The 283,416-nt window shown below is 40.2% G+C and overlaps 22 protein-coding genes across 36 annotated transcripts; 14 read left to right on the top strand and 8 right to left on the bottom strand.

Moving 5' to 3' along the window:
* Window positions 1-5,021: 5,021 nt before the first annotated feature.
* cchcr1 (coiled-coil alpha-helical rod protein 1) lies at window positions 5,022-15,186 on the bottom strand. Its single transcript, XM_063894355.1, has 19 exons — window positions 15,034-15,186; window positions 14,182-14,476; window positions 13,915-14,082; window positions 13,676-13,793; window positions 13,375-13,569; window positions 13,079-13,242; window positions 12,869-12,983; window positions 12,559-12,669; window positions 11,714-11,857; window positions 11,506-11,616; window positions 11,189-11,295; window positions 10,952-11,064; window positions 10,768-10,840; window positions 8,428-8,546; window positions 8,123-8,323; window positions 6,395-6,496; window positions 6,108-6,241; window positions 5,920-6,040; window positions 5,022-5,832 (listed from the first exon to the last, which is right to left on the bottom strand). Exons 1-19 carry the CDS (start codon window positions 15,101-15,103, stop codon window positions 5,684-5,686), a joined length of 2,610 nt encoding a protein of 869 aa, XP_063750425.1. The 5' UTR covers window positions 15,104-15,186; the 3' UTR covers window positions 5,022-5,683.
* Window positions 15,187-19,787: 4,601 nt separating this feature from the next.
* On the top strand, window positions 19,788-37,181 carry nlgn3b (neuroligin 3b). 2 transcript variants are annotated; one of them, XM_063896242.1, is made up of 7 exons: window positions 19,788-20,101; window positions 23,416-24,086; window positions 25,887-25,946; window positions 26,705-26,854; window positions 27,723-27,908; window positions 29,966-30,755; window positions 33,541-37,181. In XM_063896242.1, exons 2-7 carry the CDS (start codon window positions 23,606-23,608, stop codon window positions 34,331-34,333), a joined length of 2,460 nt encoding a protein of 819 aa, XP_063752312.1. In that variant the 5' UTR covers window positions 19,788-20,101; window positions 23,416-23,605; the 3' UTR covers window positions 34,334-37,181. The 2 variants fall into 2 exon arrangements, with proteins under 2 accessions (XP_063752312.1, XP_063752313.1); XM_063896243.1 differs by lacking the exon at window positions 25,887-25,946.
* A 2,356-nt stretch (window positions 37,182-39,537) lies between these two features.
* Window positions 39,538-44,800, top strand: plp1b (proteolipid protein 1b). 2 transcript variants are annotated; one of them, XM_063895731.1, is made up of 7 exons: window positions 39,538-39,697; window positions 41,836-42,022; window positions 42,104-42,260; window positions 42,423-42,600; window positions 42,851-42,924; window positions 43,023-43,088; window positions 43,938-44,800. In XM_063895731.1, the coding sequence occupies exons 1-7, from the start codon at window positions 39,694-39,696 to the stop codon at window positions 44,007-44,009; spliced, it is 738 nt and encodes a 245-aa protein (XP_063751801.1). In that variant the 5' UTR covers window positions 39,538-39,693; the 3' UTR covers window positions 44,010-44,800. The 2 variants fall into 2 exon arrangements, with proteins under 2 accessions (XP_063751801.1, XP_063751800.1); XM_063895730.1 differs by lacking the exon at window positions 39,538-39,697 and adding an exon at window positions 41,224-41,480.
* Window position 44,801: 1 nt separating this feature from the next.
* On the bottom strand, window positions 44,802-54,184 carry si:dkey-125i10.3 (zinc finger protein 185). Of its 2 annotated transcripts, none has more exons than XM_063895725.1 (9): window positions 54,129-54,184; window positions 53,453-53,491; window positions 53,208-53,319; window positions 52,930-52,992; window positions 47,820-47,870; window positions 47,560-47,649; window positions 45,682-47,457; window positions 45,239-45,338; window positions 44,802-45,154 (listed from the first exon to the last, which is right to left on the bottom strand). In XM_063895725.1, exons 2-9 carry the CDS (start codon window positions 53,460-53,462, stop codon window positions 45,050-45,052), a joined length of 2,307 nt encoding a protein of 768 aa, XP_063751795.1. In that variant the 5' UTR covers window positions 53,463-53,491; window positions 54,129-54,184; the 3' UTR covers window positions 44,802-45,049. The 2 variants fall into 2 exon arrangements, with proteins under 2 accessions (XP_063751795.1, XP_063751796.1); XM_063895726.1 differs by having other exon boundaries at window positions 53,208-53,316; window positions 54,129-54,167.
* LOC134872434 (uncharacterized) lies at window positions 48,950-52,367 on the top strand. Of its 3 annotated transcripts, XM_063895729.1 has the most exons (3): window positions 48,987-49,036; window positions 49,159-49,308; window positions 49,891-52,367. In XM_063895729.1, the coding sequence occupies exon 3, from the start codon at window positions 49,896-49,898 to the stop codon at window positions 51,186-51,188; it is 1,293 nt and encodes a 430-aa protein (XP_063751799.1). In that variant the 5' UTR covers window positions 48,987-49,036; window positions 49,159-49,308; window positions 49,891-49,895; the 3' UTR covers window positions 51,189-52,367. The 3 variants fall into 3 exon arrangements, with proteins under 3 accessions (XP_063751797.1, XP_063751799.1, XP_063751798.1); XM_063895727.1 differs by lacking the exon at window positions 49,159-49,308 and having other exon boundaries at window positions 48,950-49,036; window positions 49,891-52,366; XM_063895728.1 differs by lacking the exon at window positions 48,987-49,036 and having other exon boundaries at window positions 49,051-49,308.
* Window positions 54,185-58,600: 4,416 nt separating the features above from the next.
* On the top strand, window positions 58,601-61,068 carry cwc15 (CWC15 spliceosome associated protein homolog). The gene is made up of 7 exons (XM_063894427.1): window positions 58,601-58,668; window positions 59,456-59,603; window positions 59,780-59,892; window positions 60,010-60,110; window positions 60,190-60,300; window positions 60,412-60,560; window positions 60,680-61,068. The coding sequence occupies exons 2-7, from the start codon at window positions 59,467-59,469 to the stop codon at window positions 60,807-60,809; spliced, it is 741 nt and encodes a 246-aa protein (XP_063750497.1). The 5' UTR covers window positions 58,601-58,668; window positions 59,456-59,466; the 3' UTR covers window positions 60,810-61,068.
* Window positions 61,069-62,150: 1,082 nt separating this feature from the next.
* mtmr2 (myotubularin related protein 2) lies at window positions 62,151-69,819 on the top strand. The gene is made up of 16 exons (XM_063894925.1): window positions 62,151-62,394; window positions 63,464-63,566; window positions 63,658-63,681; window positions 63,826-63,889; window positions 63,985-64,079; window positions 64,166-64,270; window positions 64,498-64,602; window positions 64,686-64,769; window positions 64,981-65,130; window positions 65,223-65,411; window positions 65,529-65,714; window positions 65,851-66,057; window positions 66,155-66,247; window positions 66,334-66,447; window positions 66,529-66,705; window positions 68,549-69,819. The coding sequence occupies exons 1-16, from the start codon at window positions 62,315-62,317 to the stop codon at window positions 68,708-68,710; spliced, it is 1,938 nt and encodes a 645-aa protein (XP_063750995.1). The 5' UTR covers window positions 62,151-62,314; the 3' UTR covers window positions 68,711-69,819.
* A 1,472-nt stretch (window positions 69,820-71,291) lies between these two features.
* fam76b (family with sequence similarity 76 member B) lies at window positions 71,292-76,518 on the top strand. 2 transcript variants are annotated; one of them, XM_063894926.1, is made up of 10 exons: window positions 71,295-71,775; window positions 72,588-72,652; window positions 72,759-72,813; window positions 72,940-73,095; window positions 73,184-73,371; window positions 73,674-73,724; window positions 73,812-73,889; window positions 74,049-74,184; window positions 74,280-74,381; window positions 75,382-76,518. In XM_063894926.1, the coding sequence occupies exons 1-10, from the start codon at window positions 71,689-71,691 to the stop codon at window positions 75,466-75,468; spliced, it is 1,005 nt and encodes a 334-aa protein (XP_063750996.1). In that variant the 5' UTR covers window positions 71,295-71,688; the 3' UTR covers window positions 75,469-76,518. The 2 variants fall into 2 exon arrangements, with proteins under 2 accessions (XP_063750997.1, XP_063750996.1); XM_063894927.1 differs by lacking the exon at window positions 73,674-73,724 and having other exon boundaries at window positions 71,292-71,775.
* Window positions 76,519-79,434: 2,916 nt separating this feature from the next.
* taf1 (TAF1 RNA polymerase II, TATA box binding protein (TBP)-associated factor) lies at window positions 79,435-99,640 on the top strand. Of its 4 annotated transcripts, XM_063894759.1 has the most exons (41): window positions 79,435-79,750; window positions 80,286-80,400; window positions 80,571-80,694; window positions 80,780-80,896; window positions 81,135-81,257; window positions 81,411-81,652; window positions 81,767-81,982; window positions 82,620-82,862; window positions 82,944-83,175; window positions 83,320-83,427; window positions 83,534-83,701; window positions 84,068-84,195; window positions 84,703-84,810; window positions 84,931-85,104; window positions 85,221-85,394; window positions 85,728-85,832; window positions 85,948-86,148; window positions 86,239-86,380; window positions 87,289-87,419; window positions 87,502-87,582; window positions 87,673-87,822; window positions 87,915-88,034; window positions 88,352-88,527; window positions 88,624-88,856; window positions 88,965-89,172; window positions 89,510-89,681; window positions 89,784-89,995; window positions 90,142-90,250; window positions 90,338-90,436; window positions 91,089-91,266; window positions 91,391-91,458; window positions 93,445-93,567; window positions 93,688-93,780; window positions 93,864-93,948; window positions 94,044-94,111; window positions 96,293-96,409; window positions 96,743-96,850; window positions 97,060-97,155; window positions 98,032-98,251; window positions 98,465-98,609; window positions 98,942-99,640. In XM_063894759.1, the coding sequence occupies exons 2-41, from the start codon at window positions 80,287-80,289 to the stop codon at window positions 99,162-99,164; spliced, it is 5,934 nt and encodes a 1,977-aa protein (XP_063750829.1). In that variant the 5' UTR covers window positions 79,435-79,750; window position 80,286; the 3' UTR covers window positions 99,165-99,640. The 4 variants fall into 4 exon arrangements, with proteins under 4 accessions (XP_063750829.1, XP_063750831.1, XP_063750830.1 ...); XM_063894761.1 differs by lacking the exon at window positions 96,743-96,850; XM_063894760.1 differs by lacking the exon at window positions 97,060-97,155.
* Window positions 99,537-103,386, bottom strand: LOC134871834 (SLAIN motif-containing protein-like). The gene is made up of 8 exons (XM_063894764.1): window positions 102,791-103,386; window positions 102,173-102,309; window positions 101,981-102,058; window positions 101,774-101,872; window positions 101,632-101,687; window positions 101,407-101,536; window positions 101,194-101,310; window positions 99,537-101,069 (listed from the first exon to the last, which is right to left on the bottom strand). The coding sequence occupies exons 1-8, from the start codon at window positions 103,201-103,203 to the stop codon at window positions 100,822-100,824; spliced, it is 1,278 nt and encodes a 425-aa protein (XP_063750834.1). The 5' UTR covers window positions 103,204-103,386; the 3' UTR covers window positions 99,537-100,821.
* A 1,347-nt stretch (window positions 103,387-104,733) lies between these two features.
* slc6a7 (solute carrier family 6 member 7) lies at window positions 104,734-115,296 on the top strand. Its single transcript, XM_063894763.1, has 14 exons — window positions 104,734-105,043; window positions 106,723-106,960; window positions 107,431-107,562; window positions 108,025-108,232; window positions 110,197-110,335; window positions 110,448-110,582; window positions 110,690-110,793; window positions 110,873-110,997; window positions 111,489-111,601; window positions 111,696-111,833; window positions 111,931-112,030; window positions 112,322-112,440; window positions 113,150-113,323; window positions 113,411-115,296. The coding sequence occupies exons 1-14, from the start codon at window positions 104,978-104,980 to the stop codon at window positions 113,576-113,578; spliced, it is 1,959 nt and encodes a 652-aa protein (XP_063750833.1). The 5' UTR covers window positions 104,734-104,977; the 3' UTR covers window positions 113,579-115,296.
* Window positions 115,297-116,080: 784 nt separating this feature from the next.
* Window positions 116,081-138,111, top strand: rb1 (retinoblastoma 1). Its single transcript, XM_063896129.1, has 27 exons — window positions 116,081-116,520; window positions 117,336-117,456; window positions 117,764-117,867; window positions 118,061-118,195; window positions 118,289-118,327; window positions 118,664-118,713; window positions 118,928-119,038; window positions 119,424-119,569; window positions 119,677-119,754; window positions 120,822-120,931; window positions 121,016-121,093; window positions 122,112-122,199; window positions 122,295-122,411; window positions 122,495-122,551; window positions 122,824-122,855; window positions 122,999-123,075; window positions 123,208-123,431; window positions 134,192-134,307; window positions 134,661-134,803; window positions 135,315-135,460; window positions 135,560-135,664; window positions 135,769-135,882; window positions 135,977-136,125; window positions 136,537-136,567; window positions 136,678-136,820; window positions 136,912-136,958; window positions 137,073-138,111. The coding sequence occupies exons 1-27, from the start codon at window positions 116,414-116,416 to the stop codon at window positions 137,141-137,143; spliced, it is 2,739 nt and encodes a 912-aa protein (XP_063752199.1). The 5' UTR covers window positions 116,081-116,413; the 3' UTR covers window positions 137,144-138,111.
* On the bottom strand, window positions 123,659-127,932 carry LOC134872718 (lysophosphatidic acid receptor 6-like). Its single transcript, XM_063896130.1, has 2 exons — window positions 127,778-127,932; window positions 123,659-125,041 (listed from the first exon to the last, which is right to left on the bottom strand). The coding sequence occupies exon 2, from the start codon at window positions 124,985-124,987 to the stop codon at window positions 124,004-124,006; it is 984 nt and encodes a 327-aa protein (XP_063752200.1). The 5' UTR covers window positions 124,988-125,041; window positions 127,778-127,932; the 3' UTR covers window positions 123,659-124,003.
* On the bottom strand, window positions 129,367-131,744 carry LOC134872716 (lysophosphatidic acid receptor 6-like). Its single transcript, XM_063896128.1, has one exon. It carries the CDS (start codon window positions 131,021-131,023, stop codon window positions 129,935-129,937), a length of 1,089 nt encoding a protein of 362 aa, XP_063752198.1. The 5' UTR covers window positions 131,024-131,744; the 3' UTR covers window positions 129,367-129,934.
* A 1,689-nt stretch (window positions 138,112-139,800) lies between the features above and the next one.
* LOC134872608 (short transient receptor potential channel 2-like) lies at window positions 139,801-150,348 on the top strand. Its single transcript, XM_063895988.1, has 13 exons — window positions 139,801-140,004; window positions 140,468-141,160; window positions 141,240-141,440; window positions 141,540-141,704; window positions 142,318-142,492; window positions 142,566-142,766; window positions 144,027-144,189; window positions 144,292-144,384; window positions 147,033-147,225; window positions 147,303-147,430; window positions 147,515-147,587; window positions 147,680-147,797; window positions 148,661-150,348. The coding sequence occupies exons 1-13, from the start codon at window positions 139,990-139,992 to the stop codon at window positions 149,515-149,517; spliced, it is 3,075 nt and encodes a 1,024-aa protein (XP_063752058.1). The 5' UTR covers window positions 139,801-139,989; the 3' UTR covers window positions 149,518-150,348.
* Window positions 150,349-150,747: 399 nt separating this feature from the next.
* On the bottom strand, window positions 150,748-170,828 carry LOC134872609 (ribonucleoside-diphosphate reductase large subunit-like). The gene is made up of 19 exons (XM_063895989.1): window positions 170,681-170,828; window positions 169,809-169,897; window positions 169,529-169,706; window positions 169,210-169,310; window positions 169,062-169,121; window positions 168,940-168,979; window positions 168,692-168,854; window positions 168,437-168,578; window positions 167,986-168,069; window positions 167,722-167,883; window positions 167,423-167,502; window positions 167,132-167,333; window positions 153,067-153,216; window positions 152,756-152,977; window positions 152,601-152,677; window positions 152,374-152,509; window positions 151,929-152,024; window positions 151,637-151,825; window positions 150,748-151,553 (listed from the first exon to the last, which is right to left on the bottom strand). Exons 1-19 carry the CDS (start codon window positions 170,697-170,699, stop codon window positions 151,362-151,364), a joined length of 2,382 nt encoding a protein of 793 aa, XP_063752059.1. The 5' UTR covers window positions 170,700-170,828; the 3' UTR covers window positions 150,748-151,361.
* Window positions 170,829-171,585: 757 nt separating this feature from the next.
* On the top strand, window positions 171,586-181,920 carry rnf121 (ring finger protein 121). The gene is made up of 9 exons (XM_063895022.1): window positions 171,586-171,739; window positions 173,449-173,486; window positions 173,957-174,098; window positions 174,364-174,518; window positions 175,880-175,987; window positions 177,654-177,774; window positions 178,304-178,437; window positions 180,743-180,844; window positions 181,376-181,920. The coding sequence occupies exons 1-9, from the start codon at window positions 171,662-171,664 to the stop codon at window positions 181,494-181,496; spliced, it is 999 nt and encodes a 332-aa protein (XP_063751092.1). The 5' UTR covers window positions 171,586-171,661; the 3' UTR covers window positions 181,497-181,920.
* Window positions 181,921-184,117: 2,197 nt separating this feature from the next.
* nlrc3l1 (NLR family, CARD domain containing 3-like 1) lies at window positions 184,118-191,073 on the bottom strand. Of its 3 annotated transcripts, none has more exons than XM_063895020.1 (7): window positions 190,985-191,073; window positions 189,909-190,182; window positions 189,030-189,131; window positions 188,782-188,859; window positions 188,581-188,683; window positions 188,241-188,481; window positions 184,118-186,392 (listed from the first exon to the last, which is right to left on the bottom strand). In XM_063895020.1, the coding sequence occupies exons 2-7, from the start codon at window positions 190,082-190,084 to the stop codon at window positions 184,819-184,821; spliced, it is 2,274 nt and encodes a 757-aa protein (XP_063751090.1). In that variant the 5' UTR covers window positions 190,085-190,182; window positions 190,985-191,073; the 3' UTR covers window positions 184,118-184,818. The 3 variants fall into 3 exon arrangements, with proteins under 3 accessions (XP_063751090.1, XP_063751089.1, XP_063751091.1); XM_063895019.1 differs by having other exon boundaries at window positions 190,954-191,027; XM_063895021.1 differs by lacking the exon at window positions 190,985-191,073 and adding an exon at window positions 190,265-190,283.
* Window positions 191,074-193,638: 2,565 nt separating this feature from the next.
* Window positions 193,639-220,849, top strand: LOC134871537 (connector enhancer of kinase suppressor of ras 2-like). Of its 3 annotated transcripts, none has more exons than XM_063894259.1 (22): window positions 193,639-194,132; window positions 198,517-198,680; window positions 200,405-200,607; window positions 201,848-201,935; window positions 202,846-202,887; window positions 202,983-203,102; window positions 205,345-205,404; window positions 205,512-205,580; window positions 208,610-208,756; window positions 210,782-210,915; window positions 211,797-212,002; window positions 212,172-212,261; window positions 213,393-213,583; window positions 213,696-213,744; window positions 213,874-214,052; window positions 214,160-214,233; window positions 215,090-215,161; window positions 215,377-215,444; window positions 216,369-216,469; window positions 216,548-217,034; window positions 219,412-219,614; window positions 219,701-220,849. In XM_063894259.1, the coding sequence occupies exons 1-22, from the start codon at window positions 194,069-194,071 to the stop codon at window positions 219,746-219,748; spliced, it is 2,859 nt and encodes a 952-aa protein (XP_063750329.1). In that variant the 5' UTR covers window positions 193,639-194,068; the 3' UTR covers window positions 219,749-220,849. The 3 variants fall into 3 exon arrangements, with proteins under 3 accessions (XP_063750329.1, XP_063750328.1, XP_063750327.1); XM_063894258.1 differs by having other exon boundaries at window positions 201,830-201,935; window positions 210,797-210,915; XM_063894257.1 differs by having other exon boundaries at window positions 201,830-201,935.
* Window positions 220,850-226,207: 5,358 nt separating this feature from the next.
* Window positions 226,208-227,176, bottom strand: LOC134871741 (olfactory receptor 52D1-like). The gene has a single exon (XM_063894591.1). The coding sequence runs from the start codon at window positions 227,174-227,176 to the stop codon at window positions 226,208-226,210; it is 969 nt and encodes a 322-aa protein (XP_063750661.1).
* Window positions 227,177-243,226: 16,050 nt separating this feature from the next.
* On the top strand, window positions 243,227-246,344 carry btg3 (B-cell translocation gene 3). Of its 2 annotated transcripts, none has more exons than XM_063896150.1 (5): window positions 243,227-243,332; window positions 244,275-244,481; window positions 244,587-244,724; window positions 245,182-245,368; window positions 245,775-246,344. In XM_063896150.1, exons 2-5 carry the CDS (start codon window positions 244,309-244,311, stop codon window positions 245,976-245,978), a joined length of 702 nt encoding a protein of 233 aa, XP_063752220.1. In that variant the 5' UTR covers window positions 243,227-243,332; window positions 244,275-244,308; the 3' UTR covers window positions 245,979-246,344. The 2 variants fall into 2 exon arrangements, with proteins under 2 accessions (XP_063752220.1, XP_063752221.1); XM_063896151.1 differs by having other exon boundaries at window positions 243,251-243,332; window positions 244,261-244,481.
* A 1,738-nt stretch (window positions 246,345-248,082) lies between these two features.
* On the top strand, window positions 248,083-283,057 carry cxadr (CXADR Ig-like cell adhesion molecule). Its single transcript, XM_063895421.1, has 7 exons — window positions 248,083-248,250; window positions 267,276-267,445; window positions 272,593-272,797; window positions 277,063-277,218; window positions 277,310-277,432; window positions 278,479-278,617; window positions 280,224-283,057. Exons 1-7 carry the CDS (start codon window positions 248,199-248,201, stop codon window positions 280,501-280,503), a joined length of 1,125 nt encoding a protein of 374 aa, XP_063751491.1. The 5' UTR covers window positions 248,083-248,198; the 3' UTR covers window positions 280,504-283,057.
* The last annotated feature ends 359 nt before the right edge of the window (window positions 283,058-283,416 follow it).

Raw genomic sequence — 283,416 nt, 5'->3', positions numbered from 1 at the left:
TGCTCATAGAAGAAGGCCGATACTGATTGGGACAAGACTATCAGTTAAATGCTAACAAATCACAAATGAAGTTTATGCTTTATTCCTAAAAGACCCAACTGCATCTAACATATAATTTAATGTTACCTGTTCTGACGTATTTGGGTCTCCAACAGTCATTTTCAGCTTTTTATTTAAAATCATGCAAACACTATTAAAGTTTTTCAATAACGTATCCATTATCAATACGAATACCGAATAATAACTAAAGGCAACATCTTTGTGAAGAGGAATGATTAACAGTGCTTTGTAATCATTATCCCAATATCTTCAACTCAAAAACTGAATTTATTGTTTGCAAATGTGAGACTTTCTTGGTCAGTTTGTTTCCTCCTGCCACGATAAAAAGCTGTGATGATAGATAACTGAAAAAGAGTTTATTTCACTGGGGGCAAAGTCCATTTGTCAGTTATAATATTGAGTATGTAATTAAACTGTCACACAACAATCCTCTCAAATAAAGAAGCAACAGAATCAAATTCTAATTTGTAGAACAGATTGTTGGCAAATGGAAAAAGAGGTTGAAATGAAAGTCTCAAAATCTGCTAATTAGGAAGTCTTATTTGAACAGCATGTTGGTAACCAGAGGGAGCTAAGGTGGAGCAGGAGAGAATATTAATGGAAATTTGATGAAACATTCCCATAACTTTAACTGAATATCCCACAGGCAAAGCACTTTCGGGGCAAAACAAATTAGCCTGGCAATTTGAATTATCCATGTTCTGTTTTCTGCCTGATGAGATCTCAACAACAGATGTTTTAAAAGGACAGCACTAACATGAGACGTTCTGCCCTTTGGTTTATATCCCATACATTCCTTCATATAGTTCACAGTGACTCTAAGTCCACACACTCAGCGGGATGTATCTTGTGATATTTAATGTATTAGTATACGAGGAATAGTACTGTGGATATGTTGGGAGTGGGTTTCCATTGTTCTTCCGTGGAACCTGTCTAAATTGCATGTAATGTCATCCAACAGCAAACACTTTGGAGTGCAATGTTAATTTCCAAATACTCAAACAAAAGGAAATAGGGAACAAATGTTTTTTATTGATTATGATTAATGATGATTAATTCTCAGTGAGGTATGTGCGTAAGCTCATTAAATACACAAACTGAGGTGGTGAACAGGAACCATGAGTGATAGGGATGAGATATGAAAATACTAAAGCCTGAAAATGTAGGAGCAAAATATATTGCTGGTTGCAGCCTGCATAGGTACACATATCCTCTATGTTTATACTGAGAGTCTCACACTTTAAAAAATACACATATATGTACATACATACACAGCTCCGGAAAAAATGAAGAGACCACTCCACATGTTTCTTAAATCTGTATCTCTACATGTATGGCAGCTGTTCCAGTGTCTGTTGAATTTCAACACAGAGAAATGTTGTCAGTAGTTTAGAGAATACAATACAAACAATAAATACAAATGAACTCAAACACATGTCTATAAATAATAAAACAAGAGAAAATGATAATGCTGAAGTAGTCTCTTAATTGTTTCCGGGGCTGTAGATAAAGTAATCTAATTTATTTGCGGAAGTAAACAAAGGAGTCCGATGGAGGTGTTTCAGACAGGGGGAGGGAAACTCACAGGGATTTTACCCTTTGCAGATCATTAACATAAAAACCTTTATTACACACTAGAGGAGAGGGAAAACACCAAAAATGATAGTAGGGCCCCTTTAATATTTGGAAGCTTAACTGTGCAGGTGTTACTCTTGACATAAATAGATTTAAACTTTTAAATAGTTTTTACCCACAATGACGAACTTCACTGCTTCTTTCAAATGACTCACCAATCATGATCAAGTGATTCCACAAAAATGTCAGCAATCACGACTTTAATCAAGACTTCATCTGATTAACTTATTATTTCTATTTTTGTCTTTAGAGCATTTGAAACATAAGCAAGCTTTTTCCTTATGTCGCAGGTTGGAAAAAAAAGGTAAGATGTGTCCTTCAAAACATTTGTAAATTCATTTGTTAACAACATTTCACAGCTGCATTCCAAATTACACGGATCCTCCTAAAGAGAAACTGCAATTACAGCCGCAAGCAAGGGGACTGATTGGCACAGGTGGAGACCTCATCATGCGTGTATGACGACATGTTTACCGTTGTGGCTCAGAAAAGGAACCATATGTCACTTTGTAGCATGTTCTGTTAAAGAGTCTTCAAGATATTTTTTATAATTTGAAATGTTTAAATGGATTAATGTGTGTGAACACTGCAAGGTGCTGTATTATTATATGTGAGGAACAATGTAATGACCTGCCTTGGAACAATATGAAAATGATATGTCAGAATAATCTTGGCAAAATAATAGTATCCTGATAATCATCAAAATATACTAAAAAACTGATTTTGTTGAACACAGTTCTTACTGTATCAGATAGTACACATTTTTAGTTAAAAACAAATATTTGGAAAAACAAATTCTTTCCCTATGCAATAAATAAAGGATTCGCATTTTAAATATTACTCTATTTTCCACTTTTTTTTACCCATGCCAGATCGGCTGCTTTATAATGAGTCACTCCTGTGAGGACATTCACCATTATCCTAAAACTGGAAAAGGAAGTGTTTATTTATTTTTTTATCCTAATCTGCAATGACTTCCTGTGTTGTCCTGTCCCATGTACTTGGTCACAACACTCGATAGTTAGATTCTTCCTCATTAAAATCTGCTACATGGAAATATGTCACGCAGTCCTGTAGTCTGATGTCACCCTCTATCAATGCCCCACATTGCATGCATCCATTTATAGGGAAATTAATACATTGGTGTGACTTAATCCTCTTATCTAAAAACAACTGCACAGAGTGTTCCAGAGAAGAAATGGTATAAACGTATAAGGTTTTTGTAGCACACTCAACTCACTGGCAGAATCAAACTTAAATTAGGACTTGCCCCAAGAGGACTTGACTTTGGGGACATTTGGCAAAGTGTGACAGGACGTTTTGTAGGTGGAGGATTAAGTTAGGTTCAGAGCAGAGGTAGTCGAATGCAAAGGGTAAAGCAACAAGCTGTGTATTTGAATATCGTGAACAAAATGCATTGATAGAAAGCTTTCATCTGGACCGAGGAGATTTTTTTCCTGACCTTTACATATCTCAACGCAGTGGAAAACACAGGACTCTCTTTCCAGGATATTTGTAAGAATTGGTTTCTATGTGAAGTCTCATACATTTGGAATACACAGTCAATAATAAGGCCATTTATCATTTCTTGAAAAGAAAATACTATTCAGCAGAAGAGAACAATTATTTCCACAGAATCCAAACAGTGTAAAGAACCTGCAGGTCTGAGAGTTTTTATACCACACAAAGAAGTTTAAAACTGAGGCTTGACGCAGAGCCTTGATGACAGGCAGGGCCGCTGACAGCAGATGTTTGGATTTGACACGCTGCACTGTGACAGCACGGCAACAGCCTCAGAACCAGAGAGGGAAAATACTTTTCAATCTATCAATAGAAATACATTTGTAATACCCGCTGTCAGAGCTGCTGGGAGTCAGATATGCTGGGAGTCAGATATGTTAAACAGTCAGTTGGCACTCGCATGTTTGTCTGAACCTCTCATTTTACATGCTATTAATTCTGAATTGTTAATAAAAATCTGTCAACAGTTTATTGATTCTTTTTTATTACCTCATTTATTTCATGTCTTGTCTGGATTGCATTGCACCTCTAAATTATGTATCAGGTTAACCACGGTGTTCACAGCTGTATGAATGCATTTTTAAGGCTAGATAATGTAATGAACAACACTTCCCTGGACTGAGCAAAACAGATGAACAAAATTTGCCAGAATATTGTTTTGCCATTGGTGGAGAAACAAGGTGGGCTACAACTTTAAATAGCTCTATAATGATTATCAGATTTAAAAGATATAGGTTAAATACTGAAAATATGGATAGAGGATTCATTTTCATGCAAATTGCCACCTTCACTCATAAGCCTATTTGAAGCTGCAGGTAATTAATACTTCTATATTTAATATGAATAATATTGATGTTCACCCTATTTAATAATATTCCATTAAAAAAATATATAGCCCAAAAGAAATACTTGTAATCATTCCATGTGCTGCTCTCCCCTTTGACCACATCGCCCTCTGCTGGTTTTCAGCTGCACATAAGGATACATATTTTACATTTCTTATTCATTTCTTTCAGCAGTAAGCCGTCCTGAACATTTGCTATCACGTCTCACAATTATAAATATGACCGCACTTCATACATAATGAATGCATGACGTTAATGAATGACGCAATTTAATGTACAACACACAAAAAACACCGATGGTTGAAATATGTTATTTTACATTTAGTGTAAAAGTCCTTTCAAATGAATGCTTGTGATGCATGTAACAGCATACATAATTCCTTCACGGTTGTTCCTAAATTTTAGTTTTACTGCTAACTCTCAAGCAGTAGATATAAGTGAGAATACCCCGCTGGACTCCATTAATATTCTTAAAAAATATATCTAATTTGAAGCATTTATCCTCTGCTTGCCGTGATGAATCACCTGGGGAGCAATGAGTGTGTCCCAACAAATTATTTTTGATGCTCTATTCCAATTTATTTTCTGTGCTCTCCCTCGGTTCTCTGCAAGATGTTTTTACCCAGCGGCTTGAAACTTTGAACTATTGCAACACTTATTAGCACTCATGACAACATGACAAATAGCACAATTATCTGATGCATCATGATGTTTATCATCATCCATCCTATGACTGCAAAGTCATTTTAAAATTGACCTCAATAAAGGAACTTCAAATGGAAAATATTGATTTCTTCACAATTGTCCCTATAAGAAGGAACAGGGTAGAAGCACCAATGGCATTAAAACCTGCTTTATACAAACTCGTTCAATATGTTAGTATCTATTTTTGTTTTGAAATTGCAAATGAAAATCAGCGATGAGTAAGGATTTGTTATTCATATTCATTCATGTTATTCATAATCGCAATATCAAAATACTTTATTAACACACCAAAAGAACAACCATCACATAAACATCTAGGATCAAAGTCACCAGAACAGACTTCTTTTCACTTTAGCAAGACCAGATGATTATGTCAGCTGTATTTATTTTTTTGCCTTCTGATAAATAAACTGACAAATCTAGTCACATGTTTGAATATGAACTAATCACCATCTGTCCAGTTATCTGCATAAACATTGAGTATATATTCTATTCGTAGTAAACATATTAAGGTGTAAAGCAGTGATTCAAAAGGGAACAGTTCAAGCCCATCAATATGGGCCTTTTAAAAAAGTAAATATTAATTAAATTAAGTGAGAAAATATATAGAGAAAAACAGATCTTCCTCTACTTTACTTTAATTGAATTTACTTTAAAGTATTCACTGTTATAATAGTCATCCTGAAGACAGACGCATACAAACTTACTTTATGATTTAAATTTGTGTTAAATTCAAGGATACTGTGTCTGCCTTCATCCATCATTTTTATAATACACCAGTAGCAATGTGACACACGTGGTTTTCTGATGTTTGGCTCAAACAAATTATCCCCAGCAAGTGATTTTTTTTTTCCAACACCGCCCACCTTATGTACAAATGAAAGGTGCGTTCACTGGCTCCACTGAGTGAGTCATCGTCAGCTGTGTGGACTGCCTGTCGATGGTCCCACGCTGTCAGCCTGTCCCCTCTCCTCCTCCTCCCCATCCTCCTCCGCAGAGTCCTCAGAGCTATTAGCCAGCGCCACACTGAGAGAATGGAGCTCCTCCAAAACAGACAGCAGCCTCCCTGACAGGAAGCAGACAGGTCGCTGGTCAAATTAGTCATGTCTGTATGGATGTTAGTATGTGTCTGACGCATGAAGACACTACCTACCGTCTGCAGCTACTTTTGTCTCCAAAGAGCGGGGCAGTTTTTCTTCATGTTCTCTGGAAGCAGCAGCTTTTTCTAGAGCTCTTGTATACTCACCTGTCAGCCCTCTGTCAGTGACAGTGTCCTGGAACAGATTCAGGTCATCAGCAGAGTAACACCATCTTTTCAGAACTGTCTCTAAAAAGTCTTACCAGCAGTGGTTTATTGTCCATCCCCGTCTCCTTTAGGTGTTTTTTCTGGACTTTCTTCTTTGTGTGTTGCTGAGTTTCTCTCATCTCGTCCTGTTTCCTTGCTGCCACTCTCTCAAACTGCCGCAAAGTCATAACTACAAAAGACAGCACAGACAGATCATAAACCAGGGGAATATGCTGCTATATACTGTGCAAACATATCCTATCATACTAGATTTCAGTCTGCATTACATATATGAATCCCCCCCCCTTAGTTTAGCTGTTGTGGGTAGCATCAATCGTGCTACCTGCTTTCGTGTGCTCTCTCCTGGCAGTATTGACTTGAAGCTCCATCTCCATCAGCTTCTCCGCACAGCGGTCTTCAATCTCAGACACTCTCTCCTGCAGGGCTGAAGGGGAACAACAAATGCACCATACTTAAACAGTATCTCCCACACTGAGAAATAGAGTCTAATGTGTCATTTGTATGTACCACTGGGGATAAACTGGATTTTATAGCATCTGATTGCAAATGTTCCTAGAAAGCAAGCTGGTTAAATCAATTTCAGATTAATCAATTCTTATGATTTAACCACAGTAAAGCATAAAAGACTGCAACACAGCAAGGTGGCCCTCGCCTAAAGGCAAGAAAAAAATATTTTTAAATACAGCTACTGGCAAACATTTGTTCAGCCTTTCTTTCAATAATGACAAAGAAACCTACCGAAGCAATAAAATACTTTAACAGAAATAAAATCCAATAGTGTGGATTTGATGTCTACATCATTGAGGCAGCTATAAACATATTTTTTATATTACAAATTGATCCCATGATGACATGTTGAGTCAATCATAACAAACCCACAGAGCAAATGAACCCCCGACTTCAAAGAGTCCATCAACTTTTTTTTTTTCTCCGGCCTGCAACTTTACTGATTTGGTTCACAGACTGTGAGCTACTTGTCCACCACTTCCTGGTTAGAATAGTGAAGCATTTAGCAGCCGGATATTTCCCTCAGGAGTAGGTGTAACGCAAAACAGAGCTAAAGGTAGAGTGAATAATGGACGTACATTCATTAGGTGGACACATACAGAACTACCAATGCATGCTAATGTTGCTCTGACACGGATGGATTAGTGTGTGTGTACGCCAATGGATGCTAATAAATTGGCCATATCAATTCTTAAGGTGAAAATATACCAGCTGTGTTTACAACATGTTTCCGCCCCCGAGGGGCCAGACCATTAGTTAAGCCTTAAGGGATAGGTTTACAGTTTTTCAAACAAGTCTAAAAACAAAAAAGTCAGGTGCCCTTGCCCTAATGAAAACTGAAAATGCTTCTCCTGGAGTTCATCATCCCTCCTGTTTATACTGACCATTGAATACAAAGGGTGAAAATCAACAGACCAAGTTCATCTGAAGCTTATATAAAGATGTACCACTCCAGATTAGTCAAATTAAGTGGATATCTCCCAAAGTTACTTTAAAATAAAATAACCAACGAATGTTAGTATCCCTGCAGACCAACAGGAAAACACAATAATTGTATTGTATGTAACGTGTTACTTAACAAGATGATTTGTTTATCCCAGATGGCTCAAACTTTGATTATCTTCTTCAGATAACCATTTGGCTTTTTTGAAAAAGTGGCGAACGATTTTGTCACTTCTTTAAGGGATCTTTTCCTAAACAGCATGAACAGAGGGCATGATTACAGCCAGCAAACCATGAACGGCTAAGCCATCTGACTATTGTTTAAGAAACACTATAAAGAATCCATCCCTATCCTTTAATGCTACATATTAGAGAGACTCTGTAACTCTCCATGATCGGCTACAGCCAAGGTGCTCTTGAGCATGTCACTGAATCCCCAGCTGCGCCGGTGAAGCTACCAAGGACAGCAGAGTGGCCAGGTGTGGATGTGTAGAGAGACATTGATGAAGGGCATATCTGAAATAGAGCGGGTCTGCTTTTCCTGGATAAGTTGATAAGCAAAAAAAAAACGTCAAGCAGCTTAAGGTAGCCGCTGCCTCACCACATTCGCTGCGCTCCTGCTGGCTGAGCAGCTCAGCGCAGAGTTTCTCCAGGTTGACCTTGCTCTCCTCCAGCTGGGCCTGGATCTGCTGCAGACTCTGCTCGGCCTCCTCTCTGCCAGCCATGGCCTGCCGGACCTCTGCCCAGCTCAGCTCCAGTGCCTGCTGCTGCTGCTGCTGCTGCTGCCTCAGCTTGCCTTCATCTGAGGACGATGTACAAAGATAAACTGAGACACAGCTGCCAAAACACGGACACCCTACAGATAATGTGTTATAATAAGATGTCGTGAGTGGTACGGGTGCTCACACTGTTCTTTCAGATCAGCCAGAGCTCTCTCAATGAGCTCCGGGGTTCTTTTGAGCTCCTGTGTGAGCTTGTCTCTCTCTTCACACACCAAACTAAGCTCCGTCTGAAGGTCTGTGATGCTGCGGGGCAACAGACAAGATGGCAGAGCAAATAAAGGAGTGGAAAGTCAAGCAGAGAGGCAAATGCACAGTGTATAACAGAGAAAGGCAAAACTCCAAACTGCTTTGGTATGTAGACGAATATAATAATAACCACACAAATGTCATATATACAGTGCCTTGCAAAAGTATTCACCCCCCTTGGCTTTTTATTTATTCTGTTACATTACAACCTGTAATTTGAATGTTTTTTAATCATAATTGTATGTGATGGATCTGCACAAAATAGTCTAAGTTGGTGAAGTGAAATAACAAAAAAAATATATTAAAAAAGTGTCACATGATCTGTCAGTACAAACAAACCTTTTCTGAAAGGCCCCATAGGCTGCAACACCACTAAGCAAGAGGCATCACACCATGAAGAGCAAGGAGCTCTCAAACAAGTCAGGGACAAAGTTATTGAGGAATACAAGTCAGGGTTGGGTTATAAAAAAATATCCAGATCTTTGATGATCCCCCGAAGCACCATCATATCCATAATCTTCAACTGGAAAGAACATGGGACCACAACAAACCTGCCAAGACAGGGCCGCCCACCAAAACTCACAAACCGGGCAAGGAGGCCATTAATCAGAGAGGCAACAGAGAGACCGAAGGTAACGCTGAAGCAGCTGCAGAGTTCCACAGCAGAGACTGGAGTGTCTGTGCATAGGACCACAATAAGCCATACACTCCATAGAGCTGGGCTTTATGGAAGAGTGGCCAGAAAACCATTACTTAGTGTTAAAAATAAGAAGGCACGTTTTGAGTTTGCCAAAAGGTATGTGGCCGGAAGGTGCTCTGGTCAGATGAGACTAAAATTGAACTTTTCGGCCACAAAGGGAAACGCCATGTCTGGCGGAAACCCAACACATCCCATCACCCCAAGAACACCATCCCCACAGTGAAACATGGTGGTGGCAGCATCATGCTGTGGGATGTTTTTCAGCAGCAGGGACTGGGAAACTGGTCCGAGTCGAGGGAAAGATGGATGGTGCTAAATACAGGGATATTCTAGAGCAAAACCTGTTTCAGTCTGCCTGTGACTTGAGAGTGGGACGGAGGTTCAACTTTCTGCAGGACAATGACCGGAAGCATACTGCTAAATCAGCAATCGAATGGTTTAACTGGAAGAATTTAAATGTGTTGGAATGGCCTAATCTCTGGATTGACTTGAAGACTGCTGTTCACAAGCGGAAACCATCCAACATCAAGGAGCTGGAGAAGTTTTGCCATGAGGAATGGGCAAAAATCCCAGTGGCATGATGTGGCAAGCTCATAGAGGCTTATCAAAAGAGACTTGCAGCTGTAATTGCCGCAAAAGTGGCTCTCCAAAGTACTGACATCAGGGGGGTGAATAGTTATGCACCCTGAAGTTTTCTGTTATTTTGTCCTTTTGTTGTTTGCTTCACAATAACAAAAAAAAACACATCTTCAAAGTTGTAGGCATGTTCTGTAAATGAAATGATGCAAACCCTCAAGCAATCCATTTTACTTCCAGGTTGAGAGGCAACAAAACATGAAAAACGCCAAGGGGGGTGAAACCTTTTGCACCACTGTAGGTACAAGATTTATTTTATATTTATAAGGCAATGTTGATGTTGTGTTACCCTGCAGCATTTCCAACCTTACACAGCCAAAGGACATATGACCACTTCTTGTTTTAAAGCCTGCTCTGTAAAGCCTTTATTTTGGAAAGTGTAAACATTAAGCATATAAAAACAATTCTCACAAATTCTCTGAATTAATGCCAAACTTGTTCTTGGATTAAATGAACGCAACGAAAGAACTCTACAATGGATTTATTTAATCAATAGAAAAGTACTAAAACATCTGCTGTCAACAGCCAAAAGCAAAGAGGTGGTTTCCTTTCTTCATTTCCCAATATTGTTTAAGGACTTTGGGAAGATGCACATGCTTTTGTCAATACAGAGTATATTGATCAATTCATTTAAAATAAATCATTGGTATTTAGTCGCAGACATAAAAAAACCAACTAATGACAAAATATTTTCTGAAATCCCACATTCACAAACACAAAGAAAGTAAACATATATCCATAACGCCACTGCAGTCATTTATAAATTACTTGCATTTAGTCTCGGAAAGCTCGTTTTTATGTAATTGTTTACTGACTTTTTTGCATTGGGTAAAGCTGTTTAGCTGCATTCAATATGTAGGACTGACTGGTAAAACCTCTCACCTGTCAGCAGCTTCTTCTGTCTGTTTGCTGGCCTGCTGAACTTTCTGCAAAGCCACCTTCCTCATGATCAAACCTGAAAAACAAAAACAAAATGACATTCTTTCTGTCCCGGAAAAACTATTTAAACTACACTGTGATAATCTGCTGCGATAAACCCATCCCCCTCCAGTCCTATATGCCCCACCTTGGATTGTCTCCACACGTCTTTTAGCAAAAGTTAGCCTCTGGGTCAGAGTGCTGAGCCTCGCTTGAGCAGTGTCCACTTCTGCCAACCTGCTTTCAAATGCCAGACTGAACCTGGAAGGCACCAGCATAATGAAAATATATATTTTTTTTAAATTACAATTTTTCGTTTTGTTTTTAGCATTTTATTCCTCTAATTGATCACCTAATGTTCTTAATTCAGAGTAATGTGGTTTACCTATGCACTGCCTCTGTCAGGATTTCAAGTTCAGCCTCTTCTTTCTGGCTCTGTGACTTTAGGTGCCAGTTCTCCTTCTGCTCCTTTGCCAAGTCCTGTTTCAATGTCTGGGAAGAGAATCACACAATCCATACTATAGTAAAGTTTCTCAATACACAGCTGCTGTTCGTAAAACCTCAACTACTTTTGGACCTAGCAACGTTTTCATATAGTCAGCATCCTCTTCTGTGGTAAAACTTCACGAGTGTTTATCACTTTCCTAAGCAGGCCCAAATTTATCGAGCATCATCAAAATTTCAGACAGTCACGTAAATCACCTCCTTCTCCATTCTCTCCAGGTCCAGCTCAGCTATCCTGTCATCCAGACTGTGCTGGAGCACATTAGCCCGGTGCTGCTCCTGCTGGAGCTGCTGCTCCATGAATCTGACCTAAAAACCCAGAAATATAGTGCCACACTTCAAACATAGATTCAGCACAGTGGATATGTTTGTACTGTAGTATACTAACAGATGAGGGTTTTCCTACTTTTGAAAGAACTGTATCCTTCTCTCCTCTTAGTTCAATATCCTTTGAGCGAAGCTGGACGCATAACTTGAACACTTTCTCTCTCCAGAGCTGAAGCACTTGAAGGCCTTCAGATCCATTCTTCATAAGTGGGTCCGTCATGACCTTTCGAAATACGAAACACACACACACACACACACACACTTGAGCAAATGCCTAATAAGAGCATGGGTAATTATTGCAAGTAAATAAGCCCTGATCTTTTCCACGACATATTAAATCTTTTTTTAGCACAATGACTCCACACTTGTCCACTCCAAGTGAATAAGCTTTATAAATAAAATGGATTAATAAAACAAATGTTTTTTTTCCCCTTTCTTCCCACCACTATCGAAACAAACCTTGAGAGAAGAGTTTTTAAAATAGTCCCTTTTACCTTTTCAAGTTGACATTTATACTTAACGAACCAAAATCCACTTAGAAAGAAAACACATTCAATAGTGAGGGGTGTGGGGGGGTTATGTTAACTGCAGAGTCATACTGCACACAACATTTGGATAGAGCACCTCAGTTTAAGTGTTCAGCCAACTGAAATATTCCTGCAGGGCTTTGCCATCCTATCAGGGGCCGCTCCATCATTAATCTAAACCCAGTGGTCTCTTCAATCCATTAAGCGCATCCACACTTCAGAATATTTAGTTTTAGATAAGAAAAAGACTATGCTTCAAAACTTCCCAGCTAAAGCCAACAACACACAATGATAGGTCGCTGCTTGGACTACATAAGAACCCTTGAAGACGCAGTGCTATTTCTCAGCATGTGTCATAAGCACAGGCATGTATCATGCATTGCTATGCGGCACTCACCTTCTTTGCCATTTTCTCTTCTTGGAGGGCGAGTATCTCATTCACAGAGTTAAACCTGACTCTCAAGAGCTCTGTTGTCATCTGAAGAGCTGCCTTTTCTTCATTCAGCCTCTACAGAATGGAGAATATTTGACAAAAATTACAAAGAATGGGATGACATGCAAATTAACTAATATATTTAGCACTGCTTTGTTCCACAAACATTACCTTAACCCTGCTCAAAAGAACAAGATATCAAGTTTGTTTTTTTTCTTGTGCAATTACTTTACAGTCGGGTGATTGCAATCAATACTGTTTATATTGTCTTCACCTCAACAGCTTCATTTAATTGTTGCTTTTCTTCTTTCTCTGGGGCAAGTTGGCCGATGTAATTTCTGAGGCTGTGCAGTGTGGCAGATTGTGTCTCAAAAGCTTGTCCCATTTGGCTGAAAATTAAACAACCCCCAAGAAATGTCAGTGAATCTGGATACAAAGTGCTATAAATGCTTAGTTCTCTTCAGTTTAAGATTGAATGTGGCACCTTAAATGTTCTTTCAGCCCGTCTCTCTCAGTAGATGCCTCCATCAGAGTGCTTTTTAGCTGCAGCACGTCTGAGTTCATCGATTGAAGTCCACCCTGTAGTTCAGTGATTGTGTTTCTTGCAGTACCCACCTCTGCACAGTGGGAAGCATTTAACTGTTGGAGCTGAAAGTGAGAGCCAAACAATTTAAATTTAAGGCAGATACAAGTCATGATTTCATATCTTATTGACATGAGTTTCTTGGATGAAGGGTTTTGAGCTCAAATTACTCAAATCAGTCATCTTTTGCCACACACCTGCATCTCCTGCTTCTTCTGCATTTCCTCCAACTGTTTTGATAATCTAAGAGTCTGCTGTTTTGCCTCCTCCACAACCTGTAACCTGCTCATTTCTGCCTTTAGAGTGAGCTCCTGGGCTTCCTTGTCACTCTTCGTTACACCCCTCCTCAGTTTGGTAATTTCCTCACCAGACTCTCTTTCAAGTCTTTCAAGCTGCAAGAAACAAAAGTCTTAAGATATAAATACATTGAAACAAACTAACCTCTCAGGTGATCTTTGACGTGCCAAAATGAAATGTTGTGTTTGCAAATAGTTATACCTGTGAGCTTATTTTCTCCTTTTGTGCGTTGCTGTGAGTGAGCTCCAATCTGATTTGGCTGAGTTCGGTCTTAGCCTTACGTAGCTCCTCACGCACTGCCTCCAACTCATGGCTCTGTCTGTGGTGAAAAGATTATTAACCATATTTAGCTTGGTCAAAATGGCGCTTTGTTAATCTTTGACAATATGCGAGACACACTGTAAAATCACTTAATTGTACAACATAAGAATATTTTGTACCGGTTAATGGTGCTGTCTCTGTCTCTCATCTCTTCCCTGTGTCTCCCTGCAGTCTCCTTCAGGGCCTCCACCTGTCCCTTCAACCTTTCAGCTTCAGCCTTGTGCTTCTCTGCCTCGAGACGCCACTCTGACTCCAATCTGGACCATTGCTCACTTCTCTCTCCACATCTGTGTTTGAGGAAGAGGAGCTTTACATTTACCCAATATTCGACATAACTGACAAATAATAATATTATTGCTACACTTATAAAACATATCATGGGATACCTTGCCATGAGGTCTGCCGGGTGATTCACAGGATTATTTCCTCTTATGCTCTCTCCTTGTAACATCATGATCCTTTGATTTTCCTTCCTCAGTTCCAATATTTCCTGTTGGGCCTGAGTGAACGCGAGCCATGGATTTGCAGGATGGCGATCCCCTGAGGAAACTGATGGTACACCATGTTTTACCCAGGAGATGGGTGGCTGTTTCTCTGCAGTTTGAACGCTTCTTTGTGCCCCCGCAGACTTGACACTTGATGTGAAATGCGATGGAGGTACGAGGTCATCCTGGATAGTCCCTAGATGAACATGAAATAATGTATACCGTTATCTGTGTGCATGCCTTGCATAAGCCATTTATGATTAGTCCTACATCAATGTAATAGGGATCATGTTATGTTCTCAAAGTGATCAATGTAAGAGGTTAGAAAGGGCCATCTTTCGAGTTCAGGTTGCAAATTATCATAGGGAGTTGGACGTTTCAAATGCAGTTAAAATGGTTAACATCCCCTCATTTGAGGATAAGCCATAATATGTATGTAGGTAGCATTTGAACAACAGTTGTAGAAATAACGTTGCCGACAACATTAAACACTACCATTTGTGTGAATATAAAAATACATTGATCAGGGGAACGTAGTAGCTTGAAGAAACATTACAAGATAAACATGAAAACTTCCCTCAACTAAACACACAATACTAATACAGGTTCATTCAAAAGGCTTGAGCTCACACATGGCAACTAAGCTAGAGCTTTGGCGTTAGGTTAGCTAGGTAACACTGTAGGCTAACGTTAGCTAGCATTATCCTAAAATCAACATTAGCTTGAAGTTGGCAGCTACAACAATAAACTTACGTGAACCCGCTGGTGTACTAAAATCATTTGGCGCTATGAGCCTTTCTGCTCCTATGGTGTGTCTCGCCATGTTCAACACGTAGGCTTTCACAAAAGTTACAAAATAAACAGGAAAGTAGTGCCTGGGTGTTTTGAGTTGTTTGGGTGACGTTTTAGCGTTGATTCTCCCGCGAGACACGTCATTGGCGGTTGCCCTTAGTTACGTGTTACAACGGTAAGATCCGGGGCTTTCTGCTAGACGACTGTTAATGTGTAAATTAAAAGTCAGTTTTATTGAACATATTAGAAGCACCGCAGCAAATGTGCATGTTTATGAACTCAATATAAAATAAAAGACTTATCGAACAAAACACATTACTCTCGCGCACTGCATCACGGGATATAAATTGGAGTACAAACATGTAGGTGGTTTATTTCCCTGAGCTATGTCTTGTAGGGTGTTCCTTCCCTCAGGCTGCCTCAAATATCCACGCAAGTAACCTGCATTGGCCATGATTGTATCTAATGGCTGGAGCAAGTTTGCCCGGGGCGGTACACAGGCCCAGTATACAGCCTGGATATAATGTTACCTGAAAGACTAAATTCAGGATAACAAAGTCCATAATCGCAGCACAAGATGCACACACACTTAATGTACAGGGCTTTACCATGTGAGGTTTTGATGACACACTGTATTCTATGATATGTGGGGAAGATTTCACATATATTTATGTCAAATTAGTATTGACGAATGTACCACTATATTTTTCGGAAAGTGGTTTGATTACTCAGTTTAATCAGATATCATTAAGATATTGAGAGAAATTAATGTGGTGGTTGGTAGAAAATGTGCTCAAGTAATATAATGAAGTTATAACCTGAAACTAAGCCATTCCACCTCTACCTGGGACTCCTTCAAGAACACCCTGGGGCTATCTGACAACCAGACAGCACGGAGCATGTTTTCTGAGCAAATAATTGCAGCTTTGATTGATAATTGCTAATAATTTGCTTATGTAATTGAAATCTTGGTTTAAGATGCATCTATAAATATCTTACCTCCAACTGTAAAATTATCAGTAGGTCTACATGAATAATTTACATGATGCATTTGCATATTTTGACAGTTTCCTGTGTGCTTACGTTCCTCGAACTGCAGTGATGCTCATATTGCACACTACATTTGTGCTGTAAATCTATAAACTACAACCACAAGCCATTTTCAAATGAAGGATAACATCTATTGTTTGTTGTATGTCTGGCATTATATTCCCATTTTAGAAAGCTATACATTCATTGCCATATTTTATATTGCTTCTTGTGTTGTTTTAGTCTATCTTCAACAGCCGTTTCTGTTTACTCTTACATAGCCGCCTCGCTACAGCTGCCGTGACCCACTTTTCCCACGGGGTGCATTAAAGTTTAATATAATCTAATCTATTTATGGGAAAAAAAGAAGCATTTTACTTTGATTCATTTATGTTGCATATGTTGATAAAACTTTATAATACAAGAACATAAGACAAATATAAGAAAGTGGGGATGGCTACATAAGTATGATGTATTAAAATACATGTGCATTGAATGATTGTAGTACAGCTTGCATGAAAGACTCTGGACCTTTTAAAATATCCATAACTTAGTGAAGTTTTTTGGGGGAGAGTAGTCGGAGTGCTGATCTCTGTTATTTGTTCCTGTTGGAATAGTATCCGCTATGCATTCGACAGACACTGCAGCAAGAACAAAGTGATCAGAGCCACCGGGAATCCAAACAGAAAAGATACAGACTTTGTTCAGAAAGAGAGCAGAATTGAGATGCAGATCTGTTTCTTTGAAGGCTAGGAATGTTGACATTTACTTATGCAAACACACATATTCCAAATTAAAAGAGCATTTAAGATAAAGTAATACATCTGATTGACACAGGTTCATATTGTCACTGAAAATGTTTAATATGTGAAATGTATCCAGGTCCCTGGTAAAGCACAGTCATTACTCTCCCCAGCCCAATCCTACAGTTCCTCCCAGGTGACACAGAGGAGTCTCCAGGTCACATGGGTGGTGTAATCCCTTTATTCTGTCCCAGGCTCTCCTCCCAGTTGGATGTGCCTTGGAGGTATTCTTATCATGAAAAGCCCTAACAACTTCAACTGGATACTTTAAATTTGAAGGAGAATTAGTTATAATCAAAGCCCCTTTTGAAGAAGGGGTTAACCAGAATACATTGCCACCCTAGTTACGTAAGCCCCCTTTAACCTCATTATTTTTATTTCGGCCACTACCCATGAGTACACATGACCACAGAGTTTTTAAAGTTCCCTTCCCACTAATACATTGTCAGGTCAGTATTTTCTACAGCTGCTTTCTAACTCATCTGGCATTGTTCTAAAATCTCTCTGAGGACTTAACGGTTTTTTGTCACTGTATCACCAAATTCCTCCCACTCCTGAGGTTTCCCTCCCATAAGCATGGCCTGCGGAGGAGCTTATATGGTAAGTGTCTGATGGTGTGCAACCAGGACTGCATACAGCCCTTTTCCATTATTTTGGGACCCCTCAAAGCACAAGTCAGTATTCCCCCATTCTGTCACATTCTTACAGAGGCAGAGGCTTCCATACAATGTGTCACATTAGGATTGACATTCACAGACTGTTAGCAATGCCATCGGGAGTAATTTGGACTTCAATATCTTGCCTAATGACACTCACGCAGGTCTTTTTCTGAAAATGTAATGCAATAGTTGTTAGGATTAAAAAGACAAAGGTAGGAGCCCTGGCAGGTACATGAGCTGGAGCAAATGCAGACATTACAGTATGGTGTCTGATAGATTGACTTTGCCATGCCCATGGGAAGTGTCCTCTTGATTGTCCATAACTACTTTTTAGTTCAACCCTAACTCTTTACCTTACAACAGAGAATGAAAATATTATAAAATATTAATATTTTCTTCTAACTTGGGGACAATGGATATCCTGGCAAACCAAGGCCAAGGAAACAGCTTTGTCTTTGTCCCTTATCAAGCTGACTCAGCCCACACTTACTGCAGGTTGATGTGGAGAAACTGTCCATGGCTGCAGATATCTGGACTGGAAATTGTCTCTTTAATTAAAATGTCTTCCTTTCAAAATGTGCTTGTTGAACTTTTCGCATGCCACAAGGGTAGTATTGGTGAGTCCAGTACACACACAGATAAATGCCCTTATTTAAAATGTAGTATTGGGGTTATATAAGATGCTAAAAACACCAGTGACCATATGCACTGTCCTATACTTCTTTAAATGTTTATAATAATCTTCTTGCATTCAAAGAATCTTTATAGGTTTGACCTTCTTTATGTATTAAAAATAATTGTTCCCCTATAAACATCATCACACAATAAATGAAGGCATTTTTAATCCATGATCTCTCTTTGCTTTGTAACCAGGCTTTAAAAAATATCAGGCAGCATCTCTTCCAAGAAGTGTGAGACGATCCCTGGCTCTGCACATGCATAAATCACATCCTCACAGCTATCGCCACTGGGCATTATACAATAAAGCGTATGTAAGAAAAATGTTTGCTCTGTCAGCAACTGTCTGGACCTCGCCTCCTACTATGTTAGTAGATTTCTAATTTGTGGTTGGGGCAGATTTCAGTATTCATTTGTGTGATTTCAAGATGAACTTAAGAATGCATGCAGAGAATAAGCTCCCTATAAAGAAATAAATACCTAAGGAAGCAGGAAGAGTGTACGAAGCAACAGCTACCATTCCAAAGATCTTTAGTTTCTAGGACAAGTGTTTCACAAAGAGGGGAGCAACATCAGCAACTGATGTATGAAAGGGAAGAAGACTCAAAGAGAATGGAGATCTTTTGATGCTGCTGCAGTGTGTATTGATGTAGATGGGTACTGATTTTAATGTGTAAAACTTTTTTTATGAATAATAAGGTTCTATCTTCTATCTTATGTTAAGCATTGTATTTATAATTTTTGCTATCTTATGTTATCCTTTTTTAATTGTACAATCATTATCAATTCTTATTTTCCACCCCTTTTCTATTAATTTGGCATTCTATCCATGTTTTTTGTTGGTTTTATGTCAATGCACCTTATTGTCAAGCCTTCTGTGCTGCATTGTTTAACTGAAAGGTGTTATACCAACACAATTTATGGTATTGTTTATGATTAATTGTGGTAATTATTTTCTAAGGTTACTTTTCCTTCACTTGGCTAATTTCCTGTCGCCTGAAGTCGTTTTGCCTTAGAGCCATTCATTATGTGTGCTTATGTGTCGTAATAAGGGAAGGTCTTTCTGTGCATTGTCTCCATCCAACCTGCTTGTTAAACCAGTGTGGACCTGATGTTCCAGAGCTGTCACTGCAAGGCTCTCCAACACTGCTTTCTTTCTTTTTTTCAGATACAATTCCCATAGTGATGGGAGAACAGACGTTTCATTAGCACATTCATATTGTTTAGGACTTTGCTACAAGCAGATGAGTTGATTAGCAATCTAATTTCAAACATATTATAAAGCCATGTGGGAAAACACATTGGAGGGAAATGTTTCTTGTCCTATCTTAATTTCCTTAAAAGGCTTATGCCAATGAAATACCCTAATGTATTCCGAATGCACATCCTCCTCCCCATGCAGGCCTGCACTCTGCTTGAATAGCCTCACTTGTTTATCTGGTCAAAGGTAGATGGGATTTGCTGGAGTACAAAGCGTGTGAGTACGTGAGTGCTGTCCGAGGTTACGATAGTTACTTAATGGTTTCTAAATTGGGATTTTGTCGGTTGTTGGAGGGTGAATTCAATGCACTGGCGTATCCCGGTGGTTGCCTAGTAACGCGCTGGCAGTGGGCGCCGTACAGAGATCTCTATGGTGGGCGCTCCATTAAAACCGTTGGCGCTCCTGACCTTGGCGTCGTATATGCGCAAAGCACACAGTCTGTGCAAAGCAGGAGATAAGAGTACAGATCCGTGCGTTTGATAGCAAAACCGGGGGACATATTTCACACACAGCCAGCCCCATTGTATTCTAGCGACACTGACGGGCATGGTATGGTGGAAATCTGGAAATGGAGCGCGAATCAGCTTGTGAAAAAGCAGGTGAGTTAACCTAATGATTATGCCTGGGTTTTTTTTTTCTTCCGTGGGATGAATGCTTGTCCAGATTGATCATTTGCATCTTAGATCATTGTAACGTTAAGAGCTATTCGCGATAGAATGTTTTGTCTTGCTATTTTTTTCATTTTATCCAACATTAAATCGTCATAGACCTAGATTAAATAAGCTTTCCAGTCACAACGTGAGGTTGCACACAACACACACACACGCACACACACACACACACACACACACACACACACACACACACACACACACACACACACACACACACACACACACACACACACACACACACACACACACTACAGCAGTTTGTCGATGCTATCTGGGCTGTGGCTTGCTTTGTGGGTCTGGATCCGTGCATTCATTTATTAAGCTCTGATCATTATGTTGAGTGCTACCTGCATGCATCTACAAGGTATAGTCTCCTCTGCGTCAATCCCTGCTTTTCGTTATTGCATTGCTAAATTAAAGGGATTTGGTGAATCCACTAAAACGGGTTTGATCCACACCAGTCGAATTACAAGGGCATTGGGAGTCCAGTACTGCTGTCTGACATAGGCTTCTTCTCAAATGCTTTCATGTCGAGGGCCCTCAGGCTACCAGATTCTGATCGATAAGATGTTGTCCCAGAGATTTGTATAACTGCTGAATTGGTGTTGATTTGTGTGCCTGTCGATTATGTAGGTGTAGAGAAATGGTGGGAGAGAAACATGATTATAGTAATCATACTAATAGGTTTGTAACTGGGATCAAGTCAGTCATGTTAAAGTATTTTGCAGGAAAAAACAAGGCTTTTATTGTGATGCATAAACATCTGGCTGGTTCAAAATAGTCAAGTAGAATTATATATTATGGTTGTAAAACATCTTGATTTGTTTTAACTTATCGCTCAGTTACTGAGTTATTGCAAGCATTTAATTGGAAAGACAGACTGTATTTCACCCATGTTTCGTTCTTTTTCTGTTGCTGGGCGTGATGCCAGTCTAAATTGCCCCAAAACTTGCAGTGCATCAAACTCGACTGAGTGATGGCTCATTTTTATTACATGGCCCATTTGGTGTAAGCTATAAAGCTTTTATCCACATCTGCCCCATCGCAGATCACAAGTTGGAAGAAGAATACTCTGCATCGCAGGCAGCATCCAGCTGCTTTAAAAAGTCTGCAGTACAATCAGTTAACACTAAACAAAAGTGCTGTATGTTATTTACAGTATAGCTTTGTTCTAGTGATTTAAATTAGAACTTTAATTTGATGTCCAATAGCACAAAGAAAGCACATCCACTGCTACTAATATCATGAATGCATGGGTAATTTAAAAGGAAATGCCGTTCATTTTAAGAATTAATTCAGTATCCCTTTGATCTCCAGCAGCCCCGGCAGTGAGGATGATTTGTGGGCTTCAGACAACCAAGTCTGATTGTTGATACCCACTGTTCAGACCGTAACTGCTATTTTAGATGATTGACAGTGATTGCCAGCAGGTTTTGTGAACATTGAGAATTTTACCTCCAAATGATTTATTATCAGTTTCCCCTCTGAACCATTAGATGTGCCCTGATCTACAAAAAAAAAAAAATCAGACTCTTTATCTTTTCCATTTGTTTTTATGTCTTGGTAGCCGTACATCATTGTCACATAACAGATAGTAGATTGAACAAGTTTTGTCCTTTTTTGGCTATGGGGATTTTTCACAAGTGTTAATTAATACAGACAAAGCTGGCCTAGGGCAGACTGGTACAATAATTCTCCATTGGACGTGATATTCATTTGATGTGTCTTGTTCTTCAAAAATGTGGCATACTATGGTATCATGTATTACATTACCTGAAAGATAGATAGAGCATCCTTTAGTGCTCTGTGGACGTCCATGCTTGTGTAAACAAAATGTTGCAGGGAAAGAGAAAAGCCAATGCACCACATCTATGCTTAATTAGTTCCTCCTAAGGAGAAAGAAAAGTGTCCCCCTGTCTTAATAGATAGGTCTGTCACACTGACAGAGAGCAGTTTAGTTGAAGTCTTTCACAAAGCTCGAGGCAGTACTCGTCAATAGATTTGATTAGGTTAACAAGCTTGTTTTTGCTTCACTCATTGACGAGCCAGTGAGAACCCAATGCCAAGTATAATATGTTTCCTGCTATCCTACACTATAAGGACTAAGACGGGATGCACTTTGGATAACAAAGTAGTTAATTGGAAGACTCGCAACACAATTTGCTCTCCGGAGTTCTCCACGGGTGAGCTTACATTTGATACCTTATTTGAATACAGTATACACATGTAATTAGGGGTAAATGTATTCCCCTGCTTACTGAAGCATTCATAATGGTATCTTAGCATCAAGCAGTGCAATATTCCCTGGAATAATTAACAGATCAGAGATGAAGGAATTTTTCAGTGAGAAGTAAGAGAAATCAGTTGAATCAACAAGAAAGCATTTAGGGCTTCTATGGCTGTAAAATAAACCCTGCATATAAAGAAAAAAGACTTACCCAATGAAAGAAAGGAAAAATAGGGAAGAAATCCATGCAGCAGGTGAAGACTACATCAAATCAAATTCACAAAAAGGAGTCAATGGCTCGTTTTCCCATATTGAACTCAAATGTTTTTTTGCTGCCTTAAAGCGTTCCTCAAGTCTTTCAATTAACCTGCAATTACTTTATTTATTATGCTTTATGAGGAGGGCGTTGGTGCTACTGCAGTCCCATCAGACATGTTTGTTCTGGGGCACTTCTCCATTATGCATCTTCAAGTCAGTAACTGCCAGTGCTGCTTAGATGTAAGACACAAAAACACATTCAAACATTCCCTATTCATGATGTGAGATATTTGGTGTTGTTAAAATACCAAAGACAAACATGTAATTAGATATTTCTTTCCCAGAAATGTCCTTTGAAAGATCTGTCTTTCCTTGCTGTTCATTTTGTTGATTTAACATAAGAAGAAAAGGGCTGCTTAACACCTTTTAAGCTGAGATGTTTTTTCGCAGCATCACTCCAACATCCCAGCAGATGGATTTGCCAGATTCATCTCCTCCCCCACTGATGCACAGATCAGTATTCAGTGATTTGAACATGTCTAAGCATAAATTTGCTCTTTTAAGACAGCAATTTGCCCCAAAAGGTCATTAGCATTGAAGCGTTACATCGGATGAGGCATACTGATATAAAGCTATATATAAAAACTTTGTATTTATAGCCCCAAGACACAGAATTATGATAATACATTTGTCAAGATGTAGAAAATGTTGGACTATTTTCTCATAGTTTTGATGTTTTTCATTGTGTTTTCAGATTTGTGTGCACTGCAATGAAAAGTGGAAGTGGTGGCGCTCCATACCTGGCTGAGGTGCGTTTGGATTTGATAACCGTCACTGCCAAAGGCATAGTGAGTGATGTCTGTTTGATAGGCTCTGTGCAAAGGGACTGAGCGGACACTACAGTGAGCGTTTGTGCTGTGCAAGGGCACTGTCCTGTCCAGACCATGTGGCTGGCTACATTCAGAGACCATCTGTTGCCTGCACACCTGCTGCACCATCAAGGGACTGTAACCATCACCCACTGTGCTCTTCTTTGGTGGATACTATGTTCCTGCTGGTCATTCACCAAGTCCACAAGCCAGAAATTCTACCCGACAGTGACTACTCAGTTCGGGAAACTCCGAGGTCTTCGGGTTCCAGTGCCCAGTGAGGTGCTCCGGCCCGTTGATCAGTATCTGGGGGTCCCCTACGCTGCTCCACCAATTGGTGAAAAGCGCTTTATGCCCCCCGACCAACCTTCCTCTTGGTCCGGAGTCAAGAATGCTACCCACTTCATGCCCGTGTGCCCTCAGAACATCCACAACACCGTGCCAGAGATCATGATGCCCATATGGTTCACCTATAACCTGGACACAGTAGCCACCTACATTCAGGATCAGAGCGAGGACTGTTTGTATCTCAACATCTACGCTCCGACGGAGGATGGTGAGTTGGTTTGGTAAAAGGCAGCAATGGCTTTCCATATCTTCTGATCATTATTCTTGATGTTGCTCTGATATCATCATAAAGCATGTGTGCGGCCACTGCTCATGTCAATGCTGCCACCAAGGGCTGCTTTACCATCCAAAGCAATGCTTTGTTTTACTTGTCGCAATCCATTTGAAATAACAATCATTTGCACATTGATAAGCAGGAAATCATTCATAGATTTGGAGTTGTGGCAACTGAAGATACACTGGTGCCACTGAGGCACAACTGGACATAAAGATACCCGGGTTTGTGATTATTTCTCACTAGTATTAGACACCCAGTTAAATATTATATCGCAATATCTTTATTTGTGCAACTAAATTTAGAAATACATTTCAGTATTTGATGAATGATGAGCCCTGTTTGCCATCACTGACTATCAAAGGTCATCCTGAAGAATTACTGAGATCTAGTAAAGCTAGCAAAGACAACCTCCATATTTGTTGAAAACTATGATTCCTCCATGTTTTCTACTGAATCTCCTCTTTTCTCAGACATTGTTTCTGTTGGATCAATTACTGGGAGTCACTTAATGTTTATGTCTAGTTGAATCCTTCCTTTGTTTGTAAAATAACTGTGAAATGAACCAGCAAGAGGACATTTTGTGTCTCTGCCATGAACCTGTAGACTCACATGTTGACTAACTTAATTTAATTAATTCCTCTAATTCAGGTTTTACATGGTTTTGTCCCTTCACAAGCATTTAGTATAACATGAAACATTTGTCATTCCAAGTTAGACTGAGTTCAGCTTTTGTATTTTACATATGACTTTAAGGCTGACTTTTTCTATGGTATCATAGCAACAGATAAACAGCCTACTTGAGAGGTAGCCATCCAAAATGGTGCAGCCCATGTTTTGTAAAGCTCCTGTGCTGCCTGAAGGACCTCCACCCCGGCACGCAAACAGGTTAATTAAAGCTCACACTTCCATTCACATTTTCAGAGAAAACAGCACAACCCATCGCTCCAATACATTTTTTATTTCTTAAGAGTCAGTCATTGTTTATTTCAAAAGCACCTAAGGCCTTTTCTTCCTTAGTTTTTTTGTTTTAATGGTGGGAAACCTTTGCTTTTTGTATATTAACTTATCTCCAGTAGTGTTTTTGCTATCAAAATGTTATTGAAATGTCCAATTAAATATGCATTTTTGGCCGTGATGCCCCTTCAAGTCAAAGTCCATTAATCATTCATCAATACACCTTATACTTCAGACCTTCAGTAAATATCCCACACCGGTTAACCTGAACAAGCGACATGACAGTGTGTGCTAAAACATAATTATATAGAGGGATAATAATGACCCAAGAAAGATGTATTACTCCAGTCAAAGCAGAGGCAGCTGGATCAATATAAAGACAGATAATAAAGCAGTGTGTGTGTGTGTGTGTGTGTGTGTGTGTGTGTGTGTGTGTGTGTGTGTGTGTGTGTGTGTGTGTGTGTGTGTGTGTGTGTGTGTGTGTGTGTGTGAACCTGTTTACTTTATGAGAACAGAATAACAAACACTTATTTTGTATCTAGCTTATACGTCATTGTGTCATATATCTCTAAAGATTTTACATAATTTCATCCGCATTTTGTCAGAAAGCAATCACAGGTAAAAGTGCAACATGCAAATGGGCTAATCTTCTTTTTGCCTTTAATTTATGGATCTGTTTAGCTACTGGTTTATTCAGTTTAATTAGACCATATTTTCTTAAACACGAGCCCATGGTATTTTGAATTTTGAACTTCTTTTTCCTTATGTGAATCGCAGGGAGCCATCACAAGAAAAAGGGGGCGGCTTTCTCACATGCTGAGACTCATATATCCGAAGGTATTTTTTTAAGAGCTCAAAGTCTTGATGCATGGATTCTTTTATCTCAGTTAAGTGAAAACAGATCTAACACTCTTAGCTTTTCCTTTCCTGAGAAAAAAGTGGGTTCCTTTTATTTGAGTGAAACAAGACCTTTTTATCTGGTTTTACATGAGATTGCTGTTGCGGCACATTTCTTGGTTTGAGCTCTTTTATGATTCTTTTAGTAAGAGCTACATCTCTGCTGCCATGCACATTTATCCACAGATTTGCATTATCTATGTCTTACAGTCTTTTTAAAGACAGCCATTGGTCAATATAAAAAATCCAAACATGCACGACAGATTTTCAATTTCTATTGAAAGAAATAACAGTTCCTATTTGAGCATTTGCTAACAAGTGCTTGTTTTAGTTTGGACATTTTCACTCCAACTCTACACACTTGTTTTCTATGCTTCTGCATGCTTTTTCTATGTTAAACTATAAAAAGTCATCATTACAGCTTATTCTTCTCAACCGCAAATCAAAGTAATAGATGCTCATTTAGTCCAGCGGTAATTTTCAAATGGTACAGTGAGGAAGTACTTCAGAGGATATTTTCCATGCATTTTCTTAATGTCATTACACCTTCCAAACCACAAGCCTATCACTGCTTCCAAGCACCTTTTCTAAGCTGTCTTTACTCATGCTTCTCAAAGAACAGTTGATATCAGTGGTACATTAATTCTCCATTTCATTACTGTTGTTGTTTTTTCAGCATATGTGTGTTGACGTTGCAGATATAAGGGACTCTGAAGCTCGACCTGTGATGGTCTACATCCACGGAGGCTCCTATATGGAAGGCACCGGGAACATGATGGACGGCAGCGTACTGGCCAGTTATGGGAACGTTGTCGTCGTCACGCTCAACTACAGAATCGGAATATTAGGTGATGAAAACAAGTCTTTTTGGTAACAATTTATAGTGTTTTAAATGGGGTATTTAGACTGTTAAATGTAGGAGAATAAACATTAGGGTCATTAAATTCCGCTCTTGCATTCACACATAAATAGTAGCAGAGATGAGAGAAAATGCACAATAGGTTAAATATGAGCAACTGAGATATTGGTTGTGTGGCTTGATTTGCATAAAAATGTTGTCCTCAGAGGAAAAGTGATGCAAATTAGTATCATGGTACGTCCTTGTTGCACTAAAGCTGTTTTAGACCCACTTTGAAAATGCAATTTATCTTCCTTCAGATGGATTTATCTAATCTGTAAAAAAAAATCATTAGCCCTGGCCCTTCTTAAAAGAAAACAGAATGATTTAAATACAGTATTTCAGGGATGTAGCATTCGAAAAGCATTTGCAAGGTCAAGACTTTCCCTTGTGTTTAACATTCTAACCAGTACGTTGTCGAGATCAGACTAGACAAGTGCATTGGTAATAGTATCAATTTAAGAGCACAACTGACCAGTGTGCATTTTTGAGGGAATTGATGTAGAGAAATATGCACAAGTAAATGATTTATTTATTTATGCATATTGAATTTCATGACATGCGAGGAAGGAATTCAGATTCAACGAGTTGAGCCCTTATTACTTCCTGAGGGGCGCCGCTGTTGGAGTCCATATCAGGATAAGTTGGCTAAGGAGTGGAGACACTGTGGGAGAGAGCAAAGGCATATTTGCACCTGAGGGGAAACGGTGTCAGCTCACTCAGATGCCCTGCTGGGCTACAACTTTAGATCAAAGCCATGGCACAGACTGTAGATCTCTTCTTCGGCACTGCCTCTGAAGTCTCTCTGTATGCTTCAGGCTTCCTCAGTACTGGCGACCAGGCAGCAAAAGGAAACTACGGACTCCTGGACCAGATTCAAGCTCTCCGCTGGATCAGTAAGAACATTGGTTACTTTGGAGGAGACCCCGGTCGCATCACAGTTTTCGGATCTGGAATCGGTGCCTCCTGTGTCAGTCTGCTAACTCTCTCCCACCACTCAGAGGGTAAGTATCCCCATCTCAGTTATTTACGACTTCAATTATTTCAGAATTACTCCATTTTTAGCTCAAGTTTAAGTAGCAATTAATGAAATCATTTAGCAGCAGTGTCAAAATTCTAAAATGTTATATTAATTTATCATCCTGAGAAGGTACTTTTTGAACAAAACATCTGAATTATTTTGGAGTTTTGTTCTTTGTTTCAAGTGGAGCTCTAAATGATCTGTCAAGGAGATGAAGTGTTATGATATGGGAGTAGGGTAGAGGGGGTATCTTTTAAGTAAGTGATTGCTTTTGTTCCCCACTACTCAATCTAATCCGCCTAAAAGCTTTGCCTCCTAAAATGTGAAACTCTTAAAGAAGCCTACTGGCATTATAAAGTTTCACCATGCCATCACGCTCACCTGTGTCCATCAGATCCTCCATTAGGACTGACTAATATTTCCCTATTTCAGATTTGTTTACCCTTTTTTACCCATGTACTGTCTTCGAAACATTAAGATACCACTCTTTTCTTTGGCATTAGCATTGATTTGCATTGAGCCGACACGGTTTGCCAAAGACAAAGCATGTGTGAGAAGAAAACAGGACCAGGAAAACATATATTTCTTCTTCCTCCCATATATTTGCTGTGAAAATGTCACATTGTAGTAAAATCTGAAAAATATAAATGAAATGTAATAAACATGTCTCTATTGACAATATATGACAACAATACAATTGGAAATAATAAAAATTAAAAATGGGTAAAAATGTTTACTATAACGTCTTCAATAATGTAAACAGAAATGCTGAATACCCAAAGGAAACTGATATCTGATTATCCCCTGAAAACAAAAAATAGCTTGGGACATACTTTTCTTTGAAGTATATATTATGCTATATAGTGAACAGCTTCCAAAGCTCCTTGCAAAAATTAGGCCTGCGCATTTCAGAAGGGGTGGCCCACGGAGAATTGAACCTCTTATCTTTGCCGTATTATTTCCCCTGACCCTCCCATTGTGTGCTGGACAGAATCACAAGAAGGGCACAAATTGCATCTTTTCGTCAATGCCAGGGAGGCTGCGGCAACTGTCCTTTGTACGGTTTGTATTTGATGCCCTAGCTCGGCTGCAGTGAATGCACAAACACCTCCAGCTGTCTTTGAAGTAGACTAGCTAGCTCCTGCCCTAAAAAAAAAATCAAATAAATGACAGTAAAGGAAGGAGAAAGTGACACTGCCCCTGCACTCTTTTCGGCGACTGCTGTGCTTTAACCTCAGCAGAGTATTTTTTGACTTGATACATATCACTTGTCATTTTTAGGTGGTAGATACAAAATCCCTAGAGACAGAGGTGGCTCACTGCATAAAAACAATTCAACAGAGTATCGTGTTTACTGTATCAACATTAGAGGATCAGGGTTACTGCATATTCAGCTCCCTGCACAGACCCTCCACCGCACAGTTGGCAACAGAAGCCTATATGCAAGCTATACAGCTCGTTACACACACAGTATCACTATTCCACAATTACAGAATGAGTGTGGATAACTGGTGGAGGAAAACTAGAGACCTCATTGAGACAATGCTGTAAATTGATCATTAATTTGACTTGTGTCCTCGCTCATCCACACGTAGTAATGACACCCAAATGAGATAAAAAGGAATAAACTGAAAAAAGACGGTATTTCTGTCTTTTCCTAAGATTTTAATGACAATGGAATGGGACAACATCCTATTAGCAGCTCATTTCTTCCACCAGCTGCTTTACTGATCAGCTTTTCATCAGCAAAGCTCAATCTGGCCTTTTCTCTCTTTCACACTAATGCTTTATCTGCCTGGCAAGTATTCAAAGTACATGACATGTGGGCTTATTTGCTTTTATCTACCTAAATGTTGTGTGCCAACAAACCTTGGATTTAATTGGGAATAGCAATTAGTTTAAAGTGAGTCATGTATTTGCTTTGGGCGGTTCAGTAAGCTCTTAAGGTTTGCACTGAAAAACGAATACTAATACTAACCACCGTTCCCCGGGCTTCTGCTGTCTTCGGTGTCTTTTTTGTTCTGGATTTTGTCTCCCAAGGTTTGTTCCACAGAGCCATTATCCAAAGCGGTTCAGCTCTTTCCAGCTGGGCTGTCAACTACCAACCAGTCAAGTACACTCGAATGCTGGCCGAGAGGGTTGGCTGCAACGTGCTGGACACCGTGGACATGGTCTCCTGCCTGCAGAGGAAGAGTGCGAGGGAGCTGGTGGAGCAAGACATCCAAGCGGCTCGATACCGCGTCGCTTTCGGTCCCGTTATTGATGGAGACGTCATCCCAGACGACCCAGAGATCTTGATGGAGCAGGGCGAGTTCCTAAACTACGATATAATGCTGGGTGTTAATCAGGGAGAAGGACTGCGCTTTGTGGAGAACGTGATGGATCTGGAGGACGGCGTGTCTGGCAGTGACTTTGACTTTGCAGTGTCAGACTTTGTGGACAGTTTGTACGGCTACCCAGAAGGAAAAGACACACTGAGGGAGACAATTAAATTCATGTACACAGACTGGGCTGACAAGGACAACCCGGAGACCAGGAGGAAGACTCTGGTGGCTCTCTTCACCGACCACCAATGGGTTGAGCCCTCAGTCGTGACGGCTGACCTGCACGCCCGCTACGGCTCCCCTACGTACTTCTACGCCTTCTACCACCACTGCCAGAGTCTCATGAAGCCAGTGTGGTCTGACTCAGCCCATGGAGATGAGGTGCCTTATGTGTTTGGCATCCCCATGGTGGGCCCCACCGACCTGTTCCCCTGCAACTTCTCCAGGAACGACATCATGCTCAGCGCAGTGGTTATGACTTACTGGACCAACTTCGCCAAGAGTGGGTGAGTAACAGCAGATTGAGGGACATATCCTGAAAAGTAACTTTTTCTGAGATTCTGCATATACATTCAGGCATCTGGAGCGCCTACCAACCATAAAAATTTCAAATTTTTACAGGGCCATATTGTGCTTATTTTCAGGGTCATACTTGTATTTTGTGTCTCTACTGGGACATGTCTCCATGCTTTAATGTTCAAAAAGCTCTTTATTTTTCTCAAACTGCCTGTGCTGCAGCACCTCTTTTGACCCAGAGTCTGCTCTGATTGGTTGGCTGGACGGCTCTGTTGTGATCGCTTATGTCCCAAACCCTTGGCCTATCATGCATAATGTGTTGAAGTGCTAGCCAATCGAAAAGCGAGTGTTACTTAGTGATGTCATTATGTTATGGAAGTAAACAGAGGAGTACATTTTAGGAGTTCCTTCTGGAGGGAACTTTAAGATTTTAGCCTATTTCGCACACTACAGGGAAGGGAAACCACCAAAAAGCATAATAGGGCCTCTTTAAAAGGTTGCCTACCTCAGGAAAAATGTATAACTCAAATTTGATTTACTTATTAAAATATACCACCCTACATCTGAGTGTGTCCACCCATATATGTACCCTTGATATGGCTCATTTACATATAGTTGCATTCAATGTCATATTCTACAACCCTCTCATGGATTAACATCACTGACCCCGCTCTATTTCTGTTGACAAGATCAACCTCTAACTCCTACTGCATCTACTGTTGTTTTATCACACTGATTAAAGAACCATAGGATTCAGTAGTTTCCCCTAATTAAGCCTGAACTCCCACTGTCTTGTCATCCAGCCTCTATCTTCTTTTGGCCTCTGTTAATTCACAAGGACTCTCTCATGGTACGGAGTCCTACAGCTATTATCAATTTAAATGAATTTCCTCTTACTGTTTGTTAGGTGTGCCATTCCAGATGTATTCAGCTCAACGTACATATAGAGAACAGCACTCTTATACTCTCATAACATTTGTTCACACTAGATATTCAATTATGTACACCACCCACACAATTTTGGTGATGCTTTACTGTACAGTCACATGAAATAAGCCCACTCTGTCTAATGAAAAACTGTCTCCTTTAAATGCCCTGCTGAGCCAATGTAGGCTTTCATATGTGCAATATATCTTCTCATACATAACAATTCATGCAGACTTCCTGAAGGTGATAGATATAAAAAATCACAGCTTAATTCTCATAAATGTTTAAAGTAGTCAGTCAGGGTTTTACAAAAAGGTTAAATTTGAGGAGACGTTAACATGTTCTCCATAAACCTCTGCCAACTTCACTGTGTGTTGTACTTTCAAGAAAGGCATGGCCCAAGAGTTCAGAAACACAACATACTGTGTACATGTTTGCTTGCTTGCAATATGCCAAATTTAAGTATATTTATTAAAAATATATATATATTTCAAGTGTGAATCCTTCAAGTAATAGTTTGCTTTGGATTATTATTGGGAGCAGTGACATTTAGAGCATTATAAAGTTCACCTATATAAAGTTTTCTAGCTTTAAACAAATGAGCGTTTATTCTCCAAGAGAAGCTATGGTCTGGTATCGACCTGATATTACACTAACAGTGACTCAGCAGTGGGCAATAGAGAAAAATGCTGTTGAAAGTGCAACAGAGTAAAGCACTACAGCTCCTGCAGCTTGTTTAACAGTTTGTCATACAGAGGCACATATTTGCTGTGATGAGAGGCCACTAAGTGAGTTGTAGTGGAGGACTCAGCTGCTGCCCTGCTGGAGTCTTCCTGCATATTGAATGCAAAGCTGCTAAAAGTCTCCGAGGTCACGACCCTAGCAGAGCCCAGGTCACAGTAGGCGACTGTTGTAGTGTGTATGAGGGAATGCTGAGCTCTGGAGGAAAGATGGTGATATTACATTGTGTTTTTGACAGATCTTAAACTTTCTTGACCCTTCCGTTTGCATTTGGAACAGCATCAATGATTTCTCATACCTAAGGCTGGGCAATGTGGTTATCCCAACTTGAATGAGCCTATTTTCCAATCAAGATATACTGTACATCATGTTTTGGCAAATATAAACAAAATCACAAATAAAAGGTTGTAGGTTTTTCTTCTTTTTTTAAAGCTACATTAATGTTCATCGTGCAGGAAGTGATATAGGAATATATTTCCTCTCATTTCTGTAAGCATCCATGATTTTTTCTCATTTGTTAGTACCAAAGGATATTACTTTTTTTTATTAACCTTCCATCAATTCTTCGTTCAATAAAAAAAAGTGTTCAATATAGGGACATAAAAGTCATGAATACTATGTAATCAAATTAAGATTATTAAGTTTAAGACATATTATAATGATTGAAAGGCTAAAGAATTTTTTTTTAAACAGTACGTCAATTTTACTGCTGCTGAAGTTCTTGTTTTTGCAGGCTTATTTTGTTGGCAGCTCTCCATTTGTTTTACCAACGTTTTTTTTACACGGCACACACCTGCCCTTGTATAGCGATTATGGGTCATTATCTATGCTAATAATAATAATAAACAATTGGCTATGTGCCTCCAATTTATGATCAAGTGGTATTTCTCCTTGGTTAAGAACATTTGGTGCATCTGCCATTAACTTCTCTGATTTTGTCAAAACAGGAAATGACGAAAGGAAAGAACAATTGAAGAGAATGTTACTGCATGAGGCCGGATGTTTATAGATTGATATTTAAATTCGCTAGAGATCAAAAATATTACTTATTCGCCTTCATTAATACCAACTTACCAACGCACGTTATTGTGTATCATGTGTTTGCAGGGATCCCAACAAACCAGTGCCACAGGACACTAAGTTTATCCACACCAAGGCCAACCGCTTCGAGGAAGTGGCATGGTCAAAGTACGACCCATACGACCAGCTGTACCTGCACATCGGCCTGAAGCCTCGTATCCGTGATCACTACCGCGCTACCAAGGTGGCCTTCTGGAAACACCTGGTGCCCCATCTCTACAACCTCCACGACATGTTCCACTACTCTTCCACCACCACCAAGGTGACCCCGCTGGATCCCACCCAGTCCAACGGTAAGAGGGCCGGCAGCACCGGCCGGCCTCCTGCATCCACCTCAAACAACGGCGAAGGGGGGCGAGAGATGGGCCCTCTGATAATGCCCAACCCGAGAGATTACTCCACAGAGCTCAGCGTCACCATTGCTGTCGGGGCATCGCTGCTCTTCCTCAACGTCCTTGCCTTCGCCGCTCTGTACTACCGCAAGGACAAGCGCAGTCGGCAGGACACGTCCCAGCAGCCCAGTCCCCAGTGCGACAGCAAAGGCAACAACGTGAGTCACACCACCACTATAGACGAGAGCCTGTCCCAGCAAAGGAACCAGTGTGAGGCCCTTCACAATCCTCTCCACGTCTCTCCAAGCATGGACTACTCCCTGAGCCAGCGCCGCTCCCCTGACGACATCCCACTGATGACCCCCAACAACATCACGATGATCCCCAACTCCCTGATGGGCCTCTCCAACATGAGTCCGTACAGCACTTTCCCCGCTGGGTACAGCTCTGCAGGCCTGCCCAGCACCCACTCCACCACTCGGGTATAGCCTAGCAGGAGACGAGAGGAGACGAGTCGCGTGACGTTCATAAAACGTGGAAATGTAAAGCTGTATTTAGGGTGTGTAGGTAAAATAGGATTGAAAATGTTTGTTCTGTCTTTTCCAAAGGTGTACAACCGCCAACATCCTGCCTTTGCTCTCTCATACTAGGAAGTCTAACTGCAAAGTCATTTTATATAATAATCATTATTTCAAAGGCAGACAAAAAGAAAAGTGCATTTCATTTTCCACCTTGGCTTTTTTGGAACTTTACCTAGCAAGAACTTAGTATAATGTTTATACAGTTGGATTTGTATGGGAAGCTTTTTCTTACTCTGTGATATCTATTTTGATCTTGAGGAACGATGTGACATTACGACTCGTGGTGGACAGAGATGAAATCTGGGAAAAGCTGAAAAGCAGTATTATTATTCTAACTATTATTATCAAGCTATTTTATACATATTTCTCATGGTACATTGCTTATTATGAAAATGTATTTCTATTGTAATTTCTTTAAAATGCCTTGTAACTCACTCGCAAGGATTTACTGTGGAATCATAACAAGTATGGATTGAATTTAACTGGCCACACGTGCTAAAAAAAAGTTTATCCAACGTATTTCTATCTGGGGATGTAAAATAAAGCACTCCAATGTGTGTGTAAGTGTGTGTGACTGAGTGTGACTGTGTGTGCTGAGAAGTGCGCTACAAAAATGTAATTAGGCATCGTTTGAATTTAACCATTTAGTTTCGCACATGTAGTGTTGTGTAATCTATTGTAGTCTATTTGAGTATCCTTGCTATATTTTCCTTTTCCGTGTCTAAGATTTTGCCTAATACATTGGAGTAATATAACTTCTGCTTTACTATAAAAAGAAAATTGCTTATAATGTGTTTTCCTACTCCAACCAATTCATGGTTCTTTTGGCTTGGCTTCTTTGTACAGAATAAATTTAGGCCAACATTTTATTTGTCGTTTGTTTATGAATACTGTAAGATAACTGTAATTACGTTATAATTGTATGTATACCAACTCAATTATTCACATTTATGAAGGAGTGTTATGAAACGTGGAGATTAATGCGCGTACTCCAAGTGGTTTGGACCCCGTGCATAACAGGATATATCCAGGGGTCACTCTTTACTGAATGGACATGATGGACATCAAGCTTCAAGTTTTGATTTCTTTAAACCTATCAAAATGTTGTTTAATCTAAATAAGACGACTATTAAAAGATTTTTGAACAAAAAAATGAGTCATGTCAAAAGTTGGGATAATAGTGTGTCATTAAATCCTACAGAGATTAAAGGGTGACTCATTAAATGTAGTCCGAAGCTTCACAATGAGTTGTTGAGGTTAAACAAGTCCATGTGTGTGCCTCTCATATGCTAATGCATGGGAATTAAGCATCAAAGTTTGTTTGCAGGTCATGGGGAGTACACTGCATATGTGCAAAATGTTGCATCAAGCTGTTCAGGGGCTCCAGAGGGAGCGGGTAAATACTTTTTTGGATTTTTGGAGCTGTGTTAAAGACTCCAATTTTGAAATAAAGCTGCAAGCAGCGATGAATGGGCTTTCACAAGTCAACGTACGCAGGGGTACTTTAAGGACACCCGCACGCGCAGCACCAAATCACCGTCGTCACTAACCGATCCGTATCCTCGACCCGATTAGCTGCATATTGCCACCACTTTTGTATTGCAGCAGTGATGAAATTATTTCCTACATTTCCCTACATGAGAATCAAAATTACTATTTACACCCGGGTGTAAATAGTAATGTTGACCATATACACCCGGGTGTAAATAGTAATGTTGACCATATACACCCGGGTGTAAATAGAATAGTTTTCTATAGACACCCAGGTGCAAATAGCATCAGCCTTACTTGAAAAACAAAAGTAAAATAAAAAGCAATATTCTGTCAATCAAAGTTGCTTAAAATTACTTACAGCAACATAAAACCATAACACAATCAAAAGTCATCTTCATACTATCTGATTACATTTTTCTTAACACATTCTCTTAAACATAAAGACGTGCGTTCAGCCCTTTCAATCGTTTCGGCAAAGACCACTGTTCCCCAAACATATTGGCTTTTCACACACCAGGTTTATTTAGCATTGTTTACCATGGACACCCGGGTGTAAATAGCATTGTTGACTATAGAAACCCGGGTGCAAATAGTATCATCCTTATTTTGAAAAATTTAAAAAAAAGTCAAATAAAAAGCAATATTTTGTCAATCAAAGTTGCTTACAATTACTTACACCCGGGTGCAAATAGCATTGTTGACCATAGACCCCTGGGTGCAAATAACATCAGCCTCGTTTGAGAAATGAAAAATAAACATTATTTTATCACCCGGGTGTAAATAGCATTAGCCTTATTTGAAAAATAAAATAAAAATAAAAGCAATATTCTGTCAATCAAAGTTGCTTAAAATTACTAACAGAAACATAAAACCAGAACTCAATCAAAAGTCATCTTCATGCTGTCTGATTAAGTTTTTCTTAACACATTTTCTTAAACATAAAGAAGTTCACACTGAGCCCTTTAAATCGTTCGGCCAAGACCATAGTGCCCCAAACATATTGACTATTCACACACCGGGTTTATATCGCATTGTTGACCATAGACACCCGGGTTTAAATAGCATTGTTTGCCTCCACCCAATTTTTTTTTTTTACAGTTTTCAGAAAACAACCAACCCCAGCTTAAAGGGTTTACCACCACTGTACATGGTCTGTTATGATCAGAAGCTTATGATGGCTTATGTTTGCTAATGTAAGCAACCTTTGTATTTATAAAGCAGTGTATTTCTTTACTTTTCTTACATGACATGTTATAACGTATCATTATTGTGTGTGTGCTTACTGCTGTCAAAAATAAATAGTCTTGCTTTAAGGCAGAATGAATTGACAATCCAAACCTCACTGAGTTATCTTACCCATCACTTACAATGAAATGTTTATCTACCTTTAGCAACCCCATAGTCCTCTTATTCCATCTTTCCTTAATGCTCCACTTGTGCCTCTAACTGTTGTTGCTCTGCTCCTCCTGCAGTTTTAAAGTCAATCTTTAGAAATGTTGGAACATTGCGCCTGGTTGCAGTTTCCCCAGGCTTCAAACACGTAGCCAGCAGAGTCTGAGATTATCATGAAAGACAATCAAACACGTAAGCAAATAAACACCCAGTAGGAGAAGCGCTCAGTCCTCCCTTTGATTCATCATGCAGTAAAACAAATAATTTAGGCTCTCACCACGGGAGGTCATCGCCACTGAAATCACTTCTGACTGAGCCTGACGTGTTCAGTCCTCCAAGTGCTTGTTTGTTTGTTTGTTTGTTTGTTTGTTTGCTTGATGCCTGTTTGTTCTCTTTGTCACAAGATAACGCACATTACCATAAAGGGAATAGAAGGTGGTGCAAATATTTTAACAGCCCCCCCCCCCTGTACAAACACATGCATATTATCACTTCCAGTGTGTAAATATTAGCGAGTGTATCACAGCTCACAATTATGAAAACGACTCAAAGATGGGGCACTGTGCCATATTTCATATACATACTGCATTCTACATACACACGTATGTATGTATATATATCGGATATATACATATATATATAACATTTACCGCTGTCCAGGGTGCTGAAAATCATTAAATTTCCTTCGTCATTATGCAAACATACATTGATATATTCATCCCTTATAGCATTTTGCAACTTAAATGAAAGCTCTGAGAGTAATGTGGTGGTTCAAAATCAGTTCATGCGTTAACTGCCAGGCAATCATGTTAAGGGTTACCCAATAATTCATCAACTGAGCTTTGCGGAATACAGTTTTTTCATAAATGAATGACTGAATTGCTCCCGTCATGTCACCCGAACCAGCATGCCTTTAAAACTTGTTCCTCTACCTAATCTCGTCCTTTGATTGTCAACATTATGGTTTATTTACAACTCGAAACTAAAGCTGACATCCATTCTACTCAGCTCCTCATCTCAATTTCATCTCAATTTCTCTCTCTTTCCCTGGCATGGTTTTCACTGACATTTCAAAGGCATCCCTCCTCTCTCCCCTCCCTCACTTTCTGATGTCATTAATCCTTTCTACATGCTAATTACTTGATGTGTTATTGCTCTGGGTTTTCAAGAGACAAAAGACCACAGACTGTGAACTCATACCGAGCAATTTACTAATCCCTCGGGATATTACTTTGTGAACACATCATCTTAAGAGGAGTGAATTTATGTTCAACAACAGATTAGTCTCTCAAATGTGTTGATTTGTGAGGGGACCAGAGGATTTTATCTGGATTATCTGGCCTAATTGGCAGAATGGGAGTGGGTCTGTGGCTCCCTTAGCAAGTGATGGCACCTCACAAAGTGTAGGATTTATTTTAAATGGAACATAATGGTATAAAAAAAAGTTATTAAGGGTCTTTGTATAACATTCAGTTCTGTCCAATTTGCAATTGGTTTAAAATTGGAAGCAAAAATAGGATGAGGGGCTTCTCCAAAAAGAAAAAAAGATAGCATGGTGTTTTCTCCTGCTCCACACTGGCTCCTTTGTACCGAACCCAGCTTTGACATCAACTGGGTCAAACATGAGGGAGGGAGGGAAGGAGGGCAGCAGCTGGACCCGACCTTCAATGTCACCCTTGTTAGTCAACTTCATCCATGTCAGTCACTGGTGCTCCGATTTATTTCCCTTCTTTCTTTCTGTGCATACCCCTATTATCTCTGTGTGTTTCTGACCGGGACCCTCAGACATGTTTATTGCATCCTGCTGACATCTAGCATGTGTGTGCTGACAGGCTACACATGCATGTGGAACATAGAAGTTAATTATGTATGAAATAATTCAACAACTTTGATGTGGAAACATATAAAAAGGCTGTCTGGATAGAAACATGTTATCTCATTTGCACTGTTCACATTAAGTTGAAGAAATGAAAAGAGAAATTAATCATTTTAACTGTATACACTGATTTAATATTTGTGGCTATTATACTGTATAAAGGGAGCATGCACAAACTCCCATTTCAATAAATGTATCCATATTTTAGTCAAATACAGTACATATTCCCAAATGCCAAGAAATAAAATACTCATATTGAAATAAATAACTCGATCTCTATCCCCAGTTCTGAAACCATGGCACCCTAAATAATGACTGGCAGCTGAAATGGGACTTTGTGACTTTAAGATGTGACTCGGGGAGATGTGGTCTATCTATTGTTGATGAGACAAAAGCGCGAGTCAGATTCATATAAGAGTGGCGGGGAATAACTTCTCATATCCTCATATCACAGTCACAAAGCCACCCAACAAAACTTCAATAACCCCCACACTTCTCTCTGGACATGGGTGAGTGCGCCGTATCTTTAATAACTCTTATCATCTATTATTAATGTGATTTGAAAATGTGGATTTCAATAACTGACCAATGTTGCCTTTGATATATCCTTTCTCTCTTTAGACATCATGTTGCCCTTGTGCACTGGGGGCATGATGTGCTACACATTAAATCAGTGTTTTCATTAATCAAAAGTATTTGGATATCTACAGATGGATTATAGATTTATTGATGATATACCCTGTGCCATTATTCCTAATATATGAAGTAGTCTAACAAACAATGATGGTTTCAGAAGGATGACAAGGGCTCAGCCAGGATGAATTGCTTCTTAAGAAAGAAAGGACTCCTCGTATCCTTGTCTAACCTTTTTAACCATAAACAAGAATCAGAGTGTCTGACAGAGACGGGCTCTCATCATGCCAGGGCCGTACCAGGTCACTCATGTCAAAGAGGTTGGATACTCTCACGTGTTTCACGGGTATAAATTAATGAATTTCCAAGAGAGATGTGAACCCAAACAACCTTTGCCAACTGTTTTTTTCCCCCAGCATGTGTGCCAGCATTCACACATACAGTACCTTTAACAGCATATTGATGTTGATGATTTTAAACCTACTGTAAAAGCTTTGATGCTTTTTGTACATATTTCAAATAGAGGCTATGCTGGCCTGATTACTTTATCACTGTAAGCACTTTTGCAGCAGGGCACAGCTGAACCGTGGGCGTCTGCAGGCGTTATCATTTTTGTGACTCTAGCTGTCTTCCTGCTGTAACTATTTATACTTTTCTAACAGTTTGTTGAACTCACAGCCTCCGTTTCTTCTGTCTAAAATCCAATATTTTGTAAAATTGGCATGATTTAATCTGGCTGTAACCCCAACCCTAACACTAACCCTTATCCCAGGATGAAGTTTGATTGTTTGTTTCATATTTGTTATGACCCAACAATTTCCCTAAAGTCTATTTGAAGGTGCCATAAATCATAAGAATGTTTAAACGTATTCTGATGATTTAACCATCTAAGGACTTTAAAATATGAAGCGAAACAACTCTAGTTTTGAGTGGATTTTTTATTGTTGTTGTTGTTGTTGTTATATTCAAATTGCCCCTCTCATTCATTATGCCTCCACCCACCCTTTGAACACTTGAACCCACCCCTCCACTGGCATTGGCACTCAGTGACATGGTACCAGTCGCAGCCAGCTGTGGAGGCAGGGTGGCCTGAGTATTGAATTGCCACTGGTGTTGAGATTGTCCTGGTGACCCCCTGCCACCATATACTACGGTTTGTGTGTGTGTGTGTGTGTGTGTGTGTGTGTGTGTGTGTGTGTGTGTGTGTGTGTGTGTGTGTGTGTGTGTGTGTGTGTGTGTGTGTGTGTGTGTGTGTGTGTGTGTGTATTGTGGCACTATGGCCTTTGTTTGTTTGACATCGCTTCCCTTTGTTCCTCCCTGATCATGGCAAAGACAATGGATATTTTATCTACAGCCACAAAGAGAAGCTTTTTTCTTCAGACCCCTGAGGCTAGTGTTACACTACCATCTCTCCCTCGCCTGGTGACGCCTGTGACCACCAGAGAAAGAGGGCAGTACCAGAGTCAGAATAGGGGCTGATCTGTGAGGTGTTTGTACCAGCAGAGGAGCTTTTCACATACAGATGAAGGCAGCACAGAGAACTGTTTCACTGTAGCAGCAGCTTGCAGACAGCACTGTGGGTTCTCTCTTGTTGTGGAGTACGGGATCAGAAGCAGCAAATGTTTCCGGTCAGGCAGCCTTGGCTTTGCAAAGCCTTAGGTGCTTTCCTCTTCCCATTTCTGTCAATGCATTTATTAACACTGGGGATGTTTGCTACCTGCTTCAACAGCGCAGCTTACACTGGAGGAAGTGCATGAGATTGTCGTGAAGTCAGTGCTGGCTGATTTTGTTTGGACGCTTTTATTGGGAATCGCTGCTTGAACTCAAATTTTTTTATCTGTTGCTTTCATGCCTGTTGGCTGGGGTTTGGTGTGTGCTCATGGATTTGCAGACCAAGCGAGGCCCTCGTAGCTCCCCCACCGGGTGAAAGAGTTCCCTGCCGTGTGGTAGATGTGTTGTGTGATTATTTGTGCGGTGTGTGCCGCCTGTGTGCTGATGTATTATGCCCCCTCAGGTTGCTATGATTGCTGTATCCGGTGCTTTTGGGCAGTGCCCTACCCATCCCTGGTGGCCACCCTGCTGTTATATGCTGGCATGGCGTTATTTTGTGGATGTGGGCACGAAGCGCTGTCCAACACCGAAGTACTCGTGGAGACTTACTTCGCCCGCAACAGTCAAGACTTCACGATCATGGCCTCCTTGTGAGTGACACTTTTATTGCGACTGTTGACCTCTCATTAGTTGTTTAAATTGTCTAACCTGACTTTTCTTCCTGTGATTAGCATCAAATACTTCCAGTACGTGATCTATGGCCTGGCATCTTTTTTCTTCCTCTATGGCATCCTGCTGCTGGCCGAGGGGTTCTACACCACGAGCGCTGTCAAGCAGACTTTTGGGGAATTCAGGAGCACCCACTGTGGCCGCTGCCTCAGCGTGACGGTGAGTAGTGGGAGGGCAAACATGACGTCAGTTCACTGTTATTATGTTGAATGCTGGTTTGTTTAAGCTTAATAAGCTCACTGAAATGTTCTTTGAAACAGTCATTTTACAGTTGACAGCAGATTTGGAATAATCTGTGACCTGCACTTTTTATTTTGACAGTTTATCATAGTGACGTACATCTTGGCTTTCATCTGGCTGGCCGTGTTTGCCTTCACTGCTATCCCGGTCTTCTTCTTGTTCAACATGGAGCAGACCTGCCACAACATCAACCTCCTGGCTGAAACCACCCCCAGCATTAATCAGCACGGCTGGATTTGCATTGACGCCAGGCAGTATGGTGCGTTGTCCTTATAAAGGCTCACCCTCTACTTGATGAGAATTCTAATGTGTCCAATAAAAGCAATGAATAAATCATTTGGAGTGGATGCAAAGCTGCTTGTTTAATTAGCTATGAAATAATGAAGATAGCTGCGTATTTATTTTAATTCCTTCACACTGAGGCTGTATGCAAGCCGGAACCTTAATGCCTCATAACTCATCATGATTCAGAAACGGTAAGAGATACTTACGTCATGTCTCTGTTTAAGGTCTGCTTCCTTGGAATGCAATGCCAGGCAAGGCTTGTGGGATGACCTTGGCATCTATTTGTAAAACCAGCGAAGTGAGTAGCTGAATCTGATATTCCCTGTCATTCCGTTCTTAGCTATCATTGGTCTATTGGATACTCGATATATGCTAATCTGTGTTTATGTCTTACAGTATCACATCACCTATGACTTGTTCATAGCAACGTTTGCTGGTGCAGGTGTCACTCTCTTAGCACTGGTGAGCAATTGTTTACAATTTCCTTCTTTCTTTCTTTCTTTCTTTCTTTCTTTCGTCCTTTCTCTCTCTCTCTCTCTCTCTCTCTCTCTCTCTCTCTCTCTCTCTCTCTTTCTTTCCTTCTTTCTTTCGTCCTTTCTCTCTCTCTCTCTCTCTCTCTCTCTCTCTCTCTTTCTTTCTTTCTTTCTTTCTCTCTTTATCTTGTCCTGTATTGTTGTCATGTTTGCTACTGCGGCAAATCAAGTTTCATTGGGGACAAATAAAGGTCTTGAATATGAACTTGATTTAAGGTGTCTTTGTAAATATTACCGTTTTAACTGCATATAAAGGGTTACTTACTCAAATACCAGAAATACATAATAAGCTGTATCTAGCCAGAAAGAAAGCTTTGGTTTTGTGTGGTCAGGGTTTGAGATGTTTGAGGATGGCTGACGACACAATACAATTGGATTTAATTGATTGTTCTGTGATACTTAAAGCATTAAAAGTGACTTTCAGGAGAAACCTCTCTTTAAGGGCTTCACTATTATATCTCTCAGTGGAACTCCTTTCTGCCAAAGTAAACAGTTCCTACCAACACTGTTCAAAAGCAAAGTATGTTGACTATCAGGAGTAACAAACACAAGGTTTATTTTCAGTGATTAAAAAATCCAGTCACCCTGTGTGTATTGGGCTGGCAACTAAATGGATTTATTAAACCTTGGACAACTTGTGAACTTCCTGTTTTTCTAGAAACCACTTTTTTTTATTTGAGTGAAAAAAGATGATTTCAAACGTTTACAGTGCGAAATGTATCCTTGCTCAGGCTGTTTTCCATTCTTTCCTCTTATGTTTCAATATCTTCCTTTGCAGTTTCTGTATCTGGCAGCCACCACCTACAACTACGCAGTCTTGCGGTTCCTGGGCAGGAAAGGGGTCCGCTAAGTGCAAGACCTCCGTCCCAGTAAACCACTCCTCTGGCCATGAGATGGAAAGTCGACACTAGACTTCCTCCCGGGAAACAGCACCTTCCAAACCTGCTATAATATTTCTTTATACAAGTGTTTGTCATCAATGAACAACAGACAGAGAGATGAAGATAATTCTCACCCCGCAGCGAGCTCCGGCTTCCTCCTCACATCCCTTCACTAAGATGATTCTCTTAGGTTTGTTGTTCATTTTTTATTTCGCAGGTTGTATCTAGGTTTATTTTATGAAGCTTCATTGGTGCTGATACTGTTGTCAGATTGTGATGTATGACGTTTCATGAATAATTAAGAGCAATGACAGCTCGCCTCGCAAATCATAACTGCATGCACTCTACTCAGTGTTTACTGATGCATATTTTGGATCTGAATATGATTTTGCTGCTGCCTCATTATCACCATCTTGTGTAGCAACCTCATGTGAACTAAAGCAAGGGAACCAGAGATCTCTGTTAGGTTTAGGTATATCCTCCCATCTCCGTTCGTGCTTTCACTTACAATACATGTACTTTGCATTCACTTAATGCATGTCTGCTTCGTTTAAATGCCACTGCGTAGGAGAGAAAACAAAGAGGTGTATTCGGGATGTTTTTGCTTGACAAAGGCTGTTTTTATGTTACTGGGCTGTTGATGCTTCAATAACGTGCCTCCAGGTGACTCATGTTGGATTTGTAGCCCTGCTACTTAGTGAGCGGGTTGTGTTGTGTGTGCTCATTTTTAATTAAAGCTGAATAAAACATTTACAATTGGGTCAGTTAAATGTGATTTTATTCAATCCTATACAGTTTGTTGCAATACAAATATTTTATGTTGACTGTATTTTGGGCAAGCATCTTTGGCCTTTTGTACTTAAAGTAACATGCTGCCAAAAATCATTACGGAAGTCTTACATTCTGACAATAAACTATGTCTTCAATAAACTTTCAGTAGGTAAGAAGGTTAAAAAACAATAAAGCATATCAATCACTTTGAGTACCCTCCAGCGACACAAGTTAGGCTTTAGATAATGAGAGTTTTCTGAAAGCAGCCACCACAATGGATCATTTGGCCGTGCAAGAAAATGGCGGTCAGCAAATCTCCAAGGTCTGTAGCACACACACCACACTGCAAAAACATATTCAATATTACCATAATGCAATAATGAAATATAATACGATACATATATGTTGCCTAACTGACAGAACAAACCTTTAGACAGTCGGGGTGGCAGGTGATCACAGGTTCATTGAGGTAGAACTTCACATTTCCATCAATTAATTTGTCACAGTACGAACAAACATTGGTATTCCTGCAGTAAAGACAAAAGATAAAATAAGATTATCACCAATGTTGACCTTTGTGTATGAACGTATGGTCTATAGCAGAGGTTTTCATTAGTTATTACATGTAGGTCCTCTAGAAAAACCTCAATGTGTTTGATTTGGAGATAGTTCAGAGACAGTTGATTTACAGTTTTTCCCACTTTCCCCGGAGATTCTCATGCAAGCTCCTACTTAGCATTACTTGTTCCAATCTTTTTAATTCAGAATGAAAAAGATTCTGATCTAAAATGAATTGTGAGATGTTCTGGTCCTAACCCTCCTCATTGGACTTACAAGATGAATGTAACAGTTGCTTTCAGAGCATCTCACCTAGTATTATCGGGGTTTTGGTTCTGGTCGGCAGGTTTAGGATCTTTCTGAGGCTTGGGTGCAGCTTCAGTTTTGGGTGGCTCCACGTCCAATGCCTTTGACTGTTCAATGGTACTGTCAGAGGACTTATCCTGAACGTGTTCTGAAGCTGGTACAGGTTCAAGAAGAGCTTCCTCGATGTTCAACTCCATCAGAGGATTCGTTGCTCTTTCAGGAGTCGGTTCAACCATTTGCTCGACAACAGTGTTATAAACAGGCTGGACTTCAGCTACCTGTTCGGCTTTGGTCTCCAAAACCCTCTCTTCTGAGGGTGCAGACTTGACTGCAGCTTGGGTAGAAAATTCAGATAGAGTCTCTGCCACTATGTCAGGGACTTGCTCAACACTGACTTGGAGAGGAGGCTCTGTTTCTGCTGCTAATGTCACAGCAGCCTCTTCTCCTTGTGTTGCATTCACCATGTCACTTGTATCAGATAGTGACTTTTCCACAACCTCAACCACCACTGCAACAACTTCTACTGCAGCCTGTTCTTGGGAACCTTTCTCACAACCTCCCTCTGTTGCAGTTTCAGCAGCAAGTTGAGCCGGCACTTCAGCTACAGATTCAGCTACTAAGACAGGGACTTGTTCAACACTGACTTGGAGAGGAGTCTCTGTTCCTGCCTCAATGGTCACAGCAGGGGTCTCAGGTGATGAATCCACAGCAGCCTCAGCTACAGCCTCAACATTATCTTGGACAGCAGCCTCTTCTCCTGGTGTTGTATTAACAATGTCAATAGTGTCAGATGGTGACACTTCCACCACCTCAGTTACAGTTTCAACCATTTCTACTGCAGCCTGTTCTAGGGAACCTTTCTCGCAGGTTTCATCTGTAGACGTTTCAGCAGCAGGTTGAGCCAGCACTTGAGATATTGATTCTGCCACCAAGTCAGGGACAGATTTCACACTGACTTGGGTTTCACTCTCTTCTCTTGCTGCATTTGTAACAGCGGGTGCCTCAGGCGAAGAATCCACAGCAGCCTCAGCTACAACTTCTTTTGGTTCCTTTTCTGCAGGACCTTTCTCACAACTTCCCTCTGTAGACATTTCAGCAGCAGGTTGAGCAGGCATCTCAGAAAGAGATTCTGACACTAAGTCAGGCACTGGTTCAACGTTGTCTTGGAGAGCAGTTTCTTCTCCAGATGTTGTATTAATTGCATCAGCTTCAACAACTACTGCTGCTTGTTCTGGAAGACCTTTCTCACAACTTTCCTCTGCAGTTTGAGCAGTTGATTTTACTCCTCCATCCTCCCAATGTGTCATGTGTGTCGACTCTGTTGTGATTGAAGGTTCCTCTTGAGGTTTCCGTTTGATCACAGGTGCAGCAGGGACTTCAGTGATGCCTTTGCTCTCCTCTGTGCCAGCCACAGCAGAGGTTTCTGCAGCAGGATCTTCCAAAGGAGCATCTGCAGCCATTATGGCTTCATTGAGTTCTATTTTTGATTGCTCAATTGTTGCATCAGATTGAACTCCCTTGATTTCTGCAGTTGCATCGGCAAGTGGTTGCTCAGCTGTCTCCACATGAGACACTGCCTCTGGATTTTCCTGTGTGGAAGAAACTGCTGGGGCTTCACCATTTTGGATACTTCCTGCAAAATGAAGCTCTGCAGCCCCATCACTTGGTTCTACAGTTGACTTGTTCTCTGCAGCATGTTGTTTTTTGTTTTCTGCAATGGTGTTAGCAATTGGTATTTCCAGCTGTGCCTCAACATTCATTTCTTCTGTGGGTGCTTGGAGCCTGTAACAGAGGGTCTTAGTTATTTTGGAGAAAATACATGAAAAAGAATCCCTAAAATCAGCAGCAGTTACAATCAGTAGAGAGAAGCTATCATATACTAACTTTGCATCGTCTGTGGGCCCCACTGTTGACCCCTCAGGCTGAGCATCTTTTGGGGGAATAACTTCACCATTTGCCTGATTTGCTGAATTGCTAAAAACATAAAGCAGAATATTAATAGTGATCATGTAATATATACACATTATTTAAAGTTTACATTTTCAATTGAGAATAATAATGCATTAATGCTAGAAACAACTGGACTGTGTATGCTCATAGTTTGCATAAATTATTTTTCATTCCAAGTCAGCCCATATACATACCCTTCAGATGGAGCCGTTAGGAGAGAAGTGCTCTGTGAAGAGTCTATTGCTCTATAAGGGAGAATATGAAACACACTTTAAAAACAACCTTTGCATTTACTATCTTAAAGCAGACAATAACAAATAGCAAATGATATCTTGTTAATAATTATTCACAAACAATATAGATGAATCAGGTTTAATTACTTAAGCTGAAAATTGCCATTAAAGCCAAATGCTCCTTATGGAGATTGTTTAAATACTGTGCGCGTAATAATAATAATATATATATATATATTTTAAAACAGATAAATTCCCACTTTCTTACATATAGTATAAAACCTTATCAGTAAAGGAAGATGAGATGTCGGAGTTATGGCAGTTCCCAAATATGACTCTTCGTTCTTCCTTTATAGCCTAAATGATAGGTTATCTTTATAACCTATAAAAACTTGCATACAAAGTCTGACCTGCATAAGAGGATGAGCACAACAAATCATACAGAAAGGACGCCAGCATTTAAAAAGAAATGTGAAAAAAACATTGATTGCTGAAGCAAAGCTGACAAATAGAGTTTTAAATGTCAAGGCAATGCTTATTAACGATGTAAATATCACCAAATACCTTGAACATTGTGGGGGTGGACCTGTTTTCTTGCACAAGTAAGAGGCAATTTGTCCTATTGTTTGTCTCTTGTATATCTACATGGCTGGTAATAGAAAATTGGATTGTGTCAATCATGCTTGCAGTAGCAAAACATAATGATGACTAAATTATGATAGATTGTTAGGCTATGGTCTAACTGTAAACACTCAAATAAAAGCATGTCAACTTTTGCAATGATTTAGTGACTGAAACTGATCATTCAAATGAATTGCCATTGTGTCATGGCAATAGGCTACATATTTCTCTTAATCTGTCATGGAAAAACACGTATATTTTTGTGCAACATTACCTATATCTATAAAGGTAAGATGGTGTTAGAAGGCATTGTTTTTTTTGTGTTGTTGTCTGTTTTGATACTATATTTACTCAAAGTTTCCCGTGATATAAACATTGTAATTTAATGAATAGATTTCTGAACATATGTACATGTTGACACTTATTTGTGTAACAGGAACTTCAGATCTTTTATTTTGGAGACACTGACACTTTACTTCCGGTTTCTTTCCGCTTTCCCTGGCTTGTGATGCTAGCTGCTAGCCGTTTCATGCTAGACTGTGAGAACGTGCGTGCTGGTAAGACATGACCGCCTAATTTAAACTTTTTGAAACCAACAGAAATATAGCGACGAATGTAGATGTAACACTGCCAATGGCTTTGTAATTTATTGCGTAATTTGTCATTTAAAACACTCCAGGCTTCACATGATTCTAGGTGGTTGACAAACAGTAACGTTACTCTGGGCGACCATGGATGAATTAACAGAACTCACAACCAACACAAGACAGTGATCATCCGTCCCTCTGTTGCTAAACATTACTCCAAAGACTCCCAAAAACGAAACTTGGTATTTTGTTTATTTATGCACATGAATAGCATTGAATGTTAATGGAATTACTACTGCAGTATTATTTTAGTAGGCTATATCAAAAATGCATGAATGGCTGTATTCCAATATTATGGAAAGTGTTACTGTTAACTGTCTGGAAAACAAATAGATTTCCCTTTTTTTTATTATAAATCATGTTTGATATGTATGAAACATTATCTTTAAACCTCTCCATACACCTATTTTTTAAAAAGAAATATAAACAATTGTTTATGCTATATTTCAAAATTGATTTGACAGCATTGCATGTATTGTGCATGTAGACCTTGACTTAGTGCTAACACTCCCCTAACATCTTTTCACAAATAATCAGGATAAAAGACTGATTTCTAGGTTTTTATCCAGAGCTGTTAATTGTATTTTGGATGGATACAAAATTGCATGATGATCCCTTTCCTGTCTTTACATATTTATTTAATTTGTGGCAACCTTTAGTATAAATTATTGGTTGTATTGAGCTTTTTACTTAAACCTTTTCATAATTAGGCTTTTTATCATGTGTGTTATTCATGCTTGAGTTTCCTGTGCCTTATGTCCTAGAAAAAATGCCATCTAGAAATCATCTGGACAAAATCGGGAGGAAAAAGAAGAAGAAATGGACGGAGGAGGCCATGGAGCGAGCATTGATAGAGGTGAAGTCTGGGAGGTGTACAGTGAGACAGGCTGCCAAAGAGTTTGGAGTCCCTAAGTCTTCACTGGGGGACAGAGTGAGTGGACGGGTAACACCGGGGAGTCGCAGCGGGCCTGCTCAGCTTCTAACATCTGCGGACGAGGAACTGTTGGTGGAGTTTTCTTTGTACATGTCCAAGCATGGCTTCCCTCTCACAAAGCAACAGCTGGTGTGTTTTGCATCATCCATTTACAAGCGGCAGCATCGGAGGGTGGCGTTTTCTAAACTAGGCCAGACCTGGTGGCTCAATTTTAGAAAACGGCAAGAAAAGAATATCAACATTCAGCCAGCAGACAATGTTGTTCGTGGGAGGACAGTGTGTGTGAGAAAAGAAGCAGTGGATCAGTTTTTACACTTACTAAGCACTGTCATGGACTCTCGTGGGCTCAGAGACAAGCCTCATCAAATTTTCAACTGCAATGAGACAGGCTTTCAGCTGGGCAGGAAGAGGGTGATTCTGCCTAAATCTGCCAGTCTGGGCTGCAAGCCAACGTCAGGCTCCAGAGACCACATCTCCGTCCTGGCTTGCTTTAGCGCAGCTGGAGAGGACATTCCCCCATTTATTATCTACTCAAAGGCATACCCAGGGGGAGTATGTTACAAGACTCAAGGGCCTCCAAACGCAATCTATGGATGGTCTGACTCGGGGTGTATCAACTCTGACCTTTTCAAGAAATGGTTCCTCAAACACTTCCTCCTGCACGCACCGAAAGAGCGTCCTCTGCTGCTGATCTTCGACGGACACAAGTCTCCGGTGAACCTCGAGGTGGTGGAAGCAGCTCGTAAGGAGGACGTAATCCTTCTGTGCCTTCCGCCTCACTGCTCTCACATCCTGCAGCCACTCGACGCAGGTCTCTTCATTCTCCTGAAGAAGCGCTTTGCTGCACTCGTAGGCGATGGTTGTTCCACTGATTCTCACTTTGCAGTCAGCAAGAAGGAGTTCTCAGGTGTGTTTAAAGGGACATATCAGGTAGTGAAGGAGGAGGAGGGTGTGAGGATTGTGAAGGACGGCTTTAGGAAATGTGGCATCTACCCACTGAACCACTTGTCTTTCAATGAGGGTCATTTAATGGTATCGCAGGAAATGGGCTCAGAAGCTGGATGCTCCCTGTCCACATCAGCAGAAGGGGAGACCTCACAGCTGCTCGACCCCCATTCAGACTCATAACGGCACAAGACTGTCTGTCGGACCTTACCTTTAAGGAATGGCTGCTTTATTTAACTAAATCTGGCTGGTTCTGTCATTTTTAGGATGCAACACCTCCCTCAGCTTTCTCTCAGAGAGCCAGAGGCTAGAGGCGTGTTGATATGAATTAAATGTTTTTCTCAGATTTCTAATTCTAGTGAAAAGGTTTAAATGCTGCCCTTTAGCTGTTTCAAAACTGGGGGAGAGTTCCCTGAAATTACATTTTAATGAGTCAAAAGGGTTTTAATAGGATATGAATTAAAAAGATATATTCCCAGAACAAATGTATATTAACACGACAAGATAATACATTGTAGTGTCTTGTTCAACACTTACAGGTACTAGTACATTGGGGAAATTGCTAAATGTATTAGGATCCATGCAGAGGATTTGCATAGAAAACACACTTAAAACTTGTTCCTAAGAGGTTTCTTTTCCAATATTTTGAAGTCGGTCATAAAACTGAGAGAACAGAAGGATAACAATGTGTTTTTGGTCAAATTTAAAGCAGGGAAATGATAGCATGTCTTTTGAAATGGCCAACTCATCTCAGTCGTGCATCATATTCTTCCTTTGCTTGAGCATGTGAATTTACTCGGCCCATTAGAAAGTGTATTTGATTGTAAAAAAAATGTTCAGAAAAGTTTAACCCTTTGGGGAGTGTCTCAAGATAAATGTGTTGAAATGTTGTAATGTTCTCCATTCACACAGAGGAATGAATAAACACTGCAGTATTAACTCAGGGAGAATAAAGATATTCTTTGAATATTTTTGCATTACATATATTTTCATAAGCTTAATCGTTTTACTACCAAGCAAACTATTTAGTCATCATTCTTTGATGTGACTATGTCTGTGTGGGTGTGTGTCTGTGTTCGATTCAGGTGATGTAATCGCAATGCAATAGGTACCGCTGGCAACAAAACGCTGGGGGAACTCTGATGCAAACAGTAAATGAATGTTTCAAAGCATATTTAAACAAAGTATATAAATATGACTCTGATCATTTACCATAATTGTGACTATGCTCGGCACACTCGACTGATTCACACACAAATTGATTCCTGGTAGTTAATTACATTAAAATTATATTTTTCGAAATGTCCATTAAGAGCCTGTTGGTATTACACGGCGAACATGCAGGTGTGGAGTTAAAGCAGTTGTTTTTTCTTGTGTGCCTTGAGGGGGAATACTCGAGTCAGAATGGTATTCAGATCAATGCTTCATCCACCAGCTTCAGTCGGCCTGCAGTGCACTGTGGGTCCTTATGGATGCAGCAGCTGCCCATGGCTAAGTTAATGTTTATGTATGTTATCATCACAGATGGGGATTTGTGCCTGCAGACTTCATCGTTTTTTTATTCAATGACGCAACAGAGTCAAAGGAGAAGTTCAACGCCACCACAGTGTATCAATATGGCTCTCTGCTCAAATATGTGCAAACACAAGATGGGACAGACTGGGCTCTAATATTTAAGTTATTTGTTTAGATAAAATAGGATCTTATATGTTTACTAGTGATGAAAAAGCCTTCCAAATCACTGTGGAGCACTCCATGCTGAAAATAAATCCGTTTCAAAGCTTTGGATACTGTTAAACAGGGCGCCATCTGCTGGACAGACCTTGGTATTGGTTTATCTGAATGTTTTGGTGGTTTTACAGAATGATGTGCTTTCATTTTTTGTTGTTCTCAAGTACAGAGGCAACGACATGCAGGTACTCACTCAAATTTCTTGGCTGTGGACAGGACGTATGAGCTAAGCCTGCTCTCCACAGCCTGATCGGTACTGCAGACAGACAAAGTTGTTAGTTTGCAGCATCTTTGTTGCACCATTTCTCCAACAAAAAAAAAGAAGCTAAAGAGTACTGAGAAAAAGAACATTAACCACACATTGCAACACTATGTTTAGAGCAAGATAGCAACAGATTGAAATGTGTAACAATTGTATTGCTTTAAATCAAAATGTCATGTTTAATGTAGCATCTTAACCACGCAGAATACCTTGCTTTGTCTTCCTCTTTCTTTTCCTGTTTAGACCTCTGGATCCAATACTCATCATTCTTCAGTGATGTCCGTACCCTGGTGGTTTGGAACACCTTGTTCCTGTCAACTGCTACAAAGACACACACACACACACACACACACACACACACACACCCTTTCTGTCAGAACTGGGTTGGTATCCACAATACTCACAGACTGTTTTCACATCTTATAACTGGATGAAATATAGAAGTGTGATTTACCTTTTGACATTATGATGGTATTTTTCTCTGATGTTTAACCTGATGAGATTTTGGGAAAATCCCAGATCATGGCAGATTAGTATTTTTGAATTGACACAAATATACTGCAATAAAACTCTATTATACTTTATCTGCACCTCATACACGACCTGTCGTATTGCATTTTCATGTGAAACCACCTACTCTTCAAAGTGAGACTCAAGCATGTGTCATGCATAAAAACTGTTATCTGTCTTCTCCAAATTTGGAGCTGTGATGTATTATAATTAACTTTATATTTATGCTTTTGTCATGCATGCTCATTTTATGCTTAAAATAGAAACTTTGAATAATTACGCCTGGAGTAAAAAAGAGGGGACAGAGCTGTGTAAAATTCTCTCCCACATTAAGTCTCCCTATTTATTATTTGTGGTTTTGCTCAGGGCCTCAACCCGCCCTGTGTTTACAGCGTCTTGTCCTGTAAAATTCTATTTCAGCCCCTCGTGACATTTTGACCTGCACTTTGTGCTTTAATCTCCTGTGGTGGGGATGTGTCAGCACCAATTAACCAGGTCAAATCCATTATGCATAGAAAATGAAAGCAATTCTTACTTCGTAATGAGCCCTTAACCCTGCATAGCCAATGAACACGAAATTAGAAACTAAAGTCTATTTCTGCACCATATTTTGCTCTCACCTGTTCAGGTCAGCTGTGTCAGCACAGAGTGAAGTGTAGCCTCCTCTGGGTCTCTGTCTCACAACGGCAGGCAGGTAGACACACTTCAGCCTTAGCAACCACCCCCCCTGTCACTTAAGTATCCACCCCCTGCTGGTGTGAAGCATGCTGCTGTGCAGGTTGGGTGGGTGGGATGCATTTCATTACAATCACAAAAATGTCATTGTTTTATAGTATCTGTTTCCAGGACAATGCAATGTAACATTCTACTGCTGCCAAGTTTTCACAATCACTATTCTTTTTTCAGGCATGTGTTTTTCAAAATCTTGCCAGCAAAAGAAACCCTGCAGATTATGAGCTCAAAAAAGAACCAGACAATTTAATTTGTAATGTTTTATATTTTTATATTTGAGGCCTGTATTTGAAGATTCTCATTCTTCTTCTCCTTTTTATACATTTTTATCCATCACTGCCAATGACTGCTTCTCTGATATGGTGCTCATAAGGTTATTGAAGCTTTTTGAGTCATTTTAGTTTGTCTCTTAGGTCCAAAGAAAAGTATTCCTTCACAAACATGCAGTTCCGGATTGGGGTTGTCAAGGAATCAAGAGAGACCTGATCTTACAAAGAATTTTATCAATTGCTTTATCCGAGCCATCCATTGCAAAACGTTTGGATCTTCTCCAGTGAAACTCAAACTGGCTCATCAAGAAACTTAAGAAACTCAGTCTTTGTTTGTTATTTTTTCTGCTTTTATTTAATTTACATTTCCTTTTTTACTTACTCTACTTTCATATTGTGCACTGCTAAAGAGCTGCCAAACACATTCCCATTAATTGTTACACAATGACAGTATAGATGTATTCCTGTTAATTAATTAGCCATTTTAATCAACTAAATGGATTATTCTATGTCTGTAGAGAGATGTTTCAGATGGGTTTTTTTTAATTTAATTTGAGAGACTTATCAGAACCTGGAGCCAAAAGGATCTGCTGGCTTTATACGGCTCTTAAACACAAACACACACACAAACATCACAGAATGATGATTTATTCTGGTTTTTTTGGGAGAATGTGAAAGGAAGTAACTTTCCTGGCTTTGTTTGAACATTTGCACTTGAATCTAAAAACAAACCTTTTAAAACGTATCATTTATTAGGAATCCAGCTGAACCTCCTCTGTAGGTTTGCCTCTTGGAAACTCAGCCAACATCCTCTTTAAAACATTCCTACAGCACCTTATCAGAACAAGACTAATGCACTCAAAGCCATAACATAGAGTACAGTACATATAGAACAGACATGGTTGAATGAGAATAGTGTTGATGTATTGCTCAGTGAAGATTAACCGGAGAGTACATTCTGAACTTAACTGCCTCTTCATAATATTACACAATTGCATGCCATTTACATTCAAAAAGGAAAAGATGAAAAAAAGAGAAAGAACTAAGTATTGTTTTGCTGTCAAATCTCTCGTACACTGCAGAATAATTATTTTATATTTAGAGCTTAATTTATTATATTCCAAAACCAGGTTTATTGCTTAGAAAATGTACACACATAAGGATTTTGGTGTACAATGATGCAAACATAAACACTGTAGGAGGAATTGAGTTGTAAAATAAATGAATAACTCTAATATAAAAATTAAAAAGTAAAAAAATCTAAGTATACATACAAGGAAATATAATAAAAAATGAACAATTTAAAAATAATAACAATGTGTGCAATATATTTTTTTATATTCAAAGTGGAAGAGATTGCCATTTTAAAGAAGTAGCTCTGCAGAAAAATGCAAAGAGGAATGTGCAAGGTTTCCTGTGGAATTCAAAGAATAACACAAATGTGTAACAAGAGGTCACATGATGTGCCTACATGTATTACATGTAAGTATGTGTGTGATCTGTAAAACAAATCTCCCCCTGGCGACGCATAGTTTAGGTTAACAGATTAATGGCCTTGCATTCTTGGGCTGTTTCGTGGTTCAGCTGTCCTTAATATCTTTGTTAGATTTGGAAATTGATCCTAAAAATCTGATGTCACACCTACTCAAGAGACGTCTCCATTGGCCTGAACATGTAATAAGTTATCAGTGTCTGTTCAACTTTGTAAAATAAATATATACAGTGGGGCAAAAAAGTTTTTAGTCAGCCACCAGTTGTGCAAGTTCTCCCATTTAAAAAGATGAGAGAGGCCTGTAATTTTTATCATAGGTATACCTCAACTATGAGAGACAAAATGAGAAAAAAAAATCCAGGAAATCACATTGTAGGATTTTTAATGAATTAATTTTCAAATGATTGTGGAAAATAAGTATTTGGTCAATAACAAAAGTTCATCTCAATACTTTGTTATATACCCTTTGTTGGCAATGACAGAGCTCAAACGTTTTCTGTAAGTCTTCACAAGGTTTTCACACACTGTTGCTGGTATTTTGGCCCATTCCTCCATGCAGATCTCCTCTAAAGCAGTGATGTTTTGGGGCTGTCGCTGGGCAACACGGACTTTCAACTCCCTCCATAGATTTTCTATGGGGTTGAGATCTGGAGACTGGCTAGGCCACTCCAGGACCTTGAAATGCTTCTTACGAAGCCACTCCTTCGTTGCCCTGGCGGTGTGTTTGGGATCATTGTCATGCTGAAAGACCCAGCCACGCTTCATCTTCAGTGCCCTTGCTGATGGAAGGAGGTTTTCACTCAAAATCTGACGATACATGGCCCCATTCATTCTTTCCTTTACACGGATCAGTCGTCCTGGTCGCTTTGCAGAAAAACAGCACCAAAGCATGATGTTTCCACCCCCATGCTTCACAGTAGGTATGGTGTTCTTTGGATGCAACTCTGCATTCTTTCTCCTCCAAACACGACGAGTTGAGTTTTTACCCAAAAGTTCTATTTTGGTTTCATCTGACCATATGACATTCTCCCAATCCTCTTCTGGATCATCCAAATGCCCTCTAGCAAACTTCAGACGGGCCTGGACATGTACTGGCTTAAGCAGGGGGACACGTCTGGAACTGCAGGATTTAAGTCCTGGCGGCGTAGTGTGTTACTGATGGTAGCCTCTGTTACTTTGGTCCCAGCTCTCTGCAGGTCATTCACTAGGTCCCCCCGTGTGGTTCTGGGATTTTTGCTCACCGTTCTTGTGATCATTTTGACCCCACGGGGTGAGATCTTGCGTGGAGCCCCAGATCGAGGGAGATTAGCAGTGGTCTTGTATGTCTTCCATTTTCTAATAATTGCTCCCACAGTTGATTTCTTCACACCAAGCTGCTTACCTATTGCAGATTCAGTTTTCCCAGCCTGGTGCAGGTCTACAATTTTGTCTCTGGTCTCCTTTGACAGCTCTTTGGTCTTGGCCATAGTGGAGTTTGGAGTATGACTGTTTGAGGTTGTGGACAGGTGTCTTTTATACTGATAACGAGTTCAAAAAGGTGCCATTAATACAGGTAACGAGTGGAGGACAGAGGAGCCTCTTAAAGAAGAAGTTACAGGTCTGTGAGAGCCAGAAATCTTGCTTGTTTGTAGGTGACCAAATACTTATTTTACCGAGGAATTTACCAATTAATTCATTAAAAATCCTACAATGTGATTTTCTGGATTTTCTTTTCTCATTCTGTCTCTCATAGTTGAGGTATACCTATGATGAAAATTACAGGCCTCTCTCATCTTTTTAAATGGGAGAACTTGCACAATTGGTGGCTGACTAAATACTTTTTTGCCCCACTGTACATATATAGTAATAGGAAACTGTTTCTTAGATTGGGATCAATTAAGTGAATCTTATCTTGTTTATATCTGTTCTCTTCTTTTTTTTACGGAATCTGCACTTTTTGGTTGCACATTGTATAGACCCTTATTGAAAGAGTCAAAGTCAAAGTCCACTTTATTGTCAAAGTTTCCACATGTGTTATACATACAGAAAATTTAAATACCGATTTTTCAAGTTTTTGTTATGATTACATTTCACTCACATTACAATACTTTCAAAGCATCCATATTGTTATTTGGGGGCGGTGGTGACAAAGTGGTTAGGGGCTTGGCCTGGAAGGTCACCAGTTCAAGTCCCCGAAAGACCAAGTGCTACCATGGTGTCCCTGAGCAAGGCACCGTTCCCTACACTGCTCCCCAGGCGCCGTACATATGGCAGCCCACTGCTCCTAACACTAGGATGTCTCAATTGAAGAATTCTCGAATTTCCCCAAAGGGATTAATAAAAGTACATCTTCTAATTGACACTTTCTGCCCCCTCACTTCCTCAAAACAATATTGCACATTCATATGAAGGCATTTTAGTTGTTCTTACAATCAAATATAGAGAATATAAATTGTATATACCGTAGAGCAGTTGTTGGGCATTTTAGTAACAATTCAACTCACCAATCATAATTACAAAAATGTGGGAATCAATAGGACAACTATATTTAAATGCATTACAATCCTTTAGTATGAAGATTTCAGAGTGTATTTAAATTTCCGAGTGTTTATGAATGCATCTTTTGCGGGTCTCTACAGGAAGTGACGACACGCGTTGTTTCGGGTTTTCTCGTGCGGTAGCAGCTACGTAAGTATTATTTCTCTGAAATCCATTTCTAAAATACTCATAATATGAATATAAGTCGTTTTTAAGTATGCTTACTTTTGTTTTACTGTACACAATAGACAGGTTAGACACATTAGCATTGGCTTCTTATTGTTCACCGTTGTTGGTCCAGGTTAGCATGCTAGCAACTTGTTAGCTGTAGTGGATAACTCGCTAGCTTCTGTTCTTTAGCATTACTATCAAACCTCTTATTTGGCTTATAAGAGAGGGCAGATGTCTCATAGACCATAATATAAGTATAACGTTATTAAAAGGTCTGATCAGCAAAACGCCTATTGGCAATACATTGCTTAGCTTGTTTTTTGATGTGCTTCTTTCATATAATGATATACGAAATAACTACATCTACAATAACGCACAACCATACCACCTGAAATGGAGAAGGGCTTTTACCGTTCCCCTGCAGACGTTTTGTGAAGGGTAGATTTTTGGGTAGTTTCTGCGCTATTGGGTTAAAGCACTTAGACTTGGGATAGTGTAACAGATGTTGTTAGATTCAAATGAAGGGACTGCTGCTTCATTATTGACAAGTCAACTTGATATTTATGTCAGGAAATGGATGTTTCTAGCGATCCCTGTATGTGCTCAGGTCTTGAATGTGTACTGTTCTGAACATCACTTGGTTTTTGTTGGTTTATATCGCTTATTCTAAGTTTGTATCTAAGGTGTGTTGCACTTAATGTACGTTGCTTTGGATAAATGTTAGCTAAATAAAATGTAATGTAATATTTTGTTCTCCTTTCTGCAGAGCTATCAAAGATGACTACAGCTGCAAGACCGACATTTGAGCCGGCCAGAGGAGGGCGAGGTAAAGGAGAAGGTGGAGGGGATTTAAGTGCCCTGTCCAAGCAGTATTCCAGCCGAGATCTACCAGGTCACACCAAGATCAAATACAGGTCAGTAATTAAAAGATGCATTGAAGGATTTGTGTGTCATTATCAGTGTTTCACTGAGTGAATCGCTGATTATTATCTAGTATGTTTCTTACTGAACTCTTCCTACTGCAGCTCCTATCTCCTCAGTCTGAAGGTGGAAATTTGCTAGAAATAAAACTGTGTTCTCCCATCCTCAGGCAACCTACCCAGGATAACCCAGAGGAAGTGCGTGCCCGTGACTTCCGCAGGGAGCTGGAGGAGAGGGAGCGTGTAGTTGCACGTGAAAAGACCAGAGAGAGAGGACCAAGAGGTTGGTATTTCTGCCGAGACTTAATGTTTGTTAAACGTGTCTCCTATCCTCTATTCCTATCCAAGTTCCTCATATTATGTAAAATATATAAGCCAATTACCAACCCTAATTTTTCAGAGCACACCACATCATCCTCATCTTCGTCATCATCCTCAAAGAGGCCCAGACTAGATCAGATCCCAGCAGCCAACCTTGATGCTGACGACCCTCTCACCGACGTAAGTGCATACTCTGCAATATTAAATCACACCTATGGGGATAAGGACTCCCTCATCATTGATTCCTGGTTCTTTGTAGGACGATGAAGACGAGGACTCTGATGAAGACAGCGATGACGACGATACCGCAGCGCTTCTGGCAGAACTGGAGAAGATCAAGAAGGAGCGGGCTGAAGAGCAAGAGCGCAAAGTAAAGTTTGAACTGGGCTCACTGCACAGCTGGCAAATGAAGAAACAATTTATGTTTGAGATGAGACTGATGTGATGTCATTGAGTGATGTTGTTTCTTTTCCGAACTTAGGAGCGGGAGCAAAAGGCAGAGGAGGAGAGAATTCGCATGGAGAACATCTTGAGTGGCAATCCATTGATCAATTTGGCAGGACAGCAGCAACAGCAGCAGCAGCAACAGCAGATAGCCCCGACTCAGACTACATTCAGAGTCAAGAGAAGGTATCTCATAAAGACACATATTGATGCACTACATGAGTTTTGTGTTTAAAGAAAAATGTTCTCCACACTTTCCACTAATCCACTAAAATGTAAATATAACTTTGTTGATACCTTTTTAGGTGGGATGATGACGTTGTGTTCAAGAATTGCGCCAAAGGAGTTGACGAAGCCAGGAAGGAGAAACGCTTTATCAATGACACACTGCGCTCTGAGTTCCACAAGAAATTTATGGAGAAATATGTAAAGTAAAGACTTCATGTTTTGTTTTGTTTTTAACCTTATCTTTGGTCTTCGCTCTCCTTTCCCTCAATCCCAAGATTGACAAATGGCATTCACATACATTCTGTATTCAGATGCATTAGTGTTTGTACAGTCAGCAAGTAAGATGTTGTATATAAATGAGTGGGAAAGATACATCTGATTAAAGCAAATGAAAAGTTGAAATTGTTAACTGTCTTTCTGTAGGTTTTTCTTTTTTAAATAAAATAAACATTTCAATTAACTTTAAGACTGTGTTGTCTTTCATGAATTTATTTTAAGAAATCCATGTCATTATGAAGAATTATCTCTTACGGGGCATTGTTCCTTTAATATTTATTCTACCTTTTTCTTAAATTTGGGGTTTGAACAATGAATTTATTTTCAGAATTTCTTATTGTGCATTTAATGTTTGAACAGAATGGGTTTTATGCAATCATAACTTTAATAAACCTTGGGAAATATATAGGAATTAATTCCTAGGCTAAAAGTTTTTAATGCAAAAGTATTTTTATTGGATAAAAAGGTGGATATATATCCACAAAATTAGAGTTGCGATAAATACATTTATTTTAAAAATTAATTTGAGGTGCAAATTATAATTTCAGGTTGTCTGTCTGCCCTCTTTGGTTTGAGGCGAAACATTGAGGCTAGTTGTGTATAGCACTGTTGAGATCATCCCCACTTGAAGTACATTTATATAATGATCCTGGAAAGATTTTTCTAAATAAAAAATCGTTACCTTTTTAAAAGTTTGTTTAAAGATTGATGGAGCTTTTAGTAGCCTTTCAACATAAAGATACCTGTTTTAAAACAAACTCAGTTTGGGTTCACTGCTTACTAAATTCACACACTCATGTAATTACCTGCTTAATTCTGTAGTAGAATAAATACATATCTTCCAACATGAATATGATTAACAACAATTAATTTTAATTATACTATGTATTGTTAAAATGTTGGGATAGACATCTTAAACATTTAAATGCTCACCTTCAAGCTTCAGTGTTTGATTGCAAACAAGCTATATGTTTAGGTCCAAGCGCAAACACCATTAAATTGGGTGATGGTTTTTTTCTATTATTCCAGTAATGAACCTGGACAATTTAAAAAGCAATATGTTGTCCGTGTTGTGTTTCTCAAAATAGTTAGGATTAGAATTTTATATTATCCACAGTTTAAATGCGTTGCATGCAATCCCTGGAATTTCATTAAAAAGCATTTACCACCAAATTGCTGTAACAGATGTTTCTGAATCAAATCAAAACGTTCATAGAGCATGCATCCCTCCGGCAGGCGGCGCCAGCTCCAACAATCGCTCCATTGTGACAGGCTTTGGGAGGCTGCTGGGAAAACATGGCAGCTTCCTTTTGTTGGTGGGGATTTACTGAACTCCGCTCGGGGTTTTAAAGACATTCTTCAGTGTATACGTGGATCTTTACAGCATAATTCGGGGCCAACACCACCAGATACCCTAACGCTTGAAGCAGGAGAACATGGAGAAGAGCGGCAGCATCGACAGCTTGGGCTCGAAGCGCTCCTCGTCCCGACAGCCAAGTGTTGATTCATTGTCCAGGTAGCTAAACCCACCACAACATTATGCTTTTAAGCTAGCTTAAAGTTTTTAAAACTAAAAGACGACAGTGTATTTTAGTGTTGTAACGTGAATTAACAAGTCTAACACTAATGTTATTTTGGTAACATTTCAGAAGTGTCTGTATAAACACAAATAGTGGAATGTGCGATTCCCAAACTGCCATGACACGACCCCTGATGACAGTGAATCAGAGCACCATTTAACTAGCCTGTCATTATCGGCCATTATCCCTTAAAATGAAAAGGTCCAACAGTGAATTACGATGTGAAAATGTAAGCAAATGTCCATCGAAAGAAATCAGAGTCTAGAATAATGCCACCCATCTAGATTTTTGAATACTCAATAAATCGTGTAGGCTTTAAACCTGAGGAAAAACGAACCCAGAATGATGCCTGCAAGGTACTTCATTCATACTTAAAATGTTTCCTTGTCAGTTAAAAATACCAAAGAGGAGCTGGAGAATGTACATGCAGATCTTTAAGTAGCAAAGCAGCAGTCTAGCAATACACTATTATAAGTTAAATTCCTGCATTCAATATTAACATAAGTACGTAAGTACGAGCATTAGAACATAGGCTTCTTAAAGTACCAAAAGTGTTTGCCTTTGAGATGTTGTGGAGTATCAGTATAAAGCCGCAGAAAATGGAGATACTCAAGAAAAGAACAAGTTCCTGAAAATCTATGTATTGAATAAATTCACCCAGTTACTTCCCACCGCTTCCTTCTCTAAAGTTGCTAGAGTTTATACTAAGCAATCATTTTTGTTCGGTGGCTAATAATTAATCAAATGACGTTTCAGAACAAGTAAAATGAGAAGGAAATGGCTGTAGTTACGTTTTACTCAGACAAGTTGTATTGCCTAAAAACTTTTCTTTAAAAAAAGCCTTCTATTAAATTTGTTTATTTTAAAAAATAATTCATTTTAAAAAATGCCCCCTGTAGCACTTTGGGATTACTTTTAGTAATGAAAGGTGCTTTACAAATCAAATGTATTATTATTATTATTATTATTAATAATATTATTGTTTGTCCTGTTATCTCTCCACAGCACGTCCACCTCTCGTTCTGACCGCTCAGCCCAGGCCAAAGCACCTTCTGCCATGTCTTGTGACTCTGCGGCCGCCCCTACAGAGCTCTCCCCAGAGCTCAGGGTCAGTCACCTGCACACATTTCACCTCATCATGCTGTTTTTTTGACTTACTCATAATAATGTCCAACTCTCCTCTTTTCTGCCTTCTTAAGGTCAAGCCAAAACCTGCTGCCAAGGTATGCCTTCTTGTGTAATACAAACTAGTCAATGCAGGTCTTTGAATAATAATAATTAGGATGATTACCTTAGCAAGTTTAATATGTTCAGGATAAGAGAGCGGTTCTCCTTTAGGTATCATTTATATCTTATCTTTTAACCAGGTGCCTAGAGATTCAGATAAAGAAGAGCCTCAGTTACTTCCAAATGAAACTGTGCATGACATGGGTACGTGCTCTCTTTGCATTCACACATTAAAGGCAACACATACTATATATGTGTTGTACTTGGCATGTAAACATAGTTTTTTCTTCATTCTGTAGCCCAAGATGTCACTTACTTCTGTCCTTTCATCGGAGCAATGAGGGGGACGGTGACAGTTACCAACTACAGGCTTTTCTTCAGATGCATGGACAGAGTATGTTTCATGAATGAAAAATAAAAAAGCGGTATTCATCTCTCGACAAACTATTGTGTTTGTGTTAATGCGTAGTTTGTTTCTAGGAACCATCATTTGTGTTAGACCTGCCCCTCGGTGTGGTGAGTCGTGTGGAAAAGATTGGGAGTGCTTCTAGTCGCGGAGACGTGTCATACGGGCTAGTATGCAAGGTGAGTCGGATGTAGAATCTGCTTTATATGGCGATTCAGAACTTTAACAGGTTATAGATTCAACAACCTTATGTCAACTCAGATGGCACAGTCACAAAGAATCAGAAATCAAATAATAGAAAAAAAAGAGCGAGTCTATGAACAAGCTTTGTGTCTACATTAGCACAGTTAAGACCTGTTATTGACCTCATAGATTGTCCATGACCTGCTGCTCTGCCTATCTGCAGGATATGCGTAATCTGCGATTTGCACACAAACAACTGGAGGACACACTGAGGAAGTCCATTTTCGAAGTGCTGCTGAAATTTGCGTTTCCTGTTTCCAACGGGCTGGTGAGTGATTTTTAAGCTTTGTTGTCTCTGACACCATACATCAGCACCGTCTGCTGACTGAACTTCTCTCCCACTCTCCACAGCAAATCTTTGCCTTTGAATATGGCCAAGTGTTTCCTGAGAACGGATGGAAGGTGTATGACGCTGTCTCGGAATACAAAAGACAGGTAATTAAAAACAACATGATCCAACGGCACATCTTAATTAGATTGTAGAGTTTGTTTAAATTAGGGTGGTATGAAGTTATTTCTCTCATACTGTCTGTGCTGCAGCACCTCTTTTCACCCTCTAAATAAGTAACACATACGACCCCACTTAAAAAATCTAATCTAATATTACAGACAGTTTATTACGTTTGTTCTTTGTGTGTTTTTAAAGGGTATACCAAATGAAAGTTGGAGGGTAACAAAAGTAAATGACCACTACGAGGTTTCTGACACCTACCCATCAACCCTGGCGGTGCCTGTCAACATACCAGACGAAGAGCTGAAGAGAGTAGCTGCCTTCCGCGCCAAGGGAAGGATACCAGTGAGTGACCTTTTGTCAGCATGAACCTACCTACCTCTCCTCATCAGATGTCAGACTGTCTTTGGTAATGTTCTGGTACACTCTGTGTGCAGGTGTTGTCGTGGATCCATCCAGAGAGCCAGGCCACAGTGACGCGCTGCAGTCAGCCCATGGTGGGAGTAAACGGGAAGCGCAGCAAAGAGGATGAGAAATACTTACAGGCTATTATGGATGCTAATGCTCAGTCCCACAAACTCTTCATCTTTGATGCCAGGCCCAGTGTCAACGCTGCTGCCAACAAGGTATATCCATACTTTGTAGAATAACAGAAAATCAGCATCTCTTTACAGAATGTAGGGAAACTCTAGTTCTGCTTGCTAAATTTCTTCTCTTGTGTGTTTTTTTCTTTTCCTCTTCAGATGAAAGGCGGTGGTTATGAAAGTGAAGATGCTTATCAAAATGCTGAGCTGGTGTTCTTGGATATTCACAACATTCACGTGATGAGAGAGTCCCTACGCAAGCTGAAGGACGTGGTCTACCCCAACATCGAGGATTCCCATTGGCTCTCCAATCTGGAGTCCACTCATTGGCTTGAGCACATCAAGGTAAGCATGCTGATGCATCACTGTGAATGTTTTTTGATTTTTGATTCGCTCACACATTAAAAACATTTGGCAATGTATACCAGATCTCCTCTCAACTTGAGGTAGAAAAACAACCAATCTGTATACGTGTTTTTAGTTGATCCTAGCAGGAGCACTGCGTATTGCAGACAAAGTGGAGTCTGGGAAAACTTCAGTGGTGGTGCACTGCAGCGACGGTTGGGATCGCACGGGCCAGCTGACCTCCCTGGCCATGCTCATGCTTGATGCTTACTACCGCACCATCCGGGGCTTCGAGGTCCTGCTGGAGAAAGAGTGGCTGAGCTTCGGTCACCGCTTCCAGCTGGTAAACACATTTTCTCACACTATTTTTGACGTTCGGTAAACCACAGGAGCATGGTAACGTTATCAGTTGCATCATTGGTTATCCTTTGTTCTTTTAGCGTGTCGGTCACGGCGATAAGAACCACACAGACGCCGACCGCTCACCGGTTTTCATTCAGTTCATCGACTGTGTCTGGCAATTGACTCGCCAGGTAAGCAATAAATGGGACTGATGTTGTTAAATTATTCAGATCAACACGGTCTTTCAAGGACACTAAAGAAGCTGTTTTTATTTTAGTTTCCTGCTGCCTTTGAGTTCAACGAATACTTCCTGGTGACCATCCTGGATCACCTGTACAGCTGCCTGTTTGGGACATTTTTGTGCAACAGCGAACAGCAGAGGCAGAAGGAGGTAAGAGCATTTTTTTCAAAGCTTTGTTAGAGGTCTGAGTTGCATCCAGAGTCATGTCAACCTCCCCTTTTTATTTTACAGGAGATTCCCAAGAGAACAGTGTCGTTGTGGTCCTATATTAACAGCCAGCTGGAGGACTTCACCAATCCCTTGTATGTGAACTACTCCAACCATGTGCTGTTTCCTGTAGTAAGCTTACGTCACCTTGAGCTTTGGGTTGGCTACTACATCCGCTGGAACCCTCGCATGAGGCCTCAGGTATGTCAATAGGCATTTTAAGGCCAGACACATTGGGCCAAAACATCGTTTTTTTTGATGCACTGGTCAATTTTGAAATGCGGTTTTCGTCCTGTTCGTGGAACGACGGACCAGCTTTTCACTCTCGCAAGGATCCTGGAGGGGGCCTGGGAGTACGCTAATCCGGTCTACATGTGCTTTGTGGATTTGGAGAAGGCGTATGACCGGGTTCCCAGGGAGATACTGTGGGAGGTGCTGCGGGAGTATGGGGCGAGGGGGTCTCTACTCAGGGCCATCCAATCTCTGTAAACCCAAAGCGAGAGCTGTGTCCGGGTCCTCGGCAGCACGTCGGACCGATTTCCGGTGAGGGTTGGCCTCCGCCAGGGCTGCGCTTTGTCACCAATCCTGTTTGTGATATTCATGGACAGGATTTCGAGGCGTAGTCGTGGGGGAGGGGGTCTGCAGTTCGGTGGGCTAAGGATTGCACCACTGCTTTTTGCAGATGATGTGGTCCTAATGGCTTCATCGGTCTGTGACCTTCAGCACTCACTGGATCGGTTCGCGGCCGAGTGTGAAGCGGCTGGGATGAGGATCAGCACCTCCAAATCTGAGGCCATGGTTCTCAGCAGGAAACCGATGGACTGTCCACTCCGGGTAGGGAATGAAGCCTTACCCCAAGTGAAGGAGTTCAAGTATCTCGGGGTCTTGTTCTCGAGTGAGGGAACAATGGAGCGTGAGATGGGCCGGAGAATCGGAGCAGCGGGAGCGGTACTGCAGTCGCTTTACCGCACCGTTGTGACGAAAACAGAGCAGAGCCAGAAGGCAAAGCTCTCTGTCTACCGGGCCATCTTCGTTCCTACCCTCACCTATGGTCATGAAGGATGGGTCATGACCGACAGAACGAGATCGCGGATACAAGCAGCCGAAATGGGATTTCTCCGCAGGGTGGCTGGCATCTCCCTTAGGGATAAGGTGAGAAGTTCAGTCATCCGGGAGGGACTCGGAGTAGAACCGCTGCTCCTTCGCGTTGAAAGGAGCCAGTTGAGGTGGTTCGGGCACCTAGTGAGGATTCCACCTGGGCGCCTCCCTAGGGAGGTGTTCCAGGCACGTCCAGCTGGGAAGAGACCGAGGGGTAGACCTAGGACCAGGTGGAGGGATTATATCTCTTCGCTGGCCTGGGAGCGCCTTGGAATCCCCCAGTCAGAGCTGGTTGATGTGGCCAGGGAAAGGAAAGTTTGGTGCTCTCTGCTGGAGCTGTTACCTCCGCGACCCTGACGGAAAAGCGGGAGAAGATGGATGGATGGATGGATGGATGGTCAATTTTGAGATTTTGGGCATTTTTGCTTTTCTCACTTTCAGTCTAGTGGAAAGAAAACATTCAAATATACAATTAGGAGTTTATTGTAATCACTTTCTGTATTTGCACGTGAAGAATTTACCAAATTCATGAAAAGTTGTGTAATTAAACATAACATATTATCCTTATGTGAATAATTCACTAACATTTGAATAATCCACTTATGATACAGGTCTTTGAAGATTTTTCCTTAAAAAAGGTTTTATTTTTGTAATACTCCAGAAATATCCACTTCAGTGGCACTTACACACACTGCAGAGGGGCTCATTCATATATCATTAACAACAAACTCATTTATAGAACACTGAGACAATGGAATTAGACATAACTTAATGTAAGTAATCAGCTGCTGAAGTCTCCAAGTGGTATGTATTTATACAATTCTTTACATTATTTACCGGGGTGCCTCCCCTTTAGATCGGACTTCAGTGTTTTAAAGGGAATTGTTTGCATTTCACTGAAGAGTTTAACTTAAGATTTACAGGTCAACTTCATGTGTTGTTACAGGAACCTGTTCATCAGCGCTACAAGGAGCTGCTGGCGAAGCGTGCGGAGCTGCAGAAGAGAGTGGACGAGTTGCAGCGGGAGGTGACCAATCGCTCAGCATCATCCTCTGAACGTGCCGGCTCCCCCACACGCTCCATCACTCCGGTGCAGACCTTTGTTTGACGCAACTGTGACACTCATGACGGTCGCGGAAGCTAAACACTACCTGTGAGAGGCTGCCATACAGTAGTCATCAGTAGGTAACACCATGAAGGACCTGGGTGCTAAACTGGCTCTTTGGGTGAAACGCCATGTTACACACTAGCACCAAATGTCTGTTTGTGTTTGCACATTTTACAGGGATCGTAGAGTCTGCTTACAACAAGACACTTTCTCTTATTGCTTTTACTACAGCCATATTGTACTCTGCTTCCAGAGTTGATATGTGAGTAATAGACTGTCTTGCTCATCGACCTACCTACAATCAGTGTTGGACTATTTTTGAAGTACATTAAATATTACTCGAGTGAATTATGTATGCCTTATACACTTCATAGGAACACTCACTTCATTCCTCTACACTACAAATGTTAAGACCTTGATTTAAAGCAATTGTGAAGATGTAAATTACAGCAGACTTAAACTTATTAAGTGGTCTGGTTAACTATTCAACAATGTAGCTAAAGGGCTATTGTGTTAGCTTATTCTAATGTTGAGAAAATATAGACATAGTGTGCATTAAAATAAGTTGGCAGATTGTCTTCCGACGTCAGTGCTTTTAGATTGGGACCAAATATCTCGGTTTCTTCATGAATACATAGTCTTATGTATTGTGTTATTCTCATGTTGTGTAAGTTTCATTTTTCTAACTAGTTATTTATTATCCTTCTTTCCAGACTTTTATGCCTGTCTAATGTCACAAATGAATTAGAAATGTTCCCATGCAATATTAATATGCTAATCAGAATATGCAACACTTAATTTTGTCCAGTTAATAGTTAAGGTATACATACTAAAAAGTTAATGTGTATCCATTTCTTCAGATTCTTTTACAAACTAGTGTCAGCCAATATTTTTTATAGGAAGAACAATATGTAACGATTAATAGTTTGCCTTGGGTGTTTGTTCAAATTGTATTTTAAATATCTGTGCCTTGATCTAATTGACTGATGGCAGGAAAAAGAATTGCACAGTTTAAAAAAAAACGTCAATTAATAATGTTGAAACGGTAAATACAGTGTCAACCTTTGCACTGCTTATGTAAATACTTTCAATAAACACAGGACACAGGAGTCAGTATTATTTGTTTCAGTAGCACGATGTGTGAACGTAGTTTATTTCTTGCCTTTTTTTAATTATTAGTGTTTCAAATGATAGCAGAACCCCCACGACATGAACAATAACTGTAAAATATGAAGCACAATATGCATTAGTTAGATAAAACAGACACCATAATATGTTTTACATTTTAATTTACCTACAATTGTCATCTTCATTAACCCTCACTTCACTCATTGAATCATTTAGACGTAGCTTACATTCTGTTATACAGTTTATCCTGTAGGTGGTGCAGTCTCTGGTCCTCAGCAGTCCCAATCCTGAAACCGGTAACATTCTGATTATGGTCTTTCCATCTAATATAATAAAGAAAAGTTTGAGATTTACAGTATGACTGTGCTCGGGGGTAATGTTAGTCTCAGTGTATCTGGAAACATAAGCATGATCATATTCAAGCTGTTTCATTGTCATATCTGAATATTAGATGACTGGCCATAAATTAGCTTTAAGGCATCCTTAACACATTTACTATCTTACCTATAACATCAAATGAATTGATATTACCACTAACATTGCTTTAATCTAAATTATACCTCTATTAAAGTATGACTGTTTTCCAAAAGCATTTGAGTGAGGCTGAGCTGCTGTAAGTGCACATATGAAGTCAACCTTTTATGAACTTTTATGCTCTCGTGTTAGTTTATTGTGGATACTCTGATTTCCGCTGACTTCTTACGACATGTTATTGTGATAAAGTTATTCATATTTCTATTATAGTCATTACCTTTTATAATTAACAAGAACCTCATCTTAGTGAGTCTGTTAATTAACAGAATGAGACTAAATATAGCTGCTGCACAGAATTAGGTTATGTAGGAACTCCATCAATGGATCCAAGCCTCCAGGAACCTCAGTCCGACAATGTACATTGAGATGTCACACAATTTTCAGAATTGAAATCCAATCTGTTTGATTATTAGGCACTGAGCTGCATATGACCATATTTTGATACTGAATATCATATTCAGGGCCACACTGTTATTTATAAAAGCTTTGCTATACACTGGTTAATACCTTCAATACAATTATGAATCAACATTACAGGTAGCCAGCATGTATTGAATCAATAGTTGCCTGTTACAGCAGCCATTTATAGATTGTATAAAGATATAAAATGATGGATTTTTTTGAAGAACCTCTTATAAATGACGTTTACCTACATGGCCATTTTTCTTTAAAAATATATATATCTTGACTTGTGATACTTTATAAACATTTGTAAAAATCAAGATTAAGATTAATCGAGAATCAGCAGAATTCAATAAATGATGGTCAATAAGTATAAAGTGGAGCTGTGTTGAGTAAATCCGCGCATGTGATTGGCTCTGTCCATTTCAAACAGTAAATCCCGCGGACGGATGTTGTGTCGCGATAGGTTTCCTTTCTTCTTGTGGAGCTCACTTCCTGTTACATGACGACGGCGTTGATACAAAAAGAGAGAAGGAAAACAGGAAAATACCTTTCTTGGCGAGAACAGTGGAAACTTAATACAAATAGCGAGATATAGGTTAACGGGTTGCTTATTCAGCGGCATAAGCAACGGCTCATCTGAAGTTGGTCGGGTTGGATAACGTGTGAAAGATAACAAATATTTGGAGTTTATTGTTCTTCGCCTGCTCCTTCCAGCTAAGCTATTTCTGTGTTGCCCAGCGCTACTTAGCCGAGCTAGCTAACGTTAGCTAACAGTGGATGCCAGTGCTGTTTGTGTGTTCTCAGTCCTGTATTAGCGAACAGGCTAGAAAGGAAATAGCGTCGGTAATCCGTTCAATTTGCAGCTGGACTCTGCTAACCTCATCTAGCTCGGTGACATTAGTTCAGCGAGAATGGCAACGTCGGCTCTGTACGCCTGTACGAAGTGTAACCAGCGGTACCCCTTCGAGGAGCTCTCGCAGGGCCAGCAGCTGTGCAAGGTATCTGGATGTGTGTGGTGGATGCCTTCAAACAAGACACACCAACAACAGTAAAACTGTGGATGTATTATAAGGGGCTGTTGCCGTATGGTGTGATGGTGTTTCGACAAGTCAGATTATGTAACAGCATTTATCTGTCCAACCTGGAAGCGCTAATTCAGAGAGTAATCTTGTTTAGATCATGTCATACGACGATCCTGTTTTAACTGACTGAAAACTCAGTCCTCCTACATCTTTAGCCACTGAACAACAATAACTCATAACTTTAACATAATTGTGTTTTTTAAGAATTGCCATCGGTGTATATACTTGCTAACTTGTTGCACTTGTTGCCGTGTTTACATATTATTTGGTATTCTAGAGGAGTGTGTTTATTAACATCCATGACTGCACTGATTCATATATTTTCAAAGCAAGTAGTATAAACAAAATAGACAGCTTTATCAGTTTGGAAACCTTCCAGGAGGGATGTTTTCCAATAGTAAGACGACATGTCTTTGTTCATGATAGTTAAAGCACAAGGTCAATGAAAACCACAAAAACATTACTGTTGGTTTATGTTTTTTCCCACAATTCCACACTGGCTCTGTTCTGTTGTGTTATTTTGTGCTACTCTGCCCATCCCTTCTGGAATAATATCTTGTGTTGACCAACCAAAAGCGGTCAAACTAAACTTGTTTCTCTTCTTGTATACACCCAAATATTTAGTTGTTGCGAAATACAAGGTGTTATGGGGCAATGTTGGTTCTGATGTGCCTGCTGCAATAGCACAATTACGCTCATGAGAGCATTTCTTTGTTTTGTTGCCACAGGAATGTCGCATCGCACATCCAATAGTGAAGTGCACATTCTGCAGATCCGAGTTCCAGCAGGAAAGGTGAGATATTTCCTCCTTGTGATAAATCTATGCTATTATTAATCGAGAATGTGTGCATTTTTTTTGTCTTTTGTTTTGGATTCACACCTCGGTTTATTCTTTACAGTAAAACCAATACAATCTGCAAGAAGTGTGCTCAGAACGTCAAACAGTTTGGAACAGTAAGTCAAAAGTTATTCTTGAATGACTTTGCCCTCAGGTTGTACAGTATTTTGTGTGGCACTTAATGTTTGTTTACCGTTCAAAATAAACACATTTTTCACATTGACTTTGTCTCTGTTTTTCAGCCCAAACCCTGCCAGTACTGTAACATCATTGCCGCTTTTATCGGGACAAAATGTCAGCGCTGTACGAACTCAGAGAAGAAATATGGACCTCCACAGACCTGTGAGCAGTGCAAACAGCAATGTGCTTTTGACCGTAAGGAGGAAGGCAGGAGAAAGGTACAAACATCACACTTGCAACCACATCTGACAGTGAATTTGTTACAGCTGATCTAATACGGAGTACAATATCCTTATTCTGTTACAGGTGGACGGGAAATTGCTGTGCTGGCTCTGTACTTTGTCATACCGCCGTGTCCTGCAGAAGACCAAGGAGCAGAGGAAGGGCTTCGGCTCCTCCAACTCATCCTCCCTGAATGAGAAAGACCACCACTCCAGACCTCATCATCATCACCACCACCACCACCAACACAGACACAGCAGCTCTCATCACAAGTACGTCCTCTGTCGGGTCATTGTTGGGCATTTTAACACAGTATAATGGCACCTGTGCATAGTATAGTGTGTATATATAGTATACAGTTCTGTTAAAAATTAAAAGACCACTCCATATTTTGTTGAATCTCAATCTCTACATGTGAATTCCAAACCAGAAAGGTTGTCAGTAGTTTATCATGCAGTTTGCTGCAGTGGCCTCTCAATTTTTTCTGGAGCTGTATATATGATTGTTAATACAAAGCATTGAAGCAAGTAGAAAGTTAGATCAAGGGATTTAATGGCTTAATTATCTCATGCAGACTGAGTGGGAGCTTAAGTCCAGAGCAGGAGCAGGGGCTGTGGAAGCAGAGGTAAAACTTCCCTTTTCATCCGAACTGTGTAATAGAGGGGAAAAAGGGCCAACAATTTTACTCTACCATTTTGATTGTTGTTTGCAGCCATAAATCTTCTTCAATCCAGAAGGAGACTCCAAAGAAGAAACCAAAACTGGAGATGAAGCCATCCAACGGGGACAGGTATTGACAAATGTCAAATGTTTTAAAGTGATTTGTTTACATTTTCGGTGATGGAAAAATGCTCATTCCTTTTGCAATCATCCTGCTGAAGGGGTTTTCCTCCTACATGTTAACTACCCATCTCAATACTGGCCCTGTTTTTTACCTTACGCCATTCAGTAGTTCTATCACCCAGTCAATGGACTCTGGAGGAACGGATAACTTCATTCTCATCAGCCAGCTGAAAGAGGAAGTGATGTCACTGAAGAGACTTCTGCAGCAGAAGGATCAAACCATTCTAGAGAAGGACCGAAAGGTAGGCTATCACCCTCTGGCTTTAAAGAGTCAACGTCAAAATCACCGTTGGTCCTTCTGTTTGTTTGACATATTTATTATTTATTTCCCCTCTAGCTCACAGAGCTCAAAGCAGACTTTCAGTACCAGGAATCCAACATGAGAGTTAAGATGAACCAAATGGATAAATCGCACAAAGAGTCTATGGAGTTACAGCAGGTAGGAACAACAGATGCACACCTCACAGGTGTTTCTTAAACGTTTCAACCCAACACTCAACACCTAAAAAAAATATTGCCAACTTACACAATTTGTTTATCCTGCAAGCTGTGACAATAAAAACATATATTGTGCAGCCTGAGTTGAAACTAATGTAAACGTTTTACTCACTACATAGCTGCTTTTGCTTTTTGAAGAGTTTTACAGGGTCCAAACATTCCAATGAACATGTTTCCAGGAGGTGTGTTAATATAATTTTTACCAAAGCACGCCTTTTAATGTTAGTCCTGTCAATCACTGACAGCCAACCATTTCAGTTCAAATACCAGCTTCTCTTTTAACCACTTAGAGGCCCAGTAGAATTAACCCCACGCTAAACCAGTTCCCATTCCTGAGATTATCGTTTTCAAGTACATCTTGCAGTCATACTTACTAGAATGTTGTTTTTTTAATGTACAAACATGTTGGAGAAACACTGCATAATGTTCCTCTGTTGTTGTTGTTTTGCATGGTTTGAAGTAGGTTTGTCTAATAATTGCCACTATTGCAAAATAATTGCTTAAAAATGTAAAGCAGTGTCTAGACCCATATCCTGCTTGTGTGTCCTATGTTCCAGGGATGAGTCACTTGTTGCATAAGTTTGAGGTCTGCTGTTATGAACAACCAGCTTCAGTTTCCTGTTAAGCTCGGATGTATTTTTTTTATTATGATAGCTATTTTGTTAGTGTGACCGCTGCTGCTGTTGTTCCATGCTGAGTGGACTAAAGCTGTTTTTAATCAGAACATTTTAAAATTTAATGTTTCCCATGTCAGGTAACCATTTAGTCTCAGATGAATGACGAGTATGTCACATATAAAAGTGCATGCTTTAAGCTAAACTGGTGTGTGTTTTCACATTAATTAGGTTTAGGCAAATTTAAATCTTAAGGACGAACAACATTGTGATTTTGAAAAAAGTCAGAACGATGCATTTACCACCATGTATCATCTGTTTCCACAGGGCAAGAACAGGGAATTGATGAAACAAGTTGCCGCTCTCTCTAAAGGAAAGAAATTTGACCGGACAGGAAGTTCACTGCTGACCTAACAATGGGTTTGCCAACGGGTAACAACAAAGAGCGGCTTCATTGTTCTAACACTGTGAAAGTCTCCCTCTTGTGTAATCTCATTGCCATCAACATTGATAACTCCTCAAATGGTAACGAGCGAGACCATGTTGTACATGGAACTGTACTGTTGACTCAAAGAACCCTTTCTCTAATGTCAGCATATTTTAGATATTTTATGGCAACTTTTCCACTGGCTCATGAGATGTGTGATTGAGTGGAGGATGGAGCCCTCGTTTTTAACACTGCCGGGCCAAAACAGAAAGCGTGGTGTGCTGATGTGGGCAGCATTCTGTCAACTCGATGTATCCACCTGATTTTTATGGATCTCATGCAATTTATTTATTCAACTGTATTTCTTAGCTTTTTTATTTCCTCACAACATACTAAGAGAATATCCACATTTTGGGGTTTCCTTCAATAGCAATTAGTTATATTTTTCTAAATTTTATGTGAATGCAAAAGACAAGTTCTCTTCAACAGAGACCTGGCGCAACTTTACAATGTATGCAAACGTGGGAAGGGTGACCACAAAGCTGCCTCTCAACGGATGAGAACCCTCTCAGTAACAATTCACAAAACTACCAATGAACACTTTAAAAGGCTGTCTGACAGAGAGACACCTCCTGGCTGCCCTCTTTCTCACTGTGTGACAGCCGTATTGCTGTGCTGTTTCTCTTTAGTGGAAAGATTGTAATACTGCATGATTTTACTGCCAGACACCGATTGGCATTGTGGTCAGACTTCTTTTTTCCCCTCCCCCTTTTTAATTAGTTTTCTAAGAATCACTTGTAAATGTATTACTGGGGTCAGCCATTGTATTTAAACTATTGCTTGTATCTGTTTTAGTGAGTACAGTATGTGTATGGTAAGGCCAGTTGAAATTAACATGTCTGTAGAAGATGCTTTTTAAGGAACACATCTATCACCTTGCATTATTGGGCTGGTTTCATACCGTGGCGTCCAGGATCACTTTTGTACTTTTTTCCAAACCAACTGTTTTAAAAATATTAAAACTGGCTAAACTGTTATTGTATGTTTGTTTTTATTGACCATTTAAGTGTTTAACAGTTACATTTTTACAGTGCCCTCCAGAATTATTGGTACCCCTTTGGTAAAAATGAGCAAAACAAGTTGAAAAAAATTGTCTTTATTGTTTTTCCTCATTATATTTCATTCAAAATATTAACAAAAATCTTACCTTTTTACTGAAGTATAATAATGTTGACTTTAAATAAATATTTTTCTCCAAGACATGTGTGCCACAATTATTGGCACCCCTTCATTTAATATGTTGTGCAGCCTCCTTTAGCCAGGATTACAGCTCTGAGTCTCCTCCTGTAATGCTTGATGAGGTTGGTGAACACACGGCACGGGATCTGAGACCATTCTTCCATACAGAATGTCTCCAGATCCTTCAGATTCCGAGGTTGATGCTTGTGGACTCTCCTCTTCAGCTCCTCCCACACATTTTCAATGGGATTTAGGTCTGGGGACTGTGGTGGCCATGTCTTTATTCTGTGGTCAGTAAACCATTTTTGAGTAGATTTTGAGGTGTGCTTCAGATTGTTGTCCTGCTGGAAGGTCCAACCATGGCCCATCTTAAGCTTCCGAGCAGAGGCTGTCATGTTTTCATTTAATATCTGCTGGTATTTGATAGAGTCCATGATACCATGTATCCTAACAAGCTGTCCAGGGCCTTTGGAGGAAAAACAGCCCACCACATCAAAGATCCACCAGCATACTTCCCAGTGGGTATGAGGTGCTTTTCTGTATGGCTATCTTTCTGTCTACGCCAAACCCACCTTTGACGTTTGTTGTCAAAAAGCTCTATTTTGGGCTCATCTGACCATATAACCCTGTCCCATTCGAAGTCCCAGTCACGTTTGGCAAACTGGACGCTTTAGTTTGTTGTTAATTGAAAGCAATGTTTTTTTCCTGGCAACCCTCCCAAACAACTTGTGGTGATGTAGGTGATGGTCATTTTGAAGACTTTCTGACCCCAAGACTCAACTGACCTCTGCAACTCTCCAGCTCTGATCCTTGGAGATACTTTTGCCAGTGGAACCATCCTCCTCACGGTGTGTGGTGTCAATCTACACACAAATCCTCTTCCAGGCTGATTCTTAACCTCTCCTGTTGCTTGATGCTTCTTAATTATGCCCTGATAGTGGAAATGGGCATTTTGAACTGTTTCGAGATTTTCTTATATCCATTTCCTGATGAATGCAGCTCAACATTTTTTTTGTTGCAGATCATCACTGTGTTCTCTGGTCTTTCCCATAGTGATGAATGATGTTTTGGCCTGTGTCACCTCATATTTATACCCCAGTGAAACAGAAAGTCATGGTTGACCTCTTAAGAGTTCCTAATCAAACAGGTGAACCTAAAAACGTTATGACTGGAAATATACTTCAGTCAGATCTTAATCAAATGATTTTCAAGGGGTGCCAATAATTGTGGCACACATGTTTTGGAGAGAAATATTTATTTAAAGTCAAAATTGTATTTTATTTTAATAATTTTACTTCAGTGAAAAGGTTAGAGCTTTGTTAATATTTTGAATGAAATATTATGAGGAAAACAATAAAGACCTTTTTGCATCTGGTTTTGCTTATGTTTACTAAAAGGGTGCCAATGATTCTGGAGGGCACTGCAGATGTTTGGACCTCCATAGCTAAAGTAATACTAATAAATAAAATGTTACCTGTATTCAAGACGTGCAATCAACTTTCGTTTTTAACCATATTGATGAATTGAAATTTGACTGAACTGATGACATCTGTGAAGGCAAATTATAAGGTAGACTGTAATTTAAACACTAAAAAACCTCACTTGGTGCACTTGACATTATTGGAGTGGAGTACTGATACTGTGCATGGCTTGTAAAGGTCTGATAATTGTGTCAGCAGTAAAACAGCAATATACACTAGATTTCTTCAATACAACCATAACACATTTAATAACTGCTCTTAATATTTTTATAAGTAAAAATAATGTATAATTTAATATGATAAAAGTCTATGTATGATAAAGTATGAGCTTAACCTGTTATTCATTGTTAAGTGATGCTTAATTAAACAAAAGTTTTTTGTTTTTCCAATTGTATAACATAAGCACAGATAGGTCCTGAGTTAAAGTGAAATTAAAAGACAGATTCAAGATTCAAGGGTTTTATTATCATGTGCACAGTAGCTACAGTGTAGTTATGGCAATGAAAATCTTAGGTCCCGAGGTCCTCCAACAATGCAACATATTATATATATATGGGACATGAGGCAAAATAAGAAAATAAAAGTAGTTAGTAGTATATACTACTACTACTACTACTACTACTACTACTACTATAATAGTAGGATGAATTAGAATGAAATAGTGCAGGTTACGTTGCTAGACCAGTCTACAAGTAGTGCAGATGAAGTGAACTATATACCTGTCCGAAAAAGAAAGAAATAAAATAAGCCAAATGATGCAGAGAATGTTGAAAGTGAACAAGAAAGATCTGCTGAAGTTGTTATAACAGCACTATTAATGAAAACATATCGAAATCATGGCGTATGTATGGCTCCACAAAACGAAACCCTTAGCTCTGGCAAATGTACATGAGACGACAAGAGTCCAGCAGAAGAGACATATTATGTTGTAGTCATGTGAACAATGTATGAAAGTTAATCATTTATTGGACAAAAAACTTTATCCAGCTAGAACAGCGAAGAAAGGACTGTGGCTTCCTCCAATGTTAATAATAGTTTGGAAAATAGCTCTTTTTTTGTTTGCTTTTGCATGCAATATGATGTAATATGTATTCAAAGTAAGCGGTGCTCTGTTATTTATATTTACGTTCAGCAAAAATTACTCCTTGGCTTGACATACACAGCATGTACCACATTACAGTGAGTACCTGAACGCCACACTCTTCCCATCCGGTTACTCACTTTCCGCTATTCCGCTAGCTAGTTAGCTTAGCTGCAGTGTCTGTTTCATAAATAAAAACAAACGTTTTTTACCGAACATGGCTGTGTAAAGACTGCATAAAATGCATTTGTTGTCATTTTTCGTTTGACCTCACATTGCTGATACAGCCAAAGGAAGCAAATATGTTTACATACATCTGAGTTAACGTATTACAAGTTATTTTGTCTAGCGAGAGCTAACATAATACGCTGCTTGAACTGTGTTTAGCAGATTAGCTGATAGCATTCAGCAGCTACAGCAAGCTGGCTGAAATACAAACGTAATAAACCTGAAGTAAGATTACGGAAGGTAAGTAAATCTTAAACATTTGTGATGTTTCGTTTTGTATCATAGTACATTATATAAATCGTTACTGAGATAACTAATGTCAACGAACGCACCTAGCTGACGATGTAAAGTTTACTCCACTGCAGTACAGATGAAGTGAAGTTTGCCTGTTTAAAATCTGTGTATTTTAGCCGTTTATTGTCCATATTGTCGTGATAACAACATCCTCCCACCAGCATTAAAACAATGTGTGACTGGCACACCACAACATGTGCAACAACATCATGTCATACTATATTTTGAATACTAAAATTAGTTTACAAATATTTAAAAACATTGTAAATACGTTTTCTTGAACCATACATGCTTAACATGTATGTCCTGGTATATAGCAATCCTGATCAAATTAGTTCAGTCTATAGTCTATGAATGATAAACTTGCAGCCAAAAAACGTTGCCATGTTGTTCCTCCTGGAATACAGTATGTATGTATTACTCAGCATGATTCACCAATCACAGAGATGTCTGTCACTAAACTGAAAATGTTTCCATTTAGTATGTCTGATTCAGACAGTGACGAGGACCAAGATCGCCCTTTTTCTATAACTGGCTTCCTCTTTGGAAACATCAACGAAGATGGGCAGCTAGAGGATGACAGTGTGCTGGACAATGTAGGTGTTTTAAGATAGTTTTTTCAAAAGCAAAATGTAACACTACATTTTAGGAAGTATCATGCATTGCAATTAATCCTAGATTAATAGGTTCATGATGGAACAAATGTTTACTGTATGACAGCCTTTTGCAACTTTCTGATCAGTTTCTGTTGTGCATTTTCTCTCAGGAGTCCAAAAAGCATTTAGCTGGTTTGGGTTCTCTTGGTCTGAGTTCACTCATTACAGAGATCACTGCAAATGATGAGGATGATCAAGAAGAAAGCAGAGATTCTGGGAATGTGGATGAAGATGGTCAGTTTAAATACAAAAAAAGTGTTTGCATTAATTTAGTGAGTAACCGAATGTAGTGACGTTTTAAATTATTCTCCTCATTTAGGTTGGGTGAAAAGCACAGACGATGCTGTTGATTATTCTGACATCAGTGAAGTTGCTGAGGATGAGACAAAGAAATACCGTCAGGCCATGGGGTCTTTGCAGCCCGGCAGGCAATCAGGTAGTCACATGTTTGGTTGATTGTTATAAAATCTGATATCATCTTAAATGCAACTATTTTTCTGTATTAAAAACAAACTTCAGTCATTACCTTTGGTACTAAGTTTTGTTCCGACCATATTGCTGTTTTTGCCACCGTTTTCATTGTCCCTACCACAGATGACAAAATACTGGATGGTTTACTTTTATATTATTTTGATGTAAACACTTTCAAACATTTTCTTTTTCCTGAATCTTAGATGATGAGGATGACTATGATGCCGATTGTGAGGATATTGATTCTAAGCTTATGCCTCCTCCGCCACCACCAATTCTGCCTACCGCTGTAAAGAAAGAGGAACCCGCCACTCAGAGCCCAACTGGTAAGGGCATGTTTACTCAAAATAATGTCCTCTTTTACAGAGTTTTCGGCTGCAACTTTTGAGTGTGTACACTTGATCTTATGATCAACTCAATAAATACAGGTTGGGTTTTAGTACTTAAGATCACAAATATCCAATACTGTTTATTCCTAGTTGGGGAAGAGGGTGATGGCATCATCTTGCCCTCCATCATCGCACCATCCTCTAACGCCGATAAGGTCGACTTCAGCAGCTCCTCAGACTCTGAGTCAGAAACTGACCGTCCCTGCGATGGCTCGGGGGCTGGAGGCCCCCCAGACAGTCTCACCCTCCCCCTTGCTGGCATCATGCAGAAAGATGCTGCCAAAGCACTGCCAGGTGTCACAGAGCTCTTCCCAGAGTTCAGGCCTGGAAGGGTAAGGCACTCTACAGGCACTGTCCTGAACTGAGTATATCATTACACATTCATATTATAATTTTTAGAATCAAGGAGTCCACTGACACCATCCGTCTCCCGGATGTATTAACAGGTGCTTAGGTTCTTACGGCTCTTTGGTCCTGGAAAGAACATGCCATCAGTTTGGAGGAGCGCTCGCAGGAAGAAGAAGCGGAAGCACCGGGACCCTCAGCCTGGGACGCCTCCGCCAGAAGGAGAGCCCACAGAGCAAAGCCCAGATAAAAAGTCTGGATGGCTTTACGAGTATGCGCCGCCTCCACCACCGGAGCAATGTCTCTCTGACGATGAGGTACATGTTATTGAAGAATAGTTCCCATAAATCATGAAAATATAGCAAAGTTTTTATTAATCTAAAAATAAGACCTTAATCAAAACGTCTTGAATCATATTTAATATTGTCTTAAAATTGACAGATGAATTAGGATCTTATGAACTGCGTATTTTTTCTCTTATCGACATTGCATTTTAAGACCTCAATAATTTGTAAGATTTTAAAAAACAATTCACCCAATGCCTAATGTAACGCTGACCATGACAATGAAACCTTTATTTAAATATTTAATGTTTGTGATCGAGATGCTCAGAGCAGAAGCACTATTGTTTTGTTTTACAATCAACTATATATATATATATATATATATATGTATGTATAATATAGTGCAGTTCAGAAACGGGGAGACAGAGGGGAAGACACGCGGCAAAGGGACTCAGGCCGGATTCAAACCTGGGTCCACCGCATGGGGTTTGAATGTTAACCGGCACAGTGTGAAATAGTACTTGCATTCAATTCAAGTAGCAATAAAAAAAGTCAGAAATATTATTAAATATAACTTTCCCTAATCCCTGTGTAGACTCTAAATACATCCAGTAGTACTCTTGCATAAGTCCGCATATCCTGTACTTTAAATGCTTTTCTTGCCATCCAGATAACAATGATGGCTCCGGTAGAATCCAAGTTTTCCCAGACGTGTGGTGACGGGGACAAGGAGACAGAGTCTAGACCTAAAGTAGCAGAATGGAGATACGGTCCGGCTCAGCTCTGGTATGACATGCTCGGCGTGCCTGAGGATGGAAGCTATTTCAACTACGGCTTCAAGCTAAAAGAAGAGCAGACCAGTGAGCATCAGGAGCAGAGCAACCCTAAAGAAATACAAGAGAGAGCTCATGAGGTATGCAGACATGAATATCTGTAGCCATAACAAGAGAATATGCTGATTGTGTTACTGATATTGTGTATCATATATCTCTAGATTCTGAGGCGAGAAGAGGACGACAATAATGAAAATAATGGAGGAGATAAGGAGATTTCGGACCTAGAGAATGAGCTCTTCCTGATGGTTACTCAACTGAAATGGGAGGAAGATATTATCTGGAATGGGGAGGATGTAAAACACAAGGGCACAAAGACTCAGAGAGCTAGCCTGGCTGGATGGCTGCCCTCTAGCATGACCCGCAATGCCAACGCTTACAACGCGCAGCAGGGTAAGACATCAGCAAAAACTACAATTATTTATCTTGCAATATTCTTTTTGTGTATGCAAACAAAATGCAGAGGCACAAGCAGGGACACACTGTAATATTGAATGTGTGTAAATACATGTGTTGTAATTATTATTAATCTTACAGGTCTGACGAGAAGTAATTCCCTGTTGGTGCCACCCACGCCTCCCCCGATGCCAAAAATGCCTTCACTCACTGGCTCTAAGCGGGAGAAAAACAGCCATGACCATCATAGTGAGTTCATGTTTAGGTCACAATGCAAATAATAGATTACCCAGACCTTTGTATCGCAGGCCAACGTCTCATTTGTCTTTATTTGTTTTGCTTGTTCCGCCTTCAGCCTCTCACGAAGAAGGCTCTCCCTGGTTCTCCATCTTCCCCATTGACAGCGAGGAGTTGGTGTATGGACACTGGGAAGAAAATATTATCTGGGATGACCAGGAGATGGATCACCTGCTCATGCCACCTGTTCTTACACTGGACCCCAATGATGAGAATATCATCCTAGGTATATTCAGGATTACCAGCTTGTTAGACTGCATATTGCCATTGTTATTGGTATTTCTAAATGTGACATCTTTCATTGAAATTGGGCATAGATGTTCCGAAGGATCTTGCCGGAGTTTGTTTTTAAAAGATGAATAATCACAGACATATATCACATGTATAAATGTTAATGTGACTGTGTAATATACATAATCTACATAAACAAAACATCTAATATTAGTTTGTAGGTAATAGAAGCACATCCATATCACAAGTATATGCAAATACTACAGGGATCTACATAATTTGACAACTACTCTGCCAACTACAATGTCGCAGAGCAGAGGCGGATAGTCAGCTTATTGTGACAAACTGTTGTCTCCTGTAGAAATGCCAAATGAAAAGGAGGAGATGACTTCCCACTCCCCGTCAAAAGAAAATAAGAAGGAAACTGCAATCAAAAAGAGCCGCATCCTGCTGGGGAAGACGGGGGTGATAAAAGATGAGCCACAGCAGGTAAGCTGCCTCCGCAGGGCAGATGAAGGAACATGTTTGATTTCATGAGATGACAGATCACAAGGTTCGCTGCTTCAGTGAAGATGTGAGTCATCTGAATCAGAAAATGGCAAACAGGGAATAAACTAAGAAAGATAGAGGATACATAATGAAGGACAGATTTAAGACTTTATCTGATAGTTCCTATCCTCGATCAATCATACACTATTTGTACACTTAGATTCCAGTGGTGGCCGTGTAGGATTGTTTCCAACTTTTGTAATACAAACATTTCCAAGAACGCAATAGTCCAAAAGATGGATGTAATTTTATGGTTTTATCTTAAAAAGATTACATTTGGTACAGCCGTAGACAGACACTTGCACCTGAGGATAGAAATCGTGTAAAGCACCATCAAGTGTGAGAAGCAACTGTAACATTTCAGACTCAATTGTGAAGTAGTATAACAATTCAGTAAAAAAAACACAATGTTACTTTCATTGTGAAATGTGTTTTCTCTCAACTCAGAACATGTCCCAGCCTGAAGTGAAGGACCCCTGGAACCTCTCCAATGATGAGTGGTACTATCCCAAACAGCAGGGCCTGAGAGGGACGTTCGGTGGAAACATCATTCAGGTGAGAAGCGGCCCGCAGAAATAAAGCCAACAGGGCATGAGCAAAATGGAAATGCTTTAAACTGTTGCCATTTGAAGTAAAGATCTCTTATATTTTGAGTGCATTTTGTGTGTTAAACAGCACTCCATCCCGGCCCTGGAGCTGAGGCAGCCCTTCTTCCCCACTCACATGGGGCCCATGAAGCTGCGGCAGTTCCATCGACCCAATCTGAAGAAATACTCGTTTGGAGCTTTGGCTCAGCCAGGTCCTCACGCTGTGCAGCCGCTGCTCAAACACATTAAGAAGAAGGCAAAGGTGAGGAAAAACAAGCGCTTTAACCCTATCCAGAACATTCAGATAACTTTGTTCTGTTTTTTATGCTTTTGAACATTAACCGAGTGTATGTGTCAAATACAAAAAATGTTGTATAGATGCGAGAGCAGGAGCGACAGGCAGCCGGAGGAGGAGACATGTTCTTCATGCGAACCCCGCAGGATCTGACGGGTAAAGATGGAGATCTGATCCTTGCAGAGTACAGTGAAGAGTACCCTCCTCTCATCATGCAAGTCGGCTTGGCCACTAAGATCAAAAACTACTACAAGAGGGTGAGTCTCGTTTTTATTTTCCACATCATGATGTTGCGATTTGTAAGCCAAGACATTGCAACTTGTTTAAAAATGTCTACATTTTGATTGTCCATTTTTTTCCATTTGCAGAATTTTATTCTGTTGTTACATTTATTAATTTAAATGACAATTACAAACTCCATATCTGAATTGAAATACAGGTGAATTAAACACGTCTGAGCTTTGAAATTATACATGCTTTACCCAATTCAATCTTCTAATTGAAGATATTCCACGTTCAAAACATTTTTACTGAAAATCATGTTTAACATTGAACAATCATCTTCATTGCATTGTTCTTTTACTCTTCAGAAACCTGGAAAAGATCCTGGAGCCCCCGACTGTAAATATGGAGAGACCGTGTACTGCCACACATCCCCTTTCCTGGGTTCCCTCCATCCTGGACAGCTCCTGCCGGTCAGCACCGTCACAGTCAATGATTCAGTATTCAGATTAGAGTAAAACATATACAGAGCCTCCTTGATCTGTTATCATGGCAAACAGTGAGATTGTACGTCTTTCTTTCTTTCAGGCTTTTGAGAACAACCTCTTCCGTGCTCCTATCTACCTGCATAAAATGCCCGAGACAGACTTCTTGGTTCTGAGAACTCGACACGGCCTCTACATTAGAGAGATCGTGGACATATTTGTTGTTGGTCAGCAGTGCCCCTTATTTGAGGTTCAAGGCCCCAACTCCAAGCGAGCAAACACTCACATCAGAGACTTCCTCCAGGTACGTTTGATTGCCTTAACTCTCCTACTGTAGATAGTTGCACTGCTGATCTTTTAAGATTCTCACCTGTCACATGTCCACACTCTGCAGGTGTTTATTTACCGCCTGTTCTGGAAGAGCAAGGACCGGCCACGGAGAATCCGCATGGAGGATATAAAGAAAGCGTTTCCTTCACACTCCGAGAGCAGCATCAGGAAACGGCTGAAGCTGTGTGCCGACTTCAAACGTACAGGTAGACCACACTCAGCATTAACCCCGTCGGCCCATTCAGTGATTACTATCATGTGCTGGACTAACCTAACCCAGTTGTGCTACGTCAGGGCAATATTGAGGTTATGAAGTTGAACTCAGTAGTGTTTCTGTGGGCCTGGAATTGACAGACAGGAATCGAAGCAGGGAAAGAGCTTGTTACAACTACTATGGATATTACATGAAAGGTAAGATTTAGTATAAGGACAGTATGAGGTATCAGGGTAAAACATGCCAACTATTGAAATAAGCAAGTTTTTATGCAATGCTATGAATTTCACAAGTCTTAGATACTGGATTTGTTTGTTGCCAATATAGGGTCAAAATAGAGTCAAAATAATGTACCTCTGTATTACCATATCTGAATACATGTAATGTTTTTTGTATGAATACTTTAAATGTGTGAATGCTTAAAAATGTTTAAAACAAATTAATTAATGTGTAAATAATATCTGAACATATTGATTATATTTTTTGAATCCACAAGGACATGTGTAGCTTTGAATGACATTTTGTGTACAAACAAATAAAAAGTACACTTCAATGTGTAACTGCAAACCTTAGCAAAAATACTTTTCATGCACTCACACAATGCAAATATTTTATGCAAATCTTTATTTAATTTACCATAAAATGTCAGGCACTTCCCACGGATTTAAAAACCCAAATATGTTCAGATACTTTTTTCAAGCATTTAAATTCCTTTGATCAAAACATTTTTAAATAATTGAATGTATTCATACAAAATGTACAATGTGTACAATGATGTGGTGATACACGGCTAATATTTATATGACCTTTCATTGACGCTGTAGTAATACTGCAGTTTGTGTTCAAAAGTTAAGATTGTAGATAGAGAAAACGCTCAACAGTATCTTGTACTAATGCCAGGGATGGACTCTAACTGGTGGGTGCTGAAGCCGGACTTCAGATTGCCCACGGAGGAAGAGATCAGGGCCATGGTGTCTCCAGAGCAGTGCTGCGCTTACTACAGCATGCTGGTGGCAGAGCAGAGACTCAAGGTAACAGTATATGCCTTTCAAAACGCTGAAAACAGGTGAGTGTCGGGGCACGGCTTACTGTAACTTATTTGTCACCCTTCAGGATGCTGGTTATGGTGAGAAATCCTTCTTTGCTCCAGACGAGGAGAACGAAGAGGACTTTCAAATGAAGATTGATGATGAGGTATTTTTGTAGTTAAGTAAGGTGTATGACATTTGAAATGAGAAAAAACTTTTCAGATGTACACTGCTGATCCTGTGTGACACATCTTAGGTGCGAACAGCTCCTTGGAACACAACAAGAGCCTTCATTTCTGCCATGAAGGGGAAATGTCTGCTGGAAGTGTCGGGCGTGGCCGATCCTACAGGCTGTGGAGAGGGCTTCTCTTACGTCAAAGTGCCCAACAAGCCCACCCAACAGAAGGTCAGACTGCTTAAAGCAAAAGCCTACTAACCCAGTATTCTGCATTGTGTTAATTTAAAGGCTGAAACCTTTGATCCGGTTTGGTTTTTCAGGATGACAAAGAGCCAACGCCTGCCAAGAAGACAGTGACGGGGACGGATGCTGATTTGAGGAGACTCTCGCTGAAGAATGCCAAGCAGCTGCTGCGCAAGTTTGGAGTTCCAGAGGAAGAGGTAAGACCATGGGGAGATGCAAGACATAAAGCTGATGAAGGACAGACTTGTTATTTTAAGGGACATCCTTAAATAACTGGATTCCAGGTTTTAGCACAACAACGACCTCTGTTTCCAGAGTCAGAACCAAACAAATGTTCCATCTGCTGTGGGATCAAACGACCAGAAGACCTTTATGTTCATAAAAATGTTGTGAAATTGCACTCCTTTTAATGATTTGCACTGAAATTGCATATTAACTTTAACCTGTCTTTTTAAACTTTTTTTTATTAAAAAAAAAACATGTTTTGCACTTTCCTTTCCTTTGTGTGTGTTAGATCAAGAAGCTCTCGCGCTGGGAGGTGATTGACGTGGTGAGGACGATGTCCACAGAGCAGGCGCGTTCAGGCGAGGGACCCATGAGCAAGTTCGCCAGAGGGTCTCGTTTCTCGGTTGCTGAACACCAGGAACGCTACAAGGAAGAATGCCAGAGAATCTTTGACCTGCAGAACAAGTGAAATTCTTATTTAGACTTTAAGATTTGATATATTATTCAGGATTCGGTCTGAGCACACAATAAGTCCTTTTTCCTGTTGCACATCCACCACAGAGTGTTAGAGTCGACAGAGGTGCTCTCTACAGACACAGACAGCAGCTCAGCGGAGGACAGTGACTTCGAGGAGATGGGGAAGAACATCGAGAACATGCTGCAGAACAAGAAGACCAGCTCCCAGCTTTCCCGTGAGAGGGAGGAGCAGGAGAGGAAGGAGCTGCAGAGGATGCTGATGGGGGAGGAGAACGATCGTGATCACAAGGGACGAAAGGAGCGCCGTAAAGGCTTGTGTGAGTGTGTGTTCCTGAAAGTCACACAGTGCATCCAGGACATCTCTATTAGCTGTGTTTGGTTAAAAAAGTCTCTAACTGTAATCGTTCCTTTCCTTCACTCTATAGCCAGCTCCTTATCCACCGGCTCCCACAAGGACGACGACACGTCCTCCGTCACCAGCCTGAACTCCTCGGCCACAGGGCGGAGACTCAAGATATACCGCACCTTCTGCGATGAAGACGGCAAGGAATATGTCCGCTGCGAGACGGTGCGTAAGGCCTCTGTCATCGACGCCTACACCAGGATCAGAACCACCAAGGACGAGGATTTCATGTGAGTGTCACATTTGTTTAAATTGTCTTGTCTGTAAATGACTGTGCTATATCAGAATCAGAATACCTTTAATAGTCCCACAGAGGGGAAATGTGCATTGTTACTGCAGAAAGAGCTAAAGACAGCTTAATATTACACCCAACTGTAACTGTAAAAGAAAGCAACATAAACATTCATTTTTCTTATCCAACTTACTGTCAACAACAGTTTACATACAGTATTCTTAACAGTGGCGATAAATAGAGCTCATTAAAAATAAAGCTTTAAACGATGACCCATGCCCTCATCCCGCTTGTACCAGTGAATGTGAAACAGCTGTGTGTCTTTGTGGTTGCAGAAAAAAATTTGCCGTCTTCGATGAGCAGCACAGAGAAGAGATGAGGAAGGAGAGGCGGCGTATTCAAGAGCAGCTGAGGAGGCTGAAGAGAAACCAGGAAAAAGACAAGATCAAGGGGCCTCCAGAGAAGAAGGCCAAGAAAGTCAAAGAGAGGCCGGACCTCAAGGTCAAAGTAAGTAAACGGATTCATGTACATTTGCAGCACTGTTCTCTCTGTATTGGTATCACACAGCACAGTCAGATGATCTCTAATGTTATTCCTCTTTTCCCCTAGTTAAAGTGTGGAGCATGTGGAGCCATCGGACACATGAGGACCAACAAGTTCTGCCCGCTGTACTATCAGACCAACGCACCGCCTTCCAACCCTGTTGCCATGACAGAGGAGCAGGAGGAGGAGCTGGAAAAGACCGTCATCCACAACGACAACGAGGAACTGATCAAGGTGGAGGGCACCAAAATCGTGCTCGGCAAACAGCTCATCGAGAGGTAATGGATTATCCTCCTTCCTCTTCACTTATAGTTGAAAAGATTTGCGAAATTCTTCCAGTTATAAATAACTGCAGCATTTTCTAGATTCGAGAGTCACTCTGATCAAGTGTTTATGAATGTTGTGTTTGTATTTTCTTCTACAGTGCTGATGAGGTGCGCAGAAAGTCTTTAGTGCTTAAGTTCCCCAAACAGCAGCTCCCACAAAAGAAGAAGAGACGCGTAGGCAACGCCGTGCACTGTGACTACCTTAATGTAAGCAATGTTCCACAGCTTCCTCTAACACGTTTCAAACTGGGAGTTACTTAAGTTTACACTGGTTTTGTTTCATAACTTTCACAGAAACCACACAAGGCCATCCACCGCAGACGCACTGACCCCATGGTGACCTTGTCGTCTGTGCTGGAGAGCATCATCAATGACATGCGGGACCACCCTAATGTAAGATCTGCAGGCCTTCTGCTCCACAAAATGTCACTGACTAAGATGACATCCACAAAGAAAATGTTTTCAATTATATTCCAAAGCAAGGGGATTTTATTATATGGCTAATGATATTCCATTTATATTCACACTTACATACAGTGGTCATGTTAAGACCTTATTCTACCAGGGGTGGACGTGTTTGATCGTGCAAACACAGCCTCTTTGTTTATTCCTTCAATCACCCTCTCAAATAGTTCTAATTATTTTTACTGATCCAAAAACTTGTTGCTATCAAAATCATTCATAATATTTACAAGAAGCTGTGTGTGTCCATTTGACCAGAAATGTGGGCATTTCTTTTGGGCATGCACCTCTAACTGGTTTGTATACAACACAGCGTTATGGACGCTAACAGGCAGGAAGTCATATGTCGCATACGGAAATAGAACCCACAACATAGAAGCATATTGCGAACACGCCTTATATCCCAAGAATGCTCCTAAACCCTGAATAACATTAGCATATCCCACAAAATATTATGTTTGAATCAAGGCCTTTTTTGTAATATCCACTAGATGTGCTGTTAACGTAAGCACATAAATGAATCCAAAAATGCTTTTCTATTTGGGAAAATATCTTCTTGACTTCTTCTGCCTCCTCTATGCAGACGTATCCATTCCACACACCAGTGAATGCAAAGGTTGTGAAGGATTACTATAAGATCATCACACGGCCCATGGACCTGCAGACACTGAGGGAGAATGTACGCAAGAGACTGTACCCGTCAAGGGAAGAGTTCCGTGAAGCCGTGGAAGTTATCGTCAAAAACAGCGCCACCTACAACGGTAAAGGGATAAGAAACATGTTGAACATCCTCCTCTGAAAACACACACAAGTTGTACTCTGGTTGCTAATTTGACTTTCAATTTAAACATTCATTAAAGCAGGTCTCTGTTTTTGTTCCCCCAGGCGCAAAACATCCCATAACGCAGGTGGCCCAGTCCATGCTGGACTTGTGTGATGCTAAACTGAAAGAGGTGAGTTTTAAAGGTCCCCCATTATGCAAAATGCACTTTTTGATGTCTTTTATACACGAATATGTGTTCCCGGTGTGTAAGGAGACTCACAAAGTGTCCTTACCCACATCTCTAAAAACGGGGGTACAAACGAGCTGATCCAGATTTGCTGCCGATATGACGTAATAATCTGTGGACTGGGTTTACATTGAACTCCTGGCAACGTCCCACCCACCTGGCACGTCCCAACCAGGGATGGAAATTAGCACCCGCCACACGCCATATGCGGGTGGATTTGTATGCTGGCGGGTATATTGTGTCACTATACCAGCCACTGTGGCGGGTAATACTTTTCTATCATATCCGATCAAATTCGCCTATCATACATGGGTCATACGGACAGGCAGCTGCGCTTTCCACAACCATACAGTCAGATCCGGTCAAATGATGTGCTTCTGATTGGGCCGAAGCGGCGTGAGAATGACACTCCGACTCCTTATCCACAATTATTACTCCGCGCTTAATTCAAAGTAGGCTAATCAAAGTGGAACTATTTGTTGCGGAGAAATAAAGAATGTTGCAGGAGGCTACCTAAACCTGCAGCCATCACAGGATAGCTGCTAGTTTAAACCAAAAATGTGGCGTTACATCACCGGGCTGAAAAGACCCACTGAAGAAAGTGTACAGGAGGTGGGGGGATAGTAGACCTACCACCAAAAAAAGGCTAAGCGCTTTTTGAATGAGAGATGGCGAACAACAGATCGCAACGAGCCAGACCATGTACTGCTCAGCCTGTCGTTAGTACACATCAGACGCTCACAGGTCAAACAACTTCATCATGGGGACAAAAAACCTGAAATTGGAAGCCTGTGAAGGACCACGAGTCATCTAAATGTCATGTTGACGTCCTGAAAATAGCTAGTTATGTAACATTTGGAACTGGGACATTGAGGTTGACGGAATTGTTCTGTACTGTTGTGTGGACTCAGGGTTTAACATGCTGAACTGTGGTGACTTCTCTAAAAGCTTTCTCGCTGATGTTTTGGAGATCATCCTTTTCTATGAAGCATCTTGGATCTTGGATGGTTTGATGCACTGTCTATGCCTATGGTTTGTATTTGTAATGGTTGCAAGTGGCTTGTGCTTGTGTTGTCTGTGTCTGAAAGTGTTAACCATATAGGTACATTTATGAAGTTTAATGGCACAATGTTTCCCAGAATAAACATCACTTAACATGGCAGATACTTGTGTATTGTGTCTCATATCATATGCATTAAAACTGTAACATTTGCAACTCAGTTCCTTGGTAGCACCTACTTATTGTTATATATATATATATATATATATAACGTATAAAAAGTGGCTGGTAAAAAAGTTGAGTGGCTGGTACATTTTAGAATCCACCAGCCACAGTGGCCGGTGGGCAAAAAAGTGAATTTCCATCTCTGGTCCCAACCTATCGTACCCCATATACAGTCGGAGCTGAGTCCACTCTGCAGCACCTCTGTGTGTCTGTGTGTTCAGCAGGATGTCTGCAGGAGGGACTTATAGTTGTTGTTTATATAATACATATAATGTCTCTGTTCTAGCGGTAAACACTGAGAAGTGTTTCAGAAATAATGCTGGATGTGGTTTGGAACATAATATGGGGTTTAATCACGGCAGCGTTTAGCAGAGTATCTCTGTTAGAAACTTCTCTCTTCAGACAGAGAGCTGCATGCGCTCCAAAGGGCCGTGGCCAGCTTCAGCTCAGCTCACATTTGAAGTGACAGTCACAGAATCAGCACTTCAGGAACAGGGCTGAAATAGAGGGGGATGAGGCATGCTACAATGGGGGATCTGTTTGGTATTTTGAGCAAAACACTTCAGACAAGTTTTGTATAGATATGGCTCTACAATATATTGTTCAAATAGAGCGAGACCTTTGATGTTAGTGTTTGATATTGCTGCCCTTTTTTGTCAATGTTCACATTAACCATGAAACACAATGTGTGTCTGTGTGTGCAGAAGGAGGACAGGCTGGTGAGGCTGGAGAAAGCCATCAACCCGTTGCTGGATGATGACGATCAGGTGGCCTTCTCCTTCATCCTGGACAACATTGTGACCCAGAAAATGATGGTTGTTCCCGACGTGAGTCATTCCTTCTTAACCTTTTTTAATTATTTTGTCTTTATCAATGTGAGAGCACTGATCAGTTCTCATGCAGAATGAGTTAATGACCTCATGTCTGAACTCCTCCCTTCTCTACAGTCATGGCCATTCCACCATCCTGTCAACAAAAAGTTTGTGCCCGATTATTACAAAGTCATCGTATGCCCCATGGATCTGGAGAACATCCGCAAGGTAAGAGTCACACAAAAAATATACTCAATGCAGCAATGCAGAAACTGCGTCTCTTTATTTATTTGTATTACCTGGTTCAACAGAACATTTCCAAACACAAATACCAGAACCGGGATGTGTTCCTTTCCGACGTCAGTCTCATCCACGCCAACAGTATCAAGTATAATGGTAATTGAGTTAGCATCGCCATGATTATGTACTGAGTTCTTTATTTAGATGAAGATGTTGTGTTAAGCAGCATTCCTCTCTTTGTTTCTTCACAGGCGCAGAGAGTCCTTACACTAGGACTGCTCTGGATATTATCAGTGTGTGCAAGCAAACCTTGGCAGAGGTAAGTCGACTCTTTTAGTTAAGGGTGGGGCAGTGGCATGTTAATGAGTTATTTATGCATTCATTTACATTGGGCTGGGCTTTACCGTATGACCAGAACAGCTGTAAAGCAATGCTGTTAACAATAATCCATCTAATGAGCAGTTATTCCTCCAGATTTTCACAACCCCTATTGTTTTATATAATAGTTAGAAAAATATGTATAATATTGACATAGAATTATATAACACAGAAGCGAAACATTAAATGATACAGGGCATCTTATATTAGATTCCTACAGATTGCCCTGGATTTTCTCTCTAAATATGTCTCCCAAGAGCATCAAATGTACACAGGGAACACATAATAAAAGAAAAAGAAAGAAAAATACACGCAAGTTTAGTATTAAATAAAGATATTAATATATATATATACAGTGGGGAAATAAGTGTTTGATCCCCTGCCAATTTTGTTAGTTTGCCCACTTTCAAAGAACTGAACAGTCTATACTTTAAATGGTAGGTTTATTTGAATAGTGAGAGACAGAATATCAAAATGAAAATCCAGAAATGTAGATTAAAAAATGATATAAATTGATTTGTGTTTAAATGTGGGAAATAAGTATTTGATCCCCTTGCAAAACATGCCTTAGTTCCTGGTGGAGAAAGCCTTGTTGGACAGCACAGAGGGCAGATGTGTCTTGTAGTTGGTCACCAGGTTTGCTCACATCTCAGGAGGGATTTTGGTCCTCTCCTCTGCAGATTCTCTCAAAATCCTTAAGGTTTGGAGGCTGATGCTTGGCAACTGGAAGCTTCAGCTCCCTCCACATATTTTCTATGTGATGGAGGTCCAGAGACTGGCTAAGCCCCTCCATCACCTTAATGGGCTTCTACTGTAGCCACTCCTTAGTTGCTTGGCTGTATGTTTTGGGTCTTTGCCGTGCTTGAAGACCTATCCATGTCCCATTTTCAGTGTCCTGGCTGAGGGAAGGAGGTTATCAGCCAATATTTTACGGTACACGGCCCCCTCCATCATCCCCTCGATGCGTTGAATCGCCCTGTCCCCTTAGCAGAGAAACCCCGTCAAAGCATCATGTTTCCACCTCCATGCTTGACACTGGGGATGGTGTTCTTGGGGTCAGAGTCAGCATTTCTGTTCCTCCAAACACGATATGTGAAGTTGATGCCAAAGATCTTGATTTTGGTCTCATCTGACCACATCACCTTATCATAAGCCTTCTCTGAATCCTTCAGAGGATCTCTGGCAGACTTCAGACGGCCTGCACATGTGCCTTCTTGAGCAGGGGACCTTGCAGGCGCTGCAGGATTCTAATCCATTACGCCACAGTATGTTACCAACAGCTTTCGTGGTGACTGTGGTCCCAGCTGCCTTCAGATCATTAACAGGTCCCTCCTGTGTAGTTCTTGGCTGACCCCTCACCTTTCTCATGATCATTGATGTCCCAAGAGGTGAGATCTTAGATGGTGGAGCCCCAGATTGAGGGACATTGATGGTCATTTTGTGCTTCTTCCATCTCCCAATAATCAAACCAGTTGTCTCTTTCTCACCAAGCTGCTTGTTGGTGGTCATGTCTTCTATGCCAGCCTTGTGCAGGTTTACAATCTGGTCCCTGATGTCCTTAGACATTAGTTCTACCATGATCACAAGACCTGTCTATGGTCTTACCCTCAGTGGAGAGGTTGTAATCTGATTTATTGACTGGACAGGTGTCTTTATCCAGGTAAAGAGTTGATATTAGCGAGAGGACTTATTTAACCGGTCTGTGGGAGCCAGAATTCTTGTTGGTTGCAAAGGGATCAAATACTTATTTCCCACAATTAAACGCAAATAAATGTATATCTTGTTTTTTATCTACCTTTCTGGATTTTCTTTTTGATATCCTGTCTCCAACTGTTAAAATAAATCTAACATTTTAAGTATAGACTTTTAATTTCTTTGTAAGTGAACAAACTTACAAAATCGGCAGGGGATCAAGTACTTATTTTCTTCACTGTGTATCTATACTGTATAACACAGTCAGGCCTTTACTGTTTGAATTTTTTCTTGTAGTTTTCTGTGTATTGCTATAGGGTTGACCAAACAACCATACTGCTTAGATTTGATTCAGGCTATGGCCACATTTCAATGATTAAGACAAGTAAAAACATAAATCATTGCAGTAATACCCACATTGTTCCTCCAGTACGATGAGCACCTGACGCAGCTGGAGAAAGACATCTCTACAGCTAAAGAGGCGGCGCTGGATGCAGCTGACCTGGAGTGTCTGGACCCGATGACCCCCGGGCCGTACACACCGCAGGTAGGAAAGCAGCACAGTTCTTATTTACCACCTTGGTGATTGGTGGATTCTTGGGTATCTTTCTTATTTGACAATAGACTCTAGCCTTCCAGCTATTTATAACGTGCCACTTCTGGTAGTCTGTACTTTTCTTTGGGCACTAGTCTCGTTTCCACTCCTTGTAGTGATTCCAACCCTTTTATTTCTTCTGTAGTCTCTGCACTAACCCTCCTTTCCAGAGTTTTTCACTCTAGTTTCCTTACTGTAGTTTCTCCTTTCTCCCACCATGTTTTTCTCCTGCTGTCTCGCCCTGCCTCTCCCTTTGTGTGTGTCCCTCTGTGTGGTGTCGGCCAGCCTGCTGATCTGTTTGACAGCGGGGCGTCAGGGAGTCTGCCCAGAGACACCAGCAGCCTGTTCTCTGAGGGACCGCTAGTGGTTGCTCCAGAGAAGAGAGGGGGGCAGGTATGGAGAGAGACAGAAAAACGGCTCGCAACCACATGCCACCTCTCCTCAAACTATCCTCAGAGCAAACAGCTTGATTACCGGCAATTTTTTAACCACCACAACATTACAGATAACATACAAGACTAGAATCAGTGTAGTTATTTTACTTCCCGGCTCTTGTCTTACGACAAGAGATCTCACTAGACTTTTATCATACTGCCCCGCAGGGTCGCCATGGCAGAAGACCCGGGGAGGAAGAGTCAGATGTGGACATTGAAGGCTTTGAGGAGGAAGATGATGGCAAACCCAAAACTCCTGCTCCTGTAAGGAAGACAGATTTATTGGCAGCTTATGTTGAGGATATGAGGTTACAGTACATTTAGACACAAAAGAACAATTGCCACCAAGTACGATTACATATTCATGCCAGTTACTAAATCTCAAATCACTTCAAATTCTGTTCAAGCCTTTTCTGAGGCCTAATATTCTAATCCAACAACATTTAAGCATAAACAAACCATTCTTCTAGTTGTGATATTTGCAGTTGGATGGCCTGGTTGAGGTGAAATGGGGTTAATATGTTCACGCTTTGGGAATTGTACAAATCTATCTCTTTGCACACTTTCATCTCTTTTCTTTGTCAGGCAGAAACGTGCGTGCTATTTAAATGTACTATTTCTTTATGATTTATTTTCTTGATTTGTAATTGTGTATTCCTGTGTGGTGGAAATTCCACGCTTAATCACCTTCAGAATCAATCTATTTGCAGCTGGAAGGACAGAGTCTCTGCACCACCAATGTAGTACAAGGATCTGGCCCGTTACAACAGAAAATACACGCACTTTATCCACTCAAAAACACAGGAAAGGGGAAGGTCTCAGCTAGGGGATTTACATTACAGGCTATTGAAATGTTGGCCAGACTGTCAAAATGCATACATGGTAATTACGAACCTAACATCAATCCCAACAATGGAAAAGACAGCCTTCTGTTCTAAGGAGGAGAACATTTAGGAGCTAGATGTGAATTCAAAGTGTGGGAAAATCAAACCAGGGAAGAAAGTTAGACTTGCATATATATAATTGAATACATGAGGCCTATGATACATTTCTACGATAACCTGTGCATTTACTAACGCTTCAGCTTGCTTTCTTCTTTGTTAAGTGTTTATAACATATTTGTCTGACCTGTCTTTTGAGGCCGAGGACGCAGACGGCGATCTCGAGGACGACGATGACGAAGAGGACATGTTGCTGCCGCCTCGCAGACGGTTGCTTGACCGTGAAGATGAGGAGGAGGAGGAGGAAGACGATGGACTGTCTAACCGGCCGGCACAAGCCAGCGTGCTGTACCAGGACCTGTTAATGTCTGACGGAGAGGACGATGCCAGCGAAGAGGAGGGCGACAACCCCTTCTCCTGTAAGTCCCGGCGCGGCAGAAAATAGTCACGGCTGTAATGAAAAAAAAAAAGTTACTTAGAACTAGAAAAATGATCATGAGAGCAGTTGTGCTGCACATTTACACTTAATGGCATAATAATAATCATGAATCCTTAGTGAAAACCATGTGTAGCGTCTCCTGTTGTTTTGTGTTGCGAGTCATTTGTCCTGATGCGTTGTGTTTCCCCTCCAGCCATACAGCTGTCGGAGAGTGGCAGTGACTCTGACAGAGGGGTGTACGTGCGACCTGCTCCTCCACGAAGAACTCTCCACGAGAGCATGATGTCATATGAAGGGGACGTGCCTGATGTGCCTCACATGGAAGACAGCAACGTCAGGTACAACTGGCCCAGGAGCCGATTATTCTCTGTGACAGTGCTGAAGAATGAAGAGGCTTAAAGTGTCTCTTCTCAATGTTCACAAGCAACCTGTTTAAGTCACTCTTTTAGGATGTTTTCTTCACAGAAACAAAACAGTCGATTTACTTTCTTAACTACTATAACAATAAAACTAATACAGAGATGTGATTATTTTCGAGGGTAATACATTGAATGGCTTAATAATGACATACTGTTTATGAATAGTTTTGAAAACAGGGTTTGATTTCATGAAGATCTTAAGATTATGACTTCTCTTGGCACCTGTTTGACTTCACTGTCTTCTGTGTCAGCTACGGCAGCTATGAGGAGCCAGAGAGCCGGAGCCAGTTGCAGCCCTCCAGCATGGTACACGGAGAAGAATACGGCATCAGCGAAGAGGAGGAGGAAGACGAAGAAGATGAAGCACGGAGGCGAGGCCCAGCTGTGCTCTCCATGGTCCAGCTCAGTGAAGACGAGGAGAGCGAAGAATTCAGATCAATAGGAGGAGACAGCGACATGGACTCTGACAACTAGTGACATTTTATTTTCTCCTGACCCGCAGTATTTGGAAAACATTGTTTATAATCACAGTTTTATGTGGAGGAAATCCGATGTTGTAAATACAAATTTTGTAAATGATGGTTATTGTTTGTAGCTTCCTCCAGCCTTTTTATATGTTGTATCTTGACATCTGTGTGTACATTTGTTATGCACACACAGTTATACCGTCAATCATATACCGTGCTGTCAAATAATCTAGAAGCTGCTTTTCTATCCCACTTCCTGATTAAAAAAAAATAGAATAAACACACTGAAGGTTATCAGACAGCTCTTTGAAAAACACAAATGAAGGTACTACTAACAGACATTAGGCTCAGATCAGCAAACATTTTATTCTTCCTCTGTTGAAAATGTAGTATTCTGATAGTTTTAACTCTCCAAGTGCTAATAACTTATCAAGCTTTGTGAAATAAAGTGGTTTGAATCTGGTTTTAAAAAACCCCAAAACATCCTCTTGTCCATATTGACATGTTTAATCTAAAGACGAGACGACACGCTGCACCAGAAAGGAACTTTGATTACATTTGAAGTAAACGTTGACGGGTGCTGTGTGTGCAGAGGTAACAAACCACAAGGCCCACTGCATGCCAACAAAAGAAAATGATTACACCTTGACTGGGTTTGGTTTGACTTTATGATATATGGTTTGACTGTTAAAACCATGTCATCACAGGAAAAGCACAGATGTCAGAGTCACTATAATGTAAGTAATAGCTGCTTAACATTTAGAGGACCCTGCTCGAGGGCCCTAGTATCGTATAGGGTGGAAAGACTATCTGTATCATGTAATCACACAAACCACACTTCCATCTATTTATTGGTAACATAACCACTTCCTCTCAACCATGAGGTCACCTGTTTTGTTATTCACACAGTACTTGTTGGCAAGCTGCACACTTCCTGTTGTGTCAACTCTGCAGAAAAACTTATTTTGACTTCAATATTAGGTCAAACTTCCTTTGAAAAAGGCCTTTACAATGCTGGTATTCACATTCAAATCAGCATAGAAAAGTCAGTTCTGTATCAAATGCTGATAACATTTGAATTCCTTATATTACAATATTCCACATCACACAGGTTATTGTTCAAACAACATTGTCTCATTTCAGCACACAGGATGGTCAGGTGTTGCTCAGAGCATTGCCAACAACACCTTCTGAAATCTTAATCAACCTGTTTTGGATAAAGATGACTCAAACCCCAACCCATCTGATGTAAAACTCATAAGAAGCTTGCCTTTATGAAAGACTATTTCCACAATCTACTGCTCTTCATACCAGCTGTTGGAAGGGTTAGTTTTAAAATATAGAGTAGAGAGAATACAAAGTTCAAATGTAGAAAGTAACTATTTGAATGACTTTTTCAAACTAATGTTACCTTTTATCATTTGGTTCCTTTTTATTACTTTTTAACAACTATATAAAACTGTGCAGGAAAGCTGGAAAGTAAAAAAATATGTAAATCACCTTTGTTTTCTCAGTAGCTGTAGCAATTAGATATTTTGTATTTTGATAATGTAACTGTTTCTTGCAACATGATTATGAAGGCGGGGATTCATGTAAATTAATAGAAGATATATAAACATCTGTTTTTATTCTGCCCTATCAAATGTTAGGCTACTATCAGGGATTCAGCATTGAGTGGACGGCACATTTCTGCCCCAAGCCATGCTGGTCGACCTGTCGGGTGAGGCAAAAACACGTCCATGATCAGAGAGGTGTCCTTTAGCGGGGTGAGGGATCCTGCTGGGGCTGAGGGACTGAGACCTCAGCAGCCGCTCGGAGGCTCTCACTGAGTGCACTGAGCTGTTTGAGATCATGGGCGCTGGAGAAAGGGAAGGAGGCCAGCAGCCTGACCCATTGCTGACAGATGATGCACCTGAGAAACAGTTAAGAACAATTTGCAGTGCTGAGTGTAAAGTATTAAAAACAACATGTTGAGGATATGAATTTTGTGTATGTGGTTTTCTTGTTTATTTTGATGTGAGGAAACAGATCCAAACCTGATGCTGTGGAAGTGGTATGGTCAAGAAATTGGCAGTCCTCTGTGTCTAAACTTCTGCTGTTCCTTAAAGCCTGAAGGGAGCGGAGGCTGGTCTGCAGAGGTGCCTGTGCCCTGTCTGGTGATGTGCAAAACACACAAGGGTCACATACACACGCATACACTCAAATACATAAACACAAATGTATTATATCTATACATATGCTATGTTTGCCTTGATTCTGTTTCAGCAGTTTGAACTGGATGACTTGCTGGTGTAGTCTACCCAGTTTCGGACTTTGGCAGTTCTGCTTAGCAACTGTTGGTGAGCGGCGAGGGGAAGAGCTCAGTGATGAGAGACCAGGCTGCCAATAAGAGGAAGACAAATCTTATTTTTATTTCCTGTAGAGAACCTATTACTATGTTCAACAGTGGTGTCAAAATAAGACAGAAACATCACTGATGGTTCTGGGGTTCTCCTCCTGGTAGGTGTGGAAACATAGGCTTGTCTTAAACCTGAAAAATATGAACCAAGGTTACCACAATCCAACCTTCATCGAGTATGCAGTACTCAATCATCAGAAACACTGCTCTGTACTCACTGGCTTCCTGTGTTTGAGCCAAGATGTGGATGTCTGTGATGTGCTGCAGTCTGTAGGTGGAAGTTATCGAGTTGTGCGAGATGCTCAGCTCATTATGATCTGATCAGAATAATAAATATAAAATAAGGCCTAATATCTTACATTAAACACAAACTGAGTTATATTTCTTGATGGAGTTCAATCCTTAAACTCTCACTGTTGTGTTACCTGAACTGACAGATGATTTGTCCATAGAGGAGCCCACATAATGATGAAAAACTGCAGGATGTCGGTAGGAAAAACTGCCTGATCGTAACAGTACAGAAAGACGGCATACATGAAACCAAATGAATCACCCAGAATAAATCTTACAATCATAAATATTAGGCAACAATAAGTGAGGCCGTGCTGCCTGCCTACTTTGATTCAGCCAATTTATCAGCGAACGACATGCCGCCTCCATCTCAGGACTGGGGTTATCCAGGACGTGTCGACACCATTGGAGGGCAGACTCACTTCTCTCCTCTAACTCCTGCTTCTTTTGAGACTTGTATAACCTGTGAGGAATACTCTGTTATTTCATCCTGAATATATATCACTACATCTCTTTGTAAAGGTGGACCTGTTTGGGTATGTTTTCTTGTTAAATAGCGTCAACCAATAGCATACTAACATATTTTCAACTGTATGTGGACAATAATCCTGGGTCTGTCTTTTATTTTATTTAAGGAGAGATATTTCAGGGAGGTTTTTTTTGCACTATGAGGTTTTTGTTTTTACTGCACATTTGTAGATCTCTCCTTATTTGACCAAAGAAACATTAGATAAACCCTAATGTGCACATCTAATGCATAACATTTTCTTGATGCAAATAATCAAATGAACATATTTATGGTAATGTCTATTGGCTATTTTTTTTTAACCTTATTCACAAATAAGAAGTGTCTATTAACATTGTACCACCCTTAAGTGAGAAAAAATGTGTTAATCAAGCCTTTAATTCCCACTCTCAGAGAGAATACTACTGAAGGCACCTACCAGCTCTCTTCATCCTGCTCACCCTCCTCTACCTCAAGAAGCTCTACTGAGTCTAAAGCTGACACTTCCTCCTGTGAGTCTTCACTGTCCCAGCTGTCATTTTGACAGTTATACTTGTACAACATCCCATCCGTGGAAAAGGGTGAATGGCACCCTGACTTCAAATGATCTAGTCTTATTCTAGCATCCATGGCAAATGACCGATTGTTACAATTCTTCACTTCTGTTTGCTCAGTATCCTTCCAGATGCTGCAGTATTGATCTGAATTGCCCTCCATGTGTACAGAGCTATTTGTAAACTCATTGCAGTGATGATGATGATGATGATGGTTTGGTCTTGTATCAAACTCCACTGGTGGCTGATTGCAGAAATACCGGCTCCAATCGCCCTTCAATTGGTTTTGGAGTTCCATTTCCTCATTAAAATCCTCAAGTCTTCTTTAAGTCCTAGTCCTCACCCGTACATAATAACAATGTTAGGTGGACCAGAAACTGACAACATTTGGCTTAATCTTCATCCTCAAAAATATGATTCTTTAAAGTTCCAACGATGGTTCTTTGCTCTGCAGGAGTGGAACTGTGTTTAGCTTCACCATACCAACTATTGACCCAGATTTGTTGAGTAGGGCACCGTTAAGTATAGACACCTAACAGATTGGCTGGATTTAGAGAAGCATCATGAGCTTATGTGGATTAAAGAGTCGAGGAGTTGTTACTAAAAAAAGAAAAAGAGACACTCAATTACTTTACCATCACAAACTAATATGGAAAACCTATAGGTTATAGCCTTGGTTGATCCACACAATATGTCACAATCGAGTTTATTCTTTAGGGACATTTCAAGTTTACATTCAGACCACTGTTACTGTTGTATAAGATAAGACATTTTTTCCTCAACTAAGTCAGCTCATGTTCATGTGGAGTTGGGAGCTTTTGCTGAATGTTTGCAGTACACACACACACACACACACACACACACACACACACACACACACACACACACACACACACACACACACACACACACACACACACACACACACACACACACACACACAGTCTTTCACATTAGCACATGTATTGGACGGTGGTCAGCCTGGATGGACAGCAGATGTATCCATATGTCCCTTAGAGAGATTAATACGAGATTGAGAGCTTCCCTTAGAGGAAGCCCAAACCACAGCGGTAAAGTGCTATTTTATTCTTCAAGGCTCAATGGAACCAAATGTAAAGAAAATCAGATATAAGGACCATTAAATAAGTTACTTTAAATTATGTTAAATCAGGCTACTTTTAACTTAGATTAAAGTCACAAGACTAAACTAAATGAGAGGGTTAAATGGGCTGCAATTACTATATGTAACATGACATTTTTCTTGAATTGGCTAAACGTATAAAAACATAGAAATAAATTAAATTGAAAAGCTAAGGACCGTGCAGTGTGCATTTGACTAATTAGCATAGCATGTCCCTACATGTAGCTACCTGGGAACTATAGTTAACCAACTAACCCTATATATAATTTTGAACAGTCTGTAAATAACTTGGATATGAAATGGTGAAACACAACATTTAATTTAATATTATTAATTAATTAAATGTATAATTTCGATAGTCAACATGGCGTTTTTTCAGTTTTGGTTTTGTTTAATCCCCCCTCCTTCTTTAAATCCATGTACTCGTGTACAGATGCGTTTATGGTGTACGATGTACAATAATGTATCTATTTATTTGTTCAAACTTTTAAAAGTCGAACCGTTCACTGAGTATGCCCACGGTCCATGTTGATCGCCTTGATAGACAGAGTACAACAAAATGACAAAGATTTCAAGATCATTTGTTTTGTTTATAAATAATGTCGCTCCCATGGCCCCTCCCATGACTAACATCTCTGAATACACCCTGGCCTCCTCTCACACAAAGCAGAGCAGGTTAGGAGGAGGTGTCTCCCCCACCTGCACTTGCGCTCTGGCTCTGCCTCCCTGCCCCTCACCGCCCACCGGCTTCCCGTTCCTCCTCGTCACCGCTGACGTCTCCCTGCTGCCTCCTCGGTTAAACGCCAATTTATTCAAATACCTCTAAATCTACAGCAACATGACGCACTTCTGAGAGGACTCTAGCTTGTAAAATATGGATTAACAGGGTACAAATAAAACAGTGAAGCACCACCTGCAACGGGGGAGGGAAATGCAGGACGAAAGCGGCAAAGCGGCACTCGGAAGCCCCGCGGTAGCAAGTGCAACCACAGCGCAGGTATGTTTGTTTTCCAGACTCCTATCACATCACTTTGTTCGACTCTGAAGGGAACGTGGTTAACTCTTTTTATTCACCTTCCGTCTCCCCTGACGTTTAAAGTTCGTGGCAGGACCGGTAACATTTGTTTGAGTTAAAGCAGTCTAACCTGTCTGTCCACATCGCTCTCACCTCCGGCTTGTCTTCAGCTTCACCAGTCTGCAGGCCGCAGAGATAAAGCATGTGTACTCAACAGATGTGTGTTCCCAGACATTCCTCAAGTTTTTACACAACACACGCAGAGGATGCTTGTGCTGGTTTAATTTTACAACACACACGCAGAGGATGCTTGTGTTTAATCATGAAATATCGCGTTAATCAACTTCATTAAAGCACTTAGGCTTTAAACATTTTCACCAATCCTTGTTCTTCCCTGAGGCGAACCTTTGTAGTATTAATTGGCTTTTTTTCTACAATATTCAGGAATTTTTCATTTAGACCACACACAGCCTAATCAATCGAACTAAATAAGGAATTAGTCAATGGAGAGAAAAATAATCACTAACAATTTATATAACACAAAACCTCACCGGACTCCAGCTTCCAGTGATGCTGATATTGTGTGCTTATTTTTTGTATATGTTTCTGATTTTAAATTGATTAAGGAAGAGACAAAGTTGTTCATTAAGCAGCAGTTTAGTCAAGGTGGAAAATATCAGTAAATTAATAGAGATGTATGCTTCTTGTATTATTTATTAACAAATGATCTTTTACAAGTTGATTATGGATATATCTTTCTCTCTTTTTGTACAATCTTTGATATATTTATTTGAAACACAATCAGCCCTCAGGTTTCTCTTGGCACATCAATTGTTTAAACAGATTACTGATAACTACATTCCCACACAAGAAGTTGTCACTATGCCTCCATATGTTACATATCAACACATACTCTTGTGCATGCACAACTTGAGGAGACTATGCTTCTCAAAACACATTACATTTCAATGAAACTGTGGTTATTGTTTTACTGTCATTGAAATATTTGGTTAATTATTCATGTTTAAACACATAACAATGGCTATAAAAAGCAGAAACCCTGCTGCTACAGTATTTCATTCTAATAGACTTCCTCCCTGCTACCTGACATGAGATAGTCAGAGATAGATAGTTCCTCTCTCGTGAGAAATGGATTGTCTGAAGGACGAAAGAGGAAGAAAAAGTACAGTTAGTGGTTTTAACATTTCAAGAGTTACATAGACTGGGGAGACTTTACATAAAGCTTGTTTGAAAATTAAAATAAAGATCATCTACACACTCAGACATACTGGGTAATATTTAACCCAATTTGGGTAAACCATGTCTCTTACTTGGTACCTATGAGCATAAGAACCACTGAGTCACCAATCAGTCATTTTTGTGGCTGAGTTTAAGGTTTGTTTTCTCTGGGTTTTTGACCCATGCCTTTTTAAGTGGTTATTTGACCCAGTAAAAATGTCATATATGCATCGTAACCAGCAGTTGTTTGGTATTCTGCTTGACTCAATGAAAAATAGATGTTGCACTGTTAATATAATCCACATATGAACAACTTGACAACCTTGTCATGAAAAACAAAAGGGAATTAGTTCATTTCAGATTTATATTAATACCTGTAAGAATGTATTTACCTCGTCTGACTGTCATTTTTCTTTCCCTAGAATACATTACACTTAAACGGGCATCCTATCAATCAAAATGGCCACAACACGACAGCTACACCTGCACCGCATCCGCAGTACGACTCCGGAGCCCAGAGTCCTGTACCCACTCCAGTTCCGGTTATCCCAAGGGAGCAGTGGGGAGGGAAGTATGAGTTCCTGCTCTCCTGTATCGGATACTGTGTGGGACTGGGGAACGTGTGGAGGTTCCCGTACCTTTGTTATCGCAATGGAGGAGGTGAGCATGTTCAATACCCTCTGAAGTCTCAAATGTTCTAAATGCATGGGTGTACCGTACGTCTGTACTGATTTGTTACACCCATTTGAGCAAGAGGCCCTCTTCCCCCTGCCAATGGGTGTGCACCGTTCTCCTCACCATGCTCGCTTATTTTTTCCACACTCAGTCCAGAGGTCTCCATGGCAGCCTTTAGTACTAACACACCAAACATTGACTAATCCTATAAGTTTTCCTTGATTACACACTAGACACAAGGTCTGCCTGTCTAACCCACACTAATGCATCTCCATCTGAAATCCAACATGTTGAAACTTGACTAACAGTAAAATGACATCATTGGTCTGTGAAGCGGCCACAGAGACAGAGATTATACAAGTTAACCTGCTTTACAGGCTGTCTACATGTAGCTATGTGGAAGTCTCCCCCCAGCACCACACTTTCTCTGACTGCTGTGTTTCTATTCTTCACAGGTGTGTTCCTCATCCCCTACTTCATTATGCTCTTTGTTACGGGTGTGCCCCTGTTCCTCATGGAGCTGAGCTTAGGCCAGTACGGAGCAGCCGGCCCCATCACTGTGTGGAAATGCTGCCCTCTGCTCAAAGGTAACAACCTCCTGCACCCTGCTTTTATCCCAGGGTTTACAAAGTTACATACACCGTGATTCAGTTACACGACCTAAGAAATAGTTATGTCAGGGTGGGGACTTATAACATCATTAGTTAAAGAGTGTTAAATCACAGTTCTATTTTAATTTTCCAGGAATCTTGAGCATCTAGTTTGAACCATGTGCAATGACTTGAGTAAGCAGGATCTCCAGTTGACATGCAAATGCTTGTGTCATCAGTCAGCCCAGACAAGGAAAACAACCAGCTGACTCGCATCAGTTTGCCACCTCACTAACTTCACTACGTCATGTGGCTAACCCTTAAAATTCCTGAGAGCTCCGTAGCTCACTTTCTAAATATAATCATTCCTAAATAAACCTTCAGGACCTCTATTAGACTCAAAAATAGAGCCAGAAACGCAGGTTTTAAGACATTTTTGTATTTCTGTGTCTCTTGTAGGTATTGGTATTGGGATGCTCTGTGTGTCCTGTCTGGTGTGTCTCTACTATAACGTCATTATAGCATGGACGTTTTACTACCTGGGCAGCTCGTTACAGAGCCCCCTGCCTTGGTCCTGTGATGCTATAGCCAACGCAGGCCTCTGTGGAAACGCCACCACCAACAGCTCCAGTGGTAGAGGCCTCAGCCCCACGGAAAAATTCTGGAAGTAAGTTTGTTTTTTCTTATTTAAAAGGAAACTCTCTTCAAAATTATGCAGGCTGTTTTATTACAAATGACCTTAATGTTTAATTTGCGTGGACCGCTTTAAACTTTAGAATGTCTACTGTACATCTCCATGCGTCTTCAGATGGAAGGTCCCATCACAATACAAACTCTCTTCTTCCAGGGAGTCATGGTCCAGGGGGCAGCATTACTAGTTTCACATAAAAATGTGTAACACATACAATACAAAAGACAACAAAATAGAAATAGTTAAATAAGAGAGGTGTACAGGCCATAGCAGCAATCCATTACACATTACAGTGAGCCAAGGATTATGTGCAGTGCATTGTGTAAAAAACTGCAGTATTTTAAGAGTACTCATATACTGCAGCATATTCCACACCCATGGTGCATACAATACTGTTTCACAAACTCTGATTGCACCTTGTTGCTGGTCTGAAACGATGAAAGTCTGGAGATCAATGTAAACAAAACTGTGGCAATAAATAGCTACATTTGTATTTTTCTCTTCTGCAACCATCCTAAAAATGTAAGTGTGAGTCCTATATTTTTAACAAAGCATAACGCAGCATGCTAAGCAGACTCCATACGTGTAATGTTAAATATTTGTCCGTTTGTTTTTGTCTTCTAAATGGACCTTGTTAACTACTTTGTTTTTCTTGAACAAACACAAATATTCTCTACAATGACTGGTTTAAACTGTCACCTCTTCAGCTAATATGACTCAGGGCCTTGCAGCAAAAGCTTTGATGTGTTGCTGGAAATACAATTCATCTACATTTCAATATGCCAAAATTCCTGTTATGTTTTCCAACCACAGTTGTTGGACTTTATGACTGTAATAACAGTTAATCCTCAGCTCTCTCAATACATTTTGTATGAAAGGCTGTGTGTTGTTTTGATTTTGCCACAGTACCTCAATGACAGTTAAGTATGCTTCAAGTAGATGTTAGACGTTATTGATATGCAGCAAACAAACCAAAGGGTTCAGAGACTCAGGCAAGATACAAAATGTAGGTGAGTTTGTTGACCCCTGCAACGGGGACTACTCGCAAAAAACACAGCATTCAGAGGCATTTAGAAAGGCCTATTCTCTGATGAACTAACGTAAAATAAGATAAGAAGTACTTAGAAGTCCCAAATTGGAAAAAAAAATGTTTAGCAGCAGCATACAACAAAACAAGGCTTTGCACATAATTAGAAATTAAAATGTAGAAATTATCAATTCTAAAATATAAACCTCTCAAAATAGAAATAGAAATAATCTGGGATCAGAGGAAATATATATATACATATATACAGCTCTGGAAAAAATGAAGAGACCACTCCAAATGTTTCTCAAATCTTTATCTCTACATGTATGGCAGCCTTTCCAGTGTCTGTTGAATTCCAACACAGAGAGAAATTGTCAGTAGTTTACAGAATACAATAATAATAATTTTTTTAAAATCATGTAACTCAAAGACATACCTATAAATAATAAAACAAGAGAAAATGAGAAGAGAAAAATTGTTCCGTGGCTGTATATAAAGTTGACTATGAAGATAAGGACTCTATAAACTGTCAAAATAAAAACACTAACACTAAAATAAATACTATTGGAAGTTAACACAAAATAAAGCATGATACTATATACAGTACATACATAAGAGTGCAAGGAATGAATATTAAATGAAATATAAATGTACAGTGTGAAGTTAAAGTCCAGTTAACAAAGAGAGGCTATGGAGCATTGAGTTCCCTGTCAGCCAGAGGTGAATTGAAAAGAAGAGTCGGAGGAGAAAGAGGAGGAAATGACAGCGTTGTTGTTAAACACTCCAATGCTTGCTTTGGCTTGTAGGAGTGCCTTGTTGACTGTGCCTCTGTTAATGCGTTATAAGTGTAGCACTAGCTCAGGTGAGAGGCGAGCCCTTTTATATGTGTGTGTTTGACTTGGGTGTCTTGCAGCGAGCGTGTGCTGGGTGTAGTGAACAGTGAGGGCCTCCACGACCCGGGCCCTGTCCGGTGGCCCCTGGCCCTGTGCCTCCTGGCCGCCTGGATCATAATCTTCCTGTGTATGCTAAAGGGCATCCGCAGCTCTGGCAAGGTGAATCAACACAATGTTGTTATTGTCAGCTCCCTCAAAACACATGCAGACCTATCCTGCCCTTTGCTGGCACATCTTGTTTAATATTATTGTGTGCTGTCTGTGTTCTCAGGTGGTTTATGTAACAGCTACCTTCCCATACTTTGTGCTCATTGTTTTGATCATCAGAGGGGCTACACTGGAAGGCTCTCTTCAGGGCATTGCTTTCTACCTCACACCAGACTGGAGCCAATTAGCTAACGCACAGGTACTTCTGATGACTGGAACTCATGTGGCTGCGATGATTTGTTGCTGTGTTGAAAATGATCTAGATATTTTCAATTTGAACACATATTGATGTCTGATACATTACAGGTGTGGAATGACGCAGCCTCGCAAGTCTTCTACTCTTTGGGTATTGGAGTTGGAGGACTGCTTTCTATGGCATCGTACAATAAGTTTGACAACAATGTCATCAGGTGAGTTTTCTGCTCCATTTGCTTCATTGTTGCAGTCATTAAAGGTTCAGTCTTTACCTCGTGGTTTTTTTTATTTCAGGGACACTTTGATTATCACCGGAGGGAACTGTGGCACCAGCTTCTTTGCCGGGTTTGCAATATTCTCAATCCTGGGTCACATGGCATGGAAGAAGGGAGTTCCTGTTGGAAAGGTGGCTGATACAGGTAGATACTGTTCAGTTATCATTTGGTCCTTCTTTAATCCAGAAGTCCAGACAGATTAAATAACACATGTTTATCCAAAGCTGAATCTTAAAGGGACATTTAACACCTTTAATTTAGTCTTTTAGCCGTAGTGAGATTTATCATTCTAGATTGATTTGGTGTGAGTTACCAAGGAACTCCAACATAATCAAACTAAATGGCAAAAAAAAAGATTGGTGTTTTATTTTTTTCCATTTCCAAGTGACACTTAGTTTCATTTTATTGGAAATAAGGCAGACATATCTTTGGGTGATATCTCTTACAGTTAGCAACTAACACCAAAACAATACAGATTCATGAATAGAAAAGCAATAGAGAGAATTGAATTTTTTTAAATTTATTTCTGAATATAACTTGAAAGAATGTAATAGGACCCTTTTCTTTGAGTGAAGTGGCCTTTAGTATTAGTTTACTTAAATACTGAATTTTCAGAATTTTTGTTTTTTATTTAGGTCCTGGGTTGGCCTTTGTTGCTTACCCAGAGGCACTTGCTCTGCTGCCAGGCTCTGTGTTCTGGTCCATTATGTTTTTCCTCATGCTCTTCATGTTGGGGATCGATACGCTGGTAAGACCACACACCACACACAGATTTGAGTTGCAATGAGGACACATGAGTCCCCCCCTGTATGTTTGACACCTTCTAATCTGCTGATCCACAGTTTGGCAACATGGAAGGCATCACCACGGCCGTGCTGGATGAGTTCCCGCACCTCAGAACCAACACGCTGCACAAATCCTTGTTCTTAGGCACTCTGTGTTTCTGCTTTTACCTGATGGGTCTCCTGTTAGTGACAGATGTGAGTGTGTTTATCTTTAGTAAGTGATGAATGTGGGTTCCAATGCATCTGCTCTGTGATCAGACTCACATTTCCCATGCTGTTTGTGTCTTCATAGGGAGGAATTTACTGGTTCACTCTCATTGACTCCTTCAGCACTAGTTTTGGCCTCATCATCATCACCCTCTTCATGTGCATGGGCATCTCCTTCTTCTACGGTAGCCCATCAAATACCCCTAACCTTCATATCAAACTCCTATCATTCCTTCATAACAATTTCAGTCATTCAGGACATGTGATGCTTAGCAAGTTGTACAGAAAGATATCCTTGGCTGTATTGTGACTGGTCATAGTAGGACTGCATGGTGAATATTGTTTGATCATGGACATTTTGATGTGTGCTTGCTAAGGTTTCACCAACACATTCTCTGTTAAGCTCTGTTGTTTTGATGGTGTCTTGGTTGTTCCACTGTTCCTAACATGCATGTCTTTATGAACATCTCTCTTAGGAGTGAACCAGTTTTGTCAGGACATTATTGATATGATCCGCCATTGTCCCGCCTGGTGCACAAAAGTGCTGTATTACTTCAAAGCATGCTGGGTTTTCTGCACTCCGTTTCTACTGCTGGTGAGTAAACGTGTCAGTACTCTTGTTGCTGTGTTGTTAGTTGACAAAACATGTCACAGTAGAGGCACAAAATATATGAACTTGAAAATTAGGATAATAGGGACCCCTTTGAACTTCCATAAATGCAGCTTGTCTATTGTGTTATCCTGTGTATAATCCAAATGCATTAAATGTAAAAGGTTTTTGTATAATTATTTCTACTTAAACAGGGCCATTTCAAGGCAATGACCTTCACTGCAAGCTGAAAAGTTATTCAATTCTATTTGATCCTTTACAGTATTGTTGGTTTGCATACGTTGCAAAACCCATGTTACATCACTCCCTCTGTTATTTCTGCCGCTCTTCTCACCTGAAGCATAATAAGCATTTTCAGTGAGGCTACTTGATATAGAAATGTTGCGCTTACAGTCAAAGGGTAATTTGATGAGGGGTGACGCAATGTGCTGTCCCAGTGAGTTAAAATCCTTCCATTAAATGACTAAAGAGTTCTTTGAACGCTGAGGAAGAAACAAGTATTATTAACAAACTGCTCCAACTGGGAAATTGAAAATACATCATTACTTTGAAGTGTTCTGAAATTGGAAAAAAACTTCAGTTGTGAATAATTGAAGAGGAGAAACTGACATTCAATCTGATTCCCCCCTGTAGCATTTCTCTGCTGTCCTTCTCATTCACTCTTCTTCTGTTTCCATTTCCCCGTGTGGTTTAGTTCATCCTGACCTACATTTTCATGGAAATGTACAACACATCCCTCCACTACGGGCCCTATGTGTATCCACGGTGGGGTAAAGCGCTGGGCGTTTGCATCGGAGCGACCTGCTGTATGCAGATCCCCATCTGGGCCATTGTGGCCCTGTGCAAAGAAACCGGAACACTGAAAGATGTCAGTATCAGCACCATGTCACTATTCCATGATTAAGCTGATGGAGGAGTATCTTTTTAAATATGTCTCTTGGTTCCTTTTTTGCAGCGTTTCCAGAAATCGATCCGACCTCTGAATTCCTGGAGGGTAAACTTGAACAGCTCCGGGAGAGTAGAGGAGCACATGGAGCCGGAGAGGGTGGAGGCTCCGTTCACTGTCACACTCACAGACATGGACTTTACAGCAATGACTTGGGAGGCGGGAAGTGAGGCCTGAGAGGACTTATCAATGCAGAGTGATGAGCAACCTCAGTTGTCAAGTGACGGAGGAATTTATTATTATTTTTATCTGTTATTCACCCCAGCTAGGCTCTGGTGGCTGTGTCTAACAGACTGTGTGTCCTGCAGGGCAGTGTGTACTATTGCTTTATTTATATCACTATGTATGTTTTTATTTTATTTTTAAACATTGTGTGAAATGTAAGTTTGCAGCTAAAGAGTTTGCATCGCTTCACCTTATATGGCAGAATGGGACATTGGGATGATGATCAGCTGATTTATTTATTATCATAGTAGCAAAGTGCAATGAATTATCACTGACCACACTCAGCAGCAGTTTACGGACCAGATTGAATTTACCATATACAAAGAGAAGGGACAACAAAGTGCAGTAACTCTTGACTGTTGACTTCAACAAGCACTGATGGAGCTGGAGAGGTGACCTCAAATCATTGGCCTGCCAGAATACAAACTGCACTGAGTCAAGAATACTTTTAACATGTTTTACTTTTTTAAACGAATGATGACTAGAGTTATGGCTACAATAAATGAATACATTTGTAAATAGAACTTGCCAAATTGACGATTAAGTGATGTCCATGTATGATCATCTCCATTTCTAACAGACAGTTCCTGCAGAAATAGTAGCAATCATTTCTCTTTTCACTTTTTTTTGTTCACTTGCTCAGTATAAATTTATATTATCAAGTGTACAATATTCTATACTAGCATTGTATTCAGGCTTTAAGTCGAACCAACTATACTTTGTTTCTCAAGAAGGAAATAGATTGCAGTTAGAGGGTATTTACCGCACATGTAGGTTTTCAGTTTTTTGTGTTTACTAACCCTAACCCTAACCTTGGAACTTAAACTTTACAGTTCTTTATAGTAGGTTGCACCCTTTGGAAATGAATTAGCAGACAGCCCTCTCTTGTTATTTATTATCTAATTGTATAATTGTATTAGCTAGACTAGAGAGACACTCATAGCATAAATGTAATAACCCCCTCTAGGACAGGATTATTGTCACTAGACTTCACAACTTTCTGAGGGTGCAAATGTTAATTGAATTTAAGGCCTTCTTTGTGATGACGTTCTTTGTGAAATCAGTTTGAATGTTATTAATGGGCAATGAGGCCACACTGCTATTTGATGTTGGACAACTATTTAACAGGTAAGTAGTTTATAAGACCCTATTGTTAATAAGGCCAATGATCTTAAAATTGAGACACATAGACAATGATATAATAAGGAACCAGGTGAGACGGCTCCCATGAATGTGTTGTTCATCTTATAAAGAGTTTAAGTGAAATGGATTGTCCAGATAAAAAAAAATGTTTCTTACGGATCTCACAGAGGACTGCCGTTTCAATATGTCTTGAATTTCTAAAGTTTTTTTCCAGGCTGCTCATTCCTAAACGGTTTTCATGGCCCTATGTGCTCTCTGTCGTGTCCTGTTGCAATCCCAGCATATGATGCGCTACAAAAGAAACCTGCATTTTTAAAACCAGACTTTTAAGTTGTGTATTATTTTCGCTCATAGCATCTTTCAAGCAGACTTTTAAATGTTTGAACATTTTATTGTCCTTCATTTTAGGATTGTAAGTCATGTTTTGCTCTAATTTTAATATGTTATTATATATTGCCTTTGTACACCGTGTTGCCATTCTCTTGCATATTGCTGTGCACAGTGAATAAATATTGTTATTGCCTTAATATCTTTCATTCCTTTTTTGTGATTTATTGGATATTTGTCTTTGAAAGATGGCTGAGGAAACTATTTAAAACAGTGTGTTGAGATCAGTTTGATCTGATTTTTCAGAGTTCCCTTCATAATATTAGTTTTATGCTAGTGAGTGTGTTCAAAGTTAGACAGGATGCAGCAAATGCGCAGAGCAAGTATGGTCTAATTTAGGCAACAGAGGCTGTTTTCTAAATGTTTTAAAACCAAAATCGTATTTAAACATCTCAGTCATTGATCAATGTGTGAATAATACCACAAGAGGGCAAAAGTGTGCAGGGTATTAAATGATTTAATCCAAGGTCTCCTGATACAACTTCACCTCACCAGTCTAACATATATATAGAGAGCATGTATCATAGTTTATGTGATAATTCTAATATGCTCCTCTTGGGAATGAAAAAAGTAAAGACAGTGCATAATGACCGATAACAGTTGAAACGAAGGGAAATCAAACGATAAACAAAGTGAAGTGGGCAATGTAATGAAACGAATATGCACGACACATCACGGGCATTATACTCAGAATAAAATAACACCAGATTGCCTGAAATGAGGAGTCGCATACTTTTTATCTACAGTACGGGGAAGCCGACAACCCTTTGTGCCTCGTCTGCATGGCGGGATAAATGCAAATGAGCGGATGTTGCGTATAGATTTTCCCGCGTTTTCCTCTTGTGAGTTTGGGTGAGTTCGTTTTAGTGTTCTCACGTGATCCCGGTGAGCGTATGCTTCGTACACATTAACATTACAGAAAGCTTAAGGGGAAAGAAAAGCTAATACAATAGACAAACGATCATAAATGGTTAGATAACTGGTTAGTTTACACGGGATTGTGAACATTGACTGTGGAAGACTCCTAAACCTTAAGACCCCGCCTGCCCTGGCAAACCGCCGCGCACTCCGATTCAAAACGAACACACTCTTCACCAGGGTATCAGGAAGCCGGTCCGCCTGTAGGTATTGTTGTATTGTTGCCACGGAACTTGAGCAGTGGGCTTTAAACGTACTGAAGCTCATTTGTTACCTTTACAAAATAGTTATTTTAAAATATATATCTTATATTAGTCTGTTCATAAAACGGACACAAATATGCCACCTAAAAAACGCAACACGGGGACGACACAGAGCAAGGAGCTGAAGAATGCTGAAAGTGTCTCTCCAGACAAGAAGGGGAGTCCAGAGTTATCTGTTAAAAAGTAAGAGAAGTTTTTATACCTCATTCAAAAGACCGGGACCTTATTTTCCACTAAGTTCAGTTTGTTTACATTGTATTTTAATGTAAAGCTGTTTGTGTTTTACTCTTGCTAGCTAGCTTAACTGTTATTAACGGTCAGCTCAGTAGCTAGCTCCTCCAAACAAAGTCAGCCATGTATTTAACACTTTAATGTGTTTTTGTTCTGATACACAAAAGTCAATACAGTAACAAATGTGAAATGAGATATAACACTGTTACTACTAACAAACACACCTCTGAGTCTGGTACAGAGTTGGGCTAGCAGTCAGGGATGTTGTTGTCATATCAGCACTGCCGTAAAGTGACTCAGTACATTCGCCCTCGTACACAACTTAAGTACAATTTAGATATACCAAATTGTATATCTTTACCCCACTTTGCCGATTTGGGTTTAAATATATGAAATATATAATCACCACTATAAAATAGTTTAGTTACACCTGGAGTAAATCAACAAGCTACCCTGTATACAAAGCAATTCGAATGAGCTCCATGTTTACCAGCTTTGATAAACACATAATGCATCAATAATTATAATCAAAACATATCATATATGAGTACTTTTACTATTGGTACGTTAATTATATTTTAATGCCAATACATTTTTACTTTTACTTGAGTAACATTTGCAATGCAGGACTTTTACTTGTAGTATTCCTAGAATGTGGTATTTTTGCTTTCAGGAGAGTACAAGATTGGAGTACTACTTCCACCTGTGCATGTGAGCAGCATGTTGTGGTGTACTGAAACTGTGATTTTGTTTTCTCCTTCCTCCAGACACAGAGACAAGGATGCTGAATTTGTTACTCTGTGTAAGAGCCTTCATGTGACAGATCTAGTTTGTGACCGTACCTGGAAGCTGTGGAAATCTGTTGAAGACTCCATGGCGGAAATCGCAGTATGTATTTATATAAATGTATATTATAGATTTGTAAAGATCTAATCTAAGTATCAGAAATGAAGTTGCTATCTTAGTCAAAGTTCTATTTCAGTTTAATTTCTAACCCTCAGTCAAAGTAAATTCGAACAGTCTTGACAAAGGTGTTTTTCATAAATGGAATTATAACGTATAAGGTGACATTGCTTTGTTCTAACAGATGTAATGCCCTACTGATAGGACAGGATGACACGGTTTCAGTGATTTCAAATGTATTGCTTTTCATTATTCATAGGTTCTAACAATGTCCTTTTTTAAATCATTCCAGGACACTCAGAAAAGGGTGTGGGGAGCTTGTTTGTTTGTGTCAGGGATGGAAATGGATGTCTCCTGTTTTACCTTAACTCAGGTTCTGAAAGCAGTCAGTCTGAAGTAAGTACTCACCATGCATGCTGTTTGCAAGTACTCATGAAAATCTGTGAATGGAAAACACGGGTTGCTTTTTGCACAATGGTCCAGATACAAGCTGTGATCAAGCTGAGGCCTTTGTTGGATTTTTACAATTTTGTTCCTAATTTTGTGTTGTTTTGTGTTTTATACAATACATTTTGCTCACTCTCTTTAGTGTAAAGCAGTTTGTGGATCTGGTGAGGAAGTTGGATGTGAACATGGATACTATAAGTACCAAAGTGAACTCGGCACTAACGCGAGTGGAGAAAAAGTACGATGTGACGCTGGCTCTCTACCAGCGGTTTGAGAAGTGAGTAAGCATAAAGTACTGGTGCTGGATTCCTGTCCAACTGTTGAGATTAGAGTTGTTATCTTTAACAACAATTCTGTTCCTGTTTTTCAGAACTTGCAAGAACATCTTTGCTTTGGTTTCTGATGACCAGTAAGTTTGACACTGCTTTACCACATGAGTAAAGGGAACTTATAACACTTCATGCTTAGTGTTCTTCTGTTGTTGTTGTTTTTATTGTTTTTTTAAAAAGATTGTTAAGATATTATCAACTAATAATTTTGTAAAATGGCATAACATTTTATATGTTCAAAATACAAGACAATCAGTTAAATTTGATACAAAACAGAAATACTCCATATTTTGAGGAACTGAAATCTGAAATTTTGCATGAAAAATCTTTTTAAAGATAAATAAATAGTAGATGATTAATTGCAGCTTCAATCCGATGTAAATCAGGTTAATGATTAATGGTATCTCTTTTCAAAGGGAGAGGGATACCACGCGGAGATGCTGGACAATGTTTCTATTGGCCAAAGGTAGGTTATCACATTAACAACATCCAGCAGCACACATTTGATGGAACAGTTTTCGTGTTTCTCCATCTTCTCCTTTCTGTCCTTCCTTCCTGTTCGTGCTCAGCCATAGAGCTCAAGTGAAAGTGTTTCTCCTCACACTTACTGTCTGTTTTTATTGGTAGTGGTAGTATTGTGATGCAACTTCTCATGTGCTGCGTCTTTTTTTTTTCTCCAGGAAGAGCCTTGCAGATGGAGGATGACCTGGTCATATCGTTCCAGCTGCTGCTTTGTACGCTGGAGCTATTCATCAAGCGCTGCCCTTCAGACCTCCTGCAGCCTCTTTACAGTGAGAGTCATTGTCATTCACATCTTACGCCTCTGGCTTCTTTTCATAACCTGACTTCTCATCGTATAAACAGGTCTTACAGTCGGAAAGGAAAAACGTCAGATAATAATCCCTCCTATTTGTACCAATCAACCAAAAAAAAGACCTTTGAGTCAGGATGCAAATGTGACTTAAGTTGGTGTTTGCTTATAAGTACATGTATATCATACTATAATTTAACAATTAAGTACTATATCTGTTTAGAATAATATTTCTGTTCTTCGAGGTTTTTGGTCACAGGAAATGGAAAATGTAATCTCTATTTTAGACATTGTGTGATGTGAACCACAATTTCTTTTTTAAAGCACCTAGGGATTTTCTAAGCCCTCCAATATTTTTCTCTCAGAATCGGCTATCAGCAAAGTTCCGAGCCCTCCGACACGAACATCTCGCCGCAACCAGAGCAAAGTGAAAACCCGACCTCCGGAGCCAGAGGTGGATTTGCAGCTCCTCAAAACCTTGTGCGAAGAGAATGAATGCAACTCAGAAGAGGTCAGACCCCGCCCCCCCTCTTTGTATAGTCCTTACAGTCATCATACACATTTCTTTCTCTATCTTTGATCTTTGTGTATTTATTATCATGCTAATTCTATCCCCAGGTGAAGAATGTGTACCAGACCAGTTTCTCTGCTTTCCTGGACTCTCTGGATCTTTCCAGATCTCCAGATTTTCCTCAGGTAGGGGCAATTGCTCTTCATGTACTATTTCTATTTGTTATCTCTTATGTCGCTCGCTGTGTTGAACCTTTAAGTGTCTGACAGCTGGTGGTCGTCTATTTACTGCTCATACATGTTTGGTTTCACATACATGGTGTCAGGAAAATGTGTACTCAAACGAGGGATCCTTTTATAGTTTCTCAGTGTCATATAATGCGGAGACTGCTATAAAACAAAGGAGACAGGATGCTACTGTTTACTCACACCAACACACTCCTCCTCACATGGTTACTAGACATATTTATTTTACTGGTACATTACCCCAGTAACTGACAGGTGGCGCACAATATTTCGAGACCTGTGTCAATAATCATGTCATGATGAGAGTTCTGGGTTAATTGGAAAAAATAAAGTGACAGATGGGCAAGGTTCTTTTCCAGCTTAGATGTGTATGAGGTTAATTCTGCAGACAAGTTGCAGTATTCCCTTAGTCTAGATGTTTACTTTTTGAGATTGAGACTTGGTCAGATACTAACAGATTCTGGCATAGTTATTATCCCCAGAGAAGTTTTGTACGAGGTCAACGAGGACTCCAGATGTTTGTAGTGGGACTTGCCTGATTTGCACATTGACATAAAGGCTAGAGTTACGGGCTAACAGCCACCTATTGTTGTGATTTTGCATGTGTGTAATGACGCCTTTGTGCACACCTTGGAGCTGTTTACAAAACAACTACTGTCTGCAGGGATTTCTTCTCTCTTTTTCTCTCTCATTGGCTGATTTATATGATTGTGAATCTATCTTTATATTGAAATGTTCCATCTTTAACCTTAATTCAGGTAATGAAATGTAATTCATTGTTAGAACTCAAGTTAGCCAGCAACATAAAGAGTATTCAGCAATTCTACAACAGTGAATTGTTGTTATTTTCTGCACAAATTAACAGCTCATGTACAATGCAGCAACAAAATACAACATTTAATAGAGTTCTCTTCAATTCAATTAGTAATGTTCTGCAAAACCTTGTTCAAAAGAACGGCAGTAGGCTATTTATTATGAATAAGGCAAACCTTTTACTTTCCCCACAGGCAAATGACATCAACCAACAATATGAAGAGCACTACCTCAAGAGCAGAGACATCGATGGGCGGCTGTTTTTTGACCGAGATGAGACTGTTATGGCACCTAAAGTCGAGATGTAATGTCATTCACCATTCAGATTCTGGTTAATCACTTTAAATAGTTAATAGAAACATGTTTATTAATTGTCTCGTGTTTTCAGATCACATGTGGAGAGAACGCCAAAGAAGAACCTGCCAGATGAAGATAGCGTACTCATCCCTCCCCAAACTCCAATCAGGTGAGCTCACATGTTCCTTTTTTAAAAATAATCATTTACAGTGATCACAGAGGAGTAGGGCTGAGTACTCATGTTCACTTTCAGCAGCAACTATCATTTATTTATTTAATAGATTTGATCATCTTTTAAGTTAAACCGTAGAGTCTATATACACTGTTGTCTGCTCAGCGGCCAACTGGTGCGTTTGAATGGTCCTGAAGTGAACGGCAATAATTGTTATGGACTAAAAAATCATTAGACAGTGTTCATTCTTTTTTTTAATACACGCTATAAAATGTAAAAAAGGAAGATAAAACAATCGTACTCCTTATTTCATTTAGGGCTACCCCCAATTAGTCGACTAATGACGTAATGTTACCGGTATCAAATATTATTTAGCCCACTTACACATGAGTTTAATTTCTAGCTCTTTTCCTAAGTTTCAGCATGTACTGCCAGATATATAGATAGCTTTAATTAATGAGCTGCAATAAACTACATTTTAGCATTTAAAGCCCTACTTTTACGGTTACTTTGGTGAAAGTAACTCAAAGTAACGCAAAAGGGTTGAGCATATTTGGCGCTGTATCCAGTGTAGTATTTATTGGGTTGTCAGATTTGAATTATAGAAACTAGAACTCAATGCTTAGTGCTGCTTGTTCTCACACACACATTAACGCAGCATACACACGGCTATGTTGCGTTGATGCTTGCTGGTGGGCGTGTCTGGTGCTTGGGGTTAACATCACCAACAACCAATCACATTAATCTCCCGCCCCGGACACACACACACTCGGTTTCATTGGCTAGCACTTGTACTGGCATTTTTGCATACGTGGGATTAGATTGGCTGACGCTTCTGTCGACGCTTGAAAAGTTGAACTTTTCTCAAGTTTCATTGCGAGCAACGGAGCCAAAGCGAAACAACGGAACCAAAACGCAGTTCAGCTTTGCTTGACATTCACTTTGAATGGGGGGATGTCAAGCAACGCCGAACTGCATCCTTCAGCACCATCTGATTTTTCTTTTGTCCCATCAGAGCTGCGATGACCTCCATCAAGCAGTTGAGAGGGGATCTCACCTCAAGTGGAGATCAGCCATCCTTTAACCTGGCTACATATTTCAAAGTAAGTCTCTAGAGGGGTTTCCACTAGTAAAATGCCCCATTAAACTGCACCTTTACTACCTTAATTGGACCCCTTTTCCTCTCACCTGCGATCAGAATTGCACCGTGGACCCGACACAGAGTGTGTTGAAGCGGCTGGAGACACTCGGGCAGGTGTTCAGCCAGAGGTTTGGCCAGGCTGTCGGCCTGCGCTGTGTCGCACTCGGGTTGCAGGTATAAAGCAACACTGGCAACAATGGCAGCACTCCAGTGCTCAAAGAAACTTGTGTCTGACTTTACATTTTTTTCTCTTTCAGAGATTTAAACTCGGTGTCAGACTGTATTACAAGGTCATGGAAGCAATGCTGAAATCGGTAATTGATTTGTTTGATTTTATTCCAACTGTTGTTTATTTAGTCTGTATTTGCATAGTTTTTATTTATTTTAAACACTTAGGTATGTTCAAATGTAGCAGTTCCCAGTTTAACCCACAACAATGGATCTGAGGAAACCATAATTGATAAATCTACTTTATATTTGCTAACAGTTATTTTACTTCCTATGCTTTATAGAGCAAAGAAGATTTCTTAATGAACTTTGGACTCCCTACATAACTTATTCATGTTGTTTCCTTCCCATTTTATAGGAAGAGAAGCGACTGTCTCTACAAAATTTCAGGTATGTGTTTTTATTAAATCACCGTAATTAAACCAGTGGGTGTTTTTACTCGTTCTTGTATGCTATATTACATTTGTGGAGAATAGATAATTAACAGTGAAGAGTTATTTGCCTTGAGCTAAATCATATTAACTTTCTTCCAGTAAACTCCTCAATGACTCCACGTTCCACACATCACTACTCGCCTGCGCTTTGGAGGTCGTGATGGCGACTTACGGAGGTACTTTTCTTAGAAGTTATAACAGGTGCTCTCTCAAACTAATTGGGAAACAACTGCACTGTATAATTCCTTGCATCTTCCAGTTATGTGTAACAAGTTGTTGTAATAATGTTGTTTCCTTCTTGTGATTAGAGAGCAGTTTTAAGACTGGAGGATACAACCATGGGGGCTGTGGTGATCCTGTTGAAACAAATGTGTGTTTCCCCTGGATCCTGGATGTGGTCAATCTCTCTGCGTTTGACTTCTACAAAGTCATAGAGAGTTTCATCAAGGCCGAGCCCACTCTGAGCAAAGATATCGTCAAACATCTGGAGACCAGTGAGAACCTCATCATGGAGAGGATTGCATGGAGGACGGTCAGTTTGATGTCTCATCACCACTGCAGTATGCTAGTAATAATATCCCAGCATGTTAATGAGATACACAACATAAAGGCAGTGTAAATATTACCTCTTTAAACAGCATTAATTGGCCAACGAAAAAAAATACCCACAATTATATTTGTAATGTAATGTAGTACAACATTTTAAGAATGACATAAATAAGATCAACATACTTCATAATGTTTGAGCAGCATCTCTGCAGAATGAGGCAACATGTTACATTCACTACACGAAACAGTCTGTCAATATTTTGCAAGCACTTTGAACTTGCACTGACGAAGTACAAAAAGACAAATAAATAAGCTTTCAATATGCTTCTTATAGTAGCATGGCACCAAATCAAAAACCCAAGCCTGTTCAACATTGTAATTCCTGCCAATAATACAGACAACATGTTCAACAAACACAGTTATCTTAAGTTTAACTTCTGAAGAACTGCAGACAGTATGAGAAACAGGATGCTGTGTTAGAATGGAAAAGGTCCTGGACTATTGAATGAATAATAACTGAGTGCTTTTAAGATAATGTTAAAGAAATGATTTTTGTCACTGGCTGCCACTGACTCCGCCCCCGGGCCCCTCCCTGTGCAACAGGCTGCTGGAAAAATAGTAGATGAGTGGATTTAGGCAGCAATTGGAGCTTGCTAACGAAAGCACTACAGGGTGCACAGCCTTGGTCACCTTTGCCAGGCCACAATAGGGCAGCAATCCCACGTGTGTGAGAGTGTATCCCAGGAGGTTGATGTGATAGGGGACGAAGCAGAGCAGGAAGATGCCGAGCACCCAGTAAATAATGGTGAGAGTGTGCTGGCGGCTGCGGCCCTGGCTGCGGGAGCGGTGTCTCGGATGGCGAAGCACTCTCAGCACTCTGCAGTAGCTGCAGAGAAGAAGCAGAGCGGGCAGCAGAAATGAGCCCAAGACAAGGCCCAGAGCTACCAGGATGATGGTGCGGTGGTGTTGGGAGGATGGGTCCAGCAGACAGGGCTGGTGCTGGTGAGCGGCTGCAAAGCGCAGCAGAGGCAGAGTCACACTGAGCCCCACCACCAGGCACCAGATCCCCCCACTCACCAGCTGTGCGACACGCAGCCTGCGGAGCGTAGAGGCCAGTGGGTGCACTACAGCAAAGTAACGGTCCACAGCAATGCACACCAGGAAGAAGATGCCCCCGTACAGGCTGATGTATTTGAGGGTGAAAGTGAGGTGGCAGTACGCCACACTAAAAGTCCAACTGGACGAGTCGCCGGTCTTGGCTCTGGCCCTCTGGTGGTAGTAGTATATTCTCAGGGGCAGAGAGATTACGAAAAACATGTCAGCAGCAGAAAGGCTCACCATATAAATGGCTGTGCTGTTCATGGTGCAGGGAGACAGACACAGTCTGCGTAGAGCCAGGCTGTTGGTGACCAACCCCAGCAGGAAGATGATGCTATAGGACACTTGGTAGAAGGTGAAACGGTAGCTGGTGTCCACCGTGCAGTTAGACAGAGGGGACACAGGCTTGGCTGCCACTCCACTCATATTCCACACTTCCATGTCTTAAAATGATTTACTGCTCCAGCACACTCAATCGCAGTGTCACTCCTGAACCTGGAGGAAATAAAAATGGTTAAAGCGGACATACACTAAGAGGAAAGAACAGATTGGATAGCAGTTAAACCTGTGGCTAATAAAACCATATTAAACTCTGCTGTTTTTTTATGGAATGTCAATTTACTGAGGTGACATGAATACACAGCTTCAGCTAACACCCACTCACACGCATATATATATATATATATATATATATACAGTGGGGCAAAAAAAGTATTTAGTCAGCCACCAATTGTGCCAAAAGTTCTCCCATTTAAAAAGATGAGAGAGGCCTGTAATTTTTATCATAGGTACACTTCAACTATGAGAGACAGAATGAGAAAAACAAATCCAGAAATCACATTGTAGGATTTTTAATGAATTAATTGGTAAATTCCTCGGTAAAATAAGTATTTGGTCACCTACAAACAAGCAAGATTTCTGGCTCTCACAGACCTGTAACTTCTTCTTTAAGAGGCTCCTCTGTCCTCCACTCGTTACCTGTATTAACGGCACCTTTTTGAACTCGTTATCAGTATAAAAGACACCTGTCCACAACCTCAAACAGTCATACTCCAAACTCCACTATGGCCAAGACCAAAGAGCTGTCAAAGGAGACCAGAGACTAAATTGTAGACCTGCACCAGGCTGGGAAAACTGAATCTGCAATAGGTAAGCAGCTTGGTGTGAAGAAATCAACTGTGGGAGCAATTATTAGAAAATGGAAGACATACAAGACCACTGCTAATCTCCCTCGATCTGGGGCTCCACGCAAGATCTCACCCCGTGGGGTCAAAATGATCACAAGAACGGTGAGCAAAAATCCCAGAACCACACGGGGGGACCTAGTGAATGACCTGCAGAGAGTTTGCTAGAGGGCATTTGGATGATCCAGAAGAGGATTGGGAGAATGTCATATGGTCAGATGAAACCAAAATAGAACTTTTTGGTAAAAACTCAACTCGTCGTGTTTGGAGGAGAAAGAATGCAGAGTTGCATCCAAAGAACACCATACCTACTGTGAAGCATGGGGCTGGAAACATCATGCTTTGGGGCTGTTTTTCTGCAAAGGGACCAGGACGACTGATCCGTGTAAAGGAAAGAATGAATGGGGCCATGTATCGTGAGATTTTGAGTGAAAACCTCCTTCCATCAGCAAGGGCACTGAAGATGAAGCGTGGCTGGGTCTTTCAGCATGACAATGATCCCAAACACACCGCCAGGGCAATGAAGGAGTGGCTCCGTAAGAAGCATTTCAAGGTCCTGGAGTGGCCTAGCCAGTCTCCAGATCTCAACCCCATAGAAAATCTTTGGAGGGAGTTGAAAGTCCGTGTTGCCCAGCGACAGCCCCAAAACATCACTGCTTTAGAGGAGATCTGCATGGAGGAATGGGCCAAAATACCAGCAACAGTGTGTGAAAACCTTGTGAAGACTTACAGAAAACGTTTGACCTCTGTCATTGCCAACAAAGGGTATATAACAAAGTATTGAGATGAACTTTTGTTATTGACCAAATACTTATTTTCCACAATCATTTGAAAATTAATTCATTAAAAATCCTACAATGTGATTTCCTGGATTTTTTTTCTCATTCTGTCTCTCATAGTTGAAGTATACCTGTGATAAAAATTACAGGCCTCTCTCATCTTTTTAAATGGGAGAACTTGCACAATTGGTGGCTGACTAAATACTTTTTTGCCCCACTGTGTATATATATATATTTTTCCTATGTGAGAATATAGTCTAAATGTCAATACAGTTTTGACTGCAACTTCCTGCTCATAAAACAAGCAAACATGTAGTTTCATTACATGCAGACCGGGGGAAAGAATCCCCTGCCCTTGTAATATTGTTCCCCTGCAGTAAAATCACATTTATAAGTTGAGTGTTGATTTAACTTGATAGTCATCTCTAGGCTATAGTTTGTGATCTGTTATTGAATATCCAGCCAAGCATATTTTAGTCTTTATTGGAAAGAGTACGATTGTGAGCCTGCGTTTTGAATACCCTATGTCTTCAGGGTATTATTTTACCTTGTTCTCTATTATTTTACGTACATTTCCTTTAAGTTTGTTTAACAACTCTACACACTCCAATCCCAAAATAATTATTTTGTTAAACATTACCATTAGCTGAAGACTGAAAGATAACATTATTAGGATACATTTTCAAAAACACAATGTGAGACTGTTTGGAGCACATGCACATCGATCCTCACTTTCAGTCAGCTCTCAGTTAGTCTCTCGATTACATTTTTTCATTCTCAGTAACGATTTTTGACAAGACTTTTTGTCTCTATGACCTAAAGCATTAAGAAACACATTTCCTTCCAAACACGTCACTTTTGATAACATATTTGTGTTTTCTGCATTATTGATCTAAAAACAACTCCCGTTAAAGCATTCACCTGTCACATTGAGTGTCTGACGAGTATCCAGCTGTTGAAATACTCTTGATGTGGTTTTAAGAATTGCAAGGCATGTTTTGTGACCTAAGATAAAATCCTATTAGGTTTATTCTTTCGCCTTAAGTTTGTTTCCTTAGCCCTAAAAGACGAAGAAATTCTCAAGCATTGCATACAAAATATAATTCCTCCTCTCTGTCATTAAAGCCTTTTGTGGATTCAACTGTTTCTACTACATCTTGATAGGTTTATACAGTGAATTGCTGTTTACATTTCATACAAATGAAATGTATTTTCTATCAGTAGACTTGGCATGTAAAACTGAAAAGGATATTGGAAGATAAACTCACCAGGACCAGGATCGGATCCACGCAGTGATGAAGTGATTCTTGCAGACTGGATCTTTTGTTAGGATGCTGTAAGGGTGCACATGCTACTGATCAGAGCAGTTCACGCCTACACTTACACACAGGTCAGGGTCTCCCTTTCTCTCCCTCTCCTCTCCTCTCCCTCTCTCTTGTCTCCTAGTTGCATGTCTGTTTTATTTACCTAATATAAAAACACTTGAAGAGTTTTAAAATTACTGTTGGCTTATGGAAAGACTGTTATTGTCAACCTAATACTTTTCTTATTGGACTGAATTTTGTGATCAGCCTTACAATTAAAACCATTGTTTTATTGCCGTCATGGTGGGTGTCATGTTTATGGTTAAAAAGGTAATCATTAACTCTACAGATAAAGGAATAGCAATAATTGTGTGTTCTGTGTGACAGCCTAAGGTCTGGCAGGGATCAACAAGTCAGTGTGTAGATCTGAGTTAGTGGATAATAGAGCCTAGGACACGAGCCTTTTCATGTAATATGTGTCTAAATGAGTAAAACCAAATCAGAATGCATTTAAAGAGGGATTCTATTTATTTTCCACATCCGATTTTCCTTAATTCAACTGTAATTGTTTTTAAAGCAATGTTAATCTCAGTTTGAATCAGTTTTGATTTGGAGTAAATTCAGCTAATAAGAAACATTTTACCTACATTAACTACACACCACAGACACATTTGAGTTGGATGGACACTTATAAATAATGTATGGAGAACACAGCTTGTCTTGATTGAGAAACTGGAAGAAGGTTGTGTAATTATCAACCCAACCCTGATTTGAATGATCTTTCTTGCTTTTTAAAACCATTAAGTTATGTAGTCGACAGAGCCCAAACATAGGAAGAACTTTATAAAGTGTGGGCTGCTTATCTCAAAGATGCCAGTTTTAAGTTTACATTCTGAATAATTTTCCAGATCTTTCTCAGGATTGCAGCAACCATTAGTGTGCCTTTTTATATCGTAAACGCACTTCTCCCTCGAGAGGCATGTCGTCGCTCGTCTGCTTAAGTTTCACAATCCAGAGCAGTGATAGCGATGAGTCCACCCCTGTCACTGCCGACCCCTCGGGCGAGCATGAGGAATACAGCATTGCTCAGTCTTGCAGCACACAGCTTCTCCAAGAATGAACAAAGATTCAAGCACCACTTTTGCTCAGCTGTTTTCACCAGACATAACCGTCTGATTTGTAGCAGGTCTAGTTTGGATCTTTTAAATAATTATCTTCAAATTTGTCTTGGATTTTTGTCTTTATCCCAACATGTTTACAGCTATAACCACTTATTGAGATAAGGCCATTGGCAGTGATTGCAGTGTTGGCCGGTGCAATGTGCATCTATTAATATTTGACCACACCTGTAATCTACATTTTCAAACGTATTGACTCACTGCATTCATAGCGCACAGTCCCCGTGGCTGTGCTGCTGGTGCCTGTATGACTAATCAGTTTCGACAAACCATGAGGTTGCACCCAAAGTATTGCATATGAAAAACTGATACCCTGAAATGTCAAATATATCACCATACCACATTTATCAAAGAAGTTACGAATACAAACTCAAAACCTTTTAAGTTAAACATGCTTTTATTCGCTTTCAATGATTGGGACAAAGCTGCTATAGAACACAATGCTCCATAAAGTGGTTCAAAGCCATAATCAGGCCACAAATACTTGTAAAATGTACAGTACATAAAAAGAGTTGTAATACTTGTTCAGCATTGCCAAAGCTTTTTCTGAAGAATCTGCTCTGAGAAATAAGACCACAATTACAATGTCATCCGTCCAACAGCTGAAACGTATTTTTAGCGCTGTGCACATTACCATGGCTAACACACACACCTGCCACTAATACACATTTGCGTTGTGAACTGGCAGCGCAAAAAAGGGTATCTTTGCTGCAACACAGTTCCTGTTCTTCCTCGTCTTGCTCCACTCTTCTATTGACTTGAAAGGCATCAGTGTCTTAACTCCAAGTCTAAAGTCTCTGCTCTGTGGCATCCAGTAGATGAGAGTGACTCCTTAGTAACCGCTGTGTTTATGTGTTGCTATCACTCTGATTCCACCTACTTCCTCAGATTGAAATCAACACGATCAATGAATTGTTTGTCATGTCCCATAATAGAGTCGACATCAGACTGTAGACTCATTGTCAAACCCTTTTGTTCTTTGATTCCGCAGGGCCAGGCTTTTGGGTGCTGTATTTGGACTGCTTTGTGAGCTGTCCATCTGTAGTCTCTCGAATAGCTTCGCCCCGTTGTGCCATACTGTGGATTTGCGTTTGATGGAACTCTGAATGGTTTCAGAAGTGAAGTAGTAAATGACTGGGTCAAAGCAGCAGTTGGTCACCGCTATGCACAGAGCTATGGGGTAGATGGTTCTGACCACAGATTCTACGTTGCATCCCTTTAGGACATTGGAGCGGACCATGGCGTAGAATATGAGATTTACATTGTAGGGAATGAAACAGAAGCAGAAGACGAAGATGTGCACAAAGATCATCCTTAAGATTTTTGTCTTGTTGAGGTTCCCTCCACGAGTGATGGCTTGGCGGTTCCTCAGTGTCCGTAGCACCATTATGGAGCAGAAGACATTGAGCAACAATGGAATGATGAAGCCCACAGTCTCAATAAACACCACCACCTTGGACAGCTCCGTCTTCCACTGTTTACCAGAGTAGTTTTCAAAGCAGAAGTTGGAAGAGTTGGCATTTTGGGGTGAAGTGGTGTCCAAAAATAAGCCAGCTGGAATGCTTCCAGAAAGAACCATTACCCACACTGTGCAGCAGGCCAGTCTGGCGTTCCTCTTAGTACGAATTGCCTGCGAGCGGAATGGGTGCACGATGGCCAGGAAGCGGTCAACACTGATGCAGGTGAGGAAGAGGATGCTGCCGTACATGTTTGTGAAGAACAGTGCCACAGAGATCTTGCAGAGCACACTTCCAAACATCCACTCACGTTCAATGAAGTAAACAATCCGAAAAGGCAGGCTCAGTACAAAGAGAGAGTCTGAAACTACAAGGTTTATCATGTAGGTCGTGGTCTCGTTTCGCAGCTTCAGTGTACAGCCAAAAATGTAAACAGCCACCATGTTAAATAAAAGACCAACAACAAACACCAGGCTGAAAACCGAGCTGTACAGAGTGTACTTGAAGTCGTCATTCTTGCTGCAATTCATGAAATTGTGAACGGAGCTTGCTGTGGTTGCAAAGGTGCTGTACATTTTTAAACCGGGTCGTAACTTTGTCAGAGTAAAAATGTTCTCCTCAATTGTGTAATTGTGTCAGTCACAAAAATCCAGTCTCTTAATCCAACCATGTGCAACAGGCAGGGAGACTTCACGCTTCATTTGGGTAGGAATTACAGTCCTTGAATACTAAAGAATGCTTTAAAGTATGCAGTAACTCCTCAAAATACCTTTATTGGTATCCAAAGTCCTGCAGTCAAAGATCCTTGTTAAAAAACGTATTCCAGTCTTTCACAGCTTTATTCCCCTTTGAGAGTAGAATCATGTGCTTCTCCTCAACTCTGTGAGCATTCGAGTGGTTCTTCCCTTCTTTTGTTTCCTGTCAGTTCCTGCAGCAGCCCTGCGGGGCATGGTGTTGGTTCCTTTTAAGCTCCAGAGGTTTGACTCTGCTCCGGCCAGACTGTAAACCAGAAACCACCTAGCCTACTGCACGTCAGGCTGCAACGCAAAGACTTACTAGACTGTTCAAACACAAAGGGAGGGGCCTCCCCTGGAGTCAAAGTCCTCCCATCACTGCTTTTGTTTTTACACTAATTTAAATATTTAGTCTGTCTTACACTGTTGTGCTGCATTAACTTCTTCTTGACTGCTAGAGGTGTCTTTAAATCAACCTTCCAAATCTTAAAATTGTACTTAAATAAAACAGGACTTTTTGTTTCCCTGACTAAACATTGCAGTGTTGGCATCCGTTAGACCTCTATGAATGATGTCATATCAATGAAATACAAGTGTACTTTTGAAATGCGTCGGTCGCGTCAGCCGGGTGTGGCATGTGTTGCACAAAGAATGTGCTAACGGCAGGTCTGTACCTGCAGCAGCTGGGTAAATGGCGAGTAGTAAACCACACCCACTTCCCTGTATGATCTCAACACTGAGTTTTAGCCTGGTGTAAACATGCTGATATTCCAGTAATAAGACTGAGTCGTGAGTTAAATGTTGTTTGTTGAGGATATTTATAGTGTGAAGGCAGGGTTTAATATGTTGGTATTTAGGGAGTTTTATCAAATAAAATACATTTTGTGGGAGATTCAGGGGGTGTATTATCTGTAAAATCAGATAGGATGCTATAGGGAGTGTCTTTGAGTCAATATAAAATGAGGAACAGAAGTATCAAAAGCCCCTAGCTACAGTTTGACAGGGGTTGTTTTTGCAAAGGAAATTATGTGGTTTAAATGTAAATGTTTTTCTCTGAAAGCAGGAAATGCTCCCTCGGCTTCTTCTTCCGTGGTTTCTTTATTTAATGCTGCAGAGGGTCAATTCTTATGTACAGTGGGGCAAAAAAGTATTTAGTCAGACACCAATTGTGCAAGTTCTCCCATTTAAAAAGATGAGAGAGGCCTGTAATTTTTTATCACAGGTACACTTCAACTATGAGAGACAGAATGGGGGAAACAATCCAGGAAATCACATTGTAGGATTTTTAATGAATTAATTGGTAAATTCCTCGTTAAAATAAGTATTTGGTCACCTACAAACAAGCAAGATTTCTGGCTCTCACAGACCTGTAACTTCTTCTTTAAGAGGCTGCTCTGTCCTCCACTCGTTACCTGTATTAATGGCACCTTTTTGAACTCGTTATCAGTATAAAAGACACCTGTCCACAACCTCAAACAGTCATACTCCAAACTCCACTATGGCCAAGACCAAAGAGCTGTCAAAGGAGACCAGAGACAAAATTGTAGACCTGCACCAGGCTGGGAAAACTGAATCTGCAATAGGTAAGCAGCTTGGTGTGAAGAAATCAACTGTGGGAGCAATTATTAGAAAATGGAAGACATACAAGACCACTGCTAATCTCCCTCGATCTGGGGCTCCACGCAAGATCTCACCCCGTGGGGTCAAAATGATCACAAGAACGGTGAGCAAAAATCCCAGAACCACATGGGGGGATGACCTGCAGAGAGCTGGGACCAAAGTAACAGAGGCTACCATCAGTAACACACTACGCCGCCAGGGACTTAAATCCTGCAGTTCCAGACGTGTCCCCCTGCTTAAGCCAGTACATGTCCAGGCCCGTCTGAAGTTTGCTAGAGGGCATTTGGATGATCCAGAAGAGGATTGGGAGAATGTCATATGGTCAGATGAAACCAAAATAGAACTTTTTGGTAAAAACTCAACTCGTCGTGTTTGGAGGAGAAAGAATGCAGAGTTGCATCCAAAGAACACCATACCTACTGTGAAGCATGGGGGTGGAAACATCATGCTTTGGGGCTGTTTTTCTGCAAAGCGACCAGGACGACTGATCCGTGTAAAGGAAAGAATGAATGGGGCCATGTATCGTGAGATTTTGAGTGAAAACCTCCTTCCATCAGCAAGGGCACTGAAGATGAAGCGTGGCTGGGTCTTTCAGCATGACAATGATCCCAAACACACCGCCAGGGCAACGAAGGAGTGGCTTCGTAAGAAGCATTTCAAGGTCCTGGAGTGGCCTAGCCAGTCTCCAGATCTCAACCCCATAGAAAATCTTTGGAGGGAGTTGAAAGTCCGTGTTGCCCAGCGACAGCCCCAAAACATCACTGCTTTAGAGGAGATCTGCATGGAGGAATGGGCCAAAATACCAGCAACAGTGTGTGGAAACCTTGTGAAGACTTACAGAAAACGTTTGACCTCTGTCATTGACAACAAAGGGTATATAACAAAGTATTGAGATGAACTTTTGTTATTGACCAAATACTTATTTTCCACAATCATTTGAAATAAATTCTTTAAAAATCCTACAATGTGATTTCCTGGATTTTTTTTCCTCATTCTGTCTCTCATAGTTGAAGTGTACCTATGATAAAAATTACAGGCCTCTCATCTTTTTAAATGGGAGAACTTGCACAACTGGTGGCTGACTAAATACTTTTGTGCCCCACTGTATACACACACACAAATGACTTTACTGTTATAGTTGTTTTGTAAATTACAATTTAGAGCTGCAACTGACATACTGTACACAATTGGTTTTGAAATTCAAATTCTGCATTGTTGTCCTTTATTGCTGCAAATATTTTAGTGATTGTTTGGTTGCTCAGGTGTGAGTAAAAATCTAAATAGGATGAATAAAGGTTGCATTACAATGATTTATTATTTTCTAGCCATGAAAGAGACGGCAAAATATTGTACGTATATTTATATTTAATCATATTTGTGCCTCTTCAGGGCTCACCACTGTTTGAACTGCTGAAACAGGAGCATGACAGCGGCGCCGCAGAGCAGGTGGAAACCCCCGCCAGTTTCAGCCAACCGCTGCAGCACAGCCACACGGCAGCCGATCTGTGAGTCCACACACCAATACTTATTAAACTGTCTGTCAGTTGCTGTTGTTAAGACCCCTAAAGCTTTTTTTAGCTGTTGTGAAACACTGTGAGTAACTATGATGCAACTATAATAAAGGCACACAGTGTGTCACTTTATTATAGTTGCATCATAATACTATTAAAAAGAAATCTGTTAAATTCCATGACTAACTCCCCATGAGCCTTTCTCGCTGAGGATTTGAACCTGTTTTTCTACGTTAAAACCTCCCATTGTGTGATCTGTGGGGTAGATTGAATGAAAATGCTAATATATTGTTAACTTTAATGTTGATGGTGAAACTGACATGCGGTTTTCCCTATTGTCCCTATAGATACCTGTCCCCCATGCGTCCCGGCTCCCGTGTTTTGCCTCCTGACTCCCCCGCCCCGCCCAGCTCTCAGGCTTTCTCTCAGCCTTCGACCCAGAACCCACGACTCCCAAAGTCCAACTCACTCAGCCTCTTCTATAAGAAACGTAAGAGGCCTCTCCCTCTCACGATATTTATTCTCCTTGATTGAAGTTGAAGAGGTAGCATTACAAACAAAACAACCATCATCTCCTTCTTTCCATAAACAATGGATTTTCAATTTCACTTATAATTAATTGGAAAACACTAAAGAAATAACAGCAGTCCATGCCATTTTTAAAATAAATCACTGTCCACAACATCCTTGATGTTTCAATCTATGGGACATCACAAACTGGAGGCATTATTTTTCCAAGGTTGCACATGATTATTTGCATGTGCACACAATATCTCAGGACCCTTATAGAGAATTACTTTGTCTCAAACATCAAAGATTTAAAAGATTGTGGTCACCTTGATCTCACAAACATGTTCTTAGCCATAACTGAATAATTAATACACTCATTTTGACAATTTCAAACCAGTATCAAATAAAAGAGGCTACCGTGTAGACACACAAAACAAGGCGATGTATCTAGTTTCTCCGTGTCCGACCGTCGTTGTGTTCTCTCTCTGCAGTGTACCGCCTGGCCTACACGAGGCTGAAGATCCTCTGCTCCTACCTGCTGTCCTCACACCCCGAGCTGGAGCCCATCATATGGACTCTGTTCCAGCACACGTTGCAGCACGAGCACGAGCTGATGAGAGACCGCCACCTCGACCAGGTAACCCAACAAACACTTGTCTGTTTCGTCCTGCTTATCCTCTTGCTTTTTTGTCTCGGTTTGTTATATCAAACCGCCTCTCATTGTTCTTTCCTGCAGTTGATGATGTCAGCCATGTATGCCATATGTAAAGTGAAGAGCGTTGACCTCCGCTTCAAGACCATTGTCACAGCGTACAAGAACATGGCTAACACCAACCAGGAGGTGACCCCTTTACTGCTAATAACTATCTTTTGGTTGTGCTTTTGCTATCGTACTTCATTTGAATTATTTTGTTAAATGTATTCATTTCTATCTGTATGTTGCAGACCTTTAAGCACGTGTTAATCTCAGAAGGCCACTACGACTCCATCATTGTCTTCTATAACCAAGTGTTCATGCAGAGGCTGAAAACCAACATCCTGCAGTACGCCTCCACCAGGGTGAGCCCCCCACACACACATTGGATCTGCAGTTTGACTTTCACACATGCACAATCTGATTACCGCGCACGGCTGCTGTTCTGTTTTTTTTTAGCCACCAACCCTCTCTCCGATCCCACAAATACCCCGCAGCCCATACAAGTTCCCCAATTCTCCTCTCCGTGTGCCTGGGAGCAACAATGTGTACATCTCCCCTCTGAAAAACCCCCGCATGTCCCCAGGGATCATGACTCCTCGCTCCAGGTGAGTCAATACAAAAAAGTGTTTCAAAAATCTTCCATGAAATGATATATTGCTTATTAATTTTCCCTTTTACTTGGATAAATCACGACCATATATTCGTGTATTATCAGAATTGTAACCCTTTTTGTTTGTTTTCGTAAAGTGACTGTTGTTTTTAATGAGAAAAGAAAGCCCTTATTTTCTGTTAACTAAAACTATACTCTTTTTTTTCCTAATCATTTTGGATTTTGTTGCTTTGGCTCAAACACTGCAGAATACGGCACATTTTATATTTTATTATTATTATTTTATAAAATGTCTCAATCTTATGGAAAATACTACAAAGTAAGAAGGTGAAGCCTGGCTGTAGAGAGTAGGGGAAGAGTAAAGGCTTTTCAACTTCTTTTCTCATTTGTGTTTTTTCCTCCACAGAATGCTGGTTTCAATCGGTGAATCTTTCGGGGTAATTTAATCTTTATTTATTTGTAATAACTGAACAGTTCATTTAAGTTAATCTGCATTAAACTTTTGTTCCCCCTCGCTTACTCTGTGTCTGTTTCTTTCCATATGCAGCAGTCCAATCGCTTTCAAAAGATCAACCAGATGGTGAACAGCAGCGAGCGCTCCTTTAAGAGGACTGTGGATATGGGCTCCGGCCCCAAGCCTCTGAAGAGGCTACGCTTCGACGTAGACGGGCAAGATGAAGCTGATGGCAGGTTGGTCACAAATGGGGTTTTATTTTCCATAGCACAATTTATTATGGCATTCAAACTTAAGTGGGGCTCACTTTCTTTGTTTTATATACAGCAAATCTGGAGGAGACTCTACACTGATACAGAAGCTGGCAGAGATGAGTGAGTGCAAAGTGCTTTATATATTATATTAAATCTTCTTCATGTGTCCTTGCTGTCAATCACTTGGCTTAAGGATCTTTATTCGTCTAACATCTTGATGATTTGTTTCTGTAGGCTCCACTCGGAGTCGCATGCAGGAGCAGAAGATGAAGGAGGACGCGGAGTCGAGGAAGGAGTACCTCTGAAAGCTACTGAACTGACCTGCACTGTTTGCCACAACGTGAACATTATTTCTATTGTGTTCACGCACAAGGTGAAAAACACGTGACTCTGTACATTGAGTACTTGATTTTAGTTTGTATTTAACTTCGTCTTTGAGGAGTAATATGTGAATATAGAGGACTTTCTCCTCTTTTTTTGTGTGTTTTAACTGAATAATGGATGATGTCATAGAATTTAATTTGAACTTTGACTTTAAAAAGTATGTCAAGTATGTTTGGTTTTAAGAGTGGTATTAATTTGTGGGCGTTATTAGAAATCATAGTTTGCAGTCTTGAGGATGTTCGCAATTGTCAAAGTGCTGTCTCGGTGTATACTTGGTTTTCCCGTTAAATGATTAAGTTTGACCATCATCAGGCGCTTCACATGTTGACCTTTTTTCTTTTGGAAAGTATTTTTAAATGTTTCTATCACGAGGCAACATTTCAGGTGTTAAATCATGATCACTCGCCTCAAAAAGGAAGTCAGTATGTCTTTCCGTGCAGCGTCTTTACTTTTAAAGTCATGTCTTGTTTGGGAACATTCTTAGAACATCTAGAAAAAGTTTAGTTTGTGTCATAAAGTCAAACTATAAGGTGAGATACGGTCAATTATATAGTTTAGAATTTGCACTCAACCAAAGTGTGTGTAGTATTATAGGATTTGATTGACTGGTCATATTTGCTTGTGTATAAAATGAAAGTAACTTTTGTTTTACTTTTGAGTGGCTATACATCAAACTCGTCCTGTAGTGTTAACGACTATTTTCCTAATATTCTCAGTCACGTTTTTCTTACCATACAGCATTAATATGTGGACTCTTCTCCAGAGAAGTACAAGGGAAAATATTGCTAGAAATGTCAATTACCAGAATTCATTTGTAAATTAAAATGTGTTTATATTGTACTTTATTAAAGTAGTTCCTTGAACATGTAGTAAATATTTCTTTTGAAAATATGATTTTGTTGTTGTTTTCCTCTGCATATTCAAAAACGCAGATTATTGGCAGTGAAGAAGTGAATAACCAGCGGAAAGACTGAGCATTAAGATGTTTAGTTATGCTGTTTGTAATAGAGGGGGTTCTGACAATGCACTGTCAGGTGTTGTTTCTGGTTTGTGTGGCGAGTTTTCTTATGATGAAATATTCTGAAAAAAACATTTCTAATTGTACTTCTTCTTTCTCAGGATTCATGTGCCACATTTCTCTCTCTTCTGTTTCCCATCTGAAGGCTAAGATAATCATTAAATACTCTTAGAAACCTCACTTTATAACTCAAATAATCTCAACCAGGATTATTTATGATCAGGCTCAGAAAAAGTGACAGAGAAGAACATCTTCATTTCTTAATTTTAGTTGAAATCCCTAATTTAACCATATTTGACCAACCTTTTATCAAGAATAAATATGTTACAGTTGTAATTGCAATCCGCCATGTTTTTTCATCTTTATTTCTAGAATTGCAGTCATAACAAAATAGCCTTTGGTCTACTGTCCTTTTAGCCCCTCTGCTGGTGGATAGCCAGGAGCCAACCAGGTTTCACTTCCACACATGATCACAGACAGATGAATGAAAACATGTCACTGGAGTACATGGTCACATTTGGCTGTACTTGACTAAAAATGGACATTTTTCTGTCTATTGCTCCATGGTAAATCTATGAGTCCATCCTTTAAATGTAACTCATGCAACACAGTGCTTATTAAACACGTAATAGTACTAATTCAATTCAGTTCTTGTATTTAAATGTTGTATAAATATGATTATAATCAATCAAATCTACTTAAAGTATTGAAAGTAAATGTACTCAATACAAATAACTTCACTGAAAAAACTCAAACGTTGACTTTAATTAAATGTATTGTGTCAACAGATTTCACATTTCTGGATCAGGTTAGTTGAGAGCAATAATATTAACTTTAAATAAAAAACATTAGGTTCAGCTTAACCTAATACAGTTATGTGAAACTTGAAACAACACATTATAGAATTGGAGTATTTTTAATGTAGATATTTATTAGTTGAGCTCTATTTGTTTTTACTATTTTGTACCGGACTGCAACACATGAGTACATTTCCTGTGAGTGAGTATAGGCCTACTATTATTTTCTGTCCTAATTGATTGATTTTTATTTTTTCTCCGAATATGTGCCAGAGCTATCCAAACCACAAAATAATTACACCACCGATTACAATAGGCCACAGTTAATTTGACTATTACCACTGTATCCTGACAAAGAGCCAGTGCAGGGCAGAGGAGCGTCTGAAACCGTAGAAAGAAAAATAATCGAAGCAGAGAGGATAAGAGCTTAAAATGTTAACATTAAGGTGGAAGAAAAACGTTACTAAGTATATTTTCAGTCAATGAACTCCCTTAAAGAGAGCTACTTTAAAAGTGAAAATAATCAGTATATATTTCACTTGTTTTTCCCTGTGCTGTGGACTCCCTGCGGCTCCTCTGGGACGATCGCTGACAGCTGCTGCCTGCTCAGTAACAGCTTCCTTAATTGTAACATGGCACTGTTTCCAACGGGAGACCTGAGTTCATTTCTGTTTGGATGCAGAAACACTTAGGTTTAGGCCCAACCAAGCATGAGACACTTTAAACCGACTATGTTTTTAATTGGCCTTGCCCCATGGGGGGAGAGAGAGTGTGTTATTGAGGTTGGTGGGGCTGTCTTCATGTAGTCAGCTGGTGGCACATGAACGTGGGACACCAAAGTGCTCAGTTCTGCTCTTTCTGAAACCTACTCATATTTTTGTGAATCCAGAGAATGTGATCGTGTTGTGAGTTTAGGATCTACTGCTCGACATCGTCCTCTTTTTCATCAGGGATGGAAAACCTCACGGTAAGCAAAGTTTCATTCAGTTGGGTTCGTTAAAAATGTGTAAGTAGATCTAACTCTTGGCCAAAGGCCATATCTAAATCTGTGTTGCTCCAGTTTCATTTCAACTGTTCATTTTATCACGCAGTCTCTAAATGTTATTCATTTCAGTGATGCACTACTTTTAGAATTTTTCATCCCATACATCTGGATTTAAAAATGTGTTGTGATGTGGTGGTAAACCTGAAAATACTGTGCTAACAGTTATTAAATAACTCATTTTACATTTAGTTTAGTTGTTTTTTTACTTTATATCCTTTATAAAATATACCTTAGTTTTTATTGATCCTTTAATTGTCTCACAAATCCAGGCTATAATTCCATCTTCTGAAATCAAATTGGAACTTAGTTTTTTCCTCCATAAAATCTGACTTTAAAATCATTAAATGTCTAAATGCACATCTGGGTCTGCTGTCCTGTCCCCCAGCCAGAACAATGGCGCGAGATTATGAACAGGAAGATGCGCTTCCCTCCGGAACTCATCAGTGCCATCCAGGAGGGGAAAATAGAGCTGCTGTGTAGTCTGCTGAAGACCGGCGATGGCATCCTCCGCCAACTGGATGAGTCCGAAGACCGTCAGTGGAGGGAGGCCCTCAACCTCTCCATCCGCCTGGGCAACGAGAGCTGCATGGACACCCTCTTGCAGGGGGTCAAGTTCGACTTCCGGCAGATTCACGAGGCCCTGCTCGTGGCTGTTGACACTAACCAGCCCCGGGTGGTAAAGCGCCTGCTGGACCGCCTCGACCAAGAGAAAGGTAACAAGATGGATGTGCACTCCTTCTCCCAGGCCATCTTTGACCACTCCATTGACAACTCCCAGTTTGCCCCTGGAGTAACTCCTCTGACTTTAGCCTGCCAGAAAGACCTGTATGACATCGTCACCATGCTTACCCGGAAAGGTCACGTCATTCCGTGGCCGCACAAGATATCCTGCACCTGTCTGGAGTGTCGTAACGGCCGGCTGTACGACCTGCTGAAGTTCTCTTTGTCTCGCATCAACACCTACCGCGGCATCGCCAGCCGCGCCTATCTGTCCATCACCTCTGAAGACGCCATGTTGAGAGCTTTTGGTCTCAGCAGGGAGCTCCGCAAGCTCTCGCAAAAAGAGCCAGAGTTCAAGGTCCGGTGAGATCTGCACACGTTCCTCACTTCCTGTTCATGTTGAGTGCCTGGGTTGTAACTTGACTCTCCTCCTACAGCCTCAGTACCTGGGCCTGGAGGAGCTCTGTCAGGAGTTTGCCTTCGAGCTGCTGGGCATGTGTCGTAACCAGAGCGAGGTGACCACCATCCTGAACAGCTGCGGAGACGAGAGCCAGGACTCCTTAGAGGAGCAGGCCTTCGAGGAGGGAATCCCAAACCTGTCCCGCCTGCGGCTCGCTGTCAACTACAACCAGAAGCAGGTAGCTGGATGCAGACGCAGCGGTCGATCAGAGATGAGAAAATTAACAAGGTCCAATCCATAATTTGTTTCTCCCTCTTTGTGTTTGTTTCTGTGGAAGTTTGTGGCCCACCCGATCTGCCAGCAGGTGCTGTCCTCTATCTGGTGTGGGAAACTGTCTGGATGGCGGGGCAGCAGGACGGCCTGGAAGCTGTTTGTCTCCGTGGGGATCTTCCTCACCATGCCCTTCCTCTGCCTCGTCTACTGGGTCGCTCCAAAGTCAAAGGTCACATCACACGAAAATGTCACAGACTTCCAGGAGATACAGGAAAATATAAATAACACACTATGCATTTGCACAGAACATGAGACAATGGACCCCTGGGAACAGATAACTTAACTAAATAACTTTATATATGCAAAACCTCTTTTTCTGTTTTGTAGTCGTTTATTATCTCGTATAGGGTTCCTATAGATCTTTAAAATGTAATAAATGCTTTTAGTTCTTTTATAAATAAATAAAAAGGTCCTGACTGGTATTTAAATGTCTAAAATGTATGTTCAAGTACTACTAAAAGAAACATGGAAACTTGTTTTTATCAATTGTTTTTTGTATATGTGAAAATAATTGGTAGGATCTAGCATACTTTAACATCATTTACCAAATGCCTCTTGCATGAAAGTCACACAGATGTAGATGGAGGAAACGTTTAGCAAAAAAATTGGCAGTAAATTGAATTTGGAGTGGCAATAAAAAAAGGACTTAACTTACCTTGGCATGGTTACCCTGGCATATTTTATGTAATCTGACAGGGCCCCCCTTACCTCTTGGGCCCATTCAGAGAGCCATTCATGCATGTGTAAATTGGCCCTAAAATCGTCTTTCTGTTTTTCACCAGGTAGGAAAGTTACTTAAGATTCCTGTGATCAAGTTCCTGCTGCACTCAGCCTCCTACCTGTGGTTCCTCATCACATTATTGGGAGAGTCAATAACAATGGAGATGTATCGAGAGAAATTTGCTTCCCGGGAGCAGAACATGCTGCACAGCTCCTTCCACATGGTGTGGGTGGTCGGTGAGTGGCCTAAAGTAACCATGCCTGAAGAACACACAGAAAAGCCACTGTTCACTAAGCGGTCTCATTGCAGGGTTCTTCTGGTACGAGTGTAAGGAGGTGTGGATTGAGGGGCTGCGCAGTTACTTCTTGGACTGGTGGAACTGCCTGGACGTGATGGTGCTCAGCATGTACCTGGCGTCCTTCGCATTACGTCTGCTCATCATGCTCAAAGGTTTTTTCGTGTGCCAGGATTATGATGACACAGCGGAGTGCGCTTACTTCACTCAGACTGGTGAGAAAATGTTTCAAAGGATTCAAATACTTTATTTGCCATTTGCACACAGAGTAGTCTCAGGCTCTTCCAAATATGCAACATACATTCTACCCTTAACAGAGAAAAGACAAACAAAAGGGCAATTGATATTGATTTAGGCAAGTTGCAGGAATAAGAAAAATGTGTATAAAACGGAGCAAGATTAAATTGAATGTAAAATTAAATTATTTACGGAACTGTATGAACAGCTCCAGAAAAAATGAAGAGACCACTCCACATTGTTCTTAAATCTTTGTCTCTACATGTATGGCAGACGTTCCAGTGCCTGTTGAAATCCAACACAGAGAAATGTTGTCAGTAGTTTATACAATACAATACAAAAAACATTTAACTCAAAGACATAACTAAATAAGAAAACAAGAGAAACTGATAATGCTGAAGTGGTCTCTTCATTTCTTCCTGGGCTGTAGATATATATATAAGGGATGGACCCAAGAATAGGGGCGTGGGGAATGGGGCTGTCTACAATCACATCCTACATGTAAGGTTCCTTAAGCTGCCTATTCTTAAGGAGGCCCCGGGATTAGTTCAGACATCTGCAACCATTTTTAAACCTGTCAGCTGCTGTGATGCATTCACTCTTCACAGTTAAAACAAAATGCATGAAACAGGAACACTGAAAAAACTGAAAGGTTGACTTTGATTAAATCTATTATGTCAACAAGTTAACATTTCATTAAAGTCAACCTTTCAGTTTTTTCAGTGAAGGAAGTCACTCTTCCATCCACTTATGAGTAGGGCTGTACTGTAGTTACCAGCTTTAACATTTAAACGCCGACATTTTATCTTCTTATTTTTGTGTAATTCATTGATATTTCTGCAGAAAAAGATTTGACTTCATTGATATTTAGCATAATACCATTTGTAGAATTACATTTTTTCAGCTGATATTGTAAAATATTATGACAGAAATGTGACACATTTGGTAAAGCCCTATTTATGAGGCAGGTCGCCCCTGCAGTTACTCATTTATCAAAGTCCTTAAATTAACACTTTGAGACACAAAATGATCATTTGTATATCAATTACTGACCCTGTGTGACCTTGAGTTATTAAATAGAACTGAATTATTACATAAAATAATCAAAAGACAGGGAAAAGTTTGATAAATCATAGTGAGTGTTTAACATCAGTAAAACTAAATCAATTGCACTCTCTCACATCTCACTTCTTCCCATACCCATGGCTTTTTGTCTGATCATGTGATCTGTCCTGCAGTGCGTGAAGACTGGCGTCAGGAGGACCCCCAGCTGCTGGCCGAGGTTCTGTTTGCAGTGACCAGCATGTTGAGCTTTACACGGCTGGCGTACATCCTGCCAGCACACGAGTCCCTGGGAACTCTGCAGATCTCCATAGGGAAGATGATCGATGACATGATGCGGTATAAACATTCTGTAGCTTAATCCTGCCTATTTCTATACTGATCACTGACTGAGGGGGAGTTCGGAGCACCTGATGACAATGTTTTGTCTTTCTTTTTTAGATTTATGTTTATATTGATGATCATCGGAACAGCCTTCCTCTGTGGCATCAACAATGTCTATGTTCCTTATGTCATCTCTCCACATCTTGGCAGGTATGAATAAAGGATTCTGTTCTTAAAGCTGAAGCGGTTAGCACTGTGAACACAATAACACAATGTTGCTGGCTCGATTAGTCACACAATCATTGACGCTTATCGTAATGATCAAAATCAGTCTAAATACTGCATTGTTTGTTTCTCACATCATCAAAAGTAATCCAAGGAATATATTTGTATTGCTTCACTATTGAAATCCCAATGTGATTTAAGAAAAAGATCCTTTAAGTCATTTTTACATTTTAAATGAATGACTTGTAGTACTCGAGCTAACTAGAAACCATGTCAAAATAATGACTTAGTATCTAAATAAGTTCATAGGTTATTTTGAGATATACTACTCGTTTTTTGAGAGGTCATTATAATGACAAACAGGGTCTTTTTTATTTCACATCACACCGCAAAGTTTCATCTTACCTTAATGTTTCTACTTCCCAAAAATGTTCATAAGCCCGTAGCAGCAAATCAACTGAATCTCAAATGATGTACAGAAAATAAATCCACTACAACCAGCTCTCAAAACACTCAAAAATCCTACTGTTGTAAATCCAACAGAGGAAATATCAGACAGTTTCTGAAACTCATTTCATTTCATTTTTATTTGTTCCGCTCATGATGGTGCACAACATAAGAAAAAAAAAGAAAAGAAAATCAATTCACTTTCAAAACACAACTCTTTACACATTCCATGAGCGAAAAGGAGCAGGGGAAGAATACATCTTATTTAGCCTGCCCATTACTCAAAACATGAGAAAACAATCAAAATAGATGGTCTGTCAATTATAGTTTCTTACAACAAATACTTACAGTAACGTGAGAAAAGCAACAAGCGACATACACACTAACTCACAATCAACTAAGGAAACAGATTACCTGCCACTTCATAATACATATTTATACAACCCTTTAAATCATTCTGTAGACAAGTCCACAGTTTGACTCCAACCACTGAAATACACATCTGCTTTAAAGTAGTCCGTGCATACTGATGCTTAAAATCAAATGTCCTTCTTCGGTCCTCATCCTCTGAACTAAAAACAAACAGTTTTTGTAAATGTTCTGCTAATACTTTGCTTTTTGCCGTGAATATAACTAGTAGTGTCTGGAACTCAACTAAATCCTTAAGTTTCAAAAGTCCTGACTTGATGAACAGACTATTTGTATGTTCTCTGAAGTCCACTTTATGAATAATTCTTACTGCTCTTTTCTGTAACATAAACAATGGATTTATATTACTCGTGTACGTGTTGCCCCACACTTCCACACAATAGCTCAAATATGGCAAAACCAGGGAGCAGTATAGAATTCTCATTGCCTTGTAATCTAACACATGCTTTATTCAATACAGAAATATTCTTTGACACCTTTTTTTTTACATGTGCTACAGTATATGTGATTTCCATGTCAATTTGTCATCCATTGTCACACCCAAGAGCCTAAATTCAGACTCTCTTTCAATACAAACTCCATCCATTGACAGCGAAACTTTTTCACCTTTTTTTTATTAGCAAAAACCATAAACTTGGTTTTGTTCAAATTTAAAGATAACTTATTTTCATCAAACCATATTTTAAGTTTGGCCATTTCATTTACAATGCTTTCTGCTAAAACCTTTAAATCGTCTCCTGAACTAAAGAAATTGGTGTCCTCTGCAAACTACACAAACTGCAGTGTCTTTGATATCTCACATATGTCATTGATATACAAAAGAAAAAGTTTAGGTCCCAAGACCGAGCCCTGTGGAACTCCACATTCAATGTTCATACTCTCAGATGTTTTACCAGCAAACTCTACGTACTGTTGTCTGTTATCTAAAGAGCTACTTAACCAGTTTAGAACTATTCCTCGCACACCATATGTATGTAATTTAGAAATTAGGATGGTATGATCTATAGTATCATGCTTTTTTAAAATCAATTAATACGCCTATTGTGTATTTCTGACTTTCTTTTGCTGTTGTGATTTCTTCTGTTATTTTCATTGATGCTAAAGCTGTAGATCGGTTTGCCCGAACATTAAACAAAACAAATTATTCCTTTCAATAAATGTATCTCATTTTTGTACAAACAGTTTTTCAAGTACTTTGGAAAATTGTGAAAGTAGAGACACAGGTCTGTAGTTAGTAAAGCTGTGTTTATCTCCCATTTTAAATTGGAATAGCCTTTGCTATTTTCATTCTGTGTGGAAAAGTACCTGTATTAAAAGAAAGATTGAAACTATAGCTTAGTGGTTTGGTCATAACAGTCAATAGTCTGTTTCACTATAATCATGTCGACCCCATCACTATCAGATGAGGTCTTATTGTGGGATTTTGCTACAATTGATCTAATTTCCATTTCACTCACTTCTCCGAGAAACATGGACTGCAACACTTCATGTCTCACATTCCAGCCACTCTCTGTTTGCTCATCCTCATGTTTTTTTTATAGAATTTGCGAGATTAGGCCCAACATTTACAAAAAAGAATTGAATTCATTTGCCACTTCATTCATGTTTTTTATTTCCTTATTATTATCGTTAATGAAATAACTGGGCAGACCTGTGCACACGGGTTTATTTCCTATTACATCGTTACTAAGAACATACAGAATATATTTCAGCTCAATTGTGGTAATATTAAACACTCTCATCGTGCTTTGCTGCAGGTTTAATGAGACGTTCCACTTCCTGTTCTGGACCATGTTTGGCGTGGCTAACCAGGACTACGTGGACATGCCACGGTTTGTGTTGGCAGAGTTTGTAGGAAGGATTCTGTACGGCATCTTCACCCTCGTCATCGTCATCGTCCTGCTCAACATGCTTATCGCCATGATCACCAACTCCTTCCAGAAAATTGAGGTTAAGCGGTGTTTTCTTCTGTCACCCCTGCAATATAATCAAAGACTGTCACTAACATCCAAATACTGTTATTTCAGGATGATGCAGATGTTGAGTGGAAGTTTGCCCGGTCCAAGCTGTACCTCAGCTACTTCAGAGAGGGCCTCACCATGCCTGTGCCCTTCAACATCATCCCCTCACCCAAAGCTTTCTTCTACATCTTAAGGTGAGCTTTACAAACAATGGAAACTGCTGAGTCATCTCACTTTGTGTCTACCTCTTCATTTATTTATTTTTAACTCTGTTTCAGAGGTATCTGCAGACGAATCTGCTGCTGCTGCACTTCGAATTCTGAGAACAAATATCCTCCTATTACCTCTATGGTAAGTTTGTGTGTAATATTCATTAGTGTGACCAGAAAAAAGTTATATTCTACATAATATTTGCTAAACACTGTGATGTCATGTATTTTAAGACCAATGATAAGGAGTCTGAAGAGGGCAAGATACCTTACCGCCAGCAGGTGATCAGAGCTCTGGTGCAACGCTACATTGAGTCGGCACGCAGGGAGTTCGAGGAGACCAAGAGGAAAGGTAAGGGAGAATTTGAGTCAAATAATAGTCACACAGGAACGTCTGAAAGTCCTGTTGGGTCACGAAACAGGTTGAATGTCACCTACTATTTTTGATCCATCTCTCTACACTTTCTGAAGGAGTGTCAGATAGAAATCCTTTTGTTGTGTTCGAAAGCTGATTCCATTCATGGTGTTCGCGGTTCAATTTCAACCCATGATCTTACTCAGTCCAAAACACTCAAAAATAACGACTATCATCCAATATTGTTTTTATAACATCGTTGAAGTCAAAGATAAATCTTGTTTGGGCCAAATTTGACCCACAGTCACCCACAACAATGCACTGCTGGGACCAGAACACCAAATCATACACTTTTTTTTGGAAAACCTTCAGACCTGGCTAAAATTGTCTAAATGACTTTTGTAGTGTTTATATAGCTGTTGTGGAGGATATCATGCCTTGTTCCGATAAAAAAAACTAGAGGGTAGTTATTATATCACTTAACTTGAAATGGGTCACGGGATACCCGAACACAACATAAGGGTTAAATTATAAATGATATAAAGGCCTTTTATATAAAAGCTCTTTATTTTTCTCAAACTGACGCTTCAAGATGTCCCGGCCATTAGCCTATCTATACATTATGTTGGAGCGCTAGCCAATTGAAGTGCAAGTCTTACATAGTGATGTCATTATTTTACGGATGAAAACAAAGGAGTCCAATGGAGGCGATCAGGCGAGAGAAACTCCTCTGGAGGGTACTTTTCTTTGCAGACCATTTACATGCACAACCTATTGAGCACTGTACAGGGAAGGGAAATGCACAACAGGGCCCCTTTTAAAGTGCCTGCCGTATTGTGAATGTTTTTCTCTTCCCTCAGATATCGGCAATCGGATCACTTTGCTGACCAAAACAGTCAGTAGGATGCACGGGGATATTAAGGTGGTCCAGCAGCTTCTGACGGAGGATGGACACACAGCAAGTGACACAGTGAACAAGGATGCCTCCTCTTTTCTGGGGAAATACATAATTGGTGCCAAAAACAATTTTGTAGGATTTAACAGCAGACCAGACGAGAAACCTTCACCACTGAAAGTGACAGTACACAATGGAGAGAAAGGGGGGGTTCAAGAAAAGATTGAAGCAGATACAAATCAGAATCATGTGGTTGAATGTGAAGCAGAGGGATCAAAGCAGGTCACAGACTGTGATGTGGTGAAGATGGAGGAGGGGAGGGCTGAAACTGAGCTAGGAGATAAGAAGGAAACTGAGAAAAAAGAGCAGACGGAAGCAGACAAAGGGGAAAATAATGAATATGAAGTTAAAGTGGTAGCAGGGACCAGTTTTAATCATGTAGAAAAGGAGTCAAAACCCAAGGCAGAAAAAAGAAAGGAAGATGAGAAGCTGACAGGGGGGAAGGCGGGTGAAACACACACAGATACAACTCCAGACACAGAGGAAAGCAAGGGAGGCAACAGTGACAAGACAGAAACAAAGTCAGTGATGAACAAGCTTAAAGACGTAGAGCTGAAAGAAAAGAAAGAGGAGCCAAAATGGAAGCAGGGTAGAAAGTTTGAACCTGATGCGGCAGGAAAATGTGCTGTCAGAGAGAGCAATGCAAAGCCTGGAGCCAAAAAAAACATCCCGTCTCCAACAGGAAGCAACCTCTCTCAGGACACCGGCTTCGGTTCCCAAGAAGGGGACGGGTCGATCGACGGGACGGTAGTGAGGCCGTAGCCATGGTGTCCTTATCGTTATTTAAAGTGAAACATTTCAAATATTGGGAAATATATCCTTGCATGTCATTTTTATTCAGTTGTTGTACTTAAAACAAGATGTATTGTGCTAATGAATGAACTTCAGAACTGTTTCGTGTTGTGAAAAGGTAATCTAATGAGCTGCTAGCTGTAGTGCTAGCTGTAGCTTCATATTTACTGCACAGTGCAATCTAACTCTTCATCTAGCGTAATGCAAAACACAATTAGCTTAGTACTTAATTATGTGATAAAATTGTGAGGTAGTGTTGACAGTCAGTGAGCAAAAACCTGTAGCTTTCTCTCCTATGTGAAAGCTTGTGTTCCTCTAACGCAGAAAGCCTTTGACTTTCTTTTAAATAGTTATTTACATACATGTACATAATGGCAGCCCACGGCTCCGAACACTAGGATGGGTCAAATGCAGATTGTACATTTCCCCTCTGTGGGACCATGAAGGGTTCCTCCTTATAACATTTTTTTTTTTTGGCAAATGTTATCTTTAATTCCCAAATATCTTAATCTCGTCAGATTTACGCAATACAATGAAGTTATTCAGGGAAGAAAAGTCTATTAAAATCAGTTTAAATTTAATTTGTTTTTGAATTGTTTACTTTAAATGTTACAAAATATACATTACATATACACTATACATTGATAAGCAACAGTGACAGTAAAGTAGGGTTCTGCATCTTACTATTACCAAATGCACTAATGAATCTGCTGAATGTACTGACTTATAACTGCAAAATAATGTTTGTTGGGAGGGTTCTGTTGACATTTAAATATAAGAATGAGGTTAAACTGTTTTCAATAAAAGAATTGCACAATAGAAACTTTGTAAATTAGAACTATTTAAATCACTAATTTCCGTTTCTGTTTTTCATGAGCTCAGTGTAGGAGAACAGGCTGATTAGTGTCGCTAATTCACGAGCTGCGTGCTACAGTGTGACAGTGCAGGTCTCAGCTTGTTTCACACACACTGCTCCCGTGAGGTTGCATCAGGTCATTAATTCACCACCTGCAGCATCGCCTGTCCCCAGACACTTCCACACTCTTCCTGTGGACTCACACCTGTAGCGTTTTGTCTCTGTTATTGCATGACTGATGCCATCATCACTTCTCTTTTCAGTGTGTTGAGCCTGTTCTGTTTTCCTGCTTTACTAGATAATTAAATATCACCCTTTATTTATTTTGACACCAAAGCCCGAAACATTTTACACGAAAAAAATAATTTCATGTTTTACATGCACAGGCATGATGTGTCACCATTCACCAGCCAATCATAATCACCATCCTGTTAGAGCGTCCCTGGTGATTGAAAAGACTTTCATTTCCTAATTAACAAAACGACTTTACAACAGCATGCAGTGAGTAAAAAATGATTTGCTTTTGAAAATGTAAAAGAAAGCCATTGCTCATGCCTCAATACATTTAGGTCTTAATATGAACAATTAAAACAAATGCACAACCAAAGCTAAACATTTTTACAACAGCGTAATAAATAATGAAACTAAAATAAAGACCACTGAATAAAACGTTTAATTCCCACACATCTAAAACACAAACATCTTCATTAAAAATGACCTACATATAAAAACAATAACAACAAATCACTCAGAGCATGTATTAATTCATTGTACCTTCTTAATTCTATACAAACAGGCATACAACACAATTCATGATGAAAATATTAAATATAAAGATCTGTGACCTGAAACCAGCTGCATATGCAAAACCCTTGGTCCAACATCATATACAAAAAAAGAGCAGGGTGTTTCCAAAAATAGATTATCAACTGGGAGTAAGATGAGGGGCAGTGTGTTTTCAGGAGCCACACATCAAACACTCATCTTTGTTGGCTAAGGAGCACTCCATGGCTGCGAGGTTTTTCTCTTTGGTGTCTCCTTCGTCGCTCCTGCTGGCCTGGGCCTCCTTCAGCTTCTCCTTGTTCAGGGTGAACTGGATGGGGTTGGCGGCAGGCTTTGTCCGCAGGTAGTACATGCCAGTTTTCAGGCCCTGCAGAGAAAAGAAGACGGCATTGAGACGTTTGTTTCTTGGCACTGCGATGAGCATTGAGAATTTCCTCAGCCCTGACTTACCAACTGCCATCCATAGAAGTGCATGCTGGTCAGTTTGCCGTAGTTTGGCTCGGCGATATGGATGTTCAGCGACTGGCTCTGATCGATGTAAGCCCCTCTATCTGCTGCCATCTTGATGACTGTCTTCTGGGAGATTTCCCACACTGTTTTATACAGCTGCTTCAGATCAGCAGGGATTTTGTCAATACCCTGCAGACATGTCGGACAGCATAATGATCACCCAAACATTTTAATTATAGGAAGATTTAGAGCAATGATGCTGAATAGGTTTTCAATCTGAGTGGCTCTTTACCTGGATAGACCCGTTCTGAGCAATCAGCTGGTTCTTCATCTTGTCGCTCCACAGTCCTCTCTCTGTGAGGTCCTTCAGCAGGTGAGGGTTCACAATCTGTGGCAGAGGCAGGGAAGAAAGTTATCAATAAGGGAGGTCCAGGAAAGAGCATGTTTAATTAAATATTTAAAACATAATGGAAAAAGCAAATGAACGTTTTTCATTTTAAAATGTGTGTGATCATTCATTCATTTACCCATGTTTCTGTCATTTCCTGTGAATTGCCAAAAACCTCACCATTACATTTTGCAATTCTTTTAGAGTGAAAAGGCTCACTGGCACCGTGCATTAAAACATTCCAACAAGTCCTTTTGGGACTTTATCTAGGCTGATATTCGAAGAAATGTATCAGCATATTATGTAAATAACTTCTGAATCTGAAGCAGTGAATGTTCTCAGTGCTGACCTGGAACTCTCCGGAGAGCACCCTGCGGGTGTAGATGTTGCTGGTGTACGCCTCAATAGACTCGTTGTTGCCAAGGATCTGGGCGGTGGAGGCTGTGGGCATGGGAGCCATGAGAAGACTGTTCCTCACACCGTGCCTGAGGACACACAGGGGGGAGGCAGGGGTGAGCTACAACCTCCACATACAGTAGATGACAAATGTCAGGAGAGACATTTAAAAAGACTTACTTGGCGATTTTGGCCTTCAATGCTTTCCAGTCGCAGAGATCTGTTGGTGTTTTATTCCACATGTCATACTGAAGGATCTGGAGAACAAAGGATCAGAGTTTGAACTGCTGAACTTTATCCTGGGATGGATTGAAAGCAATGTGAAATCTACTGACCCCCTTGCTGACAGGAGATCCGGCGTAGGTTTCATAAGGGCCGAGCTCTGCCGCCAGCTCACAGCTGGCCTCCAGGGCAGAGTAGTAGATGGTCTCAAAGATGTGAATGTTGAGCAGCTGGGCCTCAGGGCTTTCAAATGGATAACGCATAAGAATGAAGGCATCAGCCAGACCCTGCACACCGATTCCAATCGGTCTGTGTCGCTTGTTGGACCTTTCCGCCTGCAAACCAGCACAGAGGAGCCACTTGTTACCATGGAACCCATACGACTGCAGCATGGACAGAGAGGAAACACTCTCTCAAAGCATACCTCGATCACTGGGTAGTAGTTGATGTCAATAATCTTGTTCAGGTTCTTGACGATGACTTTGGTGACAGATGCAAGCTTTTTGAAGTCCAAGGTCTTCTCTGGGGTGACGTACATGTTGAGGGCAATGGATGCCAGGTTACACACGGCAACCTGAGCAGAACACAAGAAAAGAAAATAATATTAAGTTATCATTCATTGGGTGTGGAGCCGAACACCGAGCATGTGAGCTCTGTCGCTTTGTGACAAATTTTAACTATAAACAATCCCTTCATCAACATTTCTTTATACTAGCTGACTCCGTTTTTTTAGCTTATCAGTGAGCCGAGCTGGTATTGCGCTTTGAATTCACCAATGTCTTCTGTAAAGCCGAAATCCAAGTTGAGGCGGCGAAGCCGCAACAAAGCCCCCCAACTGACTGAGCTGCCACAATTTCCGGTGTTCCAGTTTAACTGGATTCCGGTTTAACTGGTTGAGTTTGTTTACCTTTTCCGCCAGATGTTGTGGTTGCCAGGTTCGTCATTATCACGTAATTTGTGTGTCTGAAGTGTGACCAGACAATGTAGAAAACCTCGGCGAAAAAACGTTAACATCACCAGTTCATGTAAAATGCACATGTGGAGATCACCTACAGACAACAACAGAAAATATGCTGGCCAAAAAATAAAAATGAAAATAAACAATATTCATACTCCAGCGACAGGATTCGAACTTGGGTAATATATGTATCAACCATGAATGTTACTCATTACGCCACCGGCCGGCTCAAACAATTCCCTGCTTGAACCATATAAGTGTTGTCAACTCTTGTCAGCTGTTTACAATCACCGTTTGACATGGATGAAATAAACCCCACCATGTTAACTGGTGATATTCACAATATGACACAGGCAGACGCTGCCAACGCAAGCCTCAAAAACGACTTCAAAAGCCATGTGTTACGGACAAAACACTAGCATGGCCACCTCAAAGGATATTGCTTTGTTTTGTTGCCTAAAAAGCACATATCAAACGCTATGAAAATAGCCGCTGTGAGATACGAACCCAGTCATCCTTTCATATGGTATTAATCCACTGCCTTACCGCTAATGGCCTGAGCTACCGTTCAGACGTTGAAGCAACAAGCACATTTACGTGAAGTGATGCTTACATTTTTTCGCCGAGGATTTTTTTTTAATATTGTCTGGTCACACTTCAGACACACAAGTAAGGTGAAAATGACGAACCTGGCAACCACATATGATTCGGCCCGTATAGCGTCATATCACGCTCAAGGAGTGGAAAACGTAAACAAACTCAACCAGTTGAACCCATAGACTGTATCAATATATACAGTCTATGGTTGAACCGGAATCCAGTTAAACTGGAACACCGGGACGAAGCTACTAGCGCGGCTAACTCCATCGATCTACGGGCTTTGCAGTCTATGCTGGATTCACTAAAGGAGGATATATGTGGCAGAATCGACTCGTTGGTATCTGATTTGAGAATCAAAATCAGCTCAGTACGCACAGAATTGAAGAATGCAACCGAACCACTGCTGCAAAAGATAAATGAACATGGACAAACTCTTCACGACTTGGAGCTCTCGGCGAACGAGTCTCCTCACTCGATTCCGCCGTCAGTGAGCTCGGAGCCCAGGTGAAAACGCTGATGGACAAGTGTGAGGATTTGGAGGGGAGATCGAGGAGGAACAACCTACGACTGGTGGGAATACCCGAGGGCTCTGAAGGACAGCGTCAGACAGAATTCATCGGCGGTTTATTGAAAGACCTGCTGAAGCTAGATGAAGTCCCGCTACTCGACAGAGCCCATCGCGCCCTGCGTGCCAAACCTAAGATGGGAGAGCCGCCCCGACCGGTTGTCATCAGGGTCCACTTTTTCCATATCCGGAACGAGATTCTACGACGGGCCAGCGAAACATCCCGCGGCTCCCCTCTGCTTTTTCAAGCAAGTTCAATGCTAATGTTCACTGTATATCTTTATACTGTTTGACAGTGTTATAATGTCATTATTTTCTCACTTAACTCCAGGAGAAGTGTCTTATTACTTGAGTGTGTGTTAGAGTTTACTAGTGATAGTGGGTTATGCGCGCGTCCAATTCATGTGACACATCTGCAGGGGGAGGAGGGAGGGTTGTGTTTGTTTACAATTTCGTTTGAACAACGTTGTTCCTAATATTTTGTTTATTGCTTGGTTGCCACGATCTGAATTCATTCACATAGCATATTCTATAGTGATATATATTTTACACCCAGCCCCAGTCTATGAGCCGTCCTAATAGGCCTACCTCGTGGCAGAGTGGAGGGGTGATGAAATTCTCCAGCTGGAACTGTAATGGCCTAAACCAGCCAATCAAACCTAGCAAAGTGCTTGGACATCTTAAACATCTGGGTGTTCATATTGCCTTTCTTCAAGAAACCCACCTTAAACCATCTGATCACACCAGGTTGTGGAAGAGGTGGGTTGGACAAGTGTATCACTCATCATTCCAGAGTAGATCCAGAGGTGTGGCAATCTTGATTCATAAATGAGTTAATTTTACGTGCTCAGATGTCTCCTCTGATCCAAATGGTAGATATGTTCTTGTGTCTGGGATACTTAATGGCACCCAGGTAGCTTTACTTAATGTATATGGCCCCAACAGTGTTGGGGAGTAACGGAATACATGTACCGGCATTACGTATTCAGAATACAAATTATGAGTAACTGTATTCCGTTACAGTTACAATTTAAATAGATGGTATTCAGAATACAGTTACATTGTTGAAATCAATGGATTACATGACGATACTTCTCTGTTTCACGAGTTTATTCACTCTCTAAATAAATTAATGCATTTCCCAGAAGCCCCAACCCCAACATGAAAACGAACGATTGTTTGCGTGATTAGTCACAATGAAGTCCGAAGAGGAACAGCAGGAGCTAGAGGTAGAGCTGGAGCCGGAGCCGGCACAACATAGCCAGGGCAGGAATGCGTTTCTTACATGGAAATTCAAACAGCATTTCACATTAAAGAAAGAGAAGGGAGAACCAAATATAACTGTGCAGTGCAACCTCTGCTTGCCAGCAACCAACCTCCTTTCACTTGTTAGTAATGCTACTGTGGAAGCTTTCTATATGTTTAAATGCTTCCACGTGGTTTTACACACATGTATAGGCCTACATTAATCCTCTTCATTCTTCCCAGCATAAAACAATTTCAGTGTTATTTATTTGTGCTCTTGATGTCTTTCTTTATTTTAGAGGAAGCATTCCAGTGTCTTGAAAACAGCAGAAATGGCATCAGATGATGGTGGTGAACGAAGAGCCATGCCCACCACACCTCCTCTCAAACAATCAACACTCAGCACCTCAGCAATCACCCAAAGAAAAGTAAACTCCTTGGTTCTTGAGTTCGTAATTGCAGATGTGCAGCCCTTTTCATTAGTGGAGAATGCCCCATTCCGTAAGATGATCGAAGGAATTAGTGGGGGTAGGACACCCATGTGCAGAAAAACATTGATGTTGCGCATTGAAAGGGGATCTCAAAGTATGAAGGAGGCACTTACTGAAACATTAGATCGAAAGTCTGCTGCGCTGGCATGTGAAAGGATAAGGGGCCACCACACCTATGATGTGATTGCTGCCAAAATGAGTCAGATTCATGCAGAATTCCAGATCCAAGGCAAAGTCAGTGCCACAGTCACTGACAATGGTAGCAATTTCGTGAAGGCATTCAATGAATATGGAGGGTGTGAAATGGATGATGAGATGGATGGCATACATGATGTGCAGTTTGCTGATGTCTCTGCAGTTCATCAGGAGGAGCAAGAGGAAGAGGAGCTAAACTTTTTTTTGCCACCTCACCATCGATGTGCCGCGCACACTTTGAATCTTGTTGCCACAAATGATCTTGACAAAGTTGCCTCGCAGGGTGTTTCTCGAAAACTATACAGAAGTGCAATGTCAAAATGTTCTGCAATCTGGAATAAGTCTCATCACTCCTCAGGTGCTGCTGAAGCAATTGACGAAATTGCCCAAATGAGATGTTTGGTACCTTCAGTGACTAGGTGGAGCTCAGAGTATCATTCAATCGAGAAGTTAAGGAGTCTAACTGAGAGTCAGCTCAATGGAATCTGTGACCAGCTGAAAGTGGCCAAACTGCATCCTCAAGAGATGATGTTTCTAAAAGAGTACACAGCCATTCTGAAACCTCTTGCTTACTCAATCAACCTGCTCCAGGGAGAAAATAACTGTTACTTTGGATACATAGTTCCCACCATTCTCAGCCTAAAAGCCAAGTTAGCTGAAAAGTTGACACAAGTGCAGTTCTCAACCCACATCCTCTCAGCTGTTATAAAAGCCATTGACACTCGATTTGGGCAGGTGTTGGCCTCCCATGAGGCAAGGATGGCGGCTTCCACCATCCCAAAGTTTCGACTGTGGTGGCTTGCTGATGAAGAGAGGGAAGCCATGAAAAGAGCAATGGTCCAAGAGACTCGTCTTCTTTATACAGAGCCTTCTGAGGACGCCGGCACCTCTGGAAATGCCGCAGTTGGAGGTGATCCAGAAGATGATGACAACTTCTTCACTTTTGAGAGAGCACAGATGACAAGTTCATCAGTGGAGGAAGAGGTGCAGAGGTATCTCCAAGATTCAGACAAGTCATTGGCTTCATTGAAGATGTATCCAATGATCAGAGCCCTCTTCTTAAAGTACAATACTACTCTGCCATCAAGTGCTCCTGTCGAGCGTCTCTTTAGCCAGGGAGGACTTATTTTCACTCCACACCGTAACACAATGACAGATAAGCACTTTGAGCAGGCTCTCCTGCTGCGATACAACCGCCTTTACTGGAGTGTTGATATGTAGAGTAGGTGGGTCAAATATGTAGGTAGGTGGCTCAAAGCATATTGGCTTTAAGTTCACAGGCATTCACAGGCAATGCACATTGACAACCACATTATTCTTTTTAAAACCAATTGTTGTATTTTTTTCATCTGACATTCACATAAAAGCAACACCTTACATGCCTTCTGCAAATGTTTGAAAAAAAAGTTTTCCCCCTATGTACAACTTTGACATTTTGGATTGTTTTTTGCTGCTAGCCTTTGTTGTTACATTACCAAGAAGTAATGTTGGTTTTTCAATATAACATTTGGTGGCGTAGTTTAAAAAAGGATATAATTTTGCCATCATCACATTCAGTTTGTGTTTGTTGAAGGACCGTTATTAGTGTATCTTTCTTAATGGAAGAACATTAATGTTTAAAAAGTCAGCTGTAACAATCTTAATGGAATGTTTCATATCATCCTTTTATGCTTTTGTCATGTAAAATCGGGACAAGGGTAGGGAAAATGCAGGTTTTCCTCTGGTGCTCTTTATTTTTAAGGTGATAAGTTGGAACACCTACGCACTTAGTCGCTCAGTGAAAAAAAAAAAAGTTAGATATAACAGCAAATTCTGAACAGAAACAGAGCATTTTATGTTTTTCTATTTTCCCACTTTTAACAGCTGAGTAAATAAAGAAACTGAAGGGGAAAATTGGTCAATTCTTCTTTTTTTTTTAACCAAGCAAAACATATTTTGTTCAGCCAATTGGAACAGAAGAACACACCAGAATAGGGCTGTTTAGTAAGCAGGATTTGATGGGCATATTCCTACACGTATAAAATGCAATTCAATGTGGAAGTAATCCAAGTATTCAGAATACGTTACTCAGATTGACTAATGTAACGGAATACGTTACAAATTACATTTTTGGGCATGTATTCTGTATTCTGTAACGGAATACGTTTTGAAAGTATCCTTCCCAACACTGGGCCCCAACTGGGATGACAGTTGCTTTTTCAGATCAAGATTCAAGAAGCTTTATTTATCCCGAGGGAAATCGAGGAAAGATCAGTATTCTCCTTAATTCCTGACCAGTGTAGGTCTCATCTCATTTTAGGGGGGGGACTTCAACTGCTGACTTAATCCATCATTAGATAGCTCATCCACAAAAACGACAGTATTATCAAGCTCTGCTAAAGTTATTCGGTCCTCTATGGACGAGTTCTCACTTTCAGACCCTTGGCGTTTTCATAATCCATCCAATAAGATATACTCTTTTTTTTCTCATGTCCAACACACCTTCTACGCATTGACTATTTCTTGATTGACAATCGGCTTATTCCATTGGTATTATCCTGCTCATATAATGCTATTGTCATATCAGACCACGCCCCAGTTCTAATGGACTTGCAAATCAAGGGATGCGATAATGCCCGTCCATCCTGGCGACTGAATACATGTCTGTTATCAAATGAAGATTTTGTTACTTTTATTTCCCAGCAGATTACATTTTTTTTACAAATGAATAGGACACCAGGGATCTCTTCTTCATTACTGTGGGAGACACTGAAGGCATATTTGAGGGGGGAAATTATTTCTTATTGTGCCCACGAAAGTAGAGCCAGGGGGAGGAAACTGAAAAATTTGACCAAACAGATCACACAGATTGATGACACATACTCTGTAACTCCATCACCAGATCTATACAGTATAAGGAACGCCTTTTGCGACAAGCGGAATTTGATGTTCTTTCTACAGCTCACACTGAGAAATTGCTGTTTAAGTCCAGATGTGCTTACTACAAATTTGGCGACAAAGCAAGTAAATTACTGGCTCACCAATTAAGACAGAAATCAACTTCTCATCAAATTCCTTAAATTCAGACTCCATCAGGTATAACCACTGACCCCAAACAGATTATTGAACAATTTAAGCAATGTTACTCCTCTCTTTATACGGCGGAGCCGCTGGACGATCCGTCTACATTTAACCATTTTTTCGATCCTCAGTCTAGACATTCCTATGATCGACTCTGACTCAGCTGAGAAGCTAGAGGAGCCTATGACTGTGGAATAGCTTCATAGGGCTGCTCACGCTATGCAGGCGGGTAAATGCCCAGGTCCGGACGGATATACAATTGAATTCTATAGGAAATAGTTTGATAAATTAGCATCAATTCTTATTGATGTTTACAACGAATCCTTTCATTCTCTTAAGCTACAATTTCTTTAATTCTCAAAACAGGGACCCTCCCAAATTTTCCGTCGCGTAAACGGTCATCGCCTTTCAGAACGGTCGTTGCCATTTCGCAGAACGGTCGTTGCCATTTTGAATGGTCGATGCCATATCCGAGCGACAGATCTTGAATTCTGAATGCTTGTGGAATGTTAGTGAAGTTTTCGTAACTTCTCGGAATTCTTAGAATTATGGGTAATCACATTTCTCGAAGAAGACAATCAACATGGCAGCCGAAGAAGGGTCAACTCCAGATCTTGTTCCGTTGGCGGCAGAAGCACAGCCAGGACCTTCTCAGGAATCTGTCAAGAAACCATCTGGATGGAACACTTTTTTCAACTCAGTTGCGGTGAGTTTAATTTGCAGTTTGAGATGTTTTCCTAAATGCTCTAGCAAAGTAAATATTTACACCAGATAACAATATTAATATAGTCTACATACATTTGAACAATCCTTGATTTGACCTTGAAATATAACATCTATAGCAAACACTGTTGTTCCGACCCCTTGTGTCAAAATAAGTTTTCACCAAGTTTTTACACCTTGTTACCTCGTACAGCAGACCTATGAACGCTGATAGAGGACAGGGATGAGGTGTGACTTTGATTTTTCACCCCCTCAATTCACACAGGAACAATTTGCATGCCTACCCAGGCCATCCTTTCTCACCCTAACTTTCTCCTGAGGTGTTAACAGCCTGCTTCACTACTTTTTTGTTAGATTCGCCCTTTTATTTGTTTGCATCGTTCCACAGCCAGATGTTATGGCAGAGCTTGGAGAGGGGGCAAGAATTGGACAAGTCTCCACAGTAGTTTGGAAAATGTGGAAAAAGTTGCCTGCGGACAGACGAAAGGTTTGCATATAAATGTATTATACTGTATCTTGGAAATGGGTTAAAAATCTATTTCTAATGTTTAGATTGCACCCCTAGCTAACATTTCATATTATCCTTTGGAACCAACCCCTCATCGTACAGTATTATATAGATATCCACAAAGAATGCCACAGAAGCCAGTTGACACAATTGTAGAGAATGTGATAAAGTAAAGTTCATTTCTATATTGTTCCAGGACTGGAGTGCTAAAGTACAGCGAATGCGGGAGGACATTGACACGGGACTGGTGGAGATGAAAAGGTGTGCCAGCAGCAACACCAGCTTCTCCAGAGAAAAGGACCTGAAGTATCACCAGAAAGGCTGCCATGAATGCATTTGCAGTGAATGTAATGAAAGTTTCAGTCATAAGCTAAAGTTGAAAAAGCATTTGGCCAAGTATCACAGAGAGAGCTACAAGTGTAGCCATTGCAATAAGATTTTTTCTGAGAAAAGAAATCTTACCAGGCACCAGAAATCACATAACTGATCACGCACATGAAAGAAATAACAGGATTTAGTACATTACATAGGGAGTCTTCAAGGATAGCAAGTTTTAAAGGAATAAAAAAGTCTGCACTCACACATTGAGGGGAACAAACTATAAAAACTGTAGTAAACAATTCATATGTACAGCTACCATTCCTTTAAGTTTAACAAAAAATCATAAACTTGAATTTGTGATAATCATTGCCTTACAATATTTGAAGGTGGGGTCTTACCGAATATGTTTCTTTACCTACAACATCTCTTTGTTGTGACTCACTACTGCACATATAAGTTGCATTTTTTGTAATGTCAAACTACAATTGTGTGCAACCAGACCATGCCATAGCTTATGTACTTAAGTACAAAACTGTACAAACATGCTTAGCAATAGAATGACAAAACAACATATTACCCCGGTATGCTTCCCAGAGGAAATGTGGCAAGGCCCATGGTGGGAGCATTTCCATACTAAAGTAGGACAATTTGTAAGCTACAAAACTCAAAGAAAGATCCATTTTGATCCCAACATTCATATTTCTATAGTATCATTCACTTAGAAATGTCTGGGTTCCATTGTCCCATCTTTTTTTGCTACCATCCTAAGCATAGTCTTCCTCGTTGTTATTGTTGCAAGTGTAATATGTTAGTTCTTTCAAGAAGAAGTTGTTTCTTCCTTTCAATATGTTTTGTTTTTGATTTCATTACATGAGACCCTGACTTTTTGCTGGTATTTGTGTTGGCCTGTACAGCTTTAGCCAGACTGTGGGAACGCTTACATTTCTTCAGAGGTACTTCCAAGCTTGCTTGTGCTGACTGTAGTTTTGAAGGCCTTCCTTTTGATACTGCCTGCCGGCTACCAATTCCAGACTTCCTTTTTCTATTTGGCTGGACCCTGATTTTCTTTCCGATGCCTGTTTTCTTCAACTCATTTGTCCCAAAATTATGAAGTGCTGCTGTAAGATTTGCATGCATTGTGGAAGGTAGACTTGAGACTCACTCTGAAAAAGTGATAATTGCTCTAGCTAAATTTGTGTCATTGGTTGATTTAAGTTTCTCTGCAATCTGCTCAAAGCACGTGCTTAGCTAATTTGATGCTGTGTCAATACATGAATTATCATGTAGTTCCTGCTCTTCGCAGACCTGCGCCTCAACCATTACTGTGGGGAGCTCATTATCCACATGATGTAACAATTCTTCATTGACAATTCCTGATGTGGCTGGCATACTTTGGTCAACAACAGTTTGCAAATTGTTGTAAAAGGATAGTGACAATGTTTCCCCAATTGCAATCTTAGCCAGTTTTTGTCTCTCTTCTGAATTGGTGACAGAAACTAAATGAAGACAATGTGCCTTCTTAGCTGCCCATAATATGTTCTGATGCTTGCAGGGACTACCATCTTTTTACTGTGTGGCTGAAACAAAAAAAAGGGTGACATAAGTTATAAATATACAATAAAATTCAAAACTCCAATAAAAGTCTTAACTCCAGAAGCATGTGTTTTTTTAAGAAGACTACATTAACGTCAATACACAACCACATTTTGTAAAATTGCAACACAGATTAACAAAGAATTAAGCCATTTATAATTAAGTAACTGAATAGTGCACACACACCCAACCCATTTAGACCCTTCTTAGCAAATGTAGGTAATTATGTAATAGTTAGGAAAGGTCCAGGTCTAATCCGGCCCAAAGCGAGCAAAGAAAATGAAGTTGCTACAGCTGCAAAATCATGAACAAATATTCTAACACACTCTGCAGTACCTTTGTCCTGGACTGGATCCACTTGCAATCTTGAAAACATTGTTCTCGAATTGCTGCACCGATGACAGGTAGGTATTCTGTTCCTCTTGTGAAGGGACCTGAAATCCTGTTGCGCCATCTTTGCCAGTTCCCATGAACCGCCGTCTGTAGGTACCGTCAAAGTTCCCATCTACTAATGACAGCAACTTTGTCTTGTAATGGTTCTCCAAGTCTGACGTAATTCTCTCTATAAAGTCCCCTACATTATACTCCTTTACTCTTCTTAAGACAGTGTCTTTCAAAACAAGAAACTGCGCTTCCACAAAGTTATTTGTGTGGTTCCCTCTCACAAGCAAGTGACTTCTGAAGCAAAGGGCAAAAGCCTCTTTTTTCTCACACAGGTTTGATTCGTATGTAGTAAAGTTGGAATACTGTTTACATTTGTCATCCTGAAACAACTCTGAACAGCAGTTCTGAAATATTTCTTCAATTTCAGCATAGAGACACTTCTTGAAGAGGCTTAACAAGTGCGGCCGGTCGTCTTGTTGGATCTTATTTCTCTTGTCATGAAGCCACCTCCATACTTGCTGTAAAATATGGAAGGTACACAGTAGGAGAGTGGCCCTAGGCTATTCTTGGCTGAGAGCGTTGCGTTCTTCGTTACAGTTATCTGTAAGTATGACATTGGGACCTACTTCAGGTCCATTGCCATAAAAGGCATCAGGCGGCAGACAGGATTTAAGTGTCTGAAAGCCCTGACACAAGATACTTTACTTCTCATCACTTGTGATCAAAATCCCCAATGGCAATGCACCAGCCACATGGTGAGTGCATAACATGAAGACCTTTAAGTTATGTTCTTCAGTATTCAAAGTTGCATCTACAAAAACGTGTTCTCATGATTGAGGGACTTCTTTATGAACCCTCTTCCTCAATGGAGTTACCAGTGCAATTATGAGAGGTTTACTGTCACCCTCATATATCTGGTGCTTGGTAGTTGCCTCAGGATTCTGTTCTTTATACGATTCAAGTCTTTCTACCAGCTTGATAAACATCTGACTGTCTTTCCCTCCATAGTTCTTTTCCAAATTGTTGGTACAGATGACTGAAGTCTCTTTTCCTTGGCATGATGGAGCGATCCGCCTTTCGTTGGTAATAAGTGATGTCATCTTTACAACCATTCTTAAGGTCTGTCAAAAACTGCAGTCTAGCAGTTGATGGTGTCAGACCGGACTCAAAAAGCTGATATAATTTCTCCACTGTTTCTATAGACAAATATTTGAAGTTGGAAGCTTCCAAAGTACCAACTGAATGATTGTGCTCACAGTGAATGTCAATGGTAGTGACATTTTCTCTTGATATCTTTAGCACTAGCTGGAACGGGCAGTTCGTATTCTTAACCCTAGCAGTAGGATCCCTGCTAAGTCTGCACTGCGGGTCTTTACTTGGAATCCACTTCCTGGTGTTGTGTTGGCAACGGTAGTAGGTCTGCATGAAATAGCCAGATGTCTCACCCTTGACTGTTTTCTTCCTCAAGCCAGTGTCATTCAGGGCTTCATATTCGAGTAACCAGTCTTTGTAGTTGTCAGTAGTCAGGTCTGGTGTTAAGACACTGGCAACAAACCCAGAGCAAGTGCCCCGAAGACTTGTGATCCTGTAAGTGCAATCCTCTGGTAAAGTTTCCAGGAATGTTTCCTCGTCAACTTCATTGGTATCCTGAAGCTTTTTCAAGTCGTCCATCTCCTCAATGGCTGATCTTATGAGATCAGCGTATGATTCTGGGTCTGGTTCTCCTTCGGCCGCCCGAACCTTTTCTTGTTCTCCTTCGCCCGCAAACTGAAGAAGGGTAAATATAATACTGTTTATTACAAATGACCAAGAATCTTCAACCAAATCAAACATAGATTCCCTGTGTTATATTTCTGAGTCCTTGTATCAACGTTATTACTTTTTAAGGTCAAATACATGTAGGGTGAATTTGTGTAAGAAGGGGAGAAGTGCTCATTTTATGTGGTCAGCTTTTATTGCAGTTTTGCCAAACTTGTAGCCCTTTTGATCCACAAATTTCTGTGTTTTGTTACCTTGTTGTTACCAGAATTAATCTGTATTTCAATCCTTGACACTTTAATCAGGCCGCATATCAATGTAATGCCATGTAGGTGACAAGTGTTAGATGCAGTTCCTATTGTCTGCTATGCTGGGCGAGCGTCTGCTGTCTTTCTAAGACTCATAAGACATGAAAATAAAAGCCGGGTGTTGGTGGAGTAGGGAGTCAGTCAGTCAGAGTGAGTCTGACAGAAAGAACAGAACAAAACATTCATAATAATTTCATCCAGTCAAGCACAACAACAGAACACCAGAAACCAAGGAGGTTTTATCTTAGCCTCCTTGCACAAACCCAAAAATCATGTTACACTCCGAGCTGAAGAACAGCCCGGGTATAACGTACTAGTACTAGTATTAGGAGTGGTGGAAACTGGAGAAAGCTCCTACCTATCCGAAGACTCTACTCTACTCACTCTTACTAGGTCTTACTAACTCTTAATGCAACTTAGACTCACCTCAGCTGAGTGGAAGACAGTGTTACGGTCCTGAGAAGGTCCTGGCTGTGCTTCTTCCGCCAGCGGAGCAAGATCTGACCCGGTCGCCATGTTGATTGTCTTCTTCGAGAAATGTGATTACCCATAATTCTAAGAATTCCGAGAAGTTACGAAAACTTCACAAACATTCCACGAGCATTCGGAATTCCACATCGGTCGCTCGGATATGGCATCGACCATTCAAAATGTAATTCTACGCCGGGTTAATTCCTCGTCAATTTGTTCCAGACATGGGCTGATGCAATGTAAAATTGTTCATCGCACACATTTAACCAAAGTTAGACTTTCCAAGATTTATGGTAACATTGACCCCACCTATGACAGATGCCATCAGGCCCCGGCCACATATAGCCACATGTTTTGGTCGTGCCCTTCCTTACATGGATTTTGGTCTGACATTTTTGAAACTATTTCAAGGAGTATCGACATTCCAACTGATAGCCTTTTACAGCCTTTACAACCCTTCTAGCCAGACGGTTGGTTCTATTGAAGTGGAAATCCCCCTCTTCTCTGTCTCATTCTGTATGGTTAAGAGACATCTTGTATTTCATTAAGATGGAGAAAATGAGGTGTGTCATAAGGGGCTCGGCGTCCAGATTTTATAAAACATGGGGTCCTTTTCTAAATTACATTAAGGAACACCACACTTTCGATGTACCATAGATAATTTCGTAGCGTCTTATTTTGTATTCTATTTTCTTTTCTTCCCTTTTTGAACATGGGGACTTGGGTGCATTTCTTTGAGTTGTTTGATCACTGCACTCTCTGTTTTTATTATTATTTGTTCTTATTCTCTCTGGGCAAGACTTCATAATAGTGTTTGATAATGTTTATGGTCTTTGTATTTGTGTTTGATGGGTTAGGCGACCAAGCAAGCTATTAATATCTATTTTCTTCTTTTGTTTGTTTGTTTGTTTTGTTGTTTCAGTGTGTGTCTCTCGATACTATGTATAAATGTAAATGTATGTTTTGACATGACATTTTGGATGCTTATGTCTATGGAAACTTCAATAAAAAAAGTATTTTGAAAGAAAATAGTTTTTTTTTAAAAGGTATTATTCATTTGACTGTGATTCAAGTTTTATTTTTGAAATGATTGAAATATTATAGTAGTTCTGATAAATGTGTTATGTATTTGTGTTTATAAGTGCTTTTAAAATGTCTTGATAATAGAAGGTGTGATAGATATTAAGTTTTGAGTGTCTGTTGATGTTATGTGTGTACCGGCATTGTTATATAAGGAGAGGACAGGCTCAATGGGCATTAACAAAATATTTCATTTGAATACAGCAGACGCAACAGTTCCCCCTCTCACCTCATCTTTGCTTGTGTACTCCAGGATCTCTGTGCACAGGTTGCTGGATTTGATGGTGCCCAGATTCTGCTGGTTGCTCTTCCGGTTGCAGGCGTCTTTGTAGAGCATGTATGGTGTACCGGTTTCTGTCTGAGACTCGATGATGGCGTGCCAAACCTGCTGAGCCTTCACCACACGCTTAGCCCGGCCCTCCTTCTCATAACTGGGCACAACTCGGACACATGGGACAAGTCAGCACAGAGACATCAGGTGGTTGTTAAGAAGAGAGTTTAGTGTGTTCGCCGGTCTTACCGAGTGTAAAGCTCCTCAAACTCCTCTCCCCAGCACTCCTCTAACCCGGGACATTCACCGGGACACATCAGAGACCAGTCCTAAAAAGCAGAAGAGGAACATGTTCTAGATATAGCAGGAGGATTAAACCCCATATAGAACTTACAGTAGCTTTAGAGCTAAAACATGAGTCAAAATGGCAAGAATTTATATTTTTGGCTTTTGAAATATGGAGTTAAACCACATATTTAAACAGCATCTTATCATTTAATTCAAAATGTAGAAAGTGAGTGATGGAGGGGATTTCCTTAGATATTCACCTGATTGGCTTCCACTCGCTTCATAAATAGGTCTGGGATCCACATGCCGAAGAACAAGTCTCTGGCCCTCTGCTCCTCTTTGCCCGTGTTCTTCTTTAGCTCTAAGAAGTCAAACACATCGGAATGCCATGGCTCCAGGTACACAGCGAAGGCCCCGGGTCTCTGAACAAGTGAACACAGAGAGCGAGGTTATTGCATTTACTACCAGAGGTGTCTCTACGGCAACAACGTCAAGCTCCATGAGTGTGTGCTTTAAATCTTCACCTTGTTGCCTCCCTGGTCTACATAACGGGCTGTGTTGTTGTAGACCCGAAGCATCGGCACCAGCCCATTGGAATTTCCATTAGTCTGCAAAACAAACAAAAGAAGAACTACTGTAAGTCATCAGTTGTGAAGTTAAAACATCTCTTTTTCTGTTTGATTGGAATGCAGAGCAAAAATGATCAAACCATCCACCGAAAAATAATTGGCAACTATTTTGATAGACAATATGTTGTTTTTGTTTTTTAAAAGACAGAAAAAGTTTCCAGCCTTAAATATTGAGATATCTCCTATTCTTTCTTACAAATTCTTGCTAAATATCTTTTGAATTTGGATGTTTATGGACATAACTCTGGAAACTGGTTTCAACATTTTATAGATCAAACGATAAAAGGATTCATCTGAAAAATAAGCAGCACATTAATAATGAATATAAACAATGAATCTGACTCACCCCAGCGATATAGCTGCCTGTTGCTCTGATGCAGCTCACTGCCAGTCCAATTCCTCCAGCGGATTTGGAGATGAGGGCACACTGCTTCAGTGTGTCGTAAATACCTTCGATGCTGTCATCCTTCATGCTTAGCAAGAAACAACTGCAAAAACAATTTAGATTAGGGAAAGAAACAAAAGAAAAAAATGGAATGTATAAAAAGCATCAGCTGTCCCCTTTCCCAAATTGGGATCGGTAAAGTATATCTTATTTCACCTGGACAGCTGTGGCCTGTTGGTGCCAGCGTTGAAGAGAGTCGGGGAGGCGTGGGTGAACCACTTCTCTGACAGCAGGTTGTAGGTCTCAATGGCTGCATCAACGTCTCCTTTATGAATCCCGACAGCCACTCTCATTAGCATGTGCTGGGGCCTCTCAGCAACTGCAAATGAGAGAGAATAATTAGCAAATAAACAATTAGCCCATAAACATGCTTCTCAAGATGCTCCAGGAAAAGCCATTCTCACCTTTGCCGTTTATCCTCAACAAATACGACCGCTCGAGCGTCTTTTAAAGCAAACCAGACAAGTTAGTTTTAGAATTCAATATCTAATGGAGATGTTGAATGTAAAATTGAAATAAAAGTTACCTTAAAGCCGAAGAAGTTGTAGGAGAAGTCTCTGTCGAAAATGATGGCTGAGTTGAGTCGCTGCAAAATATAGAAGATATTATTTAAAAACACAATGCAATGACTTGACTTCAAGTATGAACAAAATGCATCATCAGATGTGACTCACTCCCTTATTTTCAAGGACAAGGTCGAGTGTCTCCTTGGAGATCATGGGAGAGTGGCATTTATTTAACGGGTTCACGTAGTTGTACAGGTCCTCCATCACATCTACAAAAGCATAGAGGAAATAAAGTGCAACATTGGTAAGGATAATATAATCACTCTAAAAATATTCAGTGTGCGACATTATCATTTACTGGAGAATACCTAAATGAATGTGTATTGTATTAAAGATGTTATTTCATGTTTATAAACACATTTATTCCATAAAAAAGGTGCATATCTTGCATTAGAGCAGTGTATAGAGCCTTGTAACTTGCACTCACCACTGAATACCTTCTTGGTCTCTCTGTGAAGGTTGGACACTGCAATCCGTGCAGCCAGCAGTGCGTAGTCAGGATGTTTGGTGGTGAGGGTGGCGGCCGTCTCTGCTGCCAGAGTGTCCAGCTCCACAGTGGTGACTCCACTGTACAGACCCTGGATCACCTTCATCGTAATCTGAGCCTGCACAGATAGAGATAAAAGGTTGAAGGCATAAATGATTATCTTTAAATTAGAGTAAAAATCGTCAAACATTCTCATTTCTTTAAGATGAATTTAACTTACAGCATCCACAAATTCAGAGTTGAGTCCATAGCAAAGCTTCTGGATGCGAGAAGTGATTTTATCGAAAGTAATCTCCTCCTGGCGTCCATCTGAAAAACCCAAATAAAATAAAACATTGTTTATAGGCTTTGGTCAATTTCCTCTAATACAAACTTAAGTTAGTTAGTTCCTCACTGAAGTTGTTGAATATAACTGGTTCTAAACATTCAAATATCAGACAAGATCATCAGTCCCATGAATGTAAGTTGGACTCCTTCCAACGATCAATTAACTCTGATAAAGCGCGCGCCGAACACCTGCGTAACCAGTTATTATGGAAACAAAATGTTCTGACTGCGCCATCACAACAGATGCAAACATTGCAAAGACATGTTTAAAACAATCCTCTTCATATACATTCCGAATAGGCAACAACGCTCTTACTTAAAAACAACAACAAAAAAGTCAAATTTGAACAACAAAGGCTAGACGAGAGTAAAACCAGGAAAACGAGTCTTATATTCAATTGATCAGCTCTGTCGTTAGTAATGAAAAAAAATATGCCTCTACGTTATTAAAAAACAAAAAACAAAAAAAAAACAGGCAACAAATTGAGAAGAATCTATTGTCAGTTGTGCTTTCATTACTCAAGTCTTTGTTTAAAGTCTCGACGGGAACAATGCACAAAGAAACAAAAGGAAACACACTTTGGCTAAGAAATAGGTCAAATTTAACATAACTAATAAGCATATAAAGACTAAAGTGTAGTTTTCTCTTGTGAGTTGTAACATTTCTTACAGTTTAGATGCAAACGTTTTCCAGTACCTCATATGACCCCCGGTGCATTATCCGATATTATTTGACAGCTAGATAGTTAAAGAGAGCTACTTTACCTCGCTTAATGACGTGCATGTTGGCAACACTCTCTTCCTCTGATATCAGTTGTTATGTTTTCAGCCTCGAGACGGATAAGTTATCTGTATTACTGAGTTGTTATAGCAGGTAATAACAGTATACTGAACAATCGGCAGACACAGTTGAATCTCAAACTGAGGGCGCCAACGACCTCCTACCAGTAACAACGCTTTGTGTCAGCGGCTCAGCCAATCAGAGAAGACTCAATCAGACTTATAAACCAATCACAATACACCATCGATCACTTCCCGCCTCCATTTCCGGGCCAAATGCGAGATGTTTTACAAAATACGGGTTTTATAACATGTAATTATCCGGTCTGATTTCAGGGTTGCTTCATATTGGCTGTTTGTTGCAATTGAACAACCGTTTATTCATATACAAGGTGTGACTCTGTTTGTTGTGCAATGCATCGTGACATGATAACTTCACTAGTTGTATATGCTATTACTACCTGTAATATTAGTGTACTTGAAAGACCGTACTTTTTCTATTGAACATTTTCAGTGAACTGACTCGTGTAGGAAATACTGACATCGTGTGTTACTCCATGGATTTATTAAAGCTACACTGAGAGGCGACATTGCAGTTGTCAATACTGAGTAACACTTCTGAAAACAAGTTGTTTCATTCAAAATTGTAGAAATACAATGAAATTGATATGAAACTATCAATACAGTAAACATGATCTTATTGGACTTAGAGATATTGATATAAGCATTTCATTCATCAGTTTACCCCTTTCATTCATATCAGGCTATGGCTTTACAAACAAATACAGAAAGCCAGGGCTTCACTATTTGACCTACATTTTCATATATTTGACCTACATAAAAAAAAAACACCTACATTATCTCTTACTTTTATTTTGAAAGAACCCTACCCAAACATGACCGGAAAGGCCACTGAGGATTGTTGCTAATGCTAATGGCCCGGAACGGTAAAGCAGCACTCCGAAGATGGCCGGGGTGTTTGAGGTGGAGGTTGATGGTGTAGAGCATGACCACGGACTGCAGCATCACGATGAGCCGCACCAGGTGAGAGTTATTGACCTCAGCGAGGTTTTTCTGAGACATAAACAGGTGGAGGTGAGTTTATTCTGGGGTTCTAGCTGCTAACTCGTAACTCACTGTTAGCTAGCTTCTAATGTTACTCACGGGTTTAGCTCAACATAAGCAGCTTGCTACTGTTAAGACATCTTTTAGCAAGCATAGGTATCGTTATGGGCTTTAAATACAAGTACATTTCCATATATGTAACTAATAGCAGTTCGTTATAAAGGCAGTGCAAGCTCCCTAAAAGCATTAGGCTATGCTAAGCTAGCTAGCCGGTTAATGTTTAAGTCATATAGTTGCTTTCGTCTGGTAAAGGAAGCTAACATGCTGTTAAGGAATAATTACATTTGCATTCATGACACATAACACATTTTTCACACCCATACGTTTAGAGAACTCTACACATAAAGATGATGTGGCTGACTAGGTCAAAGGTCAAGTATATGGCCTTTTCTGTGCTAAGGTGCAATATGTGTAGCAGTGTCAGGAAGCATCCAACCCACTTCTGTGTGATTTTTAATCATTTGGTCAAACCAAACCTGGATGTCAAGCTGACCTGAGCAGGAGCTCACAATGTGAAGGGAGACCACAGAGTGCAGTGAAACAGCTGTACACTTTTACGGGTGTAATTACTAAAGCAGGGGCACAACATCATCATGGTTGGCATCACAATAGGCTGGCAAAAAACACTTAATATCCTTGTTTTAGTTCAATGATGATTAAGGTTCATGAATGAAAATCTGTAATATTTAGACTTGATGTGCCATGATGGCTATTTTTCACTGCTTATTATCACATCAAGTGGTAAGAAAGCATTGAAAGGCTCAAATGTGTTCATCTTTTTCATTTTAAGTAATTTATTTATCCTGGGGGAAAATTGGATTTCCTAACAGTCGTGCAATTTGTCAAAAATAAATAATTAAATATTTATATAAACATCAAGAAATGAAAGTAGTGTGGATGTTATACTACATTAGATGTGTATATTACAATACATACAGTATTCTAATTTCTAATCAAGGGCTCAGAGCCTTTTGCAATTTACAAACATGTTGGCATTATGGATTGAATCCTATCTTGTTGAAATGTAAAAAGGAGCAAATGATGATCCAAATGGAAAGAATGTGTACCTATCATCATGCTTTGTGAATTTAGTAAGAATTATTGTTGTACCCAGAGAAGGATACTTCTAGGTATAGACAGTGTTGGTCTTCATTAGTTAACTCTGCTGATATTAAGCTCTAAAACAAGAGAACACTTCAGTTCTTGCTGCCGGCTGTTCATTTCAGTCATGGTTAAGTAGCTGAACAAGCCCAACAACTTGTAATCGCTAAACAAACTTGTTGTACTTTAATAACCTCACCCTTGTTAAATATAGTTTTTCGGTTTGACGCGCATTGCTGCACAAGTAGTCGCTTTATCTGCTCTGTCATTGATATGCGTGTAAGATTTAGAGGTTCAAAGTCAACTGGGTGAGAGTTGATTCATGAAACAGTGGTTTATTATAATTACTGTGTCTGTGTTTAAATCAGGCTCATGCTGTGCTTTCCGCTAAGGCAAACTACAGTTTTATGTTGTCCTTTTTGTTTGAGGTGTATCATTTTCTGTGATATTTCTAATCAGTTTGTTTACCTTTATTTGATACAATGTCGACAGTATTGGTCATCATTTTGTATTTTTCCTTTCTTTAGTTGGATTTGTCCAAGCTTTCACCAGAAGAGAAGTGGAGGTTAGTGATTTTGACACACTTTTATTTCTTAATTCCATTTATTTTTGCAATGTATATCATATGAAATGCACCGGGATAGAAGGACCACTTATCTGTTAAACACAAATTCAGCCTTTGCACGGACAAAAATTCCGAGCTACTCTTGCAAGCATTGTTATGAATATTACACAATGTTTCTGGTAAAGAAAACAACTTCAGACATTCTCATTTACAAATATTTAGATATGATCTATTTAAGAGAATTCTTTACACCCACAAAGGATCAGAAATACTTTTAACCTTGAAACTGGGTAATTTTGGTAATAACACTTCATGACAGTTCACAAAGACTGCCATAAGCAGATGCTATTGTGCAGGGCTGTGATACGCACCTGTAAGGGCACACCTATCCTGAGTTTGTTATGACGACAACAAACACGGTCTCCCAGCTACGTAACATTAGTTGAGTATGTTGTATTCTTTTTCCACAGGGTCGAACATGCAAGAATGCACGCCAAACACGAAGGTCATGCGGCCATGCACGCCGAGATGGTGCTCATCCTCATCGTCACCCTCGTCGTCGCACAGCTAGTCCTCGTGCAGTGGAAACAGAGACATCCAAAGTCTTACAATGTAAGACATGGCCTGTGAGCTGGGTGTGTGTGTGTGTTTGCATTGATGGGGAAGGATGAAATAAGAGAATAAGTACTGGCACAGTGTTTCCCTCACAAGTCTGCATTTGGCAACACATGTTGCATCATACAGTATACATCCATCAATCCTTGCTCTCTCAGTTAAGGATGCGTATGGTATTTCCCTTCCTTAGTGTCTGCTGCTGGTTACTGTTTCTCCCCGGTATTCATGCCTTTTCTAATGTGTTCGCTCTGCTCCCTTGTAGCTGGTAACACTGTTCCAGATGTGGGTAGTTCCTCTCTACTTCACCACCAAACTGCACTGGTGGAGGTTCCTGAGCACGTGGTTCATCTTCTCCGTCATCACAGCGTACATCTCCTTCCGTGCCACTCGCAAGCCCCTGGCCTGTACCACACCCAGGTATAATAACCATCATACACCCATAATCAAACCCTTTAAATGACAAGTGCTGCCTTTCTGTTACGTGAATTGATGTGTTTGTGACTGACAAAGGTTTTAATGGTTTTGCCTTTATTTTTACTTCTTAATTTGAGTTGAATTCATTTATATTCTAAGTTTGATATTTATTTTAATAAGGGGCAGCTTTACGTCTCACAAGTATTTAGCTTCATATAAAAACAATGACATGGTTGGGAAGTGTGCAGGAATACTGTGTAGAAATTGCAGCATAGTGCCATCTGCTGGGAGGTCAAGTCACTTGCATTTCTCTGCTTTAATTTCATGGGAGGTTTCTTTTTTTCTGACAGTGAGATAATATATTTTTATTTTTAGCAGGACCACAATGTTTGAGTTTCTTATATTGTTTTTATTTTGTGTCAATTTACTTACAATATTTTTGACTGCTAATTTTTCATTATAACGCTTCAGTTTTATTTTATTTAGGGCTGTCAGTCGACTAAAATATTTAATCGCGATTAATCGCATGATTGCCGTAGTTAATCGCACATTATTTATCTGTTCTAAATGTTCCTTAAAAAGGATATTTTTCTAGTTTTTGTAGGTGGATAAATATGATTGCTTTATAATTAATCGTAAATTATGTTTATAATAAAGAAACAATGTTTCTTTGCCTTTATTTATGCCTTTATAAAGAAACAATGTTTCTTTATTATAAGTTATAATTATTATTAATTAAAAATAATGTCATTATATTTATTCAAGACAGTAAACATCATGTTATTGCAACAATCTGCGACAAAGTCATGAATCTTTTTCACAGTGGCGTCTCTCCAAGGCTCCTAAGATGGTCGTTTTGTCTCTAGCAGAGCCTTGTCCTCCACAGTGTTTACTGACCTACAGTCTGTAGCCACCATTTAGCTATTATGTTGTCCTCTGTGGAGTCTCTGAATCAGCACTATGCTTGGTCAGCGAGTGATATTTTAAACTCTGCGTACTCCGGAGGAAACTTAATTCACTTTGCAGCACGTACATATTACCTCGGCTCTTTTCGAGGAAACCACCCTGGCAGGGCTTTGTAGCTCAACTTTCCATTCAAAAGTGACTTTTCTTTCTCCATTTGTAGTGTGTTTCTGCTGTGATCCACAACGTTACCATGGTGTCCTGATATTTTCTTAAACTAGGGAGCGGGCCGAGGGTCACAGAATGCACGCGCGTTAACGTGCGTTAAAAAACATAGTTCCGTTAAAAGGAAGGTGCGTTAACGCCGTTAATAACGCGTTTAACTGACAGCCCTCATTTTATTATAAATACCCTGACTTTGGCATTCTCTGACAGCAAATTCCTTGTCTTTTTTTTGGCAGGTTGGTGTACAAGTGGTTCCTCCTCCTGTACAAGATCAGCTACGCCACAGGAATAGCCGGCTATACTGTGGTCATGTTTACACTTTTTGGTATCAACCTTATATTCAGGTATGTATTGTTAGCTTCAAATCTTTTCAGTGGTGCTAAATGAATCATAACATTGTATTTCAGTGGATATGTACTGACATAGTTAAAAATAACTCCAAACTGTAGGTTGCTGTTGACAAGAGCTGTCATTTTCTCTATTTTTAGGATGTTTAAAGTTCAGTTTCTTCTAGCTCTCCATTCTACATGTAGCATTTAGCTGCCACTAGATGATGTTGTTTTGCCTCTTTTTTTATCCTTTTGATCATCACAACATCCACCAGTCATCCAAGTTCCTAATTGCTCTTCCATTTAGTCTATTTTGAAGTCTTTTATGAGCTTGCCCTGTGGTTTATTGCTTTTCATTAGTGCATTGAAGCTCTACAATACTTCAGCATCCACAATGATGATATCATTTGACTGATTAAGGCAGGAAAAAGAGCAGAGAACTCTTTGACTGCCTGCTTCATGGTGTTTACATACTCCATAGCTGGCCTCAGGTGTGTTTGTTCAAAGGTTAACTGTGGTTATATGAGAAGTCAAGTAAAACACGATGTGATACCTTTTATTAAAACATTTCCGCTGTAACAAAATGAGATGCAAACCTGCGTAGTTATCACAGACACTTCCCTTTAGGCAATGACAACGATATTTTGCTGTCTGTTTGTAAAGGTCAGATCAATTATAGTCTCTCTGCTTCTTACACACAGGAAGTGGAAGTTGCTTATTTTAGCTCAGTATAAAACAGCCATAAGTCCTATAGTAGTTAACCCAATAGAGCAGGGTAGTCCAAACTTTCTTCACTGAGGGCCGCATACAGAAGGATTTACAAAGTTCTGGGCCCCTCACTAAGGGGGATGTATTGCCTCATAAGTTAAGTTATAAGTTAGCAAAATCATTCAAATGTAGGTAAAATATGCTCCACACTTGAATATGCTTTAAGACAAAAACAGGCTACATCACAGCTTTCCATAGGGTTCATTTATTGTGTTACAAAAAGTGTTTGCAGCTCATTCTTTAAAACAGAAGCCTCAGATGCTTATAGTAATGGGAAATGGGAAGGTTCTATTTCAAGCTTACGATGTAAATAAGTTATTGGGATTTTTTGATTGAAGATTGCCTGAATTTATTTGAGGAACTACGCTTCTTAACACATGAATACTGTGTATCATATATTTAGATTTATATTTTAGAAGTGCAACATAAGACAAGTTTCATGTCGGGGCCATATTCCATCATACTTTTAGAATGTGCTGGGGGCCGATTCAAAAACGACAACAGGCCACATTTGGCCCCTGGGGCCTAGTTTGGACACTCCTGCACTAGAGCCTCTAAATGAACAAGGCTGTTTTATGTAACTACTGAGCAGCAAATAACCTTCAGTAATATATATTTTATTTCCACTTACTACCTAGAAATATCATCTAACTTGATCATTTCCATCCATAAACATCTGAAACAGAAACTTCGGCTTAGATTTCTTGATTTCCTGGAACAGCTGACCATTAAAACAAGTTTTAAGCTTTGGTACGCAGACAGATATGTCAAGAGGTGTTTTGGTTTATGAGAAAAACATTATAGCCAACTGTTTCGTAATCTGAGAATCTAAACCAGGCATCTTTTTAAAAATAAAAGCTAACGTTGAACCCCTCCTGAGCCGCGTTTCTAATGCAGTGCCTTCTCTCCGCAGGATAAAGCCAGAAGACGCGATGGACTTTGGCGTCTCACTACTGTTCTACGGTCTGTACTACGGGGTCCTGGGAAGGGACTTTGCAGAGATGTGTGCAGACTTCATGGCTTCGACTGTTGGGGTATGTAAACAAGTTGTAGGCCCCAATCTGTGGGGGGAACAACTGTAAGCCAAAGCAGTGGTTCCCAACCGGGGGAATGGGGACCCCTAGGGGTAATTGCAGGGGGGTACGTGGAAAGATTAGGCATAGCAATATACTGTATTTCCACACAAAATCATTTAAAAATCTATTTTCACAAGCATGGTGTCCCGCCCCCAAAGCTTATGAAAGACAGGCAAGCTCAAGTATCTCATTAAACGTTCTAGTCTTAACAAAAGATATTGAAACTGCGAGAAGGGAGTCTAAATATCACTATTTCTCACTGACAATTAGTGTTAATGTCAAATTGAATGCATTTGTATCAAGGGTGAATTATACAAGGGATTTTCATCTAAGAAGCAGTTGGGGTGAATAAGATTACTAACGGTTTAACAGAAGAAAAATGCAGGGGTATCCTCACAGATGAGGGGGGGGGGGGGGGTACACAAAACAAAAAATGTTAGGAACCACTGTGCTAAAGTATAACCTCTTTCTCCCTCTTTCTTTTTAGTACTACAGTTCTTCTGGCATGCCAACCAAGCACCTCTCCGACAATATCTGCGCAGTGTGTGGGCAGCCCATCCTGGTAGATGTCAGTGAGGAGGGGATTATTGAGAACACGTACAGGTTATCCTGCAACCATGTGTATCCTTCCTTGTCAGAAACGGAAATATTATCATGCCGGTATATATTTGTTATCAGCTAAAGAGAAGTGGATCTGCACGATGGGGTATTCCATGTTTATGAAAAGGCTTAGTCATGGTAGAGGTAGTGTCAGAACTCGATTGTGAACTTGATTGTCTGCACAAAAGGGAATTAGAAGAGTTAACCTGACCTTTATGTTGTTGATGTTATGAGTCTGTTCATCTGCAGTTGTATTACTTCCCCCATTGTTATCTTGTGCAGCTTTCCTCTGTAAATAACACAACTGTTTATAGATTAGTGGAGAGAATAGTACGCTGTAAATTTAATTATAGAGCCATAACTTTGATAATATTGGCTGTTACTTCCATCCTGTTTTTTGGCAGATGGGCCAAAACCATATCATAGGCTGCCATTTGTATAATAGACAGCTTATTTATACACTGCCCGGCCAAAAAAAAGGTCACCAACTGGATTTAACTAAGTAAATAGGTAAGAGTCCCATTGGATAATTACTGCATGGGTGATTGTGTTTCAGCTGGCAACAAGTTATTGAACCCTAACTGATGCAGTGAGCTCTTATTTGTTAAACAGTCATGTCGAAAGACATATCCTGTGGTCGCGGAAAAGATGCTAATCTGTTTCAGAAGGATCAAATTATTGGCATGCATCAAGCAGAGAAAACAACTAAGGAGATTGCTGAAACTACTCAACATGGGTTAAGAACTGTCCAACGCATTATTAAAAACTGGAAGCACAGCGGGGAAACATCATCTTCCAGGAAGGAATGTGGTCGGAAAGAAATCTTGAATGATCGTGATCGGCGATCACTTAAACGTTGGAAATCAAATGGTAGAAGAACAACAGTAGAACTCACGGCTATGTTTAATAGTGAAAGTAAGAGCATTTCCACACGCACAATGCAAAGGGAACTCAAGGGATTGGGACTAAACAGCTGTGTAGGCTAATCGGGAAAAAACGGCTTCAATTTGCTCGGGAGCTTAAAGATTGGACTCTGGAGCAATGGAAGAAGGTCATGTGGTCTGATGAGTCCAGATTTACCCTGTTCCAGAGTGATAGGCGCACCAGGGGAAGAAGAGAGGCGGCTGAAGTGATGCACCCATCATGCCTAGTGCCTACTGTACAAGCCTGTGGGGGCAGTGCTATGATCTGGGGTTGCTGCAGTTGGTCTGGTCTAGGTTCAGCAATGTGCCCAAAGAATGAGGTCAGCTGACTCCCTGAATATACTGAAGGACCAGGTTATTCCATCAATGGATTATTTCTTCTCCGATGGCACGGGCATGTTCCAAGATGACAATGCCAGGATCCATCGGGTTCAGATTGTGAAAGAGTGGTTCAGGGAGCATGAGACATCATTTCACACATGGATTGGCCCCCACAGAGTCCAGACCTGAACCCGATTGAGAATCTTTGGGATGTGCTGGAGAAGAAATAAATTATGCAACTCTGGATAGAAATAAAGGTAGTGACATTGCAGAAGCTTGTGGAAACGATGCCACAGAGAATGTGTGCCGTAATCTAAGCTAAAGGCGGTCTAACGAATATTAGAGAGTGACCTTTTTTTTGGCCAGGCAGTGTATGATTGGTGTTTGATATATTTTGTGACAGTGGTTTATTAATTTTTCAAATAATTGAACCTTTTAACCCTTTACGTTTACTGTGGCAAATATGTGGTTATCTTATACGGTTACTGCCAATTTTGACAGTCAATTGTTCAGCTGCTAAAGCTGATAGAAAGTTAAAAAATCTGAAAAAACCTGACCAACATTTAGATATTTTTAAAACAAACATTGACCAAAATATTCTTTTGTGTTTTTAAATCCATCAAAAGTAGACTTGGAAATCCACACGAAAAAATCCAAAGTGGTTGTTATTTACTAATTATATGAAAATCTCACGTATTTGTGTCATAAACAGCACATGTAGGGAAATGCATTTGTGCCTAGGTCCAGAAAGTATCCAACAAATAGAAATATGGAATACAATATTAAAGATTGTTTTACAGAAAGAAACAAAATAATTGACTTTGCAAGTCGTATCTCAGTACTAACAATAGTGCCTTTCCTGCCAGTTAGATGTGTGGACCGTTAGTTGGTAACTTTCTGTACTTAAAAGGTGAAATAACATGGTTTTTCAACAATATTGACCCTACAGGTGAATGCACAATGGCTACAAATATATAATGCATTTCATATTTCAACAATAAGCTGCTTTAGTTAGTAATGACATATTGAGCCAGTGTTTGACCCTCACATTCTGCAGTGCCGAGCCTTAACTCCACATCCAGGTTCCACGAGTTCTGCATAAGAGGATGGTGTATCGTCGGGAAGAAGCAGATGTGCCCGTACTGCAAAGAGAAGGTGGATCTGAAGAGGATGTTCAGTAACCCGTATCCTTTTTTAAAATTCTGTATGCATGTTGTCTTTCCCTGTTGTTGTTTTTCTATGCTTCATTATTAGAATTTTTATTTTTTATATATATCCTGATGACGAGCGAATAAAAGTAATTTTAGACATCATTCACAGTACAGTAAGAGCCACCGACCGACTGTTAGAAGATAGAAAAGTGAAAGCAGGGCCTAAAATCTAAATTTGGAATTTTCACAGCTGACATCCAGGCAGCGTCCAGGAAATGCAGTCATTCCAAGACGTCCTTTTTGTAACAGCGGGGGAAGTTTTAACAGCAGAGTTTAATCGTGTTTTTCAGACAGCTCTTTAAAGGCTATAGGAAACATTTATAGGTTATCTATCAAGTTCCTGTTCCTCTGTTCAGAGTTTACACTGAAGATAACTGTATCTCTTGGCCTTAAACTGAAAGTGGTTTCTCCCGCCTCTTAATCACTGTGTTAAGGGCTTTAATTGGCATTCATTAGCCATTGTTGATTGCTGTTAAAGTTTTTTCCTTAACCCATTTTCTTTAGCTGGGAGAGGCCACATGTGATGTATGGACAGCTTTTGGACTGGCTTCGGTACTTGGTGGCATGGCAGCCTGTTATTATTGGATTTGTGCAAGGCATCAACTACGTCCTGGGTCTGGAGTGACCTGCGGCACTCAGAAAGGGACATAACACGCCACACGGAGATGATATGCACTGGCTCAAAAGACTGAGGGCCTAACATTGAACTAAAACACCAATAAAAAGTGTCTATACTTTTTGTGTATATATTTATAGGCACAAATTGTCTGTATTTACAGTTTATTTGAATTTTATTGGTAAATCTCAATTTGGATGTCAGTCAGTTTCCCAGGATTTGTTTCACACAGCGTTCCACTTGATAATTGTTTGGTGCCTCTAATGGCCTAGTAAAGCGGTTCTAAAAATCATTAGAGGGGTGCTTTTTACTAATTTATGTCTTAAGTGTTTGTTTGTTTATTCTTAGTAAAAAAGATCCTGCTGGAGTTCGACTTCGTCGTCATGTCTGATGGCTATCACACATGAGTAATAAAGTTTAAATGGAAACACAAGTAATACATAATTCCTCCCTGTCTCAAAGTACACTTACACACATTAATGAAATCATTTGTTTAGCTTTTTACCTCTGAGTCATATTTGAACTCCAGGGACATGAGTTGCATATGTTCAGCCTGTCATGCGTCGTTAGACGGCTCTGTCATTTTGGGAAAAAGTCCTTAAACAGAGGAGTCCTCATGCAGTAGTAGATAAGATGAAACTGGATGTTACAGGATTTCAAAATGACCTCACTCATCCATACCAACGGCGGAAACATATAGTCATATTTTCTCTGAGCTTCAGCCTTTGTACAGTATTTCTTCACTGGGTTTTAATTTTAATTTGAGGAAGTAACTTTTTTCGTTTACAAAGAGAGCTTTTTTGACTTAAAGGGTCCCCAAAATTACAGGGGAAAAAATGATCACTTGCAGTTGTATTTAGCCGTACTGATTTTTTGACAGCTGTTTTCTTTGGAAGTACTTTCTAGCAAAGAAATAGTCCCTTTGATATGGTTCACTGATATTGCAAAGCAAAATTAAAGAACTGCATTCCTTAATACGACTAGAGGTAAGAGAGAAAATATAGATTTGGTTTAATCTCTTTTATGTAACCAGTGTGTGTCAATAAACAAACAGTAAAGCGTGGGCTGTTTCTGAGGAAATCCCCATGTACCACATGTACACGCATTGGGTTTTACTACATTTAGGGAAGTGAATTACACTGTTGACTATATAAAGGGCTCCCATACCGCAGTCGACACAAAAAAGACCCAACTGCAGGAGTCGATATGAAGCTGTCATCCGCTGTCAAAGGTATGACTACTTTTAGCATCAGCATCAGTCATTTTCAGTGTATGGCATTGGTTGAATATGTTGTGTCTCTTCAATAGCTTTGGGATCGCTGTGTCTGCTGCTTGCAGATGGATTTCCAGGTACAGTATATTTTATTGATGAAAAGGTCTTATAAAGATATGTTTTTGTGCTGACGTTACTGTGATCTTCAGTTTCTCAGGATGAACCTCCAAAGATCATTGGGCCACATCAGGTCAAAATAAAAACTCATCTTGGTATGTAAACACAAAGACCTACAAATGTTTGCTATTAACTACATCTTTTTATTGGGTATTTTCTATGATGGGATCTTTTATCATAATTGAAGCTTTACTCTTGCTGTGTATGACTCTGGATGTATTCTGACTTACAGGTGAGAAGCTGTTTCTTCACTGTGAAGCGTTTTCTAATTGCAAAGATCTGACCCTCATCTACTGGCTCGTCAATGGCTCGTTCCCTGAGGACCTGCTCAGCAGTGGCAGGATACTAGAATCAGAGGAGTGAGTATTATAAACCTATACGAAATAACCATCATAGGGTACACCGCTGAAGGGGAATTATGTCGTCAATTATTGATTTAACATCCTGAAACCAACCTCAGGCTCAGCTCTAATGACAGTGTTTGTCTTAGAGTGTCTTTAGATGATGGTGCGATCCTACAGAGGAGTTTGCTGTTGAGGAACGTCATGTCAGAAGACCTCAAATCCACCTTCACCTGTGTCGTGAAGAACGAGGCCGGTACGACCCACAAGAATATAAATTTATCAGCAATAGTTGGTAAAGATTGTACCGTAGGGAGAAAGGGAAAACACTGAATGTCACTTCAGTTAAAAGTGGTTTCTGTGAGCCATGGTTAGAAATTTCACATTTCAGCTTCCACTTTGTCTGCCATTGAACTATTCTGTTGTATACTGTTGGGTAGGAAAAATGCCCCAAAAAGGTTGGGTGAAGAAATGTACAAAGTATAGGGTGGATTTGGTTCCACAGTCATTTCCTTTGACGGCTTTGAATAGCATTAAAATGTTAGAAGTCAGAGTGAAACTAGAATATACTTCCATCCTTCTTTAAATTTGACGCCACTTTTTGAGGATCATCCTCATATTGAAACACAACATCCAGTGGCAACATGTTATGTTACTGACTTTGACCTAAGTGTAATTGATATTACCTCACAAAGACAATCTACTGACTGCAGAATGTATTCAATATTTAAACCCTTTTGTATTTCTTATCTATGTTTGTGTAATATTTCAGTTTTTGTTTTGTTTGTTTGCGATAAGCCATTTTAAATGCGCATACTTTTAAACCATATTGAAATGCTTTACATGAAGTCGAAAATAAATCAATTCACTCAAACTCAAGATAATCATGATGGGTGGTGTTTCTTTAGTAATGCATTGTTTATTTTAGCAATTATTTCAAACAGATAACTTTCTTAGCGATGGGTATCACTGTTCAAAACATACACTGAGATCAACACTTCATATTTGGTAGTGATAAGAGGAACTAAATGATAGCACAGATGCTTTTTACTTCAGCTCTTCAATGTGATTAATGATTTCATACTAAAACACCAATTTAAGCTGCCAATAAGCAATACAAATGGATCAACCAAACTTAAAAAAGAGCAAAATAACTCACTTTTTCCTTTTATGAATTGTATTGATCAGTTAGTCCTCAGGTTAACAGTGACAGTGATGATATAGTGTTTATAATGCAGTTAAAAAAGCCACCTCAAGACTAAGCCAGCAACACGTCGCTGTAACGTCAATAAAAACTAGAAAACAAGAAATGTAAAAAATAAGGCCCCTTATCATCCACCCTTCTTAAATGAATTCAGAAGTGGCTTCAGATTAAGAGAATGAAATCAAGGCATTTAAAAAAACAAACACTCGTGACCACTGCTGCAACACCGTACATTTGTTGTCATTTTTCTTTTCCTAAATACATTTTTGTACACATTAAATCATGAGTGACTATGCTTTTTAAGCTCCATTAGTGCATACTCTGTTTGACTGGGAGAGAGGCAGGCGGGTGGCACATGTCTTTAACTGTTTTCCATCCCGATGCTGCCTTTGAGTGTCACACACCCAGCTCCTCCAGGCAGCAACTCAAGTTGCCTATCCTGTTCGGGTGCTGATTTTCTTTGATCCTCTTCCTGATGAAGGCAGCAGCTTCCTCAGCGACTGCCTGCCACTTTGGAGAAGGTGTGCAGAAAGGTTGGAGAAGGTCCAGGTTGGACTTAAGAGTTGTTCCGAGCAGGAAACGGAGGAAAATGTCCAGCTTGCCATCGTCGCACTGCAGGCTTTTGTCCACAGCGCTCCTGTACAGCTCCATTGGCTTCTGCCCTTTGAACATCCCCTTGAACTTTTCTTTCAACGGCGGCTCAAACAAGTTCTTCCCCTGGTTTCTAAAAGAGAGGAACACATAAAGGGCAGCCAGGTACTCCTGCATGGTGGGATGGATAAAGCTGAAGACTTTCTCCTGACAAAAGATGTGAGGCTTTATCACATACACCGTGCATAGGCCGCTGTTAGTCACTGCCTCCTCATTGTCCAGTTCAAGACCTTCCCATTCGTACCTGCTTAGCTGGAACGTGCCTTTTTCCAGCATGTTGAAGGCCAACTTTCCAAGTATCATGAGGAAGTCTCCCTCTTTATCTGGGCCCCAAGGGGAAGCTCTTAATATGCGGCGCTGACCCGTGAGTGCAAACAGGAGCTTTGTGTACATGTAGGTGATGCTTCTGGGCAGCTGGGCCTGTATTCCATGTTCCCTAAATATGTGCTGGTACTCATCAGCCAACAGGGAGCAAAACAAAGGCAGGTGGCACATTATGCGGAGGGTTTTGGAGGAGTTGATATATGCAATAACTCGAGCTCCTTGATCTGGGTTCTGAAATCTTTTTCTGAAGTAGTTGTCCTTTTCAGGGTCACTGAAACCACGTACTTCAATTTCATCATGAGGGGTATCATAAGGAATGCAGCCCTCTAATCTCGGCCGGGAAAAGACCAGGTATATGCCGCGGTACAGCAGCCTCGCTCTGAGCAGATTGACCACGATCACATCCAGGGTGGTGACCTCTGTGTGGTCAGAGAGAATCGAAGTGTCTTGAAAGTCAAAATGCTCTTTGTACTCATCAAGACCGTCAAAGATAAACATCACTTTGCAGTTATCGCCGGTATAATCCTGATCCCTCAGGTTTTTGGTTTCCGGGTAGAGTGTTTGTATTATTTGCAACAGCGAGACCTCAGAATCCTTGAACTTGTGGAGTTCTCTGAATGGCAAAGGAAATATAAAGGACACATGTTGGTGGGACCGCCCTTCAATCCAATCGAGGATTAACTTTCTGACCGCCATAGACTTCCCTGACCCTGCAACTCCTGTGATCAGCACAAGCTTTACGTTGGTTTCCTCCAGCCTTTCAGTGCTTAAGATATCCTTAGTAGAAAGCTTTTCCCCTGGTTTACTGTTGGTGTCCAGTCTGGCTATGGTCCTGACCTCATGTTCAATATTTGGGCCATTATTACAGGTCGAGGTAATGTCCAGATCAGTGAAGATATGGTCAAAAGGTCTTCTCTCTCCCTGCCCGGCTGAATCATCCTCTATTTCTCCGTATGTCTTCTTCAGAGTCTTGCTCAACTCGTAACGTACTTCATCTGAAAAATGATAAATGTGAATGAAAAGGTGCAAGATTCTCAAATTTCTTTCAAACTGAAAATGGACTGGGTAGACTTTAAAGGAGACCAAACATGAAAAATAGACTTTAGCTGTAGAAAGAGACTAAGGCTGCAGTCGAATTGTCAGTTTATCTTAGGAAGGTTACTAACGAGTGAAATGACCCGGAAGTACCTCAGTGGCAGCCATGATAAGAGCTGTTCTGATTTTCTAGATCATAGGTGTCAAACTCAAGGCCCGCGGTCCAAATCCGGCCCGCAAACTAATTTTATGTGGCCCGCGAGAGTTTTCAAAGAATATAATACGTTTATTATACGGCTACACGCCGCTTTACAGCAGCTCGTTGCCCATAAACTACATGTCCCACAATTCATCTCGTTTTGTGACATGTGCACTGAAGCGACTTCAGTCAGTGTCGAGTGAGGCAGTGAGTGACAGAGCATAGTTACAGCGGCACAGAAATCTGCTTCAGCAACCGAGACAAGAAACACCGGAACCAGAACCGACAGTCGGTTGCTTCCTCACAGAATGTGCCGCTCTGAAAAATGTAAACATTTAACACATTTAAAAAAAACGTGCATTACGGTTATTTCCACTTTTGTGATATGAGGCTCTTGAGTTGTTGCTTATGAATTAGTTTTCTCTATATTCAGACGATGAATACTTGTAAATACGTGTGTAAAGTTTGTGAAGGCCGGAGGAAAACTCCCGGGATCACCGTCTCCTCTGTGTTCGTCCTCCCCCCCTCCTCATCCCTGAAAATAATGAATGACAGGTGATACACACCAGGGTCTGGAACAGGGGGGTTTTCAAAGTCCCGGCTTTCACACTATTCAAATATTGCAAAATTCAAAACATAAATACTTAAATAGTGCTTGATCTAAAAAATAATAAAAATAAGGCTAATTAATCTCATAAATTCATGGGATTTATTTAACAGACACAGAAATGTAAGTGTGCACCCACATACAATATTTCTGTGTCTACGTGCACCATTTGTCAGTGCACAACTACGTGTTAATGCTACCAAACTCATCTTTTAAATAAATTGTACAATTGTTGTAATTGTTGCATATTTTCCCTTGCGATTATTTGCCTTAGCCTAAAGCTTTCAGATGTAGTTATTACCAAAACCAATAATTATCCCATGCAGAGGCAATACTTATTTTATATATATAATACATTTATATTGTCTTAAAGTTAAAGCCGGCCCTTTGAGTGCAACCATAATGCTAATGTGGCCCGCGATGAAATTGAGTTTGACACCCCTGCTGTAGATGATAGGAAAGGAGATTTGAAACTTCGTTTAAAACCTCCTTTAACTTAGGAAACACTGGACATGTTTTATTGGTGATATACAAAGTGATAGGTTATGGTCTCACAAGTTTATAATAAATACATTTATGTTTTATTTATGCTCAGTGACAAGCATAGGATTGACTTTGCGTTTTTTATTTAAATTCTAACCTTGGTCCTGAAGAATATAAGTTTCTCTATTGTCCAAGTTCATAAAGCAAGAAACAGCACCATAAGAGCACGGTGCAAAGTGTCTAGATGCTCTTACAGTATTCTGCTGTACAGAGAACTGTAGTTTCCGCACAGCAGAGGCACATTTTCTACCGCATCATGAATACGTGGGATAGTGTAAGTGCAGTCGGATTCTCAAAGCACCACAGTCTCTTTTCCTAAGTCCTTTTGAATTCTCCTATCCACTATTCCTTAACCCCGTGACGTTTCACACAGAGGTGAAGGAATGGTGTATAGGAAAGGCAACAGGAGCTGATCTTTGGATAATTCGACCACAACCTAAGACACATAGGCCTACTTACTTCTGATGCACAAAGACTGGAGGAGTTTCACCAGCCTTCTTTGCATAAGAGCCTCAAGAAGGGTTTTGGTGATCTGCAGTGATACCTCCAGGTTGTAACACTCCAGCAACCGGTCCACAAGGTCCACCAAGTCCACGCTTTGGGGAGGAGTGCTAAATGACTGTGGGTAACGCTTCCAAAGAAGTATCTTGAAGTTCATGAGGTTGTCTTCGGACAGCTCCAGAAGGGTTATACAAATAGCCTGATTGCAAAGGAAGGGTTGAATTCAATGATGTGGTTTTCAACTCAATGATGTTGTTTATTTTATTTCTTTAAAATTCTAATAGAAATGCAAACTAACCTTGAAAGTGAATGCCACGGTCAGAGCAGGATGCCTGAACTCATTTGGGTCTTGTATTAACTCAAGTGTGTCAGAAAGCTCTGTGGCGGTTTCATCTCTCACCCTGGTTTAGGCCACAGAGGAGACAGAGTATTATGGTGTTTATTTATTAATCACACCAGCTGACACGTGTAAGTTACTTGCAATGGTTGTTTGTCTTACTTGGGAATTAACTTTTCACAATCGTCGCTGTCCAATGAGTAGCAGCTGGAGTAAGACTCTGCTCTTTTCAGCTGGACCCTTAAACCAAAAGGACAAGAGGGTGTAAACATTATTCAATGCGACCACAAAATGTCATGAAAGTATTCCAACCTTTACAAATGGAACAAGGTGGGGTGTTTCTTGAGCTGCTTTCCACGTTAATGTTTAATGTATGACTTCATAGACCTAGTACTTTGTCTTGTTTGTACCTTGTTGAGGATCCTTCTTCGTCGTCCATGTTGCTTAAGTTCTCTTCACTGGTCATTGATCCGTAGCTCAGAGCTGGAGGAAAGGCCTGCTCTACATAATGCCTGAGAAAGCATGGCAGAATGACAGTTTGTTAATTGCATAGTAGCCCCATAACAAGCAATCACACTCTTCTATAATACACATCAGATAAGCAGCCAATGGAAAGCTTTTCCTCAAGCAGCCCCGAGAACATTAATGTCTGGAGAATTTGGGAAAAGATTTTTTTTTTTCTTGGCTTTGTATAGATTGTGCTAAACTATGAATATGTATCTTTTGTGAGTTTGGTGGCGATGCTAACACTGAGGCTTTAGACTTATCTTATATCTTCTGAACATAGAGCAAAATGTACAGACAGGTACAGTTCACCCGCTCAAACCTGTAATAAGGAACTCAGATGACTCAATATACAGTATAAACGTGCTTATGTTTTTTGTTTGGTTTTTAACGCTTTAGTTTTTTCTAAAACAAAATAAAAAAGGATTCCCACCAAACTTAAGGTGTTAAAGGGGGGATAAAATGAGATACAGTTAACACATTTAATTAAGGTATATTACACCAAATTCGATTAGATCAAATGGAGCAAGAAAGGTCAAACTATTCATTCAGTCTATAGGGGAATTGCAGAGCTTCCCATTACCCTTGCTACTACACAAAATGCTAAAATATCTGTTTCTCTTGTTCTTTGAACTGTCCTGCAGAAAGAAAACAATAGGATAAGGCTATATGTTGTTTTTGTGCTTTAGATGTTTGAACTAGTCCTTATAACATTATTACCCAGAAGCACTACCCTGAATTGAGAGGAAGGATCTTTAGGGCTTGTAGGTGAGAAATCTCAGTACCAGTGGCTGGTGTCCATTAGACTCTGTTCCAGTTGGAGTGAAGGTCTTCTCTCAGGGATGTAGAAGAGGTCGTCATCCTCATAAGGCTCACTCTGCTCTCTACCAGACACTGCCTCCCCGATGGAAGCACTGTCTGACAACGAGACCATCGGCTCGAAATGACTATTGTCCATCATGTCATAGAAAGGGTCAGCCAACGACTGACATCACGAGCACATACAGGGATCACTATTTGTTTCCCAGGGTTGGTATCAGGAGAGTAATGTGTCTGTACCTGCAGAAGAACAAACATGGAAAATAAGATACATACATTCTCACATTCTCTATCAAAGTGTATATACAGGTTTACACCAGACCAGATTTTCCGGTTTCTTCTGAGGAAAGCTTGTTTTGCCTGTGTGTGCAGTGCATGTTAAGATAATGAGTTACCTTGAAAATATAGAACAAAAATGAAATAATTTCAAAAACAACACCAATGTAATAACTTTATGGTCTTACTTAAAGGTCATTGCCATCGTTAAACAGGGTTTTACCCCTACCTAGAGGTGCAGTAATGGGAAGCTAAATCACACGTGTGTGAGCCTCTGGGTTGTGATGTGATGTGTGTGATGTGACGTCAACAATGATGTCAAAAACTGTAGCTGCATTTATTTTCATTATGTCAGACTGAACTGTCAACCTTTATACATCCACGCTGTTAACAGAAACAAGTGTAGCAGCTTTAGCTAGCATACATGCTATTTGTTGGTATTATAAACTGCACTCTTTGTTTTTGACCCATCATGTGATTTGTCAGTGGCAGATAGTGTCTATCCTTCTTCCTCTTTCTCCACAAGTCATTAGTGAACATAATATAATCTAGTTCTAAAATGCTTTTTTGATTCAACGTCAGCTAGTTAGTGAAACTTCAAGTTAAGTAACGTTAAGTACATTGGTTTGGGAATGAAAATACGTGTTACGTAAACCTATAACATTAATTTGACTATGGTCGAATACGTAAATATCTATACATTTGTAATTATATCAAAACATTATCGTTACTTACTATGTATTGCAAGTAATGAACGTTAGCCCACCTTTGGTACAGTTGAACAATCAGGAAGTCTAAAGTTCTCTTCTTCTCGCCTGAACTATCGCGTGAGTAGAAAAACATTACAAAGCAGACTCTGCCACCTAGAGGTCGGAAGTGTGAACAACATGCAGCCTTGAACAACTTGAGTACATTATCCCAGCAAAATGTGCTGTTAGAGCAATAGACCTTTTTCTATCTTTTGATAGGAAAGGCATTTAGTTATCCCACAATAGGACAAGCACAGGCGATGAACAATGAATTACTTTAAAATGAATTAATCGAATTGTATCAATATAAATACTAAAAACATGTGTAAAACAGAGGGTGCCCAGGTTGCCAAAATCTGGCTTAATTAGCAACTAACGACATTGAATAATAACACGTTTTAATGATTTAGCACTGCACTCATATAACACTCCAGCTTAAAGGAAAACATTGTTTAAAAGGATAAAATATCAAGCAGTTGAACCAGAGATATTGTCTAATTTATTCTATGCTTTCAGTTTACAGAGCCCACAATACAACATGGCTGTTTTGCCAGAGATTCCAAAGCTACTTGCAGCTAACTTATTGCTGAGTTCACTTTTACTCCATTCCACCAGATGTTTTATCTAAACTTTCCAATCTAGCTTCAAACTAAACAACAATGGGACGAATTTCGAAGCAACTGTCAATGGAAACCCATCTAGTGCCACAAAATACTTTATTCAACTATTCAATTCTATACATGAAGTGGTGCTTATGTCCTCTCACTATACTTTGATGTGTAAACAAGGTGGAGTTTCCCTTTTAATTTGCTTAATATTAGGGTTGGTTGTCTGTCTTGCATTTAAGATAGATATTATCTACTATGACTATGGTTTAGCATTATTTTATATAATATACTGCATTTTTGTAGCACTCGTCACAAGACAAATATTCTTGTCTTAATTGAAGGCACTGCTGTTATAAAAGTCTGACAAGTTTGTTGTTGTGCATGGCCAGTGAAATGCTAGAATGTCCTTCTGGCTGTGATATACTGCATGAATATGAGTCATATACCGTATGTAACAAGGAAAAAAACATCATAAAAGCTGGTGTTATTCAGAGCTGTATATATTTGCTTGTCCTGCCGCATTATCAAGCTTCACGCACAACATATTCCTATCCCTATTTATCATTATTGATTATTTTTGAATGTCATTGCCAGCACTGCTTCGGCGTTGCTTTATTGGCTCATTCCCCTGCTTGTATCGGTGGAATTTACTTGCAAAAATTCAAACATGTATTTTTGAGACACAACATGCTCTGTCTGATAGTTTAACATTTTAATGCAGCCTATTGATTTGAAAGGAATACTTTGCCGATTAAAAAAAATGTATTCATTATAGAATGTCTGCTATTTTACTGAATCAAAGAGAGGATGGACCTAATAAGGCTACATAATAATGGTAATTCCCAAAGGATAACAGATATCTGGAAACTTAGAGTATGCATCATCAGTGTTTTTCTTTGTTTACATATATGGTACAAGATCCAGTTTAGTATTTGCTGTATGAGTGACCATGCAGTGAATGTACGCTTAGACCTGGAGGCTGTTTACCAAGACATGAAAAAAAGCGAGGCGCATGTCCGCTTCCTTGTCTCGTTAGTGACCGCTACACTGCGCTTTGTGTGATGGAGGCGTGAGCAGCGACAAAGACGGCAGGAGGAAACAGTGGAAACTATGAGAGGTGGTTAGTGCCCGATTGAAGGCGAAGGATGGAAAATCATTGTCAGGGTATCCATTGTGTGGAATGGATTAATTGGTAGCTCATGTTGTATTTAAATGATTGCTGGATATATTATGAATAATGAATGTATTGTATCTACAATCAGTGCTTATCATGCTTGCAGAAACAAAGCTGAACGTGTGCAATCGCATGTTGTGCCCCCTATAAAAACAAACTGAAAAACTATTTTAAAAAGTCCCTCATTCAGACTTGGACCCAATACATGGATGAAATGCTCCCAGCTTTGTCAATTCAGTTTCCATGACTGGGAAACCAATGAGGGGTCGAGTCCTTTTTCTGGCATTGCCAACTCCTGGGTTCTTTGTTGTGGTCTGTTATTGGCCCGAGAGCACAGTTTCCTAAAAGATCTTCTATGGACAGTGACATGTGTGTAGGATTCACTAATACCTAGGAATGCGGTTGCAAAAATACCCCCCGGAAATATCCCTTTCTAAGCATGAGAGTGAACCTATAGTGGCCTTCAGGAAACAAAGGAACATGAAAGGCCTCTTGTGTGTTTAGTCTGTTGTGGGTTCCTGCAAGAACACTCTGTGGAATCTGCCCCAATTTCCACGATAACACATAATGCAAGAATGCTAAGTGTCTGGTGACTTTAAAAAAAAACATAGTTATGAATACATATTCAATAAATGTCTGCTAACAAAACCCCCCAAATTTAACACGCTTGTCTTTTAACATGCTAATGCCTGAACTGCAATGTAACATAGTTCTGCAACTCAGCCAAGCTGTTCATGTATTCGACTGTTTTTCTATCAACATCTATTATAGGCTGGAAGTAATTTATTCCCCCTGCCTCTTTCTGTGGCACTAATCGCCCCTCATACAAACGCACTTCGCACGGTGAGGGCTGTGACTCCATGTCTGTGTATGAGGGAGGATGCTCAGAGCGAACCCAACATTTTCAGACACCAGTATGAAGTGACAGTCTGTGCGTTGTTCTCCTCCGCGCTGGATGCTACTGGGATGTATTTCGGAAGGGGGGGTCGAGTAGCAGCGACCCACCAGCATTACCGCCACTAAACCTGACATGAATGGCAAGTAAAAAGAGCTCTTTCAAGCGAGCAAACAGCGCAGGAATGTGCAGAAGTCCGCCGGGCTGCACTCGGGCTTGTCAAAGCGACATTTTGGACCTTTTTGGACCTACCTCGTTTTGTTTGTAAACACCCAAACGCATCAGAGAAGAATTTTGAGAGCCCTTTGATTTTTCCTTTTTAATTTCTGATTTTATTCTTAAAGAAAAAACATTTTTTGAGGGGGGCAGTGGGCGTGTTTGGGGTGTTTTTCTTTTGTCAAGCGCGAAGAAGACAAACTTCTCTATGGCACTGGTTATGGAGCCTGTGAGCAAGTGGAGCTCCAGTCAAGTGGTTGACTGGATGAAAGGTAAGGCTTAAGGCACGATGTTAGCTAAATACTAACTGATCTCACAAACTGCAATATCGCAATGAACACAGTCTTGTGCTGCCAGTGGAAACGCATTTCATCACAGATTCACTCGAGATGCCGAAAGGGAACAAAACACCTGCTGAGCCTCGGGTTTCTGTCTCATCGGCATGAGGCTGAAAGAGGCTTTTAATTACAGCATTGAATCACTTGATCGATTTGTTTCAGACTGTTTCAATCTGTAGACGACTTGTCCTTTCAGATCAACATGTTCTCCAGAACCCAACACATTCACATCGCACAAAACGGATTAAAGCCTCTATTGTGTCCCGCGGAGGTTATTGTCAACGCGGGGCTGGCTCGGTGGAGGCTGGGAAACATAGCAGAGATTCAGTAGTTAAGATAACACAACCCTTCTCACTGGATCAGAATCTATGTTCCAAGGTTTATTTGTGCTATGTATAAAATAAGCTGTACAGTGTCAAAGCTTGTACAGCCATCTGTGCCAAATGTTGATCCACAGATGTTCTAAGACATTAGAAGTCACAGCTGACAAGTAGCTTAAATAGTCTTAAAATTCACTGCTGAACTATAACCCCTAGGTGGTATAAGAGTATAGCCTACTAACTCTGAGGTCATGTTTAGTATTAGTATTTTAGGCATGTATTCAGCGTAACAGCATCTTATGTGTTAGTTGGTAAACATTTTATATTTGGGAAACACCCAAAAGACAAAGAGGTTTGAACACAAAGATAGGATCCATAAGGCCAACTGCCTCCCTGATGGAAAGTGATTCTTTTGTATGAACTGAATGGAGGCCTATAGGCCTTTGTAATTGTTAAGATACATTAATTCCTTTATACATTTTAAAGTTATATTAGATGAGAGGCTCCTCTGAGGATAAGCATCTGAATAAGTATAAAGATCCCTTACACCATCAGGGCACAGACAAATCATTAGATATTCTGGTTTTTGTCTGTTGGCATTACAAAATATTCGCCTCTGGAGGTCTGTTATTATCAGATGTGCAAGATGTGAGTCTGTGTATTTGTCAGTATTGTAATTGTTTCAGTAATGGGTGTTGTTAAGCAGAGGCACATGCTCACGTGTCAGGCCAAAACCCTTCATAAAAGCTCCCGATGAAACATACACATCATACATGTGTTCTGCCTCTCCACACACACGTGCACACACGTGCACACATATACAGACACTCTCTTAGTCATAATTCTAAGCCTATGGGCCTTTTTCTGCTGGCTCAGACATATTTCGATTGCCGAACCTCTCATAGTATGAGCTGTGTGTTACAAATACCTGAATCTGTTGCTGCCTTTCTAGGTGTTTTGTAAGTGTGCTGGCTCAGTAAAGTATATGGCTTCATGGAGGATTTATACAGACAAAAGAATGAGGGGTGATTGTAGGTAGTGATAAGCAAAGAACAACCACAAGAGTTTAAATGAGATCTAAGATGATCTGTAAATAAGCTGGTTGTAAGAAATGTAGGGAGCGTGAAGTGGAGATGGCATATAAGAGAGGGCTCTTCAGTGTCCCACATCCGACAAGTGGAGCAGAGACGATTCTGTGCCCAGAGCCCAGTAATGGTAATTCAAAGTGAGGGACAGAGTGCCACTGAGGGAGAGGAAACGGAGAGGGGGGGCTTCAGTCTTGTCTCACATCCATTCTCAGCTCCTGAGGACTGGCAGCGTTTTGTCATGAGCATTCACAGGTTCAATTATTAGCATAGCACACCGTGATGTCACTGGAGGCCAAAGAGGGGCACCCTGTGACCTTCCCACAATCCCACTCCCCCCCCCGCTGGTGTTTTCTGTGAGCAAGACCCCAGCTGTGACAAAGCTGCTCTACAGAAGAGATTCCCGGCACAAAAGAGAAGAGAGTTCCCGCTTTCACTGAAAATGTGTTGTGAAACCACTGCATGGTATCTGTGCAAACACATGATGTGTTCATTGTGTGTTTTAACTGTCATTGATAGTGTGCATGTGTTTGGAGGCGCATACTTAATGCAGGCTTAGTATAATCTCTGCTCTTCCTGTCAGTGTGCATTATCATAATTCATGTTCTGTGAAGTATATCAGTTTTATCTTTTCTTTCATTTTTTGTTTCACTCAGTGACAAATCGAAGAGCAGCGATCAATGACAAGTCGGATAAACAGAAAACCATTTTTAAGATGCTAACAGCCTTTAGTGTCTCTCTTACCTTATATTACCCGTGGATTATCTGGAAATTAGATCAGGATGTGTCAGAGATGCGCTTTTAATTTCTCCTCAGCATGCCTGATAATCTGACCCGCAGATGAGAGGGACAGGAAAATCACTTAGTGCAATAAGCGAAGTGTACTCCATCTAGAGAAGCTTTTCGTTGAAATGGTGCTACAGAAGGACAAGAATGAATGTATTCAGATTGAAACTTTAGCATCCATTAACAGCTTCAGCTTTAATCTCTTTACTCCCCCATTTAAATTAAAGTCATACTTTTTATTCATCAAAAATCGTGCTACATGGTGCTATTCAATAGCATATGAACATCTCAAATCCCATGGGAGTTTTTGAGTTATTACTAATGAACTCAGCAGGTCGGCTAGATGTCTCATGCTGCCATCACTTTCTGGAACGCATCGTGTCCTCTCTTCACAAATGTCTTTATTTGATCCAGCGGTCAAGGAGTACCCATGCCAAAACCCTACTTCATGGTTTCTATGGCAACATGGGGAATACTTCATTGACACATTGAGTCTCAATCAACTGGGTAAAGAGGCTGATTAGTTAAACCTTTACATTTGATGCTAAACCATGAAGCTCCCTATGTTTCCTCTCCACCGTTTAGCTTCGAGCTAAACCAGATCTGAATGCTTGATCAGGTTTAGGAAAAGCTCTGAGACGCATGTATGTAAAAGGTCTGCGGCGATGAGAAGACGAGATGAGCAACGAGTGTGTGTGTGTGTGTGTGTGTGTGTGTGTGTGTGTGTGTGTGTGTGTGTGTGTGTGTGTGTGTGTGTGTGTGTGTGTGTGTGTGTGTGTGTGTGTGTGTGTGTGTGTGTGTGTGTGTGTGTGTGTGTGTGTGTGTGTGTGTGTGTGTGTGTGTGTTACCCTCACTGAGAAGATAGAGACAAACCGAGAGGATAGAAATTGCCACAAAGGCTACTCTCTCTCTAGTGATAAAAGGAAAGCCTGTTAACATTCAGAGCACTTTCTGGTGACATGTATGGTGAGATTTGAATTATTTACATATACAATAGGTTGGAGATTACATGGTTGATCAATTAATCAGTTCCTCCATAAACAGGAAAAAGGACTCTGCAACTATTTTCTTCAGTATTTGCTCTTTTTCTTTGTCTTCTTTGAAAGTCACATGATTTGTTTAGTGTTGGAAATATGAAAATAACATTGAATGTGTCATTTGAAGATGTACCTTGGGGGTCTCCGAAATAATGATGGACATATTTCACTACTTTCTGACATTTTATAGACCAAATGATTAATCACACAATGAGTACATTAATCAATAATGACCTCATTATGTATTTTTATTCTTTTTCAGCATAATAGTGTGGGTCTAGAATTTATGCAGTTGCGCTCACTTTCATATCAATCAATTGATATGAATATTGATATGAAAGTGAATGCAACTGCAGATAAAATTGTAGACTCAACGGACTTCTACTGTTACATTCTTCTGAACAGCACAATGTTTTTGGTTTGCACATGGGTAGAAAGCAAAGAGCTCAATGTTATTAACACTTACTGAAAATGCAGTCCAATACAATGCTGCTGAAATGACCTGTTTGCAGATAACATGCAAGTTTGGTAGACATTATGATTTTTGGTGATGTTGTTGTATTAGATTCAGTTATTTTGTAAGTGTTCCTGAATGTCTACCCCCTACTGTATTGCTACATGTGTTCAGATTTAAACCTCTGTTGAGGAGGTAAAAATCATTGCTGTAGATAGCGGATGCAGAATCAGACTCTGTTCAAGTCTGCTCCTCTTCATTATCTGCGTCACCAGAGACTTCACACCTGCTGCAGCAGTGAAAGATGTAACACTAGCACAAGCAGCCTCGTCTTTAGTTGAAAGCTTTCTCTAGTTTAAAGGTGAAACTGCACCTCAGGACTGTTGAGGAGGAGGAATCTGTCAGTTTTCTTGCTTGACACAGGCTGTTTCACACTTAAAACACAACAAAATACAACCTGTTCTCACACTTTGCAGATATTGACACATTTTCCCGACAGGAAAAGTGATTTTAAACACATAATGCAAATGGGGGTTTCATAAGTGCTCAGAGTGTTTGATACTGCCAACAAACAAAATGTTCATGTTGTGGAGCTGTACTGAAAGTTTTTCCTGTCATCCGGTGTGAATCCCTCAGGCCTGGATGACTGCCTACAGCAGTACATCAAGACCTTTGAGAAAGAGAAAGTAGGGGGGGACCAGCTGCTGCATATCACCCACCAGGAGCTGGAGGATTTGGGAGTGTCCAGAATCGGCCACCAGGAGCTCATACTGGAAGCTGTGGACTTACTTTGTGCTCTGGTGAGTCCAAAAAATCCCACACTGTCTTCCCACTACTCTGTACTGTCACTTCTCCCAGACCACTGCTGTTTGACCAAGTTTCTGTAGCACATTTGATTCCTCCTCAGCTTTTGAATACTTTAAAAAAGTTCATTGGATTAACTCCAACATGTGCTGTCAGGATCGAAAATAAGGCAGATTTTAAGTCCATGTGAGATCTCAACTGATAGTGTTGATGTTTAGTTTTTTCTGAAGTCTGTTTGCAAAATGATTTCAGGATACTTTTTATTGGGAAATGCTTGAAACGATTCTGTTACTCTTAGAATCAGAACGTTTTGTGTGTGTCAGCACGATAGTTGACTGCTGGTGGAAAAGTTTAATTTTAGTACAGATTGTAACACTTCACTGCAGCTACCTCAGACTTGTATTACCTTGTGATTTAGGTCAGCAGAATCACAAGTTCAACTAATGTTGATGAAACATCCAATTCAGGAGTACTCCTGCTCCATTGAAGCACTGTAGTTTCTGACTAAGGATAATCTAACACATTTAATTTATTCAAGAGCAGATGATTAGTTCAAATAGTTATTTCCTTTTTCCTCTCGGGGAAACCCTTTACCTATTCTCCACTTTGAAAAGTTTTAGATGTTTTTAGTTGATTTATGCTTCTGCAGGTTCAAAATGCATACGTCATTATTGGGCTGCAAACGAACATTTATTTCATAATCGACTAATCTGCAGATTACATTGTCATTGAATCCTCACATAACATGAGATAAGAAAGAGGATAATGTATAACTATTTCACAGAGCGTAATTTGACTTCAAGTTTTAGGTTGACAGTAGACGGTACAAAACAAATAAAAGCAGCAAACCCCTTAAATTGGAAGAGCTTGAACTAATCAATATCAGCTATTAAAAGTGAGTTTAACTCTTAAGGAATTTTACTCTTCACAACTTTAAAAAGGGGAAATTTAATGAAATTTAGTATTTGAGAATTTATTTTAAAAAATGTATGAAGGTGGGTCCTTAACCTGCTGTACCCTGTTGATTCATCTCTCCAGTTGCTGACATTTCCCTCTTTTCAGACCCCTATTTTGAAAGTAAACATGGATGTTAATAACAAGCGTTAACGTCTATATTTGCTACCCGACCAATATTCACAACTGTGGTGGTGTTGAAAAAAGAAGATCAAAAAGAGAAGATGATAAAGAATGCATGAGAAGTAGAGATGCATGGAGAGACTGGTTGGAGATTTCATGGACTGAGGTCACAGATGCAATCTGAATCTAAAGTCCTCTCATCCCGTGTCGCTGCACAGGGGGCCTTGCTTCAGCCCCAAAGCTCCTTATGTAACTGGGATTTAGTTTTAAGTCTCTCCGGCACTGCTGTATTGAATATGATTAGTGGACCCTCCTGCCGCGCTCTCCCCTCCCAAGAAACTGACGTGACAGACGCCCACTAGCCTCCAAGTGCATGTACCCGGGTGATGATTGCTCTGCTATCCCTCCACATGCAATGTGGCAGATGGAGGGGAGCAGGCGGGGTGAATGGGTCAGTGGACTCTTACCTCATGCGGCAGCATCTTCTGTAGTGTGACAGAATGGGCTCCTCTGTACTCGTTTTATTTACAGAGCAAGTCATGACAACAATTGTCTCCAAACTGGAGAAATTCCTGGAAAACGGCTAAAACAAACACTGACAAACTGGTCAAACAGATTGAGTTTACTTTCCTCTCTTTTCTAGAATTATGGGCTGGAGACTGAGAATCTGAAGACTCTTTCTCATAAGCTAAACGCATCTGCCAAGAACCTGCAGAACTTCATCACAGGCAGGCGGCGCAGTGGCCATTACGATGGCAGAGCCACCCACAAGCTGCCCAACGACTTTCTTACCTCCGTGGTGGACCTGATCGCCGCAGCCAAAAGCCTTCTGGCGTGGCTGGACAGGTGAGGTTTGCAAAAGGGTGCACCTGTAATACGTCTAATCCTGTCAAATACATATGTAAACACTCGAATACAGGGATACAACCATGCACACTGAAACACGAGCAAGGTTTCCCCTTTAGTTTTTATGTCTGGGTGTTACGGTAGCAGCACTGGTTTTGGCTGATAAAGTCTCAAATGTTGTACCATCATGATTGACAGCCTGAAATATCTAAATCAATCTTGGAAACATAGTTATGCTTGCATTTCAAGCTAAATTAAACCCCTGTATTGGGCTGGATTTGATATGATCGGTCAAAACATTTGAATGAAAGCCTCTTATTTTTCTGGCACCTTGCATTGGATCATGTCGTGTTTTAGGGATTGTAGTTTGTTTTTTACCACCAACAGACCAGTTTTGTTTTTCATGTTATGTCCATAACCAATCAGCTGACAAGAAAAGATGACAGCCTTATATAAGAAGACTTTGACAGGGTGGTAAAAATGCACTGAGCAAGTCTATTTATATTTTTGCTTTATCCCTTTGCTTCTCTGTGGGATTGTGCCAACGTGTGTTTTCATGTGTGTGTGTGTGTGTGTGTGTGTGTGTGTGTGTGTGTGTGTGTGTGTGTGTGTGTGTGTGTGTGTGTGTGTGTGTGTGTGTGTGTGTGTGTGTGTGTGTGTGTGTGTGTGTGTGTGTGTGTGTGTGTGTGATAAGATTGGAAGTTGAAAGCACACAGTGTTCAGAAGAAAAGACAAAGTAAAATGCTCTTTCTTTTCCTATGTAGGCAATTATAATCTGCAGCATCCATTTTAATAAAACAAATATATATCCAATTTTGCTGTTTTAATGCATCATTGTTGACAAAATTAAATATGTTTACAAAAGCTGAACTCAAAATAAAACATGTCACAAAAAAGCTTGCACAGTGTCAGTACATTTTGGCATTTACCATTATATGAAGATTCTCTTTTTATACTATAAAAACATTTAACACTTGAAGTTGTTTGTAAAATTGTGGATGACAAACTGTACATATAGGCCAAAGTTGCACTAATATTATTCTCATAGGTCTCACTTTAAACAAGTAAGAAACAACCTCCAAAATGTGATGAGAATGAAGCAGTCATAGTGTGTGTGTAATTGTATGCGTGCTGGTGTTCACCCTTGCGTGTTTGGAAATGTTCCCTCAGATTTACCAATGATTGAGTCTCAGAGGAAGAATGATCTAATGGTTCATTCCAGGTGCTCGTTCTTTTTCAGATCTCCGTTTGCTGCAGTGGCAGATTACTCGGTGACCAGGAACAATGTGATCCAGCTTTGTCTGGAGCTCACTACAATTGTACAACAGGTAAATAAATGATGTAATATAATATTGTTATGCACTCAACTACTTTTTATTATTTTTAGTCAGTTTTAGATGAAAAAACATCCACTAGAAAGAGTAAGCTGATTTCTCACATGAGTATTACAGTAATGCCAGAGTGCTAGTTTTAGAAGTTTCAGTTAAATTTGTTCTGTATTGATGCAGATAAAACTAAAGAAATGTCTCACTTAATGACAGGTCAGATAATCATCGATGTAAATATGAACTTTATTCTGTTTATGCACAAATATTCCAGTTAACATACATTACTAGATTACATATTTAAGATCAGGTAAACATTTATTGATCCCTGTGGGGAAATTCAGTTGTCTCAGCAAAAATTACATTGCAGATCACATGAAATGTTATAATTGATCGTGTTTTATTACCAGTGTATATGTATATGAGCTCTACCAGCCCTGTACATCCCTCCAGAATCTGTTAATTATGAGACAAGTGATGTTTAATAGGTTTTAGGGCGGTCTCTGTGGATGATAATGTTTATGTCAAGTTAAGAGCTAAATGTAAATAGGAAAAATTGAAGGTGGGAGTAAGAGAGAGTAAGAGAGAGAGAGTGACAGAGTGACAGAGAGAGAGAGAGAGAGAGAGAGAGAGAGAGAGAGAGAGAGAGAGAGAGAGAGAGAGAGAGAGAGAGAGAGAGAGAGAGAGAGAGAGAGAGAGAGAGACACACACACACACACACACAGACAGACATGCCTCCGCATTGATGATTCATTTGTTTTGTGTTTGTGCATGCCTGTGTGGGAGTGTTGGGGGTTATAGGTGCCAAGCTGCTCGGTTTTTTGCTTAAATCCACCTACAGCAAAAAATGCCAATAATAACTCCATTTTGACACATTCTCCTGAGGTAACAGTGCGCTCTGAATGTTCCCCAGGAATGTTCGGTGTACGAAACCGAAAACAAAATCCTGCACGTGGTGAGTCTCTCACTTTATTACACTGGATCCGATGTAACTAAATATTTAATGCCCGTTCTTTAAGGATTTACTCATCCCTTATATGTCCTCCCCAGTGTAAAACTCTGTCAGAAGTGTGCGACCAGATTATCTCTCTGTCCTCGGATCCCATGGTGTCCCAGGCTGCACATCTGGAGGTCGTGCAGCTAGCCAACATAAAATCCACTGAAGGACTGGTAAGGCTAAGTCAGACTCAGACAGATCACCCCAAAATAGTTCGTATTTTTGGTTTTACATGTAGGGCTATTTAGTTGCTAATTTATCTAAATTGATACAAGTTGCCATTTGTTGGAGATATCGGACTTAGAGATGTCTGCCATCCCTCTAAAATAATGGCTACAGATCGCATTCAGCTCATGGCGCTCAATGCCCAAAAATACACAATTCAGTTACCCTCTTTCCAGAAATGATGACACGTTTAGATAAACATGGATGTGTTGCTGTAAGCAGTTTCTTGTCCAAGCTATTTACTTCCTTTTTTAACTACACTCGCCAACGAGTTAGCATAAATACATGAGTGGATGCACACTTCCTTTTGATACGGTTGCCGATCGCCATTGAATTCCATTCGCAGAAAAGGAAATATCTCTAACAATTGGTTACTCACACCCCCAAAAAATATTGATTCATAAATAGCAGAAACCACATTGTGTAACAACCATGCTAATTATTTTGGAGTTCCTAATTCACCATCCTAACCATTGGTGGATGCTCTGTTTAAATACCAGGCTGACAAATTACATTACACAAAATAAATTGCAGTAGGCCTAATCACAACAATATTATGTAAGAATTATACAAGCCCAATACCCTACCACACATGTGGTACCTGCACACAAACATGCCTCTTCAATTATTATTTTAATTACACTTAAGTATGCTTTATTAAAATGTTAATTGTTTTTCAGGTTTGATGAAATGAACACAGGCAAAAGCTACCAAAAAAGTAAAGTACAAATCTACTAATAATGCTGGATGGTGGAAAAACTAATCACAGAAACGGCAGCAGCATGACTTTACAGCTTATTGTCTTCTGTTTGATTCAAATATGGCAAATGATCCTGCAGCATGCATTTACTCACTGCAAACATAATGAATGCAGTCGCTCAATCACTAATACTAATCTCGCCTGATTTGATTCTTCCAGCTTTATCAGAGTTTGAAAACTAAACTAAATTAAAAAGCAGAAAATAAATATATTTGTTGATTTATTTCTAAATATATCAAGTCTTGCAAATAGGTTTTGTTTTGTTGGACATATGTTTTGAAATATCTGAAATATTGAGACATCTTTATTCCAATTAATTGTATGTGAATGATTTCATTTGTCCTGCATACCTGAGTAAAACCTCATATTTCTGGGGTTAATAAGAGCCATTGCTGTCCATGGTTTTAATCCAGATGATTTGTGGTAGCGTTTCACATTTAAAAACCAGAAAGTAATGAAAACACACACAAAGGCAATGCTGTGCTTTACTGTCCAGTGTCAAATGAAGCTCACTGTAGCGGTCCCAAAACTAGACTTTTCCTGGGCTTGTGGGCAGATGAGTCAGGTGATAAAATGCAACATGGAAAAAAGATGTTGTGAAGGTTAAAATGAACAAAATAGAAAATGCTTAAATTAGCAATTGCATGCATCACATGATGAATACACTTACTCTGGGGACAAACTGTGGGCTCTGTATTTAGTGGCAGAGAAATCTCTTTTTTCCACCACATTATAGCTATGAGCTCGTGGTTGGACTCCATCTTCCCACTGACCTATACTCAGACACGAGCGCCCTGCTCGGAGCCACAATACAAGCCCCACCCCCACACCAATGCTAGCAGGGGGCATGGAAGTTCTCTCATCCGTTCAGTGAAACCTGAACACAACAGTGGACCAAGTGGCCTAAAAATAAACCTCTTACACTCATCTTGAAGACTGGCATGCTGCTTCTGTGTGTGAGAGTGTACATGTTTACTCATGCACATATGTGTGCAAATGTGTGTCTGGGTTTGTGTGTTGTTATGTTTGTGTGTATGTGTCTTTGCAATGCCCTTTAGACCCCTTTTAGTGGAAACTTTAGCTTCTGTAAAACAGACAACTGTATTTGCAGAAAAGATAATCCTCCATGTTTAAATCAGTCTGCTTTAAAAAGCTTTGAGAGGATTTAAATCAGGTTGTGCAGTGTATGTCTGAAAATATTATTTAAGGACGTTACTGTTGTCATTTTAACATTTGCAAAGCCAAGCTAAGTATGTTTTTTTAAATAATTGAGACAAATCCAAACTCCTACTCCTATCTCGCACTAGCAGATTAAAACTAATGGATTTGCAATGACCCTGGTTTGTTCTGCAAATGGCTGCAAATGCATTTTGTTAAAAGAGCCTCAAGTTTGCTTTGTGATATAATCATTTATATTTGTCTTCCCTCAGGGCATGTATATCAAATCAACATATGATGGTTTGCATGTAATCACCGGGACAACAGAAGGAGTAAGTACAAGCCTCTTTGTGTTCTTGGCCTCACTGCTGAGTCATAGTCAGCTGTGCCGTGACAGTGAAATGGAGCTGCAGTAAATGACTCTCTGTCTGTCCATCAGTCTCTGGCCGACCGCTGCAAGAAAATCCATGCTGGAGATGAAGTCATTCAGGTCAATCTTCAGACAGTGGTAAGAGCATTATTTAGTTGATTTTGTAAATCTCTAAATTTGCTTGTTTTTATTATGTCCATTATGCATTTGCAGATTATTGATGAATGTGTGTTTAATACCATTACATTTCATTTAGCTGACTCTTTTATCCGAGGTCTCTTACATAAATGCAATGAGGTTACAAACTCAGCATAGCAACAATCATACAAGTACATTAGACATCAGCCTCCCATTGGATCTTAGAACAGCACACGCCATTGCAATTTTCAAGTCAATTAAAGACCTAGCTATTTAGTTTGGCTTTTAATTTGGTGTGGTTTTATTTTTTATGGTTCTGTGATATACATCTTTCTGTTTGTTTATAACTTGTTTTTAATTGGATCTTGTCTACTATGATAAGCATTTTGGGCTGCATCTTGCATGAAAGGTGCAGTGAGTTTAAGTGGGCGGCTATAGTGCCTCTTGTAGGTCGTTTTGTAGGATGTGGATATTTATCTCCGGTTAAATGTGTTTCTTTGTCCATTAGATGGATGGTCAGTTGAAATCATTGAACTTGTGATTACAAGAGATTCAAGAGGTACCTGCTTAGGGCTCTTAACAAACCACAGACAAAAAACTGTTACTGTAGTAACGTTTATCCTCCCAGATACCCATGATGCACTTAGACAGGTGTTTTTTTCCATTAATTACCCCCCTCCTCAGGACCTGGTGTCTGTGTATGGACTGTGCTGGACTGACATGTCTCTAACATTTGAATAGGTTTGCTGCACCTATTAGAGAGGGACTAAAAAAAATAAGATACACAGTAGAGACATAACTTGAAGCAAAAAGTAAAGACTGATAAGGAATGACATGCAACAAAGGTCCTTTGCTGAGGATGGGGGTTGCCATTCATTGTTGCACATAGCATTGTATAAATTCAGTGGAAATGAAAGCTTTTGGTAGTGCAATATTTAAATACAGCAGCCTTTGTCTGAAATAACTACTAAATAACTAATAATTACTACTTGTGTGTACAACAGCAAGACAAATGATAATTACAAAGCTCAAGTCAGGTTCATTTCTGTCAGTCAACTCACCCACTGAATGCAACCATTTTCACAAAGAATGAGTGCAAATGCACAGTTGAAATTGGTGTCAAGGCGCTTTCATCTCACTGAAGCGCAGTTTGAAGGCTGCCTAAAAGCAAGAGCGCGGAGGTGTTGTTGCATTCGCCTCATGGGGAACCAAAAGAAATACACTGCTTCCCAATGGAGCTTTCCACGGCAGGTCATTTAACCTGTCATAGCAGGAAAGCTCAGGTGTAATTAACTACGTTAATGAGGAATCAGAAGCCAGGCTTGGACCAAATCAGGTTCATGATTTATATTATTTATCACATTCTTTCATAGATTGGCAGCAGGTTTTCAACTCTGCAGTTTGACTGACATCAGTTGTCTTTTATCATCTAATGTTTATTCATGTTTATTTTTATGCCGTGAGGTTTATAATATTGTATGTTGTTATTACGTTAAGGGTGTTGGTGAAGAAAAGATGTTGTGCTGCAGAATTGAGCAGCAGCTGACTGACTTTGACAGCTTAAGTGGTCCATGATGGCAATATGAAAACTGAGTTGACTTGTCTGCTGATCCAAATCTGCACCGTCACTCATAATGACGGCCATAACCAGCTTGAAAATTAATAATGCATTTAATATAGTGTGGTCTGTAGTATAACAAATTCCTGGTGTTTAATTGTTTCTAAACATCCCATTAGTGGGAGGCATTAGCTACCATGAAACATTTGGAATCGATACTGTTTTGAATTAGATGTGTTTGTTGTGGAAGGCAGTGTAAGACGGATCAGGAGAAGCAATGAGTGCTGAGGTAAGGAGTTGCGTCAGAAGGGGGGTAATGAAGGAAAACTCCTCCCAGGCAAAAGCTGTCTTTTGATTAACACTGAAAGTGTTATATTTCATGTTGAATAAGCTAGTGAGCACATGATTGAAAGGCTGTAAAAAAAGAATAAAGACTGCATGTCAGACATAAATAACTCCAGGCAGTAAGAATAGATTGAATTTCTGGTGCAGGTCAATAAATGAGGAGGGCTTCAGACACATTAACAAAAAGAATGGTAAATCTTGACACTGCATTGTAAAAAAAATCCCAGGAAGGAGATTAAAAAACATTGGCATGACGGTTTATGTGAAACGCCTTAAAGAGTAAAAAATATTCACCAAGGAAAAGCAGTAGATAGTTGAAGAAAAAGCTAAAAATCATGGGTTTTACTGATTGAATAAACACATTTTATATGGTCTGACACAGCAAAATATTTTTTGTCATAGAGCCTGCCTTTGAGTATAACAGTGTTCACCCTGGCAGTATATTTTAATGCACTTTCTGTGTGAAGAATCTTTGTGTAGGGGTTGTCAAGGTGAAAAATGACTTGGAAAGGAACAAAGTGATTGCTAGGTCAGTGCCCGGTTTCTCAGGCTGCTTCCAACGCATAAAATGTACTGAGACTCGGAGCAGTCAGCCAAGCAAGAGAGGATATTTTCTCCCCCAAACTGAACCTGGCATATTTGGTTCAGCTGCGGACTGTGCTTCTCTGGGCAAGATGTGTTTTGTGCCAAATGTCATCAAAAGTGGGTTGAAGACTATTTACAAGACATGCAGCTGTACATAACATTGGGGCTTACCACATCATCACAGCGTCTGCAGACGGAAAATACAGGAGGTGTACAAGATGCCCTTCAGCAAACAACTCCGCATTTAAAACTTCATCAACATCAAACTCTCTGGCTATGCTGCAGTTTACAACCATCAAGATCTTGTCTATTATTACAATAACAACCACAACAGCATGAAAGAGGGTTAGCCATAAAAAAAAAATGCTATCCAAGACATGTGTGAAAGGAAACCTTTTGACTCCTAAGTATTTAAAATTGCAGCTGGAGTGATTGAACATTAAATCCCTGTACCCGTCACCTACTGGATGTCCATGATAAAGCATGAGTCATGGGGATGCCTGTGTCGAGAAACACTCATCACTCGATTGTTGTTTGCTAGGTGGGCTGGCAGCTGAAGAACTTGGTGAACTTGCTGCGTGGGGACCCTGCAGGTGTCACCCTGACTCTGAAGAAACGCCCACAGAGCACGCTCACATCGACCCCTGCGCTGCTCAAGAACATGAGATGGAAACCGTTGGCTTTGCAGGTATCATGACCGCCTTCATCCTCCACAGATGTGTTTGTACATGCCTGCTGCTGTGTCAATATGTACTTGTATACAGTATGTTTATCTCTGTATTTCGGTCTGTTAAAAAAAATAAGACTGCACAGACTCTGGACATTAGACACATCAAAAGATCAAGAGTAAAGAGTACAAAGTGAGGATTGGGTTTAGGCAAAACACGGCCCGAGTTAGATCTGACCTGCGTTTCTTTGATGCATTCTATCCCCTTTCTTTTTCCTTTCTTTTCGGGTTTTTCTATTAATTAAAGAGAACAACAAAAAAATCATTATCTTAAACAAAACAGAAATGAAGGTAGAAGAATGTTTTGACATGTCTCTAAATAATGTCTCAATGTTTTTTGGACTATTTTGCTTCCGTTACATGTTTTTGTTTCAGACTAGTGGAAAGAAAACATTCCTTTTATTATGGTTTGACAAGTGTTTGTTCTTCTATTATTTAAGATAATGCTTTATTTTCATATTTAAACAGGACATTTCTAAAAACCTGATAAACAAAAGTGATTATCATAAAGTTATTAACTTGGGACGTTTCATAATATTCTTTTTTTTTTACACTCTCCTACTGTAGTGTCTCTCCTTCACCACCACCTTATTTGAACAAAATGACCCTTGAAACTAACATTAGTTTTGTAAAACATATATTTTTCAGAGAGTTAATTCTTGCTATGGGTTTTGTTCTGAATTGTGCAGATATTTCTTGTATTGCCTTCACCTCCTTTATGTAGCACTACCTGCTACTATTTGGTTGGGCTTTCCAGTTTAATTCATTCACAATATGACATTTCAGGCCTCAGTGGCATCTGTTGTCCTACTTCGGCAAAACAAAGCACATTTTTAGGACCGTGTGACTGAGCCAGAATGGGTGGAAATGAGAGGGCTGCGTATTAATGGAGCCCAGCTTTTCTTTGAGTCCTAGGCCAGAGAAAATGTTTTCTCCCCCCTGAGGCCCTGGAGCTCTGTCCTGCTCAGCCTCCTCCCCCTTCACTACACATCCTCATTCTTCTTCTCCACCCAAATCGAATTTGCTCTCCTTCTGGCATTTTTTAAAGGACAGAAAGAGGGGGGGGGACATCATAGAGACTAATGTTTTCTGCTCTGCAATGTGACTAAAATGAACAATGTCAAGGTAGTCTGTTAAGTTATTGAAAAGAACATTGTGATGTGGAAGCCCTGCTGTAGCTATGACGCACATAACGCTCTAATGATGGAGCACATCTCCCGTTAATACATTGCTGATATTAGTCAGCTGTGAGTTATGCAACATATTTGCATAGTTTGAGCAGTGACAAATGATTATTCTACTGTTGTAAGACTTTCAGTTCTTACACATTTAGTAAGCTCTAAAGTGTTTTTTGTAGAAGTTCATGTATATCACTGCAGGACAAGCTTCTTATGATCTGATTACATCTGTCTGGAGTTAAGCTGCTGATATAATCATCTAATAAATGTAGCTAAAAGATAATAAATATGTAGTTTTAAAGGCATCATGTATAAACTAGGAACATGCGCTGTTTAACAGACTATGTAGGCTATGACCAGATTTTCCTTGACCTGAATGAGAGTGGCGACTAAACTGCGCACTCACCCGTCTTCTTGTGTGCACTCGTTAGAAGTGGAGCATCAGAAACGTACAGTACACGCCTCATTTCACAGTTGAGAGTCTCAGCAGCACAGTGTGAAGCAAACAAATGGTCCCTGACTGACAAACTGACTGGACTGCTGCAAACTCCAAATTTTCTGTGTCAATTCTTGTAACTGTCTCTCTCTCTCTCTCTCTCTCTCTCTCTCTCTCTCTCTCCCCCCCTCGGCCTGTCTCTCTCTCTCTTTTGCTCATTCTCATACATGACACGCATGCACACGCACACACACACACACACACACACACACACACACACACACACACACACACACACACACACACACACACACACACACACACACACACACACACACACACACACACACAAACACATTCACTCACACACAGCCAATCTTCCCTCAGAGCCCCAACAGCAGCATCGCCACCCCCACCAGCACTTTAAGTACTCCATCCAGGAGGAGTAGCTGTGCCCTGCAGGACCTCTTCATCCCCCCTCCCCCTGCAGAACCGTACACCCCCAGGTGAACTCACACTTACACAAAACAACATATAGACGTGCCTGCATTTCTAAATAACTGTTGAGTTTTTGATCAAGTGGAGCAATCTTTTTAGTTGGAGCCTGTTTGTTTTTTTGTATGTTCTTTTTAAAATAAAAAACACAGGCAGACAGTTATTTTAATCAACTTTCTATCTAAAAGATACAGCACATACATGTATTCACCCTCTTTCTGAGACACTTAGTTTTTAGCACCTGTCTCTCTGCACTGTCATTGCAGCGCAGCAATTCATGTAACAGCCCTGTACGGCACTTTCTACCGATATATAGTATAGTTGTGATATAAAAAATGTTTCTGAATACCGGAATAGCGGTGTGCATTTCTGAGCTTGAGAAATTGCTTACAATTTGGGACATTTTTACATGTGCTTTAGAGCTCCATTGTTGTCGAAAAGCTATTATACTATAAATACATAAAAGTAACACCATGCGCTGGATGAAATGCTCCTTCATTCCCATCAACATGACACTCCCCAATAAATGCACTATTCATATCTTTATTAACTGCCATTTAAGTTTCCTTTGCTATCCAACTGTTTCATGCAAAAATAAAACCATAAAAAATGTATCCATTAGTGACATATTTTTAGAAACGTACAACAGAACCAATGAACTTAGAACTGATGGCCACAGATAGGATGGATAAGTTAGAAAGTGTTAGGAGGCAGACATTGTTCCTTTGTTCTTTTCATGGGCTTTGTTGACATACATTACACAGAATATTCAACATTTTAACGAAAACATGTCTGTTTGATCATCTCCATTCTACAGATGTTGGTTCTTATTATAACTGATATCAGTCAAAATCTCACTGGCATTAAATGTACTTCCTCTTCATTGCCTCAGAGATGACAAGGGAAATCTGTCTGAGGACGACCCTCAATCGGACGTCGTCCATGTCGCCGAGGGATCTGAGTCACCAAACTCCTACCTGGACCAGGAGTGTCGGCGGCGATTTCCTCTGGTGGAGGAAGACGCTGTACTGTACTGTTACGAGTACGACCAGAACCAAGAGGCGTCATCGGCCCGCAGGGAGAGCACTCCCACCTATGGTAAGACCTCTGCCTCGTCTGAAGCCTCGCTGCTATAATTGTGAGAGCTCAGAGCCCTGTGAATGTGACGTCTGTATGCTTTTGAGATGTTCATGAGACGTCTGCAGCTGTTTGATGACTGTGTGGGCCGCTGTGTGATATTGACGTTCCCTGCGCCTCCTTGCTCCAGGCAGGCTCAGGCCCATCTCCATGCCGGTGGAATACAACTGGGTGGGAGACAACGAAGACCTGGCCAAGCTAAAGAGAGAGAGCAGGAGAGGTGAGTGGGAGGCAGTGGGAGAGAGAAACAGAAAGGGAGGCAGAGAAAGGAGGGAGACAGAGAGGGACAGAGGGAGCTAAGTTGAGTGGGAGGATATCTCATAATATCCTCACCCTCTCAGATCTCTGGGCCAAGAAATAGCGGGATGAGCTGGTCTGTCAGAACCGATAACATGCTGCATATCAGTTTGTGCCTCTATCTCCTCCATGTGTTCGCAATCTATCACTGCTCCAATTTACCCTTCTCTCTGGCTCTCAGCTTTGCCGTTTCTCGCTGTTTGGATATAAAAAGGACACCGTTGCTTTGGCAACTGTAGAGCTATATCCTGAGATTTGCACATTTTGTTGGTAACTGTCGATCTAGGTGGTAAATGAGTGGGAGGAGAATGAGCTGCTTTATTTCAGTCTCAAAGAAATACTTGATTGATGGTTTTGTTCCCTCTGGGGATGATGGTGATATTTTGCTCTTTTGGGCTTTCCAAAAAAATGTGATTGTTCTATATTTATCGACAAGAGACGGTATTTGGAAGTTTTGAGGGCTTCCTGCATGACAACAGCCTTCCTCTGTAGGTAGTCTTGTAAAACATCAGCGTTAATTCATTTAGAAAGAGAGAGCTTTTTAAACTGACTGGAAGATTACATAAAAAGTATATTACCAGTGTCTTGTTATATGTGGTTTGAGAGTATTGTTAGACCAAAAATGACATTTTGAGATGAGTGTCATTAGCCGATGTGTGCGCTCGCAAGGCCAATTATTTATTAATTATAGTATTTTACAGAGATCACCAGGAAAAGCCACCTAACAAGCATTGTTACATTTATGTTTTTTTGTTTGTTTAAGGGATCCTACTATGCCCACTTTCAGATTTCAAAGTTGTTTGTCTCTACTGGGACATGTCTCCATGCTTTAATGTTCATAAAGCTCTTTATTTTTCTGCCTGTGCTGCAGCACCTCTTTTCATGTCTGTCTGAAACCAGAGCCCAGATTTGCTCTGATTGGTTAGCTGGCCGGCTCTGTTGTGATTGTTCATCCGTTGAGAGAGTTGTACAGGCATTTAGTATGTCGATTATGAAGTAAAATGTTTGTGTGTGTGTGTGCAGCACTGAGTTGTCCTCTGTTGTGTCCCTGCAGAGAACTCCCTGCTGCGATTTGCGATTGAAGATAAAGCCCCAGGGGAGGGCTTCCTGCTGGGACGCAGCCTGAGTCAGAACAGGAGGAAGACTGAGCGAGGAAGCAGCCCCACCCAGTACACACTTGTTCCCGCCCTGCAGATGGAGGTGTCCCTGTCCACATCCAGCTCAGACTCTGCCTCCCTCTACCATGTCAGTCCACATCTCTGTTCAAATTCATTTTGTTGTTGTAAGCTAGCAAAACAGCAGGAGCGTTTAGCAGAGCTGGGTTCCTCAGGTGTCATCATTTTTGTTTGCTTTGCAGGTGTTTGAACGATCCTCTCTGATGTCAAGGTCGAAGAAGAAGAGCAAAGGTGAGAGCATTTTGTTTAGGAGATTTCCTTGAGTGCTCACATGTGCTCAAGCTCAAACACGAGCAGGTGTTTTTGGAGGAGTGTTTCCTGACACCCCCATCTGTTTTACTCCCCTGCTGGCGCCTGCAGCAGGAAGTCCCATGTCTTCAATCAGCAAGCGGCGGATTTCCTGCAGAGACTTGGGTCAGGGCGACTGCGAGGGCTGGCTGTGGAAAAAGAAGGATGCTAAAACCTATTTTTCACAGAAGTGGAAGAAGTACTGGTTCATCCTGAAAGACACATGTCTGTACTGGTACATGAACGAGGAGGTGAACATGATTGCTGACAAGTTTTACAAAAGAGCAATTAACAGCATTACTTGTGAATTATGTAATAACTATGTGGCACTGTGATTTTTCTCTGCTTTTCATGACAGGATGAGAAGGCAGAGGGCTTTGTTAGCCTCCCAGAGTTCAATATCGATCGGGCCACTGAATGCAGAAGGAAGTAGTAAGTACTGATTTCTTCCTGGATACCCCAAGGATACATCTAAAAGTTAATACTAATAGATAAACCTTCACAAAACTGACAGCAGAGACCTCATGTTGAATTTGCAGTCCTACAAATGTGTTTTCAGTGCAGCGGTAACCTTGTGCAAATTGCCTCTCAGCAGGAAAGAAATTGGCATATATATTGAATAATTTGGGGGATTGACCATGCAAAACGGACAATTTACAGAGGACACCTCACTTTCAAACTGTTTGCATTTGCCAACTGTGCCAGCAGCATTTCAGTATGCTGACATCAGGACAGCAGGTGCACACATTTATAGCTTTATTATAATTGTGTATATGATAATAATTTATTCTGATGACAATGGAGGCAGAGGACTGAATCTATCAATAGTACATATATGGAATAAAATAAGTGAGTAGAGCAGAATATTGTTCTCTAAAGAGTTAAATTTAAAAACCATTGCCTTCATACATGTAGCTCAACCATGCCCCTCAGCATCCGGTTTTCAGGATTGTGTGTGAATGCAGGAACGACGATGCTTGATGAAACTGACTCAGACATCCCTACAGCAATTGAAAATAAGCAGAGCCGTTTATCTTATGATGCAACGTCTTACTGATTTCGTGTCAGCCTAAATTATTCTGTGTGTGTGTGTGTGTGTGTGTGTGTGTGTGTGTGTGTGTGTGTGTGTGTGTGTGTGTGTGTGTGTGTGTGTGTGTGTGTGTGTGTGTGTGTGTGTGACAGTGTGCCTGTTTACCTCGGCAGTCTTCTGTATTCATATGTTAATGAGCGATACATCCCTGCTCTTGCGCTAACGTATGATTAAATATACTCCTTGGTTCTCTTTTAGTGCTTTCAAGGCTTGCCATCCGAAGATAAAGACCTTCTACTTTGCGGCGGAAAATGTAGACGACATGTCCCGGTGAGTTTATGAGGCCGTCATGCGGTAAACTCCCCCAATAATCTGCAGCCACATTTTAGCAGGAAATTGAATCCCCCTACGGGAATGCCCACTCTCCTTGAACAGAGCACTTTTGTAAGGTGATTGGTCAAACAGGGAGACACGCACACACAAAATGCTTTATTGAATGTCAAGCTGCTGTGCGTCATGAGCGTTATTTCCCCAACCCCCCACAGGTGGCTGAGTCGTCTTAGTATGGCAGTGGCTGGATACTCCGAGCAGGAGAAAATTCGCCAGGATCGAGGTGAGATTAGTCACCGTCCACCATGCTAAAGATTCTCCGTCTGTCACAGGTCTCTGGTCAACACTTATATAAGACACCATGATCAAGGTATCTTATATAAATGAGGGATGAAAGCAGGGATAATTATTTTGCCACGTTTTCATTTTTACAAGTTTTAATTAAATATCACAGGTTCACAGCAGCCCCACAGTGCATCTGCTCAAACATGCAAACAGATTTCAGATCAGCAAATGAGGCTTTTTAACACCAATCCCCAGTTTTAATTTCCACATCCGATCCCAGCAGCTCGGCTTTGTGCTGAATATAAATGATAATCTTAGCGGCTGAAGGCGTTCTTGTTGTTTTTGATATTCTGGTTTTCTTTGGCCCCTCATAAATGGACAGGAAATGAGGTAACCGAGCCCTTGTGCTCTATTTTGAGGAGCCTACGTAGAAACCCTGCAAATGTGGGCGGGTGAGATCAGGTCTGTCTTTGGTTTCATGAAGAGGGGGCCTTTTTCCTTCCCAGAAATATTACTAAATTAGAGCTGAGACACCTCCAGAAGACTTAACAGGAAGTATTCACGTCTTATATTCATCCTTCTCCATATATAGCCTCAGCGGCAGTCAGACCTGGACCTGCATCACACACCTACACTGCAGCTACACCTGTCAGAGCACTCATTTTATGGGCAGAGCGGATGTTTCAAGACGCAGCAGTTCAGAAGCTACACTATTCATAAGTTATAAGCTACCAACATGTCTACAGTCTCAGAGGCCATGGTAAAACCTCAATATTTCTTTAATGTAGGAAGATTATTTAAATGTGAGTGTAAGTTTTAGTTTTGAAAGAAGGTTTATGAAAAGATGTCTTTTGTGCATTTGAAGGGCTTGTTTTTCATGCTGATGTACTTATAAAAACATGACGCAATCTGTTCATGACAGATTACTGGAGTGAGAGTGATCACGAGGACATGGAGATGCCCTCAATGTCCAAACAGGACAGTCCTCCGCCACCATATGACACCTATCCCCGGGCATCCTCAGTGAGTCTTTCAGCCTGCAGTACAGTAGATATGTTATAACTTTTCAGTTTGACTTGAAAACTGTCTGTTTCTGTTTAGGTGAGTCCCTACCTGGAACCGAAACGTGGCCACCTCTCTTCTTCCGACACGTTCCAGTCCCGCTCCTCTCATGACGACTTCCACTCCGAGCCTCAGGACGGCAGCAGCAGCAACAACGGCGTCTCCCCCGGGCAGAAGACGAGCAGCCACCGAAACTCCTGGCAGGACCAGATGGAGAGCAACGCGAGGATGCAATACCTCCAGACGTTTCCAGTGGAGGAGCCCGTGCTCTCCGAGGACAGAAACCACATGGCGATGGAGTACCGCAGGCAGTCCACCCTGCCCGCCCAGCGCAGCCTGCTGCCGGAACAGTACCGAGCGCAGCCGCTGCCCCTCAGGTCCAGTATCGACTCGGACGCGGGAGGGAAACCCCGCAGCTTCACCCTTCCCCGGGACAGCGGGCTCCACGCTATCCTGGCCGCAACCGCCGCTGCAGCCGACCAGAGAGAGCCCCATCACTACCAGATGGACCGGCCCAGAGGCAGCGGTCAGACACACAGCATCTACGTTTTACACCTTTTCACATGAAACATAGACCCTTAAAATTATAACCATCTACGAAAAAATACAGTATATTTCACCAGAGTAGAAGCAAATCTTGACAACAATTGAACAAACAATGGTAATAATCAGTAAACATTTCAGTTGGAAATAATGTAGACACTTTTGGACATTGTGATTGAAATGAGCAATTTCTGATTACAGGATACATTAATGAATTGCAACAAAATAAAAGACAAATTAAAAAATAATTATTGGTTGAAACCCTACATCAAACATGGAATGATGACCATTCATAAATGAACCAGGGAATACTGGGACAGAAGTTGCAACAGCTCAGATGGTTGGAGAAAGAAGGAATTATGATTTAGTCAAAACATTTATATTTGTGTTTCAAGGGACAGACACACAAGTATGATAATGTATAAAGTTGGGTAATATTTATTAAAAAAACAACTTCCTTGAGTCTCTTTTAGCACGTCAACACCACCTGCAAGTGAGAAGTGAAGAAATGATGGGAAAATCCTTGAAATGTTCAACTCTGCTGTCCCACTCAACAAGTTTTACTGAAAATTCTAAACATTGACAATTTCAGGATCTCTGAGATCTCTTTCAAGACATCCATGACTATTGTAGCACCATAGTAACTGAGTGGTTCTCTGTATGACATTTAAAACAACACACAATCTAAATCAAGAAAAAGGTAAATAAAATAAAAAAAGATAAAAAAAGAAATCAATAATTTTAAATGAACTAAAATAATCATTTAGTTTAAAATGATGTTGATAATGAATACAATTAACGTCAGTATGTTTGGTGTTGATGAAGGGGTATTTCAGGTAATCTACTTTATAGGAAATACAGATCTGCTCACTGTAACATCCAGGTCAGTGTTTTCCACAACTCCAAGCGAGTGTGCTTGTTTGTCATCAGTTATTTTATTAAAGCTGCTAACAGGCAGTGAGAGCCGGCGAATGTCAAAGGTTGAACACTTGCTATTATAGCTTTATTGGATTAGAGTTGAAGCCAGCCCATTTGCCGTACCTCAAAGACCTCCAGGGCGGTGAGATGAAATTCAGTGTCTTATTTGGTAGTGATTTATCTTGGCAGTCCACTCTCTCACACACTCACGCTCCTTCTTTCTCTCTTTCCTCTCTCACATGCTTGATCGAGAGGTCATTGTGCCTCTCGGCGGTGTTTGAATGGTGAAGCGAGGAGGAACCCTTTCAGCCCATGTTAATGTTGAATTCTGAACAGGATAAAGAAGCGCGCCTCGGGCTCCTTTCTTCTTGTCCTCATTTATCCATTGCTCTACCGTTCACTCTCTCCACCACTGGCTGTAAAGACAAGACAGAAACACAAAACAGGCGGAAAATAAAGCTTGATACATTTCAAAGCACTGCCACAAAGCTTCAGAACACACCACCATGCTTCCAAAACCCCAAAATAGAGCCCTGGTGTAGTGTGAGCATCATGCCAACAGAGGGCAGTGTATCTAAACATGAATCAAGAGGGGGCTGATCAATTATAATGTATGAGCTGAGCAGCCTCACTCAAGAGGACACAATAATGAACGGCACACCACAGAAGATGAGTAACAAAGAGTGGGAATGTGCATCCTGTAAGGCGAAGAAGAAGATCACATACACATTATCTAAAGTAAACAGGAGAGGACAAGAAAAACACACAGAAAATGGCAATAAATTGAGCTTCCATAAACAATTCATGTTCAAAATGAGATGATTTTTTAAAGTCAGCTCATGGCCATAACTTTTACTTTTTAAGGAAGTCTGATTTCTTAGCGTGTTGAGATAATTTATTTACACTTGAGTGCTACTCAACAGTGATGGTGAAGAAGTACACTTTAATTACATAGACATTTTTAGCTCATTCTCCTTGAATATTTCAATCTGACTACATTGCGATGCAGCGAGGATAGATGCAATTTTTTTTTACTGTATAACCGACCTACATAATTTATTTCCATAAAGAAAACCTGGTTTCTCAAAATTAAAACAGGTTGACCGCCAGATCAGTCGTTTATCTTGAGCCCCTTGCCAAGCTACATCTTCGGCTCTCTGCCATTTCACACTGTGCAGGTAGCAAACACCGTGTTTATGTGTGAATGTGTGGGCAGAGGCAGGCTGCAGCTACTGCCAGAGTTTCAGATGGTGGAGCGGTGAGAAATGTACTGCTAAGATTAGTTTGTTAATGTTTGTCTCTTAGGTGTGTTTGTTCAGTTTGATAAAAGGGGATTTAAATTTAGAATTGTGCAGGCTGTTAAATTATTTGTGTTATCAATCTCATCCTTGAATTCAATTTAATGTAAAACCATTATCCGTGATTTCTTTTCCTCTCAACAGGCCATGGACGGCGGGACTGCAGGATGCAGGCGGACTCTCTGGGAGATCTGTACCGTGCTCTAGAGCAGACCAGTCTGTCCAGCTCTGCTGACCACAGATCAGCCAGCCGCCTCGAGTACAAGCGTTCATTTGTCCGCCGTGTCAATGACCCCCTCCTCAATGACAAGCTTCATCGCCTCCGGATCCTCCAAAGCTCACTTAAGGTTACTTAATTTTTTGTTCAGTTTTCTCTCTCCTGCCATATGTGTGTGTTTAACTAGCTACTAATTGTACCTTCACCTCCTTACAGAATGTTCCTCTTCAAGACACAAACCGTTCATTGGGTTTTTTAGGGTAAACTGAGGATCAGTGTGTTGATTAAACCTCAAACGTATCGACTCTGCCTGTGCCTCACACCGCCGGCATCCCTCTGCTGGAGATAAAAGGCACCAAAACCCTTGTTTTTCCCGCTTGGCTCTACATCTCCTTCTCCTTCCGTTCAACCTCACTCACCGTGCAGGGGCACCAAGACTTAATGTCCCTCTCCACTTTTTAAAGATGAGGGCTCTTACAAAAAGGCAAAAAAAGATGTTTATCTCGTTAAAATAACAGGGTTTATGACTGGGAAATAAGCACTTTGTGTCCGTGTCAAAGACTCGATGGAGGGCTTTGTAATTCATCGCTCATTTGCATGGCCACCTCTACGCGCTTCTGTTGAACGGTTTTGAACATTATGCTGGAGTTGTGTACAGCCGCTCAGTAAGTTGAAGAAGGAATTTAAAGCTATTCTGGATGTACACAACATTTTGTAATGCATGTGTGATATGATAAAGGGGTGTGTTTGTTCTATGAGTGTACAGAGTGTTAAGCATATATATATAGTATATATATATTTAATATCACATTAAGCATCGGTGACTACACAATGTTTCGGGGTACTTATACAAATTGTAAATCAAGTGCTGTGCCTCAGTGATTGTGAATGTACATTGTACTTTTCCAAGAGGGACGAGAGAAGATTAAGAAAGCAAGCTATTCCTGAAAACAGGAGCACAAAAATGGAATGCTTGGCAATAATGAAACAGTATTGTAAATTACAAAGAAATGATGAGAATAGTTGTATATTTTTGTATGCATGCCGTCTACCTAATTGTTTGTATGACAGTTTTGTATTTCTAAGTGCGTTTGGTCTTCGGAGAATAATGGTGTCGACCCCTTCCTTCACCACATTGTGTTTTTAAGATTTATTTTACTATTTGCCCCTGGGAATTGCAAATTAATTTTTTAAGTGTTAAGAGAAATTACTGTATTTATTAAGTGTTTAATGTACAAGCATGCTTTGTATAACTAAAACACATTACCATGCCATTGGAAATTGATTGATATTGCACAAGTGTGCCATATTGTAGCTACACTACTTTTTTATTGAATAAAGTATGGCAAGAGCACACATAGGAAAGACCGATCGTTAAATGTGTTTTCTCTCATTTGAGTTTACTATTTTTAGACACGACTTCCCACAGTGAGCCAAACAATGGTTGACATGGTCATCATGATATGCAAAAATAATAGACACGCACCCCGCGTATAAGCCTCAGGCGTTCTTATTTTGGTGGGTATAATTCACAAAGACTGACAGAAGAGGAAGCAGTGTGAGTATGTACACAAATATAATTGATGATGAAAATACATTATGATTGCAGAGGGCCCCAGGATCAATGAAGAGCTATTATAAGGGGATGTTAGCTGCAGTCTATTAGTATTACGGTTTAATGTTGTTGCACAGGATTTTACTGACAGAAAATAGTTGTTTTGCACAAAACATGGCTGGAAACAAAGTACCCTGAACATTGCGATTGTTCTCAGTTATATCCTTTAAAGCTGTGCTTTTTTCACAAGCAGACAGAAGGCAACACATAGGGGACAGTGAAGTAGCCAATTTCACTGCCACGGTCTAATTTCTCTACAGAGATAAAGCCATATACCTGACCTTTATATTGCCATCTGCTTTAGTATCCATAATGGTGCAAGGTAAGGTAGGAGTTGTTCTGCATATTCATTGAAGTTAGTCAGCGTTGAGATTTATACTGGAAACATTTGTCCTGTGTGAACGAAGGCTAATGAAAGAACACTGCTGAAAATGAGATTGTTATGTCTGAGGAATACAGACCCCAAAAGTAATACTCAGTGATATGATTTATTATATTAAGTAAACCCGATTGGATTTTTTGTATTGTGTGGAAGAAGATTATAGTTTCAACTTTGAGCAACCTATTCCAGGATTCATGTAGTTATTGGAGACAGAAAAAGAACAAATGATTTAATGATGGGAACATCTCTAACAGTGACAGGAAACATTCGCTTTTTGAGATATCGCAAATGACACATAATGGAACACTAGAATCTGCACACTCCATTAAATGACATGCACAGACTGAGACGTCATTAGAAGTGTATATCTGATCAGCTAATAGATCACCTGACACGATCATTTTTGCATTCCTTCAACCAGCACTATTACAAACAGCGGGTAGTCAAAGCAGTAGAGCAGATGGGAGAAGCTTGAAAGACAAAGGTGTGTTTTAAAGTTTCAGTGGTAAACCTTAATCTATTTCAGGAAAGCAAAACCTTGTGTTGCACCACAGAAACTCCCCTCGTGGCTACATTATTTCTTACTTGCCTCTTTTTTCTGCTGAAAATCATAAACAGTTCAAAAAAGTGGAAGAATATCAAAAAGTACAGTGATAGAAACAATTCTGTTTGTTCAGGCAGGTGACTGATATTGAACCGACTTTTTGCTATTTCAAAAAAGCACCCGATAGTGAACTACTGAGAGTATTTGGGGGGGGCAAGCCTTGAGGGCTTTGAGCTTTGATGTGCTGTATGACGTTAAACATATCTTCAAGATGTTTGCATACGAGTAAATGATCATGACAATGGGTTGAAGTACACACAGCTCTAGTTACTAGGTCAACAATGCTAGCAATGGATGTAGCAGTACAGGCAAGTTTAACCAGGTAATTTCCAAACAGTAACCCTACTGCATGGTGAAATTTGAAAAATACTGAAAGTCAGCATGGGGTAAAGCTACAAAAAAACAAAACGTTTTTTGTATTACTCATCATCAGCCAATATTGAACATGTGTTCAGAATTGTTTCATCACAACTGCATGAAGGTTTCAAGGTGTTGTCCGCAGGTCAGGTATGTGACTCTCATTATTAACCAATTTCTAATTGCTTCCAAGGGGACGTCAAACACTTGACAGCTAATGAGCATGTTTAACTACTGAGCCGCTGTCCCCGGCTGATGAAGTGTGATGAAGGATTCCAAAGATTAAAATAATTTATTACATTTATTGAAAATAAAGGATTGATACATGTAAACACAATGGCTGCATTTCATATCAACATATCTTGAAATGTAAGCAGGCATTAGAGGTCACTGTGGGTTTAATAATAGAGGATTTATTTTCCCCAAAAAATGAAGCAATTAAAAATGTTTCAAAGTTTGTTTCAGGCAGAGGTGGAAGAACAACAAGTACCAACGTTTAACAATACTCTAATACAAGTAAAAGCATTCAGAATGTTCCTCCAGTAAAAGTAGAAAGTATTCTCATCTAAATGTACTTAAAGTAGCGACAGTAAAAGTAGTCATTGTTTGATTGGTCCATTTCAGAATAATATCTCTGATATGTAATTATATATATATATATATATATATATATATATATATATATATATATATATATATATAATTATTGATCATTAAAGTGTTCTCAAAGCTGGTAAAGTACAAGTATCTCAAAATTGTACTTAAGTACAATGCTTGAGTTAATGTACTTAGTTACTTTACACAACTGGTTAAAAGAGAAATGTAATTTCAACAGAACTTAACTCTACAGTAGGTTGACTTAACTCTAACCTTTTCAAAAATGGGTTTTATAAGATTATACTATATTTGTATCAAATACCCTTGCATTGTACTTGTAATAGGCCAAGAAGGAATACATGCATTCATTTATTTTCTAAATTAATGGGTCAAAAGAAGACAAACTGTACCAGCAGTTCAAACAAAATGGATCGTTCTATATAAATAATTCATATAATAACCAAAACAAAAGCACTCAAAGATCAATATAGCCTAAAGAAGTACTAACCCATGTTTTGGATGGTACTTGGTACATTCTGCCTGGTCACTTCCTCGATTTGAGAGCTCTGCTTTTGGGTTCATGTTTGCTCCAGCCTGCCAAGCTGTCCTTTGAGCTGCAAAGCCACCAGCCCTGCTCACTCAGACTGTAAACGCTGTGAGTGCAACCAATAAAAACTACAGTACTGCCAACAACTTTAAGTATGCTGTGTGAAACAAAAGCTATCTGTCATCATTAATCTTTCAAGTATGTGCATGACTTCAACGGTCAAACTCCTAGGTCAGACTTCATAAACTAGGTGGCAGATATTTAAATCTGGCCTTCACAGTTTAGCTGTGACGTCCATTTTAAGAGCCATATTAATCAAGGGTCATGTTTAAGTTCAATCCGTCACAATTGTCTGTCATTTACTTGGTTTGCCATAGGTGTCTGTGGTAGGCAACCGCTATTTAGGTGTGGCGTATCAGATTATTGGTTAGCTCTAAACTCAATTGCTAAAATGTATTGTTTTTCTGAGTTGCATACTGTCTGCTGTCTGCTGTGTTGTTTGTGGAGAATGAGTGCTTGTAAGAATGTCACTGTAAAATATGTGTATCCAGCTTCGCTTTCAAAGTAAACAGCATTATTTTCTTATTTGCAAAAAGGCTTTGTTATATTATTAACAGGTGTAGTCGTCCAGTCAAACTACAGTTTAAAGAGTAAAAGTCAACTTTCTTTTCAATCTTCTGTTGGTGAGATACAGACAGGGAGATAGAAATGCTGTTTCTCACAATCACGAGGAATAAAAATGAAAATATCTAAAAATACCTTCATAATCAAACCTAGACATATACAGGGCCGAAAAAATGAAGAGACCCCTCCAAATTGTTCTTAAATCTTTATCTCTACATGTATGGCAGCCATTCCAGTGGCTGTTGAATTCCAACACAGAGAAAAAAATGTCAGTAGTTTATAGAATACAATAAACACATCTCTATAAAAAATAAAACAAGAGAAACTGATAATGCTGAAGTGGTCTCTTTTCCGCGGCTGTATATATATAATCCCACATTAAGAGGCATCAATAAAAAATATGAAGGCACAACAATCAATATATACAAAAATAACAGTCACTTATAAATGGATAAAGATGAATATATTAGTTATTAGGTTGTGCCAACTCAGATACTCAGCCTTAGTCTTTTTAAATGTTATTCCTGCTCAGATCCACTCATGTAGAGATTCTGAGCAGAGAATTTTCCCTGATCGCAGGGATTACATCGGCCCCCTTCACAGGTTAACAACCCTTCAGTTTCTCAACAAGCTGACACCCTCTGTTACATTCAATCTTCATTCCCATCTCCCTGTCACTCGCTGCCCTTACTGTTATATTCCCAGGTGTAAAGATAAAAAGTAAGCCATAGTGATGAAGAAATAATACTGTGTCTGTTTTTCTTTCAATCATATACGTGTTAACATAGTTTGTCATTACCCAGCAACACAGTATCATTTAAATCAGGATAAAATATTTAAACCAATTCAAGTTCTTGTTTTTCTTTTGTGTAACACTGTTATTACCCGTTGTCATTTACTATATTTAAGTGAACACTAGACCTTGTGTTTCTCTTTTCCCCCTGCCCTCGCTGTCTGTATTTGACTTGCCACTACACTTGGCTCAATATTTATTTTGTGATTTGCACAGTTTACTGTTCCGTCATCCTCCTTTTATAATTAAACAATGTAGGATACTGTTAAGGAAGTTATGTCATCAACATCAGAGAAAAACATTCAGAAACCTTGGAGTCTTTTATCTGTAACTGATATTCACAGTGCATATTCATAATGTGTTAACCTTCCTAGACCTTAATGCTTGAGTGTGTTTTTAGGTTTTGCACATTATTCAGTAATGGTGCAACTATGTTCGGGACATGTGGTGAAGATAATATAATACTAATAGTTGTGCTTTACAAAATACCGTTTTGATCATATATTTCCTCTTGAATCTCATATTCATATGTTGGCTTTAATTATGATGAATCAATACTCACAAACTGTTTATATATTATTTTATTTTTCTACGGTGCAGAATCACCATTTACATATACATACAGCATACATAATAAATTAAAAGCAATTCCTTTGTTAGGTCTGAAATTCCTCCTGTTGTATAAAAGGTCTAAACATCTTTTGAAAATGATTCTTTTAAACTTTTGCAAAGTGAAAACACAACCAGGTCAGCAATAACTGAAATGCTATATTTTACAGTAAAATAAGATATACTCTACATTATTCATACTTATTATACTAAAGTGTTTATTACCATAAATATGAGTTAACACAAAAGCAACTTATATTGTCAAAATCGAGGACAGTATCATATTCAAGTCCTTAAATGTGCCTTATTGTTTTCCACTTCTGAATTTAAACCACTGATTTGAATGAAAAGATTTATAGAATCACTTTTTTAACCGTTAGTACAATAAAAATAAATACAGGTGGTATTTATAAAACACAAAATAAATGACATTAATAGTTGAGGGAACCCAGGTGGCCTTGAAACAGTAACCACTTGATAAAAAGCATTACCGTACAAACTTTTTTTTTTGTTCTATACAATTCAAGAGTTTTGGCTGCAAAATCACTCCAGTAATGACATCTGCCACTACAATGTGAAATATCTTATTCTGTATTTAAGCTGCAATGATTCTCTTTACTAAATGTCTTGGCATTATCCTGTTTTTAACTAACAGTTTCAGTATATGAACTCTTATTATTTGAGTACCCAGTCCATACAGCAAAGGGTTGGCAATAGGTGGAATGATGATAAAGTATAAGGAGAGGAAAATCCTCGCCTCAACCGAAACATGACTCATGTTAAATCTAGTTTGGATAATTTCAAAAAGAGAACCCATGGTATAGTTTAGCAAAGATAATAAATGTGGGATACACGTTTTGAGAGCATTTCTCTGGGACTCTCTGGGTAATTTCTTACATTCTCTTGAAATGTGTGCGTAAGAGCAAACAATCATCAATACCTGAGGCACCACAAAAAACAGAATAAGAACAAGTCCCACAGTGCTTATCAACGATGTGTCAACATTTGAACATGCATTTTTGACCAGCTCCATGTTCACGCAGTATAATTTTGGAATAACTTTTCCACAGAAACTCAGCCGTATGGTTAGTGCATAAAAACACCCAAACACAATGAGGGGGTATAGACTTGCTAATGCAACAAGCTTTCTTATCTTTGAATAAGACATGATGCTGTGGTAACTAAGGGGGCAACAGATGGCAGCATATCTGTCGTATCCCATCACGGCTAAAATACAAAACTCAGCACTTGCATATGTGTGTAGGAAGTAAACCTGAGCCATACAACTCCTCACAGACATCTCATGCATCTCGGATAAGAGCACAGCCATGGTCGCAGGTAACAACGCAGTGCTGCCATATATTTCATTGATGGATAACATGCAAGTGAACACATTCATGGGCTGATGCAACTCCTTTTTTTGGTGTATTATAGTAATGTACAGTGAATTCAAAGTGATAATAATGAAATACAGCAGGAGGAACATAGCAAATAGCCCATGTTTGTAGTTTTCCATGGCAGTGTATGCAGTCATTGTGAATGTTAAGGCTGTTGTGTTGTCCATGTTTCAACCTGAAAAGAAAGAGAGAAGTGAAACATGATAATATATGTATTGTTCATACACTAAACATGAGGTTTTATAAAGCATTTGATTTTAAGTTACAAGCTTTTAACAATTTCATTAATACTGATTTTGCTACTAAACAAACACACCTTGACTCTGCCCTCACCTGTGTGACAGTCCTCCACACAGTGTGCCCCTCAAGGCTCAAGTGGCCCTATTTGTATTACTAAATGTAGACCAGCAATGTGTTGTTCATCAATGTTATTATGGTTACCAAAGTTGTTTACCTATGATGTAAGTTATGGAAATTCATAATAGCATAATAGTAAAAGAACATAAAAAACCCATAATAGCATAAGCACGAAACATAACCTCGAACCGTCAAAGACTGGCCCCCAGATTTCCTAAGGTAGTGTCAGTGGTGGAAAGTAATTAAATGTACTCAATTATTGTACTTAAGTACTTTCTTGACATATTTGTACTTTACTTTCCATTTAATACTACTTTACACATTTGTTCCATTCTACTACATTTCAGAGGGGGTATAGTGTACCTGTTGCTCCACTACATTTATTTTGACACTCAAAGTTACTAGTTACTTGAGATTTAAAACAAATTAACACATATATGCTTTTATGGTAAAATGCGGTACTGTACAACTAATCTATACAGTTTCCAGATTTGGTACACATTGACCAACTACAATACTAATATACTCTTACATGTTTAAAAACAGGGAAATATCATAGCCCTGATAATGAAACACTGCGAAAAGACAAACGAGTGTTTTCTCTGATACTTGAAGTACTTTAGCTTTTAATTCTTCTGTACTTTATATTATTCAGAAAGGGTACTTTTACTTCTTGTACTTGAAGTATATTTTCATGCTGAACCTTTGAAAGGCTATTGGGGTAACCTTATAACCTTAACTATCATCACCCCTTGTGACATTCATTTTATGAATCCTTCTTTCCACTGAAGTTTGATGTGTGTGTGTGTGTGTGTGTGTGTGTGTGTGTGTGTGTGTGTGTGTGTGTGTGTGTGTGTGTGTGTGTGTGTGTGTGTGTGTGTGTGTGTGTGTGTGTGTGTGTGTGTGTGTGTGTGTGTGTGTGTGCGTGCGTGTGTGTGTGTGCGTGTTTGTCTGCGTCTTTGTGTATGTCTGTGTCTATATCTTTTCCATTGTGTTTTGGATGCATCCCTTTGCATACAGGCAGGCGTGCATGGGGCTTTTCTTTCCTTATCACATGTTATTGTGCTGTGTTAGTTTTGTTCTGGTTAGATTGGTTTGGGTGGGTTGGGTGGGGGGTCATTATTTTTCTTTGCGTCACGAAGTTGTGGTATTTTATTGAAATTTGGTTGCATGTTTTTGTGACAAATGGCCGACCTTACACTTTTCATGCCCACTCAATACTGTATTGTATTTTTGTATTTTGATGTGCAATTGCTTAATAAAAATTTGGTCACAATTTTTTTCTTTTTTATCATATTTGCTTTTCTTGAGATTATTCACCAAAAAAGACATTGTCTCATTATTTTGTAAAAGCTTAATTAAGTCAATTCTACAATATCTTCGAAATATAGATATAGAGGTATTTGATGTAAAATATCATGACTTCAATTTTCTCTATCACCCAGCCTTGTTTATTCATGTGTAACAACACTTTGCAGTCTTGAATATCAGTATGTTGCGTTCAAAATGTAATTTCTTTGTTATACTTGGGTTTTTAATTTTTTGTGTGTGACCTTTGCTGATCTGATGAATAAGAAAACAAAGCACCCTAATTCCAATGCCACAAAAGTGTTTGTTTGTAGCACCGATGATGCAAGGCATAAATGCATAAACAAAGTCATTAGAGGTCATTAGTCCACTCTGTGTTTCCATCCTCTGGAAAGCAATTAAAACACCTCTGTGAGACCTCTTAGGACAGCACCTTGAGAATAGAGACCAGGGATGAGAGGAAAACATGAATGATTTCCCTTCCGAGAACTCTGTAACACTGATGTAACCATGACCTCTGGATCATGACCCCTGAGCTAATGCAAAATACAGCATTAACTTTAATTTTTTTTCTATGCATCTCAACAAATGGTTTGTACCCACCATACGGTCATACCTACAGCTGAAACTGGGTCTTGACATTTTTTTCATGTATCGTTTTAACAAGATAGTCTCTTTAGTTTCATATCCTGTACAATGAAAGGGTGCTTAACTTGAGATGGTGGTAAGCTTTGGATCATTCACTCACAAATGGGTGTCTTTAGCTTTATTTGGACAGAGATTCTAGTTTATATTTGTTCATTATATGTATTTTCTAAATAATACAATGGGTTGGCTGGTTGTGAGTTAGGGACAGGTTGTATGAAGTGCAAAGATAAAACAGATTGACTTTGCCCAGGAAGGGTTGGAACATGGGACCAGCATTTATTATCTGCATGGTAATACGTAATTTTTCTCAAAGACAGAATGCTTAAAACCACATGACGGCTCTGTAATTTTCACTCTTAACTTGTAAGGCCTGTCCTTTGAGGCCATTTCGCCTTAGGTGTTGCCCAGTCCCCTTGCAACAGAGCTTCTGGGTCACATTGACTCGACAGTAATGTGTTGGGCAAAGTGATATCAAACACTTAACTGAAAAAATTAAAACATCACATACTAAACCTAACATTCATCTCCGAGACTGCGTAAAGCTCAGATATGTGATTTAATAGTCTGTGAGCAATGATTCAAAACGTCTTGTGACTGGTAATTTGATAATTTACGAAAGTTGCCAAAATAAATAACGATTACAATAACTATTCAAATCAATTGTCAAAGTCTAAGATGATTTGTTTTGGAAAGAATGTTCTCGGTTAATTCCCTCTGGGAATGTTATATGTAAAACCTGAAATTTAAAAGTTGTTTACAAGCTGCTCTCTACAGAAATAGCTGCATTAGTGACAATGTATGAGAAAATACCTTTCACTGATAATGTGAAAGCTGACCTCTGCACTTATGTTTAAGTCTCAGAAAGCAATGAGGGTTAAGGATTTGCATGGGTTTTAGATCAGCTTGAAAACAAGCAGCTTCTTGGGCATGTTTGTATCTTGTCTCATGACAACACTGGGTCACGGGTTTGGCACAGTGCTTTAGGTTTCCTAAATGGGATTAAGAAGAGCATGTTCTCTTAAGGATTGTCATAATTCTATAATATGAAACCCAGTGAGCAGTATGCTGCTTCGAATTATCTTCACTCCTCCCCTCTGACAAAATACCATCAGACTCAGGCTTAATCTTCATTTCGGAGCAACAGCACCAGACGCAACAATGTCCTGTCAGCGTTTTGTTGTTTTAGCACTCTTGGTCTTCTTCCTGCTTAATGGTAAGTTCTTATAAGATATACATGCATGTTTTTGTAGCTCTAATTTGTGGATTTTGGGAAACAGATGTAGTCATTCTGAAGCAACATTTGAAACATTGATAAAATGTTTGCCATCACTACAGTGGTGGAGAATGAAGCCGCATCCTTCCCCTGGTCTTGTCCCAGTCTGAGCGGAGTGTGCAGGAAGGTTTGCCTCCCAACAGAACTGTTCTTTGGACCTCTGGGCTGTGGAAAAGGCTTCCTGTGAGTGTAGAGGTTCAGATGCAATATGTCAGTTTATTGTTTTTATCTATTTTCTGATTGTAATACATCACTTCCTGTTTATTCCCAGGTGCTGTGTGTCTCATTTTCTATGAGAGCTGAATGCCTTGAGATAAGAATGCATGTCTGGTCCCTCATTACAGTCCTAACCAATGTCTTTCACACACACTGGAGACTTGCCAAGCACCAAGATGAGACGGACAGAAGATTAAGTTGTGGAGGACTACATTTGGCTTTTTACTGTGATGTAACACGGGAATGTTTAAATGAACTGCATGTCGTTTTTTGATCATTTTAATGCATCTTAAATAACTGAGGTGGAGTAAACAATTACATTTAACAATCTGACTTGTTGCATTTTTTTCACAAACATGCATACTTACAGCAGAATTAGAAAAAGGAAAAATGTGATTTGCATACTTAATATGTTGTTTGGCCTTCAGGCTGCCATTTGTGTGGCAAATCGCATCTAATCTCATCAGAGTTGCTCTAATTTAATTTTGAAGAAAAAATGCACTTCAGGATGTGCAATAGACAAAAAGTGGATAGAACTACATGCTTAGCAGGATAATGGCAGAGAGGACAATAACATCCCTTACAAATGGCCCCATTAATTCTCCATTGTTATATATTTGTAGTTCAGGGTTAAATTGCAGTTAAACATGCAGCATAAGATGCAGAAAATTAATTTGGATTTTGTTTAAATCTGCCCTAAAGCTAAATGCATTATAAGCTTGTTGCAGATCATAAATGCCCTTCTGCAAATGCAAAACCTTGTTTGTTATAAATACAAAACCCTACACCTGACCCTAACTGCTAAGATGTTTTCATTGCGGCTCATTTACCAGTTATAATATATTTACAAGATTTAAATAAAATGCACAAATGCAGAGCCCTACTTTTACTTCATGCTATCCATTTGAACATTATTAGAATCTCAAAACCAACAAGAGCCTTATACAGCTATTTTATAACAGCTTGTCACCAACAGCTTTTATAATAAAAGACCAATGCTCAAATGCTAGCCCATTTATGTCAGCGTTGTGCATCACCCACTACTCTAAATGCATTTGTGAAACCATCAATAAGAGATTTAAATCAAAGGATACTAACTATCTGTGAGTCATTTTGACAAAGATGGCTCCGGCTGAAGGCTAGAAAATGACAGCAGACAAAACTTAGATGGGAGGAAGAAAAAAAAGGTTTATAATTATATAATTTGACATTATCTGTTTAGGTTACTTAATTCATTAACATACGTGCATATTAATAATAATTATCAATACAACAAACTGCCACAGATAAGACTGTAACCTTTGTGTTATGTGTTAAAAGCATTGATCCCCATTTCTTGCTTTATGTTGGTAAATGAATAGCTTCTTATTTTGTTTTCAAACTCATTTTCGCATCACTTGGTGACATGGTTATGAAATGTTGCAGTGGGCCTCTATGGGTCAGCGTCTGTGCAGACAGCTTTAGGAGCCAGATTTAATGGCAATTGTTGACTGACTCTCAGATAATGTTCTTGTATCTCTCAAAGGCAAGCGGCTCCTTGCTGGGATGTTTGTGAGCAGGAAAAAGGTTGTGGTTTCTTGACAACATGTTTACATCAAAATTTCCCAAATTGGGATCAATAAAGTAATTCTACTCTATTCTACAAAACTGATGGATCGGAAGCTATTCACGAAGCAAACAGTTATTTGCATCATGCATGTGTATGTTGTGCTTCAGTTAGAATAATATGAATGCAGGTTTAATGCAAATATTGTAACATAGCCATTAATAGTCTGATCTTCTCTTTTAATTGTGAATAAATTAAACTCAGCTGAAGCAAGTTACCTTGTGGTCACTGCCTAGGTGCCCTTGAGCAAGGCACCGAACCCCCCCAACATTGCTCCCTGGGTGCTGTACAATAGCTGCCCACTGCTCCTAGTACTAGGATGGGTTAAATGCAGGGGTGACATTTTGTGTGTGTGCTATACTGTGTTCTGTACATGTATGACAACAAAATAAAGAGGGTTAGAATGTTTGCATATAGCACCATCTTGTGTAAATTGTAAAACAAAAAGAAAAACTGTAGATACACTGCATACAAGAGGTAGACTAAGTTGTTCTCAGTAAGTAATTTAAATAAATTAAGTCACACTTTAAGGGAAAAATACAAATCCAGGTGACTACACATTCAGATAACAAACAAGCTATTGAATAAAACAAAGTGCATACGTAAAAAAAAGAATGAAGTTTATCTATTTTTCCAGTGTCTTTTATCATTTATTTAAATGATTTTACCGGTTTATTAAGTTCTGAATGATTTGGCATCCTTGTAGATCACAGATTCACTCTCATTTTATTTAACTGGAAGAGTCTTAAGTGTATTTTCTCCAAAGCTAGGACACACAGTGTGAATCTGCAATAAAACAAATACAGAACCAGAAATGAACAAATAGGTCAAAATTGTTTTATAGTAAAAAAAGATCATGATATAGTGTGTTACTGTATTATCCTGATGTGTTCAATCAATAAAATGCAATAATTCTCAAAATTGTTAAGAATAAGCATTTAATTTAGTCAAATAGTACAGAACACCAAAAAACTTAACAAAACATTGTATAGCCTTTTATGAGCTACATTATACCTTTTTTGAAAAATGATATGACACTAATTATGAGTTTTGGATGACAATATTGATAAGAAAGTAAAGAGAACAGAATGACATTATACTTTTTTTCTCTTAATTTGCTTATTTTCAATAATGAGTGCTGTGTATTTTCCTCACATTGGTGAGTTGAAAGTTGATATCTTCTTTGGTATGCAGTTGAAATGCTAATGGGTGCTTTATATTCATATGTGTTGTGCATCTGCCTATAAAATGGACAAACAAAATACTGATCCAATGTATACAATTTATTTTACAACATTATTCATGCATAAAAAACAATGTGACTCCATTCAGTGTGGATCACATTCTGCACCAAATGGGAAAAGTCATTGTAGGTGGAACAGTTGTATTCAGGTACAGTATAGTATTTCATGAAAGTCGTTAAGAAAAAACAAAAACAGTTTTTGGTATTTTTATTTTTTATTAAATTTCTCTAAAACATGCTTTACTAATACTGCAAAACTAGAGTTGTGGTCTATTTATTCTACTGCGACAAAAAGACAAAGAAAAACTGCGATTTTTAATCTGTTATCTGATTGTTCGTGTCATAATAACCAATTGTTTAATATGTCACAATATTATAATTTAAAAGCAGGCAAGTGTTTGTAACTCAGGTATAGTATTTCATGAAATTCATTAAAAAATCACATTGTATGTCATAAGGGGGAAAAAAAGTGAGTAGAAGTGCACCTGGGGCGTCAGCCGGGAGCAACGCTAAGAGCACTTCTTCAGGCAAAGTGTTTGCATACCTTAAAAGCTGGGACAGGCAAAATGCTGGCAGCTTCCACATGTCCCCCTGAGGAAGTGAACGCATTATGCTGCTTCAAGGAGACCAACGAAAGTGGCACACACCCTTTTTGATAAAGCTTATAGTCAGGGCTGCCTAGAATCAGACTTAGACTGTTTGGGGACAACTGACCTCGTGTCTCACATATGTAGGGGAGAGTGGGGTAAGTAGTGCCAATTTTTACTTAAAGTGCCTTTAAAGCTAGGGGATTACAGTAATGCCTCCAACTAAAATATGTACATATAGTTTAAGATGTTGTGCATCCCTGGGAACACTTCGGATCTTAAATAAACAGTTTCAGAAATATAGCTTTAGAAAAAAAGTGGTTTTGTGCCACAACTTGCCCCCGGTGCAAGTAAGTTGTGCCATTAGAGACAATACACTAGGGTAAATTGTGCCATTGATAGTAAGTAAAACAGATCACTTTAATCTCACAAACAATAATGCTATATAAAAGCAAGACAAATTCAATACAAAATTATGTATTTAATGTTTATTTAAAGTTTTAACAACATCAAAGGCCACTTTTCTATAACAAGGCCTATGAACACCTAACATCCTATTTGTCCAATGCTGCAGGGAAATATGAACTTCTGTTCCCTTCTGGCTATACCACCAAGTTTTTGTGGTGTGGGTAGTTTCTTGAGCACATCACCTCTAGGGATGACTCCTTCATCATTCTCTTTAAATGTGAAGATGGGCTTTCCATCAACAGACCTCCTACAACTTTGCACTGATCTCGTCACCTTCAACATTCTCCACCAATCCAACATAGTTATAGGATTTGGATTTTTTACCTGCAAACTTCACAATGACAAAGTCACCAGCAGACAGATCCTTGTCACCATCATCATCATTGTTAGGGAATATTTTGTGTAAGCTTGTAAATCTTTAGCTCATTTGCATCTCTTCTCTCTGTCCTCCTCTGACCTGGCTCTACGGCCTTGCAGGTGCTGTTATCTTCCTTAAGGAGGGGCAGCCTGGGCTTCCAAAGCCTTGTGGTTTCGACAGTGGGTACAATCTCATGCTGACCTAAGATTGGCTTTATTGTTTAGGGACAGCTAGCGCCAGTTTATCTGGCCCACTATGCTCCGGTAAACACCTTATTTGTGACCTGGATGACAGTTTAAGTTAAACATATTGTCCAAGCTTGTTTAGTCTGCTGCTCTGAGAATGTTGATTATCCATGTGGAACTAGTTAAAACCTCTTTCTATCCCTGAGATCTTCAGAATTGGTTTGGCAACCGCTCTGGCAACTCGTGTCTACAGTAAATGTCTTGTCAATTCTCTGGCCGTAACTCTGAATAAACTCAAACAGTGTTTTGCCATCAAGTTCCTGCTCTCCAGCGTCTCTCTGTTTCGTGTCCATTGCTTCAGAAGTTTCCACCACAAATTGGCGTTGTCGGCAGGATACCAACACATCATCAGAGCTGGTAAGTGTGATTTCAAACTCTTGCTTTTGAATATTGCCATGGCAGTATCTGTGATTGACGGTATCCTAAAATTACCTGTATAGAATTGCTTTGTTTGATTTTGGCTTCTGGACATTTGAGGCTTTCTAACGCCTAAGAGGTCGGTGTCTGGGGACCCTATCCTGGCCGAGTTCCTCTGGGTGTGCTGCGGGGGGCACACGTGCCTTTCACACACACACAGCTCCTGTTCAAACAAACCTTAATAAACAGAGTAAGATTAAGAGAAACCTCTGGTTGCAAAGACGGTTTATTAAACTAATGTTTATAAATCCCAAATGATAGTGGTTTCAGCGGTCAGCACACACACTTTATGAGAAACAGCTTGAGATATCCACATATATTGCCTCCCTAGACACCGCTCCAGCTTTCAATTACGGAGGTGTGCGACACTGTACCGACTCTGAAATACCTGGAAAGTGTCGTTGGGAGGGAGGCCACAGTCAGAGATCAGTATCACTTTGTGTAGCAAGCCAAATACTTTTAAATCTTCTACTCAAACCAAATCTGATTCTAATAAAGAAAGTCATGTCAAATGTAATTCATTATTTTACAGTCATGTTGTACATTTCCCAACCCATGTTCCTCTTAGTTTAGTCTAAGCATCAAAGTGTTTTTCATAACAGGCACTTCACGTTCTCATAGCTGTCCCAAATGTTTTAACCTTGTGCGGACAAGCTGTTAAAAAAACAACACACACACACACACACACACACACACACACACACACACACACACACACACACACACACACACACACACACACACACACACACACACACACACACCATAGTTTTCACATTCCTTAACGCTAGGTGTCTGTATGGTGTTGGGACTGCTGAACTTGTCTCCACGTTCTTTACATAAGTGTTTACTTATCCACATTGATAATTGTTGTTTGCTTTAGAGTTGTAATTCAAAATGAATTCTTACATTAAATGGGATAATAAAATAATATGAATAAATGACTTTTACATCATAATTGTGTTCAAAACATTAGACCTGTCCTCTCATCACAACTAGAAGAATTGTGCATGTTGAGGTGTCTTAACGCTCCTGTAATGAACCTATCCTTGTTGTCCCTTTCTCTGCAGAGCTGGTTCAGATGGTGTATTGATTAGATTCTGATCCGTGCAAGTCCATTTTTTTTGACTGACTTTAGTTCTAATGTTAATTTGAGTTTGACTTCAATCCATAAGTAATTCTTTATAGTGACTCTAAATTTCTCAGGATGGTGGATTAGTGGTTCAACATTATTTTCTAATATTTCGATTTTACAAATAGGCCAAAGGTAAAGAGAGACACTTGATGACCTTGTGTCCCTATGTGTTAGTACGTGGTTCCATTTTGTCTATGGCCTTGGACGACTCCACTTCCCAGTAAGAAGTTCAGTTCTGCCCCTGCTAGGGTCCGGCTGAGTCTCAGAGTTTCTATGCTGCTCTACTTGCAATGACATTCATGGGTCTGGTCTGAGAATGGTAACCATTTGCTGTTTCCACAGAGGGTGACACTCCTCAACCACGCCTCCTCCAAAGACTCGGCCGGCACACGAACAATACAGCCGCTGATAATGTCCCACATGGGTCTGCTCCCCCCCACTGGGCCATGAACTGAAAGCATGACATCTGCTTTAAAGACTTGGAAGCTGCGCTCTCACATCAGCACCAACCTCGGGTCAGGCAGATGAGACTATCGGCTTCCCTTAGGGCATTTTGGTTCAGATACATGACTCTCGTTACCGCAGAGTGGTTTTATTTTTTAAGGCTATTCACACTGCTATGCATATGATGCCTGATTATTGGTGAGCTGTTAAAAGACCCTAATATTTCTTTGTATTGATAAAAACAGGCCTAAGGTCAGGGGCCTCTTAATGTGTAGTTTTGCTCCTCACATTGTGTTCACATTATAGACACTGCTTCCACCCAGTAAAATTGAAGATTGCATGAAAGTCAGGCTCCAATACAACCAGCTGTTCAGCTCTAACATTTCAATTTATAGATTCTCATCTTACAAACACAATTAGCTCATATTGTTTCCTATGGTTATGTCACCTTAAATGGAGTAATGCAAATTGGTTTTCAAATTTAGGGTTTTGATTTGGGTTGAAATTTCTCAGCAATGGCACCCTCAGACACCCAATATCCTCCATGCTATGCCATCAGTAATAAGACAGATGTGAAGGGGATGCAGCTCTGCCTCCTGATCTGCTCTGGTCTTAAATCCATTTTTGCATAATATTTGTTTCTCACCATTGAGTTTGTAACATAAGCTGCACACAGTAATGTACTGAGGCTGCTCAATTGTACATTAGCTAAACTATGTCATGCTTAAATCAACTCCTGAACTATTTCATGTCACACTGAGTAACATGTAAGAAAAGGGAGGGAAGAGTCAATCATATTTAGTCTGTTTTATGGAAGCGAAAATATATTTCCTGGTAAACTAATACTCTTTATCAAACGGTAAATGAATATAACGTTTAGAATCTTTGAGAAGGGGGCGTATCCACAGGGACTAGCTCACCTTTAACTACAATAACATTTATCTTCTGTGGACTGATAGTATATGATTCTTGCATGTTGAATGACTAACACAAACTTTCTAAATATGCATGTGCATGTGTCAGGAAGGCTCCCAAAGCAATCTGAGGGGTCGATCCTCTTTCTGAATTCAATGATAATGTGCTAATCCAATTCTTTGAGTTGTCATCTATCAGAAAACATCCCTATAAGGTGGGGTGCCGATAACCAGGACTGCTCTTTTAAAACAAGGCTTTCGCTCTGATGAAAAAGAGTTTTAATCAATCAGCACCTCAGTGCTAATCTACAGTATCAGGATGCCATTACACACCAGACATTCAGAATGGTGTCATAAACAGAGGAGGAGAACAAGTCGGAGAGACTTTTTATTTTTCCAGCTCTCATACAAAGATGAACTCTGGATTGAATGAACAGTAATGAATGATTGTTTCTATATTTGCAATGACCAAACATAAAGGTGATTAATATATTTTGTCAGATCAGGTGACACTTTCAAAATAAAAACATGTTTTCTGATTATAAGATATTGAATGATAAGATACTTCTAACATTATCACAGATAATGTTAATATCATCTAAAAATCAGACTTACCAACACTACTCTTTCTACATTTTCTATGCACAGACAGAACTACAATTAAAGTCCTGGATAGAATTGTAAGTTTAGAAAACTAAAACTAATGTATGTATAATCATTTATATAACAATGACTCAGCATAATTGTTCCTCCAATTAGAAAAAGATAATCTTAAAAATGGATATTCCATATTCAATATTAGATAAACACAAACCCTTTCAAAGTACATTTTCGGCTAAATATTACTAATAAAAAGTAATTGATTGAGTAATTTGGCACAGATCAGTTGTAGCATTTACAATGATACATTTATCTATGAATTCCAGTTTTAAGAATGCTTAATCCTTCCTTTCCAGGGTTTTCTTTTTATTTTGAGATTGTTAAACATTTTTGAGAATTGTTTAACATTTCCTTTTCAGATTTTGAAATGACATTGATTTGATAAACTTTACTTCTTTGACTTTGACTAGAAAGAAATTGCATTGATTTGATTTTTATTTTGAACAAAATAAACGTAATTGTATTCATAGGTGGAGTGGCACTTCAGCCCTACAATTTATGCACTGATTGATTTTAACTGTAGCCTGAATTTAGTAATGTTAATGATATACTGACTAGTGTTCAGCTTACAACTGTAGCTCAGTTTAGATTTATAGCTTTAAAGTAAATAAATAAGTAAAACAATTAATGATAATCTGATAAAGATAAACGACAACAAATAATTAATGATAAAACTTATTAAAACTTTAAATGCTCATGTTATGTAACTGTGAATTTCCTGTATGTTCATCATTGTGCTTTAAAAAAGATGCTCCAGAACACTGTTGGAAGATGATTTTTATTTTGACTGGTGCGTCAGTCATTGTGATTGAATGTTTCAATCTGAAATATTGATTGTTTAATCTGACCGTTTGCAACAATTTGTAGAATGCCAACAACTTTTCTGAAGAGTCTTATTTTTACAAGTCCACACCAATTTATTATTAGATTACGGTTTAGTAAGTTATCAAAATTGATAAAAAAGAGAGGAACTGTTAGGGAATATTTTGTGTAAACTTGTAAATCTTTAGCTCATTTGCATCTCTTCTCTCTGTCCTCCTCTGACCTGGCTCTACAGCCTTGCAGGTGCTGTTATCTTCATTAAGGAGGGGCAGCCTGGCGGTGGCTGCCATGTAGCATTTCTCAATTTTGAGGCATTTTGTGAAAATGTTTTGCTTCATATAAAGCAGATTTGGATTCAACACCCCTTAATACCCCTAGAAATGTTGTATATTATAAATATTCAAAAAATGCCTTCGGTGTTCTGATTTTGTGAAAATGTACCCGTGTCCAAACTCAGCTTCCCCTGAGTTTTTTTGTGACTGTCCCCTGGCAGGTTATCAGCATTGAAGTCTATGCCTGGATCCTGAGTCGTGGCTGTGCCTGTCGCTGTGTTCCTGAGTCGTGGTTCCGGAATCTTGGATCCTGACTCGTGGCTGTCGCTGTGTTCCTGAGTTGTGTGGATCCTGAGTCGTGGATCCTGAGTTGTGGCTGTCGCTGTGGTCCTGAGTTGTGTGGATCCTGAGTCGTGGATCCTGAGTTGTGGCTATCGCTGTGGTGCTGAGTCGTGGATCCTGAGTCTTGTCTGTTGCTGTGGTCCTGCCTGGCGCTCACCTTACTACTTTTTTGTTGCCACCCAGAAGATTGTTGACATCCACCTGGATCCATCTTCTTCTTAGACACATGCATTCTCCAGCATTTGGACTACCTTATTGTCAATGTATTATGTTTTCAATCTACACAAGACATCTATTGCATGTCTATCCGTCCTGGGAGAGGGATCCCTCCTCTGTTGCTCTCCCAAGGTTTCTTCCATTTTCCCCCATTAACTGTGGGGTTTCTTTGGAAGTTTCTCCTTGTCCGATGTGAGCGTCTAAGGACAGAAGTACACAGCTTGTGTCATCAACGAGGGCTCTAAGGAATGTGCACCAGGGGCACTGCAGGGAGCAACACTCGCACTTCTTTAGGCAAAGAAGTCTCATAATAGTCCAAAGATTTAAGGATTATTTGTCATTCTGCAAGAGAAGGTTGCCTAACAAAATGCGGTTGTGGTCTGTTTATTCTACATAGACAAAAAGTCAAAAGAAAAACACAAATTTTAGAAACACCAGCAAATATTTTTGGATGTAGTCGATGAAAAATAATTAAAATGAAAACCTGACAGTAGCTAAACTTTTTAATTGACTTGACTTAATAGTTTCAAGGTTTTATTGGTCATATGCACAGCAGATAAAACGTATATGTTGGCAATGTAAATCTTATGTCCCATGCTCCTCCAACATCTCAACATACATGGTGCAAATAAGATAAATAAAATAGTGCAAAAAGAGAGAAGAATATTTACAATAACAACAATAAAGATTTGAGGATGTGAAATATATACATATGTGGAATACATTGAAAGTATTTAAATACTTTACTCTGTGGAATGAGGAGGTATGCACAGATGCATATATTATGTATAACAGATGTATATGGCAGATGTGTATAATATATAGATATGTGTACTATAAACAGATATGTATGGCAGATGTGTATAATATATATATATATATATATATATATATATATGTATGTGTGTACTATAAAAGGATGTGAGTAGACATTCACAGAGCTCAGGAGTTCAGCAGTCTTATAGCCTGTGGTATAAAACTGTCTCTGAGTCTGGTGGTCTTGGTCCGGATGCTGCGGTACCGTCTGCCAGACGGCAGCAGACAGAACAGATTGTTGCTGGGGTGATGGGGGTCCTTTAATATCCTACCGGCCTTCTTCCTACACCGCTGGGTGTAGAGGTCCTCCATGGATGGCAGCTCCGTCCTGGTGATGTGCTGAGCAGTTTTCACCACCCTCTGTAGAGTCTTACGGTTGAGGGCGGTGCAACTGCCATACCAGGCGGTGATGCAGCCAGTCACAGGATACTCTCGATGGTGCACCTGTAGAAGTTGCGGAGTATCCTGGAGTCCATGTTGAACTTCTGCAGCCTGCGGAGGAAGAAGAGTCGCTGTCGAGCCGTCTTGGATATGACCCTGGTGTGATGTGTCCATGTCAGGTCCTCACTGATGTTTACCCCGAGGAACCTGAAGCTGCTGACTCTCTCCACAGGAGTCCCGTCGATGGTGATGGGTGTGTGTGCCTCTCTCTGCCTCTTCCTGTAGTCCACAATCAGCTCCTTTGTTTTGCTGACGTTAAGATGGAGGTTGTTGTCCTGGCACCAAGATGTCAGGGCTCTGACCTCCTCTCTGTACACCGTCTCTTCTCCGTCTGTGATCAGGCCGATGACGGTCGTGTCGTCAGCAAACTTGATGATGGTGTTGGAGCTGTGTGTGGCCACGCAGTCGTGCGTGAACAGGGAGTAGAGGAGAGGGCTGAGCACACAACCCTGAGGGGCTCCGGTGTTCAGGGTCAAGGTGCAGGATGTGATGTTCCCCATCCGCACTGCCTGGGATCTGCCCTTCAGGAAGCTCATGATCCAGTCACAGAGGGCGCTGTTGAGCCCAAGGTCCTTGTGCTTAATGATGAGCTTGGAGGGCACAATGGTGTTGAATGCTGAACTTAGTCAATGAACAGCATTCTCACACAAGTGTTCCTCTGGTCCAGGTGGGAAAGGGCAGTGTGGAGGGTGAGGGAGATGGCATCATCCGTGGACCTGTTTGGCAAACAGGCAAAAACTTTTATTTATCTACCTGCTTGTTTTGTAGGCAGTGTATCAACAGTTTGTTTTAACTTGTTCCACAAGATGGTGCTAAACGCAAACAAACAGCAAACTTCATTCAGCTGAGTTGAATATATTCACACTTAAACATGTGACCTTATCCTGAGTTTTGAAATGACATACAAGATGTTTTTTTTTAATTTTATGAATTTCATGACACGCGCTACACCTAAATTACAAACGCTACATCTATGACTTTTTAAATGCGTTTGTGACATACTATACAATTACTTTGTTGACATTATACTGTTGTGGGCAAACAGATCACGATTTTGCCATGGTTTGTATTCTTTGAATTTTGCCTAATTTTATTTTCAATAATTAATGCTAAGTCTGTCATAACGAGTTCGATTAAAAAAGGATCAGAGTGAATGAAAGGGTTCTTTTTTCTCATGGTAAAAAACAATTAGGCTGCACATTTCTTATATCAGATCACGTTTCAAACTTTACACCATATTAAGTTTTGGGGAAAATTCCAGTTTATGCCCTTTTTTGTAAACTTAAAAAAAAAAAACACATGCCTGATGCTGTGAGTCATGACTGTACTGAGTGACTGATCTCCATGACGAGCATTTGCTCAGCCAATGAATGCGCTACATCGTCTGTTTGTGACCAATGAGAGTGCTCGGTCAGCGGGTGCTGTGTTGTAAAGGGAGTGGTTAAGAACCAAGTCTCAAGGGTTGGTCTTCTGCCCGACTTTCATTTCCATTGATCATTTGTCCACATGCTGGAGGAGAGAGAGCTCAGAGAAAGGTGAGTAATGATGAATGTAGCCTCGTGTCTCACAATATTAGATAGTTAACTCTTGATATAGTTTGTATAGAACCTAAATATGAGTATTTAACAGTTTGTTATGGCTATTTTCAAACTTTTCCCGCGATATGTAAAGTATTGCTGTGTTAGTTAGCAACATGAGGCTGTTAAGTCATTAACGTTATGTCACTAATGCTAATACTTTTTTATTCTCGAGCGACAATATTGTTTTGTATTCACCATGAAGTTGTTTTCAAATCTCCACCATTGTGTTAACATGTTTGTACTGTTAGCCTAACCAGCTAGGTGAGTGCATTGGCCCATGTTGTGCAGTGCGGTGATGCGCAGAAAACCGAAACTCGTGCGTCACAGCCCGCCTTTCTCTGACATAATAGCTGGACCGTTAACGTTACCTAAAAACAACAGTTAAGACTAAAAGAGTCGGAATGCCCTTGACTGTATTTCAGTGTTTGGGTCATCCCTTTATCATTTTAAACCAAAATAATCTATAGAACAGCAATCGTTGCTTTGGGCACATGGACTCTTGTTAACTAATGAACGGGACTTGCAAAACTGTTACCAAGGCTTGATAACAACAGTAGGCCCTATTGTTTTTTTTCGAATGCATTTACCCACATTTAAAAAAATCAATGTTTGAATTTGACATTAGTTTAGGCAAATAACTAAATTGATGTTATATGCAGTTGAACCTGAGTGGTTTCCTTCACAGGTATTAATAGTAGTGATATTCATCAGAGACATTTAAGGTTTTTTTCAAAAAGGAAAAAGTTATTGCTGTGATGAAGGTTAATTGTCTTTAAAAGCGAAAGACTGCTAAGCTAACCTCACTTACCAACTGATATCTTACCTCAGAAATCCTCATCATGTTATATGTACCTTGTTTACGACTGACACAATCTGAATAAAGTTATTTCCTTACAGGGGCAGTAGGAAGGTAATGAAACGCATGTGAAACATGAGGAGAGAAATTGCTGCTGTGGTATTCTTCCTGAAGAGGCTTGTAATAAAGGGGGGGAAGTTGGAGAAACACAAGATCGATCTGTTTGTTGAGAGGCTGACTGTTGCACTGCAGGAGAAGTTCAAGGGGCACTGGTACCCTGGAAACCCCAGCAAAGGACAAGCATACAGGTGCTGCTCTCTGTTCTCTGCTGTTTTTTCAAACAGCTTTTGCTTTCCAAGACCTCTTTCTGTTTTAGAAATGATGTTCTAAAAGCTGTTGCATCTGATCTGCAGGTGCATCCGAGTGAACAGGGTCCACGGGCAGGATCCAGAGCTCCTTCGGGCCTGCCAAGAGAGTGCGGTTCAGTACAGTGACCTGGCACTGTCCCGGGAGCTCACATTGTGGGTGGACCCTGGAGAGGTCTGTTGCAGGTGAGACTTTGAGTTGAATTGCCATAAAGACCTGAGACCGTATTTCTAGAAGTTTTTACTTACTAACTTACAAAAATGAATAATGGTTTTAGCATTTTTTTAAAAAAGTAATTTTAAAGGCAACCAGTATACTGTTATAAATGTTAACCTGGTATCTCCAGCCACTGATACCTATTAATGCTGAACATGAACAGAATCACACCCTGCTAATTGCTACATAATTGTTGCTGTTTCAGCCTTGTACCCTTCAGGGTCATTTATTGATTTTCTTGTTTTTTTGCGAGTTACAAAAACGTAAAATATGACTATCCTTTTTAAAATTTCAACATGAAGTCTTTCCTCTTCCAGGCAGACCTTTTTAAATAATTGGCTACTTTAAACAGATCTTCTAAGTATGTTAATCGTTGCTACGCCTTTTTTATTTTATTTTTTGTTTTCTATCTTTTCCTGTTATTAGGCACGGAGAGCAAAACCCTTGGTTCTCTGTGGCCACTTTCTCTGATGATGAGGATGACAAAGAGGTTGCAAAGGTGACTAAGGCTTTGGAGAGGGTTACATCAGACTACCACTCAGGATCATCCTCTGATGAGGAGGTAGCACGCACTTCCCCCCACACTGTGCACAACAGCCGCTGGGAATACAAGGTAAGGCATAATGCATTGTAGAATCCCCAAAATCACACTCCACACTTTCTTAACCTCAGTGAAAACAACTTTGGGTTGGTAAAAGATGTGAAGGGGAATTCATCAGGATTTAGAAAAGACTACTGTGGTCCTAGGAGAATTCGGCTGCACTATAGCTGGGCTTGGATCATTCTCCTGGCCTCCTGTATAATCAACATTAATCCCAATTAATATGAAACTGTTTAAATAAATAATCCCTCAGGGGAAAATACCAGGGTTTAGTTAACCATATTGGCCATTTTTGTTCTTTTTATTATGGATGTTTAATGAATTGTTTACCCCCAATTGTGAATCAAATGCTTCCTGGTGTCAAAGGCTGCAATTGTTTGTGTTGGATTTTATGGAACCTGTATTTTTTTTAATCAAGGCAATAAATCCTGCTGCTCCCTCGTGGCATCCTAAGAAGATGGTACCAGGGAACGTTCACATCTTTCCACAGCCTCACTACGGCTTCAGGCCCCACAGCAGAGTGCCCCACACTCTAAGGCCTAATATGTGGGTCCCCCCTGCATATGGAAGAAGGCCCATGTACTGGCCCCCCCCAAAAAATGCGGCACATTATTACAATTAGGAATCATGGTGCTTTTGGTTCACACTAGACATTAAAGCTGAAGACAACTTTAAAATGACTGAAAAATGATTTTTTTAAACATGAAGTTTTACAGATGTATATTGATTGTTTTTGATGAAAAAATATATTTTTGCACTTTAGACAGTTTGTTATACTATATATTAATCACGTGTATGAATTAGATATTGAATTGGAATACTACACAAGTTGAAGTACTGTATTTTTACAATGGGGAAATGTTCTGTGTACAACATACTTTGTCCTTTTTTGTGATAAAATGTTTTATTTATTAATAGGGCAGAATTGTCAGATATATATGAAGACTTACATTTATGGAGTTGTATTAAACACAATTTTCAAGCGTCATTATGCTTTGTGCATTGTTTTGGTGTTTACTAAAGGATTATCCAATAGTGTGAATAAATTCCAACATTGAAGGGTATTTAAATTTTTCTCTTTGCCTGTTGTTATTAAACAAATATATCTATCTAGTCTAGAGGAGAGAAATAGGTATCACAAGAAACAAGGGTCCTTGCTGGAATCAGACGGGACATGAAGATTGAAGATTTCAACTTTATTGTCATTGCACAGAGTACAAGTACTAGGACAACGAAATGCGGTCTCTGCATTTGACCCATCCTAGTGTTAGGAGCAGTGGGCTGCCATTATGTACGGCGCCCGGGGAGCAGTGTAGGTAACCAGTGTCTTGCTCAGGGACACCACGGTGGCACTAGGTCTTTCGGGGACTTGAACTGGTGACCTTCCAGTTCAAGTGGTTGTGGTTGAGATCTGTTTTGCTCAACAGATCACTTTATATGTGGGTTTGTTTTCGCATTGTTTAAAGCGTAATCCCATGTCCCTTTTGAATTATGCAATTTATTATATATTTAACATCATAGTAAAAGAAAAATAGTGCAATCACAAAATGGTTTAAGTTGAGGGGAAAACAAGAGATTTACATAATATATGATAAAACATTGTCAAATAAAATACTGTATAGTATAATTTACTGTTTGGTGTAAGTATATGTATCTTGTTAAATATAAATAGTTAGATGGTAAGGCTTTCCCTGTCTTAATCATCCACATTCTTTATTGGAACAAACCAGAGGTAAGGTAACACAAGGGTTGTCACTGATATATCCTGTGCAGTTTGAATATTTTTCCACCACAAAGCACTGGGCTACAGTTTTTGGAATGTAACATGTTATAGGTCTGCCTTCATTTTTTTTAGACAAACGTATGGATTGAAAATGAGAGATTATAAAGGTTAACTGTTATACCAAATCTGACATGAATAATTACAATTTTATTATCTTCCACAATGGCCCCTGGATGGAAAGCACATGGAACATGTGGAAGTGTCCTTGGACAAGATTCCACCCCTGAATTCCTCCTATAAGCATATCTACAATATTGAAATGTGTGCGTCGATTTTGATAAAAGCTTTCATCTAAAGGACATGCGACATAATTGTTGTTAAGTAACTAGTACATTTACTCAAGTAAGGTGAGGTACTTGTACTGTATTTGAGTATTTCCATGTTATGCTACTTTGCTCTTCTATTTCACTAAAATTATGTATAACATTTACTTACTTTAAAGATATATATATAAATGATAAAAAATAGGATCAACCCTTAAAAAATACTTTAGATAAACCTGGATTAAATTCACATTCTACCCAGCAGTAAATAAAGTAGTTGAAATTAGTTCCACCATAACCAGCTTGATAAACACATTTAAACATCAATAATTATAACCAAACCATAATAAATATGATTCTGAAATGGGCTATTCTGCATAATGGGTATGAGATACGAACTTTTAAAGTATATTTTGATGCCAATACTTTTTTTGTGCTTTGATTTTGAATCCAGAACTATTACTCGTAACCGAGTATTCCTACACTTTGGTACTTCTATTAAGTACACAATCTCTTAGTACTTCTTCCACCTGTGGTAATAAAACAGGAAAACACGGATGACTTTTCATATTGCGTCCGCTTTAGACCGACAGAGGGCGACACCTGATCTTGTTTGCAAACTCTGCTTGTCACGTGACAGCCTGCGGCGCGCTCCGCTGTGCACCTGCAGAGAGGAGGAGGAGGAGGAGCGGAGTTTGGATGCTTCGGTAGAGCTGTGCTGCCGCTTTTCACTCGAACTCAACACAAGTTCTCCGACCGAGTTTCACTGAGGAAGTCGTGGAATAGCTGGAACAGAATGGAGCTTACGATAGACCGCTTCTGCTGTGTACTGTTCAGCCTCTTTGCAGGTAAGTTTTCCGCCACCAACTGCCGGGGAGACACTTTGTGATTCTCATGGAATTTCTTTACTAAAACGACGGCGAGCACAGTCTGGTCAGCCGTGTCACGTTACAACACCGCTGGCCTTCTCACGAAAACATGCCTGTTTCAATAAGTAAAAACTGTATGTTGTGTTATATTACCTTTATGTTTTGGTTAAGATTCAACTGGCTCAGTAGTAGTACCAAACCACATTTTAATACACTTGAATTTACTCCGAGTAACTCAGACCGCGGGTCAGTTTAGTTAGCTCGCACACCAGAACAAGCGTCCTGACAAACAGCATTCAGTTAAACTAGTTACTGACGTTATATCTATACTTTGTTTCTAAGCTTTTACTGATAATGTACATTTTGTTCATGCATTTGATCTCAACAATCCCATGTGTTACAGTGGTTTGGATAACATGTTTAACAGGTAAACCATATAACGTTACTAAGTAGGTGACCTGAGGTTAATTTTGTTATCTGAGGGAATGTTTAAATATATGGCAATGTGTTTAGCCTCGAACAGAAATGAGATGGTAGCTGTTATTCAAGTTTGATGTCTGGTGGTGGTAGTGGTTAAAACAATAGCTTAATCCTCTCTCAAACCTGTGGCTGCAGGACTTCAAGGGGCGGTCTTTTTAATGTCTGCCATCTGCCACCAGTGCTGAACCCCCCCTTCTAGAGTCCCAAATCCCACACTATCACATGTAATTTTACCACATGTTTGCTCCTGTTGACATCTTTGCTTAAGTTGGTGTCTTTACCTTTTTAATCGTTTAAATGATGAAAGTTAGGTCAGAGTGACCTTCAACGAGGGGTTTGCTGTTTGATGACACTGGAGGTTGTGAAACCTTTGAACAGAGTAGTTATTTTTAACCTTAACTAACTTATAGTTAATTATGCAAAGGATTTAAGATATTCTTCTTTTGACTGTAAACCACATGGACAGAGCAAGAGATTTATTTTAACTAAAGTGTAGCTACCACTAGCATACCTTTTTGCATGTTTGTCATTCAAAGCAATACATTTAAATAGAAATTCAAGTTTTTATCATGAAATGTAAAACTTGGTTGTTTCACCTGTTTTGGTATAACCTTGGTAATATGATAAACTATATGATAAAGATCTTAGATTATTCATCTTAAATGTGTACACGTATCAATTTACCTTTTATTCTTCGGTTTTGTTATTTATAGCAAATGCATGACTTAGGCTAATTTTATATGGGTGTGGCCTCCCTGGAATTTACCCTGAAACTAGCCGATCACTCCTCCCACTCCAAGCAATAATGTGAAACTTTTGCCACAGACTCCTCTTTTGGCTTGTGCAATGCGGTGGTTATTGAAAAGTTTGAGATTTTGATGGGAAGCCACAGAGCCATGGTCAATGACATTCCATTCTGCTTATTAGTGAGAAACCGTATGTGATGAAGATGTGCTTTGTTTAGGATCATCCATTACTCTCTATGTAAAAGCAGGGGCATTGGGTGTAGTATAAGGTTTTATACAGCATGTTGTTAAGCCTTCTTTTGTCTCATGACTACCATTGTTTTGTACACTAGTTTGGGCTCATTACCATCTTAATGGCATCATGGCCTCGTCATTTGGGCGCTGTTCCACTTCAGCGAACAAAAACAGTATCTGCCAAGCTCGTAGCATTCTTTTATCATGGCTTGGTAATACACAATAATACCCAAAACTCTCTTAAATGGCAAAATAACAAATGGGGTCATTATGCTCCATTTTCTTTGCTCTATTTGTCTGTGAGCCATCACATTACATATACATGTATATAATGTTGACAAAAGGGAACAAAAAGTGTAAAAGGACTATTTAAATGCTTTAACTTGTAGTCATTTATCCAGTCATCACATTACAAGTCAAGCTTCTAAACAATCTGAGAAAAGGAAAAAAGAGCATTTGTACACAGCGTTTTGGTAAAAATGTACAGCTACACTGAATACATTAATTTCATGTTTATTTGAATTAAAAAAGTTATAACCACAGTTTATAGAAACAGGGTAGCTGCCTACTGTTTTACCAAACCTACCCCCAGCTGTAATGGTTGTCATCATAGAGCTTATCTAGGAAACATTTTGTGTTTGTCAATCATTAAACACAGTGGCTAAACCTGCCTGTCATATCTGTCCACTTCTTTCCTTTCTCAACATACACCTTTTTATTTAGTCTGTAAATGTCTCAGTCCTGATCCTGAGCAATAACTTTCCCTGATTTAAAGTTCTTCAGGACTTTTTCTGTATTCCCCTCCACTCCTGGCTGTTTTGGTCAAAAGTCAAGCCAACAGAAACCTAGTGAACATGTGAGCAGGCGCAGAAAGCAGTTACCTGATAAGCCTACAACCAAAGGCCCTGGCCAGGATCTGGTTGCTTGGAAACCTTTTGAAAACAGACACGCAGATTCAGGGAGTGTACTTGTGTGTGTGTGCGCGCTCCAGTTGCTGTACTAAACTACCCTCCCCCTCGCTTGTATGAATGTAGTATATCCTCTTTTAGAGCAGGAAATATCTGCTGTTGAAGTATTGAATATCTTTATACAATAATGCTTTGCTCAGTCAATCTTGTTTGCTGAACAACTGGTGTTACTCTATCACCTGTGTGTTGTTAGCCAAGGTGTTGTGAAGGAATAGAAACAACCATAAGGATGTGTGGAAGCATGTACACCCCAGCCTGAGCCATTGTCATTGGCCCCACGCAGACAGTAGTGACTTGAGGTCATATTCACCTGTCATGATGACCCAGCAGTCCACTACTTGCCTCATTTGGCTGAAACATGTTGCAGCCACAGCTTCACCTCCAAGCATCCACCCTCTGCCCAGAGCCTCCTGTCCTTGGAAATTAAGCAGGAATATGTAGAATCAAATTACACTCCAGGGACACGGCTTTGTCCTCCACAATCTGATGATGACTGGGACAACCACGTAAATATTCACAGTCTGAGATGCTAATATTTTAGCATGCCAGTGAACCTGTGCCAACTCCTGTTCACTTTATATGAGAGTGTGAAACGCTGATCCCGTCTTTACCTCGCCACATTACCCTGCCTCATCCCACCACCACCCCCACACCTTCCATTTCATATCTGAATTACTGAATGAACAAATTGCTGCCTGCTCGAGATGAGTGAAAATGATTAATAGCGGTGCTTGTTTCTGAGTCCTGTTAATGGATGTGCAGCCACTATATATTCAGAACTCATTCCTTTTTCACAGGTAGTGGCTAAAACTGCATCTGGTTTGCTGCCAACACATTGTTGTGGGAAGACATATTGGCAAAATTATACGTGAACCCCTTGGTCATGAAGTCAGTGTTACATTGACTGATATTCCTAGTTTGCCTGTCTTCTAACTCTTACTCTCTCATAATTCTTACAGTAAATCATAGTATTGGCTTACTGACAGCCTCAGACTCCCCAGAGGCATGCAAATGATGTGCTTAATTTTCTAATAAGCATTGCTCTGGAGCAGTTTTGCCTTTGTGACACAAATTAGTGGCTGATCAGTTAATAAAGGTCATGCATAGGTCTTTTTCGTCCTAGGGGAACAAAATGTATTTGTCATTTTGCATGTTTGGTCAATTTGCTTATTAAGTCTGATCATCTGTCTAAAGTTATTTCATTTAAAATAATTTGAAAGTAGAGAAAAAGGAGCACATTTGGGAAGCTGAACCAACAGAATAATGTAAAGGAGAACATATCAATATATTGTATTTCATTTATGTACTGTATGAGCAGAACTATTTTCATTCATACAACACACATCTTGGTGTCAAGGTTAGGAGTTTAGGAGTCTTTACCCTCCGTATGCAAGCGTCAATGTGTGGAAAAAGCACAGATTTTCCTGTGAATTTGGTATCTGAACTGTATTATGGTATTCCCTCAAGTAGTGGTAGACAAGTAAGTCCTAAAAACTGTAAATTACTTGGCATTTTACTACTTCTTCTTACCTTGTATCAAACTCAACTTATTTTTATCATATTGGTGGTTAGATACCTTATACTTACATAAGCCTAATAGATTGTCCAGTTTTGTTCTACGAAAGAAGAGACTTCAGTATTACCTCAGTCGTGAATCTAGTTAACTAGTGGCCAAATAACTACTAAACGTCATCCCGCCAACACTAGTCCGTCTTTAGATTAGCGTGATGCGAAGCCATGCTAACATGATGTTCCTATCATGCTTATAATACTAGGACAGAGTTTGCCTTTTACATGGAAAATCGACTGGTGAGGATGCTGAATTTTTTGCCTCTGACATACAGATTCAACCTCAGTTTAAGACCCTTAAGCGTTCTTGTTTTAGAACTAGTCAGACAGAAACAGTGAAAGGTCAGACGGAGACTCCTGTTGTGAACGTCGGCTTGATTAATAGGCAGACTCTGGCTAGAAACGAGAAGCCTGATTGTCTGCCCCTGTCAGTAATTACGGGACCCCATGGTTCAGAAAATACTCACAATTTCAAGAAGTAAATTAGTTTGAACATCTTGAACAAAGTGTTGGATAGAGAGTGTGCCTTGCAAGAAGCATTTCCTCTACTATCCATGTATTCATGTAACCTATTGGTTAAAACAAGGTAGCTGCAAAGCTGATTTCCCCGCTCCCTTGAGTCCATCGGTCATCATCGCTGTGTCAAGCTTTCAGGGCGATATACACGCCCAAAGCACATTCATCACAGCAACTTGATGCCAAGCATTGCAATGCCCACAACGCCCTCTGCTTATAATGACGAATAATAGGCTCTTTGACAAATATGCTGTTACCTGTGATGATAATAACAGTTCTCATATACCTCATATCTCAAAGGAGCATCGCTTGAATACATTTTTCTCTAGATAAACGGCCTAGAAGCAGAGAAAGTGCTGCACACTTGGCAGTGGAGGATATGTAGAATGATTCGAATGAAGTTAGTTTGCAACTTATTCTACCTTTTTTTTAAATGAAATTGGTGCTATGCTTGTCCTCTACACTTTTTTGTAAACAAGGCATTGTATGTTTAGCATTCATTTATGGTATGGTAATGGTGCCTATTGTAACTCTTTTTAAACTGTGTGTGCTATCAGTCAGTATCCTAGTCTATTAGGCATTGCTCTCCCTCTGGTTCTTCCCTTTATGGCTATGTACTCTGTTTGTTTTTGCATAATATTCTCACGGCATCTGAGCTAGCCATCTCTGTGTGAGGATACACAGTGTGGCAGGCAGGTCCCTGGGGTGCTGCATCTGCAGGTGCTGGTGAGCAGTCTGCTCCTGCTTAACTGCTAGGTACTTGTCAGCTCAGCTCTACACATGCTAGAACCTCTGTTAGAATATCCTTTGTTCAATGTTAAAGAATTGGGCTTAGTTTAAGGCTGCGGAAAGAAAGGCACCTGAAAATTTGGTCTGACGACAAACCTTTTGTTACCACTTTTTCCTTCCAATTGATGCATCATTTTGGAGAGGAGCGTTATCTATTGTATTGTGCATATCACATTATGTCCAGGCATTGTGTTCTCATTGGAATAAAATGATTGTCTTCCGGCAGTAAGCTCCCTCTCTCGCCTGCTAAGAACATTAGAGTTAATTGTGTGTCTAATCTTGAAAAATATTATGGCTAAGAAGTGACCTAAGCAGAAGGTAGGGTGCATTTTGGGAGGAGGGGGGGGGGGGTAAAGCAGCTGTTGAAGGAGCCAATTTTAGTCGCTTTGGTGTGGATATTCATGTCAGTCTTTTTGTGTCATGACCTGATGTTTAATCATCATGTCAAATTATAAAGTTAATAACTCCCGTTAATAGAAATGAATAGATTTGTTTTGAAAAAGGCCTGGGTCCATGCACAAATCCTGGTCTTAACAATTTTACAACCCAATGATTGCTTGTGTTACAGATTTTAGAATTATATTGAAGTGGTTTCTAGTGAGAAATTAAGATTCCAGCTGAGTCTTGTTAAGTGCGTTAAAGGAGTATTGATACAAAGCGACACAGACTGAATCCAAAGACAGCATTTTGTATCCATACATATGTAAAGAGGTCAAATATTCAACTTAGGTTTTACATTTGAACCTAGAAAGGCTTTGCAACTGCATACCTGTTACATCTGTGCATTCTATAAATGGGACGACCCTCAATATTTCTGTGATGTGAATACAGTTCACTGCTGGATATTATAAGATGCAATGGATATGTTTGCAGGTGTAGAAAGATGTATAGGAAGGAAAGCTACTGCATGAAACTGAAGCATTTTTGCAAGATGTAACTAATCTCCTTTGGAAATATGAATGCAAGGAAACACTTTGTTTCATGAAAGAGCATTACATGAGATTAGATTAGATGAAAGCTTTCCCATTGGTCATGCAATGAAGAGAATGGAAAAGTATCCACTTTCAATTTAGAACCAGAAGCCTACAAGATACATTATAAGAACAAGAACAGGCTGCTCAATATTTATACTACTATTCGTACCACAAAGTCTGGCGTTCAACTGTTTGATTAATCCAAGTGAACAGTAAAAAAAAAGCATAATGTAGACATGGATTTACCTCATGTCTTTTCAAGGTGGAGATTCTAACATAATGCTGGATAGTTTAGTGAAGAATAGTTCATTATATTCAACTATATTGAACGGCAATACCGCAGGCAAAGCATTCAGTCCTTTCCGACATACATTTTTTAAACGGGCACTGCACTGGTTAAATTAGTATTTCGCTGAAGTTATTACTCCTGGGTGGTTTTTGGATCTACAGTTATAATGGCCAGGACATCTGCTACAGTTGGGTATAGAAAAGGCTCAACGTCTGAACCACAGCAAGGTCAGCGAGCACCAACCGACATTTAATTACTGTAGTGCATCTCGCCGCCGTGTGAGGGAATCGGCAGCTGGCCCAGTCATCCTCCAGAGAGAAGAGATTGAACTGAAAATAGCTCTGTGACTGGCCGCTTTATTTTGGTAAGAACATACATTACTGCACAACCTTAATCACAAGTGCTGCTGTTTTAATAAGCAGGCACACAGGGGCAACCCGGCTACAGTTGTTGCTGGAAAGTTCCAAAGGAACCAGCTGTTAAGTGGCTTAATGGAGTCCATGTATAATTCATGGGTACACACAGAGTGTATGGCTGGCTGTCTTTCTGAGTGGCTGATAATTGGAAGGAGAACAGTAAACCTGCTGTCGCACTAGCACCCATACCTACCAACTCTTATCACTGTTAGGTAAACGTCAGCTCTGTATTTGTCTTTCTGATGAGAGTAAAGGGACGATTGATCAGCAGCAGGCAAGGCTCAAACATTACTCTTCAGCTGGAGATAAATGACCTGGAGACAAGAAAGAGAATGACTGTCTACAATGTAAGCCAAGATTTTATCAACCAAAAAGTCTCTTCCCTTTTATCTCTTATTAATCAGCCGTTCATGTTTGTGTGTAACTGTTGCATCATACGAGCTTAAAAGACCTTGTCAAAAAGATAGTCAAATTGTTTCGACTCAAAATTCCTTGATAATCCCTCTGCTGTAAAATAGTGTGGGGGGAAATTAGCGGCATGCCCCTGACATATTTTCACGAGCTGGCCACGCCACATAAGGTGAACAGTGGTCATTATGTTGCGTCTCAGTCACTTTCACTGAGATTATGTACTTGTCAGCCTGGTCTAGACTGCCCTTTTTAAGCATTTGGCTGCTTTTCCAGAGTACTCTTGGGTCAGACCTTTTTAGATGTCATTAGAGCCAGCAGGGAGTTGGCTTGTATGCTAGGTTTCAGGCAAAAGCACTTTACTACATAGAACACTCATGAGCCAGACAACCCTGCTGAAACCTTAAAGTGTCAGGGTATTTGTCAGTGCCAATTTTCACAAGATATCATTTGGATGGTATACATTCAGTTTAAGATAAAGAAGACAAAGTAGTTAAACAGCTCTTACGTTACTGATGTAAGGTTTCTACTGACAACAAAGCTTAAACTTGATTGACCTTTTTGTCCTGAAAGATAGCATTTTCACTTCCTTTCCGAGTACAATGTTGACTGTTCTTTTGTCTTTTAACTTCTTGTTTACAGCAGAAGTGAAATGTGATGCTATATGTACATTGACATGAGCTTATCATCCTGTGCAAACATTTTAGCAAATATTGACCAGTTTAAGTTTAATGTAGGCCTACATCGTGAAAGGAGGTAAGAGACCTTATTCCACAGAGCAATCGGTGAAACACTGCTGCTTACGTTGCTGTGCTCAGCTCATCATGTTTTCTGCAAATTCATCTGCAAATTTAACATACACCACTGAATTTTGTGAACAATGCCAATACAAAAAGTGAATACGTTATTTAACATGCATTATTATTATTATTATACGAATAAGTTAGCATTATTACACAGTAGGCTAGTTTAGCCAGTTTTAAGCTAGATGATGGCCCAGTGTATAGTATGTAACAGAATTATTAAAATAAATGAAATATAATATTCATATTCTTTTCAATAGCCAGCAGTAGAAAACTGAAATGGAACATTCTGAAACATGAACAGACGGAAACAGGTCAATGAAGCTTTTATTGGGATTGAAGTCCATCATCGTCACATGGAATCAGATTGAGAGGTTATTATTACAGCACAATTGTTTTTCATTGAAACGGTATGCTGTTCACTCTCTAAAGTTACATCAAATATTAAACCCTTACTTAATGATACCACGGTAACCATGGGTATCACCAAATCAACCAGGACTGAAATCTAAAGCATTACAACTTTAATGACTTGATTACTCTTTTATTTAACTGTCATTACGAAAGACTGTTACAGCACATCCTTTTGTTTCAGAAAGCTCCTGTTAATTAGTTTCTTGTGGAATTCTTAATTAAAAATACATGAGGGAAGATGTTCTTTGTGCAATTGCTTTTAACTTAGGCTGTTAGGCTCCCCATTGCATTCCAAAAATCGGCTTTACGCGGCTGCTTATCACAAAATAGCATAGCTGCTACTCTTTGATTCGAAAGCAATCTCATGCTCTGGAGTTCAATCTAATGTGGGAGTAACGTAAATGTCGATGTACACTATGCTTAATGTTTTCAGAAGGAGTTTGTGTCCAGTTGGCAGTGATAAGCTCTCTAAGGTTTTTAGATAGATCTAATTAGCTTACGCAGACTATCAGAGTCAAATAACAACATCTTGAATCCCTTTTGAGTCTGAACTCTCCATTTTCAATGGGCTTAGTGAATGTATTGTCCAGACTCTTCTGTAGAAGACTGTTGAGCGTCATCCAATGCCGCAGTTAAACAGTTAAGGAAGACCACATAGAGGAATAATTATGACTTGACTTAATAAGTAGCTTTTCCTATTTTATTAACTAATTCTAAAATGCCCAATCTTGTCATTTAATTTGATATGCAGACTGGCTGTTTTGAGCTTTCTCTTCTTTGTTTGGCTATGAGTGCGAGCTAGAGGCATGAATAAAGCCAGCAGTCTCTGTTAAGCTGTAACAGCAAATGACAGTCTTCGCCTGCAGCTTCCTACAAGGCTTAACACTCAGGTGCATTTACTACACCTGCCTTCAAGAGCCTTAGAGTGAAGAAGAGACTCCAGCCTTGAAACGCCTGGCCTGTTTCACAGCCTGTGCAGGGAGAAAAAGAGAGGAAAGAAAAGGGATTAGGCTATACATCTTGTTATCTTTTAACAGCGACCTTATCTTGATGTCCTGCTGCAGTGTCTCCCCCACACAGAGGACAGGAAGGGACTGTCTGTGTTGTTACACTTTCACAAAGACCCCATTCTGCCTGGATGAGAGTGCTTTGGACAGGATGAGCGGGTGTAGAGAGATGTGATGTTATAAATGCTTTTGAAAAGGCATTGATGTTTTAGCAGTTATTACTGCAGTTGCAGTTAGTACTTTGTCCATTCACCATGTTTGTCCTCAGGGAGCTTTCAGCAGCAATTGGATATCTTTGAACTCAAATAGTCTGTGTTTTAGCTTTTTACCGCACACTCTGGGCATGTCACACGTAGGAATGTGTATTTTAAACCAATGTCCAGAAAACCACCGTCATGTAATGTCCTTCAGGCAGGAAACCTTATTTTAGACCGAGCCTAGAGAAAACGGCCAGAACATAGCAGACTCATTGAATGCCTCCAAGCCAATCTAGCTGACATCACACATGGAAAATAGGTTTCTGTGTAAATCCACTATCCGTAATATCTTAATCTGCAGGAGGTGGCCTTTTGCATTCTACACAAAACATGAGAAATCACCTTTTTAAAAACTCACTTCATAGCAATGTATACCCGGCAAACAAACTCAGAGTCAATAGATGTATGAAGATTTTGGCAAATCAGTTTATACTAAATCAGTTTATACTAAATAGTGATCAGACTTTTTGAGATGTGCTTCACTGTAAGGGGTGAAGCCAGGAATTTATTGGGAGTCCTTTTTGTTTGAATTCTTGATACTTTTACTGGCCTCTGTCTGCAGGCTGACCCCACACCTTAATCCTTTTAGTGGTTTGGCAGCGAGCCATGAGAGTCTTCATACATAGTACATACATTTTGTGTTCATGTCCCTGAATTACCCGACTAAAGACTTATTTTTCTCTATTATTTTGAAACTTCAGTTAGGAAAAAGTCCTCAGTTGACCGAACCGAGAAGCCAGAGTTGTTAGTGTCAGTGATTTGTTTCCGATGCTATGAGGAAGTCGTGTCTTATCGCTGTGAAATGCAAATCTGACCTAACCTACTCTGTTCCTTCTCATGGACTCTTTTTCACTCAACACGGTGAAGTGAATCATTCAGCCCACTTCCGCCTGAACAGATGAAATTGCTTAGCTCTGGAAATTCCAGACATGTGAAATTGTTTCCCCTCCTGGAGAGAGATTCTGAGTTTTCACTAATGACTTTGAGCACAAGGCTTGTTAAGAGTTACAGAAAGAACTCCTAATCCCTCATTTTGCCCTGCATTTCAAGGGGAATGGTCTACTTCGATACTCATGCTCTGCTGCTTTAAGCCGACTATGTGTTCACCTCTCGGACATAGTGAAGCCCAATTGTGAGAAACTTTTATTTGCTTCTGTATGGTTGCGCATTTTTCTTTTTTTCTGCATTGCAAATGAGCATCAGAGTTTGTATGTTCTCCAAAACCTACAGTTTATCATCTGTATCGACTCTGCAACATGTCCAGTGGAACCACTCTGACAGTCCGTCATCAATCTAAATGAAGTAGCTGCACTCTGCTGCACTTGTGTCTCACTGTGTGATCAGCAAGGCTGCCTCCTGATCACAGTTGGCATTGTGCCGTGGGGCACGGACAAGGCTGGGGCCAGGGCGCCGGCAGGGGCCCTCTCTGTATCAGGCACTTTATTTGTTTTGGGGGATGTGGGGCCTGGCATGGCTTACTCTCCCTCAGTGAGGAGAAACTCCTGTGTCAGGAGAGAGAGACTCCCCACGACTACACCCTACTGAGACATTTGGCTTTCATTTTTTACGTTTCACAGAAAACTGCTGGAAGTCTGGAACACAAATACTTGCCTTTTGATAAACAGTATTTCTTTCAACAGCCTTACACAGAACTGGTTTTTTGAAAGTGAATTTAAAACATCATAAATGCGCCTCACCTTCTTTTAAGTATAGTTTACCCTCTTTATGCCAGACCTGCAGCATCTTGGGTGATCTTGTTAAAACTTGACAAAATAAAAGTCTCAATACACCTTTTCGACTTTTATTTGCCCGACCACCTATGAAGACGTCAGAAACCCCTTTCATCACATCAGCAACATGTGATTGCAGTTGGTCTGATTCTCTTTGCAGATTATTATTTTTTTAAACCGATGGTGATATTATCACAAATCAGCCATGAGCACAGCTCTCATGTATGTTAAAAGTCACATTTGAAGTGTGGTAAACATATTTGGATTTAAAAATCTGAGTTTATGGCAGGTATAGTAGGAATAAAAATCGACCAACAAAAACCTTGGTGCTGTCTCTCCCCTCTTTGGCACACACTTTCTCCAATAAACAGAGTCTGATGATTGATTTAAAACCTCCGCCTGAACAACCAACCCTTTCGTCCTGTAATGAGGATGGAGTGTGTGTTTGTGAGGCCTTTTTCAGTTTTGCACCGTTTCTCAAGTCATGCATACTGCTTTCGCACATTCCCTAATGGCTTGCAGGGAATTGTTTTGAGTTTGTTCCCCCTGTGTAGTGGGGAGGACATGATTTTGTAATTAATTCTCTGGCATCTCTGACTGAAGAAAACACTCCAGCTGTTTGTATCTCCTTGGTGTGACACCCACTTATACAGACGGACATTTTGTTTCTTTAATAAACAATGCTGTCCATTTGTGTCACTGAAACGCCTCGTATTCAGCACCTTCATGTCCCTTTCTCTTTTCTGTTTTAATTTCCTCCTCACATGACTATATTGGCTCACTTTTCGTTGTTCCCCATGTGGGAGTTATCAGCGAGCTATCTGCGAGCTCCTTGGACTGGCAACTTGCCTATCAGCTTTTTGGCGCGCCAGCCCCCCCCCCCAGCATTGTCACAATCTCACTGTCCCTGGGCTTCAACAAATCCTGAGGGACAGAGGCCTTTTGTATGTGTGACTGTGTCTTTCCACAGGTCTCAGGGACACTGGGGGGTCTTATCTGACTCTTCAGGGTTCTTAAGATAAATGTGCCTCCTCTCACAGGGGTGGGGGAAGGGATGCATGTTTGGCCAGTGCTGCTTTTAATGGTTTGTGCCTAGCTTTAGAGCAATTCATGGTGGCAGAGTGGTTAGATGAGCAGCTTTTTGAATAACCAGACCACTAGGAACAAGCCATTGTGTATTTCTATTTCCTCTCTCTGTACTTTTACCAACCTGATCGGTCAGATTAAAAATCTAACTCGAATGCACACCAATATAACTTAGGCCTACTTCTATTTTCTTATTGATATAAATGTACCATCAGCATTATCCTGCACAATAATTCACCTTTTTATTTTTCTGTGTTTCTATTTGATTTATTTCAAAATGTTACATTTTCTAGTTTATAACAGTACACTCCTAATGTCTATATGTTTGCCTCCTCTCACTGTATATACATTTTGAATGTACTATTAAGAAGAATATGTTATGTTCATAAACACATAGATTGTACCAACCTTTGGCAATACTGTATTTCATTATGGTCATGCCAATAAAGCTATTTGAATTGAAAAAACAGCCTTTTTTAATGATTGGTTGCTATGGACATTCACAGCAGGGGTGATTGCCACATTCCCAATAGGCTCATAGAAGCTGTCAAGTGCTCAGGCAGTCGACTAAAGTGCCTGTCATTCCTCACCCCTTCAACATTTAATGTTCAATTATGTCAAAACAGCCTTTAGGTCATCTGCACGGGGAATTGATGGCAGCTCTGTGTGGCAAGTGGAGCTTTCAGGCTGCATTACAGCACAATCAGTATGGTTCAAGAGTCCCAGCCCTCTGCAACACTAAATAAACCACGGATGCACTCCCTCTCGGGGTGCCCACAGTGCTTCAAATTAAATAGTTCCAGCGGGGGCACTGGGGCGAGTGTTCAGAGCCTTCTCTTTGGGCAGCAAACTTACAAAGTTATCCTCTGCTGTTCCCAAAGTAATTGATGTTCTTTGGCGTGGTCACAGGGGGTTGGCTTGACTGTTATGATGGGGAGAGCATCTGTGCTGTTTAATTTGATTATTCCAGAGCCCCCCAGACTGCAATTTTAGTAAAAACAATTGCCAATATTAATCCCATCATCTTGCCCGTCCAGGAAAATGTGCAACAGTTTTCAAAAGCTCTGTCACTGTTGTTTTTTAGTTTTAATTGGTGAGATATTGCTCCATTTAATTGAAAACAAGACTTTGTTTTTCAGGATTGTTTACTGAGGGTGGGTTGTTTTTCAAGAAGTACTAAACTGAAAATATTTCACTTGCAGTGTTTTTATGAGAAAAAGATGTTAATTCATACTTTCATCTTTTACACACACACTTTAAGCTGTTTTATTGCAACACTAAGGATCTTTTACTGCCACTGAAGCTAACATGAGACCACATGCTAGTGTAGTGTAACTTCATAGAGCCGACCTTGAAGAAGGTAAACAGAAGTAAATCCCAGCGCAACATCACTCACCTCTTTCACCGAGCCAAGCCTTTTCTTGTTGCAGTTGTTGTTCTGTTGTGAGCCAGAAATAGCTGCTACCTTTTATCTCCCCACGGTAAAACTTTGCTTTTCAGACTTTACTCCCAAGGATGCTCTGTAAGGTCAAAGGGTTGAGGAGAAAGAGGCTTATGATCCACTGTGGCCCGTGACAAAGCTCAGGGGGTCTTTAGCTGGGTAGCATAAGGGTCAGTTGAGGATAGCTCATTAAAGTGTCTCCTTGTTTCAGGGTCTAATTCTGTCTCATGCTAACACTTATCATATCTGCCTAGAAGACTTTTAAAAACCCTTGCACAAATGGAATCCATTTACATGTCATGCAGGAACTAGGCTATTAACTAATTGCATTAATATCAGTCGTAATGTTTTTTAACCTCTGTATTATCTGTACTTTATGCGCCTTCCAGTTGAAATGTCAGACTTCCAAACTCCAAATGTTCCAGGCGCAAAACACTAATAAAAACTCACATTTCTGTTGCAAGTGAAGAGGGGGGGGAAATCATTAAGTACATTTACATACAGAAAAATATTTTTCTGTAAGTAAATAAATGCAAATATACTTAATGTTGCCATTTAGTCGATGGTTTACACTTTACAATGGGCACTGTCAGCCATGTATGTCACATAACAAGACCAGCAGTTTACAAGTACAAACTTGGTTAATAAGAAAATATCCATCGCAAGTTGTATTTGTCTGACCACCCGAGAAAAGACTGAAAGATATTATTTAATGAGAAAAACAAAGGAAGGGAAAGCCACAAATTCCCCACATTGACAAGTTGCGATGATTTATTTTCATCTCATTATTTAGTGAAGCCATGCTTGTTTGCAATGTTGATAAAGATGCCTCACTATGACTTCCACAAACTCTCATCAATGAAGTAACTTTCACTTCCCTTTCCACGACTGTCCCTTGTGTCCCCACCTACTTAACCTCTCTCTCTTTCTCTGTATATCTACCTTTCTCTCTCTCTCATTCGGTCTCTCAAGCGCCCCGGCAACCTTCTCAGAGGGATTGGTTGCCAGGAGACAGGATTCTCTCCCCATTGTATGCCGACAAAGGTGGAGGGGGTGGGCGGCGGGGTTACAATCAGCAGGACCGGAGAGAATCGTAGGCCTTGGGGGACTGGCACTCCACAATCATGGGTGTGTTTGAGAAGAGGAGGACAGGCAGGGAGGGGTGGGGGGTTGAGTGAGTGAGTGAATGGCAGTGGGGGTATTGGGTGGAGCACGCTGACACCCTAAATTCCTCTTGTTCATTCCCAGCGTCCCAGTAACCACGCTGGGATGTGCTGTGTCAGACAGTGTGGGGGAGACTGGAGGGAAAGAGACCATGCCATGAATTGTTATTAAGACGGACCTTTTAATTAGCCAGTTTGCCCTCCCCCCACTGCTCGGCTTTCTCAGTACTAAGTTGACATACACAGACACTTACAGTGCCACACATTCTTACTACAGCAGACACTGAGCTCAAGGAAGTTGTGTATGTGTCTGCTGTCCATGCTCGACTGCATTTACCAACAGTCTATTTCTCATTGTTTTCCTTGGACTGTAATGATGGTCTCTTATCAGTCGATTATATTACCTTGAAGCAAGAAGGCCAGTTTACTTCAGCTGTGGTGCCATTACTCCAAATACAGACTGACAGTCACCCTATATAAGCCAGTAATTATATGGAGCATCTTTGAGGTCAGTAAGATCATTTCTGTTCCTAGTCACACAGTTACTGACTAACACTGTGAGCTGACTTTTACAGGTTACAGGGTTATTGTTGTTGTTGGCCCATGACAAGCTAGGGGCAGGTTCCCCATCAACAAAATGAGCGTACAATACCTGCACCTAATAAGAACCAGTGCTTTGCCATCTAGATGAAACAAGTACAAGTGCAGTGAATCAAAATAAATGTGTTTTAATAAATAAAGAGGTGTTGCGGGTAAGGTTAGTTTTGATTTAGGGCTATTATTTTTATTGGTCATGAAGAAATAGCTGAATATTAAAGGCCCTAGAACCAATTATTGAATCATCTTTTTGCTTTGAGTAATGGGGTCCTGTGAGAACAACCTTCCTATTCTCTTATTCCTAATGCGACACCTTGTTTTGGTGGCAGCCAAGTGGGCTTACCTGGTCGCATAATCTTCATCAGGACTAATTTCTCTTCCTGTGTCCTGCTTACAGACCAAATTTTAGTGACATTTAATTCATTAAAAAAAGGTATTACTAAGCTTCTCTCTCAGTTGTAGTGATTAGTATTTGATGGGCAAAATGCCATCTGTGCCCTTGTACACACAAAGTGTAAAAAATGTGCCCCCTTTTTTTAGAACCTTTTTTGTATAGTTGGATGTTTTTACTCAACTTATTTGTAACAAACCTTAAATATTTCTCTACTAAATATAATAAGCTTAATAGGCAACAGTCATAGTTTAAGTCAAATATGCACAGGATTTGTATATTAACAGTTTTACTTAAAAAAAACTCTAATCTACGAGATTAGGACCAAACCAGTGAATAGAGCAAAAAGGGCAAAAAACAAAATATCTCTTCAGAAAATAAGCAAAACTGTTCAAATTTGGCAGAACAAGTTTAGAACTGGAGGACTCATCGCTCAATAAAAATAGGTGTTTATTTTCATGACCTTGTATATCTGCCTGCCTTGCTTTAATTTCAGATTAACTACGGCTTTAAATAATAAAGTTACGCTATCATATCATTTGCATTTACAACAGTTCCTCTCCACAATTTTAAATGAGCAGTAGCTGGATTAAACAGGGTGATAAATTCCTTTCTATGTAGAATTAACATTTAAGGTTCCACTCATGAAGTTTTTGTATATTTGCCTTGACTCTGCTGTCACCTGAACCACTACACTGGCAGGTGTATAATCTGTTTGCCAGTGGAAGGGATGATCTCCTGAAATGGCACTTTTTCCCATTTGAGTAGCGCTGAATAGAAGAGGCCTCTGGCTGAACTGTAATTCAAACAAATACCTTCTAAGGCCTCAGAGGTCTGTCATTGATTTAACTGCTACATCAAACACTATCCTTTATTGCCCGTCAGAGAAACCAGGCTCTCTGTTCCAGCTGAATACTTTCTGTTTCCCACAGAATGCAATTTTCTCCCCTTTCTAAGAAACATTGAGAGATGCCTCAGTCCTATGTAGGGGCTTGATGAATTGACACAACTTTCCATCATGCAGATGCCATGCTGTGTATCCGCCTTGACAGTGATAGACACATATCTCAGTTCTCTCTATATCGCTCCCTGTTTTTTCTTTTGCTTCTGCTGAAGGCGATGGATCACTCCCATCAATGGCGTCTGTCAAAAGCTGTGGGCTGAAACGACCAGCTGCAACACCGACAGATAGGGAATACAACTATGCTAGAGCTTTGCAACCACACCAAGTGCTTACAGGCTTCAACAATGGTGGGTGTGACTGCGACTGTCACTCTCTATATGTGCCTAAGCCTGTGTGGTGTATTTTCATACAGTCGATGCCCCAGCCCAGAGGTAAAAGAAGTTTGGGGCTAGATAAGCTGATGGACATTTGATGCGGCATGGACCTCAACCTGTTGCTCACACCCTCCTTACCCTATGGGGCCACGACCTAGAAAACTCAGCTAGCAACTTCCTCTTTGTTGTGGAGCTCCATATTGTCACCTTGACCTCTCATACTGTTTGTAGATTTGAATGAGAGCAGTTAGCTGGGTTGGAAATCAGTATGTGAAGGCTAATTAAAAGCCTAAGTACAAATGATCTTCCCTACAACACCACATTCCCAACACTCTTAGATCTTTTTGTGGTTGTGTAGATGCATGTACTCCTGTTTGTTTGTTTGTTTGAGGTAAATAATAAAACTTACCAGGAAGGAAAAAAGAGGTTAACAAAGTGTTTTACAGTTCCTGGTTTTGGATACAGTTCCACCAATTATCTTTGAGTCGGCTACATCTGTCAGTTTCTGTAAAAGCAGTGTAATGAGATGCAGATGAAGCTCAGAAAACAGTCCGTTTAAGATGGCGTGAACATTTCTCTTATCCAAAGAAACATTTTAGTTACACATGTTTGGTGTCATTTGTAGGACGTGATAAGTATTTGTAACACACATTTCTTTTTGGCAGCAACATATTGTGTTGATTTCATATATATAGTTATATATGTTTTTAAGCTGTGCTCCCCCCACTCGCTGACTGGAAGGTGGCAGGCTGTCAGAAGGATTTTAATGAGTCGAGGCAGCATGTGACAACTCCATTCTCTATGGACTGTGTTCCATGCTGCGGCTTAAATCTCTTATTGAATAGAGAATCTTAACCCAGTTCATGTCACCAGGAAATTATGTTTATTCGTTCTAAGAATAAATGCTTGAGTCTGCTCCAGTTTGGTGATGGGTTACAGTTTAAATGTTCTTTAATCATTATTATCTCCCTTGCTATGGCTCAGCTGTGTTCTGTTTAAGAGTTACTTCTCACATGAGTTGTAGCCATATTTATTTAATGAGTGACACATTCCCAGTATCAAAAGATTTCACTGCTGACTGAAAAGGTTTTTGTAAAGCAAGTCACCACTAACAATCAGATTTTGTAGAATTCTATGAAAAAATGACCCTACTTCTCATTTGATCAGTAAACATTTTCTGACTGAATTTATGGTTTTAATTGTTGGTTAAAAATCATCTTAAATACTGCATGATGTTCATTTTATAAATGATGGTTATAACATTTCAAGTAAAATAGATGATAACACTGGGTATGCTTGAGGGTGTTGATACATTGTGTTTGACAATTCACTGCTCAATTTCATTTGATAAACAGTGTGAAAAAGCTCTGTTTGATCTTGCAATGCCAGCTGTTTTTATTGTTAAATCATGTTGCAGGCCATTGATTTTTATCTGTTTGTGTGTACAGGTTTGGCCTCTGGTCTGGAGATTACATCCACGGGGCCAACATCGATAGAGAAAGCCAGCGGTCAGAGTGTGAAGCTGAACTGCCAGTTCAGTCTGGCCCCTGAAGATTCTGGACCACTGGATATTGAATGGAGCTTACTCTCCTCTGACAACCAGAAAGAAGACAAAGTGGTACGTGTAGATGGTCTCCACGAACATTGAAAATAAAATGTTATTTCCAAGATGGCATATGAAAGTTAAGGTTGCGCTGAGATTAGGATTAGTTTGATACTGGCCCGAATCTGTAGATGGTATATCGGGGGCTATAGGCTACATTGAGGGTTGAGGAGCATCCATTATTTGCTGTGTGATAAGGTTTAAATAAAGACAAGCAGCAGTGTCAAGTTATGTGTCCTTGCTGAGATACAATACAGTTTGAGCAATATGTTTTCTTAGATGGCTAGTTCAAGTGAAGTAAAACTATACAAATATATAATGGCTTAGTTCATAAAGGACAAACGGTGTCGAGCCAATATACAGTTGGCCGTAGTAGGGCTGGGCGATATATCGATATGTTTTTAAATAAGATATGGAATTAGACCATATCGCATATATCGATATAGTTCAAAATTGCGCTGTAATACTTGCTTCAGGCAAGCCGTTGATCGGAACTCTCTGCACTGCTTCCCGTGCCCCGGCTCCGCCCCTCCTCTTTCATGCACAGAGGGGGAGGGGGAGGGACACTCCGGCACTCTTCAACAAACATGGAGAAGGCAACATCGTCTGCAGAGCGTACGGTGGAGAGCCCCTTGGTTGGTAAAAGAAAAAGCAGTAGCTCCATCATTTGGAGATGGTTCGGATACAAATTGTCAGACGAGCAACAAAACCAAGCTATATGTAGGGAGTGCCATAAGCACATTGCAGCCAGTGGTGGAAGCACTACGAATCTTTTTCATCACTTAAAAACGTGGCACAAAGTGCAATATGAAGAGTGTGTGAAACTGCGCGCTGCAGAAGCCACAGGCACAAGCCGTCCCCAACCCGACAAAGCTCCAGCCCCAAAACAAAGCTCACTGCAAGCTTCATTTTCCCGCTGTGTGCCGTATGAGAAGAAAAGCGACAAGTGGCGTGCAATAACAAAGCCAGTGTCCTTTCACATTGCCAAAGTCATGGTCCCTGTTGCAACAGTGGAACAGGTCGGGGTCAAAGAGCTAATTAAAAAGCTGGACCCGAGATACGAGCTTCCCAGTCGAAACTATTTTGCACGAGAAGCACTGCCGCAAATGTATAGTGAAGTCAGACAGAACGTTGCAGGCCGGCTCGCTAACGTCACCCATTTTGCGTTGACCAGCGATATGTGGTCAAGCAGGACGTGTGAGCCTTATATGAGCGTGACAGTTCACTTCATGCAAGACTGGGAGATGAAAACAGCTTGTCTCCAAACAAGGCTCATTTTATTTAAGATATTTTATTTATTTAAATGTGCACCTTACGGAGCTTTGTCATACAGTGTTTATGTTTAGATTTTATAGTGAGTTTTCAATGAAACTACTCGTATTTGGCTTTGACTTTGACTGAGCATTTCATTTCACAGCTCTCACTTTGCGGAAAAAATATCGGGATATATATCGTATATCGATATTCAACCTAAATATATCGGGATATGACTTTTGGTCCATATCGCCCAGCCCTAGGCCGTAGCCTGTTTGTTCTTGCCTTTTGCTAGGCAGCTGATTGGATCTTTTCCTAGCTGAAATACTGTATGCAGCTTTAGAAATATTTCCTCCTAAAAAACAGAAACCAGTGTTTATTTTTTTTCATTTAAAGACTGGCACTCCACAATCATGGGTGAAACAACACAAGACTTTAAAAGTCTTGTGTTGTTTCACACTAACCCTGCTGTGGTTTGGTATGTTGTGCAGGAGGCTCTGTATCCAGTAAACACATGTAATTTGAACCACATGCACTACTATTGAGCATGTGTTGTCTGCGGTGTTCTCACAGATGCATACTAGGAGCAATGGGAGGTTTCTTTATCCCAGGCAGTGTCTTTCCTTCCTTTCCAGCATGGCCCTCGGCAATGGAAGGGAGGACTACACATCTCTGTCGGACCTCCACATGCCCTCAGGGCTTTCACAGCCATAGAGATGGATTCTTGCTCACGTTCCAGCAGTGTGATCCTCTCCCCTGGCTCACTACTCCCCCACCTCCCACCTGTCACAAAGCCTTCTCTTCCCTATTCTCCACTCTCATTTTTTGTGTTTTTTATGTTTTTTTTGGCTTGAATGTTAGAAATAGGTCATAGGCTCATCATTACATTTCCTTGTCTCTGTCATCCATCCACTATCATCACTGACAGGGTTTCTGTACCCCTGCTTCTGCTCTTGAGCTATTATCTGAGACTTCAATTACTCCCATCTATTTGTTCTTGACCTACTTAGTTTTTACTTTAAATCATTTACTAGAGCAATGGAGAAAAGGCAGGTGCCGTTAAACAGCATCACTGTTTTTTCATCTGGAAATATAATTGCCTTTCAGGAAGAGATATTGATTTCAGTGCTTTATACATTTTATTATTTTTTCAACAATTGTCTCAACAGTTGTACAGGGAATACATAATTCAGTGTTGGTCCCCAGTTGGGCCCCATCTCCCTAACGTGAATGCAGCTGTAGAAATATATAAAATATTACCTAACTGCATCTGGTTCCAGAGTTTATTTTCTTTATTACGTGCAGCATTCTTCTTTGCACTCCCATCAATGTTGCCAAACCTTTGCAGGAATTTAAGCGGGCCAGACATCTCTCTCTAAACGTATTTGTTCTCCTTGACCTGTCAGATTTTGCTCGCTATATTCACACACGCTAAATATGATGTTACACGCTCTTTAAACTCTTTGTAATTAGCAGCACGTTAGTTCCAAGGGTCTGCTTTAATATATGTGACAATGTTAAAAAGGATTATGAAGATCTGCAAGGACCTGCGCTACTAGGTCAGTCAAGGAGACAAGAATGAAGTCTAAACTTTATAGCCAGAGGCTCCCAGATGTTCAGAGACCATGGCGACCCTCTGCTCACATGGCTTGAGATTCAGGCTGCTCTTAAAGGAACAGCCACTATCAGATCAACCATTACAGCGGGAAGCTACTCAACAGGATCAGTAGATGCTTGTTTAACCTGAAGCCCAGGTTTTGCTAGCAGGTAGGTTGGTTGGTGTTCCTGGCCCTTAGCGCAAGAACTGAGTTTAAAATTCATGAACCACGTTTTCTTTTTTGCATTATTGCAATGAGAAGTAATGCCACAGCATTCAGTCCTGCATCCGGTGGGGAATGATGGCCTCCTTCATCTGACGTATCCCACATGTCATCAGGGTCCGGGTGGTGATGCGTAGTTAATGTGTTGCTTTGTTGGGCTTAAACGAGAGATGCCAGGCATGCCTACAGTAACAGTCATTAGCATTTGGCTCCCAGTGCTTGGCTACAGATTAACTGAAAGCAGGGTGTACCCTGAGTGCTCGCCACAACCACAATGAGGGAAACAATTATGAAAACTAAATCTGAATGGTTTGAATAGGAGCGGAATTTGCCCAGTGGAAAACATTGGAAATACATAGCTTTATCCTCCATCACACAAACTGTCTCCTTTGTCCTTGGGCGCAGCAGCAGATCCTTTTGTTTACTGGACTTATTGCGACAGGAAGTTGTTCATGTTGACAAAGTATCGAGCCATGACATAGTTTGGTGAAAGCATGTGGCAGCAGCACTTTGAGTCATCCTAGTTGAAAGCCTCGGTGGGAACACAGAGACACAAGGCTGCACTCCCCGGGCTTGCAGGTTGTTTAGAGTACACAGGTAACCCAGCTCTCTGCTTTGCCTCTCAAATGATCTGCCACTCTTCCTCTTTCTTGCGCGAGCATCACATGACCATGACCTCATTGGTACATGTGTCTGATGCATCTAAGCCTGTTACCTCTGCAGCATGATCCATCCGCTGAGAACGGCCAGGTGGTGATTGTATCATTGAATGTCCTACCTGTTATGAAAGGCATACACACAGACACACACAGTCCTCTCCAGCCCCCGTCAGCTTGTCTAGTCATTTGCCCTTTTCATTTTCATTCCCCGGGCTCTTTATGGGATTCTTTTTTTCATTGGATCATGATTCTCAAGGTTATTGTGCAGTTCAGATTTTTTTTAGCTAGAGGTGTGCATGTGTGTAAGCACTCCCATCTGCGTGCCTGTGAAGTGGTGGAGCTCAAGTGAGACTCCTTGTCTGGCTGAGCTTGGGGCAATTTAATTTCCTCTTCTCCGTGGTCTCATCTCGCATATTGCTGTTATTACTGCTGATGTTCTGATCCCCCGAGAAGTTTGAAGGATAGGTTTCCCTCCCCGGAGAGCCAGGTGGAATTTTAACTACATTACCTGTTTACATGGCTAATATGGACAAGATTAACATGGCGGCCATTGTGAGCACTCTTGCCCTCGAGCTAGGGGGAACTAGGCTTCAAGTAGGAAATGTTGCAGAGAGGCAACTTGCTGTAATCACACAGAAAAAACATCTTTCCCTTTTTTGTTTTGCTCCGCTCGTGCTCCCTTTTAAATGTTCTGCCTCCTCTGATGGGTTCATTATTCTTCCTCTCCTCCTGCCATGTTTAGTTTCTCCTCTCTGCTCCGCTCCACCCTGGGGTATTGCTGCTGTGCGTATGCCTGGCATTGATCATGGCACAGAAAAGCCTGTTGATGACTGTCTCCATGGAAATGTGGAAGAATATGCCAGTGTCTATGAAGGAGAATGAGATCTGTTTTCAATGTCGTTTGCTTTTCTTTTACCCTCCATGTTCTCTTCCTTGTGTTTTTGTTTTTTCCCCTCCTCCATCATCCGAGCTACCAGCTAGGAGGATTCTCTTTGGCTCCACCTGGCCTTTATTTCTAGGCATTTCCTTGCTGATCTTAATACCCAGACTGTGAGTGGGGGGTGGGGGGGTGTACGTGTGTGTGTGTGTGTGTGTACGGAATTAGGGGCTACTGCTCTTTGTTGACACAGCAGGTGTTGATTTGGCTCCACAGTGGTTACTTTGTTCCACTTTCATTCTTGTTAGCACAGAAAGGGCAGAGCAGCACATATTGCCAGGCCGAAGGGCACTGTGGAGATGAAGGGAAGGGGCTTTCTCTCTTAAATACATTTTGACTGGTTCAGTGAGCAAGGCCTTAACTTTCAGGAAGCACAAGACTGCTCCAAGGCCTTTGTTTTATATTTGTCTAGAATGTGTTTTCATGCACAGGTACAGCTGTACATCACTTTTAAGTATGTTAAGTCTTTTCCTGCTCTCGTCTTCATTCCAGGTGATCTTGTACTCCGGTGACCGTGCCTACGAAGACTACTATGCCCAAATGAAGGGTCGAGTTCACTTCAACTCAGCCGACCCCAAGAACGGCGATGCCTCCATCAACCTGACAGGGTTAAAGTCGTCCGACTCGGGAACCTACCAGTGTAAGGTGAAAAAGGCTCCGGGTATCCGCAGCCGGAAGATGCTGCTGATTGTCATGGGTGAGTGGAACCAACCTCTCCGCACACTCTGGTGTTAGGCTGCCAGTCTTAGTTTCTAACAGGGTGAACTCTTTCTCTCTACACAGAGGAAATGCAACAAATCACATGGCCTTTGCCCTCCTTTGCTGTTTTGATGTAATCCCTTCTAAAATGTGCATGCCCTTCCTGTAGGCTGTAGAGCATCGCAGCCTTTGTGATGCACTTCTGTATTTATCCTAGATGTTCTGTAATTATGTCTAACATGATAATCCTGATTAATCTTTGCACTATATGCTGCGGACATGATTTATAATTAATTCCTGTATTTCTATTTAGTCTTAGTCTCGATTATTGCAGTTAGTGTATTGCTTTTTTATATAATAAAAGCTCCCTTTTCAATTTAATGAAATGCTGTATTGTTGTGAGCTTGAACATATAACATTCGTTCATGATATTAAATGTGAAAACAAATATTGTTTTCAGAGCTGATTACATATTTATTTTTCATTTGGAAATGGTAACAGTACAGGAAAAGGTAATAAAACAAATGATCCTGAAAATCACAAATTATTTTCAAAGTGTACTACGTTATCCCGTCTTTTCAAAAATGGGAACAAACCTCAGAAGTGGAGTCTATGCAGTCAGCTGTCTTTTTATTGCACAGGGTGAGATGGGTGACACATCCCAGTTGTGTAAGTCGGATGATTCACTCCTTAGGCAAACACGCTCGCACACAGTGGCCTTGCTGGTCGGTCAACTGACTAAATGATGTCGAAAGTGAATCGCCTCCCGAAACCAGCCTGCTATTTGCATATGGGAAAAACAAACCCACATGCGCTGCACCAGTCTGTGTTGTGGCATAAGCTGCATATGGTGCTGTTATCGCAGCGCTCTTATCAGAATAGTTTCTGCTTTCCAAAGATAGGCCTGGCTTCAGAGAATGGCTGCTGATATTGTTGACAGTACTGCACAAATTAGCTCAAGCAGAAAGACGAGCAACTTGAAAACAAACCGGCTTCTTTTAAGTTGTTTTGTGGCTCTACTAAGCACTTCTCTAATAGCAGAGATGAATGGCCACAGATAATCTGACATTTAAGTGTGACTGCAGCTGACACAGGAAGTACTGGTAAGCCTTTGGGGAGGCTATTTCACATAAAAATTGATCCAACCAGAAGCAAGTTCAATAGGAGTTGCTGCTTAAGTCTTCGCTGATTCACACTTATGCTCGGAGATTTGCTTTGACAGCTTCTCCTCCCTACAGCCGTTCCTCATTCCTCACTGCTGAGAGAGGTTAGCAAACTGCTGATTTTTAAATCCCATCCAAAAAGAAAATAGACTGCAAGTATCATCAGTTGCAATGCAATACCATGCACAAGCAGTTATAAACTATATGTTATATGCATTGTTGATACATTTGTATTTGTATTTGCATTTTGTTTATTACTTTGCTTGCAGTTCCTGCAGACATAATGTTTGTGGTTTATTGAATTCCTTAACCCTGAATAATTTGTCGATCAATTCCAAGAGCATCAGCTAAGGGACTTAAATGCATATCCCACTTTCATAATGGTTTTATGCTAACAGCCATAGCGTGTATGTGTGTGCATGAGAGAGAGAGATAGCTCGAGGCTACACAAGCTGACAGCCTTCTAGCTATTGACCCAAGGGGCAGGGGTGTTTTTAGCAGAGAAACATTGACAAGGAGAGGGAAGGACATCTTGCCTGCTCTGCATTTTACCTTCAGGTCGATCTTGTCACAAGGTGGACGGTCCGGAGACGTGCGTGCATACGTGTGCACAAGCATAAACACACCTTACTTTATACACTGCTTGTTGCTGTGGCTTGTCAGAAATACGAGCGTATGCAAACATGCTGACACCTGCATAGCATTTGGTGTCCAGGTACTACGCAGTGGGTAGCATCCCTTGTTGTGTATTCTCCTCTGGTTGCCCCGGGACATTGAAGTTAACATGAGGAGAGTACCCACCTGCAGCCCCGCGCTGCACGTCAGCAACTCTCAACTCCTTCAAACTGATTTCCACCAGACCTAACAGTAGGTCGAGCGATATGGCTTATAAATATTTCTTTCTATTTTCTAGATATTAAGCTATTTACGATATGCATCTTGATATTTTCTTTTAAATAACCAAACCGTTTTATATCTTTAATGCGTATGATCATACCAGCATGATCTTTCTAGAAAACTGCAGTGGTGCACTGGCAATTTGGTAATATTTAGTGTTGAAATTTCATACACATCTGGCAAATAATTTTTCCAGGCATTATTTAAATCATTATTTTTTATGGATTGTGAAACTTGAGAGACTTTTTGCTTGTTAAAGCCACTTTTATTCTGAAGGCAATTTCTTGTGTTTTCGTGATTCCTAGTATACAGTATACAAGCAAAACAATGTATATAATATAACCAAACATCAAGTGGAGTTGGCAACTTCCATTACCATTCCTGATCTCAATATGAAAGAAAAATTGGTTTGGCACTTCACTTCAGGGTTTTGAAAAAGCGAGTGCAATTCCAACGGTTTAAATGACATGACAGTTCATATTTATACTCAATGTTCATGTGCTACAACCCACATACAACATGCCGCAATACAGCGATTATAATCAATATATTGCTCACCCCTAACCCCACCATGCACTCAGCAGCCAATCCTAGAGCTCTGCATGCTTGATGTTCAGGCATTCCTCATCGCATTCAGTATCTCGCTGTAAAGCTCAAAAGCCAATCTCTTTAATTCGTTCTGCCTGGTTTTTAGTACGCACTAGTCGCTTATACTTCGCTTTACCATTCAACTCTCAATTGTCAGTTGTGTGCCTCGTCTTGACTGCAATGAATGCCACAATCTAGCATTCCCTTTTGTGCTTATCTCTTCCACAAGATAGCCTTGTGCAACTCATAAATCTGAATTCATTGTTCGTATAACAGAGCCAGGTTAGCTGTATCGCTCTGGCCTTTATTTCTCTGTGCTCCTCCAGCCTCCGTCACCTTCTTCGTTGACCTCATCTTTCAAACAAATAAATCTGCTCATCGGACAGCAGTCCTAATAAGAGAAGCTGGTGTGTTACAGTCCTCTGACGCGTTGAGTCGAGTTGACTTTCACCTTTTAAAAGATGCATTCAAAATGTCATAGCTCTCTTGACATTTTGTGTGTGTGTGTGTGTGTGTGTGTGTGTGTGTGTGTGTGTGTGTGTGTGTGTGTGTGTGTGTGTGTGTGTGTGTGTGTGTGTGTGTGTGTGTGTGTGTGTGTGTGTGTGTGTGTGTGTGTGTGTGTGTGTGTGTGTGTGTGTGTGTGTGTGTGTGTGTGTGTGTGTGTGTGTGTGTGTGTGTGTGTGTGTGTGTGTGTGTGTGTGTGTGTGTGCGCGCCACGGTAGCAGCAACAAGCATGCCCTCGAGTTAGGAGCTGGATAGCCTTGGCCCCCATCACTCCACCATCTGTCCGTCAACGCTCGCCTAATTTTTGTTCTCTCCAGCTCTCTGTTTTGCCCCCTCCGCCGTGACCCCCTGTGTGTTTATTAGATTAGTAAGAGCGCAGAGTGCTGTCAGTCTGCTGTTAATCCTCACGTTTATACCTGCTAAACTCCAACCCCCCCCCACATGACACCTGGTTCAGATGTAGAGATCCCCACATCAGGGTTCTGTTGTTACACGACCATCCCCACCCTGATGTCAGCCTTCTGTCAGTGAACACAGACTTGGATTGTGGCCTGAGAAACATTTCCTCTCATAGTCCCTTTCTCCTTTTCTCCCCCTCCCCCTTTCTCGGCTGGCTGACTGCATGTCTGGGTTTCATTGGAGTCGTCCTGCTTTTAATTTGAAACGCTGTTTGTTTTTGAATCCCCCATCTCATCTCCTGCCAGCGCTCTGACTGGCCAAGGAGTGTTTGCACACGTTTGGCTTCAAGAGAGAAAGCTTTGCCTCCATCCTAAACCCTGAAGGCTACATGCACGTGTGTTTGTGTGTCCAATGGCACGCGGCTCCCTCTCATGATTATCCTGAGTGACAGCTCCTGTAATGACAGCAGCTGTATCAATTACTCTGATTATGGCTCTCATTATGATAATGATTGCTACTTTGAGCAAGGGAGGAAATGAACTTTAGGTATACACAAAACCCATGCGCAACAAAAAAACACAGTTGTACTCTGGAGGACAGTTTCTAATGCGGCCACCTAGTTGTGGTTGTTGTTATTATTATTATTATTATTATTATTATTATTATTATTATTATTATTCACATCTCTCAACCATTCCATTCCTCTCCACAGTGAAGCCTTCCAAGCCCAGGTGCTACACTGAAGGCCCCACAGAGGAAGGCAAAGACATCGTGCTGAGGTGCATATCCAAAGAGGGCACCAACCCCCTGCAATACAGCTGGGAGAAGACCAGCGGCCACAAGCTGCTGCCCAGCTCTGCCGTGATGGGTAAGCTCTACCAGACAAGTGGAAAATCACATTCACACACAGATCCTCTGTGGTCTTCTATTCATTGATGTGTTCTTTGCCCTCACTACAGATCCAGTGGGAGGCACCGTTAATGTGAGGAACGCATCTGCCAGCGCATCTGGCTCCTACCACTGCGTTGCCAGCAACCGTGTTGGCTCTGAGGAATGCACCCTGTACCTCAACGTGACACCTCGTGAGTGCCCGACTAACCTCACCTTGATGCCCTTTCACATTTAGACCTGTTGTTCTGCTGTCGGATGGTCAGCTAGATAATGGTAGATGGATGGTAAATGGACTTGTACTTATATAGCGCTTGATCCAGTCTTTTCGACCCCTCAAAGCCCTTTACATACTGTACAAACATCACACCCGTTCATACAGAGCAGTACACTTTTGCTCCAGGAACTACCTTTCACACACATTCATACACTGCTGGCCATGCCATCGGGAGCAAATCGGGGTTAAGAATCGACATGTTAACTGCTCGGGCTGCGATGGAAGACGGTTGAAAGACAACCGCACTACCTCGCCGCCACAGTCGCCCGTCGCTATTGTGCTTGCTGAACTCAAAAAGCTGCACAAATGTATCATCAGAATGCTTTAATGGGTATAATGTTTACCGTCTTTCATGCTAGTATTTGCTGCCTGAAAACACAAACTACAGCTGAGCCTAGTGGTACTGCTGGTATTTGGTATGAAGTATTGTATCAAGAGTCTTGATTTATCCAAAAGTAAAAAACCTAATAATATCTATTATTAAATAAAAATGTTATATTTAATCATTTTTATGGGAAAAAAAACCTGGACAATTCTCAAAATTGAAATGCGGTACCATCAAATTCATTAATTGACTAATCCTTGTAGCCCTAGTTGCGATATTTAAGTCTGGACTCATGTTATTACCCTGAAGCCATGCCACTAGCATGGCTAGAAATGTACACCTCTCTCTTCCTGTGACTGTTCCAGTGGTACACTTATCAGCACGTGTACAGCCTAAGCTCAACTGTGTTCAATATTTGCTCACCCACAAACAGTCACTACAGTAAAATCCTACTGCTGTTCCCTCATTAGGCTAAGAATAGTTGCTAGATGTGTAAACCACCCAAATACATGATCAAAGAAGCACTTCGTTTTCGGAGATAATCCAGCAGTATTTGAATTATTTCGTAGGAAGCAGGAAGTCATTGCTACTCTAATGACATTTAGCAAACCTAAACCCTTTCCTTCCTTGTCATCCAGCCCCCAACACTCCAGGCATCATCGCAGGGGCCATTATAGCCGTCCTCCTGCTCCTCATCACCATCGCCATCATCCTGTTCTGCTGCTGCCGTGCCCGTCACAGGAAAAAGTACGAGAAGGAGATCTGCAATGAGATAAGGTACATAACATCATGACTCCCCTCAAGGATACCTGAAGCTCCATTTTGATGGAATGACGTTTTCTAACACTGTGGAGACTTTGTTGTATAAGAAATGTCTTTGGTTGCTTTAATTCTGGATCAAATGCAAGCCTAAAAAAGACCATTGGGAACATACACAATCTATCGTTTCAGCTTTTACAGCGCAAAGTTGTAAATAGAACAAGTCTCTTTTTATATTGCATTCTAATTGCACTAGGTTAATGAAAAACACATTTGGGTGAACATTTTTATGATCGCAAAATATATTGGAAGAGAGAAAATCCAATATATATCTGAATTTCCACTAGTGCAGCCCAAGTTACTAGTGATTATCAGCTAGTGTGACCTGTTGTCAACTTGAACCAAACACACACACACACACACACACACACACACACACACACACACACACACACACACACACACACACACACACACACACACACACACACACACACACACACACACACACACCCTGGCACTAATGCAAACACAACAACACGTCTCCAACAGCCATGAAAATGTTTCTCTCCATCAGCGTTTTCCTTTTTTTTTACCCCTCCTCAAATAAACAGCTGTGGTAATCAGTTTGAAAGCTTTGTTTGCTCTGTGGATCCAGTGTAATGTCTGCTGCTGGCTAACCCCCGCCCTCCCTCCAGAGCCACCTAGCCCCCCCCAATCCAACTGTCCATCCAGCCCATGGGCTCAGCTCAACCCCCAGGCTTACTATCACTCTGCTACGGACTGAATCTGTCTGAGACCACAATGTGACACTGGCGCTGTAGGACAAAGAGGATTAGACCACTGGTTCTGTCTCGCACGCACACACACACACACACACACACACACACACACACACACACACACACACACACACACACACACACACACACACACACACACACACACACACACACACACACACACACTGAAACACCACCACATGAAGCTATGGACTAAACAAGCTCCAGCCCTTCAGGCTCAGTTTGATTGAGCATTTAACTGGATTATTGCTGCTTATTAGTTGTTAATGTGGTGGCAGAGGGAGACTAGGGCATCGCTGTGCTGGGTTGTTCAACTCTGTGTCTGCAGGCTATTACAGTCAGTGCACACCGCCCCAGCCAATCATAGGCCGTCTCCAATGATTTATCCCCCTTTTATCGAGTCAAATTATGTTTCGCTCTTGAAATGACTCATGCTGACTCCTATAGTATTCATTGTTTTCCTCCAGAAATCACACACCTTTATTCATGTGCATCATCAAACTTCCTTTGGTTTAAAGCACCTTAGAGAATCATTTTTCATAATCACTTTCTCTAAATGGCTAGGGCTCCATGAGGAATATCGGGGATGCAATGGAAATGCAGTTCTTGGCACAGGCTGTCTTTACCATGTCATGTAGATACAAACAACACGTTTAACCATATACTGTATAAGCAAACAGTCCATTCATTAAAAAATACTACATGACTCTGCACTAAATCGCTTTTAGCCCTGCTGGTCAGATGTATTGCGTCGTAAACAAAAATATTGTTGTTGTTATGTTGATGTTACGTTGTCTAAATGCTGTCTTGTTTCCTTTCAGAGAGGACGTGCCGCCTCCTAAGAGTCGGGTTTCAACGGCGCGCAGCTTCACCGTGGGCAGCCAGCGCTCCTCCCTGGGCTCCATGTCGCCCTCCAACCTGCACGAGTACGCCCTGAAGCCCCAGTACGACAAGATCCCATCAGAGGAGTATGAGAGGCCTCCCAGCACGGTCCCTCTGCCCCCACCCACTGCTACCAGGATGGCGGGTCCCAACCTCAGCCGCATGGGGGGCGTCGCCGTCATGATCCCTGCTCAGAACAGGGACGGCTCTATTGTGTAGCATGTCCACTTGTCCTGGGGGGGCCATGTGAGGAGGGTGTTGGGGAGGGAGTGGGATATAGCCAATGAAGATGGCGCTAGCGTTGGGGTGGACTGACTCGCCTGACTTTAGCTCAACATTGATTACAAACGGGAGTGTATCTTCTTATGAAGACCTGGCTCTGCTGTGGTGCTGAAGAGAGAACATAGAGATTTACTGGAATCACGACAGAGCACATTAACTTTTTATCAAATAGAAATGCATTAAAAAAACAAACTTTTATGAATTGTACTTCCTTGACTTTCTCACTGAAACATGAATTAGTGTGGATTTTAAAGCAAAATGGTCAATATACAAATGATATTGTACATAAGTGAATGCATGTTTTTTTTTTTATATATATATATAGATGGCCATTGCTGTAGAGGTACTTAATGTTGAAATCAGATTGAGGCCCCTAATTGGCCCCGAGCTGTATGCATGCACGTATGTATATAACTGCAGCTGTATGTGTGTGAATATATGTGTATGTTTCTGAATGGGAAATGTATTGTTCATTTATCGTCTTTTTAATAACTCCATTACAGAATTTTTTTGACATTTTTAATTCCATTGGTAGAGAGGAATGTTGACCTTTTTAGAGAAATTGAAGGATGAATTTTTAGAAGAAAGAAAAGTGTATGTAGGACAGCCATTTTCTGTTAAACAGTTTGCTGTTTTGAATTGTCCAGTGTGGTGGGGAGGGGCAGAACTCAAAAGGATTGGCTGATGGTGAGGGGTAGGTACCACCCCATCTTGTGATTGGGTGGATTTTTGCCTCTTGACAAAGCTTAACAACAAAAGAGCGCCATCCCTCCTCCTGAGATCTTAGAGGAGGTAGTGTATAGAGGCAGCTGGACAACAGGCTTCACCGAGCAATCTGCTCTGATTGTGTTTGACTGTCAACAGGCCCCTAACCCCTGCCACCAGCGCAACATGTAGCCCTCTCCACACACAAACAGAAGAGCATCAGGTCTTAATTAATTATCTTCATTATCAGCCCCTCCCCCAGATGTCCAGCATATGCAATTCTCATTTGCAGTTGCATTACAAGGAGCCGATATATCTGGATTAACCTTCTCTCTGTGGTCAATGTGAAACCTTTCAAGGCTTCTGTAGCATTAATTGGACTTTATAATGAAGGAAGTGAAGCCTGCCGACATGAAGAAAGTGCCCACAAAGAGGAACAAATGAGAAAAGCCTTAGAATGCTGGATATTACTGCTCTGCATTCACTTTACAACCACTGTGGTTTGAATTCATTGTGCAGTTCAGCGGCGGATAATAGAAATGCTCGTTCAGTCCGTCAGTCAGTGCAAGTTGCCATAGCTCATTGCAGTTATTCCACTCTCAACCATGCCCCTTCTTCCATCGTTTGCTAACATATTTTGGAAGCCTAACATCTCAACTTGTCTGCGATTGTGAAAAAAAACAGTATGAGTACTTGTATGGGGCAATCTGTGTTTTAACTTTTTTAATTGCCTTGTTTTATTCTTTATTGCAGCCTTACACACCTCCCTCAGTTCCGCTCTGCTCAGCCATAACAGCTGGATTCAGATAACTTCTATTGTGCCTTGTTGCCCCAGTTGAGTTGTGCCGTAGCATGTCCGCCTATGCGTGTTGTGCTACGTTCAGAAGCATCATCCGAGTGGCGGCCACAGCCCACAGCCCCTAGAATAATATGATATTCAGCACACAATGAGCCTATTGATTGTTTCTGTTGCCTCCATTGGGTCAATTTTAGGATTTTCCACAATCCACCTATTGCTCACAAGTCCCCCATAGTGTTAAGCTTTGATTTTTAAATATAAACGTTACGTTTAGTTTTTTTAACTTTAAGTGCTTTTCAAAAACTAACATTATATATATCTATAAATACCCTGTTAGAGTTACCCCATCTAATCACAACACAGTTGAATGATATAAAAATGCTGTTGGTATGTATATGTGATACTCTGCCGTGCTGTGCTTGGCAAATCTATCTGAAACTGAAGAGAAGGGTCAGTGTGGGTCGTGACAGTACAGTATGAACGCTCCTTAGTATGATTGTGAATGAGTGCCCTGTATGTTTTTTGTGTATATTCTGGGATCTAAGGGGAGCTGACAGTTGTTGGAACATCTTGGCACCGGTATTTCCCGGCAGATTTGTTGTCACACCTACTTTTAACACCAAGGAAAGTGAGACATGGGCCTGCCCAGACAAAGAAGCTACATCTGTCAGTTTCTCTTTAACACTGATGTGTGTTTGATAGCAAGTGTATTGTTCATGAAGACGTTTGGTGTCAGGATGGGCCCCTGTAAAATTGTAGTTAGGCTTTACCTGCTGACAAACAACCGAGTTGTTAGGGCGATGGTCCCCTTACTGCCCCCCTATGTGCTCACAACTACTAACAATATAAACTGTGGCTTTGAAATCAGAGTGCTAATATTGTATGAAGATCTCCTTTGAGGTTTGCACACTGTGTGAAAACCATTTTTTTCTTTGTGTGTATTTTTTTTGTGCTGTATTTTTGAATAATAAAAGTCCTTGAAATTAAGACAGAATGGCCATCCATGTTTGTTTGTTTTTTTAAGCAGTAGCAGCTTTGTTGACTTGAGTGTGAATAAAACTCAATTTCCCTTCTCTCCAGCGGTGCGTGTTCTCCTGGGAGTCGGCTTCCTGCAGCTTTTTGACTGTGATTAATTTTAATAAGCCATTGAATTCCACCCCTCACACCAGGTGAGGTGACTTTCTAACCGCTTAATGATGTAATTAATCAATTAAGCCAACCTGCTGCCTCCAATGCCCGCCACTCAGCTTCAGAATAAACATGCAAAGGTTTTTGACAGCTTGCCTACCAGCACTGTGAATATCCTATACACTGTTTCAACAGAATTGCATTGCCAGGCAACTGCT

Source organism: Eleginops maclovinus, chromosome 11, assembly GCF_036324505.1.
Source record: "Eleginops maclovinus isolate JMC-PN-2008 ecotype Puerto Natales chromosome 11, JC_Emac_rtc_rv5, whole genome shotgun sequence".
NCBI lineage: Eukaryota > Metazoa > Chordata > Actinopteri > Perciformes > Eleginopidae > Eleginops > Eleginops maclovinus.
This window is presented reverse-complemented; position numbering and strand designations above follow the sequence as displayed.

Coding starts and splice junctions, on each gene's coding strand:
- cchcr1 (XM_063894355.1), bottom strand. CDS start 15,103: ATGGCGAGACACACCATAGGAGCAGAAAGGCTCATAGCGCCAAATGAT. Junction 13,570..13,675: donor AGGAGAAAATAAGCTCACAG/GTATAACTATTT, acceptor TGTTTCTTGCAG/CTTGAAAGACTTGAAAGAGA. Junction 6,041..6,107: donor TGGACAATAAACCACTGCTG/GTAAGACTTTTT, acceptor AATCTGTTCCAG/GACACTGTCACTGACAGAGG.
- nlgn3b (XM_063896242.1), top strand. CDS start 23,606: ATGTGGCTGGCTACATTCAGAGACCATCTGTTGCCTGCACACCTGCTG. Junction 25,947..26,704: donor TGAGACTCATATATCCGAAG/GTATTTTTTTAA, acceptor TTGACGTTGCAG/ATATAAGGGACTCTGAAGCT. Junction 26,855..27,722: donor CTACAGAATCGGAATATTAG/GTGATGAAAACA, acceptor TGTATGCTTCAG/GCTTCCTCAGTACTGGCGAC.
- plp1b (XM_063895730.1), top strand. CDS start 41,441: ATGTTTCCGGTCAGGCAGCCTTGGCTTTGCAAAGCCTTAG. Junction 41,481..41,835: donor TTGGCTTTGCAAAGCCTTAG/GTGCTTTCCTCT, acceptor ATGCCCCCTCAG/GTTGCTATGATTGCTGTATC. Junction 43,089..43,937: donor GTGTCACTCTCTTAGCACTG/GTGAGCAATTGT, acceptor CTTCCTTTGCAG/TTTCTGTATCTGGCAGCCAC.
- LOC134872434 (XM_063895727.1), top strand. CDS start 48,988: ATGCTAGCTGCTAGCCGTTTCATGCTAGACTGTGAGAACGTGCGTGCT. Junction 49,037..49,890: donor CTGTGAGAACGTGCGTGCTG/GTAAGACATGAC, acceptor CTTATGTCCTAG/AAAAAATGCCATCTAGAAAT.
- si:dkey-125i10.3 (XM_063895725.1), bottom strand. Junction 47,458..47,559: donor GGGCCCACAGACGATGCAAA/GTTAGTATATGA, acceptor CCTCTGTTACAG/GCTCCAAGCACCCACAGAAG. Junction 45,339..45,681: donor CAAAACCCCGATAATACTAG/GTGAGATGCTCT, acceptor TCTTTACTGCAG/GAATACCAATGTTTGTTCGT.
- cwc15 (XM_063894427.1), top strand. CDS start 59,467: ATGACTACAGCTGCAAGACCGACATTTGAGCCGGCCAGAGGAGGGCGA. Junction 60,111..60,189: donor CTGACGACCCTCTCACCGAC/GTAAGTGCATAC, acceptor GGTTCTTTGTAG/GACGATGAAGACGAGGACTC. Junction 60,301..60,411: donor CTGAAGAGCAAGAGCGCAAA/GTAAAGTTTGAA, acceptor TTCCGAACTTAG/GAGCGGGAGCAAAAGGCAGA.
- mtmr2 (XM_063894925.1), top strand. CDS start 62,315: ATGGAGAAGAGCGGCAGCATCGACAGCTTGGGCTCGAAGCGCTCCTCG. Junction 65,715..65,850: donor ATTGGCTTGAGCACATCAAG/GTAAGCATGCTG, acceptor ACGTGTTTTTAG/TTGATCCTAGCAGGAGCACT. Junction 66,706..68,548: donor ACCCTCGCATGAGGCCTCAG/GTATGTCAATAG, acceptor GTGTTGTTACAG/GAACCTGTTCATCAGCGCTA.
- fam76b (XM_063894926.1), top strand. CDS start 71,689: ATGGCAACGTCGGCTCTGTACGCCTGTACGAAGTGTAACCAGCGGTAC. Junction 72,653..72,758: donor TCCGAGTTCCAGCAGGAAAG/GTGAGATATTTC, acceptor TATTCTTTACAG/TAAAACCAATACAATCTGCA. Junction 73,890..74,048: donor AAGCCATCCAACGGGGACAG/GTATTGACAAAT, acceptor TACGCCATTCAG/TAGTTCTATCACCCAGTCAA.
- taf1 (XM_063894759.1), top strand. CDS start 80,287: ATGTCTGATTCAGACAGTGACGAGGACCAAGATCGCCCTTTTTCTATA. Junction 84,811..84,930: donor TCGGTGGAAACATCATTCAG/GTGAGAAGCGGC, acceptor TGTGTTAAACAG/CACTCCATCCCGGCCCTGGA. Junction 85,395..85,727: donor TCAAAAACTACTACAAGAGG/GTGAGTCTCGTT, acceptor TTTACTCTTCAG/AAACCTGGAAAAGATCCTGG.
- LOC134871834 (XM_063894764.1), bottom strand. CDS start 103,203: ATGGAACTCCAAAACCAATTGAAGGGCGATTGGAGCCGGTATTTCTGC. Junction 101,873..101,980: donor CAAATCATCTGTCAGTTCAG/GTAACACAACAG, acceptor TATTCTGATCAG/ATCATAATGAGCTGAGCATC. Junction 101,070..101,193: donor TACCACTTCCACAGCATCAG/GTTTGGATCTGT, acceptor ACTGTTTCTCAG/GTGCATCATCTGTCAGCAAT.
- slc6a7 (XM_063894763.1), top strand. CDS start 104,978: ATGCAGGACGAAAGCGGCAAAGCGGCACTCGGAAGCCCCGCGGTAGCA. Junction 112,031..112,321: donor GGGCATCTCCTTCTTCTACG/GTAGCCCATCAA, acceptor CATCTCTCTTAG/GAGTGAACCAGTTTTGTCAG. Junction 113,324..113,410: donor AAACCGGAACACTGAAAGAT/GTCAGTATCAGC, acceptor CCTTTTTTGCAG/CGTTTCCAGAAATCGATCCG.
- rb1 (XM_063896129.1), top strand. CDS start 116,414: ATGCCACCTAAAAAACGCAACACGGGGACGACACAGAGCAAGGAGCTG. Junction 122,552..122,823: donor TGGAAGCAATGCTGAAATCG/GTAATTGATTTG, acceptor CCCATTTTATAG/GAAGAGAAGCGACTGTCTCT. Junction 136,568..136,677: donor CAATCGGTGAATCTTTCGGG/GTAATTTAATCT, acceptor TTCCATATGCAG/CAGTCCAATCGCTTTCAAAA.
- LOC134872718 (XM_063896130.1), bottom strand. CDS start 124,987: ATGGAAGTGTGGAATATGAGTGGAGTGGCAGCCAAGCCTGTGTCCCCT.
- LOC134872716 (XM_063896128.1), bottom strand. CDS start 131,023: ATGTACAGCACCTTTGCAACCACAGCAAGCTCCGTTCACAATTTCATG.
- LOC134872608 (XM_063895988.1), top strand. Junction 141,441..141,539: donor TCAACTACAACCAGAAGCAG/GTAGCTGGATGC, acceptor TTTCTGTGGAAG/TTTGTGGCCCACCCGATCTG. Junction 147,226..147,302: donor ACTCCTTCCAGAAAATTGAG/GTTAAGCGGTGT, acceptor CTGTTATTTCAG/GATGATGCAGATGTTGAGTG.
- LOC134872609 (XM_063895989.1), bottom strand. Junction 167,334..167,422: donor TTTGAGGAGCTTTACACTCG/GTAAGACCGGCG, acceptor AGTTGTGCCCAG/TTATGAGAAGGAGGGCCGGG. Junction 151,826..151,928: donor CTCAGAACGGGTCTATCCAG/GTAAAGAGCCAC, acceptor ACATGTCTGCAG/GGTATTGACAAAATCCCTGC.
- rnf121 (XM_063895022.1), top strand. CDS start 171,662: ATGGCCGGGGTGTTTGAGGTGGAGGTTGATGGTGTAGAGCATGACCAC. Junction 171,740..173,448: donor ATCACGATGAGCCGCACCAG/GTGAGAGTTATT, acceptor TCCTTTCTTTAG/TTGGATTTGTCCAAGCTTTC. Junction 177,775..178,303: donor TCATGGCTTCGACTGTTGGG/GTATGTAAACAA, acceptor CTTTCTTTTTAG/TACTACAGTTCTTCTGGCAT.
- nlrc3l1 (XM_063895020.1), bottom strand. CDS start 190,084: ATGATGGACAATAGTCATTTCGAGCCGATGGTCTCGTTGTCAGACAGT. Junction 188,860..189,029: donor GAAGAAGGATCCTCAACAAG/GTACAAACAAGA, acceptor TTTTGGTTTAAG/GGTCCAGCTGAAAAGAGCAG. Junction 188,482..188,580: donor CCGTGGCATTCACTTTCAAG/GTTAGTTTGCAT, acceptor CTTTGCAATCAG/GCTATTTGTATAACCCTTCT.
- LOC134871537 (XM_063894257.1), top strand. CDS start 194,069: ATGGCACTGGTTATGGAGCCTGTGAGCAAGTGGAGCTCCAGTCAAGTG. Junction 198,681..200,404: donor TGGACTTACTTTGTGCTCTG/GTGAGTCCAAAA, acceptor TCTCTTTTCTAG/AATTATGGGCTGGAGACTGA. Junction 216,470..216,547: donor CCTATCCCCGGGCATCCTCA/GTGAGTCTTTCA, acceptor GTTTCTGTTTAG/GTGAGTCCCTACCTGGAACC.
- LOC134871741 (XM_063894591.1), bottom strand. CDS start 227,176: ATGGACAACACAACAGCCTTAACATTCACAATGACTGCATACACTGCC.
- btg3 (XM_063896150.1), top strand. CDS start 244,309: ATGAGGAGAGAAATTGCTGCTGTGGTATTCTTCCTGAAGAGGCTTGTA. Junction 244,482..244,586: donor AGCAAAGGACAAGCATACAG/GTGCTGCTCTCT, acceptor TCTGATCTGCAG/GTGCATCCGAGTGAACAGGG. Junction 244,725..245,181: donor CCTGGAGAGGTCTGTTGCAG/GTGAGACTTTGA, acceptor TCCTGTTATTAG/GCACGGAGAGCAAAACCCTT.
- cxadr (XM_063895421.1), top strand. CDS start 248,199: ATGGAGCTTACGATAGACCGCTTCTGCTGTGTACTGTTCAGCCTCTTT. Junction 267,446..272,592: donor ACCAGAAAGAAGACAAAGTG/GTACGTGTAGAT, acceptor TCTTCATTCCAG/GTGATCTTGTACTCCGGTGA. Junction 277,219..277,309: donor GCCCAGCTCTGCCGTGATGG/GTAAGCTCTACC, acceptor CCCTCACTACAG/ATCCAGTGGGAGGCACCGTT.